Raw genomic sequence first — 269016 nt, forward strand, 5'->3', positions numbered from 1 at the left:
ATTAGTGCAAAGTATTTTGTGCAGGACTGATAAAATGTGAAGTTCCCACTGTAGGCAGCCCTGAAGATGTTTCCCATGGTTTCCCATTTTCACACTAGGTAAATGCTGGGTCTGTACATTAATTAAGACCACGACCGCTTCTTTCCCACTCCTAGCCCTTTCCTACTCCATTGTCCCTGTCGGTGCGACGTAAAAGCAGAATTCTGAAAGAAGAAATGTTTTCGTTGAATTCTGTTAGTTATACGGTGTTGTTTCTTAAGCGACAAGACACAAGACCGGTCAGTTATGAAATGTTTGACCGAATAAAATCGCTGCATTATGATCGAAGTCGAAAAGAGTGTAAATCAGTTCATGCAGGCATCTTCTACTGACCTATCGTGCTCGTTCGGAAGAGGAGAATCAAAGAGTTGGATCTCAAATGACAAGCCTCGACTTTATCGCAGCTCAAGTAGAGACTTATTCTCATCACGCACACAAATACCACCAGACATTAAGAACTGGGGTGCTATTATATCCTAATTGATAGTTATTAAGGAGGCCAAGACTCCTCGACAGCACGACGGCAGGCTAATCATCCCTATGATTCTCCCTTTCACATTTAATCTCGAATTAAACAAGACAATTGCCGTCCTCACACGGAAAATCATCTTAAGTGAAACTACAGAAGGCCTGGTAACTACACAATAACTGCTGCATTTTAGATCAGTCGAGGATGTGTGTGACGTGACAGAAAGAATATTAGTAATAAATACCTGGCTGACCAAGCGATTCTCGGAATCATTGTAAACGTTTATTTATACTTTATGAACAGTAATAAAGGTTCATAAAAATACAGTAAGTTATTCCTTCTTCTTTCTTAATCCGTTTACCCTTCAGGGTTGATTTTTCCCTCGGACTTAACGAGGGATCTCACTTCCACCTTCCTCAAGGGCAGTGTCCTGGAGATTCAGGCTTTGGGTCGGGGATAAAACTGGGGAGGAGGACTAGTCACTCGCCGAAGCGTCCTCACCTGCTATGCTGAACAGGGGTCTTGTGGGGGATGAGGAGATTGGAAAGGATAGATAAGGCAGAGGGAAGGAAGCAGCCGTTGCCTTAAGTTAGGTACCATCCCGGCATTTGCCTGCAGGAGAAGTGGGAAACCACGGAAAACCACTTCCTGGATGGCTGAGATGGGAATCGAACCCACCTCTACTCAGTCGACCTTCCGAGGCTGAGTGGACCCCGTTTCAGCCCTCGTACAACTTTTCAGCTAATCACATTAACCACTACACCACAGAGGCGGACACAGTAATTTATAAATTATTTATTGTAAATTTCGAACCAAAAATATGGTAACAACTCATTAGTTTGCATAAAGGAGTGCTACCATTCTTATTCTTATTCTTTTACTACAGCTTTTTCCCACAAATGTGGGATCGCGGGTGCGAACTGCGTCGCACATGTGGATTTGGTCCTGTTTTACAGAAAGATTACCTTCCTGACGCCAACCCTATATGGAGGGATGTAATCACTATTGCGTGTTTCTGTGGTGGTTGGTAGTGTAGTATGTTGTCTGAATATGATGAGCAGAATGTTGGGACGGACACATACACTCAGTCCCCGAGCCAGAAGAATTAATCAGAAGCGATTAAAATCCCCACCCAGGCCGGGAATCGAACCCGGGACCCTCTGAACCGACCATTCAGCCAACGAGGCAGACAAAGGAGTGCTACCATTATTATAATATGTTAATAAACGTTAAACATTTTCCACACTATTTTGCGAGAATGACGTGGGTTTCCCTGTGGTAGCAATACTCGTACTGTGTTTTGCCTCTTGACTCTAGAAAAATGCTACGTACAGCATACCATGCATTAGAACTGATGTTTTTAGGTCCACGCCAACAAACTCGAAAGTTTTTTTTTTTTTTTTTTTTTTTTTTTGCTAGGGGCTTTACGTCGCACCGACACATATAGGTCTTATGGCGACGATGGGATAGGAAAGGCCTAGGAGTTGGAAGGAAGCGGCCGTGGCCTTAATTAAGGTACAGTCCCAGCATTTGCCTGGTGTGAAAATGGGAAACCACGGAAAACCATTTTCAGGGCTGCCGATAGTGGGATTCGAACCTACTATCTCCCGGATGCAAGCTCACAGCTGCGCGCCTCTACGCGCACGGCCAACTCGCCCGGTACTCGAAAGTTTGACCCTGCGCTTTGTGCACCCTAATAGCATGACGAATATAAGACTAAGTGTGAGGACTCAACCATTATAGCATGGTAGTTCGTGGTCCCGCCACTGCAAGCACTGCAAGCGATTATATCCAACACGTGCTCCAGTAGTTCCGGCAATCCAGGTATAGAAAAGTGCTGAAGACGTTACTGTGTGAGATCTTTCAGTAAATAAGTTGAAATTTCTTTGCTTTCAGTTCCTAAAGTCAGTTCATTATGTATTGTGTACTTCAAGCATGTATCCTATGTGGCTTGTTAATTTAATAGTTCAGCATACCGTACTGTTTTGGCTGTAAGTCAGGCTGTGGCAGAGTAGTTGATGATATGCGATTTTTTTTCACCCCCGAAGAATAGAAATCAAATTGAAAACTTGGCCAGAGCTATTCCACGGAAGGATACTGCGTTAACGTGTAATAACAGAATTTGTCATGTTCATTTCTCTGATGATTATATAGTAAAGTCAGATAGTTTTATAGTAAATCGTGAAAAAGTGGATATCTCTCGTGTGAGATCCTCAGTTCGAGGATGGCTGAGGCGGGAATCGAAAATCCCTCTACTCAGTTGACTGCCCGTGGCTGACTTGTCCGCGTTCCAACCCTCGTACCACTCTTCAAATTCCGTGGCAGAGTCCAGAATCGAACCATAGCCTCCAGGGGTGGCAGCTAAACACACTAATCACTACACCACAGAGGTCGACTTGCATTAATAATACTTGTATATAAATCGTAGCTAGACAATGAAAACCTCCTAATTCTACTCAAGAGAAAACCAGGTTTCTCCATCTGCCTCGGGAAGGCTTGCTGCGTTGCCTGACAAGGGAACAGAAGACTCTAAATGTCGAATAATTGGACTATCGTTAAACAATGAAAATGCCAGGAACAGTTCTCCGGCCTTTGCTGACCGCTTCGTTTTGGGCTTCTTCTGAAAACTTTACTGCGAAGGACTTAAGCGGCTTCCTTTGCTCAGCAACAATATACTGTAATTACAGTGCATTATTGTTGTTATTGAGGAACAGGGTGGTATAGCGGCTTAACTGCTTGCCTGTCATCCCGGAGACCGTGGTTCGATTTCTGGTGATTCCGGCCACAACTCCTTTATCCCTCAGTACATGCAGGAACCCTGAGCAAGCGGGATAAGCTGCGAAAGATGATGATGATGATGATGATGATATAATAATAATAATAATAATAATAATAATAATAATAATAATAATAATAATAATAATAATAATAATAATTTCGTGTGGCCCTTGTAAGGCAGACCTTCCGATGAGGGTGGGTGGCATCTGCCAAGTGTAGGTAACTGCGTGTTATTGTGGTGAAGGATAGTGTCATGTGTGGTGTGTGAGTTTCAGGAATATTGGGGACAGCACAAACACCCAGTCCCCGAGCCAACGAAATTAACCATTTAAGGTTAAATTGTCCGAACCGGCCGGGAATCGAAACTGGGACCCTTTGGACCAAAGGCCAGCACGCTAACCATTTAGCCATGCAGGTGGACATGTGGGTGATGATATAGTTAATATTATTTAGCGTCCAACAACAATCATCTCTTGTTTCTGGTGTACCGGTATTCGCAATATACTAGTACTTCGGAGGTACGGAGGTAAAACAACTAGATTTTGGGGGTACCCCAACCAAAATTGTGAATACCACTGTTCTAGGCTACATGAGTGTTTTTTGATATAGGTTAATTAAGATACTCATACCCACATACATAGGCTTGTCGAAATTAAGTTTGGTCTTGCTCGCATGGAAGGAGTGAGCCTCCGTGACTCAGCTCGCAGCGCACCGGCCTCTCATCGCTGAGTTTCGTGGTTCAAATCCCGGCAACTCCATGTGAGATTTGTGCTGGACAAAGCGGACACGGGACGGCTTTTTCTCCGGGTACTCCGGTTTTCCCTGTCATCTTGCATTCCAGCAACACTCTCCAGTATAATTTCATCTGCCAGTCATTAATCATTGCTCCAGAGGAGTGCGACAGGCGTCGGCAGCCGGCACAGTTACATCCTCGCCGCTAGATGGGGCTTCATTTATTCCATTCCTGACCCGGTCGAATGACTGGAAACGGGCTATGGATTTTCGTTTCATATGGAAGGCTACTAAATTTTCATTAAAGCTTGCTCTTTCCTTTTTTAATTTGCTTGTACTACTAACTTTTCCATTTTTCTCCACTAATTATTAGCCTAAAGCCTACTCTGTTTCCGATATATTCCATCGTCTTCCCAAAAGACGCTATTGTTCATTAACCCCTCCCATCTCCTTATTTCCACACATCGCTTACCCAACTCCTAAATCCCTTACTTAAGTTTTAACCCACCTGATTCTCCTGGCCAGAGAGAAGGCGTTACCTACTAGGTGGCCCGCCTCCCCCTCCAGGGGAGAATGAAAACTTGCTTAAATAATTAAAAAATAACTTGTAGAATCAGCACACTGAAGACATCCGTTCTTAGCTTGAGCATTTAAAATTGGCGGTAGGTTCCATACATTTTGGCTGAGATTATGGTTGCTACATTTAGCTTCGGTAAATCTGTGTCAAATTTTGACCGCAGAAAATAAATCTCGGTGTACGAATGTTGTAATTGAAGCGACGTCATCGCCGTCAGCTGATAAGGGTGGAGTTCTAATTACAGACTGCCGGAGACCTGTGAGCTGGGCCGGGCGCATCAGTCTCTACAATAACAATTCTTTCAGAGCACTCATGCCCATCCTCCATGGGCTGGTGGACAAATTACAAGGACAGTCACAGAAAGAAAGCGAAGATGGAAATGCACGTTATTACAGCTATTAAAAGAAGAGGTACGCATTGCGAGGCAAAAGCACTGTGGTGAATTCTTTTTTATTTTAAAATCATTTCTTAGCAGACAAAGTAGGGGTCCCCATACTACGAAAAACGTAAAATTAAGCAATTTCCTCAATTGTACCGAAATTTGAAGGGCTAAAGGCTCCAGAAAGGTTTGAAATTGTGAGCTTTGGATATCTCTATCAAAACAAAACAAAAAAATAAATTTCGAAGAAAAACACCCTAAACTCGCTTGTTTCTTTACTCATTTTCTTTTTTTATTCAAATCCTAGCCAAATTAACTTATGTACATAGTTTTTTCTGTAATGTGTTCCTTGGTTCAATACCCTCAGGCATTTTTTTGATTTTTTGAAAAATGTCCACAACGAATGTAGTTAAAAGGGCTCAAGTGAAACTCTGTATTCATTCACATTAGCGCTCGTAGTGGCGCTTAAGTGAAATAATGCATTGATTCACATTAGCGTTCGTAGTTGTAGAAAAAGGCAAACTGCTAATCTAATCGACTGGATAACTATGATTAAGAAAAGGATTGCATTTTTTAGAAATAAATAATGAATATATTCTCATGTTTTATATATTTAAAAAATTGATGAAAACTAAAGTCAGTCAGTACGGCCATTCTATCCGGTCGATTTCCTTCATTTTTTTAACTGAAAGGTATTCATGCACAGATTTGTCACCAGGCACTATAAATCACTTAACTTTCGCCTTCCTCAAATTATTTGATTTTTTCAAATTTTTGTCTCTTTGAAGCTATCATATCTTTGGCTCTAATTGAGATACGGAGTTCGTTTTGACCTAAGAACACTCAGTGGATCAAGATCTTTCATTTCAGCTCTTCCCTATTCAAATTGGTTGATTCTGAGGAAAGTCATGAGTGCGCATTCAATTTGACGTCCCATTTCTTGAACATTTTTTTTCTCATTGAAACAATTAAATCTTTCGTTCTAATTGAGGTACGCAGTTCGTTTTGATCTAAAAACACTCAGTGGATCAAGCGCTTTCTTTTGAGGTAATAACTTCTTAAGCTGCTAGATTCTGAGTAAAGTTATGAGTACATTTGTCTCCATGACGAAGATCTTTCAAGGACTTTTCAACAATTCAGCGCATAGTGTTGTTCCAAGGAACGTTTAATTCAATTTCTTTGTGTGATGTATTTTCAAGTGTTTTCTTGACATAATATTACATTCTATTACCGCAGCATATCATGTGCTTTATTTCATTAAGTCGGAACTTTGCAAATACATCCGTGAGGATAGTAACGAACAACACCATACTTTGTACATTGTGGGCGGAGCCAGCGGGAAACTGCTAGTTTACCTTAAATTCATAGCTTATATTCCTAGGGTGTTTTCAACATTGAGTTGCTTGAGGCTTAAAACTGTGGTTTTTTAATTTGTTGTTTTTGTTGTTGTTGTTTTTGTTGACAGCGAGAACATGAGAGTCCCAGACCGAAAACTATGCCCTTTTAATCATCTGTGTCCGAGAAATATCAATGAATCGGAAAATATCCATTGTACTGTACTGACGGGGGGAGAAAGCTATATGTCATGGAGGTGCTATTCACCCCCATGTCAAAGATGAAAACCCCCTCATCGCTAATGAGTTTCAAATTCAAATAATGTTACAGCTAAAGATGGGAAGGTGGGGAAGCTCTCCTTCGTAAGAAATGGGCCTTTCCGGGGATTACATTTTGATGTTAATTAGCTAAATGTATGTTTCAAATCTTTTTTAATTTATTTTTTGACCTTTGGCTACATTACCATTTTTTTATCACAGACATTGATATAAAAACAATATAGGGCCTATAGGATTTTGCAAATTTTCAGAGTTGACGGAGGACGGCAAATAGATCAAATCGTGATAAGGAACCGTATTCCGGAAACTATCGTGTCAAAGTTAAGCAAATTCTACTCATTTAAGTCCATTTACCTGCACAAGTTTCACAAGCTGCTCCATTTACAGCAAATGTTCGAAATGACGTCCCCCTGCGTCAGTGCAGGCATGGCATTGTCTCACAAAGTTCTGTCGTACCCGCTCGAATATTCCCAGTCTCGTTTGAACAGCGTCGCACGCAGCGAGAATTCTTGTCGATAGATCCTCTTCAGTCTCGACAGGTGTCTCATACATAACCCCATGTCGTTGGCTTCCGGCACTTTAAAGAACTACTGCGGGGCGAAATTCCGTCACCCGGCGTCTGTTAAGAACGAACGGACGTTAAACAACTTGGATTATTAATAACTAGAGACCGGATTTCTATGCACTATCAAATCTCAAAATATGCATGCATATCATATGGCAAAACATGCACAATAAACTGGAAAATATGCACTATCAAAATTCAGTTCCTTTTGAAATATTGTACAAAAACTAATTTCTCCAAATTGACTTGTAAGCTCATCCGTTTATCTGTCAGCACATTCTAAAGCACAAAAAATGACCTTTCGACGTCACAAGAAGTGACAGGTGCATACGTATATGAAGACATTTGGGACAAAGTGAGGTCAAATTGTACGTATTTATATTTTCACCGCAATACTTGTTATATAAATTTGACGAATTCACAATCAGGATTTGAACGGATCATTTTGTTCAGCTTATCACTCGCTACTTCTCCGTGCGATGATTGCAAATGATGATGTCTTCATAACTGCTAAAGATTGAAGCTGCGATAACAAAGACGTGTGACGAGTGCGAGTTCCGGGTAGGAAATTCCAGGATAAGAACGGAAGGTTCAGTGCAAAACCACGGTTTGTAAGCCGCTATCTCAGTAACGCGGCGTCACGGAAGTGTGATAGAAGTTTTGTTTAGTTCATCCAACATAGAAGAAAAAATGAGTCGTCATTTAGTAATGCACATTTTATGGTTCAGTTTATAGCAATTTCTAACCGGGACGCCTTATTCCTAAGTATTACGGAGATCGACGTGGGGCCTTCCGGCTTACGCCATGTTTATTCTACCAACAGATAAGAAAGTGCTTTTTTAATTGGTTTATAGGATGTCAACCACATGTACCAACTTTGGTTGTCAGATAGGATGCCAGGAATACATTCTCTCCGTCTCTCAAAAAACAGACACACTGTATAACGTGGAAGAACGATCCCAAATTCTGCAAACCAACATTCGTAAAAGGCACTATCATGCAAGTTAACATTAAATATACCGGGCGAGTTGGCCGTGCAGTTAGGGACGCTGTGAGCTTACATCCGGGAGATAGTGGGTTCGAACCCCACTGTCGGCAGCCCTGAAGATGGTTTTCCGTGGTTTCCCATTATCACACCAGGCAAATGCTGGGACTGTGGCGACGGCCACTTCCTTCTCACTCCTAGGCCTTTCCTATCCCATCGTCGCCATAAGACCTATATGTATCGGTGCGACGTAAATCAAAATAGCAACCAAAAAAAAAAGTATTATATATGCGCCAGTCAGAAGAAAAGTCATATTATGCAATATAAACGTCCAAATATTCGCTATAAAATCCAAAACCTTCAAAACATGCATTATGCATGAATTTTCTCCTAAATAGGCCAACACATGCAAACATGCAGGGGAAAAGAACTGTTATTTGGAATCATTAAGTCATAAAACGAATATTTGCAAAGTTTGAGAAGTGAAACCAGCTTATTTAAAAATATGCATTTGCGTGGAAATACGGGCTCTATGAATAACTTTTGACTCGAACGCTTCCGAACTACAGTTCGTCTCTGAAAGATTGTAACATCATCACGGATATACCCTGTTTTTTTTTTTTTTTTTTGCTAGGGGCTTTACGTCGCACCGACACAGATAGGTCTTATGGCGACGATGGGATAGGAAAGGCCTAGGAGTTGGAAGGAAGCGGCCGTGGCCTTAATTAAGGTACAGCCCCAGCATTTGCCTGATGTGAAAATGGGAAACCACGGAAAACCATCTTCAGGGCTGCCGATAGTGGGATTCGAACCTACTATCTCCCGGATGCAAGCTCACAGCCGCGCGCCTCTACACGCACGACCAACTCGCCCGGATATACCCTGTAGGCCTACACAGAGCAATAATAGTACATTATGCAACAAGCCTATAATGGCAATAATGAAGACACGAGTAAGTTTATAAAACGAGCGAAGCGAGTTTTATAATTTCCATACGAGTGTCTGAATTACCATTATAGGCTATATGCATACGACTGTTTATGCTCGACGATAATTATAAGTATATTTTTTTAATATTTATAAATTTCTGTGGAGATGTCGCTTGATACTTGAGTTTACTGAACAGAGCGCATGCGCTGGTTTATTGATGTTCCGTGAGTGGATCTTCTTCTTCTTCCTTTTTTTGCTATTTGCTTTACGTCGCACCGACACAGATAGGTCTTATGGCGACGATGGGATAGGAAAGGCCTGGGAATTGGAAGGAAACGGCCGTGGCCTTAATTAAGGTACAGCCCCGGCATTTGCCTGGTGTGAAAATGGGAAACCACGGAAAACCATCTTCAGGGCTGGCGACAGTGGGGCTCGAACCCACTATCTCCCAATTACTGGATACTGGCCGCACTTAAGTGACTGCAGCTATCGAGCTCGGTCGTGAGTGGATCAGAGACCTTAACAATGTCATATATTTTCAAAGCTTTGATAGAAGCTTATCATAACTTAGCTTTATTTCAAACACAAATTGTTTATTGTACAGTTGGTGAAGTGAATTTGCGGGAATGAGCCGTGTGGTTGTGGAATATTGGTAGTAGTGTCCGACATGTTTGATTTTGGAAACAAGTGCGAAGCTAGTGCGTTGAGCGCAGCTGCGATGCTATCCTTACCTAATTGGTCAAACAGTTGTATCATAATGAAAATCTAAACTCTGATTGGTGGAGAACCTGTATCATAATGAAATTTGAACTATCATGAGCCTCATTAAGATTCAGTTTTCTGGCGTATAATATTTATATTTCAGCATCGTTTAGCATAAATAAAACTTTACAACACATAGTTCCATACAATCAAGGATTTACTTACATTTTATTCCAACTTATTAGATATTTCGTGTCCATATTCAGTCCAAGCAGCACACATTATATCTTAATTACACTTTTTGTATTCTAATACCACACGATTTCACAAAATGTATGAGTGTTGTTAGATTTTACATCCAGAAGCAAGGAACATTTCTTTGGGAAGGAAACTCCCAAACGTACCAATGTATGCATGAATTGAATCCCTGGTCGAGAATAATACGAACATTGGAACAGAATGTGATTCAAGTCACCAGTTCCCGGGGATCGACATTGACACTGTGAGGAATTGACCACTCTTATGTGTAAAAGATGCGCCGGAAATCTCCCATGGTTAAACTGCATACGAATTGTATATACTTTCGACTCTCGGCTGTAAGGAAAGTCCGTAAACCATGGTTGTTTATGGACGTTGGGCTGTCTTGTAGATATTTCTCAGTTCTATCGCCAGTTTTGGAAAGCTTGTTGTCGAACGAGGGGATAAAAGTCCATATAGGCAGTGGAGGCATGTTGCCGAGTCCATCATCACCAGCACCAGGTTTGTTGCTAATTCGGTCATCTTTCCCGTTGCCAAAGATGCCAGAATGACCTTTTGATCCAGAGAAAAGCTACTTGAAAACCTGTTAATTGTAAATGTAAGGTAATGTCGATTATATCATACAAATAAGCATGTGTCTGAGTATTCCACTGAGGATTCTGAAGTCTTTGGAGAGCACTACTTGAATCGGTTATGATGAGTGCAGACAGGAAGTTCCTGCAACAACAAAACTTCGTCAGGGCTTCTCTGATCGCTAAAATCTCAGCACTATAAATGGCTGCCTCAATTGGCAAAGAGTGCATCTCTTTTTCTTCAGTTTGCAGAGAGTAGACGTTTTAAATTTGGAATAGGTCGAAAGATTGTGGAGGTACCAGTTAAAATTGGTCGTAAGTTAGCCAAAGCCGCGGTGTTTGAATCGAGTATTCGGCTTCGAAATCGACTTTCATCTTATTAGGTCTTGATACGTACATGTAGATAGTTGGTTCGAACCCCACTGTCGGCAGCCTTGTAGATGGTTTTCCATGGTTTCCCATTTTCACGCCAGGAAAATGCTGGGCTGTACCTTAAATAAAGCCACGGCCGCTTTCTTCCCACTTCTAACCCTTTCCTGTCCCATCGTCGCCGTAAGACCTAACTGTGTCGGTGCGACGTAAAGCAACTTGCAAAAGATCTGGTCATCTTTACTATTTTATTTACCTGAGATCTAATAATCGTAATACAAAGTTCGGTTCGTATCTTTTTACTAGATTTCAGTAGCGAGGCTCTAGTCATCACACGTAGTTGTAAGGTTGTAAGTTAGAAAGATGAGTCTTGGCAATATAGCCCCAGTCCTCACACCCATACAACAGGATGGGCCTGACACCCAGAAAGAAATGTCTGTTGTAGTTTGACTCCTTCATTGAATGGTCAGCGGTGAGGGCTTCGGTTCAAAGGGTCTCAAATTCGATTTCTGGCCGGGTCGAAGATTTTAAAAGCGTCAGATTAATTTCTCTGACTCGGAGATTGGGTGTTTGTGTTTGACCCAATGTTCTCCCTTTCATATTCAAACAGTACATCCCACTATCTACCACCATACAAACACAAAATAGTGAATATATCCCCCCGGGGTAGGGCTGACGTCAGGAAGGGCATCCGACAGTAAAACACGACCAAATCTACATATGTCTGACACAGCTTGCACTCGCGAACCCTCCGGAGACTGATAAAATCTGTAGTACAAGAAGAAATGTCAGCCCTAACTTAGTATAGGATCCTGAATTATGTTCAGAATTAGAATATTGCAACTAGGATTGTGAAGGATGCGGCATTTTTATTCATTTAGAATTTGTCATTCATGGATTTTCTTTTTCCTGACCAATGTACCTTTTTCTCTTAAACTACTAAAGATATCAATCTGAAACTTGATAGAGAGGCAGGCTAAACACTGCCACACATTTGGCTGGAAGGGAATTTATTCTTCTGTGGTAATCGTATCATCACGATAATTGTCATCATTAATACATAGAGGAGGCTAACAAGGAGAGGCCAGACCCTGCGACCTACCGCTTTAAAGAAGCTTTAATGTACCGGTGGGGGACACTCAACAGTAACTCGTGCATACGTGTTTAAGTCAATACCCTTTCGTTTCCTAAAAAATGAGGTCTAAGGTCATGATGCAGGATCCGCTTCGGAACAAGTGGAGGTGATAGAACACTAAAAGGCAAAAAAAAAAAAATTCAACCCAATGAAAATGAAAATTCACAGGCTGTTTCCAGTCATTCAATCGGGTCAGGAATGGAATGAATGAAGCCCCCATCTAGCGGCGAGGATAGGAATTGTGTCGGCTGCCGAAGCCTGCCACACTCCTCTGGGGCAATGATTAATGAATGACAGTTGAAATGAACTGATATTGGAGAGTGTTGCTGGAATGAAATATAACAGGGAAAACCAGATGATATAGGATTCCCTACGGGAATCAATATTTACACTGATTGACAGAGCAAATGCAACACCAAGAAGGAGTGGTCAGAACTTTATGCCAATTGCAGGGTAGACTGACGTCACTGAGGTATGCTCATGATGTGAAATGCACCGCTGTGCTGCGCACGTAGCGAACGATAAATGGGACACGGCGTTGGCGAATGGCCCACTTCGTACCGTGATTTCTCAGCCGACAGTCATTGTAGAACGTGTTGTCGTGTGCCACAGGACACGTGTATAGCTAAGAATGCCAGGCCGCCGTCAACGGAGGCATTTCCAGCAGACAGACGACTTTACGAGGGGTATGGTGATCGGGCTGAGAAGGGCAGGTTGGTCGCTTCGTCAAATCGCAGCCGATACCCATAGGGATGTGTCCACGGTGCAGCGCCTGTGGCGAAGATGGTTGGCGCAGGGACATGTGGCACGTGCGAGGGGTCCAGGCGCAGCCCGAGTGACGTCAGCACGCGAGGATCGGCGCATCCGCCGCCAAGCGGTGGCAGCCCCGCACGCCACGTCAACCGCCATTCTTCAGTATGTGCAAGACACCCTGGCTGTTCCAATATCGACCAGAACAATTTCCCGTCGATTGGTTGAAGGAGGCCTGCACTCCCGGCGTCCGCTCAGAAGACTACCATTGACTCCACAGCATAGACGTGCACGCCTGGCATGGTGCCGGGCTAGAGCGACTTGGATGAGGGAATGGCGGAACGTCGTGTTCTCCGATGAGTCACACTTCTGTTCTGTCAGTGATAGTCACCGCAGACGCGTGTGGCGTCGGCGTGGAGAAAGGTCAAATCCGGCCGTAACTGTGGAGCGCCCTACCGCTAGACAACGCGGCATCATGGTTTGGGGCGCTATTGCGTATGATTCCACGTCACCTCTAGTGCGTATTCAAGGCACGTTAAATGCCCACCGCTACGTGCAGCATGTACTGCGTCCGGTGGCACTCCCGTACCTTCAGGGGCTGCCCAATGCTCTGTTTCAGCAGGATAATGCCCGCCCACACACTTCTCGCATCTCCCAACAGGCTCTACGAGGTGTACAGATGCTTCCGTGGCCAGCGTACCCTCCGGATCTCTCACCAATCGAACACGTGTGGGATCTCATTGGACGCCGTTTGCATACTCTGCCCCAGCCTCGTACGGACGACCAACTGTGGCAAATGGCTGACAGAGAATGGAGAACCATCCCGCAGGACACCATCCGCACTCTTATTGACTCTGTACCTCGACGTGTTTCTGCGTGCATCGCCGCTCGCGGTGGTCCTACATCCTACTGAGTCGATGCCGTGCGCATTGTGTAACCTGCATATCGGTTTGAAATAAACATCAATTATTCGTCCGTGCCGTCTCTGTTTTTTCCCCAACTTTCATCCCTTTCGAACCACTCCTCCTTGGTGTTGCATTTGTTCTGTCAGTCAGTGTATATCAGGTGGTGCTATCTTGTGACATGACATGGGACTGATGTGTTCTGGATCAACTGCCTTTATCGGAACTCTTTTATCTGCTCTGTGGGTGGAGTGAAGAGGCTACTAAGAGGGGAACTACCAAATAATCTGTACTCGCTCTCTCTCGTCTTCTAAACCCAAAAGGATATGATTCTCTGTCTTTGTTTTTTCGTGTAACAGAGAGATATCTGGTGGCCGGAAACAACGTGAACCGAGTTTATGAGCGTTAGGGCGTTGGTTATACTGATAAGTAGGGCCCGGATGTTTACGCAGTAATAGGGTAGAATGTAAACTTACTGAAGCAAGTAATAAGTAGTCTAATCGCACGACGGTAATGATATGAGGTTTCCATAAACATCAGGGGTTCAGCCCATTAGAACCCCCAGAATTTATGTTACTCCCACTACATTACGTTAGAGCGGGCTAGTCGACATTTCTACTAATGGCCGAACCCCTAATGTTTATGCAAACCTCATAGTATTACCGTCGTGCGGGTAGACTCTACTTATTACTCGCTTCAGTAAGTTCGCATTCTAACCTATTACTGCATAAACATCCGGGCCCTATTGATGAGTAATTTGTAAAAAATACGTCAATATTTTGCACCGGTGTCATTTTATTAGCTGTTGAATTTAGCCAATCAGATCGCTTCGCGGGTGAATTCAAATGAGCTTAACGAGGCAGTGGTGCTAACATGGCACTTAGCTTGGTCGGGCTTGAGAGCCATGCCGAGAAATGAGCAAACACTAACACACCGTGTGTTTCAGCCAATGCCATAGTAGCGTGCTTGCTGTGGGCCGAGCCTATCAGCAGGAAGGTCCTTGTTCAAGGCCCTCCCCTGGAGAAGTTTATTTCTTCTATTGGCGCTTTCAAGATACCATAAACCATGTACAGATTCAGCAAGACCGCCTCGCTAAGCCCATCTGAATTCGCCCGCGAAGCGATCTGATTGGCTAACTTCATGACAATGGTGCCAGATATCTATTTATTTATTTTCCAGTTATTTATCAGTATGACCAACCCTCTAACATCCATATACCCGGTTGGCGTTGTTTCCGACCATCCTGTATGTATATATTTTTTCAGGTAAAGAATTTGCCAAGAACATTTCTTCTAGTCCATTGCATTCCTCCATGCAAAGAGAACTATTGCTTGTATATTATAATTCTCAACATCTATGACATATATATTTTATTTTTTGTTTCCAGATGGCACTTCTCCATCTCTGTGTCCTGCTGGCGCTGACGCTGCATGCAGCGACGTTTGTCGAGTGTGAACGTGGTTCCACAGGTTCCATTATGGAGATGATTAATCCCAAAGTTATCAAAGAGCTCTTGGAAAGTGCTGACGATGACATCAACTCGGCTGAGGTGGATGAAGATCACACAACATTTCCAACTAAGGAAGTGAATCGGTATAAAGTAAACAACGATGATAACTCCATCATAGGTATTCTCAGCAAGAGGACGAACGCGACATCCCGCTTTGAGAGACCGGAGTATCTAGTGGACATTCCACCGTACCGCAACGACAGAATACTAAAATCAACTAGAACTGCGATTACACTCACGCTGAAGAAGGACCGTGCAAAGGATTGGTGCATTGCTGAACCTTTGAAGATTGATATCAGAGAGAAAGGTTGTATTCCAAAGACAATCAAAAATCGTTACTGCCATGGCCTCTGCAGTACCTACTACGTGCCAAAGGAACCCAGAAACCTGCCATCCAAACACAAATCCGATTATGAGGAAGACAACTTTAATGACGAAGGTGTGATAAAATTCTGTGCAATGTGCAAGCCGATGAAGACTTCGTGGAAGACTGTGACTCTAGACTGTCCATTCCTCAGCAATAAAAGAATGAGGAAACGAGTTCTGAAGGTGAAGAAGTGCCGATGCATGGCCCAGGGCTGTAATTGAGTTCAGGAAGAGGAGTGAGTTTGGTTGGTGTATCATCAACGGGGAGGACTTCAATTTCCTGCTCTCTGAGCGGTATTGAAGCCCGTGGCTTTGCTAGGATGAGTAAGAGGAATTTGAAGAAGGTGTCCTCCATCATCTCAGCTGGTCTGAGGATATTCAGGCTAACTGAAAGCCATTTATTTTTACCTGAAATAAATGAACCTGTTCTTAGTCACCAATTTTGCAATGAAGCAATTAAACAGCAGGTTCTTTAACTTTCACAAGTAGATACACGTGTTTTAGACACCGCCATTCGTGAAATATTTGCAAACACTTCGTAAATCAATTAAGTGTGTAATTGTCGGATCCAAGTGGTGGAAGGAAGAATGATAACCGAGAATTTGTGATTATATTAAGTTCCTTCTTATTGAAGTTGTAATATACTATAGATGAGAAATCAAACTGTGCCATATGATGAACTAAACTGCATAGACTCTCGTGGAGAATGTAACACTAGTTTCGCAATGTGAAAAAATCGGGCAGTGATTCCTATTTTCACTATGTTGCAGCACTGATCAGCTAAATGTGATTTAAAATTTTGTAAAAATAACTGTGTGAAAAGTGTGCCATATAATGTATTTTTTCACTAGAAAGGTAGATTCTCCAGTAGGTGAAAATTCCGTGCGCTGTTGTATTCTAACTCGTTAACTTAACACTGTAGTGCATCCATCGCCAGTTCTGTAAGTTCGACTAAATAGCTTATGGCAAGTAATTTTGATGTCCTTAGCCGCACGCAGCAATTCCCTCACAGTTCCAAACTGTTAGAGTAATAAGTCATAACGTAGTCATCAACTAATATTTCACCTTCTACTTGTCTTAACACGTTTGGAGAACATGAGACAGTTGGCATAATGTTGTATTTGTAATCCCCCAATGTTTCTTTCTGAAATTTGTTGTCTAGGGAGAAACTGCGTCACTGACCAATCTCTCTTAGTATCGCCAGCGACTGAACCGTCAAGCTGGTTAACGGATATTTGTTGTCAGCGGACATTTGCGGTCACTGCAGCAGAGGTGGGCCTCATTAGCTTAATCTCGGGATATCCACGCTAACCTGCCTGGGCTTCTGCTCGTTCGCTTCGAGAACAACATTCTTCCCTCGCGCGCATTGTTTAGAGAAACAACGTCCTAATGTTGAAACACGTTTAAAAACGAGCACTTTTTGCATTCCACTTGCGATAAAAAATATTAAAATATAAATTACATATTCCAGACCTGCATGATCTAACGTGAAATGAAACGAGGAATACGATGGTAATATTGAATTTTCTGTAAGCCTATTTTTTATTTCATAAACAACCTTCAAACTCGAGTAAACATAATATTTTCGTCGACTGGAGTGATGACCGCACTTTTCCAGAGGCAGGTACCTCTCGCGCCTCGGTCAACACAACCCGGGCAGAAACGCATCTCAGTGAGCGCAAATGTTCCGTGATTTGTGGTGATCGCAAATGTCTCACGCTTCGACTGATCCAACCTGGGTACAAACTCAGTCTCAGTGACCGCAAATGTCCGGACACCGTCAAGCTGCCCCCGATCTCAAAATACTTTTTCCCACTTGCCACACGAAAGCTAGTTCCTGTGAGCGCATTACGTTTCTTAGCCGAGAGTCTACATTGAACGTGGGCATGATACGGCATCGGACAGAGATTCTTGTGTATTATGAAACACTATGAAAACAAGAAATCAATTAATTTAGGGCTGAATTTCTTTATCATGCGCTCTAAGGTAAGGTAAAACATGAACGGTTATTCAGCTGCAGTGTATTTTTGAAGGACCGCTGCGTTCATAATTTTTATTAAATGCCATTTTCAATCAAAACATATTTATGTCTTAATCCCTATTTATTCGTAACACTTTGCTATTTGGAAACTAATTTAACCAGGTTGAAGATCCCCGTGTGGTAAAACACCGTATCCTGCTGCGTGAACAAGTCCGTAAACGCTTGCTCACATCCTCGTCCGACAGGAAGCGTCAACCCTTTAAGGTCCTTTTGAGGGGACCGACGGTGTGATAATCGCATGGGGAGAGACTCATCCACCGCCCGCTTGTTGTACGTAATGGATGAGGCTGGTCTCTCAGATCGACCGGACTCTTGTGTCGAAACGCGACCCGCATGGAACTCGGTGCACTATTCCACAATGGTGATTTTCGACAGACATGCTGCCCCATACACAGTCATCATTCGTCGATGGACGTCCACCGGTGTTTGTCCTTCAGCATCCAAGAACATAATAACAGCACGTTGGTCCTGTTTGGACGCATTTGGTAATAACGTCGTCATCGTTCACGTGCATTGCCACGCTAATCCCTTGCCTACATGTCCGTGCTTATATACCCACATCGGAGACGCGCTACCTTGCATTTCCGCTGCAGCAAGGTCCTCAAACGGAAACACTTTGATCACGCCTTATATAAAAATACTAAGGGACAAATTATCACGAACCAGAAAGTTCCGAGATACCATGGACTTCTTCGTGAACAAGGAAACCTTTTATTCTTAAAGCGCCGAGAATGGCAGATCTAATTTTATGGTGCCTTGAATTCCGTAGTGATTCGTCCTCACCTGTATCACGGCCGACTTGATGCGTCGCTCTAGCTAGCTCCGAGCGCAGCGAGGGATCCAGTCGGCCGTGCCTGTATCCACTCATGTTTTTCTGAGCTCTACTCTCCAAAACCTACAATAGCTCATAACAATGTCGTCCTTTTGGAACCTCCTTTGTTGGTTTCTGGCGTCCCGTACAATGATGTAACAATGGTCATGCTTGCCAGAGTAATTTTAAGGGGATGGTGGTGATTGTTGCTGCAACGGACATGACACAAAAAATGGCGGGAGGCTGTCACTATTGTAACTTATTAGAAATAACTGACCACGATATATTCACGACAGCTAACCTCGGAACTGAGCGCGCGAGTCAACATAGCGCGATCTTATAACAGAGTATGCGTGTGACGTCACATATTTAGCAGAAATTTTACCTTACTTTGAAGCGCTATTTCATGAAAACTACGTTTCAGACTTTCAATTTTTTATTTTATTTTTTGCCCCAAGTAACCTCCTCTTTTATCTGTCAAGTGAGACATTAAACTTAATCTTAATTTAAATACTCTCAGCAATTTGCGTTCTACCCAAACACTAAAAGCGTCCTCATATTTTAATAAAACAAACAGAGCAGACCCCACCCCTCCCTAACACATAATATCTCCTTCACCCACCTCCTAACTCCCTCAATTCTACACAACCCCGTCACCTCTCCTGGCCAGAGAGAGGACGTTACCCTCTAGGTCGCCCGCCCCGCCCCTTCAGGATGGAGAATGAAAGCATTTGTAGTTAGTTAGTTTTTCATTCCATGTACACGTTGTCGGGGTGTCCATTCCAGGTGATTAAGTCCCGTTAACGTACGATGAAAAGGGAAGTGTTAACTTCAAATATTGTATGTATATAATAGTAAACGGTATTTATTTATTTATTTATTTATTTATTTATTTATTTATTTATTTATTTATTTATTTATTTATTTACACTAAAGTCCCGTCAATCCGAAAATCCGGTTAATCCGAACTCAAATATTCCTTATTGAAATGAACGAACCTATTATAGAATGAAGATTTACTTGCATTTTATTAGTCATATTTTACTAGAATAACTTAATAAAACATAATTGCACATCATAAACCATCAACCACTGGTCGTTTATCTTTTTTTTTTTTTCTATTTTGCTTTACGTCGCAACGACACAGATATGTCTTATGGCGACGATGGGATAGGAAAGGTCTAGGAAGTGGAAGGAAGCGGCCGTGGCCTTAATTAAGGTACAGCCCCGACATTTGCCTGGTGTGAAAATGGGAAACCACGGAAAACCGTCTTCAGCGCTGCCGACAGTGGGGCTCGAACCCACTATATCCCGATTACCGGATACTGGCCGCACTTAAGCGACTGCAGCTATCGAGCTCGGTCGTTTATCTTTACAAAGTCTGTTAGTTTCTTTTGCCGTAGTGATTGGAACCTACTAGAAGGTGCAGTGTTAAACCAGCATCTCATAAACATCACATCAGTGGGCGTAGCAGCGGAGTGTTGCTCGACGTAGCATACGATAAGTTGTAAGGCGGCTGCAGCATCTCAATGTGACACTAGTTGTTCATTGTGGTCTTCTTCGTCGTCACTCAGTTCCTCATCAACTCCAGATTCTTTCTCCACCATAGCTACAATTTCTTGGTCTGTTTGTAATTGATGACAGTCAGCTTCCGTCCACTCGCTAATGCCATTTTCATTGTCGTTTTCTCCTCTACGGGTTCTTAACTACCCTACTGTAATTTTATACAGTAGTTTATTAATGTAACTGCTAAACAATGGACATTTCAAATTACAGTATGTACTGTACTGTATTGTAGAAAATATTTTCCTCAGAGGGTTGAGGCGCTGGCCTTCTGACCCCAACTTCGCAGGTTCGATCCTGGCTCAATCCGGTGGTATTTGAAGGTGCTCAAATACGTCAGCCTCGTGTAAGTAGATTTACTGGCACGTAAAAGAACTCCTGCGGAAGAAAATCCCGGGACCTAGGCGTCTCCGGAAACCGTAAAAGTAGTTAGTGGGGCGTAAAAACAATAACATTATTATTAGAAAACATTTTCCGGTTAATCCGAAAATTTCGTAATCCGAACAGACTCCCGTTCCAATTAGTTCGGATTAACGAGACTCTACTGTATTTATTTATTTATTTATTTATTTATTTATTTATTTATTTATTTATTTATTTATTTATTTATTTATTTATTTATTTATTTTTACTGTCATAATATTGATACTATAATTAGAAAAATTATAGACCTTACTTTGTACAGTTTGTCTTTAATTTTGATAATTTTTTTGTGTATAAAATCGAAGGACATGATATATTTTGATATTTTGCCGTGTGGAATAAGTAAACTGTATTAAACTGTAAATATGAGCTTCTTTCACACGGTAAAAGAATCCGAAAGATATAATCTATTAATACGGTCCGTGGAAGCACTAGTATAAATACATCTTTACCTTTGAATAAATCTACAATATCCATAATGTGTATTTCATTAAAATGCAGTACCTAAACAAAAGTTTTAATACCACCGGCGAAAATCAATTCATGAACTCCTACTCCTACATTTGTGGTACGAATGGGTCACAAAACAAATTAGTGGCTTATTTGTGTTGATATCCAACTTATAAAAAAGCAACCGTTGAAATATCGAATGACCGAGCTCGATAGCTGCAGTCGCCTAAGTGCGGCCAGTATCCAATAATCAGGAGATAGTGGGTTCGAGCCCCATTGTCGGCAGCCCTGAAGATGGTTTTCCGTGGTTTCCCATTTTCACACCAGCCAAATGCTAGGGCTGTACCTTAATTAAGTCAACGGCCGCTTCCTTCCCACTCCTAGGCCTTTCTTATCCCATCGTCTCCATAAGACCTATCTGTGTCGGTGCGACGTAAAGCAAATAGCAAAAACAAATATATCGAATGAGATTTAAGAGTTAGAACTTTTTCAAACACTTTGAGAACCTATAAAAATTTTAACCCCCCCCCCCCCCTCGTTTGGATGTAAAGACAAACCTGTTCATTAAACAACAGCAGGTATATAGCTACTTAATTTTTATTTCAAAATACCTAATCCAATTACCGTAAAATCCGAAAGATGAAAGTGGCATACGGTCGTTTCTTCTGTATTTCTGACCGCACGCACTTCGCGATTCGCACAGTGACTGTAAGCTCAAAGATAAGCCGCTATAGTTGAGCTCACGAGAGGTGGAGTCTGACGTTTAGCGCCACCGGTCAGAAAAAGTTGACTAACGCTGCTCGAAAATGATCTGTTGCTATGGCAACGATAACAGAGATGCCACATTTAAGGGAGCTATCGCCACGCGGGTTGGCTTGCTCTCAGTCGCTTTTGTGATATTATTCGGAGTGGTACTGTGTTAGCTGTGTTAGTTGTTGCTGGTTTATTTACGTACTTGCTTCCTGAATATTATTTTCTTTGTTAGTTTATTTTTTGTAAGTTAATCAGTGGCTAGTTGTACAGTTCTATTCTCTACTTAACATGTGCATTTGTTGAGGTTATTGTCAGTTTAGTGATTATGAAATCTCATATTTATCGGCAATGACGTGTTCTGTCTTAAATGCTGGAATTATTAGCACGAGCTCAGGAACGGGTCAAAGTTTATTGAATTGCATTAGGCTTACATATAAGATTAAATATTAAGCCTGAATGAAAGGATGATATGCCGCAGGTGGAGGTGCCAAAAATGCTAGTTGCTTTACGTCGCACGGACACAGATAGGTCCTATGGCGACGATAGGACAGGGAAGGGTTGGGAGTGGGAAGGAAGCGGCTGTGGCCTTAATTAAGGTACAGCCCCAGCATTAGCCTGGTGTGAAAATGGAAAACCACGGAAAACCATCTTCAGGCAGGTGGAGATAACTTTGACAACGCAGCGTACTTCGTAGTTACTGCTTTCGCCACTCAAATGTCAGACTCCAACTATCGTGGGCCCAACTATAGTCAGCAGTAAATTCTGGATCTGTAACATGTTTTTGACCCATGCGAGATTTTTTAAGCCTGTCCAAATACGTTGTTAATTTTCATTATTTAAATGAGAAATTTCAAAACGGACAACCCCAGAAATAAACGACGATATGATACTTTCATCTTTGTGGCAATATACACTCTAATGGATGCTATTCAGAAATTAAAAAAGTAGCCATTTACCTTCTGTATTTCAGTGAACAGAATGGCATTTACACCCAAAAGTGGAGTAGTTTTGTAGGTTCTCAAAATGATTGAAAAAATTATAGCCTAACAATTGGTTGTTATAAGTTACATATCAACACAAATAAAAAAAGCAAAGTCACCTCCGTACAGGCCATGAAGGCCCTTGGAGGAGTGGAAGGTAAAGGCTTCCACCATTGTTAACCTCGGCACGTGATGGGGTAGAGTGGTTAGCTCTACGCCCGGCCGCCTTTGCCCCCAGGAATTAACCTGGTACTCATTTTTGGTGTAGGCTGAGTGAACCTCAGGGCCATGTGCACCTCCGGAAGTGGAAAACTCGTTTCTTAAATTTTACGACTTCCTGACGGGGATTCGAACCCACGTCCTTCCGGCGAACCGAGCACGCCTTTACCGCCTCGGCCAGGCAGCCCCTCAACACAAATAAGCCAGAACATATTTGCAAACCAATTCATACCATAAAAGTGGTGGTCTTAAACTTTTGTAACGAATTCACAAAATTAAACAAAACAAAAAAAGCATAAGAATTTTAAATCATTTATAATATAAGTTTTACCCAAAACAAGCCGAAAATAAAATATGATGGAAATAATGGAGCGATATGAAAAGAGCATATTTAAATATTATTATTATTATTATTATTATTATTATTATTATTATTATTATTATTATTATTATTATTATTATTATTATTATTATTATTATTATATCCTTGATGAAAATGCAGTTGACCTTCAGCTACCCCTTCAGTTATAAAAATCTTTACTTGGTTTTGAAAGCTTCTTGTTTTGAAAATTCCGAGGGTAAATATTCGAAAACGATATCCGGCATATAGTTCAATCAAAGGTTTTTTAACAGTAGATTATTTAGGTGCTTTGTTGTTGACACTTTAACATCCAAGTCTATGAGGAGATACGCCAATAGTATAAGTTTCAGAGAGTTCAAGTGACCGTCTTTACGCCCCTATAAACACAAGTCCCTAGGTTCAGGTCCTATTCGAGTTGCTTTAGCTCTCTGAAGTGCTTTTCATATAGTATGTAATTTTTTTACAATGTGTATAGTAATAATTATACACGACTGTTGTACATTATTTAATGTGTTCAAAACGGCAAACAGTTACCGTGTATGTAATAGATCTACAGTATACATGTGACGTGCTCAGTAAATAACAAATATGGTTGATTAAGATTTCATTTGTAATGTACTGTAATTCTAACGAACAAATTAATATTTGATTTGTATACTTATTCTTCATCCATGTTAGACGGTGTCTTTGTTTTAAGTATAGTTTCGAATGCATTGAAATGCTGATTATCAGGGCGACTTAAATACACCCCCGATAAGTGGCAAATAATTTCCTCAGGCACGTGGCAGATAGTCGATATCTAGTAGCCTATATAATACCATCAGTATCAAAAGGAATCTGACAGGTAGTCTATTCAGCCGCCTAAGGAGGTAGACTACCCCGGGTCTCAAGTAGATCCATTTAAGTCGCCTTGAGAATGAACACTTCAATGTATTCGAAACGTCGTCAAGTTGTGCGTAACTTCAACAAAACCACAACACATTCTAACCCCAACGAAGAAGGTATATTTAGATTTACAGACTGTGGATACTTCAAAACGATCTTACAACCATATAAAATCAGATATACCTGTCTGGTATAATATGTAAAATAAATTGCGGTTGAATTACATAATAGGTCTATTAATATACTTGTAGAGGCTTTCAAGATCAGTATCTGATTTCAATTAGATATCTTAGGCTGTTAGTGTTACTCTTTAGGACTGTAAGTTTCAACTAAGGCCAAGTTAACAGATATATAATTTCCTCATAGGTAGTGGTTGGAACAACTGCATAAAACTATTGACAGTCATAAAAATTGCATCTGAGTACTAACAGCCGATAAGATAAACAACCGTTAACAGACCTCTTCAAACTATTTATACACAAAGCATGATCAAAAACCCAGGCATCTTTCAGGAAACTCTCTCTCTTGTTTGCAAACCAAGAAGCATAGTGATGTAAGGGATAATGCATCAAATGAGAAATATTCGTCGCCTCAAATATTCGATTACTCGGAGAACCAGACTGAAATGAAATATTCATGATGTATTGATACAAAATTGTGTCTAAGCAACGAACATTAAAACTGTCGAGAAGATAACGTATCCGAAGCAAGAGGACATTTTTCTTTTGAAAATTGCAAGTAGTATTATTCTACTAAAGAATAGAAAATGCCCAAAACTGTTCATTGATTCAGATATGATTGATCTTCCAACAGAAAACGGGCCTCAAAAAAGTATGATAAGGAAAACTTTGTAACGAAAAGTCCATAGCGGATGGAGCTTTCGCGTTTGATGCGCCGTTACCTGTGTTTCTGTATATTATGCTTTGCAAACAAGGGAGCTAAAAAGAATTTGTGTTCTTGGTCATGCTTTTTATTGTATTACTATTCTAGCAAATCGTTACTTTTTATTCCATCACCATTCCACTAAATTATCGTATTAATAATCTTGATATATAAATTTGCAAAAAATTCACTAAGTCAAAACAGTACGTTGGTCAATCAAATACCATTTGTATGTTAAGAAATGTCATAGTATATGTAAATTGCGTATTATTTATTTATTTTAATGTGTACTATAAAGATTTTTAAAACATTAAATGAATTTATAATAATATTGCAATAACTGTTTTGGTGGAAATAAAATTAATTTAAAATTTTAAGAACAATTCTTGCATGAGAAAATACGCATTTATATTTTTGGAAAGATGTGTGACTGAGTGAAAATTTGTGCCCTATATGAAAGGTTGCTAAAATTTTTAACATCTATTCTTGATCGACTAAATGTTTCTTAATTCAAGTAACCAGCTTGTTTAGAAATAAATGTTAACGTAATTTGTTTTCAATATATAGACACGTGTCTTTTAATAGTGGAATAAATCTTATGTAATTTTAATAAAAATGGAAGCGATTGTTACCAATTGAAGGGCATGCTTTAATGTTACCAATTCGGATTTTTTCTATCAGAATGAATAATCTCAAAATATTCTTGTATTATGCAACAGTGATTTTCCATACTTTAAAATCATAGTAAATCTGCTATGTATATAATGTCTTTAGAAATATAAGTCCATCGTAAATCATCGTAAATGAGTTTGCATGGTCTTAAAAGTAATTTAATTTAATAACATTTAAACTACAAATGTTCGTACTGCTGGTCTGCTTGCATACGCTTACACAAAATAAACTTATTCAAGCGAAATGTGATATATAGAGATAATATTAGTCGAAATACTTGTAATGTACTGAAATAAATGTATGAATAAAACAATTATACATATATTGGTGTTTATTGAACTTACGCCTAGGATCGTACAGAATCAATCAATCAATCAATCAATCAATCAATCAATCAATCAATCAATCAATCAATCAATCAATCAATCAGTCAGTCAGTCAGTCAATACTGATCTGCATTGAGGGCAGTCGCCCAGGTGGCAGATTCCCTATCTGTTGTTTTCCTAGCCTTTTCCTAAATGATTTCAAAGAAATTGGAAATTTATTGAACGTCTCCCTCGGTAAGTTATTCCAACTCCCCTTCCTATAAATGAATACCGTATTTACGCGAATAATACCCGCATATTTTAAAAAAAAAATTGATGCACGAAATTAGGGTGCGGGTTTTATTTAAGTCAATGTTGACACTTTTTTTTTTCGAAATCAGCCTTTCTAAAGTTAGGGTGCGGGGATTATTCGCGCAAATACGGTATTTGCTCCAGTTTGTCCTCTTGAATTCCAACTTTATCTTCATTTTGTGATCTTTCCTACTTTTATAAACGCCACTCAAACTTATTCGTCTTCTAATGTCATTCCATGCCATCTCCCCGCTGACAGCTCGGAACATACCACTTAGTCGAGCAGCTCTTGTTCTTTCTCTCAATTCTTCCCAACCCAAATTTTGCAACATTTTTGTAACGCTACTCTTTTGTCGGAAATCACCCAGAACAAATCCAGCAGACGAAGAAAAAGAATACCGTATTACGAGATAAAAGGTAAGTAAAATGTGTGTACTATTATGTGGGTTGAAAAAGTACTCTTCAGAAATGTAAAACAGTCATATTAAATTGCTGAAATTCTACTAACATAATACTTAAAGGACATGAAATATTATAAAACAATTATTTTTGATTTTCACTTCTTTTGAAAGAATAACTTTCCCTGAATACAAAATTATATAGTGTTCGTATGTTTACTGTATGTGGTGGTGGTGGTGGTGATTACTGTTTTAAGGGGAAGTACAACTACGCAACCATCCTCTATATAACTCTTTTTTTGGTAGGGGTTTTACGTCGCACCGACACAGATAGGTCTTATGGCGACGATGGGATAGGAAAGGCCTAGGAGTTGGAAGGAAGCGGCCGTGGCCTTAATTAAGGTACAGCCCCAGCATTTGCCTGGTGTGAAAATGGGAAACCACGGAAAACCATCTTCAGGGCTGCCGATAGCGGGATTCGAACCTACTATCTCCCGGATGCAAGCTCACAGCCGCGCGCCTCTACGCGCACGGCCAACTCGCCCGGTCTATATAACTCTGACCAGAGGGAAAAAATTGGAAAGGATCCGACACTTCTAAAATGAAGATATCGGCCAAAGACAAGGGCCACGAAGGGCGTGAAAATGAAAGGCTCCCTAGCCCTCGCAAACCTAATAGCGTCGGAGTCGGAAAAGAACAAGAGTTGACCAATAGAGGTTGGAAAGGGTAGATGAAAGTGAGAAGCCTGGCACAAGTAAGTGGAAGCAATGCCAGCAGGACTCAGCTAATGGCCCCATGGTCTCCAACCCACGCTCCAAAGTTCAGAGTCCCTGGGGCCCCTTTTAGTCGCCTCTTACGACAGACTGGGGATACCGTAGGTGTTATTACACCGCCCCCACCCATAGGGGATTTTAGTGTATGTTCCTGCAACAAAAGTGTATTCTGAATTCGTCGCCATAAGACCTATCTGTGTCGGTACGAGGTAAAGCAACTCGTAAAAAAAAAAAAAAAGTAAGTATTCTTGCGATAAAAGCGGGGAATAATCAATAGTAGCCACAATATCTGTTAATATTTGGTCATATCGGACATCGCGTAATATTGTCAGTTACACAAGTATTCTCAACTTACATACAACTACTTCGTCGCCTCATGAATACATTTTACAAGATAAGCAACACTGTTCTATGTTACTCCGACCACGGATGACCTTCGTCAAATAAAGGCTATGCTCTTTAATCAAGCGTTCAATCTCTGCTTCATTAAGCCCAGAAAAGCAAATCATACCAGTCTGATTCGCGATATGTGACCAATTACGAATTGAGCCTTCTTTCTTTAGATTTTCAACCAATTTCGACCTCATTGTCATAGTATTCATGTCATCCACCCGTCTAGCTTATAAGTTTGTGATCTGAAAGAATATCCATAACGACGAGGGCTCCATGAAGAGGTAGATTCGAGTATAAAGCTCTTAAATATTACTTTCAGTTGAGACAAAACTTGTTCCTACTCCTCCTTGTTACTGCATACATGCGTAAAAGCTCCAACTCTTTCTCCATAAAGTCCCATATTTTTAGCATAAGACTGAGCTAATGCAATACAACGGCCTTCCCTTACAAAATGTCTCACCACAAGTGCATATTTACCTAAATCTCATCTAGCATAACTCTGATATGCCATATCAAAAATACGAACAGATTTCTCTTCTTTTAACTGCTTTTGATTTTTCTATCCATTGGTATTCTGAACGGCTATTTTAATATGGCGACACCACTGCCACTCAGCTAACTTTATATTCCGAAAGCGACATTCTTTAACATTTAGGCACATTATTGTCAGGAAACATAAGACCTAGAGCATTCGAACCCTGTACACTTCCTTAATAACCTAGAAACTACGAGGAAGACTAGCAAAAATGTATGTTTTTCTTGAAATATGCAACTTTTGTTACGTGCCATCTCTGCGGTAACCCATTTTGGAACTTCTTGGAAGGGACTAGTAGGTCAGCCATCCGAGGAGCTGCCAGCCGACCTGTAGGGCATGACTGGCATTTCCGTGTATTGTTCTTGTCGGGTTGCTTACCTGTGAGTTTCCGGGAGATGCAACGAAAACATTCCGTCTCTGGCCACATCGCGAATATTCTGGTGCACATCGCCCGAGCTATAAAAAGGGAGGCTAACCGCGGGCAGTCAATGAGTGCTGGACTCGGGGTAAGTAATGAACTCCGCGGTCGAGTCAGTGAGAGACTCAGTATGTTGGGGTTCGGTGTCTGGGCTGAGGGAGACAGAGGTGTTGGCTTCCGCTAGTGTGCCAGCGAGGTCTGAACAAAGAGCTCTGGTTGTGATGTCGGGAGTGTCCAGTGAATAGCTGCACTGGAGACGGTGTACGAGACAGAAGACTGTACTGCCGTAGAGTACTGTGTGTCTCTGTACTTCCGTGGACTGAGAATCGATGACCGGAGCAGTTATCGTGAGTGTGATTGGAACAGCGCTAATGGTCGTTTTACGAGTACTGCCTTGCTGGTTAACACAGTTGAGCTGTTGTTTAGTTGTCACTACGTGTGTCTCTGTGAAGGCTCTCCTGAAACAGAGTAATGAAACGAACGCTGTTTGTTTTTATTTGTAACAGTATTATGGAACTAAACACTCCAATGTTTTCCTCTCGAGAGCCCTTTTTTAATGCAGTAACAGTTACTTACTCAACAGCCATGGAAAATGACCTACGTAACGTGTGAGATATTTGTGGCGAGAAGGGAATTTCTAAACGAGTAACGTAAACGTTCAAATTTGGTGGATGTTGCGTATAATATTCTATTTAAGTGGTTCTCAACTTTTGTGGACCTGCTCCCCCTTTGCATCCATAAATTATTTCCCCTCCAATGAATGATTGATTTACACAAGTTCCACTTTTCTGTTGGGGTTAATATCTCAAAAAAATATTTTATAATGGCTTTTTTATTATTATTAATAATAATTATGAGTGATTAATACATAATATTGCATGTTTCAAAGTAATAATTTTAATGCAATCACATTACAAAGAAAGCCATGAATAACCGAATAATACAACAAGAGAATACAACAAATTACAGTAAATATATTACGGAGAATTTTACACTTACTGCAATTAACATTTCAAACTAAACCATTTGATTTGACCTTGTTAGAACAGAATGATTAATGAGAGGGCTCAAATCCAGTTCTAATTTGAATGGGTTTTGTGTCAACTGAAATTGCCAACTGTCTGAAGAAATGTCTGGAAAGCAGCGTCCAATTTCGATTTTCAAGGATGACAAATGTTCTGAAACCAAGCTCTTCAACTCACGTTTCAAATTTAACTTAATTGAAGATTTTGTGTGTCATTAATAAGCGCGTTAAATAGTATATGATAATTTAAACAATATCTTTTTTCTACGTGTACGATTTAGCGGTGACGAAAATATCTTTTTGTAGTAGGTTCTTTCCTTTGTCACAACTCTTTACTGTTTTAGCAAAATCTTGTGTGTTTTTCATTGCTCAGCACGCCTCCCCTGAAATTCTCCAACGCCTCTCCAGGGTGGAGCGACCCCCAGGTTGAGAACCGTTGTTTCACTTCACACTGTGACACAATTACCTTCTTCCCGGACTCAATAGAGTACGGAAAATTACTGTAATAACTTTTCGGACTATTTTATTAGAAAACGTCTCTGAATGTTTGAATTCCGCTTCCCAGTAACGGAAACACGGATAGTCAGAGAGATCATGAATCAAGGAACACTATACTTGTTTAGTAATGGCGGATAGTGTATAGTCACGAAATACGAGGCTCGTGGTTTGTGTGGCATTAGGAGGTGAATTTTAGCAGTTTGACAGTCGCAAGTGTGATACATTACTCTAACTCGTACAGTTATTCACGTCAGAGTGTTCGTGAAGTGTTCAGTGAAACCTGAAGCGAAATATCTACAAAAACAACCATGCCACCCAAAGTTAAAGAGGTGCCAATGGAAGCCATTGTGAAGCAAGCAGTGCAGGAAGCGCTGTGCAGTAAGGAGACTCTCAACACGCTTGCCAACCTCATCCAAGATCAGGTGACGAAGACAGTTGTAGAGCAACTGAAAGAAACCATAAATTTCAATACGAGCGTGATCGAGGAACTAAAGCCTGCGCTGGAAGAAAGAGACACGATCATAAGGGAATTAAAAAGGGAGCTGCAAATTAAAACAGACAGTTTAGAGCAGTACCAAAGAAGACAGTGCTTGCGTGTGTTTGGTGTGGAAGAAACTGCAGGAGAAAACACCGACAATATTGTCATTGATATTGCTCGTGAAATTGGGGTGGATCTCTCAGTGGACGAAATAGACAGATCGCACAGGGTAGGGAAAAGTCAAACTGGCCGTCCAAGACCCATAATTGTGAAGTTTGTTTCGTACCGGAAAAGAAATGCGATGTTTATAAACAAAAAGAAACTCAAGGGTACAAATAAAACAATTAGAGAGGACCTAACCCCAGAGAGACTGCGGCTTCTACAGGACGCTATAAGTAAGTTCAGTGTGCGGAACGTGTGGTCGAAGGATGGCATAATCTATGTTAAGCAGGGAACTCGTAAAATACCTGTGTCAAACCGCGAAGATCTCGATCGTATTTGCTAACCATGAGCCGACATTCTGTAAACTAAATACCGCTGTATAGAATTTTAATCATAATTTCAACTCTAGCTATAGCCTACATTTTTATCATTAATTTCAGTTTTTAGTTTCTTAATTTTATCTAGTGTAGTTTTTCCTTTTATAACCACAGTTAAATTTTAAGTTGGCAGCAACAAGTAACCAGGAAACAAATGCCTCTAGTTTCAGCCTCTCCAACCCACAGTCCCAAGCAGGTCACTACCTGAATCTCCCAGCCCCCACCCTAAGTACCGCTAATCACCTTCAAGACATTATTTCGCCTTACCCTACCTCCTTACAAATAGCTCATGTAAACACTCAGAGCATTCTCCCGCATTTCCCGGAATTCTCTGAAATATTCTCAACCTGCAACCTGCATGCCATACTATAGTAGGGCCCACGAGAGTTGAAGTCTGACAGGTGAGCGGCGAAAGCTGTAACTACGAAGTACGCTGCGTTGTCATAGTTACCTCAATTCGCGGTCTACGACCTTTCAGACAGGCTGAGTGTTTAATAAAACATGTAGGCCTAGGCCTAACGCAATTCATTTACCCTTGACCGGTTCCTAAGCTCGTGTTAATAATTCCAGCATTTAAGACAGAACACGACATTATCGATAGGCCTATGTATAAAAGATTTCATAATCACTAACAAAAACATCAGTTTCTGACAATAACCTCAACAAATGGACATAATAATTACAATATAGAACAACACTACCCACATTGATAGTTTTTATTATTTAACGCCTGTACAATTCGGGAATAAACTACGGTATAATAAACACATTAGGAAGACGGTACTTCATCGAGAAAAGAAATCAGTCAGAATATGAATGACAATGATGGAATTAAGGAGACATTCGGATTTCCCCCCGTAATTGCTCAGAAAATAGCAATAAAATGTACAGACATGCAATGTACACAAAGCACTGAACCGAGATATTTGTAAAAATAAGAAGTACTCACTGCTCCGCTCGACAGCAATCAGTCATCTAGAAGGGGCTCTATCCCATCCATATCATCTCCTATACTATCCTGCTCGTTGTCACTGTCACTGTCACTGACACAATCATTTCTCTTCCCTGGCTTCGAACAGTCACACCTCGGCCAGTTGTATTTTTTGTCGTTTCTTTTGACTTGGAAGTCATCGTTAAACACTCAAAAGAACCGATCAAATAAAACTACACGGATTCTTAACGAATAATGGAGTACTTCACACTAACACTATAGTCACACTACAAGATCGCTAACATCTACAGACGAACAAAACTAGGAAACTGAACAACTAGCCACCGATAAACTTAAAGAAATAAACTAACACCTAACATAATATTCTGAAAACATACACATTAAGCAGCAACGACTAGCACAGCTAACACAGTACCATTCGGAATACTATCACAAAAGCGACTGAGAGCAAGCCAACCCACGTGGTGACAGCGTCCTAAAATGTTGCAACTCTGTTATCGTTGCCATAGCAACAGGCAATTTTCGAACAGTGTTAGTCAACTTTTTCTCGCCGGTGGCGCTAAACGTCAGACTTCAACTCTCGTGGGCCCTACTGTATTCTCCGAGTCGTGGTTGCGTCAGTCTATCCCTTCATCTCTTGTTAGTATGAATGGTTATTCATTAGTTAGGAATGACAGGAGCGGTAAGCTCGGTGGACGAGTCGGTATGTACATACGGGATGATGTGAAGTATAAGGTGATATTAAAATCCCCCAGTGAGTTCTCCAGTAGCCCCGAATTCTTGTTCGTTGAGCTCATAATTCGCGGTACGAAGTGCTTGCTTGGTGTGGTGTATCGTCCACCGAAGACTGGTAACATCACAAGTCTAGAGGAAGCCCTACATGATCTAACACCCAGGTATGAGCATTTGATTTTAATGGGAGATTTTAATACAGATTTGACAAACAAATCTACCGAAACAAAACGATTGACTGAGATGTTTTCATCCATTAATTTGACAGTACTACCCCTAAACCCTACACACCATGTTGCCAACTCACGCACGCTCCTCGATCTAATAATTACTAATAATACCAACCGAATCCTAACTCATGGACAAATGCCCGTTCCCGGTCTCTCCCGACATGACATGGTTTACGCTTCATATTCCTTGAAGTGCCCTAAATTCAAGCCGAAATTAATTACATATAGAGATTTTAAACACTTTAATGAAGACGCATTTATTGAAGATGCTCTTAACACACCATGGCACAACATTCAATTCATAAATGACATTGACAGAAAAGTAAATCATTTTAACGAACTACTTCTGACTCTGTATGACAGACATGCACCACTACGCACTGTTAGGGTAAAGAGACCTTCAAACCCATGGCTGTCCCAAGAAATACGTGACCAGATGAAAATAAGAGACGCAGCCTATAATTATTACGTGAAATATCCTACATCTGACAATTTCGGAAAGTATAAAAAACTCCGAAACAGAACAACACAGTTAATTAGAAATGCTAAAACGTCACTCTTATGATATTTTGAACACTCCAAATTTTACTCAGATTTGGAAATCTCTTCGCGAAATGGGATTATGCAAAAACAAGACAAATGACAACAACTGTAATGTACCACTAGCTGACCTAAACTCATACTTTAGCTCACGATCCTCTCAGATTGACGAACCGACCAAAGCAGCAGTAATTAACAGAATATCCTCAAAAATAAGACATAATGGTGAGCAGTTCTACTTTTCCCATGTGACCCCCAGTGATGTTAGGGAAGTCTTCAGTGAAATAAAGTCAGGGTCCACTGGCCATGATGGAATTAACCTGTCTCTTTTAAAAAGAATCATAGACATCATTCTTCCAGCGGTCACGCATATCATTAACAACTCACTCATGACTGGAGTATTTCCTTCTAATTGGAAACATGCAATCATCCGACCTTTCCCTAAAAACAACAACCCCAACAGTCCCGAAGATTATCGTCCTGTAAGTATCCTTCCTATATTAGGAAAATTGTTGGAGAAAATAGTACATAAACAAATGACTGAATATCTTATACAGTACAACTTACTTGACAAATATCAATCGGGATTCAGACAAAACCACAGTACTGCCACTGCATTAGTTAAAGTGACAAATGACATGCAACTAGCGATAGATAAAGTACAAATGACTATACTTGTTCTCTTGGACTTAAGCAAAGCCTTCGATTGTGTAGATAGAGACATATTACTCGCTAAACTTAAGGCGCTGAAATTTTCTTACAGCACTTTAACCTGGGTACACTCCTATCTTAGTGATCGTCAGCAGCGCGTATCAGTGGGAAACGATACATCTTCGTGGCAAACCACTAAGATGGGCGTGGCTCAGGGAGGAGTATTGTCACCACTTTTGTTCTCATTGTACATGAACGACTTATCTGAGACGCTGACCAATTGTAAATATCACCTGTATGCAGATGATATACAGTTATATATTCACACAAAGCCTAATGACTTAAACAATTCAATCACTAAGTTAAACGAAGACCTAGCAAATGTTAATGACTGGACTAGCAGACATGGCCTGAAAATGAACCCATCAAAATCACAGGCCATCATAATTGGCACGTATAAATCTCATGCTAAAATACAAAACATGTATATACCCAGTGTTATGCTCAGTGGAATACCAGTAACATTTAGCGATCATGTAAAGAACCTTGGAGTAGTATTCGATAAATATTTAAGTTGGTCGGAACACGTCACAAAAATTTGTCAAAGAGTATTCTACTCATTACATTCTGCAAAAAGGATGAGGGACTTCCTTCCAAGAAACACAAGAAAATTATTAGTACAGAGTCTAATATTTCCAATATTTGACTACGGAGATGTAGTTTATAATAGTATGAGCAAAACACATTCATGTCGACTACAGCGAGCCTACAATGCTTGTGCTCGATTCGTATTAAATATCCCAATACAAACTCATATTAGCCCTTTCCTCTCTCAGCTGTCGTGGCTAAGATTGACTGAACGACGTAAATACCACGCTGTTTCCCTTCTCCACAGTATTCTGCAAACGAGCAAACCAGATTATCTTAGAACAGACTTTAAATACCTCTCCCCTTCCGATAGAGCTCCCTCAAGGTCATCCACACGTTCCCTCTTGTCCATTCCCATTCACCACAGTAACTCGTACAACAACTCATTCATACCTGCTACCATACGTTCCTGGAACTCAATCCCAGCTGAAATTAGAGGCATAGGCAATCCGAGGCTATTTAAAAGGAAATGTTTAATGTGGTATTCAAATATGTAAATAGTAGATTTCACCAACGTAAAATTTAATAATTAGCTCTTAATTATCAATAAGCATAGAAATTTTAGAGGTTAAGTAAATTACTTTTAGTGATTTTTAGAAATACATGTAAAAATGATTTTATAAAGCTGTTGTATAATATGGTTTGGCATAATAGCAGGCTTCATAGCCTGAGCCCCGCCATATAAGAAAGGCAATAAACTAAACTAAACTAAACTATACTTAACCTTACAAGTAACGAGCATTAACAGCTCCATTGTAACATCCGTACTGACTTGAAATCAAGTTGAAAAATATTTAATACACTCAAGTATTCTATTTAAGGATCCGCCTGTTCAATGTGTGATATTTTGAACATCACAGCATGTATAAAATTATCAAACTGTGTAATTAATAATTGGAACGATGTATATATTTAATTTGTGTAGGTCATTTTAAATTATTTATATATATATATATAGGATTTTTAGTCATCCATTTCACATTATCATCTCATTTCTTTGTATCACGGCTATAACGAATTTCTGAACGAACTACTTCTTGTGTAAAATATTACATCACCACCCGTACTAATAGCTTGCAGTAAATTTCCAGTTGACCGAGGTCAGGTGACCGGACATGCCATGCTAATTTTAACCCTTTACCAGAAAAAGGACATCATCAAGCTTGCAAGATTGCTTACCCCACTCCATATTCTGAAGACACTGTTATAACTTGTTTTCGAAGTTCGCTAGATGATATACTTTGACTGCCCGCGAAATTTCAACCTATGTGATTGAACGTTGTGAAACAAGATGATGGATATACAGCGGGGGATATAAGAAGGGAAAGAAAATCAGATCTTACTGGACCATGTGATATGGTAGATGGAGGGAGATTTTGGAGCCTGTATACATCAAAGACAAAAGCTGGAGAAAATCTATCTGTCGATTCGATCATTACAGCAGAGAACGTCTTAACATTGGAGAAGGTCTTAAATGCTGAAGGTCTTAACTTAGTTCACTTCACATCTGAATAGAGCACTACTCAAAATTACTCTCATAGTGTTTATAGTCTCATTACCTATTATTATTATTATTATTATTATTATTATTATTATTATTATTATTATTATTATTAATTATCAACTGTCGTCTTCAAGCCATAAGTTTGAGAGCTGGTGCCCATGGGATATTGTTTATGGGGAAGTAAATGAGCGAGTATTTATTTATATTAGAATTAAGGTGACCCGGCACGTTACATATTGCCGCACATCTGTGGGCAAGAGTTGGCACGTCACAAATACATGGTGTTACCTTAAACTAGTAGCCTACATGTTTCGTCCCCTAGGGGACATCATCAGCCAGAGTAATACACATGCATACACCAGATACAAAAATGAGATTTATAAAAATGGTGAGACACAAGCTAAGAACCATGAGATCAAAACATAACATTTAAAACTGGATGATAACATGAGAAAGTTAAAACAGAAGTTCTAAGTTCCCTTGTAGTAGAACCATGTTAGCTTTTTGGTTAAAAATAATCAATATTGGTGGATCCATAAAATTCTTGATTCGGGAGTTGAAGTCTGTTGATTACGTTAAGGTACTAAGGGTAATGTGATGTTCACATTAGTGGTGAGTATAACAATATTGTTAATTATATTCTTCTTCTCTATCTGTTTACCCTCCAGGGTCGGTTTTTCCTTCGGACTCAGCGAGGGATCCCACCTCTACCGCCTCAAGGGCAGTGTCCTGGCGGATACAACTGGGGAGGATGACCAGTACCTCTCCCATGTGGCCTCACCTGCTATGCTAAACAGGGGCCTTGGTGGGGGATGGGAAGATTGGAAGGGATAGACAAGGAAGAGGGAAGGAAGCGGCTGTGGCCTTAAGTTAGGTACCATCCCGGCATTTGCCTGGAGGAGAAGTGGGAAACCACGGAAAACCACTTACAGGATGGCAGAGCCGGGAATCGAACCTGGGCCTCCGGGGGTGGCAGCTAAACACACTAACCACTACACCACAGAGGCGGCTGATTAAATGTCTTCTGTGTTTAACATGTTGAATGCCCATACAACTAAAAATGTTCTTCTGCTTTTCTCAGTTATTTGTTACCGGGCTGAGTAGCTCAGACGGTTGAGGCGCTGGCCTTCTGACCCCAACTTGGCAGGTTCGATCCTGGCTCAGTCCGGTGGTATTTGAAAGTGCTCAAATACGTCAGCCTCGTGTCGGTAGATTTACTGGCACGTAAAAGAACTCCTGCGGGACTAAATTCCGGCACCTCGGCGTCTCCGAAAACCGTAAATGAGTAGTTAGTGGGGCGTAATGCAAATAGCATTATTTATTATTAGTTATTTTTTGGGGTCGCTGGATCTACCCAGGCTCATTTTGATTCCGGCCGAGAGTTTAAGACCGGATGCCCTTCCTGACGGCATGTGATTCTTGAGATTAAAATCCCGACCCAGGATTGACCTGAATTTGAACCTCAGCCGTCCGGATGGGAAGCCAGTAGCTAAGCCACTGAGTTTAAAACTTAACACATATTATAACAGCAGCAGAAGCAAGTTCATATTCGAAACCATGCACAGATGTTTCTACTTCTTAAAATTACAGAATAAGAAAGAACAAGAAAAACATTTAATTAGTACACAGTCCTACCTGTGAGGTCAGATGTCATGAAGTGGTTGCTTTTGAATGTTTAAATGTTTTTTTCTTATTCTGTAATTTTAAAAAGTCGCGCCTTTCGCCGATGAGCTGCAAAGAAATACATAATAAAACACAAATGCCTCACTTTACGGAACAAACATGGACGATTTGCGTCGTGACGAATTGAAATTATTTATAATGAATTTCATTGAACATAAAATGAATTATTTCACCGTAGTATGAAATAAAATACTGCACGTAACATCCACTAAAAACTGGTTGCCTCACCTGCTATGCTGACTTGATGGGGGATGGGAAGATTGGAAGGGATAGACAAGGAAGAGGGAAAGAAGCGGCCGTGGCCTTAATACGTCACTCATTTCGAAATTTTGCCCTCACCGCAAACATCTCACTCGTAACGTTGAGGATTACTATCCGTGGCAGTTTCGTAAATCAATATAAATATATCTCAATAATGCACTCCGCCTATTGAGTTTCCTCCACATTTATTAAGAGCACCCGGAAGGGGCTATGTCTGCCATGTTAAAATGGGCGTTTTGAGGAACATTTTCTCATAAAGTTATGAACCAAGGAAATTCCTTTTTGTATACATATTTATTAGACCATCGCACGTAGATAGACGACATCATTTTTTTAATATCTTCTGTTTTTTTGAAAATATACATTTTTAAGTGAACATCAAAATTTTAGGTTCTAAAAGGAGAAATTTTGTTCCATAATTCAGAAATTGTACCTTTGATTTTAAAAATATCGTGTTAAAATACGTAGAATGATTAGTTACATACCACCTACAAGTTTGGTTAATGTGCGTTCAGTGGTATCCGAATAAATGTTCCTTAGATACACAAAAAACTACTTTTCAGGAAACGAGCCTCAAAGTTCCTTATGCATTCCACATTCGTACAGAGGATCATCTGGGTTCTCTTCCATCTCATCTTGTAATCTATTTACACTTCCTTTCTTCTGTCTTCCAAGCTTCACCAGATCCCTTTCTGCTGCATCTGCTTTCCTTTTTCTTTATCTATAATTGACATTCATTTCAGTGTTGTGCTCTAGAGGTACCGGCATACGAAGTCTTTGTAGAACTTCGCTCTTCGAGATATTGTCCCCATTCTATATTGCCACGGCATCATAAACACCAAAGTGGAGTGTTTTTATACTCACAATTTCTCTCTTGGGTACCCGAGTCCAGATCAAATGATTTAAGCATTCGTTAGGGTTTTGGGTTTTACCGAGAAGGCATTTCCGGAGGAGTTTTTCATAGGATAAGTCTCTGAAGACTGGCCTTATGGGTTCCGTGACTGCATATTGGAGACTGTGCTTGTGGTCGTGGTCGCCGTTTCCTTCATTTTTATGGTATTTGCACCACCTGTCCTCCCCTTGTGGTAACAAACCATGCTGTGGTTGTTCATTCTGCATCTTTTTTGTAGTCAATTGGGGAACACACATTTGCACACTCACTTGTAACGTTCGGAATAACAACAGTGATTTTCCTCTTTCCCACATTCTTGCGCACCTTGAAAATCCTATTACTATGTCTACGCATCTTGTTCAATGTATAAAACCAAACGAAAAAAAGCAGCTGAATACTGTTGTAAAAGAAGCCGCCGAAACAAACAATAAACACATGCAGTTATGTTCTCAATCATTCTGCCGTCCAGGTTGGCCAACAATTGAAAGTTGCACTTTCCTGCAGCAGGGATATCCTCTCGCAGAAAATGACCACGTTCTGAAACATAAACACCTTCAACAGAGTCTTTGTCACCGCTTACAAATGGAAAGTAATGTTATGTCACATCAGTTCGAGGACATGTCACGCCCGACATCTGGAGCACTCCAGGTAATATAAAAATTAACACTTTCAAACGTCGCAGAGGTCTGAAACAAAAAAGTATTCGAAAGAAGAAAGTCACAGGTATATAAAACCGCAAAAAATAAAAAATGATTTTTTTTTCGATTTCACCCCTTCCGGGTGCCCAATGCACTCCGCCTATTGAGTTTCCTCCACATTTATTAAGGCATTGTACACGGAATTGTAAAATAAATGTTTTTACACTTCTTAATAACAAATCAGGGTGGGTTAAATACAACTAGCCTGGAAAGTATTTACAATGGGACTGTCGCGGGAACGACCCTTGTTAATGAATATCACACAAGATGCTGGAAATGGCCTCATCTGAAGAAATGAAAAGCTGAGGATCCTACTCCACTTCACTCAGAAACCAGCGGCAGAACTCAAGACACGAAGATTCGTCTGGACGCTTTAACGTCCACACAACAGTAAAGTTGTAACGCTACAAATGCAAGTCCTTTTTAACCCTCCAGCAAGCACGCTGAGGTACAAAGTACACCACTGCTAATTTTTCCACTTAGCAACACTGTAGCTTTTCTAAGATTGGTTGCTCATCTGCTATTCCTCCAGTGTGGCCTTAGTTGTTCAATGCGATAGTTTGGAGTCTCTGTGAGGGCACAAGAACGGCTGTATTGTAGCTTCAATTCGAAACGTGTCAGAGGTGGGCTACAAAGTACCCCGCGCGCCCGATGGAGTAAGTATTTTGACTACATTATTTATGAATATTTTCAAGCACGTCACCGTTTGAAACACTCAATTTATTATTATTTCTCTAATTACAATTTCGTTCATTTAGGATATTAGCGCCTAAGGAAATAGCCAAATTACTTCACGAACAGCCAGGGGAACACAACTTGGAAAACGCAAAATCAGGTGAGGAATATGAAGTGATCACGAAACTGAATCTAAGGACGTCTCACTTCACAGGACGGATCTGACTCAGAAGGAAGTGAAAATATACGTTATGAATACTTTATCGGAAAAGACAAAACCACCAGGTGGAGGAAAACTGATTACTGAAAGGCATGCAAAACTAAAACAAAAAATGATGTCAAAGTATTTCCTGGTCCTAAACGTAATGCAAGAGGAACCAAGATAAAATATCTTCCTTCCATAAAATAGTTGATTGAAGATATGGTAGATGGCACTGTGGCTCACACGAACATGTACATTAGAACTTGCGCAGTGCCTGTGTATTAGACGATGCTTGTGTAATCGGATCAAATTTCTGAAAAGTTTTCAAGCATGCAAATATTATTTATTGTTGCATTTTCACTTGCTACAGCGTATAATACGCTAACATTTGTAATTATTAGTGATGTGGATAAATAAAATTTTATGAAAATGAGATATTCACCGTTATTATGTGTTGTTGAAGTGTGGGGTATAAAGTACACCACGCGCCTCGTCATGTATCATTTTTAGGCGCGCCTGATCGAGGGTTAATAGTGTTTCGACACGACGATCTCTTAATTCCCCCTTGCACAAATAAAAGACACTGAGATTTCGTCGGACTTCATTCCAAGCTTTCCTTCACTCGAGCAATGTTTTCAGGTGATCGAACTCTTTTCGGATAGTTACGGATTTTATTCGCTACAGAGCACATTTCACGCCATTTTGCCACTAATCTCTTCATTGCAGACTTTGTTGGAGATTTTTCCAAAACTCTTGCACAAATAATTCCGCCTTGCATAACACTCGACAGTCAAAACGCGCTGTTTTATCGTGAGCACCATTTTGTGTTGCATTCAACTGGCCGTTAAACACGTCAGCTCCTCTCGTTCACTCACACGTAATGACACAGTGACGTACTCGGGAGATGCACACGCACAGACATGTGACAGCAATCCATTGGTGCATCGAAATCACGGTTTCCAGCATTTCCTGTGATGGGCAGTTCATTAACAAGGGTCAAGTCCGAATCAGTCTTAAAATATTTTGCACCGAGCTCGATAGCTGCAGTCGCTTAAGTGCGGCCAGTATCCAGTATTCGGGAGATAGTAGGTTCGAACCCCACTGTCGGCAGCCCTGAAAATAGTTTTCCGTGGTTTCCCATTTTCACACCAGGCAAATGCTGGGGCTGTACCTTAATTAAGGCCACGGCCGCTTCCTTCCCACTCCCAGCCCTTCCCTGTCCCATCGTCGCCATAAGACCTATCTGTGTCGGTGCGATGTAAAGCAAGTAGCAAAAAAATAATATTTTTCGGGGCAGTTTTATTTTGCCCACCCTCTATTATCAATTTTTATACGATTTCGTAGAACCTAAGGATGTTCTTTTAAGAACGAAACATGTCATTCTATTAGTAATTAAATGTTGTTGTTTTGCTTGTTGTTATTTGTTTTAAGTCGCACCGACACAGACCTCACGGCGACGATGGGATTCAGATACTGTATATTAAATAAAGACTAGGATAGGTAAGGAAGCAACCATGGCCTTAATTTACCATTGATGCTTTCACGGCCCGTACTTATAGACATGATACTGTATAGGCTTTTGGGCTTATGCCGTATCAAGAAAATAAGGTGAAATTCTTTACGTTTCGCAGAGAACTGTGCTCTGCGTCATCAGAAGAAAATCTCGACTGTCTACGAGAAAGGCTTCTGACGTTATAATAGAAGTGGAAATGGCACGTTCATTCGTCACCAGATGGCTCCCTGGACATGGCACAGTGCTAGCATTCGAAGCGGAAGCTGACCGAACCCCTACCCTCTTAGCACGGCCAACTTGATGCGTCGCTCTAGCAAGGAGCGCAGTGAGGAATCCAGTCGGCCGTGCTCTTGGACTGACTTTGATGGGCCTGTAGGATCCATAAATTATGGGACCTGAGCATTCCTCATCACCCCAGATTCTTATTTGCTCCACCGTACTGGATAACCTGGCACCCTCGAGTTCCCTACGTTGCCAAAGTTACCCAAGGTCACCGTGGTCGGGGTGGGAGTCAGAATTGGGGTTCAGAGCAAAACAGCATAGGCATGCGTTCAGCTAAAGTGAACTTTTTTCTTTAAGTTACAACGTAGATATGATTAGGAATATAACTCGTGCATTGACATTTTTGCCTTTTTAACGTAGATTTACGTTCCTCGACCACGGGTATACGAAAAAAAAAAAGATGCTTTTAGTGTTTGAGAACGCGTATATCGCCGAGAATATTTAACTTACTACAGTATTATGTTTAATGTCCCAATTGATAGTTAAACGAGGAGGCTATCTGTTTCAAAAGAAAAATGAAAATCTGAAACTTAGTTCTCATGAAATAGCGCTTCAAAATAAGGCCAAATTTGTGCTAGATATGTGACGTCACGCGCATACTCTGTTATAACATGGCGCTGTGTTGACTCGCAGGTTTTTACATACAGGCTCTTTCTTTTTCCGCCTATCTAGATAAAATTAAAGGATACTTGTAGATGATAGGCCTGGGGTACATGTGGGAAGAGGTGTGGATGAAGACAGAAGCTAGAGGGATGAAGGTAGTGGTAAGGAGGATTAGAGATCTGGGTAGGCAGAAATTATTGGCAGAAAGTAGATTAAGAAGTTCCCCTTAGTGTTTTTAATAAAGTTGAGAAAGTAACGGGGATAAATATTAGATACGTTGATAGGTTGAGAAGGAGAGGGTTAGTATGGTGGTTCTTGGGTGTACATAAAAATAAGGGGTGGCTAAGAGGTAGAGATAGGGCAGTATGTATACTTTGTGGGGCGGAGAACGGTGATTTTCACTTATTAGGTAAGTGTGAAGAAACAAGATTAGAAATAGTTTACTGAGTGCCAAACATCGGAAGATTTTATGTAAAGGGGATGAGCAGGGTATTATAAGGTGGATTATTAAGGAATGGGAAAACGGAGGAGAACTGAACAGGTATTTATGTGCGGTGAAATATTCCTGTGTGAAAAAAATGGAAGAGGAAGGGGCATAGGACGATATGTCAGGATGTAAGGGAGCAGTGGTTAAGAGTATGAGGATATTCATTCGTTGGAGTTTGTTGGAAAATTTAGAAGCTAGTGAAGTGTGGGTGATGTGGATATAGTGAAGTAGTTTCAATTCGAGCCTGGAGACTAAGTAAGACCAAGTGATAACAAAGGTTGTGGAGGTGGCGAGGTAGTGAGTGAGTAAATGTTTTGGTATCTTGGAATGTAGATGCCTTACCGATTGCGATATTGAGTATTGTACGCAATTGTTGTCATTTGGTTTACTTGAATCCAGAGGAATTAGGTCATGGAATAAAGAATGCGGAGTAAGCAGTAGTGATTTCAAGGGCGTGAGCCGAATCTGTTGTAAAGTACAGTCAGCAGCTCTTGCAGCATAATCTGTTGTGAAGGTCATGTCGAGTGTACAGTCATGTGGTGAATGCAAGGTCAGGGTAGGGCCAGATTAGTTGTTTTGAGGTACATTTTTGTTTATTATTATTATTATTATTATTATTATTATTATTATTATTATTATTAATAGGATTATTGCTTTGTGAACATGTATCTGGGCTGGAAGCCTGTTTTGTTTATTAATAAATACTACTTTTTCCGCCTATGTGGTTTTGCCCTGACCATTAATACCAGCTTACCAATACAAATCCGCCTGATAACACGTCTGACGTACATACAGACAGATACCCCTGTAGGATCACTTCCCACTCCTCTTTGCTACCTCTTTCTCCTTAGAATCAATAGCATGTCGGAGGCAATGTTGATTAGTGGTGATTGCCACGCGGGTGGAGCGGGCTCGAGTGGGGGGGGGGAAGCAATCGAAGAAAAAAAAAAAGACTCGCGCGCTCAGTTGCAGATTAGCTGTCGTTGTTAATACATCGTAGTCAGTTGTACACAATAACAAATTAATTTAATAATGGAAAAGAAAGATTGACGTCTTAAATTATGTCCCTTATTTCTCTTATTACAGTCCCATACCACACCGAGGTATTACCCGCAGTTAGGGGCACGCAGTTGTGAAATTGCATTCGCGAGATAGTAGTTTCGAACCCCACTCTCGGCAGCCCTGAAGATGGTTTTGCGTGGTTTCCGATTTTCACATCAGGCAAATGCTGGGCCTGTACCTTGTCACTCCTAGCCCTTCCCTATCCCATCGTCGCCATAAGACCTATGTGTGTCGGTGGGACGGAAAGCAACTTGTAAAAAAATAGAGCTAGCTGCTCTAGGTCTGTCTACTTGTTTGGTGTGAAAATGGAAAACCACGGTAAATCTTCAGGGCTGCCGGCGATGGAGTTCGAAAATAAATCAATAAGAAAGAAAGAATATTTGCATGCAGTCTAAATTAATGAATTTCAGCAGTTAAATTTGAAAAATGTGATGGATCTGTTTATTAATATATTAATATAATAAAGTGCGTTATTTTGGGGATATTTTTTATTCATTTACTGATGTTTTGATTCCCGGGGGCTCCGGATTTAATTCCTGATCAGTCTAGGAATTTTAATTCCCAACTGAAGGCCGGAACGGCGTTCACTGAGCCTCATTAGACATACTGAGGAACTGTTGGTATGGGAGACAGTGAACCCGGTCAACAAATCCAAGTAATATGACTAAGGATGTCGTGACCCTAATCACGCGGCATTCCAGTATCTGCAGGGAGCAGCAGTCGTCTTGGCAGGCCAAGACACTTAATGGAGTGTTGAGCCTCTGGTATTTTAACAGACATTGCAATTTGCTGCGAATGGCACGGCTATCCCAAGTAAATTAATAATAACGTGCTGCAGTGGTTCGTGTGATTAGCTGCCATCTCCGGAGCTCCAGGTTCGATTCCCGGCTCTACCACGAAATTTGAAAAGTGGTACGAGGACTGGAACGGGGTCCACTCAGCCTCGGGAGGTCAACTGAGTAGACTGGGATTCGATTCCCTCCTTATCCATCCTCGAAGTGGTTTTCTGTGGTTTCCCACTTCCTCTCCAGGCAAATGCCGTGATGGTACCTAGCTTAAGGCCGCGGCCGCTTCCTCCACTCTTCCTTGTCTATCCGTTCAATACTTCCCATCCCCCACAAGGCCCCTGTTCAGCATAGCAGGTGAGGCCACCTGCGCGAGGTACTGGTCCTCCTCCCCAGTTTTATCCCCGACCCAAAGTCTCAGGCTCCAGGACACTGCCCTTGAAGTCGTAGAGGTGGGATCCCTCGGAGAGCCCGAGGGGAAAACCAAGCTTGGAGGGAAAACAGATTAAGAAATAATAATAATAATAATAATAATAATAATAATAATAATAATAATGGCTTGTGGCCTCCAAAGGGGCCTGGTGCAGGTCTTCCGAGTTGACGGGCGTCTATGAGGATGGAGCCCACCTATGATGATTTCTAATGATGAAGACGGCACACACACACACACATCCAGCTCCCGAAACATCGGATTAAACCAATGAGGGTTAAAATTCCCTTCCCGACCGGGAATCGAACCCGAGACCCTCTGGACCAAACGCCATCACGCGAACCATTTAGCCATGGAGCTGGGCAACGAATAATTAAATAACCCCATTAACACATAAACATTTAATTGAACTGCATAGGTGAGGGAGAGAGAAAGAACCGAGTTGAGTTGATTTTCTTTTACACTTTTTTTTTTTTTTTTGCTAGTTGTTTTACGTCGCACCGACACAGATATGTCTTATGGCTACGATGGGACAGGAAAGGCCTAGGAGTGGGAAGGAAGCGGCCGTGGCCTTAATTAAGGTACAGCCCCAACATTTGCCTGGTGTGAAAATGGGAAACCACGGAAAACCATCTTCAGGGCTGCCGACAGTGGAGTTCGAACCTACTATCTCCCGAATACTGGATACTGGCCGCACTTAAGCGACTGCAGCTATCGAGTTCGGTCGAAGTAAGTTTGACAGTGTCGTATACTGAGGGCTACCAAGGCTATCGGTGAAGCCCTAACCACAAATGAGAACGACGGACCGGGCGAGTTGGCCATGCGGTTAGAGGCACGCGGCTGTGATCTTGCATCCGGGAGATAGTGGGTTCGAATCCCACTGTCGGCAGGCCTGAAGATGGTTTTCCGTGGTTTCCCAATTTCACACCAGGCAAATGCTAGGGCTGCACCTTAATTAAGACCATGGCCGCTTCCTTCCAACTCCTAGGCCTTTCCTCTCTCATCGTCGCCATAAGACCTATCTTTGTCGGTGCGACGTAAAGCCACTAGCAAAAAAAAATTTTTTAAGAAAGAACGATGGAAATCTAAAGGAAATTATAATGTAAGCATCTGGCAGACTGTTCCATTTACAAAAACTTGAATGCAATGGTGATAAAACTCGTATTTCTGAGAGCAAGGCATCGGAGAAAGATATTGCAGCCCAGGCATTTCGTTCCTCTCCCCTCGCCTCATCTCGCACGACTTGCTGCTGAATGTCCGGTAGGTGTGTTAGGCTTCGGTCTGTCAGATCGTCACTGCTAACGAAGGAGACTCGAAGTTTTCCGGAAGTTTCCGAATTGACACATGCGTTTCTCATCGTATATACTGTCCGACTGGTTGACTGAATAGTCAGCGTACTGGCCTTCGGTTCAGAGGGTCCAGGGTTCGATTCACGGCCGGGTCGGGGATTTTAATCTTCATTGGTTAATTCCAATGGCTCGGGGGATGGGTGTTTGTGCTGTCCCCAACATCCCTGCAACTCACACACCACACATAACACTATCCTTCACCACAATAACACGCAATTACCTACATATGGCAGATGCCACCCACCCTCATCGGAGGGTCTGCCTTATGAGGGCTGCACTCGGCTAGAAATAGCCACACGGAATTATTATTATTATTATTATTATTATTATTATTATTATTATTATTATTATTATTATTATTGTATATACTTCCTCACGTCATACTTCTAACTTATATAGATAACAGAGTGCTGGTATTCCACTTCCTTTTGCTTCTACATCCTTATAGGGTTACTGTTTTAGGAGTAATATAGTTGTCTTTTTATAGTAGATCTGTTAAAAGGAAATGCAATCGTTCAGATTTAGGGTTCTCTTTAGTTGGTTGGAATCGAACCTGTGATCATGGGTCGGTCACCACTACTGATCTCCCGAGGAAGCTAATAAAACAGTGAACGATGGGTACCACTGCTGGTAATGCTGTGAAATACATTTTAATAATAATAATAATAATAATAATAATAATAATAATAATAATAATAATAATAATAATAGTGCATGGCATCTGTATAGGCTTGGTGGTGACTTAATGAGGATGAAATGAACGGCGAAGACATGATAAACACCCAGTCCCCGCGCCCAGGGAATTAAGAGTATGAGTGGCTTGATTCTGAGAATTGAACCTGGCCCATCGGACGAAAAGCAATCATTCTATCCATTTCGCCACAAAGCTGGACTTTAATTTTGAACTTAGGCTATCATCTCCACTGATCAGGTGTTGATTATTGACTAGCAGAAGCCAGGGCAGTAGTTGTGAAACAACACAGTAGGCTACTCTGTTGGCTATTGGCTGCAGCTCAGAACGCTTAGGGCTTGACATTCACTAAAAACATCGAAAAGGAGTAGTAATCTAAATCTAGTGGTAGCCCACGTCATGATCCCAGCATTCGTCACTGAAGATTGAACATTCAGTCGTACTATCTGGCTAAGTCTATACGATAGCTAGTGAATATACTGTTTCGATTGTTGACAGTTGACACAACAAACGAAATGGTTACAGAGAGAGAGATTTCTCTCGTTCCTGCCGGTAAGAAATAATATCGATCCCTAAATAGGGTCGTTCGTACATTTTTTCCGGGACCAAGGTTAGTTCAGAAGATGAACTAAAAAAGAGAGCATTGATCTCCCGAAGACAAGGTCTTTACCGGTCTTGGCTCCACTTTGGCGAGCCCGCCATCCCCTAGCATAATATTAGTGAACAACGCCTACTGCAGGCCAGGGAGGCGTGGGTGTTGAGTACTACCAAGTTCCTGACCTGCCATAATAAATGGCTCTGTTCTCAAAACTATTTACGCTCCCTTTAAATGCCGTAGAATTCCTGAAAAATACTAACATTATGGAATTCCTCAAACATTCTCTCTCTCTCTCTCTCTCTCTCTCTCTCTCTCTCTCTCTCTCTCTCTCTCACACACACACACACACACACACACACACATTCCTTCAGCAAGCCGATATTGGATGATGATTAAATGCATCACATTCAGGTTGGTAGAATTATTGCCATGTTAAAAGGAAAAGAGTTTTGGAGCAAACTTTAAGTATTCATGAGTATATTAATATCCGGGCTGAGTGGCTCAGACTGTTGAGGTGCTGGCCTTGTGACCCCAACTTGGCAGGTTCGATCCTGGCTCAGTCCGGTGGTATTTGAAGGTGCTCAAATACGTCAGCCTTGTGTCGGTAGATTTACTGGCACGTAAAAGAACTCCTTCTGGACTAAATTCGGGCACGTCTGCGTCTCCAAAAACCGTAAAAATGCAGTTCGTGGGACGTAAAGCCAACAACCATTTAGCCATGGAGCCGGACTGCATTACCGGTGTGAAATGTGCATAAAACTACTTAAAAGAACAAACAAAGCAACATGACCACGACAGGCATATCAAGACGAGTTATCTGACCTGTTCATAACGAATGTTGCGGAGCATCACGAGTACTCTAGTTACAGTCAGTAGCGGTTCGTGCAAAAACAGCTTTTGGGCGCCGCCCCGCCGCCTTTTCAAAAACATTTAACGTTATTTCACTCTGTAATTGATTAGGTAAAGAGGCGGACAAATGTAGCGAAGCCAAACTTATGTGGTGTGATATTCAGTTATTTCGGCTGTAAACATTTTGCTTTTCTATTTTCAAGCACGATGTTTTCTCTTTAGTCTTGAGGCGCTCGGACTCTGCCAGCAGAGCCCTGAGTAGGTCCCTTGACTTTGCAAGTGTGCGGGGTGTGGGAGGAGCCTGGAAGAACGATACCGGCTTGTCAGGGGAAGGAAGGGTGCAGGCGGGTGTAAGCGCTGAACGGCGGAGCCCTCAGCAACATGGCCAACCAATTTACGCTGTCCCTAGGCTCCCCACCCCCTAGCCTTACATTAATTGTTGTTATAGATTAATTCCAAAACGTTTTACAAAACAATGAATTCCATTATACTGACTATTTATGCAATTTCAGTTCTACTAGCAGTTTCCCGCTGGCTCCGCCCGCAATGTACAATGTATGGTGTTGTTCGTTACTACCCTTAGGGATGTATTTCCGACTTAATGAAATAAAGCACATGATCTGCTGCGGTAATAGAATGTAATATTATGTCAACAAAATACTTGAAAATACATCACACAAAGAAATTGAATTAAACGTTCCTTGGAACAACACTACGCGCTGAATTGTTGAAAAGTCCTTGAAAGATCTTCGTCATGGAGACAAATGTACTCATAACTTTTCTCAGAATCTAGCAATTTACGTAGTTATTGCCTCAAAAGAAAGCGCTTGATCCACTGAGTGTTTTTAGACCAAAACGAACTGCGTACCTCAATTAGAACAAAAGATTTAATTGCTTCAATGAGAAACAAATGTTGAAAAAATGGGACGTCAAATTGAATGAGCACTCATAACTTTCCTCAGAATCAACCAATTTGAATAGTTAAGAGCTGAAATGAAAGATCTTAATCCACTGAGTGTTCTTAGGTCAAAACAAACTCCGTACCTCAATTAGAGCCAAAGATATGATAGCTTCAAAGAGACAAAAAATCGAAAAAGTCAAATAATTTGAGGAAGGCGAAAGTCAAGTGATTTATAGTGCTTGATGACAAATCTGTGCATGAATACCTTTCAGTTAAAAAATGAAGGAAATCGACCGGATAGAATGGCCTGACTGACTGATTTTAGTTTTCATCAATTTTTTAATATATAGATAAAGAAGCTTTTTGTAGAGTGGTCAAATTGTTAAACACGTTGTCGCTTTGAGATTTGAGGAAGACGAGAGAAATTCGGGCGTTCACTGTTCATTTGTTTTCATGAATGGTGTTATTATTACTTATGATTGTGATCAGTAAAGTAGTGCAGTGCCATAGTAGTTGGGATTGCATTAGCTGTTAGCCTGTGTGTATAAATGCCATTGTAGTGAATTAATTAATGTTGTAGTGCAAGTAAATTTATATTCAGCTAGTGCCATCGGATTGTTGTTATTATTCATCTAAAAGTATCGTGGTCCTGGTCAGTGAAAACTGGACTGATTGGGAAGGGAAAGAGATGACGGCAAAGCCCTGCCAGAGTAAAATGTCACGAACCGCCAGTGGTTAAAGTATGTATTAATTTTAAAGTTTATTAACAATGTGAACTGAACAAGGTGGATTAAATCCTATTTTTAATTAGAAGTGGTCAATACGGACCAAAAGGTGTTCATCACGAGTAATGGAGCGTACTGCACATTAGATCTGACCAGCAAGAACAGTACGGCATTTTGATGTTCACATCGGTTTCCATTTCAGTTTCTCAACCATGAAGAACAATAACATCGTTATATTTTCACAAGAAGTGAGTCTTTTTAGAATTGCTGCCTCCACCAAGTAGGTGTGGGGCATGCCACAGGCAACTAATCAGCCCGCGTTCTGGAAGGAAGCGCTAGGTACAAAGGAATGAACAGAGGCGCCGCTCAGGTAGACAGACCGTACAGCACCCGATCCGATGATACAAGAGATATATTATGTCACACTGAATGGACACATTCCGCACCAAATGTGAACGAGGTATATAACAGCCGAATTCCAGCATCTGATTCCATAGAAATGAAGTGACATTCTTTTCAGACATTTGAACGACCAGGGGTTTTACGACAGTATTGTCCAAAATTAACACACGCCATAAAAATGCATTTATGACAACGTTTTTCTAGGAATCGTTCCCGATAAACACAGAAATTCACTAGACTTTCGGTTCCTCCTGTACGTCCTGCAGGAATGATTAAAAAATCAAATATTACCTACAGTGAACCAAGGAAAAATGGTAATCAAATCGAATACGTGTGGGTTAATGTTATTCTCTTTTCAATTTTTAAGCCTAATTTTGATTTTTTATTCTTCTTGATTTGTTATTCTTAACCAAGGCGCGCGTTTTCTTCTTCTCTTCCCCGTATCTCTTCATCCTCTTGCTGTGTTCCTTTTCACGTTGTTCAGTCCATCGTGTATTTAGTCTGGGCTTTACAGAAAATTTGTGTTTGTGATTTAAGGTTCTGAATTTTATTCCATCTTGAATGTTTTCTTCATTAATCCCAATTTCATTCAGGTCTTCACTGATTTCTTTTAGCCAGTTATTGTTATTTTTCATTGATAAGGCTAAGTTTAACATTTTCTTTGTGAGCCTGTTATTATCCATTCTATATAAGTGACCATAAAATTGTAATCGCCGTTTCCTGATTGTAACTGTGATTTTATGTGTAACTTGATAGATTTCTTTTTTCTTTTTCGTTTTTCGATCGTCTTAATTCGAGATTTGCCACCAATTATAACAGTTTCAATGCGTAAAGTGCTTCGGTTTTAACTAGTGTTACAATGTCGTCGTTCTTCTTTCTTCTCTTCTGTCTCCGCGTAGCGATCCCTGGAACCCGTTGTTTTACGCGACGAGGCGATACTTTCCCAAATGAGATGGAGAGGCTGACTTATGCGATTAATTTCCAACATCTACTTTGACAATCGGTGTAGTAAACCCTTGTGATCGCTTGCTGACGAATCACACTTATTCTCTGAGCCTAATATTCCTCTGTCTTGCTATTACTTTACTGCGTACTTGCGGCTCTACACAAAGTCTACCAGCACTCAAACAGTTCTCTGAGCTAATTATTCACTTCTTTGCGCGATACTGTCTACAGTCGAAAAGCCTCCTTCGAGTGTTGTCAGTCAAAAGCCCTGTTGTTTACCAGTTACCAAGTTATATAGTTTCTTTCTATTCTTTCTCGAATAATCCTACTGATTCATATACCACCACCACCACAAGTCACTAATTCACGTCACGACTACACTGTTCTCAGATTGGTTCTTTAGCATGGAACCACCCAGTCACGTTTCATTACACACAATGTTCCACAACACTTTGGAAACTGTTTCTACGTCTCTTATACGTGACTTCGTACATTTCCAACTCAGAAGAAATGCGTATTTAACTTACACAATGTTTCACAATATTAAGACACAAAGCTCTTGACTTATGAGGTTCTACGCAACATCGAATGTCCTGAATCCTTCTTTGAAATATTCTGTCATTTCCCATTATTATTATACATACATACATACATTATCATTATAGACTGTTATGCCTTTCAGCGTTCAGTCTGCAAGCCTCTGAGAATTTACTAAACGTCGCCACAATCCTCGATTTGCAACTAGTGTTGTGGCCTCATTTAGTTCTATACCTCTTATCTTTAAATCGTTAGAAACAGAGTCTAACCATCGTCGTCTCGGTCTCCCTCTACTTCTCTTACCCTCCATAACAGAGTCCATTATTCTCCTAGGTAACCTATCCTCCTCCATTCGCCTCACATGACCCCACCACCGAAGCCGGTTTATGCGTACAGCTTCATCCATAGAGTTCATTCCTAAATTAGCCTTTATCTCCTCATTCCGAGTTCCCTCCTGCCATTGTTCCCGCCTGTTTGTACCAGCAATCATTCTTGCTACTTTCATGTCTGTTACTTCTAACTTATGAATAAGATATCCTGAGTCCACCCAGCTTTCGCTCCCATAAAGCAAAGTTGGTCTGAAAACAGACCGATGTAAAGATAGTTTCGTCTGGGAGCTGACTTCCTTCTTACAGAACACTGCTGATCGCAACTGCGAGCTCACTGCATTAGCTTTACTACACCTTGATTCAATCTCACATACTATATTACCATCCTGGGAAAACACACAACCTAAATACTTGAAATTATCGAACTGTTCTAGCTTTGTATCACCAATCTGACATTCAATTCTGTTGGATTTCTTACCTACTGACATCAAATTAGTCTTTGAGAGGCTAATTTTCATACCATACTCATTGCACCTATTTTCAAGTTCCAAGATGTTAGACTGCAGGCTTTCGGCACAGTCTGCCATTAAGACCAAGTCGTCAGCATAGGCCAGGCTGCTTACTACATTTCCACCTAACTGAATCCCTCCCTGCCATTTTATACCTTTCAGCATATGATCCATGTAAACTACAAACAGCAAAGGTGAAAGATTACAGCCTTGTCTAACTCCTGTAAGTACCCTGAACCAAGAACTCATTCTACCATCAATTCTCACTGAAGCCCAATTGTCAACATAAATGCCTTTGATTGATTTTAATAATCTACCTTTAATTCCATAGTCCCCCAGTATAGCGAACATCTTTTCCCTCGGTACCCTGTCATATGCTTTCTCTAGATCTACGAAACATAAACACAACTGCCTATTCCTCTCGTAGCATTTTTCAATTACCTGGCGCATACTGAAAATCTGATCCTGACAGCCTCTCTGTGGTCTGAAACCACACTGGTTTTCATCCAACTTCCTCTCAACGACTGATCGCACCCTCCCTTCCAAGATGCCTGTGAATGCCTGGTATACTAATCAATGAGATACCTCGATAGTTGTTGCAATCCTTCCTGTTCCCTTGCTTATAGATAGGTGCAATTACTGCTTTTGTCCAATCTGAAGGTACCTTACCAACACTCCACGCTAATTCGACTACTCTATGAAGCCATTTCATCCCTGCCTTCTCACTATACTTCACCATTTCAAGTCTAATTTCATCTATTCCTGCTGCCTTATGACAATGGAGTTTATTTACTATCCTTTCCACTTCCTCAAGCATAATTTCACCAACATCATTTTCCTCCTCCCCATGAGCTTGACTGTTTGCAACACCACCATGATGATTTCCTTTTACATTGAGAAGATGTTCAAAATATTCCCTCCACCTCTCCAGTGATTCCCTGGGATCTGTTATGAGTTCACCTGAATTACTCAAAACACTGTTCATTTCCTTTTTCCCTCCCTTCCTAAGATTCTTTATTACTGTCCAGAAAGGTTTCCCTGCTGCTTGACCTAGCCTTTCCAGGTTATTACCAAAATCTTTCCATGACTTCTTTTTGGATTCAACAACTATTTGTTTCGCTCTGTTTCTTTCATCTACGTACAAAGCCCTGTCTGCCTCGGCCCTTGTTTGGAGCCATTTATGATAAGCCTTCTTTTTACGTTTACACGCTGCTCTCACTTCATCATTCCACCAAGATGTTCGCCTTTTCCCATCTTTACACACAGTTGTTCCTAGGCATTCCCTTGCTGTTTCTACTACAGCATCCCTGTATCCCACCCATTCACTTTCTATATCCTGAACCTGCTTACTGTCTACTGTTCGAAACTTCTCACTAATCATATCCTGTCTAATTCTGTCTAATTCTGTCTAATTTCCTCGTCCTGGAGATTTTCTACCCTTATTCGTTTGCAGACAGATTTCACTTTCTCTATCCTAGGCCTAGAGATACTTAGTTCACTACAGATCAGATAATGGTCTGTATCATCGAAAAATCCCCGAAAAACTCGTACATTCCTAACAGATTTCCTGAATTCAAAGTCTGTTAAGATATAGTCTATTATGGATCTGGTACCCCTAGCCTCCCATGTGTAGCGGTGAATAGCCTTATGCTTGAAGAATGTATTCGTAACAGCTAAACCCATACTAGCACAGAAGTCCTGCAAACGCTTCCCATTCCCATTAGCTTCCATATCTTCCCCACATTTACCAATCACCCTTTCGTATCCTTCAGTTCTATTCCCAACTCTCGCATTGAAATCGCCCATTAGCACTATTCTATCCTTGCTGTTGACCCTGACCACGATGCCACTCAATGCTTCATAAAACTTGTCAACTTCATCCTCATCTGCACCCTCACATGGTGAATACACGGACACAATTCTTGTCCTAATTCCTCCCACTGACAAATCTACCCACATCATTCGCTCACTTACGTGCCTAACAGAAACTATGTTGCGTGCAGTGGTATTCCTGATAAAGAGCCCTACCCCAGACTCCGCCCTTCCCTTTCTAACACCCGTCAAGTACACTTTATAATCTCCTATCTCTTCCTCCTTATCTCCCCTTACCCGAATATCACTTACTCCTAGCACATCCAGATGCATCCTCTTTGCTGACTCAGCAAGTTCTACTTTCTTTCTTCCATAAGCCCCATTAATATTGATAGCTCCCCATCGAATTCCATTTCGTTCGCCAAGTTGTTTCCAAGGAGTCCCTCGCCTGTCAAATGGGAGTGGGACTCCATTACTCCCATAGGTCCGAGGCTTGCTTAAAGTGTTCTGAGCTCGGTAAATTCATGAAGCAGGATGCTGCCCTACTTGCACATAGTCCAAGTGAGGATCTCTCCTCTAACGGGTTATGGACCACCGGTGAATTGTGTAGTCCTAGCCGCCTGAGCACAAGGAGGGCCACGACTCAGAATATGTCCGAGATGCCCACTCCCATTCCATAGCAACTGGTATCCCGACTCTCGGGACCACTTACTAAGCCACTCAGCCGTTGCCCATGGTTCACGAACTAGGACGTGACTACAGTAACCCACAAACATGAACCATTATTATTATTATTATTATTATTATTATTATTATTATTATTATTATTATTATTATTATTTATGAATTATGAGTTATGAACATACACAAATTTTCCTGTAATTTCCCTTCATATATACATGCGTTTATATGCCTGCCACTTTTCAAATCATAGGCTTTCTACCCTGGAGTTCGCGGATTCGAATCCCTTCGAACCCGTTCGCTCTCTCGTTAATACGTGGAAGGCGCGTCGTGAGCCATCGTTCACGACAATATTTCCATATTTGGTGATTAATGGTTGACTGTTGAAGCCTGATCTAGTCCCTTCCACATAGCCCTTTTCATAATAAAACGTTCATATTTACTATATTTTAACGTTAAGTATAAATTTCATTATAATCATGGTTTTAATGCTATTCTTAAATTCTATTTCAATTGTATTTATTTTTACTTAATTTGTAGTTTTAACTCTAATTTTATTTTTCAATGTAAATTTTAATATCCTTATTTTTTAATTTTGTTTTGATTCTAATTTTATTTTGTTTTCATTCCATAACTTATTGATAGCAAAGAAGTAGCCATTTATTTTCGTCTAGTAGTTCAACGTTTAACCCCCTAACACAGCGAATCTAGAATGCAAAAGGGCCTGTGGTTAGGGGCACGCAGTTGTTTAGCTTACATTCGCGACATAGTGGGTTCAAACCCCACGGTCGGCAGCCCTGAAAATGGTTTACAATGACTCCCCATTTTTACCTTAACTAAGGTCACTGCCGCTTCCTTCACACTCCTAGCCCATTCCTATCCCATCGTTGCCATAAGTCCTAACTATGTCGGTGCGAAGTAAAGCAAATAGGGGGAAGGAAGTAGGCCTAGCCATGGGCCTAATTATAGTCTTCTTCTTCTTCTTCTTCTTCTTCTTCTTCGAATAACCCTTTTGACGGTACGAGAAATCAACTTTGATTACTTTTCTTTGCATTTAACATTCTTCATTTCCAAACTTCCTTCATTTTCTGAGAATGTTGTTCTTTTTTCTCTTGAGTCCATTTTCTTCCCGTTGTTAATTTCTTTCTCTCCTGAAATCCTGCCTTTCATGTTACTTCTCTGAAACGTGTTCTGTTTTCTATCGTATCTATTTTAATTCCAGCATTTTTCATATCCTTTTCAGTTTCAGTGAACGACGTTGGCTTGGATTTGTAACTGTTCAATAACTTGCAGATTTGTTTAGTCTACTGTTATTCATTCTATAAATGTGTCCAAAAAGCTGGAGTCGTCTTTTCCTCATTACAGTTGTTATGTTTTCAACTTTTAAATATAGCTCTCTGATCGCAGTCTAAATTCGGCATTGTTGTTTCTTATACACTACCGCTCATTAATTTCAATATACCCTGGTATTTAAGATTTACAACACAAATCAAACGTTATTTTTCACAAAAGATAATTATATTAACTTACACATATATAATGCAATCACAGATATTATATTTAACTTTCATCAAAGTTTCCCCTTTGGATTTAATGACTGCCTCACAAACTCGAGGCATACGGTCAATCAGTTTCTGTAGGTATCGTGAATCTATATGATTCCACACATCCTTAACAATATTCCAGAGATACTCCTTGCTGGATATATTAACTTCCCTGATACGTATGTCCACTTCATCCCAGACCATTTCAATGGGATTACAATCGGGCCCTTGGGACGGCCATACCATATCTTTCAGTACTTTCTGTTTTTCCTTTGATGCAGTGTAATTCGTACAGTATTCTGGCCGATGTTTTGGGTCATTATCCTGTTGTAAGGTGAACCCTTTCCTTATTAAGCGCAATCCACTTGGTACTGCATGATACTGAAGTATGCGGTGGTACTGCCTCTGATCCATACATCCTTCTATTTTCATAAGGTCGCCAACTCTATCTCCGCAAAACATCCCCAAACCATAATAGAACCTCCGCCGTGTTTAACTGTAGGTAGAACACACTGCTGGGCTACCCTTTCCCCTACAAATCGGCGAACAAATCTTCTCCTTCTGGTTCCAAAAATCTCGAACTTCGATTAATCGGTGAATAACACCTTCGTCCACTTTTCCGATGTCCGATTACGATGTTTTCTAGCCCATTCAAGTCTCTTCTGTTTATTTATGGGCCTTAGAAGGTTTCTTTTTTTCCTATGACACATCCTTTCAAGCCGGCTTCAGTCAGTCTCCTTTTTACTGTTGCAACATATATTTTTGTCGTATTCATTTCTACCAATTCTGCACGAATTTGGGGCGCTGTTTGGAATCTATTTCTCTTACTGGTAATTCTGATACATTTATCATCACTTTTAGTTGTTTTACGAGGTCGTCCTGGTCGTGGTATGTCCTTATTGCTACCTGTTGTCTTCTGGCGGTGAAGGGTGTATCGCACTCTCCTGTAGACGCACTACACTGTTTCGCAATTTGGCGAATAGATAAACCTGCTTGGCTAATTGGTACAATTGCAGCACGTTTTTCTATGGATATCTCCATTCGTAGAGCCATACTAGCGATGTGCACACTTCAACTGTCATGAAGGAACTGACGTGCAGGAACCACATGTTATGTATCGTAGCAATGTTTGCCGTTCGCTGCAGATATCACATCGCTACAGGGAACAACACAGATGCACCAAATGCGGCGTCCGTCGGCAAATAGGTAAACAAACATATCCGATAGGGACACAACGTTTATGTACGCAACATTGGTTGTTGGGTACTATTGTATCTCGATGACCACAAACAAAAATCATGTCATGTGTACAACTGTTGTACTATTCCTTTGCTTCCTCAACCGCACCCACGGTATTAGACCTTATCTACAGAGAACGAGATGTCAATTATTGGGTGTATTGAAATTAATTAGCGGTAGTGTAGGTCCCAGTATTTTTCTCAACATTCTTCTTTCAACTTTTTCTAATCTTTCAAGAGTTTCTGCTGCATATAAACTTTCTGGCCGGGCCACTGTTTGATAATGTCTTTATTCAAGTTCCAGGATAGAGATTTCTTATTTTATATATTTTTTTGTCATATGAAACAGCCTTTCCATTTTGTTTACTCTTATATACAGCTACCTTTTCTTTTGTGTTGTTATCCATTCTCCTAGGTATTTAAAGCAATCTGGCCGAGATATGTTATTATTATTATTATTATTATTATTATTATCGAAGAATGAAGATTTTTGGCAAAAGAAGGGGAAGGTTCACGAAGGTGACTTCCTCGACCTCTCTTTTTTTTTTTTTTTTTTTTTTTTTTTTTTTTTTTTTTTTTTTGCAAGTTGCTTTACGTCGCACTGACACAGATAAGTCTTCTGGCGACGATGGGACAGGAAGGGGTTAGGGGTGGGAAGGAAGCGGGCGTGGCCTTAGTTAAGGTACAGCCCCAGCATTTGCCTGGTGTGAAAATGGTAAACCACGGAAAACCATCTTCAGGGCTGCCGACAATGGGGATCGAACCCAACTTTTATCGGAAGGGTACAGGAGTTAACAATGAGGTTGGATAGGAAAGATGAAAACAGGAAGTCGCGCTGAGTCGTACAGACACTAGAGCTGACCTTTTGAGTCCAATTTCGCGGGTTCAATTCCGGCAAATGAGGGAATTACATGAAAACTGCAAGGAAATCCCAAATCGTTGAAAAAGGTTGTAGAGTTCTTTTCTGTTTAAAATTGCGTATTTCATGAAACGACTAACTCCAAGAAGTTGCGGTTAGATGAAGTTTGGTCGCAACGTTGAAAATTAACAGCCGGGCTGAGCTGGCTTTCTCACTCCCACAATCCCCTCTTCCAGTCACTACTGATCTGCATTTAGGGCAGTCGCCCAGGTGTCAGATTCCCTATCTGTTGTTTCCCTAGCCTTTTCTTAAATGATTGCAAAGAAACTGTAAATGTATTGAACATTTCCCTTGGTAAGTTATTCCAATCCCTAACTCCCCTGCTCCAAGATGGCAGGTTCCATCCTGGTTCAGTACGGTGGTATTTTTTGTTGAAACACGTCGGTCCCGTGTCGGTAGATTTACTGACAGGTAAAGAAACTCAGGCACTTCGGTGTCTCTGAAAACATTAAAAGTAGTTGGTGGGGCGTAAAATCAAATAGCAATCATAGTTGAAAATGACCGGAAAGTATTTCGTAGAAATAAATGAATAGGTGAATCAAACATAAACCGGATTACTTTTTACAATTTTATTGAATCCACCAACAAATACACAACAAACATCTCATTTTTGTGCATAGTCTCCCGAATTTGGCACACATTTTAGCCACCGGATTGACAACTTTTTACTGCCGTCCTCGAAAAAAAGAAGAAGAACGTGTTTGCACCTAGATCCACACGCACTCCTCTACTGCTCCATCGTTATGAACTTGCTTTCCTCTCATTTCTTCGTTCATTGGTCCAGACAAGTGATAGTCACAAGTTGACAAATGTGGATTATAAGGAGGGTGTTCCAGAGGTGTGTTTCAACAGCACTGTGTGGCCTTGCTTTGTCGTGCAGAAGAACCACATCTCGGATCGGTTGCCGGTAATGTTTATTGCGATATGCAGCTCTCATCTCGACTAAACGAATGCAGTCATAGGCTGCATTCACTGTCCTTCAGGGGCCGATGACAGTCGATGTTAGGCCCCTTAAAACAACAAGCAAGCACTGCCCTTCATTCATGCAGGAAGTCCACAAGAAAAATGCCCGTATAGCCAAACAAAAAACAGTTGTGAGCACCCTTCCAGCAGAAGGCGGGTTTTGGCCTTAACTCGTTCACGCCACTCCATGCTTGCTTGTTTTTGACTCCGGGGTGTAATGATGAACCCACGTTTCATCAGATGCCACAATGTGACGCAAAAAAATTATATTTTTCCTCCTCGTAGCGATTCAGATGCCTCCGACAAACATCCTGGAGGAATTTTATTATTCCCGGGTGAGGAGACGAGGAACCCACAAAGCAGACAATTTCCAAAGGTCGAATTCATCATTGACAATGACTTTAACACTTTCACAGCTTATTCCTACGAGTGAAGCAATTTCAGACATTTTTATGCGACGATTTTCTTCAATAAGGTCACGTACAGCACGAATGTTGTCTGCAACGATGATTTCCCGTGGTTGTCTTTGATGGGGCTCATTTTGCTCTTCTTCCCGCCCTGACAAAAACTGTTTGTGCCATTCGTACACCTGGGTCTTTGAAAGTGTTGCGTCCCCAAACTGTGCACAGAGTCTTCTCAAAATTTCCAATGCTTCAGAGCCTTCCTTCGCCAGAAAATTGATGATTATGCGCTGCGCAATAGAGGTGCGTACTTCTTGCTCGCCCATGGCGTACTGAAGCTAACGGTCGCTCTGTGCTGTGCTCGACATCCCCACAAACATCCTCTCAAAACCACAACCATTTCCTTTCGCTTCCAGAGCCGCTAATTTTAAACTCCCGTTTATATTTGATGCACCTGTTATGTTATCGGTACAAGTGTAGTACATAAAATGCGATTCCTTACCTAGTGTAGGCCTATACTCAAATGATGATATGGACGAGACGGGTTTACGGTTGTTTGTTTGTTTGTTTGTTTGTTTGTTTGTTTGTTTGTTTGTTTGTTTGTTTGTTTGTTTGTTTGTTTGTTTGTTTGTTTGTTTTCTTCTGCCAGTGGTTTAACTTCCCGCTTACACATCGAAGACGAGCAAGTGGCTGTGCAATTTGAGTCACGCAGCTATCAGCTTGGAAATAATGTGTTCGAACCCGACTGTCGGCAGCCCTGATCGTTTTCCGTGGTTTCCCATTTTTACACCAGGCAAAAGCTGGGGCTGTACCTCAATTAAGACTACGTCGCTTCCTTCCCATTCCTAGCACTGTCTTATCCCATCGTCGTTATAAGACCTATTTGTATCGGTGCCCAGGGGCTCTATACTTTGGAGAGTGGGTTGGCGACCACGTCGCCCTGAGCTGAGTCTGGTATTGCTTCCACTTACTTGTGCCAGGCTCCTCACTTTCATCTATCCTATCCGACCTCCCTTGGTCAACACTTCTTCTTTACCGACTCCGACGGTATTACGTATGGAGGCCTGGGGAGTCTCATGTTCACGCCCTTCGTGGCCCTTATCTTCCTATGGTCGATGTCTTCATTTTCCAAGGTATAGGATGCCTTCCAGCTTTTTCTCTCTGATTAGTGTTATATAGAGGATGGTTGCCTAGTTGTACTTCCTCTTAAAACAATAATTACCACCACCACCTGCGACGTAAAGACAACTGTAAAAAAAACGACATCGAAGGATTTCCGCGAAACTAGGATGAGAAAGGACTACGATTGGAATGGTAGGGGCCATGGACTTAATTAAGACACAGCCGCAGCATTTTCCTGGTGAGAGAGTGGGAAACAATGGAAAACCATCTTTAGGGCTGCCGACAGTGGGGTTCGAACCCATCATGTCCCGAATGCAAGTTCACAGCTACGCGACCATAACCGCACGGCCAGCTCGCCCGGTCGGTGGTGGTGATTATTGTTTTAAGAGGAAGTACAACAAGGCAACCATCCTCTATATAACACTAATCAGAAAAAGTGGAAGGGATCCGACACTTCGAAAATGAAGGTATCAACCAAAGAAAGACAAGTGCCACAAAGGGCGTGAAAATGAAATACCGTCGGGGTCAGAAAAGAACAAGAGTTGACCAAGGGAGGTCGGATAGGATAGATCAAAGTGACGAGCCCGACAAAAGTGGAAGCAATGCCAGAACTCAGCTGAGGGCCTCGTGGTCGTCAATCCATGCTCCCAAATTGAGAGCCCCTGGGGACGATTTTATTCGCCTCTTACGACAGGGAAGGTATACCGTGGGTGTTATTCTACCTCCCCCACCCACAGGGAGTACACTCGCCTGGTTGTCACCGTACTGTACATCTTCAGTCAGTGTAAAAGTGAAGATGGGGTATTTCTATGAAGTGTTCGGATCCACAATGCACCTCCTCAATATCCTCAATATCGCAACTACTACTACTACTTTTTCTTCATGTGCCATATTCTAGCGAAGGTTGGCGATCGACACGGAACATGGACATCGTGCGCAACACGTATCAGTCCACGAGATTCTTCAGCCACAGAGTTCGTCGTCTGACAGGTTGTAATAATCGTGGTCGCCACGACATTTACATAATTTGATTGCCCACCCGAATTAATTGTATATATATGTATCATGTATCATATATAATTTTATTCATTATTAACGTCCATCATCATCATTTATGTAATTGTACGTAAGAACGATATATTATTTTTATTTGTAATATATTAGAATATTCCGCGGTAATGCCAAGATAGGTCTTGCACTAACAGGCTACTTGGTGGTTCGCAATAGTCCAGGAAGGTTCATTTTGGATGGTTCTTGGAAACGTACGCAACAGCAAGAGGAAGCTACCTCATTTCGTTGTTGGGACGCAAAATTACCCCATATCACGTGCTCCTATCAGGAGGGCTTTTTCTGTCAAGGACAGAGACTTCATCTATATGTAGACAGGATAGTGACGTATATCGGCTCTCATTGGAACGAGATGTCATGTGACAACAAGGGAGGAAGTGGGAATATGAAGAGGATTTATATAGATCTACACGGCAAGATAAGGACGAGTTCGACAGCCGTAGTGGAAGGACGTGTTCCTCCCGCTCGCTCTCTCTCTCCTTGCCAGAGCGCTCTGTACTTTCCCAGTACTAGTCAGGCAGCTGTACTTGTTAGTACATCTTCGAAAGAGCATTGTCTGAGCTGTAGCACTTTTCAGTGCTCGCTCTTTCTTCTGTTTCAGGATTTCTTACAGGAGGACCAGGATGGAGAAGCCGACCCTACCAGTGAGACTGGTCGACTACGACTACGAGGGAGCCGTCGACAAGCTACTAGACGCGATCGACACGATGGATCCCCCCCAGCTATGAACGCCCGGGGCTAGTGGTGTTCAACCGGCTGGGGGAGGACGACCACCAGGGGACGCTCCACGTATTCGACAACCTGAATGCGACTGCGGAGTTCATCGGAGAGCCACTCCTGCCGATCATCGGCATTATGATTGCTACCTGGGCGATCATCATTCGCCCTAACGACGCAGCCAGCTTCAGGGTCTACGAGGAGCGCGCGTCCCAGCAGTTCCAGGTTGCCCGGCTACCAGGACTCAGGGAGCACCTGGACGTCTCGGGCTACCAGGAGGCAGCCACGCAGACGGAGCCAATGACCGAGGACGACGGCGGCGCTCCCGAGCGCCGCGACGACGCGACCCCAGTTGGAAAGCTGTACTCTACGAAGTACACGCAGACCAACAAGGCCGCCAACCAGGATCGTCGCCCACCTACCAAGGCGAAGTGGTCGCAGACGCAGGCCTACCAGGAGGGGCCTGTAACCCGAGCGCAAACCAGGAGAGCGCCCGTGATGGTGGATGGCAGCACGGCAGTGGACAAGGACGCCCCTTGGCGTGCTGAGGCCGCCGTCCAGGCCCTGCCAGCCAGCATGTCGTTCGAGATGCAGAACTCGATGTGCGCCCCACAGGACAGGGAACGCAGTCGAGTGTTAGCACCGACCGACGCCGCCGCCGCCACCCAGGAGGAAGAAGCAGATGGCAACACAGCGGAACCACCAGTTACCCCGGGGTCACCAGGTCGGGAGGAGGGCCACCAGGACGAGGCCTCCCCCCCCCCAGCCGAGAAGCAGCCCGGGGGAAGAAGAAGAAGAAGACGACGCCGCACCAGGAACCAGAAGGCGACGCTGGCTCATCAGGAGAGGACCGCCCAGCCGCAACCCAAGACTGCTCCCAGGACAGCAGTCAACCGAGGAGCCAATCAGGAGAGGACCTCAGCGGGTAGCGGCAGTCAGGTGAGAGTACAACGTCCCCCTCAGCAGCTCTTGCAGTGTTTCCGCTGTCTGAGGTGGGGCCACCGCCAAGTTAGCTGTGGACTCCAAGTGAAGTGCAACCGCTGTGGTGGTGATCACCACTACACGTCCTGCGCAACACTTAAGCAGGCGCCAATTGCGCGGGGGGCCATCCGGCCTCCCACCGCAGTTGCCCAGTCTACAGGGCCATGGCGCGGGCAGAGAGGAAGAAGGCCCGGCGCCATGACCCACCCCATTCCAGGAGGCCCCCGCCTCGGCGGGCTTGGCCTCATTCTCCGGGATCGGAGACTGGGTACGAGGTACCCCAAGGAGGTGGAGCCGTGCGACAGGCCCTAGTGGTACTTGACGCATGGCTCCGCAGCCGGCAAGGACCGCGCTAGTCCCAGCAGTGCCCAGACGGACTGATCCCCAGGCGATGGAATGGCGAGGAATGGGTTTATGTTTTGTGCATGTTACCTGTTCCTAACTAACACAACCTCTGGTCTTTTTCCAGCCCACATCCTTGCATGTGCTATCAAAAGATGTCAGGTTTTACATGTAGGCTCTTTCTTCTTTCTGCCTATGCGGTTTTTCCCTGACCCTTCAATACCATACCTTAACACTATCCAACCAATACAAACTTTGCCGTGGTAGCGAGTCTGACTCGGAAACCGGCAGATACTCCTTGTATCACTTCCCACTCCTCCCTGCTATCTCTTTCTTCTTCTTAGAAATAATAGCATGTCGGAGGCCATGTAGATTGAGTCGTTGGTCACGCGGGGGGAGCGGGCTTCGGCCCCCCCCCCCCCGAAAAAAAAGTGGTGAAGATCATTCACCATTAGCATTCCTCTTCATTCTGTATTCTGCATTCTGCATCCGACTCTGCTATTAGGGTGCATCGCTTACGATGTGCTTATACTCAACATTTCTTATCGGCTCTGTGAGACTTGTTCAGATTATTTAGAAAGCCAAGTTCAAATAATATAGAAGGACTGGATGTTTTCCGTTCTCTCTATTCAATTAATTCCGATGTGGAATTTCACATTGTAAGGCTGGTACTATGGTTTTGGTACTCAGCAAAATAGGGAGTGATAGATTCAGGGTGGAATCCATTCCATGAAGCAGATGACAAGGATGATGCTGTTGGAAGAGGGACGACAACGATCAACCACGGAAGCAGACTACGAGAAGATCAACTCCGGTGAGCATGAGTTAGCCCTGTTATCGCAAGTCCACGAGTGTAGTATTGAATTGTAATCTCAGTCAGTAATTTTTAATTTTGATATAAAAACTCGTTTTTACGTAATTTCATATTTTTTAGAATAAAACTTTTTTCTTTTTACGTCGTTAAATAATTGACTTTTTAGTAGGTTCCCTATGTTCTTCCACGTGGTATTTAATGGTTAGTATCCCTATACCTCACGACCGAGATAGTCTCATTAAATTATGTTTAGTACATTTTATATCTAAATTCGGTTTCAAATTACATTTAATTTCGAAGCCTGGCGTCCAGCGTGCAATTGGTTTTAATTATCTATATCGGGTGTTTGATCCGTTACAAGGTCTCCTACGTCTTTCTATTCTTGCTTGTAAATTGGAGGATTCTGTACTTATCAGTCAGCATTATACGGCCGAAGTATCCCAACTTCCGCTTTTTGATGGTCAATATGACCTCAGTTTTCTTTCCCAGTCGATCCAACACCTCGGAATTGCGGATTCTGTCCATCCACGAAATGCGAAGCATTCGTCTGTACAACGGTTGTCGGATATTTGCGGTCTCGGACATTTGCGGTCATCGGACATTAGCGGTCACTATGATATACTCGTGTCCACTCACATAAATTTCCCAGCAGCCACAGGTGATTTGTGGTCAATGCAGCAGGGGGTGGGCCTCATTAGCTTAATCTCAGGATATCCCCGCTGTGAGTGGCCACAAGTATCTTAGTGATCGCAAATGTCTGGACAGTATGTTCACCGACATTCAGAATGCCTTCAGTCTCTTGCACAGAGTCTGAGTAAGTGTCCACTCTTCCATTCCATGCAGTAATGTAGGAAAGATAAAGGCGCGGACCAAACGGAGACTTAGGTTCAGTTGCAGGTTGTGGCTGATAAGTAATTTCCTCATCTGCAAGAAGATGCTTCTCGCACGTTCGTTTTGTTCTTTGCGTCATGGGGCTTACAATTAGCTTTGTCTCGTCCTTGTACGACAAATTCGATATTTCGCCTATATTAGCCTAGTATTGTTATATCTCCCCACGCCCCCCCCCCTCAAATTGTTTTGAAAATAAAATGTAGCCTATAGCACTCAGGGATAATGTATCTTTCTATTAGTGAAATAATTTTTATAATCTATCCAGTAGTTCCTGAGATTATCCATTACATACACACAAACTTTACCTCTTTATATATGAAGTATAGACCAGAGAGAAATAGTGGCGACTTCTGTAGGTGGTAGTGATATTGAACCTTACATTTTAACTTTTGTTATTAAATCGGTTTGATTTATCTTTCTTTTACGATCTTCCTTATATAAGTTTTATGACTTCCTAGACATAAATTCTAAGATTTGAATTAAAGTTCTTTTGTTGCTATATGGCTGATCGGAAGAACACGTTTGGGATTTGCGACTGGGTTTTTGAATGCATACATAATACAAGCGTCTTCGCTATAGACTGTTATGCCTTTCAGCGTTCATTTTTGTTCTTGTTTACAATTTGATTTACGTCGCACTGACACAGATAGGTCTTATGACGACGATGGGATAGGAAAGGGCTAGGAGTTGGAAGGAAGTGACCGTGGCGTTAATTAAGGTGTCTGGTGTGAAAATGGGGAAACACGGAAAATTATCTTCAGGGCTGCCGAGAGTGGGGTTCGAATCAACTACAGGGACATTATTTTATCCATTCGGGGGATTCTCACTCACCCGGTTGCCTGCGCTGCGAGCCCTGTCTCCCGTCAAGCACTTTGCCGTAATGCGCTGCTCGGTGCCACAAGCTCCCCTCCTTCAGAGTCTGCTGAGCGCTTTATCAGAGTATAAAACATCAAAAAGTGGACATTTAATTATTAATGCTGTTATTATCGCTTTTTCCGGGGAGTGGGGGAGGAATGTTAATCACATTCACAGGTATAGATGGAATTTAATGTTTTGTAGAGACTCCCTCAGTATCTATATCACTATTTTTTCTATTTCGCATAATAGAACTTTCACATTTTGTAGTAAGGTCGATATCGGAGTAGGGAGGGTGTCTCTTGGTCCGAATAGCAGGCCTCTGACAATCCACTGATCGATAGGTATCAGCGTAAGGTTCAGTTTAGTCAAGTGTTTACATGTTTAGTGCTCAGTTTGTTGTTCTAATGCCATTGGCATTACGTGAGCGTGTGTATATGCATAATACCTCCATAAAGTACAGGAAATCTTGTGCGAAAACACGACGCAAATTCCGTAAGAAATTTCCAAACAGCCCAGACATCATTTTTTTTTTTTTTGCTAGTTGTTTTACGTCGCACCAACACAGATAGGTCTTACGGCGACGATGGGATAGGAAAGGGCTAGGAGTGGGAAGGAAGCGGCCGTGGCCTTAATTAAGGTACAGCCCCAGCATTTGCCTGGTGTGAAAATGGGAAACCACGGGAAACCATTTTCAGGGCTGTCGACAGTGGGGTTCGAACCTTCTATCTCCCGAATACTGGATACTGGCCGCACTTAAGCGACTGCAGCTATCGAGCTCGGTCCCAGACTTATCACCATGCGACTTTTATCTATGGGGGACTCTTAAAAATAGGGTGTATGCGAGAAACCCTCACACTCTACAGGAGCTTAAAGACTATATAAGAGCTGAAATCGAGTCAATCAGCGCTGAGGAACTTGTCAAAGTAAATTACAATTTCATACGGGGGTGCCAGCAATGTGAAGCAATGAATGGCGAACATTTTGAGCACCGTCTGTGAACTGGGTAAGTCCAAATTTCTATAACCCGCATTACGGCAAAGTGCTTGGCGGGAGACAGGGTCGCAGCGCAGGCGACCGGGCGAGTGAGAATCCCCCGAATAGATAAAATAATGTCCCTGCATGTCCCGAACACAAGCTGATAGCTACGTGACCCAAACCACGCAGCCACTTTCTTGGTGTTTCATCGTTCACTCTGCAGGTCTCTTAGGATTAATTAAGCGACTCCATAATTCTCTATTTGCAGTTAGCTCTGTTGTCACGTTCATTTCCATACTTTCCATTCTAAAATCATTAAAATAGTCTAAGTCTGTCGTATTTGCCTTTCTCTACATCTCTTACCTCATATGACCAAGTAGGATATATATAGTACACTCGAGGCAACCGAATCTGCTCCATTTCCACCCCACCCCCACCCCCCGCCCACGTTAGCCAATCAATCAACACTTTTTTTTTTTTTTTTTTTTTGCTATTTGGTTTACGTCGTACCGACATAGATGTGTCTTATGGCGACGATAGGATAGGAAACGCCTAGGAATTGGAAGGAAGCGGCCGCGGCCTTAATTAAGGTACAGCCCTGGCATTTGCCTGGTGTGAAAATAGGAAACTACAGAAAACCATCTTCAGGGCAGACAACAGTGGGACTCGAACCCACGATCTCCCGATTACTCGATACTGGCCGCACTTAAGCGACTGCCGCTATCGAGCTCGGTATCAATCACTACTGATCTGCATTTAGGGAAGTCGCCCAGGTGAAAGATTCCTTATCTGTTGTTTTCCTAGCCTTTTCTTAAATAATTGCAAAGAATTTGGTAAGTTATTAGCCCGCCTGATGGCCATGATCGTTAAGGCGTTGGAGTCTAAATGGTCTGACACCAAGGCTAGCCGATTCGAGTCCCGTTGGTCGAAAAAATTTCACCATCAGAACGTTGACCGGCAGGGTAGGGGAGGTGGTGGTATACAATTTCTAATCACTAGATCGCGTGTCGAAAGCCTGGATTAAATTCCAAACCTCTCCGCAGTGCTCTTATGACGTTGTTGATGGTAATTCGTCCTTCGGATGGGGACCTTAAGCCTTGTGCAGACCCCTTGGTGCTACTTGACAAGAGTAGGTTATGTGCCGGCACCGGGTTTCACCCTCTCCCTACTATCATGCATCACGTCATTCATTTCATCTCATTAACTTCTCTGATGAAGTTGACGTCCAGAAGGGCATCCGGTCATAAAAAAACCGCCAAGACAGATTCATCTCACCTTATACCCGACCCTGTAGAGAAACGCGACAAGGGATGGACAAACACACACTAATGCTTTTTTTTTTTTGTTATGGGCTTTACGTCGCACCGACACAGATAGGTCTTATGGCGACGATGGGATAGGAAAGGCCTAGGAGTTGGAAGGAAGCGGCCGTGGCCTTAATTAAGGTACAGCCCCAGCATTTGCCTGGTGTGAAAATGGGAAACCACGGAAAACCATTTTCAGGGCTGCCGATAGTGGGATTCGAACCTACTATCTCCCGGATGCAAGCTCCTAATGCTTTCGTAATTAGTTTAGGTTGTTTGTTAATGAACGTAAAATTCCCATTTCCGACTCTTCTTGGATGTAATTAGTACTCATTTTATAATTATTCAAGTTAGTTCATACTATACTTTTGTAACTCGATGAGGTTAAGTTTGTTATTGTGCTCAGAATACCTATTTTGAACTCTTCTTAAATTTCATTAATCATTTTATAATTATTGAAATTAGTTTCTGCTTTAGTGCGCTTTTAACTGTAAAACTGATCCCTTTTAGTATCATTCTAAGGGCTTAGTGAAGAAGCAAACGCATAATGTTACTGTATACATTTGCTCATTAAATATTTCATAAACCACATATTTTATCATTATCAGAACGTCGGACAGTTTATTCAGTGAACTGAATTTAGCTATGAAGCATGGTTCATGTTCCACCACCCCATCACGAAACACTGCTTCTCTTGTAGCCCGAGACGAAAGTGCGCCGTGTGTCGACACGCTGCTTCGAAGCAATTCGCTGTGCCATATCGAATGTTACGAAACGGTGAGCAGTGTCACTTCGCCCATCTCTACTGGCGACTCGACCATATCCTCGGACATTTCCGGCAATCAATTTGCTAAACAAAACCTCATTGCTAGAGCCCTCCTGGCATTGTTCCCACCCGTTAATACCAGCAATTATAAATCACCAGCAGTGCAAAGCGCAAATATCTCAAGTGCTTCATTTATAACTATATACGATTAATTTGTTCATGTACATTTTTCATATTCAGTACCTGTTTCTTGTATAATTATATTGGTACCTCTGACACAAATAAATAAAATACCTGCAGTTTCCCGCGGGTTCCATACCCCAAGTGGTCCATTGATATCCCCACGGATGTACTGTACTTGAAAAGTTTCGAGGTATTGAAATAACACACATGAACGGTAGTAGTATTTATTTATTTATTTATTTATTTATTTATTTATTTATTTATTTATTTATTTATTTATTTATTTATTTATTTATTTATTTATTTATTTATTCGAATAGTTTGAACCCTACTTTACAAGAACATAGTTTTGATGAGTTAATTAACTACTGGTCCTTGACACAAAATTAGGAAATGAAATTATGAAGATGCTGTGAATGAACTTGCCGGCCCCACGGTGTAGGAGTAGCGTGCCTACCTCTTACCCGGAAGCCCCGGGTTCGATTCCCGCCCAGGTCAGCGATTTTTACCTGGGTCTGAGGGCTGGTTCGAGGTCCACTCAGCCTACGTGATTACAATTGAGGAGCTATCTGACGGTGAGATGGTGGCCCCGGTCTAGGAAGCCAAGAATAACAGCCGAGAGGATTCATCGTGCTGACCACATGACACCTCATAATCTGCAGGCCGTCCGGCCATGGCCGTTCGGGATTGTGGGTTTTTTAATGAACTTAAGGAACTGTTTGTAGCAGTAGAATTTATTTGCCTCTGAGAGTTCCACATTACCATTGTTTAGGTGACACTCAAGATCGAGTCTTGTCCTTCGAAACATAACACAGTTTCTACAGATTGGAATGAACAGAGTCAAGAAAATACGTAATAAAGGCATCGTTTTAGAATTAAAAAGCGAAGAGGAATACAAAACTAAGGCACATACGATTGAAGTAATTAATCCACATCTGAAACCAATCATTCCATATACATCGAAATGGGGTTAATTTTCCTAAGAGGGTTCGAACACCACTGTTGGCACCTCTGAAGAGGGTTTTCCGTGGTTTCCCACTTTCAAATCAGGAAAATGCTGGGGCTGTACCTTAATTAAGGCCACGACCGCTTCCTTCCCACTCCTAGGCCTTTCCTATTCCATCGTCACCATACGACTTAGGCCTATCTGTGTCGGTGCGACGTAAAGCAACTTGTATAAGAAAAAAAAACGTAGAGAATGAATTGCTAGAGTGTAGCATAGAGCAAACTCCAGCAGTAAAGTAAGCCATCACAGCAGACCATGAAGATTTATGGAAGCGTTATTTGAGGACGTCGAGAGATGGCACCACAAAACACGCAGTTCCTGAAGTTAGCCCCGCCATTTTTGGGCACTGCCTCTTAACCGTTGCCTACGTGATTAGTACAGTCACGACCAACTTGATGCGTCGCTCTAGCTAGCTCGGAGCGCAGCGAGGGATCCAGTCGGCCGTGAGTACAGTAATAAGGTCTCCGCGTGGCAGCGTTCACAGCGCGAAATACGTTCTAGTTCCAGACTCGCCGCTAGACTTCGTATTGGCCCTCTATTATGGCGCAGACCACATGAAGCGATGGATCCCGCCTGCCTCGAAGGTGTGGTCCAGGGCGCTGGTGTCTCTGTTATGGTCTGGGGTGCATTTTCCTGGTATGGAATGCCCCCCCCCTAGTTGTTCTGGAAGAGACTTTGAATGGTACGCGGTATGTTGAGCTGCTCGGAGACCATCTCCACCCATTTTTGGCCTTCCCAGACGGTTCTGCGGTGTTTCAAGATAATAACGCGCCGCCACATCGCTCCCACGTCGCCCGGGAATGGTTCCAGGAACATGCAGCGGAGGTCCAACGACTGCCATGGCCACCCAGGAGCCCCGATATGAACCCTATCGAGCATATCTGGGATGTCCTGGAACACAGGCTCCGTGCCATGGATCCTGCACCCACGAACAGACCAACTTTGGCGGCCGCTCTGCAAACGATTTGGTGTCAGCTGCGTCCAGAAGACTACTAGGGACTTGTCGACTCACTTCCACGGCGTCTCTCTGCAGTTCGCAGGGCCAGAGGAGGCCCCACACGCTATTAGGTGACTATCCCATGACATTTGCTAAGTCAGTGTATATGGAATGTGTGAAGCAAAACGTAAGTTAGTTGAGCTTTTAGGTGAGATAGGCCATAAAATTAACTATACAGGGCGTTGATTTGTGTATTCAGCTTTTGGTGAATACATAGTTTCTATTTGAATATAAGATTAAGAAAATGTTTGGTGTATATTGATAGAGCCCTGTGCGGATATACAAAATATTGTTCGCATCCGCTCTTCCTTCATCCGCACCCACATCCGCGAATGGTTGTCCCTGGATATTGTAAATATGTAACTATATTAAATTCAAGATATTAAAACGGATAGGTCTATTAACATAATACGACAGGTCTGATACCTGGCACGAGACCCACTACAGTCACAGGTTTATAAGGGGTTTCCTCTTGCGCTACCGACGTATTGAGCGGTTGACTTTCGGAACTTTTTCTCTTTCGAGTAATTGCGGGCACGAGCCAGTTACGCTACGTCAGCTTTACGGCTTTATGTCCTCAAGGCTTTATATGTCACCATTCTCCCATATTAATGTCCAGGGTCGCCTAACCATAAGCAAAAGTAGGAGTATACATGAATGAAAATAATCTAGAAATTATCAGCAAAATTATTCGCACTACCATGCAGTTTTTATCCACCAACACACTAAATACGCGGGTATCCGCATTCGTGCAGGGCTCACTCTACATATTGACAAATATACAAGGCTCTGCATTTAGTGCCGAAAGAGTATTTATTGCAAACATTCTATTCACAGGATATTTATTGCGCGTGATGAACAATGGTTTATTGCTGTGTACCATTCTGCAAAAGTACACTTTAGAAAGGTGGTGGAATTTCTTTCCACAAGCAAATGCAAAATTACGAGAAAAATGGGTCAAAATTACATCACGACAGGATGACGAGAAAAATAGCATGTGGTAACCTTCCTCGAAGTCTGTAGTACTGTATTTGAAAGCACGTGCTTTAGCATTTCTACTAAACTAACCGCATTGAACTCCAAGACTTTGTTCAGGGTATCCATCATATTTTCATGGCGAGAGTAGGCTATGTGAATACTGAAGTGTTTTAAAATATACTGTGGGGTATTTTCATTTGTTTACTAGGGCGTAAACTTTTCGGTTGCAATTATACTATCTGACTCGCATGAGCTCTTCTTGAATTACTGGGTGATACATCTATTTTTTCTTTATTAAACATCATAGAAATATCACTCTACTACTCAAAACGCAATGTTTTATCTTTATAATGTGCTTTTATCTGGAAGTTATTCTTGTAATGCCAATTGAAATCGTGCTGAGGAATGAAGGGATAACCTGACATCTAGCGGCGCTATTTGAACTGCTGCTACTCTGTCATTTTAGTATTAAAAAAACCCGTGCATGCCTTTGCTTATCTCGTAGACAAAGTTCTTACTGAGCTAGAGGGAAAGCTGAATGGTACATTTTGAGCTGACGTTAATACAGTTACGGCTGTTTCCAAGAACGGGGGAGGTTTTGTTTTTCGAAATATCTCATAACAGTTTTAGGGCTTAAAATGCTGTTTTCGGGGTCCCTGACATACTGTTTCTCGCAGTGAGGGACATAAAATGTGCTGTATCCAATCCTTTTATGACAACTTAGATATTTTTCTAATTTTTTATATATTTTGTTAGTTTTTCTTTTGTGCCCCCTTACAATATGGATTTCAAATTTGAATTTGACAATGTAACTACCGCAGCAACCCGTCCGAGTGTCTCATGCACCTTGATGTAAATGTTGGTATTGATCAGTGGAGGCTTACAGAATTGTATAACGAACAAACATACTTTTCATTTTATAGGTATAGATGAGGCCACCCAGCAGCAAAGACGGTCTGAAAACAGAGCAATGTAAAGATAATTTCATTCAAGAGCTCACTTCCTTCTTACAGAATACGGTTGATCGCAATTACGAGTTCACTGCATTAGCTTTGCTGCACCTTGATTCGATTGTATTTAATGTACTACCATCCTAGGAGAATACGCATTGTAAATTATCCACCTGCCCAAAAAAATTTAACTCACTTGCATTATACTCGAAAGGTCGAAATTTATAGTCTTCTTTTGGGATCAAGAGGAACAGCCTCAAATTCTGTTCTCAAAATAATTTAAAAATTTAAACTTGTAGAACCAGCTTGATAGAATTTATCAAGTTCATCGATCATATTAATATAAGGAACTTAAGATCAACTCTAGAGATCAAATTTTAGTTATGAATCGTAACGAAGTGTAAATTTAATTTCAGTTGTATTTTTATTGTTACCCGGCCTCGCGGTGCACGTGTCTCCGTCTTACCCGGAGGCCCCAAGTTCGATTCCCAACCAGGGTAGGGATATTTACCTGGATTTGAGGGCTAGTTCGAGGTCCACTCAGCCTATGTGATTACAATTGAGGAGCTATCTGATAGTAAGATACAAGCCCCGGTCTAGAAAGCCAAGAATAACGGCCTAGAGGATTCATCCTGCTGCCCCCTTCTAATGCAGCGCATTTGGTGTTTACCCTTTTGAAAGATGTTTGAAAAGTCAACCATAAATCGCCAAATGGAAGACTGGTTTCTCTGCCGCCTGGTAGAATAAAATGGAACCTCGAATTTGACACACAGGCAACCTAAATTACGTCAAATTTAAAACTGCACACGTTTACTGAGACCACATTATTATTATTATTATTATTATTATTATTATTATTATTATTATTATTATTATTATTGCTAGTGGCTTTTCGTCGCACCGACCCAGATAGGTCTGATGGCGACGATGGGAGAGAAAATGCGTAGGAGTTGGAAGGAAGCGGTCGTGGCCTTAATTAAGGTACAGCCTGGTGTGAAAATGGGAAACGACGGAAATCCATCTTCAGGGCTGTCGACAGTGGGATTCCAACCCACTATCTTCAGGATGCAAGCTCACAGCCGCGCGCCTCTAGCCGCACGGCCAACTCGCCCGGTATTATTATTATTATTATTATTATTATTATTATTATTGATGATGATGATGATGATGATGATGATGATGATGATGCTTGTTGTTTAAAGGGGCCTAACATCGAGGTCATCGGCCCCTAATGGTACGAAATGAAATAACCAAAAATTCAAAATCATCCACTGACCAAAATAAAAAAAATCGTCATGAAGAAGGAATGGAGGGACATGAACCAAAAAACAAAAAGCAACAACAAAAAACGAGCAAACAAAAAAGGAGTGGATCCAACTCAAAAAAAGATCATAGATTATTTATTACTGACCAAGGGACCACTCATGAAGCACAATCCTGAATCGAGGATGCTTGATGTCTAAAGGGGTCCAAAATCCAGGTCTAAGGCCCCTCAGAATGGTACATGTCGCGAGTAAAGTAGAACCATGGTATTTGTCATGTTGGGGTAATAATCAAAAGTAGCGAAGACTCACGGTGTACCACACAAGATGGTACTACTCACAAGTATTGTACTTCGTACAGGTAACGCAAACCTATGGTGTTTCTCACACAATGGCGCCACTCATAGCCAACGCAAACCGATGAGGTTCCTCACCTAGGTGTACTAACCACACTACCCCGTGGTGTTCCTCACATTGTGGGTAATAATCACGGGCAACGCAGACTCAAGGTGTCGCTCATATAGTGGTACAACTCACAGGCAACGCCCAGACCCGCGGTGTTGCTCACATGGGTACGACGCGCGGGTACTGGAAACCCCCAGGCCAAGCTCATGACTATTACTAATCACAAACCCATTTCGTACCGAATATAGTGGTACAACTCGCAAGTACAGGCAACCCATGGTGTTCCCCACGTGATGGTACGAATCAAAAGTAGTTTCATGGTTCTAGTTCAATCATCCCTTGGTCGCCCCTTTTAGTCGCCTCTCACGACAGGCAGGGTATATCGTGGGTATATTATTCGTCTGCTTCCCCCACTCACAGGGGGTAAAGAGAGAGAGAAAAGAAGAAGAAAGAAAGGATCCGTCACTTCGAAAGATGAAGTAACGGACGAAGAAAGGCAAGGGCCACGAAGGGCGTGAAATGAAAGACTCCCTAGGCCTCGAATGCTCTAATACCGTCGGGGTCGGAAAAGAACAAGAGTTGACCAAGGGAGGTCGGACAGGATAGACGAAAGTGAGGAGCCTGGCACAAGTAAGTGGAAGCAATGCCAAGACTCAGCTAAGGGCCCCGTGGTCGCCAATCCACACTCCCAAGTTGAGAGCCCCTTGAGCCCCTGTTAGTCGCCTCTTACGACAGGCAGGGGATACCGCGGGTGTATTCTACATGTGCGTCCCCTACCCGCAGGGGGTAGTGTGTTCGGTCCGCGAGAGGTATTTTATTTCCCTCAAGTCCGCCGGCAAGCCGGTTAGGACTCCCCTATCCGCCACGTTGGACGCGCCACGTGGGAGTATCACCTCTCCCCCTGCTACGCCAGGGTAGTAGGTTCGTGGATTATTATTATTATTATTATTATTATTATTATTATTATTATTATTATTATTATTATTATTATTATTATTTAGTTTCACCCTTTTTGAGGTACGTGGAATCAATCACTTCTCTGTGTGTTGTTCTTTTCTTAGCGCCCATTATTTCTTCATTCTTTCTGATCTTCGTTTCCTCTCATCTTCCGAGAAAATAGGTTTGGCTTTTAATGTAGATTTCTCTTGGAACCTTATATTTTCTTCTTTAGCTATTACTTTAGCAGTTCGATCAAATAGTGAATTACCGAGCTCGATAGCTGCAGTCGCTTAAGTGCGGCCAGTATCCAGTATTCGGGAGATAGTGGGTTCGAACTGCACTGTCGACAGCCCTGAAGATGGTTTTCCGTGGTTTCCCCATTTTCACACCAGGCAAATGCTGGGGCCGTATCTTAATTAAGGCCACGGCCGCTTCTTTCCCAGTCCTAGCCCTTTCCTGTCCCATCGTCGCCATTAGACCTATCTGTGTCGGTGCGACATAAAGCCAATAGAAAAAAAATAGTGAATTGTCTGTAATTTTTCATTCTACTAGGTCTTTTTCAGTTTCTTTAAACCAGATGGGTTTTGTTTTGCGGTTACGGAAGAAGTCAAACATTTGTTTGGTTAATCTATTAGAGTTCATTCTGAGAAGATGGCCATAAACATGTATCCTCCTTTTTCGCTTAATATCTGCGAGGGTTTTTTTTTTTTTTTTTGTTTGTTTGTTTTGTTTTTAATTTTCTTGTAAAGTGTTTCATTCTTGATATATGTTACCTTATTATCCTCAAATTTTGGTCCTATGATTTTTCTTAAAATGTTCCATTCTTTCAGCTCGACTTTCTCCATCTGGCCTTTGAAATTCAGATTTAGTGTTTCTGCTGCGTTTAGTCCTTCTGGTTTAACCACTGTTTTATAATGTTTAACTTTGGATTTCTTGTTGTATGTATCTTTTGTTAGTTGGAAGGCGTGTTCAAGTTTATTTTTCCTGGATCCCATTGCCTTGCATTCCACAGCATTATTATTATTATTATTATTATTATTATTATTATTATTATTATTATTATTATTATTATTATTATTATTATTATTATTATTATTAAATTACTGTGATCTGACAGAATCTCTTATGGAAAAATCACCAATTTCTAAGGACATGCCAGCGTGGTAATTTTTTTTAAAAAGAATATCTCCTTAAATCTGCTATGGAAAATTCTTCTAAATTTCATGGAATACCTTACACTCTCCCAGGGAACAATTACCGATACCTCAGGTAACTCTTATTTCGCTACCAATTCCTCAGAGATAACAGCGATTTTACTTTGAATATTTCCTTTGATATGTCACAGATAAGCGCTTCCGTGGCTCAGACGGCAGCGCGCCTGCCTCTCACCGCTGGATTCCGTGATTCAAATCGCCGTTTCTCCATGTGAGATTTGTGCTGGACAAAGTGGAGGTGGGACAGGTGTTTCTTCGGATACTCCGGTTTTCCCTGTTATCTTTCATTCCAGTAACACTCCTTTATCATTTAATTTAATCTGTCGGTCATTAATCATTGTCCCAGAGGAGTGCGACAGGCTTCGGCACCATTCCTATCCTCGCCGCTAGATGGGGGCTTCATTCATTCCATTCTTGACCCGGTCAAATGACTAGAAACAGGCTGTGGATTTTAAAATTTCACTGATTATTTACCGAAATCTTGTGAAATATGTATAATAGGTACACAGCTAGCATGAATCACCAAGTGATCCTTCATAGCAACCTTCTTATTTTCCCATGGATAATTTTGCTTATTTTTTCTTAGAGAATGGTAATTCAGTAGCATAGTCACTAGCTCCATATAGAGATAATCACAGTTACAGTCCTTGCAAATGTACACTATGTAGGATTTATCAGCAACTGCAATCATATTATAAGACGGCCAGCCCTTGCGATTAACAAAATCACGATAACCTTCTGTTGGGGGTAAAATTGGAACGTGCGTTCCATCTATTGCACCAATTACATTTTGAATACCATACACATTTTCAAAACTGAAAGTTATCGCCTGGACTTCTACTGCATTTCCCGTTTTTAAATTCTAAGAGCTGATATCGATTTTGTCCACCTCTGTGGTGTAGTGGTTAGTGTGATTAGCTCTCACCCCCGGAGGTCCGGGTTCAATTCCCGGCTCTGCCGCGAAATTTGAAAAGTGGTAAGAGGGCTGGAACGGGGTCCACTCAGCCTCGGGAGGTCAACTGAGTAGAGGTGGGTTCGATTCCCACCTCAGCCATCCTGGAAGTGGTTTTCCGTGGTTTCCCCACTTCTCCTCCAGGTAAATGCCGGGATGGTTACCTAACTTCAGGCCACGGCCACTTCCTTCCCTCATCCTTGTCTATCCCTTCCGATCTCCCCCCCCCCCCCCGCAAGGCCCCTGTTCAGCATAGCAGGTGAGGCCACCTGGGTGAGGTACTGGGCGAGGTATCCCCCGACCCAGAGTCTGAACCTCCAGGACACTGCCCTTGAGGCGGTAGAGGTGGGATCCCTCGCTGAGTCCGAGGGAAAAACCGACCCTGGAGGGTAAGCAGATTAAGAAAGAAAGATATCGATTTTACTACAAATCTGCATCGTTCGTATACGTCGATGTTGCCTGGCGGATTGAATACCAAATAGCCTACTAAATGTAAACGGGGATCGTATTCAGTACGGTAAGTGTACTCAAATCGATCCCAATCCCCATGTAAACGTACTAAATGATTAAGAAAAGGATTTTAATTTTTAGAAATAAATAAAGGATATATTCTCATGCTTTATTATATTTTTATTTACCTAAAATTCGTAGCGCATATTCTTAGGATGTCTTCAACATTAAGCTGCTTGGCTGAAGGGCTAGGAACTGTTGATTTTTGAAAATGAATAACATCCTTATGGATCGAATTCCATGAAAAATTGCCTGTTCCTTCTGGATTGTTATCTGATGGCCTGTGTACTTTCTTCCGCTGATATTTCTTGCAATACTGAGTGTTTTCTGGAAGCTCCAGCAAAGTCTGACAGAACTGCTGCGGAACCTTAACAGTCAAAAGACAACGTGGAGCCTCTGAAAGTGCGGGAGAGTTTATCGCCTCCGCTGAGATACAATTAGCAGCGAGCAGATACGATTAGAATAATAAAAGTTTCTAAACTATCTTGACTTGCCACTATAAAGTAAATTTTCTTTCACCCTGTACAAACAGCTTGTATGCAGTACAATTGGCGTCTGGAGACATCCCAATACATTTATAACTAGCATAAGATTCTCGGATTCATACTGTTATCTGATTAGTGTCAAAACTTTTAGAAACTGGAATCTCTTTGTGTTTACAACAAACCTGCCGAGTGCGGGGTTGGGGGTGGGTAGAGTATGGTAAGAAGATGCTGTTGGCATCCTTTCTTTTACTTTCATTTTCCACATTATTCTGCTTGTGCCAAGTTTTTCAGAAAAACAATCAAAAAAACTCACCAAAATTCTCTCCCGTCTTTTACCTTTGGCTGTCTCGCGGCGCCGTCAAGACGAGACAATGCCCCCATCCCCTAGTCCCTCTCGTATCGCCCGTCCCGCTTTGTCCAATCCATCTCCCTATCTATCCATCCCTCTCATCAAAATACGAGAAGAAGTATCTGTAAAAGGAGCCAGTAGGAAGAGCAGATGAGGAATTTGATACCCCAGCCAGGATGGTACAAATAACAGCGGTCTGTTTAGCACAGTCTGTTAAATTACCAAAACACACTCACTCGCGGTAGAGAAATGCCATTTCCACCCTCAGAGAGGCTTTTAAAATATTACCAAGCCACAGAGAAGAGACTGCTAGACGCGGATGTAGTATGCGGAATGCGTCTCATCAAACAAGTTCAATCTGTCAGCGGCTTGTGAAATGATTGAAGTTCTTGCAGGCAACATTTCTTCAGTACCAGTACATAAGTTTTAAGTTCGAATGGAATCACATCCTTTAAAAAAATAAATAGTTCAATAGTTCATTTTAACCAGCACACTTTTAAAATAGCTGTGTATCTGTCTTAGACTTAATCAACGATGCATTACTAATTTTAATCTACTGGTGTGTATTAATGTTACATTTTGCTGCCTAATAGCGGTAGCCCGAAGCATTCTATGTTCCTTTCCCCGACGGCAATTGTCATGTATTTCGTCGTATTTGGATCCTCGAAATAAACACGCAGATATTTCCACCTTGGATGAATAAAACTAGCTTTATTTCTAACGGGCCATATTTCTTCATTCTTTCTAACGGGGCAGATATTTATTTTTTGTTACTTTCTCAGATGTGAGAGTTAATTGGGGAGCATGACGTACCTAATTTTGAGAAAATATTTTATCTTTGTTTGAGCAGAAGTTTTTGTCGAGAGGGCACAATAATCGGATGTGAGAAAAATCCACAGTTTTAGCCGTCAGGCAAGCAACTCAATGTTGAAAACATCCTAGGAATATGAGCTACGAATTGTAGTTAAATAAAATATAATGAAGTATGAGAATATATTCTTCACGTATTCCTAAAATTTGCAATCCTTTTCTTAATCATCGTTATCCGGTCGATTAGATTAGCAGTTTGCCTTTTTCTACCACTACCAGCGCTAATGTGAGTGAATGCAGAGTTTCACTTAAGCCCTTATAACTACATTCGGTGTGGACATTTTTAAAAAAGTCAGGAAAACGCCTGAAGGTATTGAACAAAGGAATACAAAGGAAACAAGCAATTTTAGGCGGTTTTTCCTGAACTGCATTTAGACCGGAAGTGATTTTCTACTTTTTTTTTGTTTGTTTTTTGTTTTATAGAGCTGCTTACCCTCCAGGGTGTGCTTTTCCCTCGGACTCAGCGAGGGATCCCACATCTACCGCCTCAAGGGCAGTGTCCTGGAGCTTCAGAATCTGGGTCGGGGATAACACTGGGGAGGATGACCAGTACCTCGCCAAGGCGGCCTTGCGGGCGGATGGGAAGGTTGGAAGGACAAGTAAGAGGGAAGGAAGCGGCTGTGCCCTTAAGTTAGGTACCATCCCAGCACTTGCCTGAAGGAGAAGTGGGAAACCATGGAAAACCACTTCCACGATGGCTGAGGTGGGAATCGAACCCACCTCTACTCAGTTGACCTCCCGAGGCTGATTGGACCCCGTTCCAGCCCTCGTACCATTTTTCAAATTTTGTGGCAGCGCCGGGAATCGAACCCGGGCCTCCGGGGTGGCAGCTAATCACACTAACCACTACACCACAGAGACAGACTGCCTAAGACTCACAATTTGAAACTTTTCCGGGCCCTGTAGCACTTCAACTTTCAGCACAATTGAGGAAATTGCTTAATTTTACGCTTTTCGTAATATGGGGACCGCTACTTTGTCTGCTAAGACATGTTCTCAACATTAACAGATGTTCTATTGACTCCATTAAGCCTGAGTAGCTGCCTCTGTGGATCAGTGGTAGAGTGTCGGCCCCCAAATCCCAAGATAGCGGGTTCAAATCCGGCAGAAGTAGTCCGATTATTGAAAGGCGGAAGAAAGTCCATTCGACACTCCATGTCGCAAGATGTCGGCATGCAAAAGATCTCTGGTGACACATTTGGTGTTTACCCGACAAAATTAATTAAATCTCAGCCACAAACGCGCAAAAGAGATTCGGTTTACTCTGTCTGTCATCTAGTGGGCCTAGAGTAAAACGAAACGTCGAAATTGACGAGCAAACAGTCAGATGGGTCAAATTAAATGTCTGCACACGGTCGCTGAGGCCCTACGATTATTATTATTATTATTATTATTATTATTATTATTATTATTATTATTATTATTATTATTATTATTTATTCAGTTTGAGTTATTCTTTCTTTCTTTCTTTCTTTCTTTCTTTCTTTCTTTCTTTCTTTCTTTCTTTCTCTCTTAATCTGTTTACCCTCCAGGGTTGGGTTTTTCCTCGGACTCAGCGAGGGATCTATCGCCTCAAGGGCAGTATCCTGGAACGCGAGACATTGGGTCGGAGATACAACTGGGAAGGAGGACCAGTACCTTGTCCACACAGTCTCGCCTGCTATGCTAAACAGGGGCCTTGTGGAGGAATGGGAAGATTGGAAGGGATAGACAAGGAAGAGGGAAGAAAGCGGCCGTGGCCTGAAACTAGTCACCATCCCGGCATTTGCCTGGAGGAGAAGTGGGGAACCACGGAAAACCACTTCCAGGATGGCTGAGGTGGGAATCGAACCTGACTCTACTCAGTTGACCTCCTGAGGCTGAGTGGACCCTGTTCCAGCCCTTGTACCACTTTTCAAATTTCGTGGCAGAGCCGAGAACCGGGCCCGGGCCTCCGGGGTGGCAGCTAATCACGCTAACCATAACACCACAGAGGTGAACAAATCTGAGTTATTAATTTCTGTAAATTTGACTTCAGTGTCATACTAAGATTGTTATTAAATTGCTACGCAAGAATGTTTAAAAAAACTGGTAAACTTTTCAGAGGAATAAAAAATAGATTGAAACTGAGTGAACTGATAGGAACAAGCAAAGAAGATCATTGGCCTACCGCTTCAGATTATATTAACAACTGAAGACCGTTCTGAGACGTCTTATCAAGAATACTGTACAATACTGAAGTGAGGTCACAAGGCTCAGTATTGAGCAGAACGGTTGATGATGAAAGTTGCAGGCCCAGGACCATTCCCGTTGAGTCAGTGTTAACAGTATAGGACTACTGAGTTATGTCTTCTGATATAGGTTAGAACGTTATTACTGTTTAATTGCATTCACCTGTCTCAGTACCATCGTTGAATTTAACAGTTAAATTCGTGTGGCTATTTCTAGACTGGTGCAGTTCTTCTCCAACGAGGGTGAGCAGCATCAGCAGTGTATGAGAATTGTCTGTTTTTGTAGTGGAGGGTTGTGTTGTGTTGTGTGAGAGTTCCAGGAATGTTTGGGACAGTGCAGATGCTTATATCCTGGGCCAGGGGAAAATAACCATTTAAGGTTAAAATCTCCGACCCGGCCGGGAATCGAACCCGGGGCCGTCTGAAACGAAAGCGACTTCGCTGAACACTCAGCTACGCAACGGACAATTTGACAATTCGAAAGTGACTGAGGTATGCACGTAATGCCGTTCCTCCCTACATGCAGTCCCTGGTATAAAGGATGCGAAAATGTCTGTAGGGTCTGTTGATGCGAGCATTTCGGTGAGTTTGGCAGTCTTCATGGGCGCAATTTGGGCATTTTGGTTGAGGGAATGGGCAGTGATCACCGGAGGTTCTATGGCTCCTCCCTTTCGACACCAATTTGCGACCACAAATTATTGCTAATATTGCCTATCTTTCCTTGAATTAATCACTTGAATTTTTATAACAAAACCTCTGTAAAGTAAAGAACATTCCCAAACACAAATTTCCAATCACAAAGTAGACTTAATTTCAAATGTATTTGTTTCTTGGCCTGCTTTTATCCGTAAAAGTAAAAATTAAGCAGACAGCATGGACAAAGACTAAACCCTTTATTTATTTTAGATAATCTGATCACTTCGTATTTTTTCACAACATTTGAATCAAAGTCATTGGTTACTTTGGAAATGGCAACATCAGTACTACTTTTGATAGCCAAAAAGCCTAAGAGGATAACCTCTACTGGGTGTAACGTGTCCAGGTGCTGCGGTTGCCACTGACCGCTCACCGCAGACAGACGGCTGAAACTGTGCGTGGAACATCAGACCAGGAAGGACGAATGGCATCCCGTCCAGGGTAGGGTTGGCATACGTCCTGAAAAAGCGAGATTGTCCTGAATTTGAGCATGTGTCCCGATGTCTTAACTGAATTTTTAAAAATCCCCAAATGTCCTGAATTTTAAAAATCAGAGCAAATTATTTAAAATTTTGCTCACGTGTTTTTGAAAAGGAATGGAATATTTTTGGTTGGTCATCCTGAAGCCGAGTCTGACTCATTACCTGACGTTGTCATGGTAACAGGCTTGACCTACGCTAACGCTATCTACTTCCGCCCGGGAGCAGCGTGTTGAATAATGAAGAAAATTACTTTGTATCCATTTTAGCTAGTAATAAATGGGTTCAGTTTTTAAAGCAATGTAAGTCCAGTGAGCAATATTCTTGTGTCCTATCCGACCTCCCTTGGTCAACTCTTATTCTTTTCCGACCACAATGGTATTAGAGCACTCGATATCTAAGGTATCTTTCATTTTCATGCCATTCGGGGCCCTTGTCTTTCTTTGGCCGATACTTTCATTTTTTAAGTATCGGTTCCCTTTCATTTTTTCTCTCTGATTAGTGTTAATAGAGGATGGTTGTCTAGTTGTACTTCCTCTTAAAACAATAACCATCACCACAACCACTGAATGGTTAGCGTGCTTGGTTGAAGAGGCCCCGGGTTCAAATCCCGGCCGGGCTAGGGATTTTAACCTTAATTGGTTATTTCCACTGGCTCGGGGACTGGGGGTGTGTGTCGTCCTTAAATTGAAAATAAAAGGAAAACAAGGAAAGAGTGAGAGAAATAAAAAAATATCAGTAAAAGAGTCTTTTTTTTTTCAAATATGAGCACAATTTCGTGTGTGATCGCGGTCCGCTGGTCCGCTTCCAATGCATTGATATGTTTGCCTTACAACACGATAACTAGCAGAACTAGAGGGGACTTGGTCATAGAACCGAAAATTGCACTACCATTTGTGATTGCCATCATTTCACACATTTTTCTGAAGAAACTATTTCCTCCAAACGTTTTTGAACTTTCAACGCGACATTTTTACAGTTTGTGCAGCTGTACTGCCACACGTTGCAGCAGCAAGTTTCGACTTACCGAAGACGGAGAACGTTTAAAATACCGTAGTGTAGAAACTCTTATTATTCAGTTTTTTCCTATGTCGATATGTTACGTGTCCGCTTCTGTGGTGTAGTGGTTAGTGTGATTAGCTGCCATCCCGGAGGCCCAGGTTCGATGCCCAGACTACCGCGAAATTGAAAAGTGGTACGAGGGCTGGAACGGAATCCATTCAGCCTCGGAGGTCAACTGGGAAGGAGAGGGTTCGATTCCCGCCACAGCCACCCTAGACGTGGTTTTCCGTGGTTTCCCACTTCTCTTCCACGCAAATGCCGGGATGATACCTAAATTAAGGCCACGGCCGATTCCTTCCCTCTTCCTTGTCTATCCCTTCCAATCCACCCATCCCCTTATAAGGACCCTTTTCAGCATAGTAGGTGAGGCCACCTGGGTGAGGTACTGGCCCCCCTCCCCAGTTGTATCCCCCGACTCAATGTCTCATGCTCCAGGACACTGCCACTGAGGCGGTAGAAGTGGTATCCCTGGCTGAGTCTGAGGGAAAAACCAACCCTGGAGGGTAAACAGAAGAATAAGAATAAGAATAAGAAAAATAAGATGATGTTACGTAAGCTCTGAGGCTTCATAATTTTTCGTAAATGTTTTATTTATTGCATTGTATGTCTATGCTTAATTTTTAAAATGTTGAATTCATAATTGTTCGCAAATGTTTCATTTAGCGTACTGTACCTAATGCCTACGTTATAATACAAGGCCTGGAAATAGAGCCCGTAAAACGCTATGGAAGTGGTTACACTGAAGTTCAATGCCGGGCCGCTAGGATCGCTATCTTGCCCCCTGTCGACCAGGCTCGCGCCTTTAAACGTGTTCATTAACTGAGTTGGTTGTGAATGTATTATGTATTTGTCTGATGTTAAGCATTCGCAGTTCCAGTCATGGTTTATTCACGAGAAATTAAAGGTAGTGGAATTTCGTTTGACAAGTTTCCAGTGAATGTCCCTAAGTTTTGATCCGAGTTACGTCATAAGAATCGGGCGATCCCAAAATTTGTCACTGGACTTTTTTTAAACTATGCTACCGTGACCGGCAACCATTTGAGAGGCATCTTTAAACTCAGAAATCTTAAATTAGTAAACCAGCGAGGAAAATAATTTGCCCAACAAATTTCACGAAAATGAATGTAGCAAGAGCTAAAAATATTGTATTTTCCCCTGAAACAATCTCTGGTTTGTAAAGTATGGAGGTGGTTATGTTCCGAGAGCATAAAATACAATTTAAAATAAGCCATTTGTTTTATGGAGCATTTTATTAAATTGTTCAATGCGCATAACGTCTGCAACACCTCACATGGGACATATTCAGGAACGAGAACAAACGAGCATCTTTTAACCGGGCGAGTTGGTCGTACGGTTAGGGGCGCGCGGCTGTGAGCTTGCATCCGGGAGATAGTGGGTTCGAATCCCACTGTCGGCAGCCCTGAAGATGGTTTTCTGTGGTTTCCCATTTTGACACCAGATAAATGCTGGGGCTATACCTTAATTAAGGCCACGGCCGCTTCCTTCCAACTCCTAGGCCTTTCCTATCCCATCGTCGCCATAATACCTAACTGTGTCGGTGCGATGTAAAGTCACTAACAAAAAAAAAAAAAAAAAAAAAAAAAAAAAAAAAAAAAAAAAAAAAAAAAAAAAAAAAAAAAAGCAAATTTTAGTACTGAAGATGAACTCCTCAGCTGGTTAATTAATGATTTCCTGTGATATATTAAGAAACTTAAAATGCATTCAGAGAAAGTAAAAAAGAATCATGAGAGAAATGTATCAGGCATAGATCTTGACTACCCAGTCCACTGTTGCCTGCGTATAATACCGGTAACTCATAAGTATACATTTGCATTATGCATTGATGAGGAACCTAAAGAGCTATGACATCGAGCTCTTCTTCAGCTACCTAAGACGCCAAGCGGAATACAATGACATTATGGTTCGTGTGGCAAAAGAAAAAAACAGACTGTAAAGGCTGTTTAGAACATATCTGTTCTCCAGCTACTCAAAGTTCAACATTGTGTCTTATTCGTTTTCAAGATCGAGGAGCCCTCAGATACCGAAAATCGTCTGTGGCACTTCTGCAGTGAACGACGGAATTTGTCACTTCCGCTACGCAGTACTTGTCCCGAAGAGAGTTACTAAAAGGTGTACGTTTATTTTTTCGAAAGACATGTTCAAAAGTGAAATTAAGTGTGGAAAGTGTAAAGGCGACAAACCACCTCTTTTTCTACTATGAAAATTTCTGAGACCTCTGTTAGACAACATTGCTTTGAACCACTCAAGTAGAAGAGAGAAAGTTTTGAAACTTCAATGACATATCCAAGCCAATGCAGCACCGCTCTATAAATAAAGTACTGTCAATACTCTTTTTATTTAGGATATACTTTACTTATTGACATAGGCTATACGGCCATGCGAATACAAGGGGGCAAGTCCGCGATCCTAGCGGCTGAATGGTGAACTAGGAAGCAACCCGTTTCCACGAGTGCATTTCAAGGCCTTGTGTTATAGCGTAGGCAACGAAAAACCGTTGCCTACGTTATAATACAAGGCCTGGAAATAGAGCCCGTAAAACGCTATGGAGGTGGTTACACTGAAGTTCAATGTCGGGCCGCTAGGATCGCTATCTTGCCGCCTGTCTACCAGGCTCGCGCCTTTAAACGTGGTCATTAACTGAGTTGGTTATGAATGTATTATGCATTTCTCTGATGTTAAGCATTCGCAGTTCCAGTCATGGTTTATTCACGAGAAATTAAAGGTAGTGGAATTTCGTTTCACAAGTTTCCAGTGAATGTTCAATGTTCGAAGCATTATACAGAGGAAGTATTACGCATGAGATACGACGTCAAGCTGATCGAAGTAGGCGTCTGTTCCTAAGTTTTGATCCGAGTTAGGTCATAAGAATCGGGCGATCCCAAAATTTGTCACTGGACTTTTTTTACACTATGCTATCGTGACCGGCAATCATTTGAGAGGCATCTTCAAACTCAGAAATCTTAAATTAGGAAACCAACGAGGAAAATAATTTGTCCAACAAATTTCACGAAAATGCAAGAGCTAAAAATATTGTATTTCCCCCTGAAACAATCTCCGGTTTGTAAAGTATGGAGGTGGTTATGTTCCGAGAGCATAAAATACAGTTTAAAATAAGCCATTTGTTTTATGGAGCATTTTATTAAATTGTTCAATGCGCATAACGTCTGCAACACCTCACATGGGACATATTCAGGAACGAGAACAAACGAGCATCTTTTAACCGGGCGAGTTGGTCGTACGGTTAGGGGCGCACGGCTGTGAGCTTGCATCCGGGAGATAGTGGGTTCGAATCCCACTGTCGGCAGCCCTGAAGGTGGTTTTCCCATTTTGACACCAGGCAAATGCTGGGGCTGTACCTTAATTAAGGCCACGGCCGCTTCCTTCCAACTCCTAGGCCTTTCCTATCCCATCGTCGCCATAATACCTACTTGTGTCGGTGCGATGTAAAGTCACTAGCAAATAAAAAAAGCATATTTTAGTACTGAAGATGAACTCCTCAGTTGGTTAATTAATGATCTCCTGTCATATAGCCTATTAAGAAACTTACAATGCATTCAGAGAAAGTAAAAAATAATCATGAGGGAAATTTATCAGGCATAGATCTTGACTACCCAGTCCACTGTGACCTGCGTAAAATACCTCATAAGTATACATTTGCATTATGCATTGATGAGGAACCTAACGAGCTATGACATCGAGCTCTTCTTCAGCTACCTAAGATGCCAAGCGGAATACAATGACATTATGGTTCGTGTGGCAAAATAAAAAAAAAAAAAACAGACTGTAAAGGCTGTTTAGAACATATCTGTTCTCCAGCTACTCAAAGTCCAACATTGTGTCTTATTCGTTTTCAAGATCGAGGAGCCCTCAGATACCGAAAATCGTCTGTGGCACTTCTGCAGTGAACGACGGAATTTGTCACTTCCGCTACGCAGTACTTGACCCGAAGAGAGTTACTAAAAGGTGTACATTTATTTTTTCGAAAGACATGTTCAACAGTGAAATTAAGTGTGGAAAGTGTAAAGGCGACAAACCACCTCTTTTTCTACTATGAAAATTTCTGAGACCTCTATTAGACAACATTACTTTGAGCCACTCAAGTAGAAGAGAGAAAGTTTTGAAACTTGATAAGAAGCCTCTCAGAAGGAAAGTTTTGAAACTTCAATGACATATCCAAGCCAATGCAGCACCGCTCTATAAATAAAGTACTGTCAATACTCGCAAAAACATTCAGTTCTTTTTATTTAGGATATACTTTACTTATTGACATATACGGCCATACGAATACAAGGGGGCAAGACCGCGATCCTAGCGGCTGAATGGTGAACTAGGAAGCAACCCGAAGAAATGACGATCGACAAGCGCATACCAGACACGTGAGACATCTATCGGTAGTGTTTCAGTACATCCCTATACTTTTCATTTCTGTGTTTCAAGTGGGAAATAACTTATTGAGATATGCTGTATTCTAATCGGGTATACTGCTGAATTGTAATTACAAGTGTCCCATTTTGCCCCTTCTTTTAGTCAAGAAAATCTCGATTTTTTTTTAAATCTGGTCACCCTACCGTAACAAACCTCCTGGCCTGAGAGATGGCGTCACCGCCTCGGACGCCCGTCTCCCTCATCAGGGGAGGAATGAAATCATTTAGTAGTAGTGGTGGTAAGGATGGCTGCCCAGTTATACTTCCTCTTACAACAACCACCACCACCACCACTTCTTCTACCACTTTTCCAACATCTGTGGGGTCTCAGGCGCGAACTATGTCACACAAGTGGATTTGGCCCTGTTTTACGATCGGATACCCTTCCTGACGCCAACCCTATATGGAGGGATGTAATCACTATCGCGTGTTTCTGTAGTAGTGGGTAGTGTGGTATGTTGTCTGAATATGAAGAGGAAAGTGTTGGAACAAATTCAAACATCCATTCCCGGGGTCAGAGGCATTAATCAGACGCGATTAAAATCCCCGGCCCGGCCGGGAATCGAACCAGGGACCCTCTGAACCGAAGGCCTCAATGCTGACTATTCAGCCAATGAGTCGAACACCACCACCACCACCACCACCACTACAGACAAGATATTGCACTAAACGTAAGTTTTTTTTTTTTTTTTTTTTTTACAACTGGCTTTACGTCGCACCGACACAAATAGGTTTTATGGCGACGAGAGGATAGGAAATGGGTAGGAGTTGGAAGGAAGCGGCCGTGGCCTTAATTGAGGTACAGTCCCAGCATTTTCCTGGTGTGGAAATGAGGAAACCACGGAAAACCATCTTCAGGGCTGCCAACAGTGGGGTTCGAACCCATTATTTTCCGAATATTGGATACTGGCCGCCCTTAAGCAACTGCAGTTATCGAGCTCGGTAAACGCAAGATTTGTTTCTTCAGTGGTGACGTGGTGATGTGGACAGTTAAACCTCACCTAGCGACTTTTTGGTTAACTAATTCCAAGGCCCATCTTCAGAGCTGCCGACAGTGGAGTTTGAACCAACCCTCTCCCGAATGCAAGCTGACAGCTGCGTGACCCAACCCGTGCAGCCATGTAACCGTTAGTAGTAAATGTAAGTTCTGATTGTTTTTAAGGGCTGTTCTGTTTTGAGCCTGTAGGAATTCCTTTCGTTACGACATAATTTGAGAGGTTTGTGTGATATACTGTAGTTCTCCCGCGACGCTTTTATCCCGATTATCTTCAGTATTTATGTCTCACGTCGTGTTATTGACACATAAGGTTGCAAAACCAAGTGGCTGCTTTTCTGCCATGAGTGTATGTTCCCCGTGTTATCTGCGATAATATAAACATGGCCATTACACAACCAGGACGATTTGTATTCGTCCTGCACCTACTTTTTCAACACTTTGATTATATGATAAATTGTTTTTATCTCGTATAAATTGTGAAATGTATAATTGTCATGGTTAAATCTGATTTTTGAAAATGATGAAAATTGCACATCTTCAAAAATTGGGGATATATTCTGGGAATGATTAGGTCATTTAACAAATAATAGCTTTATTGCAGCCAAAATGGCCATATCGCGTAAATTACATTCAACTACGGTAAGCAAGCAAAGCCTAATTAACATTATTTTAATTGTATAATAATTAACAAGGGATGTTTGTAAAGACTTTAATCCAGGAAAGGGAAATCTGTCTGTTAACAAAATGAAGTGAAGAACAAATTCTAAGAGAACGTCTCTGAGTCAATGAACATTTAAATAGCGTCCGGATAAATCAACCTTCTAAATTCTCCAAAACAGAAAACGCCGGTGTTGCCATAAAATGTTACATTTATTGCTCCTTTCTTGAATTTGTTAGTAGAACGATGAATGCATGTACGCATCAAGAACTGTCGATGTTTCTATGTATAAATGATCTAATCATTTCAATTACAAAGTTCATAAACATAGAACTGGTACAATCCATCAGTGTGGAAATCTCAAATGAGGCCGATTTTCGTCATCAAAGTATGAAAGATAAGAATCTCACGTAAATTTGCTCATATCATCAGTGTTGTTAAATGGCTTTAGGTAACATTGGCCAATAATGGGAAATGTAAATAGTGTACCTTTCCCAATAGGCCTATGCAAGGGTCAACATCTTAGTGATAACGTACATTATAAGTTATACATTTAAAAAGTGAAGGATTTTTACTCACTGTGTGCGTTTGACACTGACCAGTTCCGAAGGACCCCATTTATGATCGTTATTCGACTCTACTTGAACACTACTGTACGACCAGTCACCGCGGCTACGCTTCTACTAGCCTGACTCATGGAACAGTTGTACACGGCGGACTTGCTCAACTACGCGATACAATATATTATCAATGTTATGTGTTGTCTTGGTTTTAACTACTGTACTGAATGTTTAAATAATAATAATAAAGTAGGCTGGCCAGGTGTCCCCGATTTTTAGTTCCAGTCCCCGGAGAGTAAATGTCCCCGGAAAACGGTTCAATCAATCATTCAAATAATCATTTTTTCTTTACAATCTGCTTAAACGTTGCACCGACACAACTAGGTCTTATGGCAACGATGGGATAGGTGTGAAAATGGGGAAACCACGGAAAACCATCTTCAGGGCTGCCAACAGTGGGGCTCGAACACACTATTTCCCGAATGCAAGCTGATAGCTACGTAACCCAAACTGCACAGCCACTTGCTTGGTCAATCAATCAATCAATCAATCAATCATCATTTACCTGCATTTAAGGCTGTCGCGCAGCGGGCATATTCCATATCAGTCGTTTACCTAGTTTTGTCCCTAGAAGCTTTAATTACAGTAACATTTTCCGTGAAAATTTGTTTCCTGCTTGTTGCATACTGTATTTCTGAACGGTTCCCAGCATGAAGAAGTATAAAGTATGGTATATTCTGCACACGTACAAAGTCAATTCATTTGACACTTCGAGGCGCTGACCTTCTGACCCAACTTGGCAGGTTCGATCCTGGCCCAGTCCGGTGGTATTTGAAGATGCTCAAATACGTTATCCTCGTGTCGGCAGATTTACTAGCACGGAAAAATACAAATACTCCTGCGGGACAAAATTCCGGCACCTCGGCGTCTCTGAAAACCGATAAAGCAGTAATTAGTGGGACATAAAGCCGTTAACATTATTATTATTATTATTATTATTATTATTATTATTATTATTATTATTATTATTATTATTATTATTATTAGTAGGGGCCGTATTTTTTGGTAATAGCGATAAGCACGAAATTTTTCATATCTTCTTTCTAGCCTTTATATGACCTTGTAGGTACCGTACCGTAACGTATTTTAGCGAAATGAACTCGCGAAATATCGCGAAATCTGTTTATTACGCGAATCGCGCAAATAATCACGAAATATACCCCACTTGGTAAGAAAAATGCGAAATCGTATCGGAAAAGATCTCCAATATACGTTTAAATGCTCTTGAGAACTTGACTATAGTAGTTTCCTTCTCAGTTGATTGATAGCGATGTATATTCTCTACACAAATGCACACAAAGCGATCAGCCCTGTGTATCGGAAGTATGTGTATTCAGTTCCGCGATCTCTAAGGCAATCATTAAAAATTGATATCTGTTATCGATTACAGCAAATGGCGTTGTGGTCGTAGCAAGTTCGGTTGTAGATACTCTTTCGCATTGAAAGTTCGCCACTTATGAACCTTTATCAGCAAATGTCCAACATTTAAGTACAAAAATGTTGAAAAGTAAAGTCACGACAGTTTTTCCGAGGGCCGAGGAATATAACAGTGAGGCGTTCTATGTATTTGATGCTCCAAGAAAGATTCTAATGTGTAAGTACTGTAATGTTCGCATTACGTGAAAACGAAGAGATGCGTGCGATAAATACTGTAGAGAATCAGAAACACACAAAAAGAAGAAGAATGAAGCAAATTAACATAATTTTAAGCGGCAAATAACAATCGGCGATACTTTACACATCGCAAAGAAGTTGAAAAGTGATAGAGAGCAATTTGTAATAGACACAACAAAAGCATTCATGGAAGCCAGCATTTCTATAGAAAAATTGGATAATCCTGGCATGAGGACATGGATGAATATAAAAGGGAAGATAAATAATACCGACTTATTATAAAATATGACGATATTAGTAGGCCTATTCTAAATAAATCGCACCGAGCTAGATAGCTGCAGTTAAGTGGAGGCAGTATCGAGTAATCGGGAGATAGTGGGTTCGAGCCCCACTATCGGCAGCCCTGAAAATGGTTTTCCGTGGTTTCCCATTTTCACACCAGGCAAATGCCAGGGTTTTAAGCCCACGGCCGCTTCCTTCCAATTTCTAGGCCTTTCCTATCCCATCGGCGCCGTAAGACCTATCTGTGTCGGTGCGACGTAAAGCAAAGAGCAAATAAATAAATAAATAAATAAATAAATAAATAAATAAATAAATAAATAAATAAATAAATCGCCTGGTTGAGTTGTAATAATGTTATTATTTTTACGTCCCACTAACTACTTTTACGGTTTTCGGAGATGCCGAGATGTCGGAATGTTGTCCCACTGGAGGGTTTTACGCGCCAATAAAACTAGTAACACAGGGCTGACGTATTTAAGCACCGGACTGAGCCAGGATTGTACCTACCAACTTGGGCTCAGAAAGCCAACGCCTTAACCGTCTGAGTTACTCATCCCCGGTCAGGCAGCACCAGCATATCCATGAATATCTTCTAGGGATATATGGCTTTGCAAAATGCAGTGAAAGAACGTGTGATAGAAGAAAAGAAAGAAGACATTGTTAGTGAAGTTTTAGGAGGATTTGCACCAAGTGTTCGCAAGTACTATGGTTTCCGACGTCTAATGTGGTCAGCGAAAGGGGCTGCTTTGTTTACAAAAATATACGTTCTGACTGTCGCACAACTCTGAATCCTGATCATGTTGAAACCATGCGTAGTTTTTTTACTTTGGAGACAAGTCATTCAAAATGTTAAAACATGTGGAACCAAACCAAACCCCACGACACTTAACGCCCTGAAAGGGTCATGGTCTGCCCAGTGACCGCTGCTCAGCCTGAAGGCCTGCAGATTACGAGGGGTCGTGTGGTCAGCACGACGCATCCTCTCGGCCAGTATTCTGGGCTTTCGAGACCGGGGCCGATATCTCACCGTCAATAGCTCCTCAGTTCTAATCAGGTAGGCTGAGTGGACTTCGAACCAGCCCTCAGGTCGAGAAAAAAATCCCTGACCTGGCCGGGAATCGAACCTGGGGCCTCCTGGCGAGAGGCAGGCACCCCTACACTACGGGACCGGCAAAAACGTGTAGGCTACGTATAAATTCCTAACTTCCGCCTAACTACATTTTGAGGTTTCAGTGATGTATATAGGCCTACCGGTATTTATTTCTATAACATTTTGTATATTTGGTTGTTCTAAGGTTTAATAACAATTTAATACATTACAAGTGTTCACTTTAAAACCCCTAATCACAAAATTAGTTAGATTTACCCCACACCATAAGGAATATTTCGCAAGAAACTTCGATCAGTATGACAATTTATTTCACGAAATACCTACCGAAATAGTGTTAGTTTTAACACCGAAATCAACAGTTTTATTTCACCAAAAATAAGGCCCTTAATTATTAGTATTAGTATTATTATTATTATTTAACTGCCCACCTCTGTGGTGTAGTGGTTAGCGTGATTAGCTGCCACCCCCGGAGGCTCGGGTTCGATTCCCAGCTCTGCCACGAAATTTGAAAAGTGAAACGAGAGCTGGAACGGGTTCCAACTGAGTGGAGGGGGGTTCAATTCCCTCCTCAACCGTCTTCGGAAGTGGTTTTCCTTGGTTTTCCACTTCTCCTCCAGGTAAATGCCGCGATGGTGCCTAACTTAAGGCCACGGCCACTTCGTTCCCTCTTCCTTGTCTATCCCTTCCAATCTTCCCATCCCCACATAAGGGCCCTGTTCAGAATAGCAGGTGAGGCTGCATTGTGAGGTAATGGTCCTCCTCCCCAGTTGTATCCCCCGACCCGAAGTCTCACGCTCCAGGACACTGCCCTTGAGGCAGTAGAGATAGGATCCTGGCTGAGTCCGAGGGGAAAAAACAACTCTGGAGGGTAAACAGAAGAAAGAAAGAATGTCTTCCAGATAGTCATTCATTTGTCGAACGACTTTCCTCCGCAATGAACTCAATCTGGACTGACGGAAAGTCAAGTGTGAAAGCTGAAATAGTTAAAGATTTGTTATAAATGTAAGCAAACTTCCAATTCTCCTGCGAATAACTTAGTCCTAAGCTGTATAGGAAAGAACAGATTCTTATATTTAAAATTAAGTATTCTAGGAAGTGTTTATAAAATGTTAGCATTAGAGTTTCGATTTGTATAGTATTCAGTGAAAATTGTCCATAGACTAAATATGTCAGTACTGAATTAGAAAAGTTTTAGTGAATATAATTATATAATGCGTAATTTTTTGTTGTTCTTTTAATTGCAGATGTACCCTGTTAGACTGGAAAAAATATGCTCATCCTAGGCTGTAATAAATGTAACAGGTGTGGTCCTTTATTATTAATTACAAGAAAAGTAAGAATTCCAACACGCCGAAGAACGAAATTATTTTCCGATTCATTGGATGAATGGTCAGCGTTGAGGCCTTCGATTCAGAGGGTCCCGGGTTCTATTCCCGGCCAGGTCGGAGAATTTAATCATATCTGATTAATTATTGTGGTTCAGGGACTGGGTATTTGTGGTTTTTTCCCAACACTCTCCTCTTCATATTCAGGCAACACACCACACTACCAACCACCACAGAAACACGCAGTAGTGATTACATCCCTCTACACAGGGTTGGTGTCAGGAAGGGGATCCTGCCTTAAAACAGGACCAAATCCTTATGTGCGACACAGTCGCAACCGCGACCCCACAGGTGTGAAAATTAGCATCCAGTCGTAAAACTGTGCCAAATCTGCAAGCCTCGTTGGCACCAACAGGTGGAAAAAAGGCCAGGAATAATAATTATATTATATTATATTATATTATATTATATTATATTATATTATATTATATTATATTATATTATATTATATTATATTATATTATATTATACATACACACATACATTATCATTATAGACTGCTATGCCTTTCAGCGTTCAGTCTGCAAGCCTCTGAGAATTTACTAAACGTCGCCACAATACTCGATTTGCAACTAGTGTTGTGGCCTCACTTAGTTCTATACCTCTTATCTTTAAATCGTTAGAAACCGAGTCTAACCACCGTCGTCTTGGTCTCCCTCTACTTCTCTTACCCTCCATAACAGAGTCCATTATTCTCCTAGGTAACCTATCCTCCTCCATTCGCCTCACATGACCCCACCACCGAAGCCGGTTTATACGTACAGCTTCATCCATCGAGTTCATTCCTAAATTAGCCTTTATCTCCGCATTCCGAGTACCCTCCTGCCATTGTTCCCACCTGTTTGTACCAGCAATCATTCTCGCTACTTTCATGTCTGTTACTTCTAACTTATGAATAAGATATCCTGAGTCCATCCAGCTTTCGCTCCCGTAAAGCAAAGTTGGTCTGAAAACAGCCCGATGTAAAGATAGTTTCGTCTGGGAGCTAACTTCCTTCTTACAGAATACTGTTGATCGCAACTGCGAGCTCACTGCATTAGCTTTACTACACCTTGATTCAATCTCACTTACTATATTACCATCCTGGGAGAACACACTACCTAAATACTTGAAATTATCAACCTGTTCTAGCTTTGTATCACCAATCTGACATTCAGTTCTGTTGAATTTCTTACCTACTGACATCAATTTAGTCTTCGAGAGGCTAATTTTCATACCATACTCATTGCACCTATTTTCAAGTTCCAAGATATTAGACTGTAGGCTTTCGGCACAGTCTGCCATTAAGAGCAAGTCGTCAGCATAGGCCAAACTGCTTACTACATTTCCACCTAATTGAATCCCTCCCTGCCATTTTATACCTTTCAGTAGATGATCCATGTAAACTACGAACAGCAAAGGTGAAAGATTACAGCCTTGTCTAACTCCTGTAAGTACCCTGAACCAAGAACTCATTCTACCATCAATTCTCACTGAAGCCCAATTGTCAACATGAATGCCTTTGATTGATTTTAATAATCTACCTTCAATTCCATAGTCCCCCAGTGTGGCGAACATCTTTTCCCTCGGTACCCTGTCATATGCTTTCTCTAGATCTACGAAACATAAACACAACTGACTATTCCTCTCGTAGCATTTTTCAATTACCTGGCGCATACTGAAAATCTGATCCTGACAGCCTCTCTGTGGTCTGAAACCACACTGGTTTTCATCCAACTTCCTCTCAACGACTGCTCGCACCCTCCCTTCCAAGATGCCAGTGAATACTTTTCCTGGTATACTAATCAATGAGATACCTCGATAGTTGTTGCAATCCTTCCTGTTCCTTTGCTTATAGATAGGTGCAATTACTGCTTTTGTCCAATCTGAAGGTACCTTACCAACACTCCACGCTAATTTTACTACTCTATGAAGCCATTTCATCCCTGCCTTCCCACTTTACTTCACCATTTCAGGTCTAATTTCATCTATTCCTGCTGCCTTATGACAATGGAGTTTATTTACCATCCTTTCCACTTCCTCAAGCATAATTTCACCAACATCATTTTCCTCTTCCCCATGAGCTTGGCTGTTTGCAACACCACCATGATGATTTCCTTTTACATTCTCACTGAAGCCCAATTGTCAACATAAATGCCTTTGATTGATTTTAATAATCTACCTTCAATTCCATAGTCCCCCAGTGTGGCGAACATCTTTTCCCTCGGTACCCTGTCATATGAGAAGATGTTCAAAATATTCCCTCCACCTCTCCAGTGATTCCCTGGGATCTATTATGAGTTCACCTGAATTACTCAAAACACTGTTCATTTCCTTTTTCCCTCCCTTCCTAAGATTCTTTATTACTGTCCAGAAAAAGGTTTCCCTGCTGCTTGACCTAGCCTTTCCAGGTTATTACCAAAATCTTCCCATGACTTCTTTTTGGATTCAACAACTATTTGTTTCGCTCTGTTTCTTTCATCTACGTACAAATCCCTGTCTGCCTCGGCCCTTGTTTGGAGCCATTTCTGATAAGCCTTCTTTTTACGTTTACAGGCTGCTCTCACTTCATCATTCCACCAAGATGTTCGCCTTTTCCCATCTTTACACACAGTTCTTCCTAGGCATTCCCTTGCTGTTTCTACTACAGCATCCCTGTATGCCACCCATTCACTTTCTATATCCTGAACCTGCTTACCGTCTACTGTTCGAAACTTCTCACTAATCATATCCATGTACTTCTGTCTAATTTCCTCGTCCTGGAGATTTTCTACCTTTATTCGTCTGCAGACAGATTTCACTTTATCTACCCTAGGCCTAGAGATACTTAGTTCACTACAGATCAGATAGTGGTCTGTATCATCGAAAAATCCGCGGAAAACTCGTACCTTCCTAACAGATTTCCTGAATTCAAAGTCTGTTAAGATATAGTCTATTATGGATCTGGTACCCCTAGCCTCCCATGTGTAGCGGTGAATAGCCTTATGCTTGAAGAATGTATTCGTAACAGCTAAACCCATACTAGCACAGAAGTCCAGCAAACGCTTCCCATTCCCATTAGCTTCCATATCTTCCCCACATTTACCAATCACCCTTTCGTATCCTTCAGTTCTATTTCCAAATCTCGCATTGAAATCGCCCATTAGCACTATTCTATCCTTGCTGTTGACCCTGACCACGATGTCACTCAATGCTTCATAAAACTTGTCAACTTCATCCTCATCTGCACCCTCACATGGTGAATACACGGACACAATTCTTGTCCTAATTCCTCCCACTGACAAATCTACCCACATCATTCGCTCATTTACGTGCCTAACAGAAACTATGTTGCGTGCAATGGTATTCCTGATAAAGAGCCCTACCCCAGACTCTGTCCTTCCCTTTCTAACACCCGTCAAGTACACTTTATAATCTCCTATCTCTTCCTCATTATCTCCCCTTACCCGAATATCACTTACTCCTAGCACATCCAGATCCATCCTCTTTGCTGACTCAGCCAGTTCTACCTTCTTTCTTCCATAAGCCCCATTAATATTGATAGCTCCCCACCGAATTCCATTTCGTTCGCCAAGTTGTTTCCAAGGAGTCCCTCGCCTGTCAAATGGGAGTGGGACTCCGTTACTCCCATAGGTCCGAGGCTTGCTTAAAGTGTTCTGAGCTCAGTAAATTCATGAAGCAGGTTGCTGCCCTACTTGCACATAGTCCAAGTGAGGGTCTCTCCTCTAACGCGTTATGGACCACCGGTGAATTGTATAGTCCTAGCCGCCTGAGCACAAGGAGGGCCACGACTCAGAATATGTCCGAGATGCCCACTCCCATTCCATAGCAACTGGTATCCCGACTCTCAGGACCACTTACTAGGCCACTCAGCCGTTGCCCATGGTTCACGAACTAGGACGTGACTACAGTAACCCACAAACATGAACCATATATTATATTATTACTAATACATATAATATATTACTATATGTCCGACTCGTTGGCTGAACGGTCAGCGTACTGGCCTTCGGTTCAGAGGGTCCCGGGTTCGATTCCCGGCCGGGTCGGGGATTTTAACCTTAATTGGTTAATTCCAATGGCACGGGGGCTGGGTGTATGTGCTGTCTTCATTTCATCCTCATCACGACGCGCAGATCACCTACGGGTGTCAAATAGAAAGACCTGCACCTGGCGAGCCGAACCCGTCCTGGGATATCCCGGCACTAAAAGCCATACGACATTTCATTTCATATTATTATTATTATTATTATTATTATTATTATTATTATTATTATTTAGGATCGTTTCAACCTCCTGTTGGTTACGATGACACAACCTCCTTGACTGTTGATGGTCTTTCCTTTTACGTTCGCTTTTGCTCCTTCCTCATCCGAGAACACCGTTCTTGTTATCCTGGGTTTCTCTACGAACAGATCCATCACCTCCGCAATTTACTTCTGAACACTGTTCTGTTTGTAATATCTCCCTCCTCAATGCCACATTTTTTTAAGATCCTGATGAATTTCTTTCAGTCAAGTAACTGGGTCTTTCTTCTTTCCTGGAAGATGGTTTACGTCGCACTGACACAGATAGGTTTTATGGTGACGATGGGATAGGAATGGGCTAGGAATGGGAAGGAAGCGACCATGGCCTTGATTAAGGTACAGTCCCAGGATTTGCCTGGTGTGAAAATGGGAAAGTACGGAAAACCATTTTTAGGGCTTCCGACTGTGGGGTTCGAACGCACTTTCTCCCGAATGCAAGCTGATAGCTACGTGACCATTATTATTAATAATAATAGAAGTCGACTTTCAACCTATTAGGTCGTGTTACGTACATGTAGTACGTGTTGATGAGATGTTAGGTACAGAATAAAAAATGCCAACCGGATACCAGTGGGACCCGAACCCAAAACCTCCCGATTTCACATCGGTTGCTCTAATAGTCGATTTCAATTACAATGCGGTCGTGAAAATTTAATATTCATTATTATTATTATTCCTGGCCTATTTTCTAATCTATTGGGGCCAACGTGTCTTGAGGATTTCCCCTGTTTTACGCCGGATGCCCTTCCTGCTTGCTGCTTGCTTGTTGTTTTAAGGGGCCTAACATCAAAGGTCATCGGCCCCTAATGGTACGAAATGAAAGAACAAAAATTGCAAAGGCATCCACTGACCAAAATAAAAATAAAATATGGCATGAAGAATGAATGGATGGACAGGAACTTAACAAAACACAAAACAAACAAAAACCAGTGGATCGGACTCAATACAGATCGAAAATAACATTATTACCGACCAAGGAACCACTTATAAAGCACAATGATGCTTGGTGTCTAAAGGGGGTGCAAAATCCACGTCTAAGGCCCCACAGAATGGTACATGTCGCGAGTAAAATAGAACCATGGTATGTGTCATGTTGGGGTATTAATCAGAAGTAGCGAAGACTCACGGTGTTCCACAAAAGATGGTACTACTCACAAGTATTGCAATACGTACAAGTAACGCAGACCTATGGTGTGTCTCACACAATGGCCCAACTCAGAGTCAACGCAAACCGAGAAGGTTCCCCACCTAGGTGTACTAAACACGGGCGCCGGTATTCCCGTGGTGTTCCTCACATAGTGGGTACTAATCACAGGCAACGCAGACCCACGGTGCTGCTCATATAGTGGTACAACTCACAGGCTACGCCCAGACCCGCGGTGTTGCACACATGGGTACGACGCACGGGTACTGGAATCCACCAGGCCAGGCTTTTACTGCTACTAATCACAAACCTATTTCGTACCGAATTTAGTGGTACTACTCGCAAGTACAAGCAACCTATGGTGTTCCCCGCGTGATGGTACGATTCAAAATTAGTTTCATGGTTCTAATTCAGTCAGCCCTTGGTCGCCCCTTTTAGTCGCCTCTTACGACAGGCAGGGGATACCGCGGGTGTATTCTACATGTGCGTCCCCCACCCGCAGGGGGTAGTGTGTTTGGTCCGCGAGAGGTATTTTATTTCCCTCAAGTCCGCCGGCAAGCCGGTTAGGACCCCCCTATCCGCCACCTGGGACGCGCCACGTGGGAGTATCACCTCTCCCCCTGCTCCGCCTGCGTAGCAGGTTCGTGGAATGGATGGCCCTTCCTGACTTCAATCCTATGTGGAGGGATATGTTCACTATTGCGTGTTTCTGTGGTGGCAGGTAGTGTGCTGTATGCAGATAAAAAGAACTGTACTAAGACGAACACAAATACCCATACCCCGAACCAGATGAATTAACTATACGCAGTTATAAAGTCTTGGTCCGGTCAGGAACCGAACCCGGGGCCCCCTGAACCAAAGATTAGTACGCTGATCGTTCTGTCAAGGAACCGAACTTTATTATTATTATTATTATTATTATTATCGAGCGAGTAGCTCTCTGGTTTGCGTGACCTAGCTGTGAGCTGTGTCGGTGCAACTTAAAGCAGATTTGAATAAGAATACCGAGCGATTTGGCTGTGCGGTTTGGGTTACCTCTAATGTAAGAGAAAGCCTAATGGCCTTAACTACGCCAATAAAGATATTCATCTATCTATCTATCTATCTATCTATCTATCTATCTATCTGTGAGCTTGCACTCGGGAGACAGTGGGTTCGAATCCCTTTTCCATGGTTTCCCAATTTTACACCAGGCTATGCCTTAATAAGGCCACGGTTGCTTCCTTCCCTTTTCTGGCGCTGTCCTATCCCATCGTCGCCATTAAGATCTGTAATAATAATAATAATAATAATAATAATAATAATAATAATAATAATAATAATAATTTTAGGTAATTTCATTGAACTGATTAAATTAGGGAAAGGATTAATATCTAATTTTACTAACTCATTCCTCTAGAAGTTAGATAGTTATGTGCTTGCAATAAAAGAATTATTTTATTGAAGGAACTGTCGAAAATAAATCTCCGATTATTCCTCGCATTTCACAGAATATTTTATTCCAGGAAGACTTATGGAGCACTCCTCTGAGTAGCCACGTGGCAGCAGAGCAGCAATAAATCAACTTACGACGCGTCTCTAAAATGTCTGAATTGTTCTGTACCATATTTCATTCTTATTTTATGAAGTGAAGAGAAAGGCAAATATATCACAATCGTTCCATGTGCCTTTAAACGACTGCTCGTGTTATGTTTCTATATATTACCGTACTGAAGTACCGATGTAAAGTATGGAAATGGCTTGTCCTAGATACATTAATCTACATAAAGAGCTATAAGACATATTAACATTATAAAAACAATTCCACTACAACAGTCGTAACAATTACTAAAATGAACGAAAGAGTGCGTTCTGATCCTTGCTCTGATAAACTAGCTGTCCATATTTTGATTGAAGTTGTGACACGTGTACGGAGATGGAATGTGTTGACATTTGCACGGAGGTCCATAGAGAGTTGGAAAGCAGAAGCACCGCCTTCGTAATGTACAGGCCGTACTGTAGCTCCGATGGCGTCACGCAAAGAGGCGAACTGTTTCCTCCGTCCGACTCGTGCAATGCAAGGATATGATACGTCTATACCTTCTAATTATGAAATATTCACACAATTTATATTAACATAACAGGCGAGATCATTAACACCTGTAATCGCATCATTACTCGTAAGTCAGGTCTATGTAATTTTAGGAGAAGTAGGTTTGAAGTACGATCTATGCGGTCAAAGCTTGAGGGTTTCACTCGCCAATGTACCCAATAAATAAAGTAATTATTGTGCATTAATACATACATGGAGACAGCAAACGTACACTAATAATAATAGATTTTACTTCCATACCTTTAGACGGCCATAAATACAATAGCTTTCTTGTTTGCTTTTTTCTTTTTCTTTTTTTTTTTTTTTTTTTTTTTTCTTAACACTTCTGGCACTTTCCTTCAGACCCTTTCTTCATTTTTTGTTTAGGAATAGCCCGTGTTTTCGCTCATATTAATGCACTGACCAGCAATATCATGGAAATTACCGAGGAATAATTTCTTAATTATTACTTAAGTATTAATTACTTAATTATTAAGTTGCATTGCTTCTAACATCTAAATGTTATCTACCAGCAAGAGTTTAATTTTCAAAATGTAAAATGTGTGCATAAAAAAATGCTAAAATAATTTAACAGAAGGTTACGTTTTATAGATTGTATTTAATTCTACATTTCTAGACTGTGTTTTGCTTTTACTCGCATTAATTTTGGGGAGAAAATGCAGCGCGTACTCAACATTACTGACCCAAGAAATAACCGCATGTAAGTTCAATTTTTTTACTGTCCACTTTCATGCTCATTCTGTATCATCAATATAACGCCCTGCTGTAAATCTGTGTAACAAAAAAGTCAAAAGCAGAACTCGTCATCAGCTCGGGAAAATGAGTGTAACATATTCCTTCATTCTTCGAACAGGTACATTTTCGGCTGGGTTTTCATTTTTCATAAAGGAACTCTGCCTTCATACGAAAAAAATGAAAATATTAGTGTACATTTACTTGTACAGTTGTATTTTCGCCGTAGTACGCACACGTTTTATGGTGGTGCTCTTAACTTGGGGGCGTGGGTTGCATTGTGGCAACTGCGAACTTTCACACACTGTTATTTAAATTCACAACACATTATATTTCCACAAAAGCATGTTATACGTTAACAGTTAAATGAATAAATTCCACGAGAAGTATTACGCCCTTGAATTTATATCATTCATCACATGCAGATACTATACTTAACCTAAACTATGAGGTCTCATTATCTTAATAACAGCTGTTTACGTGAATCCTGATGTGATGAATTTAAAGAACAAACATGCATTATACTTAAATATAAACTTATGTCTTGAAAAAGTTACAATTATCCAAAGAATGCTCCCAATCCTTACGAATTACATTCACAAGTACAACTTGTAAACTTCGCTTAGCCCGCCTCAATTGATCAGCTCATGGCTTGGAGCGCTTTCTACAGTACGGCCTGTATATTACAAAGGCAGTGACAGAAGTAGGGGAGGAGAATACTGACGCGATAGATAGATATGTTAATAACTGTACTGTATATTCCTTTGAACTTAGTGAACATATTGTACAGAATTGAGAAGTTCAACCTCTCTCAAAAATAAGATATTTTACTATGAAGTCCCTCAGACCAGTGCTCCACAATACTGGTAGTGTGGCATAGTGAATTTCCTGTTGGAAGTGGCCATCACCATCAAGGAACACTGTTGATATGAACAGATGGAAATAGTTCACAATAACATCCAGATAACGGATGATCATTAGAGATTGGTCTACCACAATATTGAGCCCCAGTGTGTCCCATGAAAACAGCGCCCATATCATCACACCTCCTCCACCAGCCTATCCCCGCCCAACCGTGCAACCATGTGCCATAGCCTCAGATGGAAATCGGTGTACACACACTTGGCCATCCATGTGATAAACCAGTAATCGGGATTCATTGGTCCAGGCAACCTTTTTCCAATCATCCATATTCCAGTGGCAATGATTTTGTGCCCCCCTAGTGCACTGCTAGCGGTGGAGTGCAGTTAGCATTGGCATGTGACTGGGTTGTCAACTCCATAGTCCTACTTCCTACTCTAGAATAAAATACTTGAGGATTTCCACCTTTTCAATACAATTCTAATCACACTTGGTGATTAAATTATATTATCAAAATTAGCAGTACATGTTTTGTCTCATAAAAGACTTCTTCAGCTGTTTGTTAATAGTTTAGATTAAAGTAGTCATAACAAACATTAACAGATGATACAGAATAGTCAAAAACGTTTAAAATTCCTAAAACTTAACAAGCATGGACTGAGTACACATGAAAAACAATTGTGCTTAGAAGTAATGATCAGAGTCTCAAGAATACAATATCACCATTTATTTCTTCATGTTACATTTAAGGCAACACTCCGGAGATAAAAAAATATATTTTGGTCATTTTGGTGAAATTTTTTATGACTGAAATTGAAAGGATTGAGTTTCTTTTTTCTTGTCACGAAGTTATTCTGCTGAATTGCCAATTGTAATTTTACATTTAAATCCCATTTTTCTCCCATAATATTCTGCCAAGTAATAAAATTTGTGTGGTATATGTGTCACAGCTATATTAACAAACTTGCATATAGAATTTTTTATTGCAGAATTTTTTCAAGTAGTAGGGATTTTTAAGTCCAGAATTTTAGAACATAAAAATTACACAAACTTTTGTACTCCTTATATAAATTATGTACAGAAAATTGATACATAGTGATTTTAAAAGAAGTATTATCTACCTAATTACAAAATACAAATTAAATTTCATGCAAAAAATGGAATTCACAATTTCAAAAAAAATATTTTGAAAAAGCTGTTAATTGTATATGAAAGAAATGTTCGTGATATCACTACTTTTCTGTAGGCGCCATTCCCACAAAGTTTCGTGAAAATCCAGAGTGTCGCCTTAAAATACACTTTAAAAATATTTCCTTAAAGTTGTCCTTGCATTTGGTTAATATGAACCCATTATTCATTATATTCTTGCTGAGAATGCATATATACTTGTGGAGAAGACAATTGATCCTAACTGAAGAGGGGGCTCCTCAATGTCGAGGGAAAAACAACAGCATTGGATTATTGGATGGCGGCTCTAACATTATGCGATGTATAGTTGTCTCTTAAAATAGTGTTTGTGGCAGGTAATTAAAGGAATTTGAAGGTTTCCTGCATTATAGAAGTGTACTGCTGGCTAACCTTTAAAGTTAGTTTTGTCATTGCCTGGTTTCGTCCACTTCGAGACACTTTAACTGACTCTGGGTATCTATCATGCTGCTGTTCTTGTTCTTAAACTTTTGCTTATTCCGTGACATAACCTACAATTACACTACGACAAAGTGAGAATACGAAATTATATAATTACACCCAAAATTAATACACAAAGAAATTATGTAATGCAACCTACAAAATACCATGTCCCATCTATGGAAAAATACATGTCTCAAATGTCATTAACTATAAATGATGATGATAGCTCTGATATCATAACAAATAAATTAATTAAATACACTGACTGACAGAGCAAATGCAACACCAAGAAGGAGTGATCAGAACTTTATGCCAATTGCAGGGTAGACTGACGTCACTGAGGTATGCTCATGATGTGAAATGCGCCGCTGTGCTGCGCACGTAGCGAACGATAAATGGGACACGGCGTTGGCGAATGGCCCAATTCGTACCGTGATTTCTCAGCCGACAGTCATTGTAGAACGTGTTGTCGTGTGCCACAGGACACGTGTATAGCTAAGAATGCCAGGCCGCCGTCAACGGAGGCATTTCCAGCAGACAGACGACTTTACGAGGGATATGGTGATCGGGCTGAGAAGGCCAGGTTGGTCGCTTCGTCAAATCGCAGCCGATACCCATAGGGATGTGTCCACGGTGCAGCGCCTGTGGCGAAGATGGTTGGCGCAGGGACATGTGGCACGTGCGAGGGGTCCAGGCGCAGCCCGAGTGACGTCAGCACGCGAGGATCGGCGCATCCGCCGCCAAGCGGTGGCAGCCCCGCACGCCACGTCAACCGCCATTCTTCAGCATGTGCAAGACACCCTGGCTGTTCCAATATCGACCAGAACAATTTCCCGTCGATTGGTTGAAGGAGGCCTGCACTCCCGGCGTCCGCTCAGAAGACTACCATTGACTCCACAGCATAGACGTGCACGCCTGGCATGGTGCCGGCCTAGAGCGACTTGGATGAGGATGAGGGAATGGCGGAACGTCGTGTTCTCCGATGAGTCACGCTTCTGTTCTGTCAGTGATAGTCACCGCAGACGAGTGTGGCGTCGGCGTGGAGAAAGGTCAAATCCGGCAGTAACTGTGGAGCGCCCTACCGCTAGACAACGCGGCATCATGGTTTGGGGCGCTATTGCGTATGATTCCACGTCACCTCTAGTGCGTATTCAAGGCACGTTAAATGCCCACCGCTACGTGCAGCATGTGCTGCGGCCGGTGGCACTCCCGTACCTTCAGGGGCTGCCCAATGCTCTGTTTCAGAAGGATAATGCCCGCCCACACACTGCTCGCATCTCCCAACAGGCTCTACGAGGTGTACAGATGCTTCCGTGGCCAGCGTACTCTCCGGATCTCTCACCAATCGAACACGTGTGGGATCTCATTGGACGCCGTTTGCAAACTCTGCCCCAGCCTCGTACGGACGACCAACTGTGGCAAATGGTTGACAGAGAATGGAGAACCATCCCTCAGGACACCATCCGCACTCTTATTGACTCTGTACCTCGACGTGTTTCTGCGTGCATCGCCGCTCGCGGTGGTCCTACATCCTACTGAGCCGATGCCGTGCGCATTGTGTAACCTGCACATCGGTTTGAAATAAACATCAATTATTCGTCCGTGCCGTCTCTGTTTTTTCCCCAACTTTCATCCCTTTCGAACCACTCCTTCTTGGTGTTGCATTTGCTCTGTCAGTCAGTGTATTTTAAAGAAAGTACTGCTTTAGTTATAAATGAAAGTCCAAATCTAAATAAGAAAGTTAGACCCTTTTGCCCATGGTTTACTTCAGAGCTCTTAAAATTAATCAGACAAAAAAAAGTATTTATATTATAAAATTAAAAGACAACAGATAAGATTTAGTATGGGATGTGGCTATATTTCACAGCAGTTAATTCAAGACTATAAAGACATACGTAACAGGATTACTAGAATGAAAAGAGATCTAGAAAATAATTATTATATCAATAGGTTAAACAACACATATAATCAGTGGAAAGTTATTAATAATATTTTAACAACTAATAACTGTAATAATGAAGAAATACAATTGAAAGTAAATGATAAGTTGGTGACTGATTCTAGTCAAATTTCTACTATATTTAATGACTAGTTCACTGATATGGGTCTGTCTTTAGCTAAGAACATTCCTCAGTCTATATACCCTCACCTTGAACCTGGCCCATCTAATTCCTTATTTTTAACCCCCACTAATGAAAGTGAAATGGAACAAATAATTAATAATCTTAAAAATAGTTGTAGTGTTGAGTGTTTTGGTATTAGTAATATTCTTATTGTTCCGGGGGTATCTGTGGAATGCAGAGAGGTGAAAAAGGTGCCGGGGTGAATGGGTCTATCTACAATATCAGAATTAATTTAAAATTTGAACTGAAGGTTGTATTTCTTCAACAACAACAACTTTAAAAAAATTCTCTTAGTGAACATAACAACATGTCAGGTACAAAAGCAAATAAGGGTGGAACACCCCAAGAATAGGGAATTTAACAAGTTTGGGCTTCAACCCCTCGATTTATAATTTCTGAGCTACGAGCTCGATTTCACAAAATTTTCAATTAAAAATGAGGAACAATTTAGTCAAGGGCAGAAATCCCCTAATTCAAGAGGACTTGCTCCCTAAATTATAATATCTAGCCTTCCAGAGGCACTCTTCACTATTACAAAACTTTGAAAACAGCTAACAGGCTCTCAGCTTCTTACAGCCCACTCAAGGCAACATTACATCAAAACATTACACTCTCTGGCCTCACAAGGCACAAATTACAAATTGAAATAGTTTTATACAGGAGTATCTAGTACCCAATCTACCGGGCCTTTGCAAAAAAAGAACAGGTTAAATAAACGGCCCGAACACAAACTGAATGGAGGCATACACTGCGCTCCCAGATAATGAAAAATTAAAACCCACAGGGCTCACGGCCAATGAAACTGGGGCTAGTCCCAAACTACTGAGGTGGCTCACATGGAAATAACTTTAATACATTACAGGAAGAAAACACCTCAAACCGAGATTAAGGGGAGTTCGAGAGGGTAACTCACTCTCTATCCCCGATTTACAGTTAAAGACTTTATGAAATTTTACATGAAAAGGAAGAAGTTTGCGTTAAAACGGTTACATAGTTAGAAATTCGGACCTTCCCCTCGGATAAGTATGCGGAAACAGCAAGAAAGACTGAATTTATGTGGCCATTACCTGGTAGATGTTCTTAACACACACTCAGAAAGACGATGATCAGTAGGCAAGGAAACTTGAAAAGCCACAGTTTATATACCCTGAGGACTAATCCAGACACACCCTCTCAACTTTTATTGGTTAATTCAAAGTGAACAAGAAATGCAGGATTGGTTGAAAATTAATTACAAAAATTCATGATTGGCCATATTCAAAACTGGTGGAAAGAAAAAGAAGTATTGCCAACCAAAAAATAAATGAACATAGATTCAGTTATGGAAAACCTAGAAATACGAAACTTCTTTAAGTTATAAGTTTTTCCACCTTACACCAGAGTGCATGATCAGAGTTTTTGGTAGTGTCATCTGTGGAAAAATGTCCAAACTTCTTGATGTATAGCAAAACAAAACAAGGAGAAATTCAATGAGTTTAGGAAACTTCACCATAACACAATTACTTAATATTTCAGTAGTGACATCTTCTGATTAAAGTTCCAAGTTCATGTAGTATCAGTTTCACCTTTTGATCAATAGAGGAGTTTATTAAGGCACTTATTTTGAATGAGCGGAGTTGAGGTGTACCTCCCGGTACACTCATAAAGAGACTCTCTAAATTTATTATACCTCATATCACAGAATTAGATAACAAATCTCTATCAGAGGGTAAAGTACCAACTAAACTTAAAATCACCAGAGTTGTACCAATCTATAAAGGCATGGATAAATTTAATGTAATTACAGACTAATCTTGGTATTACCTCCTTTATCTAAGATTTTAGAACATGTGGTTAAAAAAAATTACGGTATTCGATTTTTTGTTAAATAATAAATATTTTTATCAATTCCAGTATGGTTTCCTACCTCACTCGAGTACCGTACCAGTAATGCTATTGAGGATATTATTATTAAACTACAACAAGCTTTAGACTCAGGTATGTTAGCAGCTGGTTTATTTACAGATCTTAAAAAGGCTTTTGACACAGTTGATCATAAAATTCTATTACATAAATTAGAAGTAGCAGACATTAGAGGTATTGCATTGGATTGGTTTGTTGATTACCTCTCCAATAGGGAGCAGTTTGTTACATGTAATAATACTCAAAGTAATGTAAAGGTGCTCTCAGTTGGTGTGCCTCAGGGTTCTGTGCTGGGGCCTTTATTGTTTTTATCCTTCATTAATGATATTGGTCACCTTAAGTTACATGGAAGACTATCCATTTTTGCTAATGACACTAATATTTTTTATACAGCTCTAGCAATCATGAACTTGAACAAAATATGCAGCAGGATATTCCATTACTTGAAACATGACTCAATTACAACCGATTAACTATAAATCTAATAAAAACAAACTACATGAATTTTCACAAACCTTCATATGTATTAAATTTGGATAAAAATCTGCTTTTCTTTGATCATAGAGTAAAGAAAGTGCACAGTACTAAATTCTTAGGATTGATTATACGTAGATGAAAATCTGTCGTGGAGTAATCACGTGGAGACTATTTGTAATAAAATTATCCCTGTGATTGGTATCCTCAGTAGATTGCAATATAAGTTCTCTCATGGATTGTTGAAGGGTATTTACTATGCTCTTATTGAAAACCACATCTCTTATATGATACATGTCTGGGCATTCTGTAATAAAGAATTATTTGGAAAGGTAGAGCTCCTTAGGGAGAGAGCACTAAAAATAATTTTCAAACTGCCCATTCTGACACCGACTAAAGATCTGTATGAACATTGTAATATATTATCAGTTCCAAACCTCCACATAAAGGCTTATATAATTATGATCTATAAAATTCAAAACAAATTAGTCCGCTCAAACACAACATTAATTACCAATTCACAGATTCATAATTATGAAACAAGAATTATTTATAATATTCACTACAATCAGATTCATTCTACTAGTTATGGTCAAAATTGTCTTTGGCATTTTTCTATAACAGTGTATAACTCATTTCCAAAAAATTTAAAAATGTTACCAACTTTATCTACCTTCAAGAGTAATGTAACTAAATACTTAAAATAGCATGGTAATTATGTTTAGGAAGCTTTTCCTATCTCATCTATTACATCATGTTAAATGATATATTTACTGTACTTTATTTCATAATTACCTTGTAAATACAGCTGCCATTGTAATTTATTTGTATTGCACTAAGAAAAGCCTTGACTCAGGTGCCTATACTGAAATGAAAAAATGATTGTCGCTCCATACAGCTGATGCCCCTCAAGTGATGTGGCTGATCTCGGTGGGCGCTGTTGCTCGAGAGGACACCCGTTTTCGAATACTGCGTTTTATGCACTTCATAGCAGTCTAAGTTACCTGTAATAATCCAATGCGGTTGTTTTTCCTTCAACATTGCGAGTTCCTCCTCTTCAGTTAGGATCAATTGTCATCTCCACAAGTATATATGTGTTGTCAGTAAGAATATCATGAATAATGGGTTCATTTTAACTAAATGCAAGGACAATTTTATCTTAAGGAAAGATTTTTTTAAAGTGTATTTTAAATGTGACGTGAAGAAACGGATGGTGTTTTTCTATTCTGGCTCTGATCATTACTTCTAAACACCAATTTTTTTTCAAGTGTCCTCAGTGCATGCTTGTTAAGTTTTAGGAATTTTAAATGTTTTTAAATATTCTGTATTATCTGTTAGTGTCTGTTATGTCTACTTTAATTTTAACTATTAAAAAGCAGCTGAAGATGTCCCTTGCAGGAAAAAATATGTACTGCTAATTTTGGTAATGTAATTTAATTGCCAAGTGTGATTAGAATTGTATTGGAAAGGTGGAAATCCTCAAGTCTTTTATTCTAGAGTATCTCACAGTCAATACAGAACAATTATGAAGTTTGTAACTTGTTATCCACAGTCCTATATGCAGCAGTGTTCGATGAATCGTGCACTGGGAAACATTGGCCTGGTCATCACCATTGTACATGTTGGTGATTTCTCAGAATTGTAACCCTATTCTCGCTCCAAATAATAAGCGACAACCTCTGGTCTCTGGTATCATTGAACCGCTGTTGACACATGGCTGCATGACGTGCCGTTTGCCCATCAATGCACCATATTCGATACAAGCTGACAATAACGGCAAGCAGCCCACAAGCTGTGCCATTTCAGAGATGCTGGTACCAAGTTGCTGTGCCATCACAATTTGCCTTCTATTAACCGCAGAGAGATTGACACTGATTCTAACACTGGAGATACTACTAACAGCAAGCCTGTAGACTTGTCCTATGTATACACGTGTTACTCTCTCGGCTCCAGGTACACTATACATTTTCAGGTCAGGGTGGTCATAATGCATTGGCTCCTTGGTGTAGATGATGGTAGATATTTCTAAATTTTTTATGACCCCATACAATTGTTCATATAATTGGGATTTTCAGGCAAGAATAGTTTCCGATAGGACAATGTACCTGCCTTGCCTTTACACAGCTCATGTCATCGTAGAATTCAGAAGCATGCAATGATGATGATGATGATGATGATGATGATGATGATGATGATGATGATGATGATGATGATGATGATGATGATGATGATGATGATGATGATGATGATAGGTTTACATTCCACTAATAACTTTTTCAGTTTTTGTAGATGCCAAGGAGCCAGAATTTTGTCCTGCAGGAGTTAATTTATTTGGAGAAATCTACTAACATCAGGCTGATTTACATGAACACCTTCAAAATACCACAGGATTGAGCTAAAATTAAACCTCACAGGTTGAGTTCAGAAAGCCTGTGCTCTACTGTCTGAGCCACTCAGTCCCGAGACAGTGAGTAGAGGTTGATTCCACATTCTCCCGATCAAAATCCCATTGATCACTAGTGGAATGAGATAGAGCAAGTAGTTTGATCATGGCCTCCTTTACCAACCTACCCTCAGAAATCATGAGACTTTATCTTATTGATGTGGTATAAAATCCCTCAAGAATTTTCTGAAGGGCTTAAAATAATTGGCCATGAAGGCATCCAAAGGCAACTTACTTTGGACTGGTGGGTGGACGTGCATAAGTTTACAATGCTGAAAAGAGAAAGATGTTCCACCTATTCAATACAATAATATTGTTACACAAATTAATGTAGCAACATGTTTAATATGTTATGGGACCGGTTTCAACAGATGTGCATGTCATCATCAGCCGATACAAAGATGGCAAGAAGTCAACACAATTGTAACTCTTATGACACTTTTCCTGAAGAATTAAAAATAGAAGTTCATGTAGCACTTTTAAGTTTTTAAATTTATTTCTTATTTATTAGTACAGTCTGTCCCTGTGGTGTAATGGTTAGGTGTGATTAGCTGTCACCTCTGAAGGCCCGGGTTCGATTCCCAGGTTTGCCAGGAAATTTAAAAAGTGACACGAGGACTGGAACAGGGTCCACTCAGCCTCAAGAGGTCAACTGAGTAGAGAGGGGTTCGATTCCCACCTCAGTCATCCTCGAACTGGTTTTCCGTTGTTTCCCACTTCTCCAGACAAATGTTGGGACGGTACCTAACTTAAGGCCACGGCCACTTCCTTCCATCTTCCTTGTCTATCCCTTCTGATCTTCCCATCCCTCCTCCCTTGTTTGGCATAGCAGGTGAGGCCGCCTGGGTGAGGTACTGTTCCTCCTCCCTGGTTGTATTCCCCAACGCAACGTCTCATGCTCCAAGACACTGCCCTTGAAGCGGTAGAGGTGCGATCTCTTGCTGAGTCTGAGGAAAAAAAAACTAACCCTGGAGGGTAAACAGATTAAGAAAGAAAGAAAGAAAGAAAGAAAGAAAGAAAGAAAGAAAGAAGAAAGAGAGATTTATTAGTACATCATATTGAGATGTATACCTGAAAGTTTCATGAACAAAATCACACCCCAAATGCCATAAAAATATTAAATGTTCACCAGACAGCTCTTGCTATGCTTGTCTTTGAAGTCATCATCATCATCATCATCATCATCATCATCATCATCATCATCCTTATCCTTTAACCATCTCGAGTCACCCGGATCCGGTACAAGAGCACTCTCCATCTTTGTCTATCCAGGTACATTTCTTCCTTCTCAACTTGGTGCCATTCCACTCCTCTTCCTTCCAGGTCCTGCTTTTCTTGACTGATCCACCATTACCTTGGTCTGTCTCTAGGTCTTCTGCCTGCCAGTTCCTTTTCTAGCCATTTTCTTGCTGTTCTCATTTGATCCATCCTTTTTACATGGCCATACCATTTGAGTCTTGATGCTGTTATATTTTCGCTTTGCAACCGCTTTACTTGTGTATTATGATGGATATCTTCATTCTGAACCTCATCTCTTCTTGTTTTCTGTAGCACTGACCTCAGGAACTTCATTTCTGCAGCTTGAAGTCTGCTACTATCTCTACTGTTGATCGTACAGGTTTTAAAAGCTTGAAGTAACTAGTAAACATTAGCTTGGTTATCCTAGTTTTTTGACATTTCCTGATATATAATGTTAATTAGGGTCAACCTAATCAATACTTGTATTACTCCTGATGAGTTACAATTGGTCAGTACATGTTTTGGCTTGTTTAGTTCAATTCAATTCAATTAACATAATGGGAGGTCCAATTTGTTTTCCGCTATGAACTGAGAATTCCACCAATTAATATCACCACGCGCAGTGTCTACTTTCTTCACAACAAGAAATCGAAAACTTCACATTCTGCACAACAATCAACCATGCAGCCCATCAACATGGCTTGTTTACTCAATACAACAACTGCCAAATTATCCGCTTAAGCTGATACAGTGTTTAGTCGACTCTTCTTCCAGAGAATATCAACCACACATTTTGTTACTCAGACATTGTACAAACCTGTATATTTTTACTTTGTGTTCATTCTTAATGCCATAGCACCTGTTATGTATCACCAGGACCTACTGAATTCCATGAGTCTATAAATTTTAACAACACAGAGTACTTCATTTGTACTATTGTTCCATAATTCTTAGCATGTATAATGTACTTGTATTAATTATTACTCACCTACATCACACGTAATATTTCATTTTCATTTGCAACATTTCAACCACACTTCATATTGTAAAATTATATTTTTCATAAGACTCATACTGCTAGAAAACATGTTTTAGGATTTCGCATTTATTTTGTGTATGTTTTAATATGGCTGATGATGACCCCGAACAGGGTTGAAACTAGTTCCATGTAATGTAAATACTGTAAATACAACTTAGTACTGAATAGGTGGAAAACTCTACTGTGCATTATTTACATGTAATGGGAGGTGGTTTGATAGAACATGTGTTGTTCATGGGATTCATGCACTCATTACCAAATTCATCTGCAGTGTTTTAACATGACATTCTTTTCTAAGAAACATTAATTTTAAGAATTCCTAAGAAGGGTCAATTATGTATGTAGGCTACATTGATTTTAATATGACATTCCACCATTTTCAAGGTACATTCATTTTAAGTCATCCTCATGAAGGTTCATATGATTATAAGAGAATTATTATTCTTCACCATTGTTTGACAGCTAATGATGGCCTGAAACTGGTAACTGTCAATACAGATCACAATGAAATTTGTAACAATTTCCTGAGTTAGTCAAAAATTATGTAGTTACAGGTCCATGGCAAAAAAGGGTATGCAGCAAGGTTGTACTCTGTCTCCAAGACTATTCAGTGTTAACGGCAAGATTACAAATGAGCTATACAATTCCTTAACTGCTGATAGTTTTTATTTTGACTTTTTAAATGGTGACTATAATGGACTAAATTATTACCTGTCACAGTTCAGCTGGAAGGTGATGTTTCAAAATGTATCAATTGATAAAGCAGTAGAAACCTTCTATTCAGTACTACATTATGGCATGGAATTTTACATACCTATATGGAATTTTAAGACTCCCAAATTCCCAAAGTGGTATAATCATAAATTGAAATCACTGATCATTGAAAAGAAGAAAGCACACAAGCAGCACAAAATATCAGGTCTCAATACTGATTATCAGTATTTCTCGAAATTAAGAAATGAATGCAGGACTGAATCCAAGTCTTGCTTAACAAACTATGTCTCAAACTGTGAACAAAGTATTACTTCCAATACACAAAAATTCTGGCAATATTTAAGTTCTAAAAGGTCATGTAATAATATTCCTTCAACAGTGCATCTTAATGACGCTACAGCAGATACTGGAGAAAATATTATCAATCTTTTTGTTAAACACTTTTCATCTGTTTATTCTTCTTATCATAATAGTATATCAAATGATTATCCTTCTTATGTCAGATATAATCATTAGTAAGGCAGAAATTTACAACAAACTGATATCTCTGGAATGAGAAAACTGTAGGACCTGATGGTGTTTCACCTTACCTGCTCAAGTACTGCTCATTTATTTTATGTGAAGCACTCTTTTATTTGTTCAACTTATCCTTAAACCAAGGTGTTTTCCCAGTGGAATGGAAGAAAGGATTTGTTAGTCCAGTTTTCAAAAATGGTGATAAAACTGACATAAAACTATCACAATTTTTTGTCATATTTCCAAAATTTTTGACACAATAATTCTTGACAAGATCACACCCCTCTTTAGAAACATCATCATTGATGAGCAACATGGATTCTTTTCAGGACGGTCAACCTGTAGCAATCTTCTTTTATTCTATCAGTTCCTTTTGGATGCAATAGAGAACCACTCTCAGGTGGACTGCATTTATACAGACTTCTCAAAAGCTCTTGAGACTGTTGACCATGATATCTTGCTGCAAAAACTAACAGGTTACAGAATTAATAGGCCTCTCCTCTCCTGGTTTGAATCATAACTTAAAGATCGCTTGCAGATTGTTAAAATAAGGAATCATTTTTCTGTGCCTATTATTGTTACTGGTGGAGTTCCTCAAGAGTCTTACCTTGCACCCTTACTTTTTACTCTCTGCATAAATGACATTAAAAGTATACTTAAGAATTCTGAATTGCTTTTGTTTGCTGACGATGCAAAATATTTATGCAAATTAATTATCCACTTGATTGTTTAAAAATTCAAGATCTACTTCATCTGGAAAAGTACTCTATTCAAAATGGGTTGAAACTTGATCAGGAAAAATGTAAAACAATATTTTTTAAAAATAAGAAGAAAATATCATTTCAGTACAAATTTAGTTACAACAACATTCTAACTTCTGTTTCACAAGTTAATGACTTTGGTGTTTTATTCAGTTATAACCTATCATTTAATGAACATATTGAAATTATTTGTAAGAAATCATTACAAAGATTGGGTTGCATTACTAGATATTCCAGAGAATTTTCAAACTTAGCTACCTATCGATTGTTGTACGCCCTATACTAGAATACTGTACATCTGTATGGAACCCTTCTCATCAGACCTCCATCCATAGATTAGATTCAGTACAACATAAATTTCTTCGTTTATATTCATTTAGAGCAGGATTCTCATATGAAAATGTTGATTATACAGCCCTACAACAGTCTTTAAATCTGCATAGTCTGTCACAATGCTGTGAATTCCTGGATAGACCCTTCATTTTTAAATTCCTTCATTCCTTGGTGAATTGTCCACAACTGCTTGAAAAAATTAACATACATGTACCAGACAGACACACGAGGTTCAAGAATACATTGTCTACAAATTGGCATAGAACTAACTATGCATTCAATGGGCCAATTGAACGAATGTCAAGATCTCTAAACAAAGTGGATAGTGATGTATTCAACTGCTCATTGTCAAAATTTAGAAATGACTTACATAATCTTCAGAACTGACTACTACTTTCCTGTGCTTACTTATAATATAACCTGTGTATATATCTGTACATATTTTTCTACTTATACTCCACTGGAGTTTCTTTTTAGGGAGTTTTGTTTTGTTTATTTTTCTCTATTGTTGTGTAAAATGGTATTACCGTTAATAAGGTATTATTATTATTATTAATAAAAGATGAGCTTTGGACAACTATTATGGGGGGGTGTCGGTAAAAGACAGAAAGTTGACTAACTTGCATCATGCAAGTAAAGCCAACTTGTGTCCTCGTCCTGAGGTGGTGCAGCTCATTTTGGGCACATGCCCAGTGGAGGTGACTTGCGTGTACCATTTTAACCACACACCAGCCCTCCTGCCATTCTTAAATCTTTGGCTGTACCAGAAATTGAACCCAGGCCTCCAAGACAGTAGCTAAATGCTGCTAACCTCTGTTGCGTAGAGGCGGACACTACACAAATGATACCGCTATACTGGCCAAGGGCATCCCTGACTTCTAGACATGCTCCAGAAGATCACTGCTGAAAGTCATACCATATGAAATGATTATCGATAAATCTCAGGACTTGCCACCATACATTGAAGTGACTACCAACTACCAACTGCCTGAACAGCTTGCCACTGCAATGGCCCAGCCAATTTTAAAAAGCCGCCTACTTGACCGCTGAGTTCTACATTTATGCATATTTTAAAAAACCATTATGGAAAAAATATTTATGAAAGGCATAACATCGTTTTATTCACTATTTTTATTTACACTTGTACAAACGTCAAATATTGGAGCCGGTGGACGACAGAAAGGAAACTCAGTCATTGGTCCCGTCCAGATTACTATTCACCCTCCCAGTGCTTTAACTATGCACATAATCACACTCACTTTCACTATCTGAAGCTATCGGATCATCACTTATCATTATTGTGCAAAATATCACTCATTTTATCTTCTGGAATTACTCCTATTACTACAACATTGACTTGTTTGAAGCTTTGACTACTATACAACTATTACATACTATCCACTTCATTCCGTATCAATATTGTATTCAAATTTTATGTCATTTTATGTCATTAAAAACTTACAGTACAAACTTTAGCCCAAGGCTAAATAATAAAAACTATTGATCAGGTGGAACCTTTTACTTAATTGTTATTTGGATTTACTACACAACTGCCATCATTTGCAGTTTCAATCAGTTTGAGCAGTGCCAAAATAAGCTCGTAAACAATGAGTAAAAGAACACAAAGGGAGGATTGCACAGTGTTGAGAAAAGAGGATACTTGAGTCATCTACAGGAAGAAAAAGAACTTCTAGGTCGAACTCTTCTGGTTTCCGGAAACACAAGCATATTGTAGCGGTCTACTCTTACTGAGCTCTAAATGATTTTACTCCTCTATGGGGCACAGATGACGGCATGCTTAAATGACAATACTCCTCTATGGGAGCGAACGTGTTAATGAATTTGTCTACCTCTGACATTAGATTCTAGTTGGAGCAGCTATGAAACAGTAATCAGAAGGCGCATAGCAGTGGCTCGTAATTCAGTGGTCAGCCTTACGAAGATATGGTCTGACAGTCAGATAACAAAATGAAAGACAAAGAAGCAGCTTATGGAAACTCTCGTGTTCCCCACATTTTTGTATGGTGCAGAATCCCGGACGTTGAAGACATCTGATGGGAAGTGAATTGATGACTTTCAAATATGGCGCTGCTGGTTGCTCCACATCCCATGGACAGTGAGAAGAATAAAAATGTCCATTTTAAATGAACTTGGCATTTGTCTCAGGCTCTTGACAGTTGAGGCTTTGACATGGGAAAGGTAGCAAGTCATAAGATATGAATTTTACAGAAGAAGAAAAATATAGTTTTGCCAACATTCTGAAGCAGATGGTGAAAATAAATCATGTAAAATCAAGGAGTAATCCATTTATCAGTTCAACACACAAATGTATACTAATTATGATTCAGGCACAAATTCTGCAATAAAATACATTGTGAAAAATCACTGTGTAATCAGTTTGTCAACTGACGTGTATGTTTCAAGCAGAAATTTCACGATAAAACAGATGATACTTTTCATCAAAGAAATCCAGCATAGCCAATAAGTCCTTTTTTCCATTCGCTGATGGATACTCTCCTTCCAAGTTGTAAGATCTGTATGTTGTTGATAGAACCGTCTTCTTTTGAGAATATTATGCTCCTTCCATGCTTTTAACTCACTGAATAATTTACCTTGTCTTGACTGAGGGAAGTTCAGCTCTTGAAGTCCTCATCCAGCTCACAGTGCTAATATTAAGGTGCTGAGTATTTAAATATCTCTGGCTTTCCAGGGTGAAGTCACGAAAATCCCCAGGCGTCATCATGATTACATGAAATGTTCAAAAATATTTAGCCTCTCTGATTATTTTCGCATCTTCATCTGGAACCATTGTTGGCCATATGTAGTACCGATTTTTTAAATCAAAGAACGATTATGAACGTCATGTCAAGATGATGGCAATAGCAACTTACCATTTTTAGTGTAATAGGATTCTGAGGCATTCTGGCAACTGGAATGTCACTATGGCAAACTATAACAGCTATAAACAAGGTTTACACAGCAGAGGCACGTGCTGGCTTACTACCTTCTCCATGCCAAACCTCATGGACTTAACACAGGTTCCGTCTTATGGCAATCGTAGAAACTAATCTACTGTACCAGTTGATTGTTACCTTTTCCATGCCATTGGCATGAAGAAGCTAAGTTAGTTTGTTTGTTTGTTTTTTTTTTACAGTAAGTACTTCATTTCCCATTTGAACACCTCAATTTGTCAATGTCACATTCTGCAGTACATTGGTCATGTGGTACAATGCAATGGTACCAGCCTAAAAACTGTTAGTTCACGGAAAGTTAATGAAAGGCTGTCCAGAAGTGGTGCGCCACAGAGGTTGGTGGACCAATTTAAATACTTCACTGGAAAACCTCTTCAAATCTCCCTCAGACTTGTAGAAAATCAGCTCAAATTGAGAACTATAGTTCACGCTTGAAAATTAAGTCATAGGATCATGACTTCTCAGTAATGGGAAAATAGAGTTAGAAGAACATGACAAAACTCAGAAGGTGAATGAATCTTTGAGTGTATGTATATCTATATGGAAATGTTGCCCTAAAACAATGTTTATACAAGGGTGCATCAAATATAAGCCAGAATTTAAAATTGGCAGTTGTGGTAGCGAACTGAAATGGGTGGGGCTTTGAGAGGATTTTGGTGGGGATGTCTGGAGTATCTTGATGTATCATACACTGCAGAGCGACCACTCACTTCAGTACGTTATGAGCTAGGAAGAGGTACACATGTCCGTTGCACAGCGTATCATCATCAAGTTTCTGGCGAAAGAAGGGACCGAAGCACCACACAGAGCTACAAAGCTGTTTCATATCAAGCAGTACAGGTCTACAGAGGCCCATTGTTTAAAACCTGCTGATCCAGCCACAAGAGTGAATTGTTGTGAGTTGTATCTTGCAACATTGAATGATCGTTTATTCGACCAACAGCTTGTGTTCTTTATGAATGAGGCCTGGTTTCATCGGTCGTGTGAATAGTCACAACTCTTGTATTGGTATAAAGAAAATCCTAATGGTGTTTATGAAGTCCCTTATTATGAAGGATGACACTTCCAGCATCTTTTATAACATAAGATTGTATACACACTTAAAGCAGGATGACCGAGCTCGATAGCTGCAGTCGCTTAAGTGCGGCCAGTATCCAGTATTCGGGAGATAGTAGGTTCGAAGCCCTGAAAATGGTTTTCCGTGGTTTCCCATTTTCACACCAAGCAAATGCTGGGGCTGTACCTTAATTAAGGCCACGGTCGCTTCCTTCCCACTCCTAGCCCTTCCCTGTCCCATCATCGCCATAAGACCTATATGTGTCGGTGCGACGTAAAGCAACTAGCAAAAGAAAAAAAAATAATAATAAAATAAAGCAGGATGGCCGCATGTGACAGGGCTGAGACAGCTGCCATAGTCCAGAGTAAAAACACCGTATGTTCGGTCAGGGTTTACTAGAGAGACCCTGTATTCTGTAGGGGTGACATTTACAAGAATATCGAGAATCGAGATGATTTAACAACAAGACAATATTGAAGGAATAGATAATAAAGATTTATTTCAATGTTTATAGGTACATTTATGGGCTGCCATGCTGCTTTTACTTTAGAGTAATCAAAATAGATTACAACATTTATAAATATCTTAGACACTTAACTAACAATAAAATAGTTTTGAACATTTAACACTTATAATAATAGACATTCAAATAATAGAGTGATGATAATCATAATAGACGTTTAATATAAGACTTTGATTCCCTTCTTAGCTGCCACTGGGAGTTTCTCACCACGCAGAAAGGGATTGCCATCCTGTAACACACAAAGAAGAACAATTCATTAGAATATGCATAGATTTCATAAAAAATAATGTCACAAGTGTTTAGAAAGGAAATGGGCAAAAGCTTGCAATATCATAAGTATAATTTTTGGGTTGACATGAAAAATGTCCATGTATATTAAATGTCTGTTCATGTTCCGTGCTTGAAAACAGACTCTATTTAATTCTTCAATGTTTTAATGCACCATGTTTTGAAATTTCTGCCAGTTTAGCACAAGTAAAATCAGAATCTTCAACTGCATATAAGTTTTTAAATACTGTACTTGGTAAGTTATAAGGACACTTTCTAAACAGTCTGGAAGAAAAAACACACAATCCAAAACAAACCCTCATGGCACTACAGCCGTGAACTGCTCAGCTGGAAGATCTGCAGATTATGAGGTGACATGTAGTCAGCTTGACAAATCCTCTCTACCATTATCCTTGGCTTTCTAGACCAAGGCAGCTACCTCACTGTCAGATGGCTTGTAACCGCAATGGCTTGATTACACAAATAAAATAATAATACATAATGAAATTTTAAACACAGTAAAAGAAAACTTAAGGTTCAACAAAACATTGCTGCACAAAACATAAACAAACAGGTTAGGAAACATGACAACTACAGAAAGGATGTGGAAAGCGGCATGGAACCCTGAGAGGTAATGGAACATAACCTTTTGCAAAGAAAGAAAACATAGAAAGTGATTGCCCTTGGATTACACACATTTATTTTAAGAAAAAGGGAACAAATTAAAACTCATAACAGAAAGGAACCAATCAAAAACTCAAAACAGAAAGATCTTTACAAGGATATTTAGGATTTAGCCACACCTGCAGACATGTAGAGTTTGTTAAAAGAAATTTAATCACAGAATTTGAATTGAAGGAAAATTATCCAATGATACGTGATGAAATGAGGGCTAATCCCAATCTACACAAAAGTAGGAATAAGACCAAGCACAGAGGTACAGAAAACTTGCATCACTACCTAACACACTTCAGGTAAAGCATAGATATTCAGTACTTATGTAAGGTGACACAGAAACATGGGGAGGTGAACCTGAGGGATAAAGTTACAAAGTTAAGAAAAAGGGTATTTGCCTCCGAAACAAAAGGTACAATATTTTAGCTGAAAAGCTAAGTCATTTCGACAAATTTAGCGGTAAACGTGAATCTCGAGGATAAACTCCTGTGCAAGAAAAAGAAATTACCAAATGAAGTTGAAAACCGAAATAAATGTAGAAACAGTGCTTACCTTGACACCGGGTTTCCCACGAGGGGACCAAGAGAAGAGCACATCCGCTCACTAAGATGGTCAGATGATCAAAGACACAGATCCTACCTCACTCCCACAGAAGGAGCAGGGTAAGATCCAGAAACAGGAAATTGTGCAACCACCAAAGAGAACCAATCAGAAAACAAACTTCACCCTCGACTTTCACATTCACCAATTACATAAACTCTTATTTTCTCCTATCAAAAGTCTCTTCGTTCTTGTTGACAAATGTTTGAGAAGTCTTTGTTTACACAACAGGAAAAGTTCTTCCAGAACTGAATGTGTAGGTACACGCCATTTCACAACTTTTGACAACAACAAAAAAAAGGTATTAAAATTCACGGATAAATTATAATTTTGACACAACACATAAAAAGATCTTCTAAAACAGAATTCTTCCAAGTCCAAAGGTCCAGACAAAATAAAATCTTATGCAACAAAAAGAAATTTTTAAACAATAAATTAAGAAATTTCAATCAATTCCCACTGCTGTTTTAATACTACCACAAGCTCTTCAACTGTAATCACGTACGCTGAGTGGACCTTGAAGCAGTCCTCAGATCCAGTTAAAAATCACTGACATTGCCAAGAATCAAATCTGGGGCCTCCAGGTGAGAAGCAGGCAAGTCACCCCTAGCCCTCAGCATAAAATTGAGTGAACTGACTGCATGGTTTGGGTCACATAGCTGTGAGCTTGCATTCAGGAGATGGTGAGTTCGAACCCCACTGATGACAGTCCTGAAGAGGGTTTTCCATGGTTTCCCACTTTCACACCAGGCAAATGCTGGCACTGTATCTTAATTAAAGCTACAGCCACTACTGTGTACCTTCACAATCCTATCCCTTTCCCGTCCTTGCATTAACAGAAACCTCCGATGTGTTGGTGCGATGTTAAACCTCTAACAACAACAACAACAAAAAGGAAAGAAAAGACAAAGGAAAAAGGAACAAAATAAAGAATGAATAAGAAGAATGCACATGATGTAGATGAGGATAAAGCACAAATGAGGGTAGTCAAGTTTCCCAATTTTAATGAGTGGAAACAAATGAACAGAGCTCTCTGTAACTTATCTTATGTGTGCACTAGTTTGTTGTAGGCCAACCAATAGATGGGGGTATGGGTGTACAAGTCAATGAAACAGAACATTGGCACTCTGACAGTATTGCTAAATGGCAAAGGTACTGAACAGGAGACCACAGGGAAGGTGTGCATAATAATACAACAACAACAACAAACAACTAAAGATAATAGGCAACTTGATGTCTTTGGAGTGTACAGACAGGGAAAGAGTAGCGCAGACGCTGATTCAGAATTATTTTGTAAGATAATCAGCTATGTGGGAAATGATAAGGAAAGGAACGTGATTGTAGCGGGTGATCTCAATTTACCAAATGTCAATTGGGAAGGTAATGCGAACGACAGGAAGCATGACCAACAAATGGCAAATAAGTTAATATGGGAAGGGCATCTGATTCAGAAAGTGATGGAACCAACTAGAGGGAAGAATATCCTGGATGTGGTGCTGGTAAAACCTGATGAGCTCTATAGAGAAACTGAAGTAATAGATGGTATTAGTGATCAAGAAGCTGTTTTTGTGGTAGTTAAAAATAAATGTAAAGGAAAGGAAGATATTAAAATTAGGACTATTAGGCAATACCATATGGCTGATAAAACAGGCTGATAAAACAACAGTAAATAAAAATGTAAATAGACTCTGGGATGCGTTTAAAGCAATTGGTGAGGAATGTGAAAATAGGTTTGTACTTTTAAAGGTGGTAAGGAATGGTAAAGATCCACTATATAATAATAATTTCGTGTGGCTCTTTCTAGCCGGGTGCAGCCCTTGCAAGGCAGACCCTCCGATGAGGGTGGGCGGCATCTGCTATGTGTAGGTAACTGCGTGTTATTGTGGTGGAGGATAGTGTTATGTGTGTTGTGTGAGTTGCAGGGATGTTGGGGACAGTACAAACACCCAGCCCCTGGGCCATTGGAATTAACCAATGAAGGTTAAAATCCACGACCCGGCCGGGAATCGAACCCAGGACCCTCTGAACCGAAGGCCAGTACGCTGACCATTCAGCCAACGAGTCGGACATCCACTATATTATAATAGAGAAGTAAAGAGACTAAGAAGGAGGTGCAGGTTGGAAAGAAATAAGAGTTAGAAATGGCTGTGGAAGGAAGGAGAAATTGAAGGAACTTACTAGGAAATTGAATCTAGCAAAGAAGTCAGCTAAGGATAATATGATGGCAAACATAATTGGTGGCCACACAAATGTTAGTGAAAAATGGAAGAGTATGTATAGGTACTTTAAGGCAGAAATAGTTTCCAAGAAGGATATTCCAGGAATCATTAATGAACAAGGGGAATGTGTAAGCGAGGATCTTCAAAAGGCAGAAGTATTCAGTCAGCAGTATGTAAAGATTGCTGGTTACAAGGATAATGTCAAGATAAAGGAGGTGACTATTACAAAAGAAGTATTAAAATTTACCTATGACAACAATGACATTTACAGTAAGATACAAAAGTTGAAAACTAGAAAGGCAGCTGGAATTGATAAGGTTTTGGGGGATATACTAAAGACAATGGGTTGAGATATAGTACCATATCTGAAGTACGGTACTTATTTGATTATTGTTTGCATAAAGGAGCTATACCAAATGACTGGAGAGTTGCTATAGTAGCCCCTGTGTATAAAGGCAAGGGTGATAGATATAAAGCTGAAAATTACAGGCCAGTCAGTTTGACATGCATTGCATGTAAGTTTTGGGAAAGTATTCTTTCTGATTATATAAGACATGTTTGCAAATTTAATAACTGGTTTGATAAAAGGCAGTTTGGGTTTAGGAAAGGTTATTCCACTGAAGCTCAACTTGTAGGATTCCAGCAAGATATAGCAGATATTCTGGATTCAGGAGGTCAAATGGACTGTTTTGCAATTGACCTATCTAAAGCATTTGATAGGGTAGATCATGGGAGACTGCTGACAAAAATGAGTGCAATTGGACTTGACAAAAGAGTGACTGAATGGGTGGCTATGTTTCTAGAAAATAGAACTCCGAGTATTAGAGTAGGCGAAGCTTTATCTGCCCCTGTAATAATTAAGAGGGGAATTCCTCAAGGCAGTATTATTGGACCTTTATGTTTTCTTCTATATATCAATGATATGTGTAAAGAAGTGGGATCAGAGATAAGACTTTTTGCAAATGATGTTAATCTGTACAGAGTAATAAATAAGTTACAAGTTTGTGATCAACTGCAAAATTACCTCGATAATGTTGTGAGATGGACAGTAGGCAACGGTATGATGATAAACGGGGTTAAAAGTCAGGTTGTGAGTTTCACAAATAGGAAAAGTCCTATCAGTTTTAATTACTGTGTTGATGGGGTGAAAGTTCCCTTTGGGGATCATTGTAAATACTTAGGTCTTAATATAAGTAAAGATCTTCATTGGGGTAATCACATAAATATGATTCTAAATAAAGGGTACAGATCTTTGCACATAGTTATGAGGGTATTTAGGGGTTGTAGTAAGGATGTAAAGGAGAGGGCATATAAGTTTCTGGTAAGACCCCAACTAGAGTATGGTTCCAGTTTATGGGACCCTCACCAGGATTACTTGATTCAAGAACTGGAAAAAAATCCAAAGAAAAAGCAGCTTGATTTGTTCTGGGTGATTTCCGACAAAAGAGTAGTGTTACAAAAATATTGCAAAGTTTGGGCTGGGAAGACTGGGGAGAAAGGAGACGAGCTGCTTGACTAAATGGTATGTCTCAGTCGGTCGGTTGATAATCATGACCCTTTAGGGTGGTTGCCCAGGTGGCAGATTCACTATCAATTGTTTACCTAATATTTACATTTATTTATATTTATTTACCTAGCTTTTTTCTTAAATATTTTCAACAAACTTGGAAATGTATTGAACATTGCCCTTGATAATTTATTCCAATCCCTTACTTCTCATCCTATAAATGAATATTTGCCCCAATCTGTGCTCTTGAATTCCAACTTTATTTTCATATTTTGAAAAGCTCCACTCAAGCCACTCAAGCTTTTTCTTCTACTTATGTTATTCCACACCAACTGATCTGTTTTCTGTGGAATGAAAGCTCAAAACCTGTCATTGTCACCAAACGATTGTGTCTGTATATGAAGATAAAATTATCTATCCGACAAGTGCATAAATGGTGCCTTTTACTTTCTGATAGTCAAATGACTGTGAAAGACGAGCAGCAGAACAGTCATCCATAAACCTCAGCTGCATTTATTAATACTATTTATGAAGTAGTGTGGAGAACAGATGTGTGACACTTGGTCAGCTGGAGGTACAAAACAAGCAAAAAGTCCATCTCTATACAGGCCATGAAGGCCCTAGGAGGAGGGAAAGTAAAGGCTTTTGTAACCTCTCCACTGAATGGCTAGTTCTATGCTCGACTACCTTTGCTCCCAGGAATTAACCTGAAACAGACTGAGTGAACCTTAGGGCCATGTGCCACCCCAGGAGTGGAAATCTTTTTTCTTAAATTTTTTGATTTCCCATTTGAATTGGCCAGAACTGAAAAGCATTGACTCAAAATAGTACAGTTTTTTAAACATTCAATATTCTGTTGTATTAAACTAAGAGTCTTCAAACAGCATAAGAAAGAATTAAATCAGCCTTCTCTTTATGCTAGTAACCACTGCTACGTGTAGAACGATCAGAGGAGGAAAGCTTTAAGTCCCTGACTTGCTGCCTTTCAGCATTGTATTTCTTACTTAATGTTTGCCTTAGGAGCCATAAATTTTATAGATGTTTACAAGAAATGAAAACTTTACACCAAGATTATGAGAACATGGTTACCATAACATTTAGTTTTATGCAAAATCTGCCTTTGCCCAGCATTCCAGTGCAGGAAATATTTTACCCGCTTCAGTTGTGGGTTAACGTATTTAACGTACATGATCTGAAAACTGGACACACTGTAATATATCTTTATCATGAGTGCAACAGAGAAAAAGGATGCTAATGAGGTGTGGTCCTTTTTAAACCACTACGTAAATTTGCTATTTTCCACAAAGTGTGAAACATCTTAACTTATTTTCAGAAGGATTCCCTGTCCAAAATGAAAACCACACCATGGTCAGAATGTGTATGAGTTTGACTGACAATGGCAGTTTCATGTTAAAAATTAAATAATTGAAAAGGAGGTTCAACCTATTCAATACTTAAAAGAAAGAAATGCAGTAATTACATTCTTATTTAAATGGGACCGGTTTCGACCTTAGTCCAGGTCATCATCAGCCGTAAAAACATGTACAATGTTTATGAATATTGGAGGTCAGTTTTAAACTCTGATAGGCACAAAGACACGACACCACATTCTGTCATGCACAAAGTCACAACACTATCAAGTAATATACGAAGATCAAGAATAAATTGAAGTCGCAGACGAATAGATTTGTAGTAGAAAGCCGCCAGCTCCTGGTGATCAGCGTGGCACATTCAAGGTCATGCGCTGCGGTCGAACGCCAAAGTAGAGTGGAGAATGTTTTGAAGGACCAGAATTTGTCACGGTTGCGGGAAGTTAAGTACGTATATAAAAATATACGACGCAAATCAGTATAATTGAATGAGTACTTGTACTCCTGCTAAGTTCTTGGAAAACAGTTGACTTGAAAAAACAATTGTAGAGAGAAGGAAAAAATGTAGTAAAAAGCGCAATATCGGAAAACAAATGAAAACTTATATGCACAGTGCGCTATTTTTTAAAATGAAAAATTTTTAGGTTATGATTGAAGTAGTCGAAGTTGGCGCAAGACAAGAGTTAAAATTTGAAATAGGAGAACCGAAATGAAGGTCGTGGTTTTTTTTTTTTTTTTTTTTTTTTAGAGAAGGAAGAATAAATTAAACGAGGAAGAGAGATAGTGAAATAAGAGAAAGAATAAAAGAAATTGAAGTTAGATGGTAATGAGGAAGGATAAGATAGGGAAATGAAGGAGGGGTAGTTTAGGGTGGGTTAGGAGGGTGGGTTATTGGAGGTAGAAAATGTGGGTGGGAACTATGTAAGGCATGGAAAATAGAATTGGGGTTTTGGAATTTGGAATTTTTGAGAAGATGAATTAGGAAGTCAAAAAGGATATTGGGTTTTTCAGAAATGTCGTTTAAATTGAAATTAGGGTTGAAGTACTGGTCAAGGTGGATAAAGCAATTTTCAGTAATGTTTAAGAGGGGGGTCAATACTGGTGAAACTATGCTTGGAGTCTTGTATGTGCTGTCCTATGGCAGAGAATCTGTTGTATTTAATGGCGTTGACATGTTCAGAGTACCTGATATTGAAGTTGCGGCCAGTTTGTCCGACGTAGGAGGAATTGCAGTTGTTGCATTTAAATCTGTATACACCAGATTTAGAAAAAGCATTAGACTTATTTAGAGATTTAGAGTTGTGTAAGATATCAAGACTTCTGTTGTTAGTTCTAAAAGAAATTTTCATATTATGTTTTTTAAAAATATTAGTTATTTTATAAGCATCCTGAGTGAAAGTGAAGGTGGAAAAAGCAGTTGGTTTTATTGTGTCTTTAGATAAAGTGGTTTTTGGACGGTGTTTGAATTTGTTGATGATGCGGTTAATGAAGGAGTTGTTAAAGCCATTAAATTTAGCAATGTTGCGGATGGTGTTTAATTCATTATTTAAATCTTTTTTGGACATAGGGGTGTTGAAGGCACGAAAAATTAAGCTGTTATAAGTAGCACGTTTATGAGCTTGGGGGTGCGAAGAATCTTGTCTTATTGTAGTTGCTGTTTGGGTTGGTTTTCTGAAAATTTTGTAAGATAAAGAAGAAGGATGTCTAGTAATAGTTAGGTCTAGAAAATTAAGAGTTTGGTTGTGTTCTGATTCGAGTGTGAATTTAATGTTAGAGTCTAAGTTGTTGAGATGAAGAAGTGTAGAGGCTGCGTTGGTTGATTCCTCATTTAATATTACTAATGTGTCATCGACATATCTCGCCCAAAAGAGGATGTTGGAGAAATTATTATTATTATTAATTCTTGTGTTTTCTAAGAAGTCGAGGTAAATTTCAGCAAGAATGCCAGAAGCAGGTAAGCCCATAGCCAAGCCATCTTGTTGATAAATGGTGTTGTCAAAGGTAAAATAATTATTGTTGAGAACTAATTTTAAAATAGACATGAAGTCTTGAATTTCAAGTTTACTTAGGTTACTGAATTTGTTTAGGTTGTTGTTTATAATGGGGAATAATTTTGGAATTGGAATACTAGGGTACATGTTGACAATGTCAAAAGAATGGAGAGAAAAATTTGGTTGGATTTCAAAATTCTTTAATTTGTTGATTAGATCAGAAGTGTTTTTGATAGATTTGTTGGATAAAAATCGATAATTTTTTAGTAAAAATGTTTGGATGAATTTAGAAGTGTTGTATAGGGGACTGGGTCTGTAATTGATAATTGGACGGATAGGAATGTTAGTTTTGTGAATTTTAGGGAGGGCTTTGGCAGTGGGTAGTCCAGGGTTCATGTTTATTAGTTTAGTTTTTTCTTGGTCTGTGAGGAGAAAGGAAGTGTTTTTTAAAGTATGTTTGAGTAGGCGTTGGATTTTTGTGGTTGGGTCTTTTTTTATTATAGAAGAAGAAGGGTCACTGAAAAATTTTTCGGTTTTATCTAAGTAGTCAGTTTTATCCATTATGACAGTAGCGTTGCCTTTATCAGATTTGGTGATAATGAGATTATTGTCATTGATTTTCTTTTTAAGATCTGAAATGGTTTTATTATCTTTAATTAAATTATTATTATTATTATTATTATTATTATTATTATTATTATTATTATTATTATTATTAAGAGGAGTGTTTTTGTTATTGTTAATGAAGATTTTTTTCAAGTTTCCTTTTTACTTCATATCTGATTTCATCTTGTTCATCTGTTGGCATTTTGTTAATGACTATTTCAGATTCAATAATTAAATTGGTGGCTACATTGAAAGTGTTGAGATTGGGCCAATTGTGTTTGAAGCCCTTCGAAAGAATTGAGTTTTCATCATCACTCAGAGTTGTTTTAGATAGATTTACGATGGGAGGATGGAATTGTTCAATAGTTTTGGAGGGTGTGTTATGGTTCTTAAACTGGAATTTATGTGAAGAAGAGTTGTTCTTAAGAATTTTGAGTTTTTTCTCTAGGGTTTGTTGTTTGATTGACAGTACATGAAATAATTTATAGTCTATTTGAGTTAGGAAGAGGTTCCATTGTGCACTCGGGAGAAGATTAGCAATTTCTAGATGTGTTTCGTATAATCTGTTGTTTAAAAATGATTTTTTCTTGTATAAGAAACGAATTTTGTTTTTTAACCAAATTTTGTTGGTTATTTTTTGGGTTTTTAACATGTGAGGAGAAGAAATGTTTTTTCTGGTACAACTTTGAAGAAATTTGGGGGTAAGATTGTAGGATATGCATTGTTTCAGGAAGTCGATGTCTTTTCCTAATTTAGCGATCTTATACGAAACACATCTAGAAATTGCTAATCTTCTCCTGAGTGCACAATGGAACCTCTTCCTAACTCAAGTACACAATAAATTATTTCATGTACTGTCAATCAAACAACAAACCCTAGAGAAAAAACTCAAAATTCTTAAGAACAACTCTTCTTCACATAAATTCCAGTTTAAGAACCGTAACACACCCTCCAAAACTATTGAACAATTCCATCCTCCCATCGTAAATCTATCTAAAACAACTCTGAGTGATGATGAAAACTCAATTCTTTCGAAGGGCTTCAAACACAATTGGCCCAATCTCAACACTTTCAATGTAGCCACCAATTTAATTATTGAATCTGAAATAGCCATTAACAAAATGCCAACAGATGAACAAGATGAAATCAGATATGAAGTAAAAAGGAAACTTGAAAAAATCTTCATTAATAATAACAAAAACACTCCTCTTATTAATAATAATAATAATAATAATAATAATAATAATAATAATAATAATAATAATAATAATAATAATAATAATAATAATAATAATAATAATAATATTAATTTAATTAAAGATAATAAAACCATTTCAGATCTTAAAAAGAAAATCAATGACAATAATCTCACTATCACCAAATCTGATAAAGGCAACACTACTGTCATAATGGATAAAACTGACTACTTAGATAAAACCGAAAACTTTTTCAGTGACCCTTCTTCTTCTATAATAAAAAAAGACCCAACCACAAAAATCCAACGCCTACTCAAACATACTTTAAAAAACACTTCCTTTCTCCTCACAGACCAAGAAAAAACTAAACTAATAAACATGAACCCTGGACTACCCACTGCCAAAGCCCTCTCTAAAATTCACAAAACTAACATTCCTATCCGTCCAATTATCAATTACAGACCCAGTCCCCTATACAACACTTCTAAATTCATCCAAACATTTTTACTAAAAAATTATCGATTTTTATCCAACAAATCTATCAAAAACACTTCTGATCTAATCAACAAATTAAAGAATTTTGAAATCCAACCAAATTTTTCTCTCCATTCTTTTGACATTGTCAACATGTACCCTAGTATTCCAATTCCAAAATTATTCCCCATTATAAACAACAACCTAAACAAATTCAGTAACCTAAGTAAACTTGAAATTCAAGACTTCATGTCTATTTTAAAATTAGTTCTCAACAATAATTATTTTACCTTTGACAACACCATTTATCAACAAGATGGCTTGGCTATGGGCTTACCTGCTTCTGGCATTCTTGCTGAAATTTACCTCGACTTCTTAGAAAACACAAGAATTAATAATAATAATAATTTCTCCAACATCCTCTTTTGGGCGAGATATGTCGATGACACATTAGTAATATTAAATGAGGAATCAACCAACGCAGCCTCTACACTTCTTCATCTCAACAACTTAGACTCTAACATTAAATTCACCCTCGAATCAAAACACAACCAAACTCTTAATTTTCTAGACCTAACTATTACTAGACATCCTTCTTCTTTATCTTACAACATTTTCAGAAAACCAACCCAAACAGCAACGACAATAAGACAAGATTCTTCGCACCCCCAAGCTCATAAACGTGCTACTTATAACAGCTTAATTTTTCGTGCCTTCAACACCCCTATGTCCAAAAAAGATTTAAATAATGAATTAAACACCATCCGCAACATTGCTAAATTTAATGGCTTTAACAACTCCTTCATTAACCGCATCATCAACAAATTCAAACACCGTCCAAAAACCACTTTATCTAAAGACACAATAAAACCAACTGCTTTTTTCCACCTTCACTTTCACTCAGGATGCTTATAAAATAACTAATATTTTTTAAAAACATAATATGAAAATTTCTTTTAGAACTAACAACAGAAGTCTTGATATCTTACACAACTCTAAATCTCTAAATAAGTCTAATGCTTTTTCTAAATCTGGTGTATACAGATTTAAATGCAACAACTGCAATTCCTCCTACGTCGGACAAACTGGCCGCAACTTCAATATCAGGTACTCTGAACATGTCAACGCCATTAAATACAACAGATTCTCTGCCATAGGACAGCACATACAAGACTCCAAGCATAGTTTCACCAGTATTGACAATGACATAAATATACTTAAAATCATTAACAAAGGCCCCCTCTTAAACATTACTGAAAATTGCTTTATCCACCTTGACCAGTACTTCAACCCTAATTTCAATTTAAATGACATTTCTGAAAAACCCAATATCCTTTTTGACTTCCTAATTCATCTTCTCAAAAATTCCAAATTCCAAAACCCCAATTCTATTTTCCATGCCTTACATAGTTCCCACCCACATTTTCTACCTCCAATAACCCACCCTCCTAACCCACCCTAAACTATCCCTCCTTCATTTCCCTATCTTATCCTTCCTCATTACCATCTAACTTCAATTTATTTTATTCTTTCTCTTATTTCACTATCTCTCTTCCTTGTTTAATTTATTCTTCCTTCTCTATTTTTTAAAAAAAAAAACACGACCTTCATTTCGGTTCTCCTATTTCAAATTTTAACTCTTGTCTTGCGCCAACGTCGACTACTTCAATCATAACCTAAAAATTTTTCATTTTAAAAAAATAGCGCACTGTGCATATAAGTTTTCATTTGTTTTCTGACATTGCGCTCATTACTACATTTTTTTCTTCTCTCTACAATTGTTTTTTCAAGTCAACTGTTTTCCAAGAACTTAGCAGGAGTACAAGTACTCATTCAATTATACTGATTTGCGTCGTATATTTTTATATACGTACTTAACTTCCCGCAACCGTGACAAATTCTGGTCCTTCAAAACATTCTCCACTCTACTTTGGCGTTCGACTGCAGCGCATGACCTTGAATGTGCCGCGCTGATCACCAGGAGCTGGCGGCTTTCTACTACAAATCTATTCGTCTGCGACTTCAATTTATTCTTGATCTTCGTATATTAGTTGATAGTGTTGTGACTTTGTGCATGACAGAATGTGGTGTCGTGTCTTTGTGCCTATCAGAGTTTGAAACTGATCTCCAATATTCATAAACATTGTACATGTTTTTACGGCTGATGATGACCTGGACTAAGGTCAAAACCGGTCCCATTTAAATAAGAATGTAATTACTGCATTTCTTTCTTTTAAGTATTGAATAGGTTGAACCTCCTTTTCAATTATTTAATTTTTAACATCAATAATTTCAATACGGAACAATGAAATTTTTATCTTTAAATGGCAGTTTCAGTCAGTCACTCACAGAGTTCCTGAACCTGGACATTCATATTTACCTTGTAAAATCAATTTTGGTGAATTCAAGAAGAAAATTAAAGCTGGTAACATATTATATACCCTAAAGCAGCCCTGTCCAATGCAGCACCCGCGGGCGCCATATTTTTCAAAAAATCAAAAAACTCCTGAGGGTATTGAACCAAGGAATATATACAGAAAGAATTATGTAAATAAGTAAATTTGGCTAGGATATGAATCACAAAGAAAATTAGTAAAGAAACAAACAATTTTAGGCTGTTTTTCCAAAACTGCATTTAGACCGGAAGTGATTTTTGAAATTTTTTTTTAGTTTGATAGAGCTATCATCATCATCATCATTATCATCATCTGGGTATCCTTCCAGCGGGCCGGGTAGGACTTTTGTGGATAATAAGCCTCCATCGGTTCCTGCCATTATCGAGTTCCTCTCCTTTCACATCCTGCAGTGTTGTTCCTTTCTCTATTAGGTCTGCATTTATTTGGTCCAGCCATCTTCTTCTGGGATGTCCAACAGGTCTCCTTCCAGGTACTGCCATTTCCAAGTATTGTCTGGGGGTTCTAGTCTCTTTCAGAAGAACATGAAACCTTTTGTCACTCTGTTCTGGATTTCCAATTTAGCACTCCCCTGATTCGATACAATACTTCCAAGATAACTGAAGCTTTCTACACATTCAATTCTCTCTCCATTAAGAGTGAGGTCACATTCGCTGGGTGTTCTACTCAATTTCATTGCTACTGATTTCTTCTTACTCACAGTTAACTTATATTCCTTAAATTTGTTGACCCAGAAATTTAATTTTCTTTGGACTTCTTGCTCTGTTTCTTCCCAAATGGCAACATCATCTGCAAACACTAATGCATTCAAATCTCCAGGTTCTGCAGCTTTAATTTCTTTAATGATTACATCCATGAGTGCAAGGACAAGTAGTGGAGATAGTATACTACTGCCTTGTTGTACACCTCTCTTTGTTTGGAACCATTCAGATCTACCATTCCCTATTTGTACACTATTTTGTACATTACAATCAAGGAAATGTCATAGAGCTATCAAAGACTCATTTGGAACCATTCTGAGCCCTTTAGCCCTTCAATGTTTGGCACAATTGAGGAAATTGCTTAATTTTACATTCTTTATAGTATGTCACCATCGTCACCATAAGACCTAACTGTATCGGTGCGATGTAGAGAAAATTCTAAAAGAGAAAAACCACCACATTTTATAATTCATTAAAAACAAACTGTCAAACTTCAAATATACAATACACAACACATTACAGAAGATTTCTTCCTTGCTCCAGACTAACAAGGTGTCCCCCGAGTTGCCTGAGAGTTGTCTCTGCTCTTCTTTCTTCATGTCCATTTCTACCTTTACTATCCTAGCCTTTGTCTGCTAAGAAATATTGTCCACATTAAAATAGTAGGACCTATATGTTTCGGTCTATAATGTAGATATTCTCAGCTATAAGGTATTATTCATGTATGCATTTTACTGTGGTGATGTGCATTAAAAGTCTTGAAAAATCATCTTAATATCTGTCAGATTCGTTGGCTGAATGGTCAACGTGCTGGCCTTTGGTTCAGAGGGTCCCGGGTTCGATTCCCGGCGGGGTTGGGGATTTTAACCTTTGTTGGTTAATTCCAATGGCCCGGGGGCTGGGTGTTTGTGCTGTCCCCAACATCCCTGAAACTCACACACCACACATAACACTATCCTCCACCACAATAACACGCAGTTACCTACACGAGGCAGATGTCGCCCACCCTCATCGGAGGGTCTGCCTTACAAGGGCTACACTCGACTAAAAATAGCCACACAAAATTATAATAATTATTATCTTAATATCTGAGCAGTCATAACCAACAGCTGGAAACTGGAAACACTATTTTGTACATTACAATCAAGGAAATGTCATAGAGCTATCAAAGACTCATTTGTTTTTTTATTTTTTGTTTATTTTTTTATCGCAGTAAAATTATGTAAACATAAGTTTAAATTCTCAAAGTGAACTCTTGAAGTAAGTTGATGGCATGAATCACTGAAGGAGCTTAAAAATCTCTTTTAAAACAGTCGTGCTTTTAGAGTCGATATGGTACAAAAGGTAAGTCAAATAAGAGTGAGTGCATTGTTTTTCCAAAGTAAATACTATACAGAAAAATGAAAATAAATTAGTTCTTGAGGATTAAGTAAAGAGAAATAATATGAACAAAAGATAAGTTAAAATCTGTAACTCACTGCTTGTTGACCTGACTTAAGCTAGTCAATGTTGTGTAATATGTATATGCTTTGACTGCTAAGTGGATCCGCTGTCATTGAAGTGAAGTGTGGGAGGGTGGTGCTAGAGGTAGTGAATTTTGTTTTAGGAGAAAGCTAGATATTCCAGAGGGCACCCGGTATCTGGAGGTGGGCTGCTAGCAACTACTCTCCCAGTAGCCACGCATCACCTCACCACAACCCAAAACTTGTGATTGGAGGAGGATGAAACATCCACACACACATGCATTCGCTCAAAGGCAAACATTCTACCCAAGACAGAGAGGCTGGCTAGACATTCAGAGAAATGAAAGCTAAGAAGGTTAGGATAATAAAGATAGAAACAAATATGAAAAAGAAGAGCAGAGACAACTCTCAGGCAACTCGGGGGACACCTTGTTAGTCTGGAGCAAGGGGTGAAGTTAAGGGAGAAATCATCTGTAATGTGTTGTGCATTTGAAGTTTGACAGTTGGTTTTCAATGAATTGTAAAATATGGTGTTTTTTCTTTAATATGCTTTACGTCGCACCAATACAGTTAGGTCTCATGGAGACGATGGGATAGGAAAGGACTAGGAACAGGAAGGAAGCATCATGGCCTTAATTAAGGTGCAGCCCCAGCATTTGCCTGTTGTGAAAATGGGAAACCATGAAAAACCATCTTTAGGGCTGCCGACAGTGGGATTCGAACCCACTATCTCCTGAATGCAAGCTGACAGCTACGTGCCCAAACCACGCAGTCACTCACTCTGTATATTATTTTTATGACGGCTCAGTTTTTATCAGGATTTTTGAAGATTTTTAATGCACATTACCATAGTAACATGCATACTGTACTGAACAATATCTTACAGCTGAAGAACGTCTACATTACAGACCAAAACATACTATTTTTTTGTATTTCAGTTTTAATTTGATTTGAAATATTGTATTATGTAGGTGGAACAAGATACTATTTTCCAATAAAGAACTTTTTTTTTTGTGAATTCCTGAAGGGGAATCGAAACCACATTCTTCCGGGTGAACCAAGCATGCCTTTACCACCACAGCCAGGCAGCCCCTAGTTGGAGGTACACTTGAGATGAAAGGTTTCAATGAGTACTGGTAATGAGTATTTTCTACTGCCATGGAACAGAAACGGAAATTTTACATTATGACGAATGCTTGAACCATCTAAGTTATGCATTCATCAACAAAAAATTAGAGAAATTTACTTTTCGATTTGTGCTTGTATTTTCTCACCTTCCACAGATGTCCTTTGCTTCATAGGCTAAGCCAGGGAAGTTGGTTATGTATGTTTAATTCCTCTCGTTTGTTGACTGGGTATTTATGTTTGTCTTCAAACACACACATCTCCAATTTCACACAATATACCACACTGCCTATCACCACAGAAACACGCAAAAGTTGAATAATGTATGTATTTCTCCACATAACGTAGGCGTCAGCATTGAACAGTCAGCCTACTTAGGACCAGGCTTCCTTTCCCTTCATTTTTAGTCATGTGCTGGCTTGTCTGCTGTCAAAAGCTATGGATCTAAAAGGGGAATGGGAAGCTTTGCATGAATAAAAATGACTAATACATGTGCAAATATATTTGACCGAATTATATATATTTTAAAAATAGTCAACCTGTTGTGTTTTAACAAAGAGAACAAATGTGAGTGACATCGCAGAGAGCGGGAAGTATCCCATCCAGCGTGCGCAGCCAACTGCCAATGGAACCCAGCCCACACATTCTCTCTCGCTTTACCAGAATGGAAAGTTTAACAAGTTGGCTCCATCTGTGCTGACCAAGTGCTTTTCTCTCTCAATGTCTAATGACACTTAACTGTTTTAGGTCTCTTTCCAGCTCAACCTACCATAGCAGCCTTGGTCTAACAAAGGTGGTGATCTGATATCCACCCATCACACATCTATTCTCTTCCTCCACTCTCCTCCATTTTTGATATGCCCAAGGATTCTTTGGACCATTTTCTTTTTGAAGATCTCGGTCAGCCTTCCTAGCTGCCCACATTCCGATGTCATACAGTACAATCAGACAAATGATAGTGTTGTAGATTTTGATCTTCACTTGACATGAAAGAACTTTAGATCTTAGTGTATTTCATAGGCTAAAGAAGCAACTGTTTCCTGACTGGATCTTCATCCCTTAAATCGAAGTCCACTTCATTATGTGTAGTGAACAGTGTTTCCTGGGTCCTTAGCTGAGCGTAACAGCTATGATATTTTCCTTATAGCTGTAAAAGTGGTCTTGATGCTGCGATGCTTTAAAACCTTACCAGTTCTATCTATGATCATTAGGCCTTTCTCTTTTAGTTTCTCTACAGATCATGGAAGAGTCTCAGCAGCCCTCTTGACCTCAGTTTTGCTGTATTCATTAGTTTGTAAAGCCGAGAAGAGATATTCCACTTCACTCTGGTACAGATCTGGCTGACACAATTGCTTGGTTTGCTCAAGCAGCGTCCCCATCATCACCCATTTCTGTTTAGTGTGACTTTGGAGCCCTTATTGAGAAAACAGTTGGTATTTGTAGGCTTTCTGTACACTGTGTGGGCCAGAAGGTGGCCTTCCTTCCTCCCAAGCACATCCAGGAATGAGAGTTCTCCTTCCAATTCTCTCTATAATGAACAGGCTTTTGTGAGAATGCTCTTGAAATTCTGGAGAAACTTGAGCAGCTTATCTTCCCCATGTAGCCATAGGATAAAAGTGTAATCAACATAGTGGTGCCATCTGGTGAGTTATATATAGCTCAGGGACTGGGTGTCTGTGCTGTCCCCAGCATCCCTAAAAAAATCACACACCACACTACAATAATACATAGTTTTCCATACACAGCAGATGCCACCCACCCTCAGTGGAAGTTTGGCCTTACAAGGGCTACACCAGGTTAGAAATAGCCTCCTCATGAAATTAATTATCACATTTTGTTTCATACAGCACTAAACAAATCACCAATATTGATGAAATACCACTAATTCCCCTCTCAGCCCTTGATTCACTGATAACTCATCTTTGTGCAGTATTCTTTCAACCTAGCTTCTTCTTTATAGAAATATAATCCCATCATCATCATCACCATCATCATCATCATCATCATTTTCCAGCTCCAGTTTCCCAGGTTTGGTGTACAAGCACTCACCACTTCTTCCTGTCAAAGTATAGTTTCTGTGCCCCTATATAATCCCACTTGACATTCCTCTTGCTGATCTCCGATTTCACTGTGTCTATCCATCAAGTCCTTGGCCTCTCATTCTCGCTTCTCCCCTTTCACTTTTCTGCCAAAGTATTTCATTGCTGTTCTCATTCTGTCCATCCTCATAACATGTCCAAAACATATAGCCCGCATCTTCCTAACAACCCAGTAACGGGTATTTTGATGCCAGCCTCCTTCCTGATTGCTTCATTTCTTGTCTTTCCTGGTCTTTTGGTTCATTGCTCTGATGAATTTCATTTCTGTTGACTGTGTTTTACTATTAGCGTTCTGAGTAGCCTATATAGGTGATAACAAGAGCCCTGCATAATATCCACATCCACTCTGGATCCGCACCTCCTTCATACACACCCGCATCCGCGAATGGTTATCCGCATCCACAAAATGGATATCCGTGGATATTGTAAATATTTAACTACAATATATTACACCCAAGGTATTGAATCGGATAGACTTGTTAACATGCTACAATAGGCCTGACGCCTGGCAACAGATCCCCCACAGTCACAAGTTTATGAAGGATTTTCTCTTGCGACAACTACCCACGTATTGACCATTGTTCCTTCCTTCCTTCCACTATTTGCGGGCAGGAGCCAGTTAGACTTAGGTCGGATTTACAGCTGTATGGTCTTAAGGCTCTTTGTATATCGCTATTCTCCCATACCAATGTCAATAGTTGCCTAACCACAAGTGGAAACAAGAGTATACCTGAGTGAAAATCAATAAATGTCATTATTTAGAAATTACCAGTTAAATTATCCGCACGCCCATACAGTTTGTATCCGCCAAGACAATAACTTTGCGCAGGGCTCTAGTGATAACTGGAATGAAATAGGTAAAAAACATGGTCTGTTTTTCTTTTTGGGGTATTTTATCATCTCAGAATAGATTTCTCGCCTGAAAATAAAAAACTGAGAAGCTTTCTCAGTCCTAAATAAGATAAATATAGTCCCACGTGCCCAAAAAATAACTATTGTCCATCCACGTTTGAAGTTCAGCAAAAACACAGCTTCTACTGACTGCAATGAACATGACTGTGAGGAAAAGGGACTGTCAAATGATAAGTTACAATTGGTCACAACATACCACATGTTTTCAAATAGTATAACTGTTACTGAAATGTTCACAACTCTCAGCACACAACTCAATAATAATTATGTTATTATACTCACTTTCTTCACGTGGTATTTCTTAGCAACAAGAGTCTTGTGCTGATCCTCCACCTGATAAAAGAAATACACCAATGTTAGAATTCAGATATGCCAGTTATAGGATTGTTTCTGTAGAAATTTTACAATAGGTTGCAACTTAAACGCATATACAAGTACATATGAGAGATATCAGAACTCTACAGCACTGAGGTCAGAAGTTTAGCAAGTTAGTAGGAAGGGAAGGTAAAACTGACAGACTCAAGTCTAGTCTTCATGAATGTATACCATATAATATAACAGAAACTCTGTATTAGAGACAGTCTTCATGAAAGGAAACTGTTTCCGCAAATCTTAAGCAAATCTTTTTTGGAGGTACCGGGTACTTTTTAACATTTTTTTCTTTTACACATAACCTATATCCACCTGTTGCTATTTAAGACATATGTCTACAGTCTGTACACCAAGAAACAATGCTAATATTTCAGTTTATGGACGATGAATCCTGAAATGAAAATAAAATGTCTTGCTCGATACTTGATGTAATATTGGTAATCTCTGAGTAGGCAGACAGGATTATTTTAAAGTCGTGGTACATAAAATTAAAAAGTCAATAAATTTTCATATGCTCAATGGAATACAGGACATTTTGGCACCCCAATGAAGGTGATTGGGACACGGGACAAGATTTTTAAAAAAGGAAATGGAGGGTTAATGGGGTAAATCAAGTCATATAGAGAGAGATAGGAACAAGAAAAAACACATAATGAGATGAATATAATGGCAAGTCAGTGTGGAAAGAAGGAGAAGGTGAAAGATGAGACAAGGATAAACATAAAAACACAAAAGGACAAGGACTATCGCCACATCTTTAAACACTGCTGTCTTCGAATACATAGGCATTCTACTCTACAATACCAGTTCTTCTATTGTATATCCAGTTTTTCTCAGTCCCTGACAAGCTTGTTTCTGTTTCCCAACTTCATCAGGAGAGGTGTGGGATGCATCAAGACTCATTGATGGGCCATCTTGACAGATATTCAGTCTTGATGTAGGTAGTGCACAGTAAGAAGAAAGCAAAAATAAATACAGGAATTGGGAAGAAATATGACATAAAGATAAATCATCATCATCACCCTTCTTTCTCCTTATCCAGTTCCTGCCAGGTCGGGGCATCTATGCCACTCTCCACCTTCCTCTCTCCTTCCATCATTTTGTCCCTGTCCAGGTTTCTTCTTCTTGCACTCCTCTTTATTGAATTGATCCACCCTGTTCTAGGTCTCCCTCTCTCTCCCCTTCCCCAATTTCATCTCCATCATCTGTTTAGGTATTCTTTACATGTCCAAACCATCTTAATTTATTCCTATTAATTCTCTCATTTAGGTTTTGTATTCCAATCTCCTTTCTCATAACTTTGTTCCTTGTCTTTCCTGTCATAGGTTTGAGGTGTGCTTTTTAAGTAAGGGCTGTTTGAAAATAACTATACAACAAAAGACGTTTTTTTCAAACACCACATTTATTTTCAGATTTTACATATTTTACTCCATTTTTCAACATAGCCGCTAAGTTTGTTTGAACTTTTATCATACCTTACAACTAAGTTTTGAATACCCTCTTCATAGAAACTTTCCACCTGCTCCGATAACCAAGAGTTCTTGATCTTGATCTTGCACTGGGACAGAGTCTGTTTGGCCTTCACCTTTACAGGCAAATGTGTGTGTGGGTCTCTCCATTCCATGCTCTGTTGCTTCGCTTCAGGCGTGATATGTGAAACCCATGTTTCATGTCCCATTACGATCTGACTCAACATGTCATCACCTTCTTCGGCATAACGAGTCAAAAACGTCACCGAAAACTCAAATCTGTACAAAAACAAAAGGGAAAGAAGGGTAGTTAAGGCAGACATGGAAGCAATAAGTTCTTATTTTGGAAAAAAACAAATTGATAAGTGGACAAATGGAGGGGGAAATGTAGAATAGCTATGGGGAGGATTGCAAAATCAAATTCTGGAAGGGGAAGGAGCGTTTGTGCCAACCGTGATGGGTTGGGTTATGTCAGATTTAATATGCCTTGTCAAACTTGGTATTTGTGTATTCTGAAATTCCACTCTAAAATGAAATAAGTTTTGTTTATTAATTAAGAAATTACAATATTAATATTGTAATATATTTACATTTATAGAACCCACAGTCAGTTAAATCTATCGCTAGTTATTGTAGTTACAGTAAAGCCAAATAAATGATTAGTTTCACCAGCTCTCTCTGGATGGCGCTGATGACACACAGAACGATTCTATTTGCATTCCAACATACTGCAATAACGAACTGGTTCTGAACGGTAATCGTAAGTGCCTGCACATTCACAGTTGTTGGTATCAGTTCTGAATGCGTTCCGAACTCGTTCCGAACTGTGTTTTGGAGCAAACTGAAACTCGGATAATGTGATCTCTTCTAAGTTGATTATCTCGTGAATCTCTTGACGGATTTTCTTGAGATTCACAATTTGAGATTCACAATTTGAGACGTTTATGTTATCCGCTGCGATTATTATTATAGAAGTTTTAACATTTTTCCACATCGAATGTTTGCAAAGGGGTGACGTTCATATCCAGAACATACCAGGTCATGCAGGCTACACGTGGCGTCAGGCGGGTAGTCTATCTTGTCCCTGCAGCTACATCACACACACAGCTGTCGCTGGTTCGCCTGCTCGCTCCTCCAAATGTAAACAAACCAAGTTCGCTCTGAATGTCTTGCGCGATGATGAAGTACAATTAATAGTAAAAAATACGGCATGTACAGGTTGTAACAGGTACACTACATCAAAGTTACTCAATTTCATTAAGTTTCATAAAACAGGTGGCAAAAAAGGGAAAAATATATAGAAATAAAGCAGATAACTGATTGGAGAAATTTAAGTAAACTGTTCTGTTGGCCATGTTTATTGTTTTTGAAACTTAAAAATACATATATTTGGAACAATGAAAGAGTGTAGGATTTAAATAATTGTTTCTTCAGTTTCACTAAAATAGTCTGATAAGTCAGAGATATACATATACATATACATATTTTACTTTTTGGGAGTATATATTATAGGCCTAGCTACTACAATTAATTCCCTCCAAAGTTTCTTTATAACTAAAAAAAGAAAAACAGGAATAACCACTGATGAACTTACTTGAAACTGTTCCATGATGCGATCCAACTCAGAGTCTGTGAGATCAGGTCCAGCAGAAGCGTCTCGTGCAGAAGATGCTGGACATTCAAACATGTGCTCAGAGTCACACATGCAATCTTGGGAGCCTTGGAAATCACGGCTGAACACTGCTGTGTTCTCAAAATGCTCAAGACAGCCGTCATCGGCACTGTAACCCACTGGGCAGGGGTTCGGAGGATTGCAGTATGCAGGAAGTGCTGCATCAGATTTCACTTCCTTCTGATTGTGCACTGTGCCATCTGGTTTCAAGTGTTGCTTGCCTTCACCAGCTCCTCCTGTAATCCAAAATTATTTCCTTTCATAATATAGTTTTCATTCCGATCTCCACTGCAAATCATCAAAAATACATATGGCCTCTAACTCTGCATCCCCCTAACCAACAGCCCAAAAGTATGCAAAATACATCAGCTCACCCTGAAAAGTGAGTTAAAGAGCACAACATTTATGTTTCGATCCAGTGACAGGATCATCTGCAGAGCAAGATTTTGAAGAGTGTTGTCTTCAATCTTGCATGCTCAAGCCTTCCAACTGGTTGAGATATGTTGATGACACATTTGTTATCTGGCCCCATAGTGAACATAAATATCCATCTTTTTGGATCACTTGAATAGCATTAAATTTACCATGAAGACTGAATGTGGAGGATGTTTGCCATTCTTGGATGTTTTGGTTTCTAGGAAATCAGATGGAACTTCAGGTCATTCGGTTTACCATAAACCCACCCATACTAACCCCTAACATCCTTATCAGCAGAACAAGGGAGGTTTGTGAGGAGGAAAAATTAAATGGTAAACTTGAATTCCAAACCAGAACATTCCTGAGCAATGGCTACTGAAGGAAACAGATTGACGAAGTGCTACATCGTCAGCCAAAAGACAGATTGTCACATGATTCTAGTCCTTTGAGCCTGGCCTTCTTGCCAGATATACAATCTCTCATGGATAGGATTGGCAATATTCTCAGAAGGCAAAATATCAAGACCATTTTAAGCCTAATATCATCTTAGATAATTGCTTGTGATCAGTCAAAGATTCTATTGGTTTAAACTGTGCTGGAATATATATGATTCCTTCCTTCCTGTGGATCGGTTTATGTAGGCCAAACATGTAGGAAAGTAGCAATGAGGTTTAAAGAACATCGCAGGCACTTACATCCTTGCCAGCCAGAGAAGTCTGCTGTGGTAGAATATGCCATACATAACGACCATCAAATCATTTTTGATGCAACTTCTGTCATTTATAAAGAGAAACTTTTTATACCTAGAATCATTCGTGAGGAGATAGAAATTGGTTCACACCCTAATAATTTCAACAAAGGGGACAGCTATATACTGAGTAGATCATGGCTACCCTCCATAGTTAATTCGTCAACATCCTTCTCCTTGACTCTGAAAGCCCTGCAATGAACTATATTTCTAACAGGGTCTCTCCGTCTTGAGTCTGGTTACTATGGAGTGACAGTTGCCAATACTTTATTTGTTATTGCTCCAAAGACTATCCTGGTTGCAGGATTGAAATGCATCAGCAGATTATTAACATTATGCAACCTAATATCCCCAAATTGTTATTATTATTTCATTTAGCGGCTGTGAAAATCCACATATTAACACAACATTTATATTTTCAACTCACTGTGTGGAATATTAATTTTTAGACATTTTAATAGAAAGATCAGAGCATAAGAGACCTAGTCTGGAATGAACAAGTACAAAGATGATGTGAAGAGGTGTTTAACAAGATCTATTTTGTCCCAATTTTGACACAGTGACCAGAAACATGGCTTATAACTGCCAGAGAAGAAAGCAAAATACAGGCGGAAATGAAGTTCCTGCAAAGCATGCTGCAAAAAGTAAGGAAGGATCATATAAAGAAGACAGAGATACAGCACCGGCTGGGAATGGACAAACTACAGGCTGAGATGGAATAGCAAAGTCAGAGGGAAAGAAGAAGCAAGAATTCCAAGAGCAATTCTAAAATGGATTGTGAATGGAAGGAGAAAAAGAGGTAGCCTGAGGAGAAGAGGGATACAGAAAGTGAAGGAAGGAGTGGAGAAAAGAGTTGTTGATGTGTCGTTCAGAGAACAAGATACCAATCACCACTGATCTGGACTGTCGCCCAGGTGGCAGATTCCGTATTAGTTGTTAACCTAAACTTTTGTTAAATGGATTCAAACAAATTGGAAATTTATTGAACATCTCCCTTGGTAAATTACTCCCATCCCTAATTCCTCTTCATATAAATGAATATCTGCCCCAGTTTGTCTTCTTGAATTCCAACAAAAATCTGATAGAAATGGAGGTCACTGATCCATTTCCTTATCTGGCAGGGAATTGGATAAACAGAGCAGTAGCACAAGAAGAAAGAATCGTTCTTGTTATGAATAGGGTGAGAACATCAACAATAGAGTATTCATAATAAATGCTGAACTGGAGAAATGTTCATTTCACATAGCAGAAGTACAGAAAACCCTGTTATTAAGGCTAATGGAGGGAAGAACATTCATGAAAAATCAAGAACACAGATAATCTAATTCAGTGAAAAATGAATTGGAAATATATAAGATTATATTAAACATAGCAAGGAAAATTTTATTCTGAAAAATAACCTTTTTAAAACTTTTACTTTTTGAAGGTCCACCACTGCTAGCCAACACTGTTCCATACAAAATCCTCCAGTTTTGCTTTGTCTTTTATAAAAAATGAACAGTTTGTACTTCTACTGTATTCCATTATCTCTGCCACCAGCTTAGTAAGCAACTCTGCCTTCCCAAATATTTCCATATCTTTTAATTTTTGTTTTATAGTTAAAACAGTTTTCATACATTTTCAGCAATGATGAGGTAGAACTGAATGCCATATATATTGATTAACAACAGAAAATAGAGATTGAATTCAGTTTTCTCAGGGCTGCATGGCTAAAGGCTGATCACAAGGGATCTTCTTCTTCTTCTTCTTCTTCTTCTTCTTCTTCTTCTTCTTCTTCTTCTTCTTCTTCTTCTTCTTCTTCTTCTTCTTCTTCTTCATTTTGCCTCATCACTGAGGCATCGTGACTATCATAATATTCAGCCCTCTAGCCGATGAACCATACTCCGCCATTCTTCCCTATCTAAAGCTTTCAATGTGGTTGCTCTGAGAGAAATCTGTAGGGGACCGTTCACCATGTCAATCCATCTCATTGGTACTCATCCTCGTTGTCTGGTTTCCTGGACTTTGCCCTCAACAATCAGCTTTTGAAGACTACCATCTTGGCGCATTATATGTCCAAAGTAGCGTACAATCCGCTGAGAGACCTTACATGATAGACAAACTTTTATCTGAAGTTGGTTCAGGATTGATGTGTTCGTGCGATGAGCTGTCCAAGGAATCCTTAACATTTTCCTCCAGCACCACATTTCAAAGCTTTCTATCTATTCACGATCACGTTTGAGGATGGTCCACGTCTCTGCACCATACAAGAAAACTGAGAAGACTAGAGATTTAATGAGCTTCTTTCTGTATTGATGGTGATGTTATTATCTTTCCAGATCTTCCACAGACGGATCATCACTACCTTTGCTATTTCAATTCTTTGCTTTATTTCATATTTGGAACCACCAGAATTGGATAGTAAGGAGCCTAGATATACATACTGATGTACAACTTCACACCCTCCAATCTGTTTGATATGTGGACTGTTGTTGTTCTTACGATCAACAATCATGACTTTGGTTTTCTGTTGATTAAGACGTAATCCAATTTCTAGGCTTGCTTCCTCTACTCTCTTGATCAGCTCTGTCAACTCCTCTTCAGATGATGCTATCAAGGTGGTGTCATCAGCAAATCTCAAGTTGTTGATCTTGCATCCCCCAATGGAAAACTCTTTGTCCCAGCCATAGAATGCAATTCTCATCACAAGGGATACAGAACTATATTGTCACATGGTGCAGTATGCCAGGTTGCCTTTGCTCCCAGGTTTCAACCTGGTAATAATTTCTGTTGCAGGATGAGTGAATCCCACAGTCATGTTCCCAAATTCTTTAACCTGAAAACTCACCTAGGCAATCCGCATTCTCTTACTGCATACTGCTTTTATGATATCAGATGATTTCTTGCTTAAATTCATAGTTATAATCCTATTAGTGAAGGTAGCAGGTAGGGACCCTCTTCGGATGCAGCCCTACCCAGGAAGTGGCGCCCCTGCCTATGTGAGTCCCAGAGCACACTGACCTGGTGTGTAACATCTGGTATGGGTTCCCAGCTCAGGGTAACGAGTGAAGACCTCAACGGCATCTACGGAGGAGAAGGTGGACTTTGGTGTGGTGGAGATGGCAGAAAGGGGCAAACCTGTAGTGTCTGTACTCCAGAGGAGCGGCTACGAAAAATGTCTGTCTCCATGTTAGGGATGGCCTAATTTTGAACCTGGCAGTAGGTATAAAATGCCTTTGGGTGTGGTGAGCCCATCCTAACAATAGCCTATATGGATAAAGCAGATATGGTGCCTCGGATAAGATTAGGGAGTCCCCTTCTTAAAGCGACGCGCAGCTCTTCGGGTGCTGGGGGGAACCAGCAACCAGCACTAAACTACATCAAGATTGCGACAGTAAATGTCCTGACACTGACGGGAAAGACAGAAGAACTGGTTGACTTCATGAAAGAAAAAGATATAGCCATACTTGGACTGTGTAAGACCAAGAACAGGGGTACAGGAGAGATTCCTCTGAAAGAAGGATACAGGCTGTATTACAGCGGAGGACCTGAGGCAAAAAATGGAGTGGGCATCATACTTAGAAAAGAAGTCCAAGAATATGTGGAATATACAAAATGCGCCGGCGATAGGACGATGGTGATGAGACTCCAGTTTGAAAATGGCATGAAAGATCTACTTCAGTTGTATGCTCCACAAACGAGTTGCATAGATGAACATCTAGAGGACTTTTTAGAGGAAGTGGAAAGACAGATAAAAGATAAGGAAGTGCTATTGATGGGAGATCTAAATGCACAAGTTGGAATGGAAAGTCAAGGAGAGGAAGATATTGTAGGGCCCTTTGGATATGGAAATGTAAATCCAGAAGGCGAGTTGTTGGTGGATTTTTGCATGAGGACCCAAATGACTGTTGGAAACACCTGGTTTAGGAAGAAGACCAGTCAGAAGATTACAAGGTATGGTTGGGGAGACAGATGAACAAAGACCATGATTGATTAATCATAGAGAAAGAACACCAGAAGAACCTTTTAGATGTTACAGCCAAGCCTGAAGAAGCCTTTGGTGGAGATCATGGAGTTATGATAGGAAAATTGAAAGTGGGAAAGATTGAAAAAACCCCATTAAGAAGAGAGAAAAGAATTATAGTATGGAAGTTGAAGGAGAAAAACATACAAGAAGAATTTCAAAGGGAAATAATACCTTGGTACCCAGGACAGAGATGGGGAATGTTGAAGATGAATGGAAAAGGTTTAAGGAAGCACTGGTTGGATGTGCAGAAAAGGTATGTGGTAGAACGTCAGAAAATGTGAAAGACAAAGAGACACACTGGTGGAATGATAGAGTAAAGATTAACGTGAAGGAAATGAAAATGGCATGGAAAGCATGGAAAACATCTAAGAAAGTAGAAAATATGTGGAGGCAAAGAATTTGACCAAGAAAGTAGTGGAGGAAGAAAAGAGGAAAGGATGGGCCTTATTCACATAGAAATTGAGAGATGATATGCAGGGCAGCAAGAAATTATTGTATGGTATCTTAAGAAACAAAAAGAGAGATCAAGTAAACACCAGATTTGTTAAGGATGAAGGAGGCATAATATTAACAAAGCCAGAAGAAATGGAGAGAGTATTTTCAGAAGTTGAGGAACATGAGAACTGATGACAGTCATTCAATGAACAACCAGGAAAGGCAATTAGTTGATGAAGAAATGGATAAAGAAATTACAATGAATGAAATTGAAATGGCAGTAAGAAGGATGAAGAATGGAAAACTGCTAGAATAGATGAAATTTCAGTGGGGATGATAAAGGCAGCTGGAGCTGTAGGCCTGCAGTGGACATATCGAGTTCTCAGGAGTGTCTTGGAGAATAAGGAGGTCACTGAGGATTGGCAAGAAAGAATAATCATCCCAATTTTCAAGAAAGGTAATAAGAAAGTACTGTATTGAAGAACTACAGGGGAATTACTCTGATATCCCATGTTGCTAAGATAATGGAGGGGATACTGGAAAGTAGGATAAGGTTCAGGGTAGAAAATCAGATACAGGAAAATCAGTTTGGTTTCAGAAGTGGAAGGTCAACAATAGAGCCCATTTTCATTATGAGACAACTAATGGAAAAGCAATGGGAGTATGGGAATGATATGGTGATGAAATTCATTGACATTGAAAAGGCATATGACAGTGTCCCCAGGACTAAAGTTTGGGACAGTCTGGTGCAAAAAGGAATAGAACAGGGATTAATAAAAATGATCATGGCAATGTACAAGAAATGTTGTTGTTGCGTGCAAACACAAGTTGGCAGGACAAGTTGGTTCAAAATCACTAGTGGGCTGAGACAGGGAAGTGTTCTATCGCCAATCCTGTTTACAATAGTAATGGATGACATCATGAGAACAGCAAAAGCAACATATGGAGGAAGAGAAATGAACATCATGTTATTTGCAGATGATATTGTGATTTGGGGAGAAGAGGACATGAAGGTTCAAGAACAGTTGGATGTGGTGAGTGGGAAGATTGAAGAATGTGGATTGAAAATAAGTGTAGAAAAGAGTAAAACTCTTGTTATGACTAGAGGGGAGAAAGAAGGGAAAGGTCAGATTAGACTTGCAGACAAGCCCCTGGAAGTAGTGGAGACGTTCAAATACCTGGGGAGTGAATTAATGGTGAATGCTCGACTGGATGCTGAGATTAGTAAGAGGATTCAAGCTGGAAGCTGTTTCTATCATAGTGTAAGAAACATGTTATGGGACAAAGATGTGTCAATGGAAGCAACGGAAACTATGTACAAGATGTATTACATACCCATAACAACTTACGGAGCAGAAACTTGGACAATGACAAAGAAGGATGAGAGTCGAATACAGGCAGCCGAAATATTCTTGAGGAGTATGATACAGAAGAGTAGAAGAGACAAAATAAGGAATGAGAAAATATGGGAAGAAATTGGAGTGGAAAAAAATGAATGATAGAATAGAGAAGGGCCAACTAAGATGGTTTGGGCACATAAAGCAAATGAGTGATGAAAGAATGCCAAAAATGGTGATGGAAATGCAAATGCAAGGAAGGAGAGGCCGTGGATGACCACGATTGAGATGGAAGGACATAATCCAACACAGTATTATAGAAAGAAAGCTGGACTGGGACACAGTGTTGGAGGAGGAGTGATGAAAAGACTAAAGAAAGTAGAGAGGAACCACATTTGCCCCTACCCGGTTACAGCTGGATAAAAGGAAATTATGATGATGATGATGATGATGATGATGATGATGATGATGAATCCTATTATTCAATATAGCTCCTTTACCCCTGCATTTCTTTAATACTTCAGCATTACAGACTTAATCTTCTATTGGATTTTTTATGCAATAGTTCATCCATCATTAGTGGTGCTTGTAGGACTGGTTAAAGGTTTTTCTGAAGTGGTCAAATTTTTCTTTGTAATAAAAAAAATCAGAAGACTGCTTTTTGAGGTGATGGGTAATATGAATTCTTAGCTGAAGAGAAGATTTGAAGAGCACACTGATTACATAATTATGCAGACCATTTGATGCAATGAATCCAAGAATAGCATGTTTCTTAAACATGGCTTGTGTGAGTCAGTTTGATCAGTAGTACAAGTGGTTCTGCAATAAACTGAAATATGAAGTTAAAATAGCCAAAAAACTTTTTTTTTTTTTTTTTGAGTGGGACAATGCTTAATGATCAGATCATGGTATACCCTGAAGTGAATAAATTATTGTGCTTCCTGTTAACACTGCTGATTACCAGTGCTACAGAAGTACAAATTTTTTCCTCAATGAAGAAAATAAAAATATACCTGAGGTCAACAATGAACACTCAAAGAGTGTAAAATTTTGTGCTGTTATCCATAGATAGAGAAGGGAGTTAACACCTTTTGAATAATACAAAGCCCATAGTGAAAGCACTTCACATCTTTTGACAGCAATGGATAAACTTGTAGGGTGATGGTTTTCTAAATGTATTAAGGTATTTTTATGAGTTTCAATACTGATTTTCCCTTAATCTGTACTTGTTGGTTTCCAAAATATTGCATCTAGTTGCAGTAGGTTCAAAATTTGTTATGGCAATTGTTCCCCTTTATTTTACATATGTACATGCTTACCAGTCAGTCTTAGGCACCTAGAATTGCCACGGTTCATTGTTCTTTCCCCATCTTCAAACAAGCTACCATTCCCATATTTATTTTCATCCTACTGAATTCCAATTCATTGTTTAACAATGTTGTATTTGAAGGTCTTATTTGGGTTTTGGGACTTGATAGAAAATTCATTTACTGAAAGCTGATTCACAGATCTGCCTACTAGATGGATTTTCAATGGAAGAGCATCAAGTGTAGCTTAAGTGTCCTATCTGTATTAGCAACTGCCGAAGTAATGTACCTAATATGATATGCTATGTAGGTAGTTAGCTCTGTTTATATGACTTGATCAGTTATAAACTTTCATTCTAGTTTCACTGTTATTTTAATCTTATTTTAATCATGAGATCCCTCAAAGGGGTTTATACAAACCCTGTTATTCCTCTTGATTTACATATAGAATAATGATAGGTGGAGATGGTAAATTTTTGCAGTCTCAAGAAATGCAAAATGTGACTAAATGGTGTAAAAGTAAGTGTACTGGTATTTACATTTTAAAAAATAACTAATAGTATCATTGTGCTTTTTAAATCTGCAATAAAGTACAAAATACAGTACAAGCTGTGAAATGTATGTGTTTCTGCGAAATGAGAACAAAATGACATTTTTATGAGATATTCTCCTATCATCATCATCATCATCATCATCATCATTTTACAGTTTCAGTTTCCCCGAGTGTTGTTGGTGAGCTTCTTTCGCTCCGTCTTGTTGAGATACATTTCGTTGTTCGTGACATCCTCCGGAGTCCTTCACCTTGCTGCCAAGAATATCTTTATGATGCCCATCTGGTGAGCTCTTGGTCTTCATCTCATCCATTTTCCTCTCCAGGTTAACATAAGCTGTCCTTACTGGCTCCATCTTCATGATATACCCAAGCACCTCAATTCAGATTTGTTGACCTGATCTAACAAGGATGTCTCAGTCCCAGCTTCCTTTCTTACCATGCCAACCTTAACCTGTCCAGTTTTATTTTTTGAAGTATGGACCTCAGGAATTTCTCGCCCTGTGGGTGGGGGCAGTACAATAACACCCTTGGTATCCCCTGCCTGTTGTAAGACATGACTAAAAGGGGTCCCAGGGGCTCTCAACTTGGGAGTGTGGGCCGGTGACCACAGGGCCCTTAGCTGAGTCCTGACATTGCTTCCACTAACTTGTGCCAGGCTACTCACTTTCATCTATCCTTCTGATCTCCCTAGGTCAACTACTGTTCTTTTCCGACCCCGACGCTATTACAGCATTCGAGGGCTAGGAAACCCTTCATGGCCGTTGTCTTTCTTTGGCCAATATCTTCATTTTTTGAAGTGTCAGATCCCTTCCAGTTTTTCTCTCTGATTAGTGTTAATAGAAGATGGTTGCCTAGTTGTACTTCCTCTTAAAACAATAATCCCCACCACCTCAAGAATTTCATCTCAGATGCATGTAACTTTGATGAGTCTTTAGTGGTGAGGGTGCACCATAGGTAAAAAACCGGTATGAACTATTGATCACCAGCTTTGCTTTTGTTTGTACTTTGGGGTTCCGAAGGAGTGTTCTTACTTGCTGGTAAAAGTGAGAGCTCTTCTGCACTATTTGCCACCTCCTTTGTGGCTAGTGTGTATGTATAAGAAGAAAAGAGCCATGAAGAATGTGTATGCTATCTGTATTATAGTTTCAGTTGACTTCAAATCAGAAGGCTGGCATAGGTTCTGACCTTTCTTCAAGTAATTGGGTCACCCCTCCATTCATGTCTTGTTCCCTTCTATGAATAGCTCAGGGATGTGGCTTACATGCTACCCTCTTTGTTGTTATCCATATTATCTGGAATTCTGAAGGCAATTAGCAGATTCAATGTGATTGTTGTTAGCTGCTTCTGCGGCACTTTGTGATTACCAAGATAAAGATAAAGATAAAGTCACCATTTATAAATGCATGTAGAGATATTTCATGAGTAAATAGGTCCATATCAGTTTATATGTTTGTTAATGTTCGCACTTCCACTTCAGTTTTACATGAACCTTGAGTTATTTTCTTAAATTCAGAGTAGAAAATCTGGCAGTTGATATGTTGACATTTTAACATCAGCGTATTTCCTTCATCAAACTGTACATTATGCAAAATGGTAGTATTAATAATGTAAGAAAATACTAAATTTAATTTTTTAAGAGCTAAATTCTTAGCTTTAAATTGCTAAAATATAACTGGCTGATTGCAGAAACAATGACTAGATTTAAGCCTTAGGCTACGTCTACCTAAACAACGTCTAAGTTGCGCATGGTCTTCCATTGCATAAACAATGTTCAGCCGGTTTTTAACTAGACACTGTTTAAAGTTTCAATACTGTTTCGAAAATGGAGACAGAAGTAACTTTTATGCAACTCTTTGCTTGTCGCAACCAATGAAATTCATCGGTGTGCGCACCGAATGCTAGTCAGCTGTTGTCTTCCTACAAATTACTCAAATATGGCTAAGCATGAGCAGGACTTGCCCACAGATAAGAATATCGCTTTTGGTAGAAATTAAATCTTATAATTAAATATTATCAACATTAAAGTGACACGCCACTGTACGAGGAAGTGTAGCTTTGATTATAGTGTTGTTATGGTGAGTGTAATCTAAATAGCTTCGGCGAAGGGAAGATGAAACAATAGTACTGTGTAACCAAATGAGTTGTATGGACCACGTAGATGTAGCTTGCATTCTGGAAATCATAGGTTCGAAACGCATCATTGGCAACCCTGAATATTGTTTTCCATAGTTTCCCTATTTCTACACCAGGCAAAAATTAGGACTGTTATTATGGCGACAGCTCTTCTTCCTCCCCAGTCCTCCTCTTTAAACAATAATCACCACCATCACCACTTGCCTTTTTCCTATCTTATAGTTGCCGAAAACTTACCTGAATTAGCGCGATGATTATATGTACTGTATATAAAAACCACATACAACCTACTTTTTAGTTTTCGCTATTATGCGCGCTTACTTGGCAGTAAATATAAGTGAATCCCTCCCGGTTGATACATGTGACAGCCCTCTGACGATTGGGACAAGTAATTCTGACATGTATGTAGTCAAAGTGACCTATAATTCCATGGAAATTACCCCATGTATAATAAAATATATTGATTGCCAAGAATTGTAGTCAAGTGGACAGTTACCAGACTGTCCCTTTGTCAGTCTCAAGAAAGAAGTCTCTTGAAAAGTTAAATCTTATTTTAAGTTGCACCTCCCCGTACATTTCATATGAATTGCTGCGATTTCGCAGCGGACGACCCACAGAGAGGCCGTCGGACTAACGTTTATTCTCGGAATCATCTCAACACTACATATTTTATGGTACATAATCTCTGATTGAGACTCACTCCTCACATTTGAGGTTAAACAGTGTTCTCGGCAGTGTTTAAACATGGCCGGTTGAACATCGGTTTTAGACAGTGTCTAAGTGATAAATAACGTTTCTGCAATGCGGCGGCCATACTTAGACATTGTTTAACCGTAGACATCGTGTAAACACCGTTTCTGCAATCGGCCCAATATTTCTCTAAAGATAGATGAACTGAGGATACTTGATTTTCTAATATTTGAGTATGGTGCTTTATTTATTTTATTTATTTTTTTTTTTTTATTTTTTTTTTTTTTTGCTAGTAGCTTTACGTTGTACCAACACAGATAGGTCTTATGGTGACAATGGGATACGAAAGGTCTAGGAGTTGGAAGGAAGCGGCCGTGGCCTTAATTAAGGTACAGCCCCAGCATTTGCCTGGTGTGAAAATGGGAAACCACGGAAAACCATCTTCAGGGTTGCCAACAGTGAGATTCGAACCCACTATTTCCCGGATGCAAGCTCACAGCTGCGCGCCTCTAACCACACGAGCAACTCGGCCTGTATCTCGCCCTGTATACTATCATGTAATTGCCTTCTCCCCATACTCAAAATAGTAAAGGAAACAACATTTTACCGTACTGTAATTATTTCGCACACTTGTCCGGCTCCATGGCTAAATGGTTAGCATGCTGGCCTTTGGTCACAGGGGTCCCGGGTTCGATTCCCAGCAGGGTCGGGAATTTTAACCATCATTGGTTAATTTTGCTGGCATGGGGACTGGGTGTTTGTGTTGTCTTCATCATCATTTCATCCTCATCACAACGCGTAGGTTGCCTACTGGCATCAAATCGAAAGACCTGCACCTGGCGATCCGAACTTGTCCTTGGACATTCCCTGCACTAAAAGCCATACGCCATTTCATTTCATTTTTGCACACTCTTTCATTAGAAATAATCTATAATTGTTTGAACCAAATACATTACAGACAATACTGGACACTTTCGTATTCTCCCGTACTAAACTGAGAGACATGTTGATAGTGGCGTACCTGGCGGCCCGACCTTAAACATCACGCGGCAAGATTGAAACTACTAAAGTTACATGTTAAAACTGATAGTAATAATCAAAGTAAATAATGAATTTTGCTTTCTTTTACTATGAGAGTTGAATGTTGATAATGTTAGAAAAGATGAATCTCAGTAATAATTTTGTTTTGTCCGAATCCTTGGCTGAATGGTCAGCATTGAGGCTTTTGGTTCAGAAGGTCCTGGATTTGATTCCTGGCTAGATAGGGGATTTTAATCACGTGTAATTAATTCTTCTGGCTCGGAGACTGGGTGTTTGTGTTTGTTCCAACACATTTCTCTTCATATTCAGACAATGCACTACACTTCCAACCATCACAGAAACATGCAATAGTGATTACTAGGCCTCGGATTTTTAGGTGCTTAAATGTTATTTTAGCTGCCTGAAATAGACTCTCAAACAGGTTCTAAAATATTTTTAGGCAACTACAGTTTTACGTATTTTAATAGGCATCAATTAAAGACCATGTTTATTTTGCTAAATTGATAGTAACTCGTTAGGGGCAAATATAAAACAAGTCTCACCTCTTTGCTGCAAACGTCACAGAATATCATTTTACCACCCGATGTGAAATGGAAAACTCCTGTAACCACTTTTTAATTATATTTTTAATTCATAGTGTATAGTGCACTACCATACTCAGTTTCAAGGCCATCCTGCTGCAATCAATGTTTTGCGATATCTCGCAAAGTGGCACGTATTCTCTATAGTGTATTTGGTTGAACTCTGCTTCACAGTATTGTAACCACAGATAGTCAGAGAGGTTATGAATCAGCGATCATCAGACTTAACCGTGTCGAATTTTTTTTTCTGCCTGTGGTTCCATACCCATCTACACCAAAAATGGAATCTGCATTCCCGTCTCAAGAAATCTGTTACCATCACCATGTTGACTATGTATAGGTTAATCCATTTCCAACAGACAAACATCGCACACAGCACAGTACATCATAAGTTCGTAATACCTTCATTAATCTGGGACAGGAGGATCATGTTTACGACTCTGGTAGCTTAGTGAACTGTTCGCTGCTTCAAATAACATTAATGTTGATGTTTTATTACTGCATAACTGTACGTATACACCTCTTATATCTATCATAGCAACACACACAAAAAAACAAAAAATGTCTCTGCATGAGTCAAACATAGTATGTTGACCATCATCATCATCATCATCATCATCATCATCATCATCAACATTTCTTCACTCCAGCAAACCAGGTGCGGTTGTGTATGAACCTTCTCCAGTTTGTCCTATCCATCCACAGATGCTGCTCATATATGCGACGCCATTTCACATCTCTCATTTCAAGGTCCTTCAATATCTGTTTTTCCCGAACATCATGAGGTCATATAGATGTTGATTCCCATTGGGAATCTGAAATATTTGTCCTGAATGAGCAAATTTATAATACCAATATAAATGGTCCGTTATTGGACATTATAAATTTTCCAGCTAGCTCATTCTTGGTTGCCAGCGTTTCGCCCTCGTGTGCTAGGGTGGGGCGAAACGCTGGCAACCAAGAATGAGCTAGCTGGAAAATTTATAATGTCCAATAACGGACCATTTATATTGGTATTACATCATGAGGTCTTCATCTTGGTCTCTTCCCCGGAACATTGTGGTCAAAGTATGTTCAAGGAGTCCTGTGAGGGTCTCTTCACTTCTAGAGTCTCCAACAAGCTTCTTTCCAATCCAAGCTGTTACCAGATATCCACATTCCTTATTTCATCCATTTTTGTTTTTTGTAGACAAGAACAGAGGAACTTATTTTCTGTTACCTGAAGACGACTGACTCTTTGTTGGTCCAGTAAGTGTTTCTGCTTCCAGGCCACACATATCAATATAGGTAGTAGATATATTTTGTACAAGCTGATCTTGGCAACTAACGGAAATGTTTCATCCCAAAGTATTTGACGTACAGTGTGATAGAGTTTGGAAGCTTTCTGTATTCTGTTTATAATCTCTTTATGTATGGTATTGTCTGATGACAGAACACTACCTAAATACTGGAAGTTGTCTACAATATCCATCTCTTCATCTCCAACTTTTAGATGAACAGTTGGAGAGTTTCTACTTATCACCAAGCTAACTGTCGTCTGTCTTTGTTTTGCTGATTTTGAGACCTAAGGTTGTAAAAGCTTCATGCCAGAGATCTAGTCTAGTTTGTACTTTTGCTTCTGTCTCTTCCCATACCATTATATCATCAGCAAAAGTCAGACATTAGTTGTTGGATCCTTTCTTTTAACCACTTTAAAAACTTCATCCATTATGATTATGAAGAGAAGTGGTGTATGAAATTAAAATATTGCACACAACAGCCACTGAAGTTATGAGTTTAAGCTACTCATTTCAAAATTCAATCCTCACTGCAAACATCTCACTCGTAACATCAAAACATAATTTTCCATGGCTGTTGCATAAACTAAATTTCTTACCTGCCATGTACTGATGTCCCCAGAGGGAGCTGTGCTGGAGATACTCTTGATCTCTGATGCTGGGATTAGGATTGCCTAGATCAAGACGATCATAATCAATGGGGAAGGCTTGCTCCTCGGGCTCCAAGTCTTTGATGGTGCGTCCAGGCATCAGTGCACCCAATGGGAGTCTAAAATATTTAAATATGTCATTGTTCAAAGATACTATATGAATGTTTTAATAATACTTGATCTTTAGTGTTTAAAATAGTGCAGTTTATTTCATATCTGATGATATGTTTTTATAACATTGTGTAATGTTTTAAATCAGGGATCAGGCCTTTCCTTGTGGCATGAGAAGTTATTTTGAAAATTACATTTATTAATTAATTTGCCAAAAATGGTGAGCTTTGGTTTAATGCTGTTGAGAAAGAAATATCACAAGTTGAAATGATTTTTCTGTCAGTAATAAAATCAATGGAACCATGTATAGATTAATTTCTATCATTGCATTATCCCCGAGTTGATCCATCCCTTCACTAGGCAGAATAAACTTGTTCACTGGCTCTGTGGAATGCATTTTCACTTTTACTGTTTAAGTTTTAGTTTAAATTTTATGCTACATATCTTTTAGTTATTCCTTAGGACTGATGACCTAGATGTTAGACCTCTTTAAACAAGAAGCATCATCATCCATTAATCCTTTATACTCATGCTAGAGGTGTGAAAATTATTAGACCCAAAGAAAATGCCAATTCTATTGCCTTAGTTTTTGCCCACGCTTGTTCCATTGAACCCCCTATCTTTTAGTCAAAAATTCATCTTACTTACTAAACTTCGTGAAATACTCTATTATTCATAATTTTTTAAATATTACATTGAGATTAAATATTTCTGTTTTGTCTGTTGCTAATCCTACAACATCATTTTCCAAGAGTTCCAAGAGTAAATAGTATTATCTACGCACTTTTTAGTGATAGATTTGTGTACGGGTTAGAGGAGTAAGGAGGGAGCTCTCCCGGTTCCATTAGTACTGCCAACTGAATGGAAATGAAATCTGAATTGAATCAGTAATATGATCGATCGATATGAATTTTCAAAACCTTTGTTATCTTAAGCCAGCAACTGTGTCACACACACATTATATAATGTTATATACCATTTTTCGATGCGAATCTTATTGCTAGAGTGAATTCTATAGTTTGGCTTTGCTGTGCAAATAACAACAGTACTAGTACATAAAGTGTACGCCGGGTGTCGCACAGCGATGCATAAGCGATTCAGAGTTTATGTTTCAAAGGTTGCCAGTACGAATCTCGAAGATTGCCGAGGTCGACCGATTCAGCACTAGGGTGTTAATCTATCGCCAAAAAGTGCGCAGATAATACAAAGCACAGTGAATTATACCAGCGCTCAGGTAAAGCAAAATATCACAGAACCACTTCATATAATTCCATTGTATCTAATTAGACTCAAAAGATAAATTAAAAATCCTCAACATTGGAATTTAATATTGATAAATGAGTCTATTGACTATAATATTGTTACTAATGTAATTGAAAGAAAATGTAACTTGTGTTCTATAATTGACTTTAAACAGACAATAAGTAACACATAAAGGAGCTCCACTGCAGCACAAAAGGAATTTATAGTTAGATAAGTTAGAGGTAATGCGACAATTGAAATTTTCAAAAATTACTGTTGAGTCTAATAATTTTCACCCCTCTGCATTTTAGTGAAACAAATTTTTAATTTCCAATTTTAATTTGAAATCCAATTGTTTTTCATAACTTCTACCTAACAGTATTTTAGGGATTCAGGTGAAGCTAAAATAAGTCACTTTGCTTACTAAAATACCAGTACAGTCTTGGGAAAGCTGGTGGTACATGATGAAGCAAAATAAGTTACATAAGTTTATTGTTTTAAAAAAATATTAAGTTGAGAAATGTACTTGTAACTTTTAATTTATTTTATTTTCGTAATTTGCCATATTGTCTCATTCAAGAAATTCCAATAATGTTTGTAGTCCACCACTCAGTTTTGGCCCATTGGCCATTTTGAAGCAGGGAAGGAACACCTGCTATAGGTCTATGAGGGTTTCCATAACTGGAAAATTAATTAATGCTAATAAAGGCACTATTCTTGACTGTCTGATTTACATTTATTGGTAGATCAATTCCAGGTCCATCCCCTTGGCTGAGTGGTTTGGCATAGCGGCCTTCGCCCTTTGGTTCACAGGCCCCCCAGGTTTGATTCCTGGCTGGTGACCCAAATCACACAGCTACTTGCTCAGTTTTATGTACTCTTAAATGCTAATCAATTGCAGCCTTGAGCATAAAAGGTAAAAAGCCTCAACCAACTACGCAACCTAAATGCAACTTGTAAATTCTCTTGATCTTCTCTACACACAATTGACTTATCTACAACACACATTAAAACCAACTCGGCAGTTATGATGATCATTTGACAACTTCCATTTAGACGCTGCTCTTAGATTGTCCTCACTTCTCAGTGTTCTAACTTCAAACATGTCTTACGATGACCTTGTTGTTCTTGTTTTCAGGCATGTCCCATCTAGGTTAATATTGCTGTTTATTGCAAAATCACACCAAACCCCATGGCCTACCAAGCAACTGCTGCTCAGCCTGAAGGCCTGCAGATTACAAGGTGTTGTGTGGTCAGTATGACGAATCCTCTCGGCCATTATTCTTTGCTTTCTAGACCAGGGCTATTTGTTGCATAAGGTTTATATTTACACTTTGTTCTTAAGTTCTCTACACTGCAAGGACCAAAATAGGGTAGATATTCTAATATATGTTGAACAGAACAACATGTTTGTTACATTTTGGAAGGCACAAGACTTCAGTAACTCACTTCCATGATACATTATGATGTCTGAATAATATTGTTTGGGTGTTTGATTATTTATCTCCTACTGAGCGAGTTGGACATGCGGTTAGGGGCGCGCAGCTGTGAACTTGCATCCAGGAGATATTTAGCAGCCCTGAAGATGGTTTTCCATGGTTTCACATTTTCGCACCAGGCAAAAATACTGGGACTGTACCTTAATTAAGGCCATGGATGCTTCCTTCCCACTCCTAGCCCTTTCCTATCCCAACACTGCCAAAACTCAAAACTCGTCCCGTGGTTAACAACGCCACACTTAAGATTTTCAGCTCTACAAAGTGATCAAGACTTATTTAAATATTTGTAAACGTTTTTCACCTTCTCTTTTTCAATTGACTAGCAAGTCCTCAACTTGTGTAAATATTTTGAGAATGACTTTCTCCTTAAGCATCATGATACTTTATATTTTATCTAACCATTGTTATTTCATTTTTAACAGTCAATAGATTGTATTTTAACATGTGTATATCTTTGTTTGTTTATTTGCCCAGTTTTGGCTGATGATGACACCAAACAAAGTGTTGCATATAATTTGAAAGAACAAACTGTTTTTGGGAAGTTTAACACTATTGAAAACCATAATGAGGACATCAAATAATATTCTGGGCTTTTCGAAAATGTCATTCAAATTCAGGTTAAAATATTGGTCTAACAACTGCAACAGTTCGTATATAGGAAAAACTAGCAGGAATTTTAAGATTAGGTATGCAGAACATCTTAATGCAATCAGGTGTAACAGGTTTTCTGCAGTAGGTCAGCACATACATGTCTATAAACACAAATTTAATAGAACAGATCATGACTTAGCAATATTGAACACGTTGAGTAAAGGCAACAAAGGTTTGGTGCAATGGAAAGCAGATTGTAAAACTGTATGTATCTTCTAACTGCTAGACTACATTCATATATTTAAACCACTGAATGAAAAGGAATTTAAAAGAGAATAGAACAGAAAGTACTTAATAAAGCAAGTATTACCTGTTTGAGTCAGGAAAATCAAGGTAGGCATCAGCCGCATCAGCAAGATCCTTTCCCATGCGGTCAACGACTTCACGCAGGAGGGCATCTGTCAGGAAGGGCTCCTACAAAACCAGTGTTAATGATGAATGTCTGTACACTCGGTACTTCACAGGAAAGGTACAGGGGAAAAGCAAATTGGAGTAAAAGTGGATTTATATACTAACGTAAGCATGTCTGAATGTCAAGTACTGCATTCCAATACATTGAAATATGGGAATAACCATACCAGTTCACTCAGAATTTAAATAGGAAATGAAATATACAGAGAAAAACTTAATTAAAGTCCATGATACAGAGGTTTGAAAGGTACCGGTATCTATGTGCTTTGTAAAATACTGTAAGGAATAAGATTCCTGTACCTAAAGTACCGTACATGTTGTACTAATGCTTAATTAAGTACCTTATGTTGTAATTTTTCAACCGAATGCTGTGTGTTACTTGTTTCTTCATATGTAATTATGTTCCTACTGTTCCTACCTTGATCCTCAGGCTCAGTGGGACTTTTATAGTAATAAATAAATAAATCATGACGTCTTAAGGACCTGAAAATCTCTTTGTTTTTTCCTTTAACAACAATCGCCACAATAAAGCAAAACAAAGACATCTCCATACAGGTCATGTTGGTCCCTGAATGAGTGATATAAGAGGAATGGGTTTTTTTCTTTTACTAGCACTATAACGTCACACTAACACATCAAAGGTTTTCAGAGACGCAAGAATGGGAGAGGGCTAGGAATGAAAAGGTAGCACCGTGGCTTTAATTAAGGCCCTGCATTTGTCTGGTGTGAAAATGGACAAACATCTTCAGGACTGCCAACAGTGGGGTTTAAACCCACTATCTCCCAAATAATGGATACTGGCCGCACTTAAGCGGCTGCAGCTATCGAGCTTGGTTCGGTATTATTATTATTATTATTATTATCATCGAAATGGACTTTCAACATATTAGGTCGTGTTACGTACATTTAGTACGTGTTGAAAAGATATTAAGTACAGAACAAAAATGGCCAACCAGAGACCAGTGGGATCCGAACCCACAACCTCTCGATTTTGCGTCGGTTGCTCTACCAATTGAGCTATGGTGGTCTAGGTCATCTTTGTTCTGTTGGAAATGATCCAAGCTACAGGTCTGGCACTTACTGCCATCACACTGTAGAGTGGGAAATCGGGAGGTTGTGGGTTCGGATCCCACTGGTGTCCGGTTGGCCATTTTTGTTCTGTACTTAACATCTCTTCAACACGTACTAAATGTATGTAATACGACCTAACATGTTGAAAGTCCATTTCGATTACAATGCGGTCATGAAAATTCAATATTCATTATTATTATTATTATTATTATTATTATTATTATTATTATTATTATTATTATTATTATTATTATTATTATTATTATTGGTTTAGCGTCCTACTAGCTGCTTTTACAATTTTCAGAGACGCTGAAGTGTCGGAAATTCTGCCCAGCAGGTGTTCTTTTTACGTGCCGGTAAATTTATTGACACGGGACTGGCAGATTTGAGCATCTTCAAATACCACCGGATAGAGCCAGGATCGAACCCGCCATCTTGGGCTCAGAAAGCCAGTGCCGTCTCAGCCCAGCGAAAAATACACTTACAAGTTACCTAGCCCAATCGACCCCTTTACAAACTCGCGATTTGTCACCAACTTCTGTGATATATTGACTACCGACGATGTTCTCCGACTCGTTGGCTGAATGGTCAGCGTACTTGCCTTCGGTTCAGAGGGTCGCGGGTTCGATTCCCGGCCGGGACGGGGATTTTAATCCTCATTGGTTAATTCCATTGGCCCGGGGCTGGGTGTTTGTACTGTCCCTAACATCCGTGCAACTCACATACCACGCATAACACTATCCTCCACCACAATAACACGCAGTTACCTACACATGGCAGATGCCGCCCACGCTCATCGGAAGGTCTGTCTTAACAATGGCTGCACTCGGTTAGAAATAGCCACACGAAATTATTATTATTATTATTATTATTATTATTATTATTATTATTATTATTATTATTACCTACGATGTTGTGACCTTGTGTCGTGTCGGTAGACAGATTTCAAAACAAAGAAACGCATCTGACATTTACCTGTGTAGCAGTCTACACATCTTTACTGCTGTTCTTCCAAAGTACAGTAATTAATGACGATTAACAAAGTAAATATTGCTGCGGTAGCTTTCTATTTCATTCAAAATGAATGTGACAACGCTTAATACCGAGCAAGCGGCCGCGCGGTTTGGGTTACATCTTGCATTGGGGAGATAGTGGGTTCGACCTCAACTGTCGTCAGCCCTGAAGATGATTTTCCGTGGTTTCCCATTTTCACACTAGCCAAATGCTGAACCCAGGTCCTTCCGGCCAAACAAAGAGCCACGGTTAGGCAGCATGCTGAAACAGTACAAGTATTTACTAATTATACAATGGGACATGATATTTGATTGGAAACCATGTCTGTAATGTCCTTTCTTTCCACCTTCAACCTCTATCAGTATTTGATTATTGCTCAATTCCCCAATCCAATTACCTACATGTGCAATATAATGCACTCATGAGTATTACCAATTACACCCTTGTAATAACAGCTCTCAATCTACTTGCACCGGTTCAGTGATTCAGGATAATTAGATCACCTCAGAAACCTATATTAATCTGCATACCACCTTTGTTTGGTACTAGGAAATGTTTGTCTTGGTCTGATGAACTTTCGAGGGCATTTAAGCTTAACTACGCTTCAGATATCACAGAAATGCTGCATTTACTGTATATTGCTGTACCTACGTACTTGGAGATAATCTTGCTTCAAACCGGTGGTTTCCAAACTTGCTTTGACTTTCACGGCGCCCTTGCTAAATTAGAGTATTCTATGATGCCCTAGATCAAAACACCCACACATATGCGTATAGGCTATCCCCATAACTTACAATAAAACTCAACGTTTGTCTCTGCATTGGTGTTCACTTATAACTAGATAACCGCTGAATGGATTTTTGAACGGTTTTCGCTGTTGCCAAGAGGATATCCCGGAGAGGATTTCTGTATATAAAATATTGAACTATGATGGAAGGTTGTCGATCAGTTAAGATTTCTGCGAAACAAATCGCAGAAAATGACGCCACGGAAACAGTTTCTCAGCTACGCTACTCAGACTGTTGAAGATATTCGCCAACTACTTTATATGCGCAGGAATTGCAGAGCATAAAAATTTCTACAAAAATGTCCGTGGTACCAAATGTCTGTCTTTAAAAGTTCGTCCAGGCGACAGTTAAAGGTTTATGTGTGAGTATAAAATGCTCTACGAAAATGTCTGTGATACCACATGTGTATAAAAAAGCCCTCAACTAAACAGCTATATTTTGCATGACCCACGTGTACTAAATTAGTTTACGAATCTCTGTTTTAAGAGGACCTCCCAGTCCTATCTAAACAATGTAAATTGAAGTCTTCTTGAAAACCCGTTTCCTGAAAAACCATAACAGTTACATAACTTACACAAAATTTTCTGGCATTGAATTACAGCCCTGAGAGGGCATAATGAACCTTAGAGAATAGTAGAATTATTGTTTAGATACTTTAATGTTGAAAACAGTTTTAGCAGGCAAAGTAGGGGGCCCTTCAACTGTGCCGAAAGTTGAAGGGCTAAAGGGCCCGGAAAGTTTTCAAATTGTGAGTCTCGGGGTATTCAGCCCGAAGGCTGGTTTGATCCTCTACAGCTCCACCAAAAGCTATCATAGCCACAGCCTAGGCTTCACTGAAGAGGAATACTAGGGAAATGAGGAGTGAGGTAGTTTCCCGTTGAACTTTTGATAACAGGCCAGCTGAAAAATGAGCACGCCATTCTGCGAAAAGTGAAAAGCGTCTGGATTCTACAGTTGTATTGTTGAGAGTACTAAGCATGCTCATCCATATTTAAGAACTGTTGTTATTACCACAGTGAGTTTCTCTTATCAGTTGGCCAGCAGACGCGCCCAACTCATCTGCCTCCCGTTAACCCATCACTCCCCGCTCTGCGGCATAGCAACAAGGGAAACATTTCGCTCACTTTATCCGTGCATGACATGAGATAACAATTAAGAACATAAGCTTGTAGCTTATGACAGGAGATGTTGGAAATGTTCTCCTCCTGCATCCACACATTTCTGGAATCGTCTCAGGAAACTCCGATCGTCTCAGGAAACTCCGATTCATGCGCATAAGTTCGTCTTCCGTAACGGAGCCAACATTTTCGTAGCCCGATATGCTGAGCTCTTCGAAACCCCAGCATCTTGTCCAAGTCGTCTTAGGGATTTTGTAGGCGTATGTTCTAATCTTTCTGCGATTTCATGCACTTTTTCCTCGTTAAGCACACTTTTTTTTTAACACTTCGCTTCTAATCGAGTAAAGAACCAGTTCCTCTCAATTTGTTTACGAGTTTCCGCGCGGTGGAGGGCGAACACATGGAAATTGTGTTACAAATCGCCTAACGACTTCTCTGCAAGACTCTGTTTTCACATAATCATCGTACATAAATACCCTTTTCTCTACCGTGTACACATGTGGAGGCATTATGAGAAGTATACCCCGAAGTAACACTTCACATCTCAAGAACAGTTGGAGTGACAGATCAACTCTTATATTGCTGTCATAATTTTCTTGTCAGTTTCAATAGAACTTCAGGGCTGCCGACGTTTATCAGACATCAGCCATGAGAGTGTGGGGTGATATGAACATCGTACCCGATATTGTAAATAAATCGCAGGCAGAAATTCAGTGCTCGAAGTTTGTTTCTTCTCTTGTCATGTCAACTAAAACAACGTCACAATAATCAAGAATAGGGAGAATGAGGGTCTGTATTACATAGTTTGGCCTGTAGCTCAAATGGAAATACATCCCTCTGCCGTTTAAGAGGGTGAAGAACTCCAAAAATCTTTTTACGTATTTCTTTCGTGTGATCAGACCAATCAACTGTTTCATTCATCATTACTCCGGGATTTGTAACCGTTTTATTGTAGGGAATAATGTTACCATTCAGTAGTATAGGCGGGATTGCGACAGTGTTTGAGCAGCTCAGTCATTTTCGTGATCCAATTATAATTGTCTGAGATTTTTTGCAGTTTAGTATAAGAGAGCTTCGTTGTGCATATACAATGAGTCGTCGGAGGTCCCTGTTAATATCTTGTCTTGCAGTGTCGAAATATTTGAAGATCGTCAGCACAGAGGTCATGTGTGTTATTTCCTGTCACAGATGGTATGTCATTGATATAAATACAGAAAATTAGGGGCCGTAGAACACTGCCCTGTGGGGCAAAACTAAGTTTCATTTTCCATTTAGAGGCCTTGTCGTTTACTGCTACACGCTGTTGACGGTTACTCAAATAAGAACTAAAAACCTTAAGCGCGGCCAGGTCGGAATTTAGCAGCTCCATTTTCTTTATCATAGTCGGAATTACTATAGTGTCAAAGGCGCTACTGAAGTCAAGAAGGATAAGTATAGTGAGCAGTCGTTTGTCCATAGCGTTTCTAATGTCTTCAGTAACCTTCAAAAGTGCTGTTGCGGTACTGTCACCCTTCTCATATCCAGACTGCAAAGGGTCCAAAAGAGCATTTTCATTTAGGTATTCCAGAACTTCCTCGTATACTAAAAGTTCAAAGTCTTTAGAAAGCGCAGGGAGTACGGACATAGGGCGATAGTCAGAGGGTGATTGTGGGTTTAAACTCTTAGGTACCGATATAATATTGGCTGTTTTCCAGACAGTAGGGAAAGTTCCGTTTAGTAAACAGTAGTTCATTATGTGCATCAGTATAGGCAAGATAGCACCCATAATGTTATGTATAAAAGTAATAGGAATATCATCTACACCTGTAGTCTCTGATTTAATCGAGTACAAAGCCTGATTTTCTGTGACACTGTGAAATGTGAATGGTGGATTGGCTGGAGAGGAGGGCGGTGAGTCAGTGCAGTTAATTTGGTAGGTTGAATATTTATTCTACTAAAGTAATCGTTCAGTTCGTCAAGTGGAATGTGAGGAGTTGTCTGTCTCTGTTGATGTTTTCCTATTCCCAGAGCTCTAAGTTGGTCCCATGCGCGATTAGAATTTAAGTTGTTAGCTAAATTTCGGAAATATATATTTTTTTAAATTATTTCTAATTAACTGCTTTGTGCGATTTCTTAAGATGCGGTTAGATTCGAATCTGTGTCATCTAGGGTTTGTTTGTAATGTCGAAATAACGAGTCACGATGGGCCATCATTCTCTTGCTTTCATCTCTAGCCATGGACAAGAATGATGAGAAACCTGTATTCGACGCGCGTGTGTGTGTATCTTTGCCGCATTATTTGTATAAAATGTCACTTCTTTATTGCTTATCACATGACCATTATTATAATAACATGACCGTATTTATTCTAAACCAGAATATTGCATCCTTACTCAAACTGTTTATTCTTGCATTCATTTCACTTGTACTCGGAATATATGAAAAGCTGCAGTTATGTTGGGATAGGAGTAACAGACGTAGCCGGAGAGGAGGGGGAAAGGTTTCGTCCAAGGAGTCCAGATACCCCAGGAGTTTTATCGAATGTACTTTTATTAAGCATTTTATATATAATGTAGGTACATTAATATTAGCTTCCGGAGTCCGACTCATACGCTGAATGATCAGTGTTGAGGCGTTCGGTTTAGAGGGTCCCGGGTTCGATTCCCCGCTGGGTCGGGGAGTTCAATCACGTCTGATTAATTCTTCTGGCTGGGGACTGGGTGTTTGTCCCAACATATTCATATTCAGACAACATACTACACTACCAACCACCAAAGAAACACACAACACTGATTACATCCCTCTATATAGGGTTGCGTCGGGAAGGTCATCCGGCCGTAAAACAGGACCAAATCCACATGTGCGAAACAGTTCACGCACGCGACCCCACACATGTGGGAAAAGTGGGAGAAGCAGAAGAAGAAGATTACTTAATTTTTTGCTAGTTTTACGTCGCACCGACACAGATAGGTCTTACGGCGACGATGGGACAGGAAAGGGCTAGGAGTGGGAAGGAAGCGGCCGTGGCCTTAATTAAGGTACAGCCCCAGCATTTGCCTGGTGTGAAAATGGGAAACCACGGAAAACCATTTTCAGGGCTGCCGACAGTGGGATTCGAACCTACTATCTCCCGAATACTGGATACTGGCCGCACTTAAGCGACTACAGCTATCGAGCTCGGTGCAGAAGATTACTATTAGCTTCCGGAATCCGCTCGAATCCACGACTCTTACTTGGATCCAAGGACACTCATTTACTTTTTAGGTATTCTACACCACCTAAATGATGGAAGTTTGGACACCTATCAAAATAAAGTTCTGGATGAATGCCCACCCCCCCAAATGAAATCCTGGCTACCTACTGGCTGGCGCCATCTCTCAGTGAAACCGGCAAAGACTTATGCATACACCTGGTACACGTTGCGCTATAGATATGATGTGCACGATTCCACCCGCCATTGGGACTGTCACCAATCAGTTAAGCGAACCCGAAAACTATACGTGAAATACTCCCGACAAACCACGAGTCAACGACTGACCACTCAGTTATGTAGACTACAGCGAAGAGACGTCATACCACGCGGTGCATGCGCCCTTTAGCATTCCCGCCACGCATATTGCCAGCTGTGAAACAGCAGGTGGTCTTAAAGCAAATACAGTAGACACAATACGCGACATTCTGCGAGATATCGAGGGACAGCGATTAGAGCTCTATCTAGCGGAGTGACCTGAGAGTTACTGATTCTGTCATAAGAGCACGTGTTTTTGTTTGTGAAGTTTCGGGGGTTATTTATGAGTTTGCATTAAGTTGACATAATTAAATAGCAGCGTGTGTCATTCCTTTATATCTCCTGCCAATATCAGTGGAAAGATATGTGCTGCGTTTGGCTGCAATAACCATGAAGTGCAGAAGGATTCGCGGTCTTTCTTCCGTTTCCCTCGTGACAAGAAAATGTAAGTAAATACTCTGTTTGCGTATATGTTTTTCCAGTTACAAAGATATTTTTATAGAAGGCCTACTTCCTAAGCTTCTGACCTGCGCGATCCATATTTTAACTGGCTTAAAATATAATAAGCTTATTTTATTGGTTTAGTGCAGCAATTAACCTTCAATACCGATGTGTTGTTGTAGGTGTGATCTGTGGGTTTTGATTTAATTCAGGTAAATGCACATGCATATGTGTGTGGCTGGTTGTGTTCCAAGTTACCCCATTTGAAATGCCGTAATGCATTGTCAAGCACTGAAGAAAATATGGATGATTTAAGAAATGTGATGATGATGATGATGATGATGATGATGATGATGCAAATTTGCTTCACCCTAATGTAATGGCAAGTATTACTTACATGGAAATTTTGAATGTTTTTGCGGCTAAATTTATATATTCTCTTTCTGTTAGCAGGCTTCAAGTTAAAAGGAAAATTGTCCAGCTCTTGAATGTAAATTCATTGAATCATGTGTGTAAGGAATGTGCCGATATTTTTATTGACAAGTGTCCTAATGTGATGTACAATGCTTTTAAATGAGAAAAAAAAAAAAAGACAAATCTAGCCGTGAAAGTTGAGGCGGGTATGCTAAAGCTAAAAAGTGTAAGGGTGTATCCTACCTGAAGGCAGGTCCGAACCTCCGCAGAGGTGTGCCTGAGCCGGAGTTTACGTACGGTAGGGCGGCCAGTTCCTTTCCACTCCTCCATTCCCTTACCCCCACCAACAGCACATGGCAACCCATCCAAATCTTGACCACGCCCAATGTTGCTTAACTTCGGATATCTCACGGGATCCGGTCTTTTAACACGGCTACGGCCGTTGGCAAAGCTTAAAAAAAAGTAATATATAAATGAAAAATCAAACCCTTTCACAGCAGTCCATTTCATATCTTGATTATATGTCTAATTTCAGTCTTTAAATAATAACCTCTTAAATAATTCTTCATTCATGTATCCAGAATTGTTTTATCAACTTTGAAGTTAATATTTTAGCAACACTTTCTTTCTAGACGTAATTTATTTATCCATTTCCGAATATACATTTCCATTGATATTTGAATTTAGCGCGAATTTTCAGATCACGCCACTAGGAGCACCACTTGCGAATTGTCTCCCATTTTAACAAGGATAAATCCGGGGGTGTCGCGTATTGTCTCTACTGTATTTGCTTAAAGTACTGGCAAACGTTTTGGCCAATCAGAATGCTACATTTTCCTTTAATCATTTACAAATATACGGCAAGAAATTTTTATGCTTTTAAAGACACACTGCAAATCTAGAGGCTAAGAGCTTTCGTCAGAATGCTGTACGATGTCTATCGGTTCAGCCGTTCTCTCAAACTCGCGGTAACAATAATCAGCCTACAGTGTTTTAAATATATAGATACATAACATAACAATATACTCACTCTAACGGTTCACTTACCTTGCTGTGAGGCATGTAGGCCATGGCGCTTACTATAAGCGCAGCCATTGTCAAGAGGCTTAACTGCCCCATGATGAGGCCGGTGGCTAGCCGAAGGGACCCTCTTGAGTAACGGTGGCCTATGCAGGAACTGAAACTGAAACAGAAACTGAAATTAGCCATAAAATACTACAGAAATCATATATTTGAAAGTACTGAAGAACAGGGGCGAAGCGTCAGGGGAGACAGGGTAGACAGCGTGTACCCTTAACATTTTGTGAACGAAATACTGTCTAGTTAATTAAATTATTTTTAGAACGTTAGTTATTTTCACATTCATGACATTATCGTATTCCCCGCTTTATTTATTTTCGTCTCACTTCGGCAATGTCAAGGCTCGCGTCAGTTACACGAAGCACGTAGGCGAAAGTAGACGCTGTCCATTCTGTGTATAATTCCTTTAATGTAGTTAATTTGAATTTATTTTATTATAAGACAGTCTAAAAATAAAATAATCATATTCAAATACGAAATATAGCAAACTTACACCTAATAAATGAATGACAGCATGAAAACCCTTAAAGTAAATGCATTTCCTTGCCCGCCATTATTATTTAAGGTATTATAACCCCCACAACTACTGGCTTACATTCTGAATAATGAACTCCAGTGTGTGCATACGGAAACAACAAAATTGCTTAACTAGATGCCGTATATTCCGTTAACGTCAGTTTCTAGTGAACGCGCTATTAATGCCTTGAAACGAATTAAAACCTATTTAGCCGGGCTGAGTGACTCAGACAGTTAAGGCGCTGGCCTTCTGACCCCAACTTGGCAGGTTCGATCCTGGCTCAGTCCGGTGGTATTTGAAGGTGCTCACATACGTCAGCCTCGTGTCGGTAGATTTACTGGCACGTAAAAGAACTCCTGACTAAATTCCGGCACCTCGGCATCTCCGAAAACCGTAAAAGAGTAGTTAGTGGGACGTAAAACAAATAACATTATTATTTATAAAACCTATTTAAGGAATTCAGTGACCAACAAGAGACTTCAAGACGAGGGTAATAGATATATTTGCTGAAATGAAGGACAGGCGGATTGAACTCATTTGCAAGAATATTGTTTAAGGTGACTTGTACGAAAATCTATTTATTTCTTATTTCTCTTATTAAATCTACATAGCAATATATGACGACTCCCACTGCCCATTTAGTCTATATTTAAAAATAAAAGGAGTGCATGTAGGATTATAGGTTGTTATAGGATTTGTCTTAGTTTCAGTCATTAATATAATATTGAATGTAGATCTGTAAGCGTCGAAAACAAAATTCCATATATACACTAATGTGATTAAAATAGTTTAAATTTAAAAAAAAATCTCTGTCTCCCCCCTTACTTAGTCCACGCTTCGCCGCTGCTGAAGAATACGATACTGTATACTGAAGTAACAATCAGAAAGCACAAAATCTCGCAGTCAGTGCGCATGTGAAGGTTAGATAGTTTTGTTCGAATGGCTTTGCACTATACACAGCGAGCAGGAGACAACAAAGTTCCTAACAAAACCGCCATCGTTGGCAAGTAATCAACAGTAGACCTAGGCATAGTATGGGTGGCCCGCAAGGTAAGCCACTGAACTCTTTTCGAATATGCCTGAGAGACGGTATTCTCAATGTTAAAATTTCAATTATCAACTCCTACTAGACGGATTGAGATAAAAACAAATGTAGAGAAATTCTGGATATCTCTACTTTAATACTGGCAAGATTCACGAAAAAGGATTGGTAGTTTTTGCGTTTATATAATCTAAACAGTATGAAAGGCAGACAAACCTTTCGAAAATAATGGATATCGTCTCCATATCATGTATACTATCAATTATCAAAACCGCATCAAAAGAACGAATGCATGAACAGATACTGCATTCCTTTTATATTAGTAAGGTTAGCGGTAAGCTACCAGTGCGCTTCGCTACGCATACAAATCGCAATGAGTTTAAAGCAGAAAGTTCAATGATAAACGAGGATTACCAATTGAATGAGCCTTGTAACATAGTAATATTAATAAACAGTCGAATCAGGGCCATCCTCTTCTTTAAATTAAAGCGCCAAAATACATTAAGTAAGATTGACTAGCCTACGTAGCCAAAACTCTCCGGACACCCCAATGAACGCACTCTGTTTGACGTCCGGCTATACATCCGAGGGTATATATAGGCTACAGTAAGTGCAGGCATAATGCATCAGTATCATAGACGTGTTTTTATCAGAATGTGACAAGCATTCTGGAGATGGTGGATTCGAGTTCCACAATCAGCAGTGCTGAAGATGGTTTTCCCTAGTTTCCCCATTTCAGACCGGGCAAATGCTGGGGTTGTACCTTAATTAAGGCTACAGCCGCTACTTTCCCAATCTTAGCCCTTCCCCACCATTCCGTCACCGAAAGCCTTCGATATGTTCGTACGACGTTAAACCAGTAGTAAAAAAGGAAAGAAAGAAGAAGAATGAGTCAACGTACAAAACTGAGTGAGTTCGAACGGGGAATGATTTTAGGGGTCCTTAAGCGTAGGCATTCTGTCAGAGAGATTTCCCGGGAGTTACACGAACCCAGGTCCACTGTTAGTGACGTTACTCATCATCTTCATCAGCAGCAGCAGCACCATTCCCGGCTCCAGTCTCCCGGGCGTGGTGTACAAGCACTCGCCACTTCCTCCTGTCAGAATACAGTTACTGTGAAGTGAAAATGTCGAGAAGGCACTGAACCCATAGACCTAACAAATTAACTATTAGAGACCCCCGAACTCTAAAACATACTGTACGAACCAATCGTCAGACATCCTAATAAACTATTATAGAGAATTTCCGTTGCAAGTCAGAACGATCCATCAAGATGCAATACTGTAAGACTCGGTTTGCAAACAACACCGTCATTGGTCTGTGGAGCAGTGGAAAAACGTTTTATGGAGTTTTTGGCTGATGACACACGGAGCGGTTTTTGCCGAGTTGGCAGCCGCGTCGGCCGCCGCCTGTGATTGATACACACAGCGGTTTTAGCCGATTGTAACGAAACCACTGCCTGCTCGATCTGCATCTAAAATGACTGCTTATAAGCAGTCATCGGGTGCGTATCGAGCAGGCAGTGGACAAAACACATTAGCGAGCGCGACGTTAGGTGAGGAAGCTAGCAGTGGCGTATACTGAGGGCTACCAAGGCTATCAGTGAAGCCCAAACCTCAAATGCGAGCGATGGAAATCTAAAGCACATTATATTGTAAGCATCTTACACATTGTTCCATTTGCAAACCTTGAAAGCAATGAGAAAAGACGTCGCACGTATTCCTGAGAACAAGGCTTCGGAGACTGATATTGCAGCCCAGACTCTCGTCCCTTCCCATCGACTCGCCTCACGCGGCTTGCTGCTGTCTGCCTACAGGTGCGGGGACCGGCGGAGGATAGCTGTGCTAGGCTTCGGTCCGTCAGATCGCCACTGCTATCACCATGCGTTACTCATCGTATATACTTCCTCACCTCATCCTTCTGTCTTAAATATATAGATAACGGAGTGCTGGTATTTCACTCCCGTTTACTTCTACATCCTTGTAGGAAGACACTGCAGGGCTGCTGTTATAGGAGTAATATAGTTTTCTTTTTATTGGTAGATCTGCTAAAATGAAACGCAATCTATCAGATTTAGTGTTCTCTTTTGTTGGTTGGAATCGAACCCGTGATCATGGGTCGGACACCACCACTGATCTTCCGAGGAAGATAATTAACCATTGAACGATGGGTACGACCGCTGTAAAATTCAACATTGTTATTTAACGATAATAATAATAATAATAATAATAATAATAATAATAATAATAATAATAATAATAATAATAATGGTGCATGGCATCTACATAGGCTTGGTGGTGACCTAATAAGGATAACATGAATGGCGAGACGTCATAAACACCCAGTTCCCAAGCCAGGGGAATTAACAGTATGAGGGGGTTGATTCTGAAAATTGAACCGGGGCCGTCGGACCAAAGACAAGCATTCTATCCATTTAGCCTCAAAGCTGGACTTCAATTTGCTAACCCTTAGGCTACCAACTCGATTGATCAGGTGTTGAGTATTGGCGGTGGGCAGTAGCTTGTGGAGCAGCCTTGACAACACAGCGGGCAGCTCCATTGGCTGTTGGATGCAGCTCAAAATGCTTAAGGCTTGGTATTCCCTAAACCAACTATCGAAAAGGGGTAGCCTAAGTCTAGTGGTAGCCCACGTCTTGATACCAGCATACGCCACTGGAAGCTAGCTAACATTATATAAAAATAAATTATTGTTCTTATTCTTATTCCAAAAGTCCTTTTACGTGTATATTATTGAATTTCAAAGATACTTCATGATAACTAATACAGGAATACCTACCAATGATGCAATCGCCGCGTAAATTCAGCCACGGCCGACTGGATCCCTCGCTAGAGCGGCGCATCACGTCGGCCGTGATTCAGCTGAATGTATTAAATCAGTGGCGCTAGAGCGCGCACAAAGTCTTCAAAACGCTCGCTGCACCGCCAACTAAATGACAGGCCGAGTCGGCAAATCTGCCGCCTATCGGCGAGCACCGCTGTGTCTGTTTCATCCCATCTGATACAATAGAAACATGCGCCGACTCGGCAAAAACCCCTCCGTGTGTCATCAGCCTTTGAGTCACGTTATTTACTTTGGCACTCAGATGGACGTGTGTGGACCTGGCGGATGCCTGGCGGGAACGGTATTTACCTGAGTGTGTTGTGGCGACAGTGGAATTCGGTGGAATTGGTGTTCTGGGCGCGGACCATTAGTTCTAGTAGATGGCACAATGAACGCAGGTGTTTTATGAAAACGTTTTAGACACCCACACTGTGGCAACAGCTTGGAATCGGACGTTCTTCTATACCAGCATGACCATGCTCCTTTCCACAAAGCAAGGACAATTGCATCGTAGTTCGAAGAAAATCGGTTGATGTGCTGGACTAGCCTGCTCAAAGCCCCGACCTGAACCCTAACGGACATCCTTTTGGACGAACTAGAGAGAAAGCTGCGTTCCAGATCAATTCGCCCAACAAACCGGTAACAACTATTCACCATGCTTTATGAAAAATGGAAATAAATTTCACTTTCAGTGTATCAGAACTTAGTAAAAATCCGCCTGCGAAGATTAAATGCTGTAATGGAAGCAAAATGAGGTCCTATGCGCTATTCGTTACATGGCTGGCGTCTTTGGAACGAACAAGGGTTTTTTCAGGAGGCCTCTGGCCACATAGTTAATGTATAAGAAATTCATTAAACTTACTACATGTTCCTTTCGAAGAAAATATTTTTCCACTCAAGGAAAAAACTGCTTACGCTTGCGTACTTACGCTGTTTTATTTCTGAGCCACAGTTTTATTCCCCCCGCCAGTTCCATCTTCTCGGGGAGTTTCTAGGAATGTTGGGCTTATCAGGATCTCTTGCAGTAAGTTTTAAGTTTCTAGGGTGCCTGAGAATGCTGTATTAATTCATGTCTGTTATATATATATATACCTACCTTTATGGATCGCTACATTTTGACTACCAATATGTGTCTTGAAATGTCCTGCAAGCATTTTGCGAGTTTGATGTTAAAAATAAATTTGGTACTGCAGAAAACGTTTAGGCCCATGAAAACGATAGGTTATCGCTTTGTAAAATAAAGTTTTCAACTGGGTGAAAAAGTCCTTAGGCTTGTATACCTATGCTGTTTTGGTTCGGAGCCCCAAATTTCAAAACTACTCAGCTTGGCCTCTTCCCAGAGTTTTGGATTTTTAAAATTTTCTATGTATTTTGGGTTATAAGGTTCACTGTTACGAATTTTAAAGAGATGTGTGTCCTTGTAAGTACCGTACTTGTAAATGCCTCATTAATTCATGTCTACTTTCATTTCTATACCTATCATTATTCATCGCTACATTGGTCTTCTAACTTTTAGTACGGACTGAGACGAAAACCGAAAATAACAATCAATTAAAAATGGTAAATGTTTCTATCAAAACTTTGAATGCTAGTCTCTGGTATAGGGGCTTCTTACACGGAGGATCAGGGTTCGATTCCTCGCGGGCAGGTTAGGGACTTTTACCTGGACTTGAGGACGGGTTCAAGCTCCACTCGGCCTACGTGATTACAGTTGCGGAGCTATCTGACGATGAGATGGCGGCCCCGGTCTAGAAGCCAACTTTAACAACCGAAAGGATTCGTTGCGCTGATTCCGCGCCATGATCTCCCTTAGTTGAGAGGTGTTAGAATAACATCCGCGGTATCCCTTGCCTATCGCAAGAGGCGACTAAAAGGGGCCCAAGGGGCTCTCAACTTGGGAGCGTGAGTTGGTAACCACAGGGCCCTTAGCTGAGTCCTGGCATTGCTTCCACTTACTTGTGCCAGGTTCCTCACTTTCACCTATCATATATGACCTCCCTTGGTCAACTCTTGTTTTTTTCCGACCCCGACGCTATTAGGTTCGCGAGTCCTAGTGAGTCTTTCATTTTCATGCCATTTATGGTCTTTGTCTTTCTTTGACCGCTGCCTTCATTTTTCGAAGTGTCGGACTCCTTCCATCTTCCCGTCTGATTAGTATTAATAGAGGATAGTTGCCCAGTTGTACTTCGTCTTAAAACTACCACCACCACCACCACCACGGCGTCATGACCTGCTGGCCTTCGAACTGACCAACGTCTCTTGGCAGCCAAAGGACCCTCGGAACCGGTAACTCCATGAGATGCATTTATAAAACTCCGAAGAAATTCTCAATTGAAAATGAAATAGGTCTGGGGTGCATTTTTCTGGTATGGAATGGGCCTCCTAGTTGTTCTCGAAGAGACTTTGAATGGTATGCGGTATGTTGAGCTGCTCGGAGACCATCTCCACCCATTTTTGGCCTTCCAGCGCCCAGACGGTCTCCTATAGCCTACATCTGCAGCTGGCACAGGGAGCGTATGGTGCGCAGACAACACACCTGGGCATCAATGCTCCGCTGTCCCATGACATTTGCTCAGTCAGTGTAGTATTAATGTTGAAATGCTTAGTCTACAATAGGGGAGTTCATACGTTTTCAATGATTTATCATGAACTTACCTGTATCACGAATATACCTCCCTTTACCCTACAGTCACTTAATAAAAAAGAATGAGCACATGGTATTGTGAAAGTTCCTCATATATACACTTTTCTCAGAACAACTGAATCTATAAATATGTTTTTGTGCGTATCCACGGGATCCCCCCTGCGGGTAGGGGCAGTAGAATAACATCCACGGTATCCCCTACCTGTCGTGAGAGGTGACTAAAATGCGCCTCAAGGGCTCTTAACTTGAGAGCGTGGGTTGGCGACTATGGGGTCCTGAACTGAGTCCTGGCATTGCTTCCACTTTCTTGTGCCAGGCTCCTCACTTTCATTTATCCCATCCGACCTTCCTTGGTCAACTTTCGACCTCAACGCTATTAGAACTTCCAGGGCTAGGGAGTCTTTCATCTTCATGCCCTTCATGGCCCTTGTCTCTCTTTGGCTGATACCTTCACTTTTGAAGTGTCAGATCCCTTCCATTTTTTTCTCTCTGATTAGTGTTATATAGTGGATGGTTGCCTAGTTGTACTTCCTCTTAAAACAATAACCACCACCACCATATCCACAGGATTCGTATCCACCCAGGAGGCAAAATATTTTGATAATAATTAAAATTATCCGATAAAATATTAAATGTGGGGAATATACAATGCCATGGTTTTTTTTTTTTTTTTTTTTTTTTTTGACTCTGTCTTGTCAGTGAAGGCAGATTCGAGATTTGCATAACCCCTTTCAGTACAATTACTGCAGTCTGTCTTAAAAAAAAAAAAATGTATTTAATTCCCTTCATTTCAACGTTATATTTTGATTTACCAAATACAAGGATGCACGTCGCAATTTGGCTAGACAGATTAGGATGCGTCTAGAATATGGATTATCGTCGCCATAAGACCTATCTGTGTCGGTGCGACGTAAAGCCCCTAGCAAAAAAAAAAAAAAAAAGTTATGGATTGTGCCTGCAACATATACACACTTTTCTAGTCGTTGACTTTCTTCCAAAGCACAAACTAAGATATTGACTTATACTTCATTAAACTCCCCATCTCGAATTAAATACCGGTACTTATTATTATTACTACCTTTACTTTTGTAAAACTTTAAATTCAGGATGTATTAAATGACATGTATTTAATTTTGAGACATTTTCAGTAACGTGTGTATGTTCAGTCTTCAGCCCTAAGGCTGGTTGGATCCTCAACAACTCCGCCATCAGCTGTCATAGATGGCCTAGGCATCACTGAAGAGGCGTACTAGGGAAATGAGGAGTGAGGTAGTTTCCCGTTGCTTTCCTCACTGGGTCAGAGATGCTACTACATATCAGTCTGCCAAGCCCACTTAAATGCATGCTTCATCCGACCCTATGAGCAACATTTTCACACCATTCATAGCAGGGACTGACTGTAGAAGGAATGGCATTACTAGCATCGCTCATACTTCAGTCACTTTCATATTGTCAAAGCCAAGGATAAGACAGAGACAGAACAATGAATGTAACAAAATTGCTCTAGCCCATACCAGAAGACATAGGAAACACTAGGTCCTGCCAGCAAAGGCATATTCTCAGTAATATAATGATCCCCCAAGAATATATTTCACAATTTATTTAAATGAGTTCACGAGCTAGTGGAAAGGGTTATTGAGGTAACGGAAGTAGTGGAAGGGGAGACATACACAGCATAGCAAATACTCTCAATGAACATGGGGAACCTAATATATTTATTACAAGAAAAATATTTCAACAAAGAACTGTCACAAATTATTTAATGGACATTTTACGTACAAAGGAAGAAAGGTAAACACTTCTATCAAAACATATCTCAACAGAGTTTATGCAATATACTAACAACACTTCCAAATTATCCAAAGATACTTTCTGTCAGGATTGTATAACATTTCTATTTAAAATTATTACACAGTAGCACATTTCATGAAATAAATAAACTTATCAAATTCTCAATTTAAAATTATAGGTCAGCCTGAGCTGATAATATCATAATCACCTAATACTGTTTTCAAATATTAACAACACAGAATAACTTTAAATAAAAATATCTAAGTCAAAAGCAACCATATGTTTTTGTACTGGTCTGTAACTACTGCATTTTAAAGGTACATGCACAAATACACAGTGCTACATGAGTAGGTATAACAGAAAAACTTTTAAAGCTGTTCAGACTTTCAGGTGAAGCATTGCTGATATACATTCTATGTACAATTGAAGATAGAAATCTTCCTTTCTTATTGAATACTTGTGTATAGCTAACACACTCAGCTACCTGAGATGCCTTCAAACATTTTGCAGTAGAAAAACTGTATTCCTGATATTTATCAGAAAAACAACAAGTTAATATTTAATCACTAATCTGTTACCAGTCTTTGTAACTCCATTACAAAATCTTGCAACAACCTCCCAAAATTGCAATATTTGTAACACCCATGCACAGTACTGTATTTGTGGGCAAGTATCGGGCTGAAGCTTCATCCTCTGAAATAATAGCCTCTGCACACATTTTGTACTTTAAAAACAACACTATGGCAAATTTTTAATATATAAATAATGTTTAGTACAGTAAAAAATGTAAATAATACACTAAAGGAAGGGAAAATAAGAGGAGATGTGATTGTCTTCCGTTTATCTTCTCTTGTCTGTACTCTCAATCTTAAATGCTAAGGTAGTTGCTTAGCAGCTTGAGACACAGTATTTGTCACGAATCATTTGGATGTAAAATGGCTATGTGTAACATACGAATGTTCATTCTCATCAAAACTGAAATTGGCCTACATTATTTATAGCAAGTTCCAAAATCACAATACACTATCCAATATCCTAGTCTTTTCTTCCAACTTCAACATGTAAGGTAAAGGCACCTAAGATTGCACAGAGAATTCATTTACATCTCTATATGCATATTCTAGTCACTAACAACAAAACCAAATTTATTAAACAAAACTCTTGAATATGAAATGCACACAGAGCACATGAAAGGTTAAAAAAGTGAGAAATTTGGCCTTTAAATATAATTCTATAAGGAATAGCATATGCACAGTCTTCTCAAAAATTATTTTTCATTCCTTTGACTCCATTACTTTTGGTAACAGAGAAAGCACAGCAGGTAGGAAATGTGGGTGCTCATCAACTTCAGGTAGAACTGCTAAAGATGCTTCTTTTCCATTTTCATTACTCACTAATGCAAAATTTATTTTGCTCCTTGGGACAAAATGTCACTTCTGAGGGTGAAAACAACAGTGTGCAATCTTACAGGCTTCTACATAGTTTCAAAAGTTAGCCAGTTGATGGCAGAAGTTTCTACTTAGAAAAACAATGAACATTTTCTTAGGTTAATTAATAAGTTAGGAAACAGATTTTTATTTATTAAAAATCTTGAAAATATGTCATAAAAATTGAAAAATATGTATAAAAATTATTTTTAATGAATTATTTCAATATTACACAATTTTAAGAATGTATTATAAAAATCACCCCCAGTCATGTTGAGATGGTGGTGAATTAAAATAGCTTGCTGTTGCAGTAAACAAACCGAGTCAAATAGACTTTGGCTTAACAGCACTAATTTTGGTTAGCCTTGCAGCTCTATATTCGGGAGGTGAGGGGATGGTCCCCACCGTCGGCTGCCCTGAGAATGTTTTTCTGATGTTTTCCATTCTCTTACACTAAGGCGAATGCTGGGACTGTTTCTACTACAGGACATGGCCGCATCCACCTTACCTTCTCTGCAAATCACATCACCAACAAAAATCTCCCTGATCTGAGATATGGCGTTACCGTCTAGGAGGCCCGCCATACCCTGTCCAGGTATGTAATGAAAACGTCAACCCATCCCTTCCAGTGAACAACAAAGACGATCTTGCAAGTTTTCCATTACAAACCATTGTCAGTTTCTTGGAGCAATGCAAAATACCGTGCACAATACAAGAACCGTTAAACATCACAAGGTTCACAAATTTCATTAAAAGAATGTCACTGATACACAAATTCTCAATTTCGCCAGCATTTTCTTCCATGGATATACAATCATCTTCATGTTATTTTTTCTGGTGTTTCAAAATATATGTATTTTGTAAGAAAATGCCTATGCTCTGAGATTTTCAATTCATAGAAAGAAATATCACATGTAAGAATAGCTGTGCATAGATCTGCATAATATTCAGAACGTCTTAAAAAGGGATGAATGTGAGGTGGAAGTTGCTTCGTCTAAAAGAACTTGTCTAGAGGTTGCATGTGAAGTGACCATTTTTTGTTTACCACCTGCTAAATGCTGCAAGGATTTAGATCGCTGATCTGCATTTACCGATTTCCCATGTTATTGACATAACAGAATTTGACTGAGAAATATTTGATTCAAATGCATTCATTACTTTATTCCACAGAGGGATTCTCATTCTAAGTGAAAGCGAGTAAGCCAGCATGTCTAGCCAAGGTCACTATGCAATACATTGAAAAATGAAATTCATTCTCATTGTTCTCATGAATAAGTACAGTGTTTGAAATTAGTTTCTGGATTGAATTGAAAAATATATAATTTATGTGTTTAGAGCACAATTACTGAAAATATGTATTTACAAAAATCTATTTCTTAGTAATAGCACTATCAATATCAGCATGTACAAAAAATTATATTCTTAAAATGCTATCAAATCATACTTTAGTTTTATTCAGATTTCTACCTTCTCCCAACACTACAGCCCCGAAGGGCCTTTAGCCAGCCAAGCAACCGCTGCTCAGCCAGAAAGACTGCAAAATATGAGTTGATGCGTGGTCAGCATGACAAATCCTCTTGGCTGTTAGTCTTACTTTTCTAGACCTAAGTCACCCTCTCACTCTCAGATAGTTCCTCAATTGTAATCACGTAGGCTGAATGGGCCTTGAACCAGCTCTCAGATCCAGTTAAAAAAGCCTGACCTCACCAGGAATCAAACCCCGGGGCCTCCGGATAAGAGGCAGCCCCACTACCCCTACACGAGGTGGGCCAGATTTATATTGAGATATATGAAATAAAATTCCTCCAATCAGTATAAGCCAGGTTCTTCACACCGATGAATAGTGCTTCATTAGTCAACAGAATGGTGAAAAACAGCAGTATTGCTACTTATAAAAATGCCACTGTGCATTCTTAGAGGCTGTGTGATCTTTAGGTGCCTTTACCTTACTATTAATACTTGTCTCCCCTGCCATCTCTTTCAAAAAAGTAAGGGGGATGTAAAGTAACAAAGGGCTTCTAATCTTCAGTCAACAATCGAGGTAGAGCTTTCCTAATGGCATGAATATATGATTTGATATCAGTTTACTGTGTTTAAGTAATGTGATATCTAATTAAAGAATTATTTTCCTATTTGTAGATATTTGTGATTTTCTATTGTTTTTGATTTATCAAACAATCAATGTAAAATATTGTACTTTGTAACTGCATCTGCATGATGGTAAATAAAAAAAAATAAAGGAACTCAATATTACAGCCTGTTATGTTAATATAAAACTTTATATCTCTAACACAACTAATATTAATTACAGTCATGGAGAGTTCAAAGTAGAAATAACATTTTTATGATTTTTTATGTTATTTCAACGTTGGTTAGAGGTAAGTTTCCGTGTGGAAGTCAAAATCGAAATGTGGAAGACTGTTTAGTTGAGTGAGGGTGTGAAACTCAAGAGAACTACTGAACGAGTAGGTATAAGGTATGGGTTGTACAAACAGAAGATCAAAGCATTTCTAAATGAAGATATCGGTTCCATAAAAGTAACAGTTGAATAATTTATCAAATGTACAGAGGAACAATGTTTCATTGCATGGAGGCAATGACATCGTCGTATACTCTCCGGTAAGACATTAAAAACTTATTACTACTTTCTTTTTCATTCAGTGCTACTTTCCAAAAAACAGTAGAACCCCGATCATCTGAGCCTCAGTTAAACGAGGCTCATCTCCAAGTGTAACGTAATAATTTTCTTGAAATTTATCACTCATCAGTATTGTACTGCTGTAAGTGTGTGAATATAGTGTCACTAGGAATTACTAGTTGAGTATCACTTGACAATTGTGCATGACGCATTAGTGATAGTACACTGATAGAAAGAAAGTGTTACACCAAGATAGAGCAGCTAAAAATGTAAGAAACTTGGCCAAAAATTTTGCCCTGTGAAAAGTATAGAAAGATTGAAAATTGGATGAAATATTTGCAGAAGCTTGGAAAGGTATAGTGTCATTTGTTATCAAGAAGTGCTTTTTTTGTTTAGTTAATAAGACATAAATTATGTTATCTAACAGATCATTGATAACCAGATATGTTATGTTACCACGCTGATGCTTTCACGGCCTGTACTTACAGACATGATATAGGCTTTCGGGCTTATGCCGTGTCAAGAAAATAAGGCGAAATTCTTTACATTTTGCAGAGAACTTTGCTCTGCATCTTCAGAATAAAATCTCAACTGTTCACGAGGAAGACTTATCCTAGAAGGAAGAACTCCGATCATTTGAGCCTCAGTTGAACGAGGCTCATCTCCAAGTAGGTAAGGGTTATTCTGCCCGAAGGCAGGTTCGAACCTCTGCAGAGGTGTTCCTGAGCTGGAGTTTACGTGCAGTAGGGTGGCCAGTTCCTTTCCGCTCCTCCATTCCCTTACCCCCCAGCAACAACGCGTGGCAACCCATCCAACTCCTGACCATGCCCAATGTTGCTTAACTTTGGAGATCTTACGGGATCCGGTGTTTCAACACGGCTATGGCCGTTGGCTTCATCTCCAAGTGTAAAGTAATAATTTTCTTGAAATTTATCAAACATTTCTCATCAGTGCTATACTGCTGTAAGTGCATAAATATAGTGTCATTAAGAATTAATAGTGGAGTATCATTTGGTAATTGTGCATGACACAATGGTGATAGAATGCTTCATTCTTGGAGAGGTCTTCCTCATGAGCAGTCGAGATTTTCATCTGAAGATGCAGGGCAAAATCCTCTGCAAAATGTAAAGAATTTCGCCCAAAAGCCTATATCATGTCTGCAGATATGCTATGTTGTGCAGTGACAACTCCAAACATTCTAATTTCCCAGTCTGAGAGAAGTTGGAAATTGGAATATTTGAAATAGGAACTATGTATTGTTAAAGCTTCCAAAGAACTGGCTGTAGTGCATTTTTGGGACAGTGAGTGGTTACCCAGTGGACTCTGGAAGTACCTATGTGAACCAGCATAAGTCCATACGGAAAAACACCACCACCTGAAGAACCACCCAGATTGTGCACATGGAGTTTGCTGACAGACAGGCAATTGTAAAAAAGGATGCAAATGATAATTTCAGCAAATATCCACCTCATAATCATTTATAACTACCTATTTCATTAACTCAAAAATGCTGACAATGGCTAGTCAGGTGTTGACATACAATGTTTAACAATGGGTAACGTTACTATCTGAGACAATCTGATAATCAATATAATTTATGCCAACAAGTAGACGAAAGGGCCCAATCTGCTGTGATTATAGAATCCCACACAGGCTCATGGTTTGAGGGAGGAAAGGGTGGGGGGGGAGGGCATTAGCAATAACATCAGGACTTATTTAGTAATAGTTGAAGGCACAATGTCTACACCGCCAGTATGAAGATAGGGTGGTACATTCTCATGTTATACCTCATTCAAAATTACATTCTCTATCAGGATAAGGTTCACCCTCACACTATTAACCATCACAGGACAAGCCTTACTAGGTGTCACGCTAATCCTGGGAGACTGCTGACGAAAATGAAGGTTGTTGGACTACTTACAAAATTGTACAAACAAACAAAAACTATTTTAATCCTCCTAGTCAATACTATATATTTTTTACATCCAATTAAGACGAAAGTTCACACATAAATAGACATAGACATAGACATAATAGGCATAAAAAGCATTTAACTAGCATTTCATTTTGTTTTTTAAAGAGCGTTTAACTAACACTTCATTTTGTGTGACTCCTATGTTTTTTTAATACATCATACATGTCTTACTGAGGATGACTCAATGCGGGGTCCAAACGTTTCTATTTATGTGTGAACTTTCGTCTTAATTGGACTTCAAAAATACATAGTATTGACTAGAAGGATTAAAATAGTTTTTTGTACAACCCTCAATACGGATTCAACAATGAGATTCATGGTCTGTAATGGCTATTGGACTAGACAAAAGAGCAGCTGAATGGGTGGCTAAATTTCAAGAAAATAGAGCTCAGGGAATTAGAGTGGGTGAAGCATTATCTGATCCTGCAATGATTTTGAGTGGGGTCCTACAAGGCAGTAGTATTGGACCTTTACATTTTCTTATGTATATAATGATGTGAGTAAGGAATTATAATTACAGATAAGGCCTTTTGCTGTTGATGTTATACTGTATAGAGTAGTAAATAAGTTACAGGATTTTGAGCGACTGGAAAAAAGACTCCAACAATATTGTGTGTCGGACAGCCGACAATTGTACGATGGTAAACTGGATGAAAATTCAGGTTGTAAGTTTCACTTAGAAGAAAAGTCTTCTCAGTTTTAATTACTATGTCAATGACATGAAAGTATCTCACAGTGATAACTGCAAGTACTTAGCTATCAATATAAGGAAAGATTACAGATCTCTTCAAATGGTTAAGAGAGTATTCAGGGCTTGTAGTAAGGATGTAAATGAAAGGGCATTTAAGTTTCTGGTAAGACCCCAATTAGAGTGCAGTTCCAGTGTATGGGACCCACATCAGGATTAGCCTACTTGATACGAGAACTGGTAAATATCCCAAGGAAATCAGCACAAATTGTTCTGGGTGATTTTCGACAAAAGAGTAGTGTTACAAAAATGTTGCCAACTTTGGGTTGGGAAGACTTTGGAGAACGGAGAAGAGCTGCTTGACTAAGCAGGATGTTCCTAGCCGTCAGTGGAGAAATGGTGCAGATTGACATTAGTAGATGAATAAGTTTGAGTGGAGATTTTAAAGGTAAGGTAGCAAAGATCATAATATGAAAAGAAAGCTGGAATTCATGAGGACAAATTGGGGGAAATTATTCATTTATAGGAAAAGGAATTAGAGAATGAAATCATTTATCAAGGGAAATGCTCGATAAATTTCCAAGTTCTTTGAAATCGTTTCAGAAAATACTAGGTAAACAATTGATTAGGAATCTGCCACCTGGATGACAGTCCTAAATGTAGATCAATGATGACTGGTTTATTTAATAGACTGACCTTCGTGCCTCCCAGACTTATCCTCAGTTGAGTATATTTGGGATACTATAGGTAGATGCTTTATATCTTTAGAGCCACCCAGCCCCAACAACATGAAATCTGACTGTACTCATCACGGAAGCATTGAGGTACATCCCAAAAAGAGATTGGAACACTTTTTTTATCCAATGTTTCCAAGGATCCAACAGTATACGTTGAATTCCACCACCTCAAAGGGCTCCTGGGGGCAAAATGCCAATACTGTGTCATAGGATGTCAGCATGGAAAAAAATCTGCTGACATATTCCCTGATTGCCTGACAAAATTAATTTTAAAACTCAGTCATAGATTGCCCAGTCTGACTCCTTGACTGAATCATCAGCATTAAGGCCTTCCGTTCAGAGAGTCCCGGGTTCGATTCCCGGCCGGGTCGGGGATTTTAATCGCGTCTGATTAATTCTTCTGACTCGGGAACCGGGTATTTCTGTTTGTCCCAACACTCTCCTCTTCAAATTCAGACAATGCACTACTCTACCAACTACCACAGAAACACACAATAGTAATTAAATCCCTCCACATACAGTTGGCATCAGGAAGGGCATCCAGCCGTAAAACAGGGCCAAATTCACATATGCTACACAGTTCACACCCGCGATTCCACAGGTGTGTGGGAAAAGCAGTGGAAGAAAAAGAAGTCAGAGATCACCTAACAGAAGTCTGATTTACTCTGACATCTAGTAGAATTAAACAGAACTCGAAATTGACATGCAGATAGCCTAAATGGCCTCAAATTAAAATACCTGAACACTGAAACACAGGCATTATTATTATTATTATTATTATTATTATTATTATTATTATTATTTTCTGAGTGGCTTATGAAGAAATACCGTACATATACAGCTATATAACTTTTTACAATATGCGAACTGTGTTCAAAAGTAAAACAGCTCTATAACAATTGGGAAAAATCTTTTCTCCTCAAAAGTGTCATCCACAGTGTTGACAGCCATCTGAGTTTTCGTTTTTCTGAGGTAGTATCGGTCTACATTACCTCGGATAATCGGGGTTCTACTGTTCTATAGCAAACTTAATTGTGTATAGTCGTCTTTACTCGTCTTCGTTCGAGCTTTAATGTTTATTGTTGTTACATTTAGGATTAGTGTTTCATATTACAAGTAAACCAAGGCGGAGTATTGCACATTTCGCAGCATACTGGATCCAAGAAAGATGACTGCAATTGTGTAAGTTCTGTAAACCAAGGTGTTTGGTCAACTGTCACAGGTGTAAATGGATCTGTACTCTGATAGGTGTCTTCGGGCGATGGCGTTGGTTCCACTGAAGGCGGCGCACACATAAACTCATTTTCCTTAACCTCATTCAGATCATTAAGCTCGTTAATCATTACAGGCTCTGGATTTTTCTCGAGCTGCGAGATCAAGTCTTCAAGTTGAATCTTGTTCGATTCTGCTCTGATTCTCTGCACAAGGTCACTATTGCGTTTTAAAAATCCCCGCACCCAGTCTTTTCCTGCCATCCTGCTACTTTTATTAAAATTATTTTCAATTCCATTTCTGAAAGCAAATTCAAAAGCTAGACGACGTATGTCAACTCGTGAAAGTCCTCCAAATACGTTGGCTACTTCCTGGATATGTTCCCTCAGCCTCCCTTCAAGCTGCTCGGTGAAGACTGGCCGGAAACGACCATGGGTTCGAGGAAGAGAGAAACCTTGGGCTGGCCTGTACTCCGACTTGGAGATCTTCGCGTCATTACGCACCATGGTTCACTTGAAAAAGAAAAGAAAGATGCAAATAGAATAAATTCCAAAAATCATACATTTTCAAAGACGTTGATTTCAAAATGATAAATTAGTGAGGGGCTAGAACCAGAGAGCAACATTTTATAAACTGGGCGCACTTACCATCTATATTAATAAAACTATAATTTTGTCTGTACAGTTCAAATTATTGACTTATACTTCATTTTTATTTCTACGTTAATATTAGCTCTATCGGAAAAATGTACGAATTCAAAGTTGATATGTATACATTTAAAGATTTTCAGTTTGCCCAAACTAATGCAAATGAACTAGATAATAACTTTAAAAAAAGAAAATATTTAATTGATAACACAATGCACATGAACAATGTAACATCTAATTAAAAACAAAATAGCATTTTTCGTTCTTGAAATAATAATTATTATTATTTATTTATTTATTTATTTATTTATTTACATCGATACAGACAATTGTGGACTACGGTTACACAAACTACCTGTCTCTTTCTTTTTTAGGCTGACACCATTCTTTTTACATTGTAACCAAAGGTTTTTCGACGTTAGTTAACGCAGTTGTTCTTAAATAATTGGTGCTGTACTTAATCATTATGCGCTCCTGCTGGAGGGTCAAAAAAATTGTACATTAACTTAAAATAAAAGCTCATGTACGTAAAACGTATTATTGTTGTTACATTTAGGATTAGTGTTTCATACTGCAAGTAAACCAAGGCGGAGTATTGCACATTTCGCAGCATACTGGATCCAAGAAAGATGACTGCAATTGTGTACCTATGAAAAATTAAGAGAATATTAAATCCACTTCCCATGAACTAGAAATATCTCCCATATTAAAGTGAAGAAAAGAACGTCCTACTATTAATATGAAATGTATACTGTACAGTAACTATATTAATTTCCTGAACTGTGTGCATTGCTAGTTGTAATAAAATAACTGACGGGTGCCTTTGAGAAAATCATAGTTTACTCCCTTTAAATCCCACTCAAACAACAAATTACCGGGCGAGTTGGCCGTGCGCGTAGAGGCGCGCGGCTGTGAGCTTGCATCCGGGAGATAGTAGGTTCGAATCCCATTATCGGCAGCCCTGAAAATGGTTTTCCGTGGTTTCCCATTTTCACACCAGGCAAATGCTGGGGCTGTACCTTAATTAAGGCCACGGTCGCTTCCTTCCAACTCCTAGGCCTTTCCTATCCCATCGTCGCCATAAGACCTATCTGTGTCGGTGCAACGTAAAGCCCCTAGCAAAAAAAAAAAAAACAAATTTGCCATTTGCCAATTCATGTGTGATTTTTGAAATGAAAGTGTACGTCCCTGTGGTTTGAATTTCACGTGAAACCAGAAATTCCGTGGCTATGATAACGATATTATCAATCATGTATATACATACAGATTTGCTTTTTCAAGAGATTATAAATTGTAGGTATATGCAGATTTTAAATGTGAAAAGGGTTTGTTTCTTTTAACATTAAATCCCCCCGATTTTCTCATAGATACTCAACAATATTGTTTTGTTGTATTATTAATTTACTGAATAATTTATACTTAACTTCGCTAGCTCATGCCGGAATGTGGAAAGAATTCTGATAAACAGATGAAGTGTTCGCTCCGCAGAATTCTTCCGGCATTCTTGTCCATCTGCACAGAGTTCTCAAGGCGACTGAAATTCTGCTACTCGGTCCGAGGTAATCAATCTCCCCAGACGTCTAAAATCGACATATTCGATCACGGTACTTCTTATGATTTCCACAGCTATCTAATCTATAAGTTTTATTTGTTCCCACATCCTGTTTACCTACCATTATTGATCGGTCGAATTCGAGCACCATTCGAGTACGTAGGCAGGCCTGTTCTATCACTTCGTCATTGTGTTCTGGCTGATTCAGATGGTAAGTAGGCTACGCCCACCTATTATTGGAATGTTTCCTCAGCCAAGTCTTACATTTAAAAATCACAAATTGCATAATACAAATATTATGAATGGTTGTTCTCTAACACCTTTTTTCAAATACCATATAACGGTGTCATTGTATTGAATGCTTTTGCACAATCCTTGAGTATTTAGACGCCAATAAGTCCACATTAGATCGTATAATTACTGGCGCATCCACCCCTTTAGGTCTACCTCTTCCCTTGCTATTTGCTTTACGTCGCACCGACACGGATAGGTCTTATGGCGACGATGGGATAGGAAAGGCCTAGGAATGGGAAGGAAGCGGCTGTGGCCTCAATTAAGGCACAGCCCCAGTATTTGCCTGGTGTGAAAATGGGAAACCACGGAAAACCATCTTCAGGGCTGCCGACAGTGGGGTTCGAACCCACTATCTCCCGATTACTGGATACTGGCCGCACTTAAACGACTGCAACTATCGAGCTCTGGAGCAATGATTAATGAATGATAGATGAAATTAAATTATATTGGAGAGTGTTGCTGGAATGAAAGATGACAGGGAAAACCGGAGTACCCGAAGAAAAATCTGTCCCGCCTCCGCTTTGTTCAGCACGAATCTCACATGGAGCGACCGGGATTTGAACCACGGAACCCAGCGGTGAGAGGCCGGCGCGCTGCCGCCTGAGCCACGCAGGCTCCAGTCTATAATGAAGGTGCATGTTTTATTTCTGGTGCAGGGTAAAGGAAAGTATTTCTAGAGATAAAATGAAGTCGGAATACGCTGATTAAATCAATGTACAGTATAATAGTTGAAATATATTATGGGACTATGTATTCAAAGACCAGTAGACTCATTGTCATCTCTCACAAAGATGAGGATCTCAAGGGAAGAGGATCGAGGACCGAGCTCGTCGAACGATCTGAGTTATGTACACGCATGCACAGAAATGGTGTTCCGACATAAACAATCAACACTGCCTCACTCCAGTACAAAAAGGGAGGGGAGAGAGTGAAGTGGTAGTGTTGAGGGCCACTCCAGTACTGAAAAGGAAGGGAAGGGGGAGTGGACGGGTAGTACTGACACTGAAGGCACAGTGTGTGTGCATTGCTATACATCCGTCAAGTACCCATTTCAATCACAACAAAATCTTGTAGCAGACTGTCTACCTGCAGCAATAGGTTAAGTGAGGAGGTGGAGGGAAGCCATCCTTTGTTGATATCGGTGCACCATTTCTGTACATGCGTGTACATGGGCAGCACCAGGCCATACGAGCTTGTTACTCCAAGAAGATTAGGCTTGCGAAATACCTTAGTAGAAAATGTATCATTGTAGAACAGGGACTCAAACAGGCACTCAAAATTACGCGAATAATGAGTTGTAACATCAGTTGGGTCCGCCTCTGTGGTGTAGTGGTTAGTGTGATTAGCTTCCACCCCCTGGAGACCCGGGTTTGATTCCCGGCTCTGCCACGAAATTTGAAAAGTGGTACGAAAGCTGGAACGGGGTTCACTCAGTCTTGGGAGATCGAATGTGTAGAGGTGGGTTTGATTCCTACCTCAGCCATCCTGAAAGTAGTTTTCTGTGGTTTCCCACTTCTCCTCCAGGCAAATGCCGGGATCATGCCTAACTTAAGGCCACGGCCGCTTCCTTCCCTCTTTCTTGTCTATCCCTTCCGATCTTCCTATCCCCCCCCCCCCACAAGGACCCTGTTCAGCATAGCAGGCGGGGCCGCCTGGGCGACGTATTGGTCATTCTCCCCAGTTGTATCCCCCGACCCAATGTCTCACTCTCCAGGACACTGCATTTGAGGCGGTAGAGGTGGGATCTCTCGCTGAGTCCGAGAAACCAACCCTAGAGGGTAAACAGATGAGGAAGAAGAAGATCAGTTGGACTACTCTAGTACCATCTAAATGTTGTAACAACTCCGAGATACTCAGGTGATTGCTATCTTCTACCGACCGAATTTGTTGCGCGGTTCAGGACACGTAGCATTCAGGAGATGGGTTCCAACTCCACCACCGACAGTAGTGAAGATAGTTTTCCGTGGTTCCCCACTTTCATCCAGGCTGCACCTCAATTAAGACCACGATTGCTACCTTTTCAATCATAACCCTGTTACATCCTTGCATCACTGGAAACCTTGTCGGCGGATGCTAAGTAGGCCACGGTTCGATCGAGGTCCGACAGCTCTGCACTCCGAGACCGACCAACCGAGCAGAGGACGCGTGGCTACAGCTCTAACGTCGCTCTACACCTCTGCATTAAGAAGACGAGGGGAGGCTGGTTACCACCGGCGGCTGTCCTGAGAATGGTTTTTCTGTAGTCACCTTATAAGAGGCTTACTCCTTCAGGGTACCGAATGAAAACAATTTTTGTAGTAGAAAACCTTCTGTGTGTTAGTGTAACGTTAAACTTCTGCTTCTTGGCCCTATTTTTCAATTCATTGGTGTCAGCACACGATGTGAATGTATCTAAGCCCTATCTTAAGACGAATACAAACATTCAGTCCCCGAGCGGGATGAATTAACCATACGCAGTTAGAATCCTCGGCCCAGCCAGGAATCGAACCCGACGCTATCTGAACCGAAGGCTAGTACGCTAGCCATTCAGCTAAGGAGCCGAATGGCGAGGTTAAACTACAGGAAAAAAAAACCTCACGGTTTCGTGACCAATGAAAGGGTTTGATTAGCTCTCTAATAATAATAATAATAATAATAATAATAATAATAATAATAATAATAATAATAATAATACATTTTTGGACCAGTCCGTATAGGGAAAATTTGGATGATAAGGAAATACCAACACTCAGGGAAAATCTCAGACACATGAGGACGTTTGAAATTTTATGGACATAATTATTCTCCGAATGAGTAATCAGAGATTGACCAAAATAATTCTGAACCTAGCCCATCAACGAATGTAAAAAAAAAAAAAAAAATTAAAAAACCACTGGCTGCTCGAAGTTGGAAAAGATCTTCAGGAAATAGGCATCACAGATGACACTATGTTAGACAGATCTAAGTTCAGAACATTAGTCGACAACCACCGCTTTAAACATCATCCAAGCACTGTCACTATCAAAACCTGGTCAGAAGATCGCAAGAAAAGCCACAGCGAGAAGATGAAGAGATTTTGGGAGAAGAAAAAGACAACATCAGCTAAATACGTTCAATCGCGCTCTTTAGTTGGGCATAACGAAGAAATAATAATAATAATAATAATAACACGTGCTCCTTAAGGGGCTAAACGAATGTGTATATATATATAATAAGCTAAAGCCGGCCCTGTGGTCTAGGGGTAGCGTGCCTCTTACCCGGAGGCCCCGGGTTCGAATCCCGGCCAGGTCAGGGATTTTAGCTGGATCTGAGGGCTGGTTCGAGGTCCACTCAGCCTACGTGATTAGAATTGAGGAGCTATCTGACGGTGAGATAGGGGTCGCGGTCTAGAAAGCCAAGAATAACGGCCGAGAGGATTCGTCGTGCTGACCACACGACACCTCGTACTCTGCAGGCCTTCGGGCTGAGCCCCGGTCACATGGTAGGCCAAGGCGTTCTAGGGCTGTAGTGCCATGGGGTTAGGTTTATGTTTTGAATAAGTTAATAATAATAATAATAATAATAATAATAATAATAAATATTTGTACATATATGTACCTGTAGTTTCATAATCAAGAGGGTGACTCCTTGCTTAGGCCGAGTCAGCCCATTATGTTACCGGCACAAGCCGAGCCTTCCTAAATTGATACAAATAATAATAATAATAATAATAATAATAATCGTATGGCATCAGCTACCGTGTGCAGGCATTTTGATTTGACACCATTTAGGCTGCTTGCGTGTCAATTTCAACGTTCCATTTATCTTTATCAGATAAGAAACCTGGACTTTCTTGGCCGATTAATGGCCGAGTTTTTTTGGGTTCTTTTGGGAGGGGGAGGGTAAACGCCAAATGGATCACTAGAGATCTACGAGCTGACATCATACGACTGGAGAGTCGAATGGACGTTGTTATGTCCTTCAGATATCCGGATGCATCTTCTGGGTTTGACCCCGCGACGTTTGGATATGAAGATTGATACTCTACCACTGATCCTAAGAGTGACGAAGAACACCCATAAAATGGTCCACATTATTTTAATAACTCATATTATTTTCCTGTCAACGATGGACGCAACACCTAGTTAAAAATATGTGACAGTTCATTCGAGTTCACTCGCCGCGCCGTCTGATTCTCAGTGACCTTGAGAAACCTTGTCACGCATCCTGCAGGAGTATCAACAGACTTCAGAGCGGAGAGAGAATAAAATTCAGATATAGATGAAGACGACAGATGGTTCATATTTGTGGGGGTTCTGTGGGACTGCAGTGTGCAGTGGAAGATTAATAATTATACTTTCTCTCTACACTCTCGCATTCATCTGTGCATAGCAAATAATCTCAAATGTGATTCTGCAAGACTTCTCCGTGGTTGCTGCACGGATTTCTGTAAATATTGAGGCGGGCGCATACAGTAAAGATTAATTGAACTAGATTCGTTGTTTTCTAATAGAATCGAATGGGGGAGAAAGATAGCATGCGTATTTCTTTGAGGAGCTCAGCGATAAAGATGCACATGCCAAATGGCTCGTGATTTTAAGACACAGCAGCTCAAAAGATTACTGAACTGTCTACATTAAATTATTGTAAATATTTCGTGTGAAACGAAAACAAATGACTGCAATTATATACTGTACATAATCTATTTAAAAACTTCGTCTAAAATAGCATGAAAGTATGCTAATATGTTCTGGTGTTTACAATATGAACATGAACGTTGGAAGGGCTGTCGACTTTGACGTAAAACATTGGTCTACGCAACGCGTAATGAATATTACTCGCAGAAGACCTCGCGTGGTACGTTTCGTGTGGTGTACGACGTAAGAAATCAACATATTGCTTGCAGTAAAGAATTTCGTAGTGGACTTTTACTAAAACGGGACGAAAAAAATTAAGGAAACAACTGAAGCGGAAAGGCAAATGCCACCAAGGAGTTTCCGAAAGGGAAAATCCTTCAAAGATGTAGCGGAAATAATAAGCAGACCTTTCAGTATAGTTAAGAGTATCATCTACCTACAAGGTTCTTCACACTAGAACTTATCACTATAAAGTAAGAAGGGTATGAAGAAATGGATTCACATTATTAAAGAAGGATTAATAACAATCTATGGCCTCCGCTACTATGTGCAGGCTTTTTAATCTGACGTCATTTAGGTTGTCTGCGTGTCAGTTACGACGTTCCACATCGCTGGACGATCTACGGCTGAGTTTCAATTAATTTTGTTGGGTAAGAGCAAATGTGCTACCGGTACGAGAGATCTTTTACATCCCGACATTGTAAGACATGAATGTCAAATAGAGTTCTTTCCGCCTTTCAAAAGTCGGTCGGCGGTTGCAGAGGAGGCTTCAGGCTGCAAGTGGCCACGGATGGTCCGTGGTCCGACAGCTCTTCACTCCGACCGGTCAACCGAGCAGAGCCTCTGTATTCGGGAGGCGGAGAGGGGCTGGTCCCTGCGGTCGGCTATCCTGAGAATGGTTAGCCCTAGTTTTCCATTCTCCTGTGCTAAAGCGAATGCCGGGACAGTTCCTAACATAGGCCACGGCAGCAACCCTTTCACCTCCTTCGAACATCTTCACCGTATCACATCCCCCTAGTCTGAGAGACGGTGTCACCGCCTAGGAGGCCCGCCGTCCTCTTCAGGGACGGAATGAACACATTTAGTAGTAGTAGTAGTGGTGGTTGTAGTAGTAGTTTCAAAAGTCCTATTATCTCTACCTGATTTGATGGTTTGAACGTGGGATATTGAGATTCGTAAGCGAACACTCTACCAATGATCCATAGAGGCAGCTATAATAGCTGCTGACTTTCCATCCGGAAGGCCGTTGTTCGAATCCCGGTTCATGCTGTGTAAGGAAGGACATCATCGGACTTCAAATTCCAGGCCAAAAACCAAATGAGCCTGGGCGGCTCAGCGACCCCAGAAACAACTGGAATAATCCGTAGAAATAATAATAATATTAATAATAATAATAATAATAATAATAATAATAATAATAATAATAATCTTCACCAAAATTCGACATTACAACACCGTGATCAAATCTGAAATACTATACGCGAGTGAAACACTTGATCTCCACAGGAAAACAGTACTCGAAGACATCCTGAAAGAGGAACGTAAAATCATCAGAAAAATTCTTGGCTCAAAACTGACTGACGAAGGATACCGAATGCAATCTCGTACAAAAACCGAGGAGCTCTCAAACCTTGCGGCCGACATCAGAAAAAAAGACACCTGAAATTTTACTGACACACCAAACGCCTTCCAGAAAACAGACTGACAAGAATACTAGAGGCAATAAAAAACAGCAAAACAAACAGACAAGACATCGGAAATCCGCCAAGAACTGCAAAAATCAGGAATCAAAGTGGCCGACATCGCAGACCGAACCTGCTACAGAACGAAAATCAGAAAGTGGGAAGTAGAGTCAGAGAGAAACCACAAGAAGAAGACAGGAGCCAAGTGCGCAGAAGAACGAAGAATCACGATGAGAGAAAAACTGAAGGTTGTCTGGCAAAGAAGGAAATGCACAACTTCTAAGTGTGCTTTGCGTGATCAGTTTTCTGATCTTTTTCGCTTCTAATAATAATAATAATAATAATAATAATAATAATAATAATAATAATAATAATAATAATAATAATAATAATAATAATAATAATAATAACAATAATAATAATAACGAAAACAAGGCGATGGGCTCTCACCTATTCCTTTCAACTGTGTTCTTGAAAAGGTTGTCCATAAGTGGAGAAACAATAATGGCATTGGAGCCAGTGAACATCGACAATGTGGTCCTAAATAGCAGATGATCTTAACATCGAACGCCTCCAGGTTGAAACTGTACGTCTTCATATTTATTTTGAAACAAATTAAATAATGGTGTCTGGTCGTTATAATACTATTGCATTTCTCGGCATCAAATACTGTAAAATCAAACGTTGCATTCATTTTAATTATCTTGGAGGGATATTTTCCTTTAATGCGTCAGAGAAAGAAGGCCTGAAAAATAGGGATAAACTAATGGAAACAGCTTTTCACCTCTGCAAACCCATTTATCAGCCCATGTCGATTTCGAGGCAGACTAAACATAGCGGCCGCACCACAGTAGTATGTCCTGAATCCTCATGTACTGCTGAATGCTTGGTCTTCATTCATCACAGTGAGGTACGGGGGGGGGGGGATCCAGATAAAAGAGAGCAAATTCCCACTAAAGATTCTTCGCCCCCGTCAAAATTCGGAGGGGGAATGTGGTCTGAAGTTAAATGCAGAGCTGTATTCTAAAAATGATGAGCTCTCACTTGTTGTAAGGTAGTGCCTTCTCATGTTTTATAACAGTCTCTCTTAAATGCGTAACATAATTCTTGACCTTCTTGTGACTTGGAAAATGTGAAGGAGGATGTGGCCGGTGTCTCTGAGTCACCAGTTGAAGAACGAACGAAGTTCAGGACCAGGATACACGGAATAAAGGATCTTGGAAATAGTGAGAAGACGGCCTGGCGTCAAGTGGTCCGAAGAGCGAAGAACTCCAAAATCCAAGCTGACAAGTGCTTACCGTAGTCGTACGAGGCCAAAACGATAAGTGAAAGAAAAGAAGACAAAATCAGAAGCAGAGGGAGACGAAGGTGACGACAAACTAATTTGTAGAGGTTTAAGACTAAGACAGCTGTGAGCTTGCGTTCGGGAGATAGTGGGGTCGCACCCCACTGTCGGCAGTCCTGAAGATGTTTTCCGTGGTTTCCCATTTCCACACCAGGCAAATACTGAGGCTATACCTTAAGGCCACGGCTACTTCCTTCCAACTCCTAGTCCTTTCCTGTCCCACAGTCGCCATAAGACCTATCTGTGTCGGTGCGACGTAAAATCAATTGTAAAAAGATAGATCTTAAGATAGGAGATTTGGAAATAAATGAGACCAAACATCTAGTTGTAAACAAAGGATCGTTAAGGGCATAGTTAATTCATAGAGGCACACAATGAATTAATCAAACTTGAAAAACAGATTTATTGTGGAGAACATTCGAAAGGAATTGGCGCACCGAACACTCTCTTTGGTCTTGCGATCGACCTTGAACCGGCCCGTAGGTCGGTATAAGTAATGTAAATTATTTAACGGACGAGTTAACAATACCGTGATGAAGCACATGTTTTGTGTGTAGATCTTAATATTCCAACATGAAGAGGAGTTCTATTTGCAGAAAGATATGTTAACCTCCAAAAATATACGATTTCTCACTGGCCGCTCAGAATTAAAACCTGGAACAAGAAACACTGAATGTTTGGGAGGGGTGAAGGTGGTGTAGGCGAGGCTGACCGCAGTCCTAATACTACTTTATATTTCTATATTTACTTCTCGCGAAACACTTTACCTTTAACCATACACCTTGTGCAAGGAATGGAAATCAAAAATGACCAAGCATAAACAAAATCATTTGGCATTTCAGGCGCAAAACATATTAATAATATTTGAAGAACGGCTAAAACAATTAAAATATGACCAAAAATAAAGCTTTAATACCATTGCGGGGTCAAATACGACTCAGTGTTAAATTATAACAGACATTTATATGACCACTGCAAACCGTGTCATCGTGTTCACGTAAGTTAGAAATGAGTTTGCTGTAATTTGTAAAAAGAGACCAGAATAAAAATATCGCACGTCAGATAAATCAGAGTCCTACGCCACTAGCCAGTGGGAAATGTTTTCCGCTCTTGGTTTTGGCTTGGCAAACAGGTGTCCATGAAGTGTTCGGAATACCCATTCATATGATTCTGTGTTTTTTTAATCACACCGGGCGAGTTGGCCGTGCGAGTAGGAACGCGCAGATGTAGGCTTGCATCCGAGAGATAGGTTCGAGCCCCACTGTCGGCAGCCCTGAAGATGGTTTCCCGTGGTTTCCCATTTTCACACCAGGCAAATGCTGGGGCTGTACCTTAACTAAGGCCACGGCCGATTCTTTCCCACTCTTAGCCCTTCCCTATCACGTCGTCGCCATAAAGACCTATCTGTGTCGGTGCGACGTAAAGCAAGTTGTAAAAAGAAGAAGAAGAACCAAACAGCTACATAATAATCATAGAAGACCTACTAATGGACAATGCTCCTATTATTTTCCTTTTTAAGGATGATGTTTATTTTTAAATACAAATACGAAAACTGGACGATAATTTTATTGTGAGGAAAAAGACAGACCCAACTATGTTGATCATACGGTAACACTTTTTTTTTCTTTTACACTCAGAAATTAATGATGTCCGGCACCTTGGCTGAATGGTTAGCGCAGAGGCCTTCGGTTCATAGGGCCTCGGTTCGATTCCCGGACGGGCCGATGACTTTAACCACGTTTGGTTAATTCCTCTAGCTTGCAGACGAGGTGTGTGTACACCTATTTATTTACATACAATACCTAACACTATCAACCACCAAAGAAACCCACAATACAGAATAAATCCCTCTAGGTACGACTAGTGTCAGGAAGGGCATCGAAATGTAAAACTGGGCATTAGTATTCATTAATGCAGACCCCCAAATAAATGGTTAAAAAAAGGCTGGGAAGGAAGAGTTTAGAAAGTAATGATATGCCCTGTTTGGTAATATAACTGTACTCAGTTTAACTGCATTCTTTTGCACCAAGAAACAAATTATGTATCCTGGTTAATAATATTATAACTACCGGTACAACACAGTTTTTACAAAATTAGCTATTTATACCGTGCAGTGGCTCAATTCCATCCTTCCAAAAGCTAAATTGCACGGGCATGACCAGGCTGAATCTCTATTTGCACATTCTAATGAAAATTATCCATATGCATCACATTCAGTTACGCGACTTTTAACACTGATAGATTTTGAAAAATAAAAAGATGGTAATTTTCTTCAACTCTTCTTTAATTTAAAGGTTTACGGAAAGTATGCTGGCGGTCAAACTGATACAATATAATAATAATAATAATAATAATAATAATAATAATAATAATAATAATAATAACAATCATCACAGTCTGTCGTTCGATAAAAATTCCTTGCATTTCAGGCAAGACGGTCCTCCCAAAGAAAGTCCTTTTCGGACTAGGTCATGAATTTAAATTTCTTAAATCCTTGTTGTGGTGTGTTACAGAACCCGCAATCTTTGGAGCCGAAGAAAAGCAATGAAATCCTTCAATCGTCGGACAGGTTATTTAGAACAATCATTATTACATTAAATAATAATCACCACTAATCTTCAACTAAGATACACTAGTAAACAGTTCATTGTAAAAAGATATAAGAACTGAAGTTTATTTATTTATTCAGAAAGAATAAAGAAAAGACATTGGGATAACGAAGGTTCGCACAAGCATTTTGTCTTATCAATGAGCTTCATTTCACGGCTCGATATACAGTATTAAACAAAGCAAACTAAGTTTCATTGGTTTATTTTTCAGTACAATGTTTTATGTTTGTGCGTGTGTGTATGTGTGTTCTTTTTTTACGCCGAGAGCGTATGTTAACTCCTCCCCTCCCCTTTAAATGGTATATTTAACAGATTAAAACATCACTGAAATAGGCCTCATGTTCAGCACCATACTGTTTTAAAATATCTATTTATATCATATGTAGTCTCTGTACTATGTACTGTGTTTCCAATCAATAATTACGACCAATTCACCCTTGGGATGCGCAAAAGCATTCACGAGATGAGGCCTCCAATGATTGGCCGTCTCAGCTCACATCGAGTTGTTCATTAAATAACCACCCTCGCAGAGGCTAGCCACAGGCAGCTACCGCAACCACATCCCAATACACACGAGAAATTATATTCAATATCCATCTCAATTACTTGAAGGGTACAAACTAATTCATTCAAAACATTAAATCAAAAAATGTTTATAAAAAGCTCGGAAGAGAAATCTGTGACTACTTACCTGCATGAGATCACTGCTGAACGAAGGAAAGATCTTCGAGATGCGGGCCCGGTCAGCCATGTTCTTCTCCTCGCGTAGCCTCGTTACAGGGTAGACGATCGGTTTTTTTATCCACGAATTATTTGATTGGCTAACCGAACATCTTGAACCTTCCCGGTCTTCATGTGGTTTTATTTTTTAAGACATGGTGAAATAAAGATTTCTTTCTCTCCTTCCTTACTTCTGAGAAGAAAATTTCAGGCAAACATCAGTTTGTTCTCCTGTTTTCCAAAGCAACGTATTATAACGTAATAAAATCATATCCTTGGTAGGCCTATAGGAAATTAATTTTACTACAATCGCAACAGCGACTATTAATAATGTGATTTGGTTTCACAAAAATTGTCAACGTCATTCATGCAAGAGTATAATAAACAACAGAAGTATACGACAGTTTCAACACTTCGAAACCAACTTCAGGCACTGCTAAAACAGGAAACTTTACCAGTTTACTTCACTCTGTCGATGAGATAGAGAGTAGCATAAAACACAAACAAATGAGTAGGCTATTAGACGGCTGTTTGGCGGACAGAATTCAACATGATAGCATGTTAGTTAAGAAATATTTCTTGTAACAGTAAAATAAAACAGTAAAATAAAATAAAATAAAATAAAATAAAATAAAATAAAATAAAATAAAATAAAATAAAAGGAACATCAAGAAATTATTCAGTATGTGTCCTTTATTATTTTATCAAAGATACTGAGCTAGCAGTACATAATCTTTAATATACCCGTTTCTAGTATCAATCGTTGAGCGCTGAAACATATTTTAGTATGTGTGAATTAGACTAAACGAGGTAATTGACAGTTTTGCTATACTACTGCGATCAATTTAACAAATATGAATGATTCCTTGGATTAAAAATGTCCGATTTCTGAAACTCTCGTGAGTAGCCTATTGGTTCGCCTAGACGAGGCAGCAAAGGCGTGATCGGTTCACACGGATGAACAGGGATTCGATTCTGCCAGGAAGTAAAAAAAATTAGAAATGAGCTTTCCGCTTCTAGAGAGGGAGAGAGACACAGCCCTGAGGTTCACTCAGCCTACACACACACAAAAAAATTTAAAAATGAGTAATCATGTTAGCAAAGAGCTAACCACTCATTCACATAAATGAGTCCGAGGGGCTGTCCCATTGGCCATTATTTAGCGAGAAAATGATCCTGTAAATGTAGGGTGACCAGATGCAAATAGATTAAAAAGGAGGACAATGCCGCAAAAGGAGGACACAAAAATCCTCCATTGAGAGTGTGAATTTAGATATACATTCTAATCTTCATGCACGTAAACAAAATGTATCCATTTCCATATTTACAGTAAATTCTTACAAAATTTAAAAAAAAATGGAACTGATTTACATGTCCTGCTGATACTTTTCTGAAGATTCAGTTGTCTGTTGGAAGTTTGGCCTGTCTTACATAAAAAAGATACACATGTAAATTTCTTTAGATTATATTGAACCATTAAGAGGATTTTGACAGACTACTTTGAAACGGTTCCTGTTATCAGTCCATTGTGTTGATATCAATCAAAATACTCTTTCTACATTTGCAAGTATTCTGCAAGTTTTAATAATTCTGAACTACAAACTACTTTGCCCATTTCTGACTATACGGTAACTTTTTATATTCAGGGTCACCACTACTCTCATTCAGGAATTGTTTGAAATTGCAGAATTCATCAAAAGATTTTTCATCATCAACTTGAAAGCCAAATACAAAATACATTATTTAACATCACAATAATTAGACCTGATATTTATTTCAGTGCCATCCATTTAAAACGGGCTTCCTACAAATCCCGGTTATCTCCTGTATATTGATACGATATCGATCGTAATGAAGAATACTTGAAAAAACGAAGGAGTAAAACAGATTACCCCAAAATAAGCAGATTCATTTAAAAAGGAGGACATTTCAGGTTTTTTAATAATCTACCCGGACCCCGGATAATGGTCTTAAAAGGACGACATGTTCGGATAAAAGAGAACGTCCGCTCACCCTATGTAAATGTAACAGCCGGCATACCTGTTAACAATTTGGGTATGAGTATTTGTACCGCTGGCCTAATGATCAAAGAAACAGATAAAAGAAAAGAGGAGAAGAATAGAAAAAGTAAAAAATTAAAGGCCCGCGTGGAAGTCAAGGACACGGACCAGTAGAACAGCGGTACCACAGATACTTATATCCAACTGCCAACAAACATGCGGGCTGTTATATAAGGGAGTATGAAAGCACTATATCTCGAATGTTTTTATTTTTCTCTGGAACAAGTCAAGGTGATATCATGAAGATTTTACAGGATATAGATGTATATCTTGTACACTCACTGATCTACTTTCTTGAAGATACCCGTAACACAAAGCAGGATACAAAATATTTTAAAATTAATGGCATTTCTTTTTAATCCATTTTTTAATTTTTTTCCTTAATCCGTTTACCCTCCAAGATTGGTTTTTCCCTCGAACTGAACGAGAGATCTCACCTCTACCGCCTCAAGGGCAGTTTCCTGGAGCGTGAGACTTTGAGTCAGATACAACTGGAGAGGAGGACCAGTACGTCACCCAGGTGGCCTCACTTGCTATGCTGAACAGCGGCCTTGTGGGGGGATGGGAAGATCGGAAGGGATAGACAAGGAAGAGGGAAGGAAGCGGCCGTGGCCTTAAGTTAGGTACCATCCCGACATTTGCCTGAAGAAGTGGGAAACCTTGGAAAACCACTTCGATGATGGCTGAGGTGGGAATCGAATCCCCCTCTACTCAGTCACCTCTCAAGGCTGAGTGGACCCCATTCCAGCCTTCGTGTTACTTTTCAAATTTCGTGGCAGACTCGGGAATCGAACCCTTACCTCCGGCGGCTGGCAGCTAATCACACTAACCACTACACCACAGAGAGGGACCATTTTGCATTTTAATGATGTCATTATTTGTCATACTGTACCTCTAACGTTGTAAATCCATAATGCCACAATAATGTTATGAATAAGTGATGAAAACTTCTAAGATCTGGCAGAAGCATTTCCTGAGAAAAAGGGTAACTATTGTAAGAAAATGTTGTTTTTCAAAAATCGCAGTCAAAAAATAAAACTTATATTATTTACAAAATATAATGCGTTGTTACTGAACTGACCAGTAAACAGGAAGTAGCGATATAAAAACCAATGCATTTAACTTCTGAAATACAGTACAATTTCCGCTACAAGACGAACCTCAGCCTTGTAGAGCAGAGAGTTCTGTGTTATTGCATTTTAACTGAACGATAAATAGTGCTCGCGAAGAGCTATAAATAGGCTACTATTAACATACGTAGTGTCCGGCAAATAATAATGAGACTCGCAACACATTAAACAGAAAACTTCACATATTATTCTGACATAAGGGTAAAGAATTGTTTGTTTTCTGTCTTTTTTTTCTCAACAAAATCCCGTTCTATACTCCCCTTAAACGGCCAGTTTTTCGTTAAATAAAGGTCAATGGGACAAGCATTCGGACAGGTAAATGCTTATTTTTGAAAGAGATCAACCTCCCAAAGTTCGAAGGAAATCGGTGATCTCATCGCTGTGGCTTGTGCTTGTTAATGTCCAGGTTACGTATAGTTGAAGACTTTGCCTTCCACTTCCCCAAGGGTCTTCATGGTCTGGACAGATATGGATTGGCTTTACTTTGGTTTGCTTACTTGAATAAATTAGTATTTCCGAAATTCTGCTATTCTATTTTAGTCCCTGCGGCGCTGTATGCATTCACATAGTAGCCAAGGACTTAAAACTCTTGGTGTAGCCAATAATATTTTATGGCGCTGTGTCGTTCAGACATTTGAGGTTCCAGTCCCGACACTTGCTCGACTAATGTAGATAATTAAGCCCTAATTTGAATAAGTAATAACGAACTTCATTAGACAAGCTAGCTCATTTGTTAAACTTAGGCTCACCGGGCGAGTTGGCCGTGCGGTTAGGAGCGCGCAGCTGTTGGCTTGCATTCGGGAGATAGTGGGTTCGAATCCCACTGTCGGCAGCCCTGAAGATGGTTTTCCGTTGTTTCCCATTTTCACATCAGGAAAATATTGGGGCTGTACCTTAATTAAGGCCACGGCCGCTTCCTACCCATTCCTAGGCCTTTCCTATCGCATCGTCGCCATAAGACTTATCTGTGTCGGTACGACGTAGGCCTAAAGCAAAATAGCAAATAAATAAATAAATAAATAAATAAATAAATAAATAAATAAATAAATAAATAAACTTAGGCATCTTCTCCACTGTCCGGCTTGATGACTGGTCTTCAGTTCTCGCGGCCTCGGATTCGATTCCCAGCCGGGTAATGGGATTTTAATCGTAAACAGGAAATACGTGTTTCTGCTACCACACGAACACGCAGTTTCCTGTACACAGCAGACGCCGTCCACCCTCGTGGGGAGGTCTGCCTTACAAAGGCTGCACCAGACTACGAACAGGCGCACGAAATTAAAAATCATCTTCACCACCCTTCAAGAGCGCCAACAATAGTCCGACAGCAGTACGTGCATCCCACGTGCATCCCAGCTAACAGTTACCCATCTGCACATTTAAAATAGGCACAGGAGTACGACCTTGAACCGACTGACAACAACCCCACTCAGCTTCGCCAGTTCAAACAAGAGGTCTCGTAAGAGGCCGGCTTGTTAAGGAAACATTTTCAGCCTTCGTATTTACGTTTAAAATGTTGCACATATTTCTGTGAACACCTCCATCTACAATATTATTTGTTATTTAAATCGCTCATAAGGAAAGCACTCCAACTAGCGTGCAGTAGCGGTGATTGGAGGGGGGAGGGAGAGAAAACATTACATTTTTATTCCATTTTAGCCAGTTGAAACTAGGAATTATTAAAGAAAAAAGCAAATTGTACAAGCCCTGTTGCCTTATCAGCTAATTCTTCCCTTTTTTTAAAATGTTATTAACAAAATGATTAGCGGAAGTACGCGCAAAATGTCGTTCGTCGTGGCTAACCGATTTGTAGGCTATAGCGCCAAAGAAAGTAGTGGGCACTTTGTGTGAGAAAGGGTAGCAAGGGTATTTTTTTTTTTGCAAGGGGCTTTACGTCGCACCGACACAGATAGGTCTTATGGCGACGATGGGATAGGAAAGGCCTAGGAGTTGGAAGGAAGCGGCCGTGGCCTTAATTAAGGTACAGCCCCAGCATTTGCCTGGTGTGAAAATGGGAAACCACGGAAAACCATCTTCAGGGCTGCCGATAGTGGGATTCGAACCTATTATCTCCCGGATGCAAGCTCACAGCCGCGCGCCTCTACGCGCACGGCCAACTCGCCCGGTATTTTTTTTTTTTTTTTGCCAAGGTCATAGACACTGAGGTATGATTCACCCGCTTGCCGCCCGCATTCGTCAGTCTGGCAGTCTCTCTTTTTTGTTTGCTAGTGGCTTTACGTCGCACCGACACAGATAGGTCTTATGGCAACGATGGGACAGGGAAGGGCTAGGAGTTGGAAGGAAGCGGCCGTGGCCTTGATTAAGGTACAGCCCCAGCATTTGCCTGGTGTGAAAATGACAAACCACGGAAAACCATCTTCAGGGCTGCCGACAGTGGGATTCGAACCCACTATCTCCCGGATGCAAGCTCACAGCCGCGTGCCCCTAACCGCACGGCCAACTCGCCCGGTCTGGCAGTCTCTTTCGTGTCTGTTAGTTTTTTTTTTTGGTGTGTAAACAAATACTAAATGATTTTAATCGTATCATCACACCGTACTTCTATTTAATTGTTATACATGTGTAATATTGTTCCTTTGGTGAAAGAGTTATTGTAGGCCTATAATATTGAATAAAAATCTCAAAAACTAATAGGCCTATTACTGCACTTATTGGCAGACTGCCAACCTTTTTTATTTTTTAGAACTTGCTTTACGTCGCACCGACACAGATAGGTCTAGGTATTATAGTGACGATGGGATAGGAAAGGGCTAGGAGTGGGAAGGATGCGGCCGTGGCCTTAATTCAGGTACAGTCCCAGCATTTGCCTGGTGAGAAAATGGGAATCCACGGAAAACCATCTTCAGGACTGTCAACCTTTGCGTCTCTGTCAAAATTCACTCAGAGAGCATCAAAAAACCAACTTGTAGCTCTTTTTATTTGTTATTATTTTCAGTTTTGATGTACATATATCGCACAGACCCGGGTACTTTTGTTGTCTGTCTGTACATTATTTTGTCCCCACGCTTCTAATTCCCAATCACCGCTACTGCAGTAACACGACGTGGAAGCGTGTGTTAGTGAGCAGGATAATAACAGATGAATAATTACGGAGATATGGAATTAAAATGGAAAGTAAACTTGGTCATTTTCGTAAATGTTGATGTCGTAATCAAAGCCACAGTATCCCTAGTATTGCGTAGAATCCAAACCACAGGAGCGTGACTTTTCATTGTTCCCAGTCCCATGCACATTGAGCAGGATTCGAACTGTGGCAATCTTGATGAAAAACTAGTCACAATGGCAGTCGCCTGTCACGTCAGCGAAATAGACAGATGAGATCAGGAATTCTCCACTCTGCCATACCACTTATCTTTAAATCATGAAAAACCGAGCCTAGTCGTTGGTCTGTCTCTGCTTCCCTTACCGTCCATGGCCAAACCTATTATTGCCCTACGTAACTAATCCTCCTCTATTCGCCTCACATAGCAGTTATAGATAAAAATACCTTCAATTCAGTAAAATGGTGATCGGACGCCAACCTTTCACCGTTGTATTCCGGGTTCAAATTTCGGTGACTGCATTTAAAATACTGCATTTGTGCTGGAGAAAGCAGAGTAGAAGACAAACATTGCTCATCAACACATTCTTACACTTCGCGTTAATTGGGACTATCACCTTTCTGGAGTTACGCTCATTGTGCTTTCCTCATGAACGTTTAAAATAAAAGGCAATAGACATGATGGGCGACGATGACTGGGAGTCGCAACAATTGTAGAAAATCTACGGATAGGCCTAATTGTAATTTCAGCCTTTTGAAATGATGCCCTCCAATCAGCTGCCTATTTGTAGAAAAAAATGTCGATTACTCAATTAGGCTGGAAATTCTTGGCCTTTTAGTAATAAGCCTGTTGCATTGCAGCCTAATTGTAAAATGCAGTTTCACATAAATGTAAATTCAATTTCTTTGAAAGCAGTATTATCGTTATGTTTAATATTATGATGAAGTACTAATTTCACTTTTTAATTTCTTGAATCCACTTTCTGTTTGTCCAACCCTTGTCCTGTTTCTCTACGGAGTCAGGTATGAATGAGGTGAGATGAGATGAATCAGTCGTGGCGGGTTTTTATGACCGGAAGCCCTTCCTGACGTCAACCACATCAGAGGAGTTAATGAGATGAAATGAATGACGTGATATATGATGCGAGAGGGTGAAACCCGCAGCCGGCACATAGTCTACTCCTTTCGAATAGCACCAAGGGGTCTTCTCAAGGCTTAACGTCGCCATCCGACGGACGAATCACCATCAACAGCGTCATATGCTCTCACTACATATGAGCACGGTGGAGAGGTTTGGAACTTAATCCAGGCTTTTGGCACCCAATCTAGTGAATAGACATTTTATACTACCATCCTGCCAACATTCTGATGGTGAAATGCTTCTAGACCAACGGAACTTGAACAGGTTAACCTCGGTGTCAGACCGTTCAGACTTCAACGCCTTTAACGATCATTGCCACCAGACGGTCTCTTGAATTCCCTTTACAGGTTCTATAAAACAAAAATGTAAAATATTTAGTAAAGAGTTAAGAAAATTAAAATAAAACAACAAAATGAGTAGCGAATGATATGTTTCTATTGATACTAATCCAGAATATAATTTGCATTATTATTATTATTATTATTATTATTATTATTATTATTATTGCTAATGGCTTTACGTCGCACCAACACAGATAGGTCTTATGGCGACGATGGGATAGGAAAGGGCTAGGAGTTGGAAGGAATCGGCCGTGGCCTTAATTAAGATACAACCTCAGCATTTGCCTGGTGTGAAAATGGGAAACCGCGGAAAACCATCTTTAGGGCTGCCGACAGTGGAGTTCGAACCCACTATCTCCCGAATGCAAGCTCACAGCTGCGCACCCCTAACCGCACGGCCAACTCGCCTGATCATTATTATTATTATTATTATTATTAATTAAAGGTCACTTCAATCATTGAACAATCATCACATGTACTACATATCTAGGTTATATTTTGAAACAAATTCTACAGTTATGAAAAAGAAGATGAATATAACACAATCTGAATTAAGAATAGTATTTAGGCATACTGTTTTTAAATGGAAATTTATAGTACCGTAATATTAATAGTGAATTCTGAATTGATTTTTTGAAAGACTACTTATTAACATATGCTAACTGAAATGACATTTTGAGTTGCACAGGATATTATTTTTGAAACAAGTGCATCGATTTGTTCCGCACTGATATTTACCAGGTTTACAGCAACACTTTTGAAAACCTTGTTCACTGAATGTTTACTGCTTTGATATTGCCTCCCTTAAATAAATAAGTTGTCCAATAAGGTACCTGAGTTCAGTGCACCCGAATACTGTATTTTGTGGCGTGGAAACCAGTTTTTAATAATTCTCGAAGTCGTACCTATTCCATACTCTCCATTCCTGACATCAAATAGGTTGTGTCTTGATTGCGAACAACTAAATATACCCTGTCCAGATGTCGAACAAGAGATTAGTGTTACATGAGATACATAAAACAGATACAATTTTCAAAATAGTCTTATGTTAATTTTTGTTCTAGTAGTATTAACATTAACTGGTACATTGGGATGTTTTAGATAACCTAACCATATTTTAAAAAAAAAAAAATTCTTATTGAAAATGTTTAATAAGTTAGAGGTAATCTTACCATTTAGAAGATTATCTTTTTTTTTTTTTTTGCTAGGGGCTTTACTTCGCACCGACACAGATAGGTCTTATGGCGACGATGATTATCTTTTTTTTTAATTGTATAGCATAACTAGAGGGGTAGTTGTTTATGGTGGATTAGTGAGAGTCGTGTTATTATTATTATTTTCTTTTTTGCTAGTGGCTTTACTATGGTCTTATGGCGACGATGGGATAGGAAAGGCCTAGGAGTTGGAAGGAAGCGGCCGTGGCCTTAATTAAGGTACAGCCCCATAATTTGCCTGGTGTGAAAATGGGAAACCACGGAAAACCATCTTCAGGGCTGCCGACAGTTGGATTCGAACCCACTATCTCCCGGATCCAAGCTCACAGCCGCGCGCCCCTAACCGCGCCGCCAACTCGCCCGGTATTATTATTATTATTATTATTATTATTATTATTATTATTATTATTATCTTCTTATCTTAATCTGTTTACCCTCCAGGGTTGGCTTTACCCTCGGACTCAGCGAGGGATCCCACCTCTACCTCCTCAAGGGCAGTGACCTGGAGCATTAGACTTTGGGTCGGGGGATACAACTGGGGAGAATGACCAGTAACTCGCCCAGGCGGCCTCACCTGCTATGCTGAACAGGGGCCTTGTAGAGGGATGGGGAGATTGGATGGGACAGGCAAGGAAGAGGGAAGGAAGCGGCCGTGGCCTTAAGTGAGGTACCATCCCGGCATTTGCCTGGAGGAGAAGTGGGAAACCACGGAAAACCACTTCCAGGATGGCTGAGGTGGGAATCGAACCCACCTTTACCCAGTTGACCTCCCGAGGCTGAGTGGACCCCGTTCCAGCCCTCGTACCACTTTTCAAATTTCGTGGCAGAGCCGGGAATCGAACCCGGACCTCCGGGGGTGGCAGCTAATCACGCTAACCACTACACCACAGAGGCGACATTATTATTATTATTATTATTATTATTATTATTATTATTATTATTATTATTATTATTATTATGCCAATGAAAGAAGTGAGTGGTTGCAACGAAAAGGCAATAGCCTTTAGGATATTATTATTATTATTATTATTATTATTATTATTATTATTATTATTATTCAAAATAATACATAAGAAGTGAAATAGTCAGTTTATTTGGAAACAAGTGGGGTTTTTCTTACATGCTTCTAACTTTTTGTGTGTATTACCCAGTATTCCAATTGTATCAGAACTTGGTGTACCAAATGAGGGTTAATTTTTCTGCAGCCCGTCAAATTAGAATTTTGTTCATATCGAAGTCTACATTTCTAGTCAAGCGGGTTGGGCAACTTGGTATTTCCCACTTGTTCGCAATCTGGACGACACCATCATATGCAGTCTACTGTATTTGTTGACATCTACGACCTTTGCTACAATATTCTTATGAAGCACCATTGTGCGGACAAGAAGAGAATAACATTTTACAATTTGGCTAGGCAGTGAGTAGGCGTATCAGAATAAATATAAATGGCTGAAGATCGTGTTCGCCTGCTTGTACGTTCTACAATTAGGCTGCAATGCATCAGGCTTATTAAAAAAGGACAAAAGCACCGGGCGAGTTGGCCGTGCGGTTAGAGGCGCGCGGCTGTGAGCTTGCATCCGGAAGATTGTGGGTTCGAATCCCACTGTCGGCAGTCCTGAAGATGGTTTTCAGTGTTTTCCCATTTTCACACCAGTCAAATGCTGGGGCTGTACCTTAATTAAGGCCACGGCCGCTTCCTTCCATCGTCTAGGCCTTTACTATCCCATCGTCGCCATAAGACCTATCTGTGTCGGTGCGACGTAAAGCAAATGGTATTTAAAAAGGACAAAGAATTTCCAGTCTAACTGAGTAATCGCCATTTTTTCAACAAAAAGGCGGCTGATTGTAAGAAAAGGCTGAAGTTACAATTATCCTGCGAAATGGGCACATCGTTCGCAGCAAACAGCTCTGTAGCGAGGACAGCTGTACGTCTGGAGCCTGAACGCCAGCGACCGCGTGATCGACCGAAGAAACGGTGGATGCATCGCATCAAGGAGGACACGATGTATGTGAACGCGACACCAGAAAATGCTTTGAATCGGTCTAAATAGAGACAGACGTGCCGACAAGTGGGCCCTGCCACTGTGCAGGAATAACGTTAGGAAGATTTTTTTTTTCTAGTGCTTAATGTCGCACTAACACATTTAAGATTTTTTACGATGTAAGGATGGGAAAGGGCTAAGATTGGAAAGGAAGTGGCCGTGGCCTTACTTAAGGTACAGTCCCATCCCCATCATTTGCCTGGTGTAAAAAAGCGAAACCACGGAATATATATCTTTAACACATCAAAGAAAACCGGATAAACCCTCATAAAACGCAAGCCATTATCATCGGTACATCAAAGAATCTTCACATTTTAAAACAAAATTGCATTCCTCCCGTAACTTTAAATAATACTGTTATACCTTATTGTGAATCAGTTTCTAACCTTGGTGTTATTATAACGGAAACTCTAAACTGGACAGCGCAAGTTAAGAATATCTGCAAAAAGGTGTATTGTGGCTTGCACCCCTTAAAACGTTTCAGAAATGTATTCCCTCGATCACTAAAAATTCAACTTGTTCGGTCATTATTATTACCCATTTTTGACTACTGTGATGTAATTCTAACGGATATAACAAAAGAATTAAGCTTGAAACTACAACGCACTCAAAATGCTTGTCTTAGATATGCTATGGATTTACGGTATGACGCTCGAGTTTCTCCCTACTATAAACAATTATCTTGGTTACGACTACATGACAGACGTAAACTACATGCAAATACTCTTGTGTACCAGGTACTTTCGGAAGACATCCCTGCTTATCTCTCCAGCAATTTTCGTCACCTTGGTTCTTTACATCCTCATGATACTCGCTCAGTGTCCCTCCTAGAAATACCTGTCCACCGAACAACCACATACCATCGATCATTTACTATCACCGCTTCGGGATGGTGGAATGCTCTTCCCAAAGACATCAAGGATGCTGCATCAAAAAGTATATTTAAAACCTCCTACCAGCAGTTCCTGGTTAAGTGCTTCCAGCAAGGTACAGTACCTGTATGAGTGGAACGAGTGATTGTGTGTGAAAATGATATATTATTGCACAATAAATTAAATATTTGTTTAATATGATTATGGAATAATAAAAATATGTGTGTGGTTAAGTGTAAGAAAGGGCCAAGAGCCCTAACTTCGCCACAGAAAATAAAGGCTTTATCTATCTATCTAGCTAGCTAATAAAAGTTACCTTAACACTATTGAATACACACAAAATACTGTTACTACAGGTGGTGAAATCGCGATTTGCAGCAGCAGGATGACTTCAAACTACCCACAGACGCGCGCAACATCAGTCAGACAGAATGCAAACGTGCCCCACACGCCGACTACACATCGACCAAGGTGGCATTTTGTCACGTATCGATATATGCATTCAGGTATGATAATACTGTATTGCAGTTGGCCATAACTTTGCAGACTACAGTAACTTCCTGCAGGATTCACTTCAGCCAAAAAGCAGAAGCAGCTATAAAAATTATTCACGACATCAGAGACATTACCAGATTTCTCTTGGCTCCGCCTTGGCCTTATCTGAAGCCAATATTATATGTATTGACTGTACGGTTTTTATTGGCACTTCTTCAAGGGATATCGCCTGAGGCTGGCCGTTCTCCCCTTCTGAATGTCATAGCATAATTATAGGTATTCTCCACGGTCAGTTCATTTAGTTCTTCAGTGAGCCTTAATGTGATCAATCTTGTCACCAGTTTCAGAGAACGGGCGAGTTGGCCGTGCGGTTAGGAGCGCGCAGCTGTGAGCTCGCATCTGGGAGATAGTGGGTTCGAACCCCACTGTCGGCAGAACTAAAGATGGTTTTCCGTGGTTTCCCATTTTCACATCAGGCAAATGCTGGGGCTGTACGTTAATTAAGGCTACGGCCGCTTCCTTCCCACTCCTAGCCCCTTCCTGTCCCATCGTCGCCATAAGACCTATCTGTGTCGGTGCGACGTTAACCAACTAGCAAAAAAAGCAGTTTCAGAAGACTGTTCTCTAGAGCGATAATATAGGAATTTAGATAACATAGGTCACCTTTTCCTTTCTATAGTATTTTTTTTATTGATATTTTCCATACCGCTGGTAAGTTTCTTGTACGCAGACGTAGCTTCATCAGGTCTATAAGAGCTGGAAGCAGAATATTACTCGATGTTTTGAGATGTATGTTGCAAATGTCATCTGGGACCGACGCCTTCTATTCTTCACTTTTGATGATGTGTCTTGATCTTCTTTCATTGTGAATGTGTTATTTCTGAAGTGAACTGGCCTAGTTTACTTAGTACAGGGTCTCTCATATAAACTAAGACCGTCGAAGCGGCGTTGTTTACTTTCTGATACGTAAACTCCAGTATGGGAGGTGCGCGCATAGTTCTTGACCTTGCAAGCAGCCTGCACGTGTTCGACCTGGCAAGCATCAGTCGCCAATCTGAATTTCAGCTGTTATCATGGTGAGGCAGTTATCGTTGCAACGCCGTATTTTCGTATGTAAAAGTTCTGGTTTCATTTTAATGGTCGTGTGAACAGTCATAACCCTTGCTATTGGTATGCAGAAAATCCTAATGGAGTTAATGAAGTCCCTCATTATGACAGGAACATAGGTGTTTGGTGTGCTGTTAGTGCAAGAAGAATAATTGGGCCTATTTATTTGGAGAAGACAGTAAATGCAAAGAGGTGCCAAGATGACACTTTGACGCCATTCTTCCATCAGTTAACCGAAGACGAAAAATCGCGTGGGTGGTTTCACCAAGATTCAGCCTCTGCACATAAAGCAGAGGATTCCTTTCTTACAATTTCGGAATCGTTTCCAGACACAGTGATCAGTACTGGTCTATTTCTCCTTCGTTCTCCAGATCTAACAGTGTGTTATTTTTACTTGTGAGGTAAACTAGAAGAGAAAGTGTGTCGAAGAAATCCTCACACGTTGGAGGAACTGAAAGAAAACCTTACGACTGAAATCAGAAACATTACAATGGCAGAACTGACTCGCGTCAGCCAGAATGTAGTTACCAGATACAATGCCTTGATAACCCAGGAAGGACGACACTTCCGGCATCTTTTATAAGATGAGATTTCATATAAGATTGTATACAACGCTTAAAGCAGGGCGGCCGCGCGCGACGTAAGTTCGGCTGAGGCAGCTGCCGTAGCGCAGAGTACAAACACCGTGCGTTCGGTCTCAGTTTATATGATAAAAGACCCTGTATACTATGGAGCTCTTCTGATTGAATATTTTGGAGAATTGTTCCTCCCAAATGTCTATCCGAATTGTTCCGGGTGTTTTGGTTTTCCGACATCAAAGTGCTATAAATGTGGATCTTTCTTTGCTTCCTCCACCAGCCTGTATTTTTCGAGTTCGATGAAGTCATTCCGTGTCTTTTTTAAGGAAGTCTTTGTATTTACTCCTGAGGAGATAAGTGAACATATCACATTGGCTGTTGGTGTCTTTTGTTAAGTGAAGGGCATGTATGACACGTTTTCTTGCCAGACAAGCATATTTTATTGATCTTCTGGGATCTGCCTATGGTGACCAAGATAGTGGCTGATTTAATTATGTATTCTAGAACAAGAATAGCTGAGTTAAACTCAAGTCTATTTTGTTTTCGAGTATTATGACTTTATCCTTATAATATGCTGCATTAGATGTATTTTAATCTATGTTATGATAGTCACATAAAAAACCCATGGCACTAGAGCCCTTGAAGGGCCTTGGCCTGCCAAGCGACCGCTGCTCACCCCGAAGGCCTGCAGATTACGAGGTGTCGTGTGGTCAGCACGACGAATCATCTCGGCCGTTATTCTTGGCTTCCTAGCCCGGGATGATAGTCACATAAGACCATATTATAGGAAACGGTCACGGCCTCGAGTGCAAGACTGTCGTAAACTGCACCCTTCTCCACAGAATACTCAGTTCAGATAAAACAAATTACCTTTCTTACGCTTTAAACTCCTCTCATCAAATCATCATCATAGTACTCAATCCTGTTCCTCTCTTACTATACTTATACTACAACCACTCTTTCGCAGTCTCTGCTCTGTTTGTTGTGACGTGCTTCGTCTCTTCTGCTGCCACTTATCTCCGATAGATAGGATTACTGTTGCATCCCGAGCAGAACAGCCTATCGGAATATTGGCTGGAAGTAACTGGGGAGTTAAATTACTTCATTGTTATAGCATGCTATTCCATAGGTTTATACATGGCCTGGTAACTAGTGGTACGTGACACACTGGCTCAGCATAGCAGTCCAGCTATTCAGTCCCTGCTCTGAGGTACTGATAGGAACGAAGGGTGTGTGCACACTTAACGGAAAATGGCAGAGCAGTGTTCCCCGTTGTCTGTGGCCGGGTCATTCCAGCTCTGGAACTTAGCACTGTTAGAATGTCCAGCATAGTATCTGTGCCATTTTTCATTTGATTAAGCATTCCATATGGTAACATTACTTTTAATGTGACATTCCAGTCGCTTAATACTGTATTCTGAGAAGAATCCTGATGTCGTTATAATGACCTATGCCGAGTTTTTAATACTTTTCTTTCTGTGTTACAACCTCACGGGAAAAACGTCGAGTATGATCTTAACTATAAGTTGCCCAAAACATTTCATCATGAGAGGTTGCTTCAGAAGGGGCCTAAATCACCCTCCCCCTAGCATCACCGTTTTGGATTCAAATTATTTTTCAAAGTTATACGTATTTGTGACCTAACGGCAGTACTCAACAATCTAAAGGCCTAGTTTGCCTTCACCTTGCAGATGTTTGGATGACATTGGTCAAGTTTGTAATTTGGTTGTCCCCCTAGTATACCGAAGCATTGCTGAATTTTAAGACTACATTTTTAAGTCGCTCTAAGATACAGAACTGGAAGTGTAAATGGCCTTGTTTTGAAAACTTTTGGACAACATACAACAGAAATTAATGTAGTATGTGGTGAGACGGAGAACTGCAATAGTGGAAATATAATTTTAAAGTTTTTATTTAAAGTGTCTGAAAGATTTCATTTTTGGTTGGAACTCTGGACTCTACTGGAATTATTTTATGTAACTGCAAGAAATATGTGTGTAATAATTTTTCTTTTAGCCAATAGGCAAGATATATGGAACTGTAGATGAACATTGCAAGATGCAAGAAGTGTTTTGATTCAAAAATTGTGTAACTAGTAAAAATGTAATTTAAGAAAACCTCAATATTGGATTGTTAACATTGCAAGAGTGATTAAGTGATCTGTATATCATGATGTAATTTGGTAACATTTAATTCGAAACAGCCTGTACCGCACGCGCGGTTATGGGTGGTGAAATAGGTGTCGCAGTAGGAAATCTCGAGAAGTTGCTAACTATCTTAATATGACCATATATGGTCATGCAATTTCATTCGTTAGAATAACAAGATTTTCTATTGGCGAAAATTTAGGGAATCTAGTGGAAATTGTTTCCCATTGGTCGGTTGTGATCGAGCCATTCCCGGACTTTCTGCCAGCTTCGAAATAATCATGTGTGTGCTCGGCGTCATTTACATCCGACCGCCCTAGCGAGCGCAAGCTCGAGGGCTTCCTTCGGGAACTCCTGCCTTTCCGCGGTAAGTGTTATTTCAATGTTAATCTCAATGTTTTCTGCTTTCGTTTAATTTAATTTAATTAATTTGGTTTTTCGGTATTTCCTTGCTTAATGTCATTTTTAAAGTTTTACATTTAACGTGTCCGAGATTGCCCTAGATTCCCGCTGTTTATAATTTCAAGTCTTTCACCTTTTTTTAAAATTCAACAATTCATGTATTTGTGTTTTTGGATTCGTAAATGTATCTGTTTGCCAAAAGCGTTAAGTATCAGCTGCTTTGTGATTTAACTTTGTTTTGTAAATTTTCGTTTGTTATTTTAATATAGTTGAGCTAGAGGGTGTTTCTTTTAAGTCTTTTCTCCCCCATAACGCCATACGTTCCCATGGACCTCGTAGGGCCCTCGCACTTTCCACTCTCCTTTCTTAGTTGTCATTTTGTAGGCCTGTAAGTGTTCCCTAGTATTTGATGTAAGTTTGCATATCGAAAGATACTCGTCACGTTTCCACGTTTTGATGCGATTCACCGCCACTGCGTCATTTACCATTTCCTTATTCATATTATTAAGTGTCTATTCTTCTTCTTCTTCTTCTTCTTTCTTCGTTATGCCCGTTTACAGAGCGCGTTGGAACTTGTTAGCTTGATGATGGTTTTCCTTTCTTCTTCTCCTCCCAAAATCTCTTCATGAACTCGCTATGCTGTTTCTTGCGTTCTTCCGTCCATTGCTTCCCTGTGGTTCTTTTAGCCTTTTCTGTGAACGTGTACTTTGCAACCAGATTCCCAGATTATTATTATCATCATATGTCTGCTATATTTATTATTATTATTATTATTATTATTATTATTATTATTATTATTATTATGTGTAGGCGTAATTGTCCCGATTACGGTTACAATTAATAACACACAGGGACTGCACTACGGTGCAGAAAGGGTATATCCTGTAATACTCTGGAGTCGTCATTTAGCTTACTGAGGAAACAGGCGTTTGTGTTATCTCGAATCAGCCAGTGGATCGATGAATCGTGTGCACTTCTTCAACTCGTAGAGACACCTACAAAGCGAAAGCGATTCTTTCAAACTGCCATTTACAGGCATTCACAGTCAATGTAATTGGACTTCATACAAGTTTTTGCCGTTTTCAATATGTTTTAGGTGTACCGTATTAATAAGAATAGGGATACTTCATGAAATAAATAATACCCAAAAAGACTCAATGGAAATCAATACCTTAGTATGCTTGTCTTATACATTTTCATAATCATTTCCTAATCATTTTTCTAGTAATAAATTATTACTGACTTGCTATATTTTGTCAAATACATGCGTTAGTTATTCGCAATCCTGAACGAAATATCTCCGAGAAGAATATTATATTCCATCTTGTTGCTACCAACGCCCTTTGTACGGTATGTTACAGACTGGAGGATGTGACCATGCGGTTAGGGGCGCGCAGCTGTGAGCTTGCATCCGGGAGATAATGGGTTCGAACCCCATTGTCGGGAGCCCTGAAGATGGTCTTCCGTGGTTTCCCATTTTCACACCAGGAAAATGCTGCGATTGTACCTCAATTAAGGCCACGGCTGCTTCCTTCGCACTGCTAGGCTTTTTCCATCCCATCGTCACCATAAGACCTATCTGTGTCGGTGTGGCGTAAAACAAATTGCAAATATGTTACAGAAATCTGTCTATCTAATTTGTCTCGATCTCAATCATGCGCGCGCTCTCCCTCGTTTATTTAGTAGTTGCCATAAGTTTATCCTATATACTCACATAAGAGGATTACTTCTCACAGAATTTAAATCATGGACGGCGGCGGAATTACTTGCAGGAGGAGGGGGGGGGGGGGGAGTGCAGTTAGGAGGGGGAGTGGGGAGCAAGGGGATTCCACGGAATTTTTTAAAATTTTGAAACATTTTATCATCAAATAAATGTCCTTGATACTCCAAATAATTGCAAGTAATTTATGCAATTTTCAATTATTTATTTTTTTGTTAATTTGAAGTAAAAGAGGGGTCTACAGAACAGTTTTATGAAGTAATGAAGGATATTTTTCCCTAGGGAATGGTTAAAGATAACCAATTTTATAGCCGAGGCAGCTACATGGTTATGACATCTGGAAATATGAAGGAACTCCAGATGAATCCCTTGGCCATGTCAGTTTAATTTGTCTGGCGGCACTGTTCTGTCTAGCTGTAGCTGAGGCTGCTCTCCCGGTAAACATGTACAGTACTATTAAATGCATTCAGTACATTACGGGAGGTTAAGTAGACGATAAATGCTCAGTGCAAGAGAATACTGAATTCACAGGCATTGTGTCCGGCTCCATGGCTAAATGGTTAGCGTGCTAGCCTTTGGTCAAAGGGGTCCCGGGTTCCATTCCCGGCACGGTCGGGAATTTTAACCATCATTGGTTAATTTCTCTGACACGGGGGCTGGGTGTATGTGTCGTCTTCATGGTAATTTCATCCTCATCACGACGCGCAGGTCGCCTACGAGAGTCAAATCGAAAGACCTGCACCTGGCGAGCCGAACATGTCCTCAGACACTCCTGGCACTAAGAGCCATACGCCATTTCTATTTTTACTGACACTGTGACAAAAGAATCTAAACAGCAACCAAGAAGGTGTCAAGTTTTTGTCCAACTTTAATTTGTTTTTTAAACAGACTTGATTTCCCGAAGTTTTACTGTATGCTCATTAACTATTGTGCATCAAATTTATTTTCTATTCAATACATTACCCTCTATATTACACAATCTGTTTTTTCTAGAGGATGTTTCCACTTCAGCCCACCTATGTCATGAACCAGGGGTGTCATGTGCACCCTCTTGCACATTCTCGTGATCTCTATCATTTAAATTACGGTAATCATAATTATTTAACTGTCATTCCATTAATCATCGTCCCAGAGGAGTGCGACAGGCTTCGACATCCGGCACAATTCCTATCCTCACCGCTAGATGGGGCTTCATTCATTCCATTCCTGACCCGGTCGAATGACTGGAAACAGGCTGTGGATTTTCATTATGTGGTTGAAAACATGGCGTCGCAAGCAATCTTTATATAACGTGACGAATGCGCAGCTCGTTGAGCAATCTTTAGAACATATCAAATCTATTTTGTTGCTTGTAACGGATGATATTATTATTATTAGTATTATTCTATTAGGTCTTAAGGCGATGGTGTGATGTTGTCAATTCGGCTTCTGAACTCCTGCAAGTCTAATATTCTCTGCATACATCTTGACCTCTTTCACCCATTTCGCCGTAGCATTTAATCCTAGGGTGTACTTAAATATCCTCTTCGTCAATCACTTCTCGCCCATTCTCATCAGATGTCCATAGAATTTGAACCTTTGTTTCTTCATTGAGACAGTATGTCTGTAAAAGGACCTCGTTATTTTTTATTTTTTTCATATTTCATCAGTATCTCTCAGAGGTCCTAGAATTTTTCTCAAGTGTTTTTTTTCTGTTTTTTTCTTTTTTTTCAGTGTCAGGCCATACAGACCCTCTGCCTTTTCTACTGTGCTGTAGCGTTTGAGTTAACCTTGTAGGATATTACTCTCTTAAGCCCGGTCTCCACTGATTAACATTTAACAACGTGTTAAATGTTAAAAGTGTTAAATGTTAACTGGTGACACCATCAACATGTTAAATATTAAATGTTGAATACTGTTTCATTTAACATTGTGTCCACGCTTAATAAACATGTTAAACTTGACTTCCTTTGTCTATACACAGATAGTTCATTATATCAAGTTTGTGGTAATACATTTAGGTGGTGTTTAGTATTTTCAAACAAGGACCATGGACTCAGATGAAGAGGATTACCGGGCGAGTTGGCCGTGCGGTTAGGGGCACGCGGCTGTGAGCTTGCATCCGGAAGATAATGGGTTCGAATCCCACTATCGGCAGCCCTGGAGATGGTTTTCCGTGGTTTCCCATTTTCACATCAGGCAAATGCTGAGGCTGTACCTTATTTAAGGCCACGGCTGCTTCCTTCCAAATCTTAGGCCTTTCCTATCTCATCGTCGCCATAAAAACTATCCAAGTCGGTGCAACGTAAAGCCACTAGCAAAAGAAAAAAGATGAAGAGGATTTTGACTTTGTTATTGCCACTGTTGCTTCTTGTTACGATTTAGGAATGCAGTTTTATTAGGCATATTTCTTCCCCTCGCCGTGCTCATGCTTAAAAAGCAAACCACTTTGAAATATAAACTTCGTCCGCCTTTTTCTGAACTTTTTGCAATTCTCGACTGTACTGGAGCGGAGGGACGCTATTCTTTTTCGAAGTACTCGCGGGAACAATAAGATAATATCGAGTTCCTGGAAACTGTCGGTTTTCTTCGCTTTCTCTCTGTATTCCTTTCATGAGACAACCCACAAACAAGGCCTTTCTATTATATCATTAATTAAGTCCAGAGTAATCTCCTTGCTCCACTCCATTTCTGTCTATAAATTTTAGTAACGGTATAGGCCATGGGCGCCCGCAAGGGGGGGGGGCAAGGGGGGGCACTTGCCCCACCCCTGGAATTCTAAAGATGTTGATGTTCAATTGTTTAATATCATACTAGATTATTTCATAAACTGAAATTACTGACAGTCAGCTAGCATATGTTATAACTGGAAGTTTCTGTAAACAATTTAATGTTGCTGACGTTATATTGGTTTTTATATTCAAGAAAATTGTTAATGTGCCCCCCCCCCCCCCCCCGCTGGAAAAGATCCTTCGGGCGCCCATGGTATAGGCAGAGAGAATGACATACATGCGCGTATAGTATTTGTAGCTTATAACAAAGAGAATATGTGCTGCCGAGTGTTGTAGGTATAATCCTACTTCACGAGAAGCACGTCGTTTGCGTCGTCTAGGCTATCTGTTGGTATGGAAACAGCACGGAAGTTGTCGAAGCTGTGCCGACATCTCAAGAACAACGAAATGACTTGACATAAACACGCCAACATGTTAAAAGTGTTCAACATTCTGAGTTAACATGCAAAGTCAATTGGAAGACACAATCACAATATACATGTCAATTGTAACATGTTGGTGTTAAATGTTAATCAGTGCAGACCGGTCTTTATTGTACCTGTTATCTGTAGGCCAGTTCCAGGTTTCTGGCTCTTACCTTATTTGCCTCTTTATCCAGCTCATGTGGTTGTATCATTCACCCAGATCTTTGAGTTTCTCAGTTCATCTGATGGTTCGAAGTTTTACGTACTTCCAACTCTCTCTCTCTCTCTCTCTCCCCTGTGTCCCCCTGTGGGTGGGGGCGGTAGAATAACACCCATGGTATCCCCTGCCTGTCGTAAGAGGCGACTAAAAGGGGCCTCAGGGGCTCTGAACTTTGGAGCGTGGGTTGGCGACCACGGGGCCCTCGGCTGAGTCCTGGCATTGCTTCCACTTACTTGTGCCAGGCTCCTCACTTTCAGCTATCCTATCCGACCTCTCTTGGTCAACTCTTGTTCTTTTCCGACCCCGACGCTATTAGGTTTGAGAGGGCTAGGGAGTCTTTCATTTTCATGCCCTTCGTGGCCCTTGTCTTACTTTGGCCGATATCTCCATTTATCGAAGTGTCGGATCCCTTCCATTTTTCCCTCTGATTAGTGTTATATAGAGGACGGTTGCCCAGTTGTACTTCCTCTTAAAACAATAATCACCACCATCTCCCCTGTGTCTCTCTCTCTCACCCCTTGGTGCCTGTATTCCATGTACGTCGTCTTTTCATAGAAGATTTTAAGACTGGATTTATTATTGTGTAGTAGTAGATTTATTTTCTCCAGATTTTACAGTTTTTCAACCTAATTAATCTTTACGGAGAAAATAAAAAAGAGAGAACAAACAAAAACATATTCAATACAAAAAAAAATCAAGACAACATATAAAGGACAACCCTATTGAATGAAGTCTTTTGGCAAAACGGCAAACAAGGCAAAAAACAAACAAAAAATGGCTAACTATAACAGTCTACTTACAATGGACGTGCGCCATAGCGGGTGTACTCTCAGTCAGCTGTCCGAGTCATCCAGCAGTCAGGCAGCTGAGCCCTGACGGATTTATTATTATTATTATTATTATTATTATTATTATTATTATTATTATTATTATTAATCATCAGACCACGGTATTATAGTTTCAAGTATGGCTTATAGTGCCGGGAGTATCCGAGATCATGTTCGGCTCACAGCCATGGGGCGACCTGCGCGTCTGGATGTGGGGGATGATGATGATGATGATGATGATGATGATAATAATGAGAAGAGAGAGGTTAAACCAGATGTTGGCACGAACCCTACTTCTGTCGATTAACACCAACGAATCTGCTCAAGGCTTAACGTCTCCATTCGACAGACGCATCACCTTCAATAGCGTCTGCCCTCACTCAAGACCAACTACAATATATCAGACCTTAATGCAGCTATCGATATTAGCTAAAATGGCGTCCCGATCGGTTTGTTCAAATGTAAACATGAGTATGTGCGAAGCATCAGTTTAGTTCTTTCTGTTGGTTTGGTTTGATTAAGAAACGTTAGTGTAGTGATGTTTTTATTGAAATTTGGTTTAAAAACTGTTTTGATATATTAGGACGTGTCGATTGTATTGCATGCCTGGATGTAATTCAACTTACAGCAGATGCACTTACATTCAGATCAAGTGTACTTAATGCATCGTGATGATTTCGTAGTTACAAGTAGTTCATTAGGGTGCATTAAAACATTCGAGGATAAATTTGTCAATAGAGAGGATGTGTTCCGTGTACTTAATGAGCTGTGCTTTTTTTCGGATAAGGGCAAAACTCTGTGTTGGTGCCAATCCTAGTACATTTCTCAATTACTATACCTTTTGAGGATTTTAAAAGTGAGGTTATAAAAAGTGATAAAGCTATTTATTTTATCTGTGAATGAAGATTACATTCTCTTTGTTAAATAAGAGGACAAGGTATCAACTGATATACTGTCACTTACAGTACGTATTTACGTTGCCAACGATTTCGGTGTTAAAGTGCATTATACGAAAATGCATACGCTACCAGAAAATTTCAAATTGATTCTCCTATTGATTATCTGAAGTGAAACAGATGTAGCAGTTTGGTGGATCATTATCAGAATCATTGTTATGAGAGAATTGAAATTCGCGACAAGGTTTCGTTTCTAACAAATTTCTTGAACGAGGTAGGCTATTATATTTAAAAGCGTATGGTAATAGCAATGCCATTCAAATTAATGTATTTCTAAAACAAGTACTGATTTATAGGAAGAAGAATTATGGTCTGGAATAATTTGACAAGGGTGCCCCTTACTATATCTACACCAATTAGAATAATTTCCAACTTCTTTGAAATCACTTAAGAAAAGACTAGGTAGAAAATTGATACGTAATCTGCCACTTGGACGACAGCCCTAAATTCGGATCATTAGTGATGGATTAATTAATTGACTGAATTGAAACGCATAAAATATTCCCCCAGGACTGTTATTTTAGAATGTAGTCCTAAATTACCTATTTTCTTTACCATACTAGTTTACAGAAAATATTTATATTTTGAATTATCCACATACTGCTTATCTTAATTTAGGGTATTTCTAGATAGTATTGGTCTATTACCCAAAGTAAAGTGTTCTGTTCGTTATCATTGACAGCTTAGCAACTCAATACGATAATCAAAAGGTTATGTTTATGTATCACAGGCGTGTTTACATGGAACCGATGCGTCGGCCATGTTGTTTTTGTATTAAGGTCTGATATTATTGTAGATGGTCTTGCCTCACTCCTTATGAACACTGCGGAGAGGTTTGAAATTTAATCCAAGCATTTGGCACGCTATCTAGTGATTACAAATTGTATATCACACCTCCCCTACCCTGTCGGCCAACATTCTGCTAGTGAAATGTTTTCCACCAACGGGACTTGAACCGACTAACCACGGTGTCAGACTTCACACTTAATGATCATGAACAGGCGGGCATTAGATTGAGCTTTGTTCCTCAGTGTTTGTGGAATCAGTGTGGAAAAGAAAAAACAAGAGAAAAGCGACATTCCGCACGGCCACCGAAAGTCCCAACGGGATCAATCAAGTTAACCTTGGCTTGTAGTTCGTAATATAAACTATGACTTGGCATCTCGGTTACAGAGATGGGCTCACCTCATACATATGTTGCATTTACAATCTCTTATCAATAACATATTGATGAGATGATGAGTCTCTGAAAACCATAACAGAAGCTAGAGGACGTACTCGTATATCCAACATTATTATTATTATTGTTATTATTATTCTTTCTTCGTTATGCCCGTTTACAGAGCGCGTTGGAACTTGCTAGCTTGATGATGGATTTCCTTTCTTCTTCGCCTCCTCCTCCCAAAATCTCTTCATGAACTCGCTATGCTGTTTCTTGCGTTCTTCCGTCCATTGCTTCCCTGTGGTTCTTTTAGCCTTTTCCGTGAACATGTGCTTTGCAACCAGATTCCCAAAAGCCTTGCGATCCCTGATGATATCTTCTGTGATATTCATTTACTTTAAGTCCTGCTTTATTTCCTTTAACCAGCTTATCTTGACCTCCTTTGATTTAATTATACCAAGCAGTTTATTATTATTATTATTATTATTATTATTATTATTATTATTATTGGGGGCGTGGTTAGAGTAGTGCTGTGGTGAAGTGGTTAGTGTGATTAGCTGCCACCCCCAGAGACCCAGGTTCGATTCCCGGCTCTTCGACGAAGTTTGAAAAGTGGTACGAGGAACGGGGTCCAATCAGCCTCGGGAGGTCAACTGAGTAAAGTATTGTTCGATTTCCGCCTCAGTCATCCTCGAAGTGGTTTCTGTAGTTTCCCACTTCGCCTCCAGGCAAATGCCGGAATGGTACCTAACTTAAGGCCACGGCCGCTTCCTTCCGTCTTACCTGTCTATTCCTTCCGATCTTCCCATTCCCCCACAAGGCCCCTGTTCAGCATAGCAGGTGAGGCCCCCTGGGTGAGGTACTTGTCCTCCTTTCCAGTTTCAACCCTCGACCCAAAGTTTCGCGCTCCAGGACACTGCCCTTAAGGCGGTAAAGTAGGATCCCCAGCTGAATCCGAGAGAATAACGGATTGCTATTTGCTTTACGTCGCACCGACAATGATAGGTCTTATGGCGACGATGGGAGAGGAAAGGCCTAGAAGTGCGAAGGAAGCGGCCGTGGCCTTAATTATGGTACAGCGCCAGCATTTGCCTGCTGTGAAAATGGGTAACCACGGAAAATCATATTCAGGGCTGCCGACAGTCGGGTTCGAACCCACTATCTCCCTAATGTAAGCTCACAGCTGCGTGGCCCTAACCGCACGTCCAACTCGCCCGGTCGCCAAAATCAGTAGGTATTTAAGAGTGCTTACCTACCACAAATTCGTATGTTAAAGAACCCCTTAGACGACAACATTTAGGTACCGAATTTTTAAAAGCAAACGTCAGAATTTGAAGGAATCGCTTCACGTGAAGCATTACTAATGTCCGCCTGGTAGCCATGATCATTAAAGCGTCAAGTCTTTACGGACTGACACCGTGGTTAACTGCATCGAGTCATCCCCGTTGGGGAAAAAGAATGTCAGCATCACAATGTTGGCCGGGAGGGATGGATGGTATATAATTTCTAATCACTAGATTGCGTGCCAAAAGCCTTGGTTCAATTTCAAACCTCTTTGCATGGAGTGAAAGCTTATGACGCTGTTGATTGTAATTCGTTTGTCGGAGGGGGACATTAAGGCTTGACTACATCCCTTGACACCAGGTTTCACCCTCTCCCTACCTCCTCATCATCACCACCACCACCACCACTACCACCACATACCCAGATGCGCAACCTATCCATGGGTGTCAAATCGGAAGAACTGCACCAAGCCTTTCCGGAGTTCAAGTGCAAACCATCAAGCATTAGTAATATATTTTATCAGCTTTCATTCGGGAGATTTAAACCCCATTGTCTGGAGGCCCGAAGATAGTTTTCCGTGGTTTCTCATTTTCACACCAGGCAAAGGCTGGGGCTGTACCATAATTAAGACCACGGCCGCTTCCTTCTCACTCCTAGCCCTTTCCCATCCCATGGTCGCCATAAGACCTATCTGTGTCGATGCGACGTAAAGCAGATTGTAAAAAAAAAAAAAAAAAAGTAAGTTAATGTATTCTGTATTCAATACTCCTTCAGCCATGGATCAGTGGTAGTGTCAGACTTCGGATCCCAAGATTGCGGGTTGAAGCTTAGGAGAGGTCGTCGGATTTTTGAAGGGTGAAACAAGTTCATCCAGAACCGGTCAACGATGTCGGCATGTAATGGATCTCTGGTGAAATATTTGGTGTTTATCCGAAGAAATTAATTTTATCTCAGCCACTGGTCACCCATCTGGTATAGTAAAAGGTAAGGGTGTATTCTGCCCGAAGGCAGGTTCGAACCTCCGCAGAGGTGTGCCTGAACCGGAGTTTACGTACGGTAGGGTGGCCAGTTCCTTTCCGTTCCTCCCTTCCCATACCCCCACCAACAGCGCGTGACAACCCATCCAAATCTTGGCCACGTCCAATGTTGCTTAACTTCGGAGATACCGCGGGATCCGGTGTTTCAATACGACTACGGCCGTTGGCGGTATAGTAAAACGGAACGATAAAATTAACATATAGGCAGCCTAAACAGCGTCCAATATAAATGTCAGCAACACAGCAGTTGAGGCCATACGATTAAAAAATCCTCCTAGAGTTGCAGATCCCATTTTCTCATCTTTCTTCTTACCAACGTTTCTTTCTTTCTTAATCGGTTTACCCTCCAGGGTTGTTTTTTTCCCTCGGACTCAGCGAGGGATCCCACCTCTACCGCCTCAAGGGCAGTATCCTGGAGCTGCAGACTCTGGGTCGGGGGATACACCTGGGGAGGATGGCCAGTACCTCGCCCAGGCGACCTCACCTGCTATGCTGAACAGAGGCCTTACGGGGGGATGGAAAAATTGGAAGGGATAGACAAGGAAGAAGGAAGGAAGCGGCCGTGGCCTTAAGTTAGGTACCATCCCGGCATTTGCCTGGAGGAGAAGTGGGAAACCACTTCCAGGGTAGCTGAGGTGGGAATCGAACCCACCTCTACTCAGTTGATCTTACCAACGTCAAGAAGTAAAAAATAATAATGTTATTGATTTTACGTCCCATTAACTACTTTTGGTGGTTTTCGGTGACGCCGAGGGGCAGGAATTTTGTCCCGCAGGAGTTCCTTTACGTCCCAGAAAATCTACCGACACGAGGCTGACGTATTTGAGCACCTTCAAATACCACTGGCCTGAGCCAGGATCGAACTTTCCAATTTGAGGTCATAAGCAGTGGCGGTGGGCTCTCAGGAGCACATGAGCACGTCAACACACAGTTGTAACGCATGTTCACGCATCCATGGATACCAGCAATTCAAAATTGCTTCCTTTTTTCGACCTGATTTCGTCAATCGATCGAAAGCATTCCACTTATATCGAAGCTCCGTTACACTTACAGCTGTTCGTTTCGATTGGCAATGCCAGGGAGCACACTGGAGATTTTGGTACGAACCTTAAGACTATACGCATGCGCATGGAGGTTTCGTCATGGTTTATGCACAGATATATCCATAAGCGAGGAGCACGGTAAGGAATGTGCTTTCCGTCGTCTACAACTACCCTCAAACCAGAGATAGTATTACAGTTGACCATAAGGTGGTGGTGGTGGTGATTATTGTTTTAAGAGGAAGTACAACTAGGCAACCATCCTCTATATAACACTAATCAGAGGGAAAAATGGAAGGGATCCGACACTTCGAAAAATGAAGATATCGGTCAAAGTAAGACAAGGGCCACGGAGGGCGTGAAAATGAAAGACTCCCTAGCCCTCGCAAACCTAATAGCGTCGGGGTCGGAAAAAAACAAGAGTTGACCAAGGGAGGTCGGATAGGATAGGTGAAGGTGAGGAGCCTGGCACAAGTAAGTGGAAGCAATGCCAGGACTCAGCTAAGGGCCCCGTGGTCGCCAACCCACGCTCCAAAGTTCAGAGCCCCTGAGGCCCCTTTTAGTCGCCTCTTACGACAGGCAGGGGATACCGTGGGTGTTATTCTACCGCCCCCACCCACAGGGGGATGACCATAAGCGCCCGCCACCTCCCCTGTTACTGTTGGCCACAGCTCCCAGAAGTTGCTATCGCATTACATCGCCGGAAGATTTCGCTAGTAGCTAATTCTGAACAGGTTTTCGTAATCGCGGGATCAGAAAGCCAGAGCCTCAGCCAAAACCTGTGCAACTCAGTCCGGCAGTTGTAATTTTACTTTTCTTGTACACTCACAGATTAGTCTCGGGAAAATGCATCCTCGGTTATAAGGGTTCTACCATAATGTGAGTGGAGAAGAAACCGTACAAGGAGCTTTTGGTGAAATGATTTAAGTGATTTCGTACTTATTTTCATTCTACTTTGGTATATTTCAGACGTGAACACAAATTTTGTTGTGAACTCCCCTCAAAATTTGGTCACGAGCCGCCACTGGTCTTAAGGCCAGCGCCTCAACCGTCTGAACCACTCAGCCCAGCGGAGAAGAGAAGTAGTATAAACGACAATGATGTTAATTTCCTTAAATCTATGAATGAGTTTGGTATCTGAGAGAGATCTCAAACAAGATAGACGAAGAAAGTCGCTCCATTTACAAAGTTTGTTCCCATTGTCAATCTTAGTACTGTAGCATATGTCAGTGAAAAAGTACATGGGTTTACTGTTCGGTGGTAGCATAACTAAAAATACGAACTAAATCCCATGGCGCAACAGCCCCGAAGGGCCATGGCCTACCAAGCGACCGCTGCGTAGCTCGAAGGCCTGCAGATTAAGAGGTGTCGTGTGGTCAACACGACGGATCCTCTCGGCCGTTATTCTTGGCTTTCTAGCCCGGGAGCATAACTAAATAATCTAGATGGAATCATCTGAGGAATATTGGAATTACGCGAAATTCATTGCAAAAAAAAAAAAAATGCCCATAGAGCTATTTAAAAATGGGTACACTGAACATATTGTATCATTATATTCACTCATATTTAATGTTTGTGGTAAGTAGAAATTTTGGAAATTCCATTAAACTTGTGTAGATGCGTAGGTACCGGTATATTGCAATATTTTTGTAGGGATAAGATTTTACTAACTCCTTTTAAAGGCCCAGCATGAGTTGAAATAAGTTAATGTAGAATGTAAAATAATGGGCTAGAATACCGGTACCGCTACCATATGTGAATTTGCAAATATCATGTCTAGAGCTGGGAAGGCCTTTCAGAAAAATATTATCCAAGGATTTACGACTGGAAATGGGAAACAATGGAAAATCATTTCAAAGATAACCGACAATGATGTACGAAGCCACCTGTTTCCCCGAATGTATAAATGTGTCTGATAGGACCAGTAGCGTAGCCAGTATCGGCCTATTAGTGGGGGTGGGGGGAAATTGTAGTTACAAAATGATAGTAACTTAGAACACAATGGAGGTGCATGCATGACTTGTCATTATAAGGACACTGCTACAAGTGAATTACAGACCTGTTGGTTCTACAATTATGTCTCTGAATGTTTATTTGGTTTATTGCCAGGTTCTATCTTCTTTTTGTAAAAATTCCATTGGTGGGGGAGGGGGGTCTAACCACCAATAACACCGCCCCCTCCCTCCCACCTGGCTAAGCCTTTGGTCTATACTCACTGACCAACTCGGATTGTAAATGCACATAAAGTGCATTACACGTACCATACCAAGCAAACCCCAGTAAAATGTGAATGTAGTATACTTAATATTTTTTATAAAATATGTTTCCATTACTGTTGGCCAATTTATTATGTATATACAAAAAGATGGTGTCTCGATTTCGGGCGGGATGCATATTCATTGTGAATATTTGATATAATTGAAGGTGTTTTAACACGAAATGAAAATGCAAGCGATAATCACGCAGTAAGGTCACTCAAATTAACCATCATCGTCATCATTATCATCATCTAGAATTGTTGATGTACGGAACATTTATCACTAGCGTAATAACCTTAGATAATCCCATATTTTCTTAGTATGATATGATTATATCAGAAATGTACGAATAAGTAGTAATTTAGGATTAATAGGCTAATGCAGGGCCTATAGGCCTAATAGGCTTATTTATGCCGATGATGATCATATAATACAATAATAACATATGGTAGGCGTATTATTAATTATTTCAATCTAATTTCATTGCTTTAAATGAGGTCTAATATCCTTTCCCCTTTAAAAATTACAATCTCTCCCACCCTCACCATTTCTTCAAATCCTAAAAGTAGGTACCGTACCGGTACAGTATGCAGTAGGCCTATGCCTTTTCAAATAATGAAGGTCAAACACGCATACGGTAGGTGAGATGGATAAATCCACCTACATTAATAACCAATTATGAACTTGATCCATTGTTTTTGTCTTTGTGGGAAATAACTTAATATATCACAATAAAAATAATTTAAAATTTTCCTTTCTCCTTCTAAATATGATACGTCAACAGCAAAATGGCGTCTCATATTCAAAAGATTATAGAAGAAATCAATTTCACTAATAATATTCCATATGGTGGTGTAACCTACTGATAGGGTACTATTTCGGTTTTGGTTTTATTTTTTTTCTTAATTCGGTCCAGTATAATGGCTGTAAGTAATTTGTTATTGCTTCAGAGTCATCACTACGGCAGTAACCTCAAAAGATAAAAGTTAGAAATTTTAAGAATCTCCAGAAATGTAGGTTATGAAGCTGTAAAATCTAATTCTCAACATGCAAGAATTTGGTTTTATAGACAGGTGTCTAAATTACTGATCATCACTGTCACGAAACCAAATGTTAGTAAACAGTTATGAAAACCGCACAAAATTAAGTTGCCAGTTTCTATTATACACGCGAGATGTCCGACACCTGTAGCTCCATTACGAGAAATATGTTTTCTACGCCGCAATTAATATTACATTAAAAGGTTTCAGTAAAAATGTAAAGGAATCTCTGCTCAATAAGGAATTCACACCATAAATGCCCTGTATTTTTTTCTACTGCGCACCATATGATGACTTCTTGCCAACACAATAAAATCCTGACTTGGCAGTTCCTGGTCAATGGCAGCTGCGAATTTAAGTATTTGTAAAGAAAGGAAACACAAAATATCCTGACAGTTATATTCGAGATTAAGCTTGCCGTGAATGACAACAATCAGCTGTTGAAAAATGACACTCACCTGTAAGCTCGTGTCCTCTGCCTAAAAGATGGCGCGCTTTCAACCGGCGATCGATGGTAAGAGAAAGGATGCGAGCTATGCTGCTGCCTTGTACTGCTCGTCCTGGGATGAGAACTGTATTGATCCACCGATTTCGAGCACGCGCATGGCTTTCCAGATAGAAAAGAATGTAAAGATGGAAACGTCAACGTGGAAGAGCCCCACTAACTTTGTAGTGGAGGAAGGTCATGGTTCAGGAGGTGAGCAGTCAATTCTGTAATGGGACATACAAAACAGGAGAAATTACAGTTTTTCCTGTACGTTTTTAAGCAGGATTTATATAGCTTTAATACAACAGATCGAATAATAGAGGAGACGGACAGTTGCGGCCAAGTTTCAAATAAAGGTAGGGTGAGGGGAGGGAGGGAATTCCTTCTTTCATGCAAATATTTTTCAAGCCCCATTTTGATGGAAATGTAAGGAAATGGAGCTGTTCGCCAGAAGAAAACTATTGGCAGTGCCTATAATTGAAAGAAAAGTGAATTAATAATGCATACCCTCCATTGAAGGATCCATAGTAATGGTGATCATTTTGCTGGTGGGAAACCCCTGTGGGTGGGGGCGAGAGAATACATTCAAAGTACCCCCTGCTTGTCGTAGGAGGCCTAGGTACTTTTAACTTCGGAGCGTGGGTTGGGGCGGTAGAATGCATCCACGGTTTCCCTTGCCTGTCGTAAGAGGCAACTAAAAGGGGGTCTAGGAACTCTTGACATACGCAGATCGGGAAATAGAAAGGCCCTAGGTCGATATCTTCGGAAGTTAAGGCGTAAGTGGTGATGGCGACCACGGTTCCCTTAGCTAAGACTGACATTGTTTCTACTTGCGTTAGGCTTCTCACCTTTATCTTTTCTATCTGACCACCCTTGGTCAACTCTTTTCCGACCCCGACGGAATTAGGTTTGCAAAGCCTAGGGAGTCTTTGATTTTTATGCCCTTCGCGGCCCTTCCCTTTCTCTTACCGAGACCTTCATTCTTCGAAATGTCAGACTTCTTCCATTTTCCTTTTAATTAGTGTTAAGCGAAGATCTACTCAGTTGTACTTCCTCTTATAACAGTTATCACCACCACCACCACCACCAATTGTACCAGTCTTCTCGCTTTCAATTCTCCCAACCAATCTCCCTTGGCCCGTTCTTCTTCTCTTCCAACCCTGCCGGTATTACGTTAGCAAGGCCTGGGGAGTCTTCCATTTTCATTCTCCCTGTGGCCCTTCCCTTATGTTTGTAAGGCCTAGGAAGTCTTTAATTTTCACACCCTCCATGGCCCTTCCCTGATGTTTATAAGGCCTAATAAGTCTTTACTTTTCACGCCCTCCGTGACCCTTTCCTTATGTTTGTAAGACCTGGGAAGTCGTAAATTTTTACGCTCTCCGTGACCCTTTCCTGAAGTTTGTAAGGCCTGGGAAGTCGTTAAATTTCACGCTCTCCGTGGCTCTTCCCTTTCTTTTGCCGATACCTTCATTTTTCGAAGTGTTGTACCTCTTCCATTTTCCTTCTGATTAGTGTTAAGAGAGGATGGTTGTCTAGTTGTATTTCTTTTCAAACACGTATCACCAGCACCATCACTTACTGATGGGAGGTGGGCAACTACGAGGTGACGAGGATTTAATCGGCCAGCTCAACAATATTCAAACATTCACTAAAACCCGTTATACGGAAAAATACAACTGTTTCTAGGAGAAATCGTTCTTTGCAAGTCATTGAACTGAAAACCGAAAATGCTCACAAGGTTGCATGTTTTCTTAATACAAAATGAGGTATGGATCACCATTCGAATGCCCCAGGGGCTCTTAACTTGGGAGCATGGGTTGGCCGATTCGTGGCATTACTTCCACTTACTTGTGCCAGGCTCCTCACCTTCATCTATTCTATCCGACTTCCCTTCGTCAACTCTTGTTCTTTTCCGACCCCGATGGTATTACGCAGGGGCGGTGCGTGGTATTGTTGCAGGATTGCACAACTCTCAATAATTTTGCACTTCATTTGTCGTCTTTTCTTCTAATGTTTTAGTTTAATAAACCTAACATATATTCAAAAACATGTTACAATCAACCACCTTCGATCGTTCGCTGTAATAATGCTTTGTAACGGACCAATAAACGCTGCTGGCTGCTGATCAAACTCAGGGGGTTTGCTTTTCTACGGCAACTCCCTTGCGGACAGCACGGCGCAATGTACCTCAGCAGGGACGAGCCTAAGCCTGCATAGCATCAGGTAGCATGCTCGCCAGTATTGGTCTCAGGGAGTTGCTGGAGACTAGCAAGTCCCCTACCGAGAAACAGCTCTGTATGTCCCCGTTAGATCGCGCCACTCTGCGGAGATTACTTCATTCCTACTTTCTCTCCTCTCGCAAAAGTCATTCATTTCCATTTTTTTTAATTTACAAAATCATTTACGTTGCACCGACGCAGATAGGTCTTACGGCGGCGATGGGATAGAAAAGGGCTAGGAGTTGGAAGGAAGCGACCGTGACTTTAATAAAGGCACAGCCACAGAATTTGCCTGGTGTCAAAATGGGAAACCACGGAAAACCCGAATGCAAGCTCACAGCTACGCGACCCTAACCGCACGGCCAACTTGCTGGGTAATTTCTTTTCCACGCCATACCAGACCACTCACAATATTACCAACATCTTGCTTCAATGAAAAACAGGAGGGTAAATTTTCTATTCAAGTGAGCCAAAAGTAGCCTAACTGTGCCAGATAGAGTGGTTCAGTCGATTGAGGCGCTGGCTTTCTGACCCCAACGTGGTAGGTTCGATCCTGACTCAGTCCGGTGGTATTTGAAGGTGCTCAAATACGCCAGCCTCTAGTCAGTAGATTTACTGGCATGTAAAAGAACTGCAGCACCTCGGCATCTCCATAAACCGTAAAAACTCGTTAGTGCGATGTGAATCCAATAACATTAATATTAAGAGTAACTGTAGTTACAGTGTATAATTAGCATGTTATTTCCTGGGTTGCAATTGCCAGATATATTACAGGAATATAGTTCATAACTTAACGATAATAGAGTTTCTTGTTATCTCTGTAAGCTATAAAAATGTGACACTGACAATGTTGGTGCAACACCCAGCTTCAGATACCACCAGCCACCACTAGTATTACGTATGGTGGCCTAGGGAGTCTTTCATTTCCATGCCTTTCGTGGCCTTAGTGTTTCTTTGGGTGATAAGTTACCTTCATTTTTAAGTGTCTGACTCCTTCCAATTTTTCTTTCTGGTTAGTGTTAATAGAGGATGGTTGCCTACCTCTTAAAACAATAATCACCAATCACCACCATTCGAGTTCTTTCCATTCCAGTTTTCCAAATTTAAAGTAGCGTGCAGCTGTGAGTTTGAATTCGGGAGATGGCGGGTTCGAACTCCACTGTCGGCAGCCCTGAAGATGGATTTCCGTGGTTTTCTATTATGATAAATACAGGGGCATAGCCAGGGGGGGGTTACTGGGGGTTAGAACCCCCCCCCCCCATGGAACTTTCACAAAAAGAAAGTAAATAGAAACTGACAGTAAACAATAAACTAAATAAACATTGCTCAAACTAGATAATGATGCTTTCCGACAGGTCTATTAACTGTTGGAATATGCAAAGTCAGTATGGAGGTGATTCAGTGTCTGCATGATTGCCACGCCGGCTCTTTGGTCCTAGTGTGTGTATGCTTCGAAACACCGCCGGCTCAATCAACTGTCTCGATGCCTCGACGCCACAACGCTTCGTGTGCCGTGTGTTGCGTGAACAGATTTTTGAAACAGTGACGGTGCTTTGTTTATCTTCTCGCCTCAATAGAAACACTCCGCTTGACATTGCCCTGAAGTTGAACCGGCACTCGTTAATAGACGCTTCACGTTCCGAAGGTATTTGTTGTACACAGAAAAATGACATTATTGTTCTGAAAGCAGGGTCATACTATGGCAGGAAGACACTCCCGTTTGTCAAGTGCAAACTTTTCGAAAATTATGTTTTTAAACTTCAAATTAAACTAGATTTTAAAGCTGGATTAGGTCAAATATGTTACTGTACGACCAACCAGATGAAGTAGACAGACAAAAGAAGTGCCAGTGGATTGTATGCAAATGCAAGGGACATAGCAAACTTTGTGGGAAAATCTGCTAAGGTAAGACATCACACGCACAGTATTAGTACTATTATCAGCAGGTTGAACTACAACCCTGAACTGCCAGTGGGTACATTTTTAGACGTTCGGAAGTAGTTATTATTATCAGTTGTTACACTTTGATGATTAATTCCATAATTATAAGTATTTTATCATTATCAAATAGTTACAAATAAAATAGAAAAATTTACATTCACTTATGTAAATTTTTCAGATGGACGTTGAAACTAGGCACAATGTTCTGACTGATGTTTGGGTGCCAGATTACAACTTCAAGTTTCCAGGTAGTGGCAAGAAGAACTTAAAATTTCAACTCCATTGGTTAAATAAATGGAAGTGCCTAACATATTCTCAAATCGACGATGGTGCTTGTTGTAGATATTGTGTGCTCTTTTTTCTCATGGAGCTGGAGTAGGGCATCAGCCCTTGGGAAAACTTGTTAAAGCTAAGTTCAATATGTGGAAAGGTGCCATTGAAGAGTTTTATAGGCATGAAAAAACCAAGTACCACAAGAATTGTATATTACGGGCGAGCCAATTCAAACTTGTTGCTGAGAATAAGCAAGACCCAATCGACATACAAATCGACAAGAACGTGAAAAAGGAAATAGAAGACAACAGAAAGAAGATTATTCCTATTATCGAAACTATAATTTTGTGTGGCCGCCAAGGTTTACCCCTTAGAGGACATAGAGACGATGGACCCATTATATTGAATGATGAAGAGCTTACTGAAAATGATGGAAAGTTTAGGACTTTTCTTCGTTTTCGTGCAAGAAATTGGGATGAGGATTTAAAAACTCATTTGCTTACAAGTAGCCGCAATGCTACGTACGTTAGCCCACAAACTCAAAACGAGATCATTCACGTATGCAATGACTTTATTGTTGAAATCATCGTGCGCAAAGTGAACAGATCACAGTGCTTCACTATACTGGCTGATGAGACAAGTGACATTTCTGGAATGGAACAAATGTCACTTTGTGTTCGGTATGTCAACCCTGACTCTCAGACACTCAGGGAGGACTTCCTCCAGTTTGTACCGATCACTGACGCCACTGGAAAGTGCTTGGCTGCCAAAATAACTGATGTGCTTCAGAAGATAGGAGTCAACTTAAATTATTTAAGAGGACAAAGATATGATGGAACTAACGCTATGAGTGGGCAGTTTAATGGCGTCCAAGCGATAATAAGGGAGACCTACCCATTGGCTTTGTACGTGCACTGCAGCTCACCTGTTCTCAATCTTGCTATAACCCATGCATGCTCAGTCCAAGGAATCAGAAACTGTTTGGGTACTATGGGGAATATTTGTTCATTTTTTAGGTTTCCTAAAAAATTAAATGCATTTAAAGAATCGATAGATGCCACTGTTCGTGAAAGTGACAAAACGAGGCTTAAAGCATTGTGTCTAACATGATGGGTGGAGCGCCATGACTGAACTGCAGTATTTTTAGAACTGTTTGATGCTGTTGTTGCAGTTCTTGAAAATATAATACAAAAGGCCTCTACTAATGCTCAACAATTGTTGTGTACTGTGCAGAACTCAGAATTCCTTGTATCCATACATATACTAAGTAAAGTATTTAGTATAAGTGCTCTTCTTAGCAGATTTTTTTCAAAGTGAGGAGTTGGACATTGCAAAAGTATTTTCATATGCTAATGTTGTGGAGGACAGGATTATCAAGATCAGAGGAAATGCAGAAGAGGAGTTCATAAACATATTCTCAATTGGACACACAAATTACCATTCCTCGTATAGCAAAGCACGAAAGGCAGAGGTGCAATGTAGAAACATTTGGTAGTCCAGAAGAATATTTTTGCATATCCATATTCATACCTTTTTGGACAATTTCTTAGCAGAACTGAGAGAACATTTCACATCTCATAAACTGAATTTGCAGTCTTTTATATGCCTTCTACCTCCAAGTGACAAGAAAACACCTACAAAGGAAGATGAAGAGGCAATTAAAGTCTTAAGACAAAAGTATTCTGTGGATCTCCAATGTGGTGAAGATAGTGCTCTAGGAGAGACGAGTGTGTGGTACGGCTTGCTTTCATCTCTAGAGTATAAACCCAAAGGTGCCCTTCTTTTATGTGATCAAGATAAACTCCCTGCAATCTACTGCTTGTTGAGAGTGTTTGCCACACTACCTGCCACCACTGCGGCCAGTGAGAGATCATTTTCAACATTAAGACGCCCGAAAACCTACCTCAGAAATACCACAAGTGAAAATCGACTCAACGGGTTGGCTCTCTTGAACATTCACAGAGACATAGTTGTAAAACCAACAGATGTGTTAAATTTATTTTCTAGGAAGCCTTGAAAATTGGATTTTTGATTGTAAACTGAACATACCGTTCGAGATAAAACTGCTGACCTCGATCATATTGTTCTTATTCTGTATTTTAAAGTCAGAATTTTGTAGTGTATTGCAATCTGAATATCACATAAAGTAATTCACTCTTCTATTAGTATCCTTATGACAGTCATGCACGCGGGTACCAGACACGCACAAGTACTTTCATTATGTTATATCTTAATTTTGGAACTGTAACCCCCCCATTGGCCGATCCTGGCTACGCTACTGCATAAATATGAAGTTTTGAAGCTTCCACCTAATCAATACATTGAATATAATCAATACGGAAATGAAACTTATAGATTATGATTCTATTATCAAACCTGGCAAATGCTCTACCTTAATTAAGGCCACAACCGCGTCCCTCGCACTCCTAGCACTTTCCTATCCCATCGTCGCGATAAGATCTATCTATGCTATCTGTGTCGGTGCGATGTAAAGCAACTTGTAAAAAAGTATTAACAATCCATAGATACAGAATCCAAAAAGGGATATTTTCTGACAGATCGAGTGTCTAAAATGAAAGAACATTGTAATTCACAGGATTAGTTCTGTAAAGGAAATATATATTATCACATTTTAATTGATATAGCGGCCCAGGTGCATCCCTGGCGTTGACCATGCAGTTTGCATCGCATAGCTGTGAGTTTGCATTAGGGAGATAATGGGTTCGAATTCCAATGTCGGCTGCCTTGAAGATGGTTTTCCGTGGTTCCCCATTTTCACACGAAGAAATGCCGTAGCTGTACCGTAATCAAGCCTACAGACGCTACCGTCTGCCCCAGGGATTCTGGCTCCAGTAGCTCTGAACTTTGGAGCGCGAGCCGGCTACCACTGGGCCCGTAACTGAGTCCTGGCATTGCTTCCACTTACTTGTGCCAGGCTCCTCACTTTCATCTATCCTATCCGACATCCCTTGGCCAGCTCTTGTTCTTTTCTGAACCCAACAGTATTAGCTGTCAAGGCCTAGGAAGTCTTTCATTTTCACGCCCTTCGTGGCCCTTGTCTTTGGCTGATACCTTCATTTTTTGAAGTGCCGGATTCCTTCCATTTTTTTCTCTCTGATTAGTGTTATATAGATGGTTGCCTAGTTGTACTTCCTCTTAAAAAAATAATCACCACCACCACTACTCGGTCCATTTTCCTCTGGGTCTTCCCACTGGTCTTTTCCCTTTTACCTCTCTTTTATATTCTCTTCTTGCAACCCTGCTTGCACTTATCCTTCATACATGACCAAACCACTTCAGTCTTGCTTTCTGGATCCCCTGTAGTAGGGAGTCTCCGATTCCCACCTTCTCTCAGACTTTTTCATTCCTGAACTTGTCCTTCCTTGTCTTCTCTATCATGGTGCATAGGAACTTCATTTCTGCAGCTTGGAGTTTTGAGTTGTCTTGTCTCGTTAACGTGGTATTTAAATTAAATGAAATAAGTTTCGTTATGATAGATCCATATTGAACTGTAATTACAATAGAGTTAAACTATTGTATTATTAAGGTCCACCTTTTTAATACAAAACATACAGAGTTTAAATTACATAAATGATTAGGGACTAGTTTTGACCTAATATTAGGTCATCTTCAGCCTATTTCTTATTACCACTTTCATAACTCAAAGTACTTTCATGCTTTTCTATTCCCAACAGAGGTTTTTCCACTATTTCTGATGCTAAAGGTTGTTTCTTTCTATTCCCAACAGAGGTTTTTCCACCATTTCTGATGCTGAAGGTTGTTTGACATAAACAACAAATGGCAGCAGATTTATTTACACTTCGATGCAGAAATGGAACTTCTTCCACATAGAAACACTTCCTGAACACCTGCAATTTTTGAAGAGTTATTTTCAAACTGTATTAACTGCTATAAACACAATTATCACTATGTAGGTGTACCATTTGCTTACAGACACTGCAAACTCTTGCAGCCTAAATGGAAGTTACACACTGTGGAAGTGACATTGTATAAAGATTATGAGTTAAAAAGCCACAGAATGTTATTGTTCACATAAATCCATACTAATGAAAAAACCTGAAAAGCCAGGGATTTCTGGGAACAAGTGATTAAATCTGGAAACATTCCAGCAAAAAAAGGAAATTCAGTGACTGTCCATGGGAAATGGGGATGTCTGGTAACCTTGCTCTTTGAGTGTTGAGGTCCACACTCCTAATTGAACTGGGAAGCAGTACCAAGCTTGTCAGGGGCTGAGGAGAAATGGATATACTTTAGAAGAACTGAAATAGATGACATAGTCTATCAATATAGTAGGAATTACTCAAAGGATGTTCCATCAATCAGCACTCTGAAAGGCACTTTTCCATAATCTCTCTACACAACCCCCTGTGGGTGGTGGCGGTAGAATAACACCCACGGTATCCTCTGCCTGTCGTAAGAGGTGACTAAAAGGGGCCTCAAGGGCTCTGAATTTTGGAGCGTGGGTTAGCGACCACGTGGCCCTCAGCTGTTCCTGGCATTGCTTCCACTTACTTGTGCCAGGCTCCTCACTTTCATCTATCCTATCTGACCTCCCTTGGTCAACTCTTGTTCTTTGCCGACCCCGACGCTATTAGGTTTGCGAGGGCTAGGGAGTCTTTCATTTTCACGCCCTTCGTGGCCCTTATCTTCCTTTGACCGATACCTTCATTTTTCAAAGTGTCGGATCCCTTCTCTTTTTATTTCTGATTAGTGTTATATAGAGGATGGTTGCCTAGTTGTACTTCCTCTTAAAACAATAATCACAACCACCACCTCCCTCTACACATATCACGTTCCATATAACTATGGCCGTATCATCATACAACTACCTAATATCAACACACTGGCTGTTCCATTTTAATTCTGTAATGAAGAAATAATAATAATAATAATAATAATAATAATAATAATAATAATAATAATAATTGTTCCGGGTTATCTGTGGGACGCAGAGAGGTGAAAGAAGGTGTGGGCTTGAATTGGTCTAACTACAATATCAAAAATTAATTTACAACTTTAAATAAAGATTATATTTCTTTTCAGATCTCAAACTTAACAATATTCTTCACTTAGTGAAGAGAAGCCAATGTATCAGGTACAATGAGAATTTTGATACCAAATAGAAAAGCCCAGGATAGGGAATTTATCAGTTTTGGGCTTCAAGCCCCAAATTTACAAGTTACAATGTTGCCAAAGTAGCGTTTAATTAGACACAAAATTCCAGAGCACATTGCTCCAACCGATACAATTTTTGGCTTTCCAAAGGCACCACTCAATATTACACTAAATCAGAAAAGAGTTTACATGCTCTCCAAATTCAACAAAGGAGACTGGCTCCCAATTTCTTACAGCCTACACAAGGCAACTTTAAAAAAATCTTATCATCTCTGGCCTCTCTAGGCACAACCTACCACTTACAATTTAGTTAATACAGGAATATCTAGTACCCACACTACTGGGCCTTCGTGAAAAAGAAGAACAGGTTAACATTACTGGCCCAAAGTCAAAATGTATGGAGGCATACACTTGCGCTCCTAGAAAACCAAGAATAAAGCCCTAATTGGGCTCACAGCCTGATGATACAGAGGCCAATTCCAAGCTACTGAGGTGACTAGAGAGAAAGGTTGATTAATGCTTTACAGAAAGAGAAACAGTTACAAAATCGTAGTCACCTCAAGATAAATTGAAGGGGAACTCGAGAGGGTAATGCACTCTCTACCCCCAATTTACAGTTTAAGTCTTTATGAAATTTTACACAAGAAGAAGTAGTTTACATTCTTAGGAAATGGATGGTTACATAGTTAGAAATTAGAACCTTCCCCTCAGGTAAGTCTGCGGAGATAGCTGCAGAGCTATAAAACTGGTGGCCATTACCTGGGCTGATGTTCTGCCTGTCGAAGAATGAGGCACCCCGCCTCCTGTCTTAACACACACACTCAGAAATCTGACGATCAATAAGACAAGGTAAGTTGGAAAAGTCGCAGCTTAAATACCCGAGGGGAGGGTTCGAGAAGGCTCTGAACTAAATCCGGACACACCTTCTCATTTTTATTGGCCGAATAAAAAGCTACAAGAAGCCTCTGATTGGCTGAAAAATAAATACAGAAAATTTCTTATTGGCCAGACTCAAAAACTGGCGGGATAAGAAAGAAGTGTTGCAAACCTAGAAGTGCCAAAATAAATGAAAATTAATTCAGTTGCAAAAACTTATAACCACCAAACTTCTTTAAATCACTCAATCTCCCACCTTGCACCAGAGTGCATGACCTCAGTTTTTTGTAGAGACATCTATGGAGAAAAGCTCAAACTTCTTGATGTACACCAAAACAAAAGAAATAAATCCAGTCAGTTTAGGAAACTTTAAAACAACATATTACTCAGTTATTCAGTAGTGACATCTTCTGATTAATGTCCCAACTTTATGCATTAGCTGTTTCAATATTTGTCTGATAGATAGCGTTCCTTAAGACGCTTCTTTTAAATGTGCGGGGTTGAGGTGTACCACCCAGTACAATAATAATCACTCACTCCATAGGCTTCTGAGGGTCGTGAAGTTCCTGTGCCAATTTCACAATCCTCTTCCATCCTTTTCGATCTCGAGCCTGCTCTTCCCAGTTATCAATTTGGAGGGTCCGGCATACCTTGTTGATCTCATTCTTCCAGGTGCTTCGGGGTCTTCTGAAGGCCTTTTCCCATTAAGAGGTTCTTTGTATAGATCTACTGGTGCTCTGTTATCCTGCATCCTCAGTACATGTTCAGCCCAGTGCAGTCTGTTGGATTCTATCACACCCATTATAGTGTGTTGTTGAGAGAGGCTCTTTTCTGCCTGCTTAGAGACAGGATCGATCCATGGGCCAAATATTTTTCTATAAACTTTATTCTCAAAGACTTGCAACTGCTGCTGCTCTTTCTTGGTTATACTCCATGTTTTGGAACCATACAGAAGTACTGGTTGAATGATTGTATTGTAGATAATCATTTTTGCATTCCTTGTTAAAAACATAGAGCCTAATATAGGGCTCATAGAGTAAAATGATAACTTCAGTAAAATATTTGTCGTGTTCTTTAAAACACCTATTAGTCCTATGCCACACAATTAAATCAAGTAATGTAATTTCCAACATGTTGATCGTGTGATGATCCTTAAGAAGTTACACGTTTATATACTGCATTAAAATGTTACATTGAAACTGGTATACTTATTAAAAACTTGTTAAAACACATGTATAAAGTTTTCTTTTTATGGTGCCATTAAACATGATGGTTGTTGTGGAATAAATTCTTCTGTTCTTTTCTTGGACGTAATTAGGTGGTGTGGTGTCTGTAGGCTAAGATTTCTCAGTCCAATAAGGAAGTTTATTTGAAGCCTGGAGAGAAACAAGAAAAAAGAAATGAATATGCGAGTATAATGGGCCTAGACGAGCTAGCAACATGTGTGGCCCCCCTGTGGGTGGGGGCGGTAGAATAACACCCACGGTATCCCCTGCCTGTCGTAAGAGGTGACTAAAAGGGGCCCCACGGGCTCTGAACTTTAGAGCGTGGGTTGGTGACCACGGGGCCCTCAGCTGAGTCCTGGCATTGCTTCCACTTACTTGTGCCAGGCTCCTCACTTTCATCTATCCTATCCAGCCTCTCTTGGTCAACTCTTGTTCTTTTCCGACCCCAATACTATTAGGTTTGCGAGGGCTAGGGAGTCTTTCATTTTCACGCCCTTCGTGGCCCTTGTCTTCCTTTGGCTGATATCTTCATTTTTCGAAGTATCGGACCCCTTCCATTTTTTCTCTCTGATTACTGTTATATAGAGGATGGTTGCCTAGTTGTACTTCCTCTTAAAAAAATAATCACTACTACTACTACTACTACTACTACTACTACTACTACGACATGTGTGATTGCGATAATTGTGAAAATGATGCAAGGTGTTATGTGCCCTTGTATATAAAGCACGATAGGTTTAACATGTATTTACTCTGTGCACATTATTTTAATTTAACATTCAATACGTGAAACTTCTCAAGACTTTCACACAATCAAAGAGTTACAAAATACATCACAAGATTTGATTGTACAGCATAGGACTATTATGTGTTTCAAAACACACCAAATTCATAATTTTAATGAAACTGTTAATTCTATTTGTGAAAATGAAGTATGATGTTATGTATCTTTATATGTACAAAATTTATTATGTACTTGCTCTTTTAGTGATTTAGGATGATGATGACATTTGTATATGTCAAAACTGGTCCCATAAATAAATAAATGTTGTAGATAGTATCTTTACAACTTACATTTGCATTGAAAAGGTGGAACGTTACTGGAATCTTAACTTGTAATTTCAGTTCAATACGGAACCAAAATGAAGTTCATATCTTTAAATAAGACATAAATGATCAAAAATTGAATTCTATATAACTTTAGTTATGTAGAATTTAACAATAGGACCACCAATAACATAGATTTTAGAGAATTGAATTTTAGGCCTTCCCTTAAACTACCATTTTACTCAGCATGAATAAAATTATTTATAGCCTAGATTGTAGTGCTTTATGTACTGATTTTCATTAAATGCTCTTCAGCCATTTTCTCATGATGCCCTTGCAGACAGACAGACAGACAGACAAAGAGACAGACATGATGGAAAATTAAAAAGTGCATTTCCTGGTTACTGTGGACATGAATAATACAGAAATGAAGTGAATGAACATGTAATATCACCTTTTATAAGGTTTCATTAAACCTAAGATGACCATCTGGTACATAAACAAATTCAGTGGCAACAGTAACATCTGAATAGAAAGTGTCAGGGAAAATATACAAATAAGGCAACTTTAAAACTGGATTAAGAAGTATCAAAGAGATCACACAAATAAGTTATATCATTCTCCCCTACCTAGATAATAGTCCTTAAGGTGGACAGGACAGCGACGGGTTCTTGTGCCCTGTCTTGGTAGCTGGTCAGGAGTGGGAGGGGCGGTTGGACCCTTTTCTTCTGACCTTGATGATTTATGGGATTCTGTCTCGCATGAAGCTGGAACTGAAGATCTGGGTGACGAAGCAGGGGTGTGGGAATGTTGTCTGTCTATTACTCCTCCGGCAGCTTCTTCCCCACTTTCTTCAGAAATGTCTATTGGAGAAGGCAATGGTGCCAGGTCTCCAGTCGAAACTGTAGTTTCCCTTCCATCTTGGTGTTGTATATGAGCACACTCAGGATTTGCTTCAAGAAGAGAACTTCTTCCACGAGTGGCCCATGCTTTGATTGTCTGACATGCTTCCTTAGAGGTAATGGACTTGGAATCAGAAGCCATGAGGGGATTGAGTGTCCATAACTGGATTTTCTCTGGTGCTTAAACATCCACTCATGGGGAGTTTCATTGGTTGTAGTACATAGCAGTGACCTGACGGCATGGAGGGCATCATGTACAGCTTCTTTCCACTGTAGGATATCCATTGCTCTTGACTGCAAGGTGAGTTTTCCACACAACTCCAACATATTTTTCTGCTTGGCCATTGCCTCTTGGATTGTGTGGAGTTGTCCAGCTCATCGCCACACCAACAGCCGTGAAGAATGTCTTCAGTTCTTGGGACATGAATGCTGAGCCTTGATTGGAGTGAACATATGAAGGTAATCCAAATATGGAGAAATGTTGCTAATATGAGGAGATAACTGTTTCTAGATTTGGATGGTAGAGGTCCCTTAAAGTCCATGTTGATGCGCTCAAAGGGACGGGTAAATTTGACGAGATTACCTTCATGCCTGATGAATCTTAGTTTCAATTCAGCACAAATTTTACAAGCTGATATGACCTTCTTTACATCTTCCGGTGAAAAAGGCAAGTTCTTTGACTTAATAAAGTGATTAAGCCGTGTTATACCAGGGTGACAAAGCTTCATAGAGGATCTTCAGTTTAGGTCCACAACACTGAACAGCCAAACAAACTCTGGAAAGGCATCTGCAGCTTCATTATGTTGCCCTGGTCTGTAAACTATTTCACAGCACAGTATCTTCTCATTCTTCATTTTACCAAGATGTCTAGTATGAAACATAAAGGCTACTGACATCTGGTCAGTGATGAGTCCAAAATGTCTTCCATGCAGGTAGTGTCTCCATTATTTTTTTTTTTACAGATTCAGTGATAGCCTGCGTTTCTTTCTCTATGAATGAATGTTGTTGTTCAGATCAGTAGTGTGTGTGAGAGAAGAAAGCAATGGGGCATCCATTTTGTGTTAGTGTTGCTCCTGTGGTGTGTTCTGAAGCATCAGACTCTACAGTGAACACAGCTTGATCATCTATAGCTGAAATCAGTGCATTCTCACATCATCTTTCAGCACTTTAAATGCTTCAATAGCTTTGTGATTTAATGGAAAACTACCACTTGAAAGGTTATGTATTTTCTGGGAGAATCTTGGGATGAAGTTGCCAAATGAGCGAACATGCCCATCACTCTTCAAAGAGAAGCAGTGTCATTTGGTAATGGGAGCTCTTTTAAAGGTGTCAATCGATCGGGATCTGGGCAAATTTCGTGATTGCAGACGATATAACCCAGTAGCTTTATTGTTTTGACCGAATAAACACTCTTCTTCTTGTGTATCGTGAATTCATACTTTTCCATGGCTTTCAGGAATTTCTTCAAATTGAAGTCGTGTTCTGCCTTGTTCTTGCCATCCACAATGATAACCTCTAGGTAAGCAGTAACCCTAGTAAGTCTTTCATTTTTGATGATCGTATCTATTGTTCTTTGGAAACAAGGTACTCCATTTGTGGGGCCAAATGGAATCCATTTGTACTGCCAAAGTTTACCACATACTTCGAATGTTGTGTAACGGCGATCCTCCTCACAAATGGGGATCTGATGATAGGTGTTTTCCAAATCAACTGAACTGAACACTTCATAATTTGATACCTTGTTGACTATATCCTCAATACGTGGGAGTGGTTAAGCATCTAGCTCGGTATACTGATTTATTGCTCATGAATAGTCTACTACCATACAGCGCTTGTGACTTCCTGATTGGGTGAAAAGAACCTGAGCACGCCATGGAGAAAAGCTTTCTTCTACAATATCCTCATTCAAAAGTTGCTGAATTTCTTGTTCAATGAATTTGGTATCAGTTGCTGTATGGCGTCGGGACCTTATGGCGATTGGCTTGCAACCTGGAGGTATATTTCGGAAAAGTTGAACGGCTCGATTTTCACGACGGTTAATCCACAGATACTCAGAGGGTCTCTGTGACCCCCAAACTTAATCTCTTCAGATGAATGGCGGCCAAGGATACCATGCCCAAAATGACGTCAGAGCAAAGGTCTGTCAAAATGTTAAGTTCAACATCTTTGTAAATATGATCAATTTTTATCTCTACAGAGCAGGCTCCTTTCACTAAAAAGCTAAGCAAAGTTGAAGCCATAGTGACAGGGAGACCACTAACAGAAATAGGTACTTTGAGCTTTCGGACCAGCTTCTCGGAAATTAAACTTGTTGAACTGCCCGTATCAACAAGAGCGTTTGTCTTCATTCCATTCAAATGGATGGGTATTATAGCTTCAGATAAACACCCCATTGGAGAAATAGAAGCTAAAAGTATGGAATGACAAAGGCAAGATTTGGTGGAGCTTGAAGATTTTGAACTCTTACACACCTTTGCGTAGCGGCTGATTTTTGAGCAGGCACGGCAAGTGACCTCCCTTGCTGGACAAGAGTTCCTGTTGTGATAATTAAGTCCACAGAAGTAGCATTTCTTTGTTGTTGAAGCGACAACCTCACCTGATGTTTCACTACCCACTGAGTTACATTCATGTCTATCGTCGATTGCGTGAGATGAACTAGAGAAACGATGCTCCTGGAGAGCATTGACTAAAGCAGGTCCTTGGTATTGAATAGATTGTTCCAGTGCAGACTCTAAGACTCTAAAGTCTTTGCTTTAATCGCCCCAGGGGCTCTGAACTTCGGAGCGTGGGTTGGCGACCACGGGGCCCTTAGCTGAGTCCTGGCATTGCTTCCACTTACTTGTGCCAGGCTCCTCACATTCATCTATCCTATCCAACCTCCCTTGGTCAACTCTTGTTCTTTTCCGACCCCGACGCTATTAGGTTTGCGAGGGCTAGGGAGTCTTTCATTTTCACGCCCTTCATGGCCCTTGTCTTCCTTTGGCCGATATCTTCATCTTTTGAAGTGTCGGATCCCTTCCATTTTTTCTCTCTGATTAGTGTTATATAGAGGATGGTTGCCCAGTTGTACTTCCTCTTAAAACAATAATCACCACCACCATCACTTTGCTTTAATCAAAGCCTCTTCGAGAGTAAGATTAGGATTTTCCAATAACCTCTGACGAATGCTTGAGCCAAGAAGGCTGGCAATAAAAGCATTGCGAATACAATCGTCTCTGTTCACTTCTGCCATCACAGCTTTAAAATTATAATCCTTGCTCAGAAGCTTTAAAGAATGTATGTATATATATATATATATATATATATATATATATTGATAGAGTTTCGACAGATAGCTGCTTCCTAGTTACCAATTTGTGTTGGGCAAATATCTCAGTCATGGGCTTGGCAATAATACTAACCAAGACACTAATGGCATCATTATAAGTTTTGGCTTCATTGATATATTCGTAAACGGTAGGTGAAACATGGTTGATCAATATGCATAATTTGTCAGTGTCACTTACTTGATACACCAAAATGAAGTTCTTGAACGTGCTGTACCAACGCTTCCAATCTTGTTGAACATTACTTGATTCTGGGTCAATGCTTAAACGTTCCAGACAAAGTAATTTTTCCATTATCTTGCTTTCTTCTTAAGTTTAATAAATTGAAGTGAATGAACATGTAATATCATCTGTTATAAGATTTTATTAAACTTAAGACGACCAACTGGTATATAAACAAATTCAGTGGCAATAGTAACATCTGACTAGAAAGTGTCAGGGAAAATATACAAATAAGGCAACTTTAAAACTGGGTTAAGAAGTGTCAAAGAGATCACACAAATAAGTTATATCAAGAAATAACATTCTTTTTTTAATTCTGAGCAATGTACAGGCAAAACTGTTATTTTATATACAGTGTAGATGTTGACTGTATCAAGTGTATTTTTATGCATATTTGTAATGTGTATTTTAAAAATATTTTTCTTAATTCATGTGTTGAGTTGAGAATGGTTCTAGAGGAACTGAAACTGGTACCGTACTTACTTATTAAATTGTGTAAAAGTGATTGGTAGAACATCCTTTGAGAATTTCTAGTATATAAGAGAATCATCAACATGGAAATGAAAAGAATAAACTATGACAGTCTATCTATGTCATGTTGCCAGTGTATGAAGATTATCTTATCCTGTTATGTTTCCAGGATTTGTCCTTGTATCCTCTAGCTGTTGCCCTCCCTTCTTACATTGTCCAATTAACTAACTATATAATTTGTTCTGATTGTAGAATTTGACTTACCAGAACCAAATACCAGTGATATCTCCATCCAGGATTTAGTTGATGACGTTTTGATAAAAATATTTTCATACTTAAGAGTTCAAGATATAGTGCGTGCGATACACGTTTGTGTAAGATGGAAAGAACTTTGTCTTGATTCCCGGGTCTGGAACCACTTGACCTACATTCCCACCTGTGAAGAAGATGAGCTAGAAATAGCAAATGTTCTATCACAGACTAAAAAGTTATATGGACTTGAGCTTAAGAACAGAGTTGTAGGCCAAGCCTTGCAGTGTGCTTTATGGAAATCTGGTTCAGAACTTAGAAAATTAGTTCTGCATGAGGATACATCTACAAATAAGGGACTTCTTGGAAAATTACTACCAGCTAGTCCAAAATTAGAACATCTTGTCCTTCCAGGAAACTTCCAATATTCTCCAGAAAGTTGTGCTGCTATTGGTGATCTTGATCATTTGAAAGTGCTGAAAGTATCTCTTCTTTGTCACATGACTTATTTACCATTACACTTGAGATTTATTATTGAAGGTTGTCCAGTGTTAGAGCACATTGATTTAGGATGTAGTTCTTCCTTTTACAATGACCTAAGGGCATTGCTAATGGCGAAAAGGAACACGTTACATACCTTGAGTCTTCATTGTAGATCAACAGATCAAAAATGTTCCCTTTCCCTGCTTTCTTTACCACTAGCTTTAAAATATCTTCACTTATATCTTTTTTGTGATCACTGCAGTAAACATGATGTTAAATTTATTCAGAATTTGAAGAATCTAAAGGAATTAAGTTTACAATTTTCAAATGATACACATAGTAATCTATTCTATTGTTTATTTAGTAAATCAAAATTATACTCCCTGACAGTTCTTAATATTGATTCTTGTCTTTATTTTTGTGATCAGCTCTGTCAGTTAATCATACTAAACTGCCCTAGTATCAAATCTTTGAGATTAAGGAAGAATTCTAACCTAACAAATGAAGGTTTCAAACATTTGTGTTCATTGAAACATTTACAGTGCCTTCACGTGCAGTGTGATAATTTAACCGATGGTGTAATGGACTATTTCATTCCATGTCGCAGCCATTTAAGAGAACTTTCTTTTGAATCTTGCAAAAAATTAACATCTAAAAGTATGAAGCAGATCACAAAATTACATAATTTAGAATCCCTGACTTTAGCTGATGGATGTGATCTGTCAGGGCTCCGATATAATCTCTTCCCTTCAAAACTGAAACACTTAAAGATTCTGAAAATTTCTGGTTCTATTAATAATGATCACAAATTGTTCAGAGAGTTATGTTGTGCCATGCCACAGCTGATAACTGAATGTTGAACAAGGCAGAGATTTAATTGTACAATTTTCAAAAATCATATTATAGCTCTAAATGTGTTAACGTAACTGTATAAATACAATATATTTCAAATATGATTGATTTATTTTATTTATTACATAAGATACTATTGGGCCATTCTCTGGTTATCTTCGAATGAGTCCATGACTCTTGTCTGCAGCTTTGTTTCCATCATGCCAGATCAATTGGGATTTGTGATAGTGGAACAACTGATGTTTATAGATGCTGTCTGGATACTTTCAAGATGACATCAAGAGAAGGACCAGACAATCCAAGTGGCATTCTTTATACAGCTGAAGAGGACCACTAAGTGGTTGAAACATGTCCTGTAAGTGCTAATTTATATTCAATTTTGCCTGAGGCAAGAATAAAGTAACGATTAGGTGGTTATTTGTACTAACTTCTTGATTACAATTTCCAAGGCGAGAATAATTAACATGCGATACAGGAGAACTTTGATTAACCGAGATAATGTGGAGGCTATTGGAGTCAATTTGGAAACAATTATTTTTAAAAATTTGACTGGTAAATGCGGTACACATTATTTCTACGCTTCTCGTGCTAGCCAAATGAACTTCGTGCAATTTATAAACCAAGAATAGTGCTCGCATTCTTCAATGTTCACAGTGCAGTAAAGTTATTATGAATTTCACTTTTGTTTTACACTATCAGATTAGTCTAGTATAAAATTATCCTCGGTTACAGGGGTTCTTCCATATTATTTGTGAAAAAGGAACCATACAAGGAAGTTTTAGTGATGTGATTTTTGTGCCTATGTTATTTGTTTGCTGATTTTAGACATGAACAAAAATGTTGTTCTGAACACCCTAAAAATGTTGTCACGAGCTGCCACTGCAATCACTAAACGCCAAACATGTTTCAAGAACTTTGCACGTTCTCTTCTTCAGCGGCCCAAAAACCACCAAACACTTCTTGGACTTGATCTATCAACTCCTCATATTTAACAACAATCAAGCTTTTATTATAATATATATAATACAATTATTATAATATACTAAAACTTTTGTACTAAACAATTCAGTTTAGAGTTTGATTGACATACTTAATATTTTAATTTTGAATTGTGATTGTAATAATAAACAATGAAAAATGTTTAATAGTATTGACAAGGCTGATTTAGATTACAGTGATTTTCAGTAGTGAATACATTGCACAGCCTGTGACAGCACTGAGTACCCTCTGTGGGTGGGGGTAGAAGAATATACCCATTGTATCCCCTGCCTGCTATCAAAGCCAACTTCAAAAGTGACCAGGGATACTCAAGTTGGGAGCGAGGATTTGGTGACCACGGTTTTCCATTTACTTATGCCATTCTCCTTGCTTTCATCTTTCCTAGCTGACCTCCCATGATCAACTCTCGTTCTTTTCTGACCCCAAAGTATTAGGTTTGGAAGGCCTAGGGAGTCTTTCATTTTCATGCCCACTGTGACCCTTCCCTTTCTTTCACTAATATCTCCATTCTTCGAAGTGTCGGACCTCTTTCATTTTACCTTTGAAATCCAGTAATACAGGATGGCTGCTCAATTGTCATTCTTCTTGACACAATAATGATCACCCCCACCACTACCACCGCCAGTGTTGGACAGTGGTAAATAGCCCGACTCTCTATAGGAGACAACAGCTTCAGGAGGAGGAGCTACTTTTGCTGGGTGCTGGTCCACCAATGAAAGATTGATTGATTGATTGATGTTTGTTGTTTAAAGGGGCCTAACATCGTGGTCATCGGCCCTTAATGGTACGAAATGAGGCGAAATGAAATGACAACTTAAAATTCCAAAATCCTCCACTGACCAGAATTCAAAGCACGAGGATGATGAATGAATGGATGGACAGATATGAATTTAAAACGATCATTGGATCTGACCCACAGTGCCTCACATGCACAGAAGCTGCCACAAAACAATAGTATTACTGACCAAGGGACTGCTTCTATAGCATGATACAGAAACGATTATTTGTATAGTCAAAATGGGTCTAAAATAAAGGTCATCAGCCCCTCATAATGGTATTTATAACTAGGAAAGTAGAACCATGCTATGTGCAATGTTGCAGTACTAATCAAAAGTAGCGGAGACTCACAGTATTCCACACATTATGGTGCTATTCACAGGTAGTGTAATGCGCACATGTAACACAGACCTATAGTGTCTCGCACACTGCGGCACCACATACAGGCAATGCAAACCTATAATGGCAACGCAAACCTAAGGCGTTCCTCACATAAGTGGACTAACCACAGGGACTCGTACTGTCCCGTGGAAATACTCACATAGTGAGAACGGAGCATAGGTAAGGCAGAACCATGGTGTCGCTCATCCCATGGTGTTGCTCATATAGGGGTATGAATCACAGGTACTGTAGGACCCTCCTCCTGATTCACACACTATCGCTACTTATCACAAACCTATTGCGTACCTAACATAGTGGTACTACGCACAAGTTAATGCGATCCATGGTGTTTCCTGTGTGATGGTACTAATTACAAGTAGTCTCATGGTTCTAAATGGATCATCCCTTGGTCGCCCCTTTTAATCGCCTCTTACGACAGACAGGGGATACCGTGGGTGTATTCTTCGTTTGCGTCCCCCACCCACAGGGGCTTGTGTGTTTGGTCCGCGGGAGGTATTTTATTTCCCTCAAGTCCGCCGGCAAGCTGGTTAGGACCCCCCTATCTGCCACCGGGGACGCGCCACGTGGGAGTATCACCTCTCCCCCTGCTACGCCAGTGTAGTAGGTTCATGGACCAATGAAGGAAATGCCACTAAAATCCACAGGCAGCATCTGTTTTCCAGGTTAGGGATGGCTGCAAAAGGTGTCTGTCCTGAAGGTTATAGGCAGCCTCCTGGCAGTTAGGTATTAAAAGGTTTTGGGATGGGACAATCTCACCATAATAATAGTCCACATGAAGCTTCAAGTACCGGTACTTGGGTAGCAGACTAATGCAAGATGCAGGGTTGGACAAGGGGATCACTAAAAGGATTCAACAGGGAAATGCATTCTACTTGAGTATGAGAAACCTGGTGTGGAGGAAGGAGCTACCAATGAAATGCAAAGACATACTAATGCCCAATACTGACATATGCAGCAGAGACCTGGACACTGACAAAAAGACTGGAGAACAAAATCCAGGCCAGTGAAATAAAATTTTTAAGAAGTATGATAGAAGAGACGAGAAAGGTCAGAGTAAGAAATGAGGACGTCAGTAAGAAAATCAGAATGGAAAAGCTTAACAACAGAAAGGAAAGCAGTAAATTTAGATAGTTTGTACGTGTTAAAAGGATGGAAGAAGGAAGGATGCCAAAGCAGATGATGGAAACCTAGATAGAAGGTGGGAAGGCATGAGGGAGACCCAGACTAAGGTGGTTGAAAACAATTAACAACACAAATACTGTAGAAAAAACTTGGATTGGAACACAGTGAGAAGGAACAATGGTGGTTGGATAGAGGAAGAGAGAAAGGTGCCATAAACATCCCAACCTGGCAAGAGCTGAAAGAGGGAAATGGATGATGATGATGATGATGATGATGATGATGATGATGATGAAGCATCAAAGTGGATTAGGACAAAGAGCTAGGGATTACCTCAATAGTGAAGTGTATCTCTTGTGTCTCGAGAGAGGTGTGAGAAGTGGATGGTGGTCAATTATTCCCTGTCCAACCCAGGAGTTCCCTGGATAAGGGTGACAGAAGATGAAGAAGTTGAAGGAACATGACCAACATAGGAGAGGTGCTTGTCTCATGTGATCAATGTTGAGGGTCTGCAAACTAGTGAGGTCAGTTGGCATTCAAGAGTACTTAAATGCAGGAGATGCATATTGGTAGAATTACTGGCAAGTTAGCCAACCACTTTGTGTTGAGGGTCAATGTTCCATCATCTTGTATACTCTTTGGTTGAGGCATTTACTCAGTGAGAATGTATAGACTCCTTGGATCAGCTATATTACAATACTAGCTGAGGACCTGTGCTTCGCTACTGGATTCTCCGAAAGACTGATTTGTGGTTTTCCTAACTGAAGTCAACATAGGTCATTACAAAAGCGTCAGTAGGAATGTAGCGATTAAAAGCAATATTATCATATAAAATACTCGATCAAATGAAAAACTACACATTTTCTCACTTTTAACAAACAGTACTCTATGGTGAATAAATGCTTACAATATAGTGATTATTTAATCCACCTATTCAATACAAATTGGTTTTGTGTTGCTAATTCATAACACTACAACACAAATTTACAGGGACATGTTTTGCTTTATTTTCAAGCATCTTCAGCCTACATAATTGTCTCAAGGTTAAGACCTGTCATGTTTGGATTGTTTTTATAAATTTTTTGCTTGAGTATAAATCCATGTTTAGTAATGATATGTAAAAAACATAGGAATTATGTACACATTAAAAGTATGACAATATGAATTACAATGTTGAATTGAAGTAACCCTTAATTTTAAAATACATTGACGTCCAAAACATAGCAACTACAATTTAAAAATTTGGTTAAAATTGTTTTCACAATTACAATGTTGAATTGGAGAAACCCTTAATTCTAAAATGCATTGGCGTCCAAAACATAGTTACTACAATTTGAAAATTTGGCTAAAATTGTTTTCACAATGCTGTGGTTGATTGAATCAACTGTAATATGGCTTTAAATTTGAGTCATAAATATAAACTGAAGGCTAAAATATAGGAGCCATTTTTCTAAAATCCATTGATTTCTGGAACACAGTAACTTCCGATATTGAGAATTTTGTTAATAATTGTGATCTCCAATGCAATTATTTAAAAACAACTATGATTTGACTCCATGTGTAATTTGAGTCAAAATGATTTTCTAAAAATTAAAATCTTGGAACCGTTGGAGACCAGCTTCTAGAATTTTCGAGGCTTGCTGCAGTTTGGTGATTTAATCAGTGAAAGTATTAGAATAATTAGTTCTTGTTTATTGCGACTTCAATATCCATTTGTAGCAGATTGTATTAATGTAGTTGTAGTTAAAAGGGGGGGGGGGGGGGGGCTTCTATCCAAATCTTGAGTAGCTGATTATGTTTCTTTCGAGGTAATAGAATGAGTGAAGCATCCCTTTGACTGCTGCTACAAGGTCTTGTGGTCTTTCTTACGTTACTGTACGTTACATTACTGACTATTTAGTCACAGTAATGTAAGAAAGACCACAAGACTTTGTAGCAGCAGTCAAAGGGATGCTTCACTCATTCTATTACCTCGAAAGAAACATAATCAGCTACTCAAGATTTGGATAGAAGCCCCCCCCCCCCTTTTAACTACAACTACATTAATACAATCTGCTACAAATGGATATTGAAGTCGCAGTAAAGAAGAACTAATTATTCTAATACTTTCACTGATCAAATCACCAAACTGCAGCAAGCCTCGAAAATTCTAGAAGCTGGTCTCCAACGGTTCCAAGATTTTAATTTTTAGAAAATCATTTTGACTCAAATTACACATGGAGTCAAATCATAGTTGTTTTTAAATAATTGCATTGGAGATCACAATTATTAACAAAATTCTCAATATCGGAAGTTACTGTGTTCCAGAAATCAATGGATTTTAGAAAAATGGCTCCTATATTTTAGCCTTCAGTTTATATTTATGACTCAAATTTAAAGCCATATTACAGTTGATTCAATCAACCACAGCATTGTGAAAACAATTTTAGCCAAATTTTCAAATTGTAGTAACTATGTTTTGGACGCCAATGCATTTTAGAATTAAGGGTTTCTCCAATTCAACATTGTATTTGTGAAAACAATTTTAACCAAATTTTTAAATTGTAGTTGCTATGTTTTGGACGTCAATGTATTTTAAAATTAAGGGTTACTTCAATTCAACATTGTAATTCATATTGTCATACTTTTAATGTGTACATAATTCCTATGTTTTTTACATATCATTACTAAACATGGATTTATACTCAAGCAAAAAATTTATAAAAACAATCCAAACATGACAGGTCTTAACCTTGAGACAATTATGTAGGCTGAAGATGCTTGAAAATAAAGCAAAACATGTCCCTGTAAATTTGTGTTGTAGTGTTATGAATTAGCAACACAAAACCAATTTGTATTGAATAGGTGGATTAAATAATCACTATATTGTAAGCATTTATAGCAAATTTCAATACGGGTCTAATCATGAGATTAGTTACATGTAATAAAAACAGTACTACGGTGCCGATCTAACAGTCCAAAGTTCCAGAGCTGGAATGACCAGGCGGCAGGCAGCCGTAAACACTCCTCTGCCAATAATCCATTAAATATGAATACTTCTCATTCCAATCAGTGACTTAGAGTAGGGACTGATAGCTCGAATGCTATGATGAACCAGTGTGTTACGTGCCAGTAGTATCGGGAAATTTATAAAACAGAGGAATGGCATGCTAAAGAAGAAAGTTACCTAATTCCACAGCTACTTCTCGCCAATATTTAGGCAGACTGTTACACTCGTACGACTGGGCGAGTTGGCCGTGTGGTTAGGGGCGCGCAGCTGTGAGCTTGCATCCGTGAGATAGTGGATTCGAACCCCACTCTCGGCAGCCCTGAAGATGTTATTCCGTGGGTTCCCATTTTCACACCTGGCAAATGCTGCCAAGGCTCCTTCACATTCATAGCCCTTTCCCATCCCATCGTCGCTATGAGATCTAACTGTATCGGTGCGACGTAAGGCAAATTTAAAAAAATACTTGGTACGCAGCAGTAACCCTATCTATTGGAGATGAGTGGCAACAGAAAACAAAGCACATCACAACAAACAATGGTCAATGTAATGTTATTGTTGATCAATTTTATGACCTTTCTATATTGTTGGCCTTCACATTTAGTTTTCTTTCGACTCTGTGATATTAGGGCTTCTTATAAAATTATTTATAGCGTAGACTGTAATTCCTTATTCTCCGACTTTACATACCGATTCTCATTAAATCCTTTTTACCCATTTTGTCATGGCTCAGCGTCGATATGGACTTGGCAATTAAAATACAAATTCATGAATATCTGTGTTATCATAGCTGGTATGGTAAAAATGTATAAGACATAAATGGTTGGAAATTTCATTCTGTATAACTTTGGTTATGTATTATTTATCGATAGGACCACTAATAACACATATTTGAGAATTACATTTTAGGCCTTCCCCTAAACTGGCATTTCACTCAGCGTAAATAAAATTATTTATAGCCCTGATTGTAGTGACTTCTTCTCCAACTTTGCATACCAATTTGTATTGAGATAGGACCACTAATAACAAATATTTGAAAATTAAATTTTAGGCCTTCCCCTAAACTACCATTTCTATCAGCGTGAATAAAATTATTTATGGCTTAGATTGTAGCGACTTATTCCCCAACTTTTCATACCGATTTTTATTAAATTCTCTTTAGCCGTTTTCTAGTGATGCTTGTACATACGTACATACATACATACATACAGACAGAAATTACGGAAAAGTAAAAAGTGCCTTTCCTTGTTACTGTGGACATAACCGATACAGAAATACCATTCTTTTCAAATTCTGAGCAATGTACAGACAAAACTCTTATTTTATATACATAGATTATGTGTCGGCCAAGAAATTCTTAAGAAGAAGAAGAAGAAGAAGAAGAAGAAGTGGTAACCAGCAGTAGTACAGTTGTAGCAGTAGTAGAGATGTAGTAGTAGATGTACAGTTGGTTGGTACTTGTACAGGAGTTACGACGTAGTAAGCTGTGTGCTAGAAGAGTGAACATGTACAGAGATGTTGGGATGTTGAATAAACCATTGTTTTAACTAGCATGTGGTATCGTGATTACATTACTCCTCGCATAGCCTGATAGATAGTTCACCTACACTTTGAGGGAAAAAATTTCTAGTACGGTACTCTGGCATCTCTTAAGACCAGACTGACTTTGATGTTTAGAGTGTGTTGCTGTTAGCACAGATTTTTCACCTTGTAACTAAAAAATGTGGTGTTACCGAAGAATGATGAAGGTGAGATGGATTATTTGAATCACGAATGAAGAGATACTGAATCAAATTGGTGAGAGGAAAATGATTTGGTGAAATTTGACCTGAAAAAAAAAATGACAGGACACATCTTAAGACACTCAGTAATTGTTCAGTTGGTTTCTGAGGGAAGTGTAGGTTGTAAAAATGGCAGGGTGTGAATACCAAGAAAACTAAGGTGTGAATATGACAAACAGATTAGAGTAAATGCAGGATGTAGTAGTTTTATATAAAAGAAAAAGTCAGTGCAGGGTGGGTTGAACTGCTGCATCAAACCAGTCTATGGACTGAAAACCCAAACAACAACAACAACAGTATAAAAAATCACATGTATGTTCAACCCTTGTCCCATTTCTTTACGGGGTCAAGAATGAAGTGAGATTAATCTTCGTAGTGACTTTTTACAACCAGATGTCTTTCCTGACATCAACTTCATCAATATTTTTAGAATTTGCTTTACATCACACTGACACAGATAGGTCTTATGGCAATGATGGGACAGGAAAGGGCTAGGAGTGGGAAGGAATCAGCCGTGGCCTTAATTAAGGTACAACTAGAGCATTTGCCTGGTGTTGAAATGGGAAACCGCAGAAAACCATATTCAGGGCTGTCAACAATAGGGTTCGAGCCCACTATCTCCCAGAAGCAAGCTCACAGCTGTGCACCCCTAACTGCATGGCCAATTTACCCGCTCGACCTCATTAAAGGAGTTAATGAGATAAAATGAATGGCATGGTATATGATAATAGGAAAGGAGGGGGTGAAACCTGGTGGCAGCACAGAGCCATTTGCCCTCACTCCATACGAACACTGCAGAGAGGTCTGGAATTGAACTGAGGCTTTTGGTGCGCAATCTAGTTCGCTTTACAAAGGTAAAATTAAGTGAATCCTCCTAATTCAGTACATTATATAATTTCATCATTAGCTGGAGTAATCAAATTCAAACATGTTTCGACTCGTTTGAGCCATCTTCCGTGAAATTGACTACTCCATCTAATGATGGAATTATATGATGTATTGAATTAGGAGGATACACTTAAGTTTATCTTTGTAAAGTGAAAACTATCAATACAGAATGATTCTAATATCTTGTAACGCAATCTAGTGAGTAGAAATTGTGTTCCACCACCTCTCCTACCCTGCCAGCTAATATTTTGATGGTGAAAATTCTTTCGACCAATGGGACTTCAACCGGCTAACCATGGTGTCAGATCATATAGACAATGTTTTAACAATTATGGCCACCAGGTAGGCTATAATAATATTAGTTACTTAATCAAAAGTGCCATGACTCTTGAAAAGTTGAGCTGTAGTGTCCGACAAGGAAGAGCATAAGTAAATTCTTTCTTGAATAAGGAAGAGCATTAGAAGAAAGAAGATGAAGAAAATTAACAGGCATTTCGAAAATACGAGAGTGGCGCAATGAATGATATGAGCACCAGAGATATGTTGTATGTCCGGTATTCAGACCAAAGGCTGGTTTGATCCTCTACAGCTCCACCAACAGCTGTCATAGATAGCCTAGGTGTCTCTGAAGAGGCATACTAGGGAAATGAGGAGTGAGGTAGTTTCCTGTTGCTTTCCTCACTGAGCCAGAAGTTGCTATTACATATCAGTCTGCCAAGCCCACTGAAATGCATGCACCAACTGACCCTATGAGCGATATTTTCACACCATTCATAACAGGGACTGTCTGCATAAGGAGCGGTATTAGAATTGCTCATACCTCGGTCACTTTCATATTGGCAAAGCCAAGGATGAGACTGAGACAGGTCAATGAAAGTAACAAATTTATTCTAGCCCATACCAGAAGACATAGTGCACTGTAAACACTACATCCCGCCAGCAAAGGCTAAGCACCAGAGAAATATGATGAAAAGGATTGTTGATTTAAGAAACAAACAAACAAACAAACCCCATGGCACTACAGCCCTTGAAGGGCCTTGGCCTACCAAGCGACCACTGCTCAGCCCGAAGGCCTGAAGATTACGAGGTATCATGTGGTCAGCACGACGAATCCTCTCGGCCGTTGTTCTTGGCTTTCTAGACCGGGGCCGTTATCTCACCGTGAGATAGCTCTTCAATTCTAATCATGTAAGCTGAGTGGACCTTGAACCAGCCCTCAGGTCCAGGTAAAAATCTCTGACTTTGCCGGGAATCAAACCCGGCGCCTCCGGGTAAGAGCCAGGCACGCCACCCCTACACCAGGGGGCCGGCTTGTTGATTTAACAGGTCAAGCATAAATGTCTTTGACTCAAAAACCAAAGTAAAATGCAAGTAGTGGTTCAGGAAATATGGAACACACAAAAGAGAAAATGCAAATATTATTTCACATAATTGCTTCTCTAATTTCAGTAGTTATAAAAATACTAATTTTACTGTAAATTTTACAAATAGAAAGAGATATTCTTTGTTTAACAGAATTGGTTGCCTTTGCTGGCAGGACCTAGTGTTTACAGT

At 40.1% G+C, this 269016-nt stretch overlaps 1 protein-coding gene across 1 annotated transcript; it reads right to left on the bottom strand.

Moving 5' to 3' along the window:
- Positions 1-124854: 124854 nt before the first annotated feature.
- 7B2 (Secretogranin_V domain-containing protein 7B2) lies at positions 124855-239359 on the bottom strand. Its single transcript, XM_067153483.2, has 7 exons — positions 239259-239359; positions 176506-176641; positions 167025-167128; positions 163161-163330; positions 147959-148272; positions 144806-144856; positions 124855-125133 (listed from the first exon to the last, which is right to left on the bottom strand). The coding sequence occupies exons 2-7, from the start codon at positions 176575-176577 to the stop codon at positions 125062-125064; spliced, it is 783 nt and encodes a 260-aa protein (XP_067009584.1). The 5' UTR covers positions 176578-176641; positions 239259-239359; the 3' UTR covers positions 124855-125061.
- Positions 239360-269016: the final 29657 nt, after the last annotated feature.

This window comes from Anabrus simplex, chromosome 9, assembly GCF_040414725.1.
Source record: "Anabrus simplex isolate iqAnaSimp1 chromosome 9, ASM4041472v1, whole genome shotgun sequence".
Taxonomy (NCBI): Eukaryota; Metazoa; Arthropoda; class Insecta; order Orthoptera; family Tettigoniidae; genus Anabrus; species Anabrus simplex.

Excerpts from the sequence above, each read along its gene's own strand:
- 7B2 (XM_067153483.2), bottom strand. The coding sequence starts at position 176,577 with ATGGGGCAGTTAAGCCTCTTGACAATGGCTGCGCTTATAGTAAGCGCC. Across the intron at positions 163,331-167,024 it reads GATTTTCCTGACTCAAACAG|ACTCCCATTGGGTGCACTGA; the intron begins GTAATACTTGCT and ends TAAATATTTTAG. Across the intron at positions 148,273-163,160 it reads GGGACATCAGTACATGGCAG|GAGGAGCTGGTGAAGGCAAG; the intron begins GTAAGAAATTTA and ends TTTGGATTACAG.